The sequence below is a fragment of the Podarcis erhardii genome (assembly GCF_964252035.2).
Source record: "Podarcis erhardii genome assembly, chromosome: 15".
Classification (NCBI taxonomy): domain Eukaryota; kingdom Metazoa; phylum Chordata; class Lepidosauria; order Squamata; family Lacertidae; genus Podarcis; species Podarcis erhardii.
In genome coordinates this window covers 15,679,934-15,918,616 of record NC_138505.1, presented here as the reverse complement: position 1 = coordinate 15,918,616, position 238,683 = coordinate 15,679,934, and the positions used below count along the sequence as shown (strand labels likewise).

Below are 238,683 nucleotides of genomic sequence, written 5' to 3'. Positions count from 1 at the left end.
TTACACTTATTCAATTTAAATCCTGCCACTTGACCAAACTCTTGAATTAGTTCTAAAACTCTTTTAGTGCTAGATTCAGGCTCTTGTAATGTAAGTACTAGATCATCTGCAAATGCTCTCAATTTATATTGTTTCGCTCTGACCTGTATTCCTTTAACCAACTGGTCCTTTCTAATCATATTCAGCAAAACCTCCAGGACCGATATAAAAAGTAATGGAGAGATTGGGCATCCCTGACGTGTCCCTTTTTCTATAATAAATTCTTCTGTAACCACATTATTTACAATTAATTTTGCTTTTTGTTCAGAATATATCGCACGTATACCATTTTCAAACCCTTGGCCTACCCCCATCCCCCGAAGATTCTTCATCATAAAACTCCAAGAAATATTGTCAAAGGCTTTCTCGGCGTCCACAAATATCAGAACTGCTTTAGTGTTAATGTTCACTTCCAACTGTTCCAAAATGTCAACTAAGTTCCTTACATTGTCTGTTAAATGTCTTCTCGGGAGAAAGCCTGCTTGGTCCCTATGGATCTCCTCCATCAAAACTACTTTCAACCTTTTCGCTAAAATGTCAACAAAAATTTTGTAATCCACATTTAGTAAGGAAATAGGGTGGTAGTTTTTAAGTTGAGTCTTTTCTATCTCAGTCTTCGGTATAAGTGTGATAAAGGCCTCTTTCCACGTATCTGGTGCCCTCTTTCCCTCCAAAATTTCGTTGCAAACTTCTTTCAAAGGCTGTATCAACCACTCTTTCAAAACTTTATAGTATTTAGAAGTCAGTCCGTCCGGTCCTGGAGATTTGCCCAATGCCATATTTTGAATGGCACCTTCTATTTCTTGCTCTGTTATTTTCTGATTCAGAATTCTTTTACTTTCCTGTGAAATCTTTCTCAATCCATTTTTCTCCAAAAACTGTTCTATATCAATATCTTTCTGAGGCCCTTGTGTGTAGAGTTGTCTAAAATATCTCTGGAAGCAATCTCTAATTTCTGTTGGTTTGTAAATGTTCTTTCCATCCCCTTCTAAATTTGTAACGGTGTTCAGTTTTTGTCTCTTTTTTATTTGCCAAGCCAGCAATTTACCACTTTTATCAGCTGATTCAAAGGTCTTTTGTCTCATTTGCTTGATTTTCCATTCTATTTCTTGATTCATCAGCTCCATATATTGTGTCTGATATAATTTAATTTCTTTCAAGATGTCCTGAGATTTTGGATTTGATCTCAATTTTCTTTCCCCCTCTTTTATCTTTTCCAAAAAAATTTCTTTCTTGTTGTTCTGGCTTTTCTTTTTAATTGCATTCTGTTGTATCAAGAATCCTCTCATCACAGCTTTGCTTGCGTCCCAGATTATTCTTTTTTCTACCTTAGTCCTCATATTAATTTCAAAATAATCTTTTAGGGTTTTCTGGGCCTTTTTGCAAACTTCTTCATCTCTAAATAAGGTGTCATTCATCCTCCATCTAAAGGTACCAGTTGTTGTTAACTCCATCACCATCTTTACCGCATTGTGGTCGGAGCATGTTTTTGGGCAGATTTCAACTTTTTTTTATCCTAGGTGCCATTCCTCCAGTAATCCAAATTTGGTCAATTCTAGTCCATGTCATTTTGGCTTCAGAATAGAAGGTTCCCTCTCTTTCAAGTGGGTGTTTTATTCTCCAAATGTCAACCAAGTCCATATTGTCAGTCATTTCAAAAAAGATTTTTGGTAGTCTTCCATCTTTTGTGACTACCTGTCTTTGGGCTTTGTCCATATTAGTTGATACTACTCCATTCATATCTCCCATCAATATTAAATTTATGTCCATATAGTCCATCAATATCTCATGCAGCTTCTTAAAGAATTCAACTTTCCCCTCATTTGGTGCATAGATTCCCACAATCAAGAATTTCTCTCCTTGAACTTGAATTTCAATTGCCAAATATCTTCCTTGTTCATCTTTAAAAATTAATTTCGGTTGCAATTTTTCCTTTGCATATATCACCACTCCTCTTTTTTTTAACTTTGTCTGATGAAATAAATTCTTGTCCCAATCTTTTATTGATAAGTAATTTCCTATGTGACCTCGTCACATGAGTCTCTTGTAAACAAATCAAGTCCAATTGCTCTTTTTTTAATATATGAAAAACGCTTTTTCTCTTTTGGGGAATGTTTAGGCCGTTACAATTCCAACTTAGAAGTTGCAGAGCCATGGTCAATCTATTTGTCTTCTCCTCCTACTGCTCCGAGTAGTTCTTCTTCTTCTGTCGGTGGTTTCAATCTATGTAGTAAATTGTCTTTGTCCAAAGTTCCTCCTCCTGGATGATCTTGTCCTGATTCCGCCCCCTTGCAGAGATCCTCTTCATGTTAATGTAAGAACTTGTCTTTGTCTTCCACGGTCTTTATTTTCCTTTTCTTTCCCTTGTATTTAAAAGATAGGCCTTGAGGATATTCCCACCTGATTGGTGTGTTGTTCCTTTTCAGTAACACCACCAGATTTTTATACTGACTTCTTGCTTCCAGAATCTGTTTCGGAATATCTTAAAAAATTTCCACGAAGGAATCTTCAATTTGCAAAGTTCTTTGGTAATGCAAATCCAAAATTTTGTCTCTCTCGTCTTTTGATCTTAACGTTACCAAACAATCTATTGCCTTGTTCCTTCTTTGCCGTGTACCAAGTCTGAATGCACTCTCTATCTTGAATTCTTCCTTCTCCAAATCCTTTTGCCAAAACTCCGAAAACTTTTTTGTTAGATAATCCACCAGGTTGTCTCCTTCACTCTCGGGTATTGCCCTAATCCTTAAATTCCTCTCCTTCCTCTGCATCTCAATCATCGAGAGTGCAGGACGCCCCTATTTTAATTGGAGAAATGTTGGAGGATATGCAGCATTGTGACTAAGATCCAGGGGACTGGGTTCAAATGTCCCCTCTCTCCATGTTTTATTCCCAATACTGCAATGATAGCCTTGGCTCCTTTGGTGCAGAAGCCAATAATAAAGCTCCTTGGAGAAAATCATGGGATAGAAATGCAATAAATAAAATAAATAATAACATTTGAGTCCTCTTGGCTCCCCTTAGCTAAGCATGACTGCTCATCTTTACTCAAGTTCTGACCTCATAGCACTTTCTCATTAGCCACATGAAGTCCCACAGCACATGCATGTGCACCCCCGTACACCCATATGTTTCCATGTATACCCCCAAGTAACCCAAACAAATATGCAGGGGGAAAAGGTAAAGGACCCCTGGAAGGTTAAGGCCGAGGGAGCCAGCGTTTGTCCACAGACAGCTTTCTGGGTCATGTGGCCAGCAGGACTAAACTGCTTCTGGCACAACGGGACACCGTGTTGGAAACCAGAATACACAGAAATGCTGTTTACCTTCCTACCGCAACGGTACCTTTTTATCTACTTGCACTTTCAGACTGGTTGGCAGGAGCTGGGACAGAGCAATGGGAGCTCACTCCGTCATGGGGATTCAAACCGCCGACCCTCCGATCAGCAAGCCCAAGAGGCTCAGTGGTTTAGACCACAGCGCCACCCATGTCCCCCATACAAATATGTATACTCAAATGCACCCACGTGCACTCATGTATACCCATGTACAGTACACGCCCATGTGCAAGCCATACACTCATATGCACTCAGGTATACCAGTGTATACCCCCAGGTACTTCCACATAACCCATGTATACCAATATACACCCATGTGCACCCATTTTCCAAGCCAGGCCAACTCAGCTCTCATGTATGTCTTTTTTATATAATTAATATGAAAGTTGCATCTTCCGCCTGCGTCCTCTCTGCTGTGGCCGCCCGGCCCCCTCGGTGTCTGAGATCTCGTAGACAGTGATGCGCAGCTTGTCTTGGCCCCGCTCTGTGTTCTGGGGGCACCTCTCCTCCACCACGATGTCTCCGAGGGCGTTCCGCCGGTTCCTCACCTCGGAGAGGAAGCCTTCCAGTTCTTGCTCCATGCAGGCCAGCTGCCGGGCGTAGGCTTGCTGGGCCTGGCTGCAGACCGGCTTGCGAGACGTGCCCCTGGTCCGGGTGCAGGCCAGCTCCTGAGATGCAGCGAGGTGGTTCTCTTCTCCTTCCCCACAAGCTGCCTGGCCGCCCTGCTTGGGGAAGAGGAGAGGCAACAGACCAGTCAGAACAAACACTTGTCCCCAGGGGATTCTTTGATTGTGATTTCTGCATTGCAAGGGGGTCAGGCTGGATGACCCTTAGTGGTCCCTTCCAACTCTACAGTCCTATCATTCTGAGGATAGGATGGCCAAACACACAGGAGAAGGGTGGGCAGCCTGAAGCCAGCCATGGTGGCCAGCTGCCAACCTCAGCCCAATTCATGCAAGCCTCGTTTTGGGGAGAGGAAAAATGGGGGGAAGTGGAAGAGAAGGAAAGGACCCCACTCACTTTTGACGGGTGGCCCCACCTGCCACAAGCATGCAGGCCCTTATAGAAGGCCCCTGAGAAATGTACCATCAATGGATAAAGGCTCCAAGCCTGGCTGAGAGGCAGATCTTGCCAGCCTTCCCTAAATCTCCAGGTACGAGGGATCCAGCAAACCCTCAGACGGCTTTTGGCATAGTCTCTCCACCCCAGGCTCCTGAGTAAGCTCAGCGAGTCCTGGGATAAGAGGGCAGATCCTCTTGTTATGGCTAAGAATAACTGGTCAAAGAGCAGGAATCTTGGGAGGAACAAGAGGGCAGTTCTTGCAAAAAAAAAAGGAGGAAGTGAACAGTGGGATCCTCCTATCCCAGGGTGGAATCTGTGCTGTTTAAATCATTTATAAATGTTCCGAATTTTGGGATGTGTGTTTTATTTAGGGTGCACCTTCGCTTGTAAAAATGCCTGCTTTTGGAGAGGAAAAACAATGTGTACAAAAACCACATGCTTCTGAATGAATACAGGTGGGACAGACATGTAAGTATGATAATGGTGGTGGGGGAGATTAAATAACATTTGACACATTTAATACTCCATATACAATTTTAGAGGTCAACACTTAAAATCGGGCCCCAAAATCCAGCCACAAATGGTGCATCTGCTACAATATGAGACAGTTGCCTTTGAGCCAGCTGAAGTTTCTCAACAGTCATCCAAGGCAGCCCCATACAGAGAGCACTGCAGTAGTCTATTCTAGAGATTAAAAAAAAAAAAGCATGAGCAGCAGAGGCTAGGGCTGCCTTCTAGTCAATTCCCACTGATTCCTGCCGGTGTGGTGTCACAGTTAGAGTGTCATGCTAGAACTTGGGAGAATGGGGTTAAAATCCCCACTCAGCCATGGAGCTCACTGGGTGTGACCTCGGGGACCAGTCACTGCCTCTCAGCCTCACCTACTTCTCAGGGGTGTTGTGGGGATAAGATGGGGAGAAGGAGAAGTACGCTTGCCACCTTGAGCTCCTTGGAGGAAAGCTGGAAGATGAATGGGGCAGATGGATGGGAAGGTCGGTGTCAAGGACTGGCTAGATGAGGAGTGATGGAAGCCAGCCAGAGCCGTCTTTCCCATAGGGCTTAGTGGTGCGTCGCGCCAGGGCGCCAGCCTCTCAGGGGCACCCCAGCAAGTGGGGGAGCTGCACGGCTTTGCCTGCCAGCGGCGCCCCGCCAACCATAAGGCTGGAAGGCATGCAGTTTCCCTCCCAAGCCTCCTCGGGAGTAGAGCGATCCTCGCAGAGGCTTAGGATGGAAGCTGCGCCCCTCCAACCATATGGCTGGCGGGCACACAGCTTCCCTCCCAAGCCTCTGCAGGGACTGCTTTCCTCTTGAGGAGGCTTGGGAGGGGTGCAACTTCACTCCCAAGCCTCTGCAGGGATGGCTCTCCCGCAGCGGCATGGGGAAGAGTTGCTCCCCACTTAGATGGCTGGCAGTGCACAGCTACGGCCACCCCAACACTATCCATGGCAACTTGGGGGCGCTGGGCAGATATTTGAACCCAGGCCCCGCATCTGCTAAAGACGGCCCTCCTGAGCCACCTTTCCCCCAGGGAGAGAATGTGGATCCAGGCTCCTGGTGGTGGGGAACCAGCCACACCTCAAAGGAGGGGAAAAGCTGGGATGTGCTAGATGCTGGGAGCTTGGAAGGGTGGGGTAAACAGGCAGGTGCCCCAGCCGAACATGAATCAGTTTGAATCTCCAATCAGTTTGGCATCTCCACCGCAGAAACACCCTGACAGCTTTTGTGCTGGCAGCCTGCAAGCCCCACAAACTCGCAGATCAAGGCGTCTACTGCATGTCACCGAGCAGAAACAGAGAGGATCCTTTGAGTCTCACTGTAGACAGAGGAAGAGGCCTGACACAGAAGGTTAGAGAGTGAAGCAGGGAGTTACAAGCCAGTCTGGACAACTGCTAAGACAGGAGAAACCCATAGAAGTCTCTGCATGTTCCCTGTTCCGCTTCCTTAATAAAGAAAGTTAACTGGTGTTTCCCAGTCTTTCTCTGTTCTGCAAACAACCTGTTCTCCCTGCTGGCTCCCTCCGACAGTAGGTACACAGGAAGACAGGTAGATGTTCCCTCACCTTCCAACGCAGGTCGCAGTCCCCCTCTAGCCCCTGGCTGCACCGGTCCTTGCTGGCACATAGGCAATGGATTGCGTAAAAAACAAAAAGCCATGTGGCACAAACACTGCTGAGCAGAGCAATTGTGCCAAGCCAGCTGCCGCCAGTCTCCGAGCTGCTCTCTCGATATCGTACTTGTGCTTCGCAGGGACCCTCGGGACCAGCCCCCTTTGTCCCTCCCAGCAGCACCAGCACCCAGACCAGGGGCAGCAGAAGCTCCCTTGGGGAAGCCATGGCGCTGGTCAGGTGGCTTGTGACTCTGAGGCCAAGTGGAGGCGTTCTGGAATTTCCTTGCCCGCCACACAGCCCCCCATTGTGAGTTCACTAGTCCAGGGTTCTCCTGAACTCCCACTGTCTCCTAGGGTAGCCCGTCCACCCATGCAGAGCCACTGGAGGGCTCAGGCTGGCCGCTGGAGCAGAATCCGAGACCCCTAAGGCCAGAGTTGCATGAGCTGGGAGCAGCTCCCCAGTGCAGAGGAGGAGAAGGCGTTCGGCGCATGTTCAGAAGCACCGTTTCTTAATAGAGGCATGTCACGGACTCGTTGGATGCAGAGGAATGGTGGGAGCAACCAGCTTGGGGAACCACCAAGGGAAGGAAACCCTAAGCCTGGGGAGTGGTGGTGGGACTGTTAGTTCTGTTCCACCTTAAAAGGAACAGGCATGACTGTTGTGTGTCAGATGCCTGTTTACTTCCAGCACAGGGTTGCTGGGAACTTCTGTTTGTATATTGCTTTTGCTATACTGTTGTATGCTTGGACACGAAGGGAAGCAGACATGTTTTTTCCTTTGTTCCTGAACTATGCTGAATAAATGCCTGTAAATAATGCTTACAGATGTCTCTGTACGCCACTTCCGTTGTGAGAAGTTATTCACTCTGCTGATAAGAGCATGCTGAGTCTCTAAACGTATCTGAGGCTCGTGTCGCTGATTGATGCTGTACCGGAGATTGCCTGGCTGCCAGCCGGTGGCTGGAGCCAGCTGGGGGCCTGCCAAATGCCCCCGTCTCCCTGGCAGTATCCCAACGATGAGTGGGAAGAGGCAACAGGGCTTAGTGAGCTGGGAGAGTCGGTGGCAGAGAGAAGTCCAGAATCAGAGGCAGAAGCTGAAGCAGGAGAGGGGGAGGGGGAGGCCGAGAGGCAGGTTAGGCTGGTGAAGAGTCCCGGGTGTCCCCCTCCTGCTGCGATAGAATCAGAAGAGGGCTGAAATGGGCAGAGCAGCGACAGGCTACAAGCAGGCACAGCCTCCAATTGCCTGGAAGAAAGCCCTGCAGACAAGAGGACCTTCAGTCTTCCCCAGGCATAGGCAAATTCGGCCCTCCACATGTTTTGGGACTACAATTCCCAACATCCTTGATCACTGGTCCTGCTAGCTAGGGATCATGGGTGTTGTGGGCCATGCCTGGTCTACTTGCCTATGCCTGGTCTTGGTAACTGATTAATGGGGCCAGACCTACTTGCTGTGCTCATTAGGCCTGACACTCAGCCAAGTCTGTGAAAATCGTGTTTTTGCTAATAAAGAGTTAACTCCAACATTGAACAGTGTGATTTACTGCCGGCTCGCTCTTTGGCAGGGCACAAGGTGTCTTGATTAAAAAAAAAAAAATGCTTTGTGTCTCTTGCCCCTTTATTTATTGGTGTGTGTTTTTCTTTTTGTAAATCTCCCGAAGAAAAAAATAAAATCGGGATTAAGGGGTTTTCGCAGGGCGTGTGTGCTGTGTCCCATTGGTGTAATGGTGGTGGCACCTGCCTCTCTTCTGATAGGAAATGCTTTGCAGGTGGGGGACAAAAATGGAGTGGGGGAGTTTGACAAGGGTCAGTTGGGGGAGAGTGAGAAATGTCCCTATTTTCATTCAAGAAACGTTAGAGAGCATGGAACTCCCGGACTTTTAGTGGCTGCAGGATAGGCAAACATCCAACAGGTGTAGCTCGGCATGCCATTTCCCATCCATGTCAGGAAAATAAAAAGAGAGAGAATGCTATAGCTCCTGAAATTCTGCCTGCTAGGAGCTAAGGGACCCAGGCTGCCGAGCCCTGCCAGGAAAAAACAGAGCAGAACTCGAAAATGCAGCCTTTGGCTGGGCTCAGGTCGCACCCAACTGCTTGCAGGAGATAAGAGAGGAAAGGAGCCTCCCTTTCCAGCAGCCAGCAAGGCAGGCACCCAACTGGGCCACCCAGAGCACCCAAGGGCCTGCCGGCAGGAGGATGAGATCAGAAGCCCATTCAAGGGCAATGTCTGTGCCTGCAGGGGTTGGCTCTAAAAACGGAAGGAGGGGGGCTGAGGATGGTCCCTCTGCCCCAGATGCTGAGCGAGGCCTGGCTGGGGCTGCCCTCTGCCCAGAGGCCCCCTGCACCCGGAAAAGACCTCTGCAGCTCAGCTCATCTGCAAGGGACGTCCCGTTGGCACCCTAAGGTAGGTTGTGCTCCTTGGAGAAGGCTGGGAATGGGGTGCAAGAGGCTCAGGGGAGCTTGAAGGCCCCCTGTTCCCACCTGAGATTAGACAGCAGGGCCCCCAGACCCACTGGGGGGGGGGGAGGAATGGGAGCCCCACAACTGACCTTCATGCCTGAGAGAGAAATGGGACTTTCAGTCCTGGGTGACAGTAGCCGATCATTGTGTGTGCATGCATGAGTTTGCATAGCCCCAAACAGAGGAGGAGGAATGTGGAAGTTCAGGAGCGTCTTGGACTGGGGGGGGGGCGTTGCATTTGTGTTCTGAGTTAGCAAGTTATCTACCAGCCCCTGGGAAGAAGGATGGGAGGAGATATTGGATCCAGTTCAAGTTCAAAGGTGAACTTGCCAGATTTGAACATTCCAGAATGGTCTTTTTTATTTTTATTTTTTTTATTGAAGTAAATAAAACAAATCAATACAATAAAAACAAACAAACAAACAAACAAACAAACAAATAAATAGGAGAAGCACAAGAAAGCAGCATAGAACATCTGGGAGAGACTGGATATTAGCTTGGCAAAGTATTTAGGACCAGTTTTCACGTTGCCCCAAGGAGAGGTTGTTTGTTACGTATGAGATAAAATCTCAGGGTCCTCCAGGCCTTAGGCCACAAGTACGGTAATTTATGAGATATTTTTTCCAGCTAATGCTAAACTCCACATATTTTCATAACCAGAGCAAAAGTCGCGAGTCCTGCAAGGTTCTGCATTTGGGGGCAACTGAAGTTTTGGCAGCTGCCAAAAGGGCCCTCAAACTGAAATGCAGCCTCCCTTTGAATTTTGCACCTCTCTGAATTTTGCAATGCACTTCTCCAGCCACATAATGTATAGCAAGATGCATTTACTGGGATAAAGTGTGAACATAAATGCCTGTATTAGTGAAAAGAGCAGACACCACTGCATTATATTAGGGGAAACAGCTTACAAAATGGGTTTATCAGGATAAAATTGCACTAAAATACAGTACTTGCAAATTTTAATTGTGTGTGTGTTTTTAATGCAAATTGCTGCAGAAATGTGGAGAAATAAATTTAAGACTGGGGAAATGAACCAATATTGAGAGATGCATCCATCCCACTATAGCTGACCCTTTTTTTGTAGTTATGGAGATTTCGCTTGCTCTCTCATCCCCCCACTTTGTAGCTTATTAGAAGTCAGGATGCCACATTGCTCTCTATGATGATGCTGACGATGGCACGGATCCTGTCAGCAGCAGGCTGGGCTGTGCCAGCCAACAGGGGCCAGCCTGATTCCCTTTTCCCACACCCCAACAGGGCTGGACGTGAGCAAGGGACAGACAGCTCTGCGGAAACCGCCAGCGGGTGTTCCTCTGAGCATGTGCAGAGTGCACCCCCTCTTGTCCCACTGCGTACGCCTGGTTCATCCAGGGGAACTGGAGCGTTCTAGGGGAAAGGGTTTTTCCAGGTGGAGCGTGAGAGCTGCAGTCTTTAAGCCTGACACTTCCTCTTAAAAAAACGAACCAGGAATTAACCCCTACCAGCTTCTCAGTTCTACGGATGCAGGGGAGAGGGGCATTGACGGGAAGGGGGGAGGGAGCTCCTCCCCGCCTGCTTGGTTCTTGGGGTGGGGCTGGGGAGTGTCCTCTCCAGTGGGTCAGGGTGGAGGAGGCCAGCCCTGAGCTTTGCCAAGGCCCCTCGCAAGTCTTCCTGTGCCCTGTACTTTGCATCCCCGCAGCAATCCTCAAATATTTGCAGCCGCGGTAATCATTAACCTGCCTGGGCATTATGAGCGCCCTGGGAGAGGGGTGGCTGAGCAGTTCTCACCCTGAGCATCCTCGGGGACAGACCTGGGGGCGCACGGTGGGGCTTGAGGACCGCTGAACACAACACAGGCCTGCCAGGTAAGGCCAATGGCCCACCTAGCACATCCCCCTTGTTCTCGCAGTGGCCAGCCAGGTGCTTATTTTGGGGAAACCTGCAAGCAGGACTAGAACTCAAGAGCCGTCTCTCCTCCCAAAGTTTCCAGCGACTGGGATTCAGAACCATTGCTGCCTCCCACCGTAAAGACAAAGAATAGCTGGTAGCTATGAATAGCCATCTTCATTACTGGCAAAAGTGAGCATTTTTTTTTAGGCTGGGGGGTCACCTTTCCTGCTCCATCCACCTGTGTCTCTCCCCCCCACTCAGGTTATATTCCCACCCTGTGCCCGATGCTCTCCAAGGAGGGAGGGAGCTCTGCTTATTTTGAGGGTTCTCCCTTCCTGACCCCCCTTTAAGCAGTGGTGCAATTAGGTCATTTTCAACGGCAGACTTGCTGGTCTACAGATGTCTAGGGATCTTTAGGGCCTATTTAAATGTGTCTATTCCTTCACCTGCAGTCCTGTGGCTGCTGGGGGGGGGGGAGCGTCTGATAACACCCCCTCAGGTCAGGTTGAAACCACTGCTGCCAGTCGGGGTAGACAATATTGAACTAACTAGACCCAAGGCTCTGGCTCTCAGAATAAGGCAGCTTCCTGTGTCCCTTTTGGGGTGTGGGTGTGGGTGTGGGTGTGGCTTCTGCCCCAAAGTCTTGCCCTGAGGGCACCCACTGTCCCCAGGTGCCCTCTTGATTTGCAGGGTGCAGCTGGCATGTTTGGCCTGGACTCTGGGAGCAAGCGGGCATTGCCTGCTTTCAAAGCTATCATTGGGTGGGGGGCGATGGAGGGGGTGGGGCATTCTCAATTTGCCAAAGGAGAGGCGTTCAGGGCTGGCCCTATCATTGGGCAGGAGGAGAAGAGGAAAAGGCAGCTGCTTCAAGGGGCAGGTGCAACAGGGCAGGTGGTAGGCTCAGTGGGGTGTGCTGTGCAGCCGCCTCTGAGACCCCTAAGCAAGCCTGCTGACCCCAGGGGGAGAGGAGGACCCTCTCCTTTCCATTCAGCTTCCAGCCTGGTCAGATTCTGCACACTGAGAAGGGAGAGGCACCATTTTGTCCTGATGCTCGGGCAGCAAAAAGTCCTGCGCAGGCCTTAGGCCTCCTCCCGGCAGACTCTGCCCTCTTCACTCTGCATGCCTGGTGGCTGGCTCAGTGGTTTTGAGTTATTTTTTATGCCACCTTCTGCCCTCTATGGCTTACAAGGTATTTCGCTTCACCAACCCCATGTGAGGTAGGCTAGCCTGAAAGAGAGGGTCCCTGACCTGAGGTCACCTTCGTGGCTGAGCCAAGGGGGCTTTGAACCTGGATGTCCCTCGACTTATTCACTAGACCACACTGGCTGGTGAGAGAGAGAGGGAGAGAGTTGTAGTGGTTAAGAAAAAAAGGTGGGGTAGAAATGCAACCAATCCATTAATTAAAACTCTGCACATGGTCAGAAGCACTGTCTTCTTGTAGCCAGGCTTTGGTGCAGGAGGAAGATGACCCAGATGCAGCCAAGGGACCATGAAGATGACCTCTGGTTTGGGAAATGAGCCCCATGGAGCTGTAGGCCCCAGCTGGGAGGACCTTGTGTGTCAACTGGGGAAGAGCTTCCGCTTGGTATTGGTCTGGGAATTGTCAGCATGGCGTGATTTTGAGGGTTTTGATTTTTCCCCCAATGTTCCTCTAGAGCAGTGGTTTCTAAACTTTTATGGGCCCTCACCCCCTCAGTCCCATAAACTCATCCCCAGTGCCATGATAAAATTCAAAACAGTAACAATTGATTGTGCATTTATTCAAAATATGGTTTTGGTCTATTGTTATTTTAACTCCTCAGATGTCTTGCTCTCAGATTTTTTTTAGTGATCATTTTATTGTTTCATCTTTGAGGTGTTTCTCTCTTTACAATCAGGCGGTATATAAATCTTATGAACTAACTAAATGACTAAATAAAATCCAATTAAAGCTATGTAGTTTAATTAATTCAACATAATTGATGGACTTGATCTGGTGATACCAGCTTTTCATAGTCTGAGAATCATTTACACCTCCAGCTCCCCCCTGCTGCCCCCTTGCCTCTTAGCATCCCCCTAGGTAATCTCTCCAGCATATGACACTGCTCAGCCCCTGGCCTAGATCCTGCCCTGCCCTGCCCACTATCCTCAGACTCTCAAAGAGCAGGAGACATGGGGGGAAAGGAAGGTCTTCTTCCTGGGATTCTTTGTGCTAAATGCCTTCACAAGTCTGAAGGACTTGTAAGGTCCCAGGGCACATGGCCAAAATACAGCTCCTTCACAGCCAGGGAAAGATGGAGGGGGGGCTGCATCCTTGCCAGCATCCACACACCTCTCCCCCCCCCCCAAAGTTGGCAGCATGTGAAAAATGTGGGGTAAGCTGCGGCAATGCCTTTAGAAGCCCCACCTCACATTCATCGTCACAGCAGAGGTCTCCCCCCCCTGCACTGCTGCCATCCATCCCACTTAGGGCTCTTGCTGCCAAGATAACCAGGTCTTGACTCACAGAATTGTAGAGTTGGACCACAAGGGTCATCTAAGTCCAACCCTCTTCAAATGCAGGAGTCTTTCACCCAATGTGGGGCTCGAACCCACAAGCTGGAGATTAAGAGTCTGATGGGTCCCTTTCTGCAGCAGAGCTCCGATTGCCACCCAGTCTAAAGGACACCTCTGACTGGTCCACCGGTCACATCAGTGGTTCCCAAATCGGGCCGTAACACCCCCTGGGAGGGGGGCAAATTAATAATAATAATAATAATAATAATAATAATAATAATAATAATAATAATACCCAGCCCATCTGGCTGGGTTTCCCCAGCCACTCTGGCGGGCTCCCAACAGAATATTAGGAACACAATTACTGGGGAGGGGGGGGGGACTGTAAATGACTTTCAGACTTTGAAAAGCTGGCGTCACTGGATCAAGTTGATCAGTTGGGTCAAATTAATTCAACTATAGAGCGTCAACTGGGTTTTTTTAATTAATTGTGCAATTAATTGTTTTGAATGCAATGGTGTTATTATCTTCCTTAGCGGGTTATGCAAACCGCTGTTCTGAATGATGCTTTTTAAAGGGTAGTGCAGGTGGCACTGGGAGTAAGTTCATGGGGCCAAGACAGCCTGAAAAGGTTTGGGGACCACTGAGTTAGAGGAAGCTGATGGTTAGGTGGTCTTCATCTTCTTTGGCAAATAGTCGTAGCTGAGTACGATTTTCTTCCATGAACACAGTGATTCTTAACAGTGAGTCCATAAGTGACTGTGGAGGCCAAGGTGAGGTGGTAACCGCAGCTGGCCCAATGCCCCACCAACAAGAAAATGAAAGCAATGCCCCCACTTTGGCACTTGTGGGTTGGTAGGAAAGTTGCCTTGCTAGGGCAAGGCATGGCAACTTTATTTCTTTATTCATTTGCCTTAAAGCCTTCCCACCCTGAATGATCATCAGCCCTAGCAGTTGGGCAAAGTTCCACAAAGCCCAGCAGATGAAGGCAGAGGCCTGGGCTGGAGCTCCTTGGCCACCTGCTCCTGGCGGGTCCAGAGTCCCTTCGCTCCAGCTCTTTATGGCACGGCTATTAGCATTGCTTCCTGTGGGTGCCAAGTGAGCAGGGCAAAGTTCTCTTGGGTGCCAGGGAGCTGCCAAGAAAATGTGCCTGCCTCCCTGGGTTATGTGCCCGGTTTGCTCCTTGCCTCCTGAGATGGAGAAGCTGTGAATTTGGGGGCTGGCTTAGGGCAGGGATGCCTAATATCTGATAGTCCCTCAAAGGCAGCATTTTCCAATACTGGAGTGAAGGGAGAGAGATCCTGTAATTTACTTTTAAAGAGAAGGCAGGTGATTTATCATAAGAACATAAGAGGCTGCAGCTGAGTCAGGCCAATGGCCCATCTGTATACCGGAAGGAGTGTCTCACCCCCATCGGTCAGGCTGGACACTGAGGTCCAGTTGCGAGGCAGTTCCCTCACTGCAAGAAGTGAAGTTACAGGGAACCAGGCAGAGGGCCTTCTTGGTGGTGGTGCCCTCCCTGTGGAACGCCCTTCCATCAGATGTCAAGGAAATAAACAACTATCTGACTTTTAGAAGGCATCTGAAGTCAACCCTGTATTGGGAGGTTTGATATTGTGATTGATATTTAGTTGTGTTTTTATATTATGTCAAAAGCTGCTACTAATACTAGTAATACTGCTAATACTAATACGTACTAATATTTCCAGTGTCCTCTTCTCACAGTGGCCTGTGGGAAAAGCCCAGAAGCAGGACCTGAGCACAATAGCCCCTCTCTCCACGCTCTGTAGTTTCCAGAAACTGGTTTTCAGAAGCATTGCTGCCTCCAATTGTGGAGGCAGAGCTGAGCCACCCTTATTCATTTATTTTTATTAAAGATTTTACTGTTTACAAAAGTACATGCCTTGTCTCTTTTTCCAGGGTGTATAGTCTTTCTTACAAATCAGTTGCATGTGTTGTGAGACATTAGTGTTGAGTACAGTATAAGGTTGAGGAGAGGTGGGGAGGCTTATATCCTTTTGTATAGTGCAGGGGTCAGCAAACTTATTCAGCAGGCTGGTTCACTGTCCATCAGACCTTGTGGGGGGCTGGACTATACTGTATTTGGAAGAAAAGAAAAAAAGAACGAATTCCTATAACCCAGAGATGCATTTTAAATACAGTGGAACCTCAAGTTGCGAACGTGATCCGTGCAGGAGGCACGTTCGCAACCCACACCATTCGCAACCCACAGCGCCGCGTCTGCACACGATTTAGCGCTTCTGCGCATGCGCAAGCATCAAAACCCAGAAGTAACCCATTCTGGTGCTTCCGGGTTTGGCATGGTGTGCAACCCGAAATCGCATAATCTGAAGCGTCTGGAACACGAGGTACCACTGTAAAAAGACACATTCTACTCATGTAAAAACACACTGATTCCCAGACTGTCTGCGGGCCAGATTTAGAAGGCGATTGGGCCGGGCCTTAGTTTGCCTACCCATGGTATAGTGTACATGTGGGGGTTTGTGTCAGGGTCAACTGAGTAGGTTATTACATTTCCTTGGTAGTGAGATGTATTAGAGGGCAGGGTGTGGTTGGTTGTCTGTGGTTGTCTGCAGTGAGGTTTGTTTGCATTTGTGGGGGGGGGGGGGAAGGATTGTTGGGTCATGTAAGCCAGATTGATTCGTACGCTGTCTGTGCATTCTTGTCATTGTCTTGTTGGGCTGTGTATGTGATAAAGGGGAGCCATACTGGAGTGAAGGTGTCCTCTTCTATTTCTCCCCATGTCAGTTTCAGTTTATTGGTTAGCTTTTGCAGCCAGGCCGTTTCCCATACAATTTGATACCACTGGTCCATGTTTACTCCTGGCAGTGTCTACCTATGAGGCTTCTGGCTGCTGAGAGTAGGTGGGTTATAAGCTCTCTGTAATGTTACTATGATCTTGGAAGATGTTCAGTAGGGCCAATTCTGGGGTGAGTTCTAATACCTGTTTGCACATCTCTTGTAGGACTGCTGTCCAGAAGGGTTGGATTTTAGGGCATTGCCATCACATGTGGAGGTATGTGCCTGCGGAGGTGCAGCCTCTCCAACATCTTGGTGAGGTTCCTGGGCGTATCAGCGCCAGTTTCCATGGTGTTAAGTTCCACCTGTAGGTGAGTTTCAAAGTGAGTTCCCTTCTTTTGGCTGATATGGACTCAAAAGGAGGTTTAGACCACATTCTAGTCCATTGGGCGGGGTTAATTTTATAGCCTAGGTCATGCTCCCATTGTTCTTTGATTCTGAGCCACCCTTAATAGCTTTATTGTTCTCCACAAATTTGTCCACTTCTTTTTTAAAAAGTAATCCAATCTGGTGGCTACTGCCGCCTCCTGCAGAAGGGAGTTCCATGGTTTAACTATGTACCGCGTGAATAACTTTTTTTATCTGTCCTCTATGTAAAAGATCTTCCTGTCTGCTCTTTAGACACAATCTCTAAAGATCAGACAGAGTGCTTTAACTCTGTGGGGACAAAGCTGTGAGGGGTGCGGGGGCACTAATAATAATAATAATAATAATAATAATAATAATAATAATTGTTTATTTATACCCTGCCCTTCCCAGTTCAAAAACCGGGCTCAGGGCAGCTAACAACAAATTTAAAACACTTTAAAACAATTATAAAAGCAGCATAAAATACAGTATAAAAGCATGAATAACAATAAAATTCAAAAATCAAAAATCAATTAGATAATCCCCAGGGCTAGCTGGCTGAATTGGTCCTACTTGGGCCAACGAGGAGTCCAGGGGAGAATTAGCTGTGGGGTCTCAGAGCGGGTGATCTTCATAAAAGGAGAGGGAGAGGGAAGAGAAGGGAAGGAAAATAAAAGATCAGGCTGAATTCCGTTTAAAGGCCAGGCGGAATAGCTCCGTTTTACAGGCCCGACAGAAGGAGGTTAAATCCTGAAGGGCCCTAGTCTCATGGGACAGAGCACTCCACCAGGTCGGAGCCATCACTGAAAAGGCCCTGGCTCTGGTGGAGGATAGTCTGACTTCCTTAGGGCCCGGGACCTCTAAACTATGGTTATTCATGGACCTTAAGGTCCTCTGCGGGGCATACCAGGAGAGGCGGTCCCATAGATATGAGGGTCCTAAGCCACAAAGGGCTTAATCCATTGGTTGTGCTTAGCTGCTGCTGAGATGGAAAGAAGATAAAGTCCTTACCACAGAAGAATGGCGGATCAAGTTGATGGATTATGCCAAAATGGCTAAAATGACCAGAAGAATCAGAGATCAGGAAGACCAAAATTTTAATAAGGAATGGGGAAAATTTATAATTTATCTTAAAAACCATTGTAAACAGTTAAAATTTTGAGTAGGATTAGAATATCACTTGTAGTTTAATGGTGAATTTTCGACACAATGGAGAGGTATAATATTTTGGATTATCCTAAAAGATGCAGGAGGAAATGATTAACAATAGGACCCACAAAAGGGGAGGAGGGAAGTCCAGGAGTTTCCTTGGAATCTGATTTTTATGTTGTATGTTGGATATGTGAGTGTAAAATTTTAATCCAAAGAAGACGATGAAGGCGATGTGTTGAATGGATTAATGGACTAATCCTGGTTCCTCCTTTCCTCCGACAGCTTGTCTGCTGCAGGACCACCCTGTGGTCACTCCTGGGCAAAGGCCAAAGACTTCCCCTCCAGCATGGAAAAGGCAGCCAGTGGAAGCAGCCTTCAGCGCCCCTCACTAGCTGAAAGGAGGTGTGGGGCTCCTGCCCAGACAAGGGAGGGGGTGCCTATCGGCTGTAACAGCAACTCCACGTGGAAGCCTCAAACCATTCCAGTGGGGGGGCTGTTATTTTGGATGGGCACCCAAAAAAGCATCTGGATGCCACCGAGAGACCAGGAGGACAAAGATCTTTTGACCCAGGCGCTTTGAGGATCATGTGCTCAGGGATGGACAGAGTGAGTAACGGGACGTTTCGTGGAATTGTATGGCTGGAAAGGACTCTAGTGGTCATCTAGTCATAAGAAGGAGATTCCAGCTGAACGTTAGGAAGAACTTCCTGACGGGAAAGTCTGTTGGGCAGTGACGTGAACTCCCTCCGAAGGTGGTGGAATCTCCTTAAATGGAGGATTTTAGACAGAGATTGGATAGCCCCAATCTGTCAGCGATTCCTTATCTGGGATTCCTGCATTGCAGGGAGTTGGACTAGATGAACCTTAGGGTTCCCTTCCAACCGCAGCATTCTATGATTTTATAATTCTGTTCAGAACAACAAGCCTTTGATATAGCTTTATTTTCTACCTTGTGGGTCAGGGCAGAATCCTAACCCCCCCCCCCAATGCAGCAGCCCAAGGGCCATTTTGATAGGCAGTGCTTTTTAAATTTGACCACTTTAGAAATCCCATTTTCATACAGGAGGGGGGTGGATGCATTTATTTCCCTGGCCCCTCTGTTAAAACTTCCTTGCTGTCTGTCCTTTGTGTGGCACATGCGTCATGGGACAGCCGCCCTGCAAGCCTAGAGCACCGTTTGTTGGAGGAGATAAAGGGGTATTTTTGAGGGCTTGATAAGAAACCGCAAAGCCACGTGGGAGGGTGTTTCACTGAAGAGGTGGGTTACAGACGCTTCAGGTTACAGACGCTTCAGGTTAAAGACTCTGCTAACCCAGATATAGGACCGCGGGTTAAGAACTTTGCTTCAGGATGAGAACAGAAATCGTGCGGTGACAGCAGGAGGCCCCATTAGCTAAAGTGGTACCTCAGGTTAAGAACAGTTTCAGGTTAAGAACGGACCTCCAGAACAAATTAAGTTCTTAACCCGAGGTACCACTGTACCGTATTATCACACACTCCCCCCCATGCTGTTTCCCATCACAACCACTAGATGGCAATGCCGTATAACAGCCATGTACAATTTTGGGGCAAAACAAATCTGGATCAATGCTCAATAACAGCTCGTCTGGAGGTACCCTCAGAAAGGCAGGATGCTGTCAGTCCTGGCCAGGCTGTTGGTCCACCTGGCCTAGTATTGCCTACTCTGCAGGCAGCAGTTCTCCAGTGCCTCAGGCCCCTGCTTCACCTGCTACCTCCAGCTGGGCTCCTCCATCACCTGTTCCCTCCATCACGGGAGCAGCTGGTCATTGAACCTGGGACCTTCTGCATGCCACGCAGCTGCTCTGCCCACTGAGCTGTGGGTGCTGCCAGAGAACACTGGAAGCTGCCATTCACAGAATTGTGGAGCTGGGAGGGACCCCAGGGAACCCCCTGCAATGATCCATTGATCTCGGCCTTGTCTAAAATGGCAGGAGCCAGGTCTCCAGGATTTCATGGCCCATCTGCCCATGAAAAGAGCATGGATAGGAAGTGGTTCTGGCCTTTGCAGGTGCATCCAAGGTGGGATTTGTGCCCCATTTCCCATGATGGGTCAACCAGGAAGAAGTGGTGCTCGGACGATGCATCCTGCTCCGAGGCAGAACCAAACCGAGGGCACACTACTATGACCTATGAATTGACAGCCAGTCCCCCTCCTGTCTCCTGGCTGTCAGTTTTGTAGGGCACAAGTATGTCCCTCTCCACGCCCTCCCTGCCAAGCGGCCCTTGGCCTGAGAAGGAAGGAAGGAAGGAAGGAAGGAAGGAAGGAAGGAAGGAAGAGGAGAAGAAGAAGCAGCAATTGTCAACAAAGGTGGAAGGGGGTAACTAGGAAAGCAGAGTTACTGTGGCATGGTGGCTAGAGCACAAAGGTCAGGCAAGTGCAATGGGATGGCGAGTTCAAATCCCCACTCAAACCAGGAAGTTCACCTCTCTCTCAGCTGAACCTACCTCACAGGTTTAGCTACAGGTAGGTAGCCATGTTGGTCTGCCATAGTCGAAACAAAATAAAAAAATTCCTTCCAGTAGCACCTTAGAGACCAACTAAGTTAGTTATTGGCATGCACACGAAAGCTCATACCAATAACTAACTTAGCTGGTCTCTAAGGTGCTCCTGGAAGGAATTTTTTTATTTTGTTTCTACCTCACAGGGTTGTTGTGAGGATAAAATCTGGGTGGGTGGGAAGAGACTCATGCTTGCTGCACTGAGCAGCGTGGAGGAAGGCACTGGCAAGATATAAATGTAGTAATTAAATAATAAATATGCAAAATTTCAACCCCCACCCCCAGGCCTGTTTTCCTAGGTGAGAGTGAACTATATATTTTACATTTTCCTCCTTTCGTTTTTGGAAATGGGTGGAGTCTCCCTTGGAAAAAGGCAAATTCTGAGGAGCAGGGAGTGACTGAGCCAGACCCCCTGGGGAGGGTGCCCCACAACTGAGGTACCAGGAATACCCCCCCTCACAAGCCCAACTGCCAAACCGCAGAGGGCAGAGGGGCAGTGACTTTGGGGTCTGGCCTTGATCAAAATATACTGGTGGAAACCTATGAGAGGAGATTTAAAAGTTTAGGACCAGTACTTGGGATGGAGCTCAGAAATGCAGCAGCAACTACAGGTAAAATTAAATACCCTGTGCTGCATTGCTGGGACTGTTGGATGTGTTTGGATCAATAGGAGGTTCTGAACAGACTTCCAGGGCAGCCCCAGGTAGAATGGATTGCAGCAGCCCATCCCGGAAGTTACCGAGGTGTGAATTTATGTGGCCGGCTCCGTACTTATTACAAAGCTGGTAAAAAGCACCCCAGGCCACCATTTCCCACCAAAGCACTGCGCCAGAGTTGCAGTCCTGATTCTGCATGGGGAGTGCAGCCCCCTCCAGAACAAGCTGAGCATTAGGGGCCCAATGGAGGGAGGTACCAGTAAGTGTGGAGTGGGGAATATGGAAGTCTAGCTGAAAACGGTGTAAACAAGTTTTGATGGATGCAATAATGGAATACTGAATGGTATTGCTTTTGTAAAGGATTTATGATTTGTAAAATGAACTGTGGAAAGAGAAGAAGGGAAGTCATTGATATATTAAGGATGTTAAATGAGTATTTTAAATTGTAAAACAGAAAATTTAATAAAATATATATAATAATGTGGAAGTTTAACAAAATTCTGATTTTTCCCATGTTGAATACTTCAATGCTTTTTTAAAAAAACCAACAACAGCCATATCATTTTTTTCTACTCTTGCTTCGCTGGTGCCCTAAGCACATACTCTGTCTGCCCATTGGGGAATCCAGTGCTGAGGCTGAGCTCCAAACCCTGAATCAGAAGATTCCTCCCCAGCAGGCAGGTCTTCTGTCTTCTCTAGATTAAGTTACAGGCATGTAATCAGCTGTACACAGTTGGGAATCTGGCTTGCACCGGAGCAACAGCTCCCTGCTGGCTGCTCTGCATCATCACCGAAGCGCCAAGAACATGCAGACAGCAGCTGGCCTGATCCTGGGTGGAGCTGGCCTCTGCGTGCCTCGCAGTTTGGCCTGGCTCCTCAAACCCCACCCAACGGCTCACACAGACCCATGTTTGTGTGCAGAGCTAGTCTTGGATGCATCACGGTGAGTTTCCAGAAGTCAGGAACAAGGGGAATAGTGGTGGGGCAAGGAGATAGTTTTGGAGCCGGGTTTAATGCACTCTCCCTCAGTCGCCCCCCAACACTTTTGATCAGGGGCTTCCAAACTGTGGTCCATGGAGTCTGGGAATTGCAGTTTTAGACAGTTGTGTGTGTGTGTTTTGCTTTCCTTCCTTCAGAATGTGCTAAGCTGGTCCAGCTGGGTTTGCCCCCCTCCTACCGCTCATTCTGCTGAGGGGCTCTCCAAACACCTGCCCCACTGTCCTGCCCCGATGGCGCAGCTGGGGAGATGGAGGCAGTCTGGGACTCTGTCTCCTTTCTCGCTTTGCAGAGAAGTGTGGGGATGAAAGCCCCCATCCCCTGTCCCCGTGCAGGGTTAAAAGCCACCCTGCCCCCATTGTTACAGCCTCATTGTGGCTGATGATTGAGCCCAAGTCAACAGGAAAAGTCCCCAGCCTCTGCTTCCTTCCCTGGCATGGAAACCGGCTTGTTTGGATGGAGGAACCATTGCTGAGAGAGACACGGGGTGTGCCTGCCTCCTCCTTGGCAAGTGGCCCTCTCTGGCTCTGGAGCAGCTCTCTGGGGCAGGGTGGGGTCCGGGGCCTTCCCAAAGCAGTGGTGGGAATCACAATGGCAGGCTTCCCATAATGGCCATGTGGTTGGCTGGTGGGGTTGCAAGTTCAAGAGCATCCCAGACCTTGAGATTTCAGGACTCAAACCTGAGATCCTGGGGTGGCCCCTGGTGATGTCACAGAGGGAGGCCTGCAGTGATGTCATGGGGCACGCCCTGGAGATGGAGGTTAATTGGGAGAGAAGGGCAGGTTCCCCAGTGTGTTTGTGCTGCAATTTACAGCCAGCTCCTTGTTGGGCTGAAGAATGCACAGCTTCTTAATAATGTTTGTTGTTGTTGTTACTATTACTATTAAAGGCACCTGGAGATCCACAAAACAAATTAAATACCCTGAAGATCCCTGAAACGAGAAGTAATCAACTAGAAATGTTTTTTTTCCCTTAAACTTTTTGATTTTTATTATTTAGTTTATTGCTATACGATAATATTTCTAGTCAATTACTTCTCGTTTCAGGGATATTCACGGTATTTCATTTGTTTTGTGTAATTTCTCGGTTCTGTGACTGTCTTTTTTCACCTGGAGATTCAAGCCCCCCCCCCCCCGTGCCACCAGGAAGGGGCCAGGCAAACAGAGAGACTTCAGGTCAGACCTGGGGGCCTTTCAACCCTGTTGTCCACTGTGATCTATGTATTGCAGAGGTGGACTAGATGAGCCTTGGGGTTCCCAACTCTACCATTCAAGGAGAGCGGGGTGCAGAACCTTCGGCCTGATCCCACTGGGAGGGCACTTCTGATCATGGTGCCCCCACCCCAGGGATTCCCAGGTGGGTGCATCTCTGGGTGTCTCGGCTACAGCTGAGCCGCAGGCTGTTCTAGAGGCTCATCCCAAGAGAGATGGCATCAGGCGGCCAAGGAGATGACAAGGCCTGTGGCCTAACTCAGCAGCACATGTAGGCCAGAGTGACACATTCTTTCCTCGCCTTTGCTCTGTTGGTGGCTGTGCAATGGACATAAGAGTGTCGTGATGTCAGGCCAGGCGCCTGGAGTTTCCACAGCCCAAGTGTGGGCCCCTGCTGAGAGAGCGATGGCTTCCTTTTCCTGATCGGAGGCCCTGTTTACTACAGCTTCCTAGCAGGATCAGGCCAGAGCTTCCCTTGCCCTGCCCTAAATCCTCACAGCCAGGCGTTCCTTGCGGACTGTTCCATGAGGAAAAGCACCCACTCCATGCTGTGGGCAGGCTAATCTCCTGAAGCAGAGCGAAATACAGAATGCGAGGAAATCAGATCCTGTCGTGTGTTGCGCATGACATGCACATGCCTCCATTTCGACGTGTTTTGCGTCATTCCAAAAAATAAATAAATACAAATATTTTACTGTTTGGTATTGTTTTCATTTTGAATTTACACAGGGGATAAAGGCACTGCAATCTTTTTAGCGCCTGGGGCCTATGAAAGGCTGTGTCCTTTTTATGAGGAGAGTGATGGGACATACTCTCTGAGGAGCCTCACCCCACCCCAAAGTGGTCAATGCTCCTCTGTGTCTCCCATCACCTGACCTTGGGCCGGAAAGAATCCCAGCCACCCTCTGCTTCCAGAAAGGAGGCTTTGGATGCCGGCCCATCCGTTTCGGAGGCTCACATGACTGCAGCCTCTGGGGCTGGGGAGGAAAACAGCCTCACAGGGGGGCCATTGTGCCCAGCTGATTGAGAAAGGCTCCTCTCTAAGGATTCTGGGGCAGGCGGAAAGAGAACTGCAGGCTTGCGCCAGGTCTCTCTCTCTCCCTCCTCTGCTCCCACACCTGCCTTGGTTTGACTCTGCCAGGCACCAGGCGCACCCTTGGGGTGTGGCAAGCCAGCCTCCCCTGGAGATGCGGCTCAGCACATCACTGTGCAATAAAGCACTGCAGGGTGGGCAGTGGGATGGAACCCCTCCTGAGCAACAGAAGAGGCCTTTCTGTCCCCCAGGAAATGTGGGAAGCAGGGGAAGATGCACACACACACTCCGGCCAGGCCCTTACCTGACTGTTTTGGCTGCCAAGGTCCTCCTTTACGGAGGAGGCCTCATGCCTCACTAGGTCATGCAGTGGCGGTGATGCAATAAAGGTAAAAGGTAAAGGGACCCCTGACCATTAGGTCCAGTCGTGACCACCTCTGGGGTTGTGACGCTCATCTCGCTCTATAGGCAGAGGGAGCCGGCGTACAGCTTCCGGGTCATGTGGCCAGCATGACTAAGAGCAGCGCACGGAAACGGCGTTTACCTTCCCGCCGGAGTGGTACCTATTTATCTACTTGCACTTTTGATGTGCTTTCGAACTGCTAGGTTGGCAGGAGCAGGGATGGAGCAACGGGAGCTCACCCTGTCGCGGGGATTCGAACCGCCGACATTCTGATCAGTAAGTCCTAGGCTCTGTGGTTTAACCCACAGCGCCACCCGTGTCCCGCTACCTTCAAATATCTGGGCTGCCACATGGAAGATGGAGCAAGCTTGTTTTCTGCTTCTCCCGAGGGAAGGACCCAAACCAACAGACTGAATTACAAGATGAGAGATTCCAACTAAACATTAGGAAGAACTTTGTGGCGGTAGAATGGATACCCTCAGAAGGTGAGGGACTCTCCTTCATTGGAGGTTTAAGTAGAAGTTTGGATGGCCGCCTGCCAGGGATTTTTTAGCTGTGCTTCCTGCAATGCAGGGGGTTGGACTAGATGACCGTTGGGGTGCCAACTTTTCAATTCCATGGAGGGATAATAGCCCTTCTCCTCTCCACGCCTTCTGGCTCACTTTATTCCCTTCCCCCTCAAAACGTAGCTCTAGAGTTCTGGTGTGCTCTCTACAACCTTCCCTCCCTCCGAACGGAGGACTTTTTCAGTGGAAAATATGAGGCCCACATTGCCTGTCGGGGAAGGATGCCTCGCTCCCTTATTTGGGAGGAAAAATCTTGTCCTTTCATTTTGAGGCTTTTTCTCCCTTGGCTCAGATTTTGGGAGATTTTTTTAATTTTTTAAAAGAACTGCCTTTAAACCTGACGCAGCAGATTGGAATGATCGTATTCCATTTCGTGGCTGATGGAATGAGGGGGAATGAAAGGGAGCAGGGGCAGCTTAGCAAATGTTGGGTGGGGTGGGGCGAAAGGAAAACCAATCAAAATCCTGGATGGGGAACGGAGAAGAGGAGATACTCCCACCCCACCCCCCAGGTGCCACAGAAGTTTTGCGACCCCCAAACTGGGTGGGGTGGGATTTGCATTTTTTCCAAGAGCTTGCAGATTATTCCCAAATTGAAGTTCAGGAAATAGCAGAAAATCTCTTAACATTCTTTACTCACATATTTATATATTCCACAAACAGGCTCGTTGAAGACGCTGAGGTTTTGTATTGTCATGCCACTACAGAAGACCCTTTTGGGCTGAAACACCCCCCATTTTTACCCAATTTCCCATGAATTCATTATCCTTAGATTATCACAGTTGGTTGGCTTGTGACTGACATTTAATATCTATGTACTCCTCACCGCTAGGCACATTCTGTTTTGTTTGCTGTTACTTTTTGTTGACCCAGATCATGTGGCTTTGCAACTTTTGACTTTAAAAACGGCTCCTTTTGCTTCTAAACTTTCCTTGGTCAAAATCACGCTGAGCACCATTTGTCAGGATAGTGGAACACGAAGGAGGAGGGGATCTTCAGAAATCCTCGTTTCAACTATCACATTGCAATGCATTTAGCCTCTTTATACACTAACTTCTGGAAAAAGGTTGTGAGGACTGTGCTGGTGTTCAAACTTCAAATGGAGAACTATAAAAGCAAACAGAAACTCCCACCTTGGATCTTTAACTCGGCTGATATATCTCGACAGGTTCACATCTATTCAGCTGGAGTTTTGGACTCCCATGTGAGGCCCTGTCCCAAATGTTTCTTTTTTTTTTTTTTAAAAATATTTATTAAGGTTTTTTTTAAAATATAAATGCACACATCAAACAATCTTACTTTTATAACAACAAATTCTTCACTTCTTTGGACTCCCTCACGTCCCCCTCTCCCATTTACATCATTAAAAAAAGAATTTTTCCAAACAAATTATCAACTTGTTTACAATCTCATGTCCACACATTCCAATATAATTTAACACTTTTTCCAATAAAGTTTTTATATTTTCTTTAGTCTCACTTATCATCAAATTTAAGTCTAGTTTAGTGGTTGTCAATTTTTTATAATCTAGCATCCTTCTTAACATTCAAACAAATTACAATGTTTTTGTAGATACATCTTGAATTTCTCCCAGTCTTCCTCCATCTTTTCTTCTCCCAGGTCTCGGATTCTGCCAGTCATCTCGGCCAGTTGCATATAGTCCATCAGCTGCATCTGCCACTCTTCCAGTGTGGGTAAATCTTGAGTTTTCCAATTTTTTGCGATGAGAATCCTTGCTGCCGTTGTTGCATACATGAAAAATGTTCGATCCTTCTTTAACACCTTCTGGCCGACAATACCCAGAAGGAAGGCCTCTGGTTTCTTAGTGAAGGTATACTTAAATACCTTTTTCAGCTCATTATATATCATTTCCCAGAAGGCCTTCACCTTAGGGCATGTCCACCAGAGGTGAAAGAATGTTCCTTCATTTTCTTTACATTTCCAACATTTATTGTCAGACGAATGGTATATTTTGGCAAGTTTAACTGGGGTCATGTACCATCTGTATATCATTTTCATAACATTTTCCTTCAGAGCATTACATGCAGTGAAGTTCAACCCAGTGGTCCACAACCTTTCCCAGTCCTCGAACATAATGTTATGCCCAATATCCTGTGCCCATTTTATCATAGCCGATTTAACCATTTCGTCTTGTGTGTTCCATTTTAGCAGCAAGTTATACATTCTAGATAGTACCTTGGTTTTGGGTTCTAACAATTCTGTTTCTAACTTCGATTTCTCCACCTGGAACCCTAACTTTTTATCATTTTTAAAAACTTCTTTAATCTGAGCATAATGTAACCAGTCTCGCACCTTATCCTTCATTTTCTCCAAACTCTGCAACCTGTCCCAAATGTTTCTGCCAATTTTCATTAGGCGGTTCTATTTGCAACTCAGCTATTGCATGACAGTGTGCTTTATATCTCACCACCTGAAAGGGGAGGGGGGGATCAGGGCCAGCCCAGGACTCCTCGCTGCTAGAGGCAAAACAGGAAATGTGAAACACAAGAGTTGTGATCTCCGCATGCACACCCAAAAACCATTCCACTCTCTCACCCAACAGACAGATTGTGTTTCAGCGAAAGAGAAAGTTGAGTGAATAAGCAGAGCCAAAGGTCTCCCTTCACTTGGCTAACTAATATTGAGCGGGGTGGGGTGGGGGAATCACATAGTACTGTGATATGTCATGTTTGGAACATGCCAAGAGCCTTGAGCCAGAACGTGGGTGAACCCAATAAAGGCACGTCCAAGGTTGGCCTCTCTCTGGGTCAGGGCTCTTAACAAACAATTTCCAGTGCTGGGACATAGAAAGGCGCATGAATCATAGAATCACAAAAATGCAGAGCTTGGAAGGGGCCCAACCCCCTGCAATGCAGGAACTGCAGCTGAATGAGTGCATGCAGAGCTTCTTCCTTTTCATAAATGGCCACGACCTAGGGCTCACCCATGCTTACCTTTGCTTCACACTTTCTAGGTATAGGTCTGGGCATTCCAGGTCTGTGCCTGAGCGCTTTTTGTTCGTTTCAATGAGAAAACCCACATTTGCCGCTGAATCAGAGCAGATGGGCTTTATATACGGATAGTAACCCCGTGAAATTGGCCTGGGGTCTTCCCCAGGAGAGGCAAGAGTCTAATTCTTAGGAATGAGAGGTTCCTCCCCAGCTGCGGACCATTCATTCCAGAACCTGCTGACATCACGGGCGATGCATGAGGCCAGTTCACAAAGAGGGATTCCGGCCAGCCAGAGCCACCGGGCTGTTAAACTGCCGAGGCGGGTTTGCCATGCAGAGGGAATGGAGCGGAGGCAAAAGGACGCTGACATGGACGAAGGGAGCTCAGGTGAGGCTATCACTCGCAACCCAAAGATGCCGCACATCATCATCAAGGCATCTTGCCCTTTATTATTTCTTTACACATTCCAGACATGCAGCTTGAGGCTTATATCTTATTCTCCTTGCTCAATGGGCATGCGCGGCTTGGTACTACTGAGTCCCAGAACCTCAATTCTGATCAGGCACCCAGATAGCCCAGGGCCTATCCTTCCCAGGGCACCCCAAAGTCCTGATTTAAGTCAGTGATTTATTTTTATTTATTTTGTGCCTGCTCAATGGTTTTAGCTGCCTCTGCTTATCAGCTGCTGCATTTGACTGTTTTATAGCTGCTTATAGTGCAATTTGTTTACTTTATGCTTTGTTATCTGCCCTGGCACCTGTATAGATCAGGCATAGGCAACCTTGGCCCTCCAGATGTTTTGGGACTACAACTCCCATCATCCCTAGCTAGCAGGACCAGCGACCAGGGATGATGGGAGTTGTAGTCTCAAAACATCTGGAGGGCCGAGGTTGCCTAGATGGAGGACAGACTATAAATATCCCTAACAAATGAAGAAATGAATGCTCTCCATCTGTTCTAAGTGGGCCTTCCCCAACCTGGTGCCCTCCAGGAGTTTTGCTGAACTACAACTCCCCAGCCAACCTCACCCTGACCCACCCATCGCATGCAATTTTCTCCAAGGTCAAGGAGACGTACATGATTCTCCCCCTCACAACAATCCTGCCAGGTAGGTCAGGCTGAGAGGCAGTTACTAGTCCCCAAGATCATCCAGTGAGCTCCATGGCCAAGGGAATTCGAACCCTGGTCTCTCCCAGATCCTAGGCCATATTGAATTCCCACAACAACCCTGTGAGGTGGGTTAGGGTTGAGAGGCAGTGACTGTTCCAAAGTCACCCAGTGACCTTGGTCTCCCAGGTCCTAACCTGAGACTCTAACCACTACACCACACTGGAGACAACCATATATAAATATTATTTGTACAGTATATCCAACCTTTCCCAGGAGCTCAAAGTGGCAGACATGATTCTCCTGCTCTTCATTTAACCCTCACAACAACCCTGCGAGGTAGGTCAGGCTGAGAGGCAGTGACTGGCCCAAGGCCACTTAGTGAGTTTTGTGGCCAAGTGGGGTGCTGGGTCACAGTCTGACACTCTAACCACTACAGCACACTGTCTCCCCGTGACTCTCAAGGGTCTCGAGCACAGGCATGCATTGCCAGCACTAGCTACGTGAGCCTTTTGTTATCTGGAGACACCCACAGGGTTTGAACCCAGGACCTTTTGCATGCAAAGCAGATGCTACAGTGGTCCTTCCCTGCATGTTAAAACTTGTTACAGCAAAGCAATGCTTTGGTCCTATGAGAACAACTGGGAGGGACAATTTCTTGCTCAGGGAAGCATATGATACAGGAAAGCAGAAAAGGAGCTGGAGTTTATCAGATCTGTAGGCTGGGGCATGTAAGTTTCAGTTTGCTATTATTTACGGCAGGTAAACCACGCACTGACACCCACTCCCCCGTTTCATACAGACCCAAAATATAATACTATTCACCCGATGGCAAAACACAGAAAGAAAGCAATATTAAAATAGTAAGAATACATTCCTTATTCAGGCTGCCAGTGATGCTCTAAGAACTGGAAAGTAGGATTTAATTAGGCAATCTAATCTGGGTTTGGGTTTGCACTTTAGCTCACGAAGCAGAGGAACCAATGATAAAAGCCATGGCTTTATGACCGACTGGAACAAGCCATTTGGTTTATTGATACACAGTGCTTGGTTCAGAAAACAACACTGGCCACTTGTTATGAAAATAAGATTACTAATTAAGCTTATCTACTGGGTGGCTAAAGTGCAGTTTCAAATCCGGGTTTAGATAACCAAGGTAAGAGTTGAAACAAGAGCTGGAAACTAGGAATCAACTTTGGCCTTCTGCTTTGGCAGATAGGGGACCTCGTTTCCCATGTCCCCACATAATATAGGTAAAAGGCCTTTTCAGTGTTGGCTCCCTCTGAGGAATACTCCCTCCAGTGAGATTTACTGACATCTTTTCAGAGGCTGGTAAAGACTTGCCTTCCCCCCTGGGCCTTTGATGGACTGAGATGATTCTGTTTGATTTATCCTATGGATGTTATAAGGGGTATTGTATGAAAAAGCGTTACTCTTTTATATGATATTTTCTTCTCCCCCCTCCCCATGGTACAGTATAATATATTAATGTGTATGCTTTTTTTAAAAATGCAAGTCGCTGTTAGAAAACAGCTGGCTTAATAAGTTTACTTAATTAATATGTGTGTAAAAGGAGGTGGAAACAATGGAGCTATTGAGTAGCCTGCAAAAAGGAAGTACGCTCTGCACATGCTCATGAGCACTCGTTTTATTTTTGAGGAGGCCCCCGCCTCAATTATTAATTGCTAAGGCTGAATTCAGAGGCGCTTGGGTGCTTCTGGGCATGTGCAGAGTTCCTCCCTCCACCCGCGTTACCTTGCTTTGGTGGTGGCAAGGGTCTTACAATGGCGGAGCAAAAATCACTGTTTCCGTTGTGTTAATTTGCGACCCCTGGACGAAGGTCCCAAGGTGGGCGGTGTCGGTTCCGGCTGAGATGGGCCCATCTTTCCCTTTCGTACCTCTACGCTCAAAAGTTAAAGAGGCGCGCCGCAACTTTTGCCTTCTGCGGCTCTCAGGGCTGCCGGGAAAGGAAAGAGGGCGGGACAAGCACGTCGGCGAGCGGCCAATCAGGGGTGAGGAGGGGCGTGGCGCCGCTGCCGCGGCTTGATAAGGAGAGCCGCCGAGCGGCGCGTGGCGTCTGCGGTGCGTTGCGCTGCCGTCGGCAACTTTGCCTGCCGCATAAGGCGCTCTTGAACCCGAAGCCGGGCCCGCATATAACGCTCCCTCTTCATTTTAATTTTTTTTAATCTTATTTTTCTCTTCCTTTCCCCCACCCTTCGCTCGCAGTAGGGTTGGGCTCAGCCATGTTCAGCTGGGTAAGCCGCGATGCGCGGCGGCGCAAGGAACCCGAGCTGTTCCGCACCGTCTCGGAGGGTCTGAAGCAACTGTACGCCGGCAAGCTGCTGCCGCTGGAGGAGCACTACCGCTTCCACGACTTCCACTCGCCGGCGCTGGAGCCCGCCGACTGGGAGAGCAAGCCCATGGTGCTGCTGGTGGGCCAGTACAGCACGGGCAAGACCACCTTCATCCGCCACCTGCTGGAGCAGGACTTCCCCGGCATGCGCATCGGGCCCGAGCCCACCACGGACTCCTTCATCGCCGTCATGGGCGGCGAGAGCGAGGGCGTCATCCCGGGCAACGCGCTGGTCGTCGACCCCCGGCGCCCCTTCCGCAAGCTCAACGCCTTCGGCAACGCCTTTCTCAACAGGTACGGGGATGCAGCAGGGGGGCGGGTCCTGGGCTCCCTCCAAGGGGCTTGAATCCCAGTAGCATCTCCAGGTGTGGCTGAAGAAAGACCCGTTACCTTGCAGAGCCGCCACGACGCTGATGCAAACGAGACAATAAGGCAGCTTCCTTTGTTTTAAACCGGCTCTTTATTCCGACCCATGAGGACTAGAATCTTTGTTTTTAGGAGCTCAGTAGTAGAATGCACCCTTTGAAGGTAGAAGGTCTACTGTCTAATCCTTGGCATCTCTAGGGTCAGCCTTTCAGAGGCGGGAGAGCCACCGCCTGTCAGTGTAGTCAGGGGTGGCCTAGGTGGCAGCTGCTCCCGCTTTCTAGGAAACTCAAGGTGGACTCACTTGGTGTTTTTGCTAGGCTCAAAGAGAGTGACTTCCCCTCTTGAGGTTTCCCTGTAGCTGAGCTGACATATGAACCTGAGCCAGTCATATGAATGCTGCTGATTATGGAGGGACCTGCTATCTTGCACACCCCCCTGCCAAAAAACGTGGACCACCTAGATGAGAGCAAGATCCACGAAGCAAGTTCAAATCCCCACTCAGACATGATATAACACTCACTAGGGGCAGGGCCAGGGACGCGGGTGGCGCTGTGGGTTAAGCCACAGAGCCTAGGACTTGCCGATCAGAAGGTCAGTGGTTCGAATCCCCGCAAGAGGGTGAGCTCCCGTTGCTCAGTCCCAGCTCCTGCCAACCTAGCAGTTCGAAAGCACGTCAAAGTGCAAGTAGATAAATAGGTACCGCTCTGGCGGGAAGGTAAACGGCGTTTCCGTGCGCTGCTCTGGTTTGCCAGAAGCGGCTTAGTCATGCTGGCCACATGACCCGGCAGCTGTACACCGGCTCCCTCAGCCAATAAAGCGAGATGAGCACCGCAACCCCAGAGTTGGCCAAGACTGGACCTAATGGTCAGGGGTCCCTTTACCTTTACCTAGGGGCAGGGCCGGCCCTGAGGTTGGGCAGAGTGGTGTGACCGCCTCAGGCGGCTGATATACTGGGGTGGCCCTCATCCCTCCCCTTTTGGAGGACAGAGCTCTCTGGGTGCGTCTCATTAATCTTCTGCCGCCTGGTGACATGGGGGTGGCATTACCCCACTGCCGGCACTGGAGTCCAGTTGATCCCTGGAGACTGGGCTGGGAAACCTTGGGCAAGTCATCTATTTTTCATCCTAATCAGCCCTGCAGGGTGGTGGTTAATTCAAGGTAATGTTTTACCTTGAACAACTTTGGGAAGTAGTGGGGTGCTGTACCATATCAAATGCAAGCGGGAAATTAAAATTTCCCTAAAGGAAGATGAGCAAGGAAACTTTTTTTGTGGTGGGGGGAGTGTTGCAGTGCAGCCTCCTCTGAATAGGTCCACACCATACAGTTAGAGCACACCAGGGAATCTTGGGAACTGTAGTTTTCTCCTCACAGAGATAAAGTTCACAAACACACTTATAACAAACTACAGTTCCCAGGATTCTTTGGGGGAGAGTCACTTGTGTTAAGTATGTCCTCTGGCTGTGCTTTCAATCCATTGGGTGGATCTACTGTGAATAATCTCGCTCTGCCTTCTTTTCTCTCCCTGGCTTATGCCCAGGTAGTGGATGTGGATCCTGCTGCTCACTTTTTGGAGCTCTGCATCCTGCAGCTGGTAGATCCAAAAGTGCAATCCGCCCAATTCCACTTTCTTTTCCAGCCTGACTTGGTGCCCTGGCTGCTGCCAGCCTGGGCTTTTAGGGCGCTGTCCCTTCCTTCTGCTCTCTCCCATCTGTTTTTGGCAGGCAGATTTGAAGAGCAGCAGAAATCCCCTCTCACGCGCCCAGCCAGTTCCCAGACTGGAGGGGGAAGAGTTATTGAGGCCTGGCAGTGTAGCTCAGGCCCCACCCCCCTCCCAGAGCAGAGGGGGTTTTCAAGCCTTTTCCAAAGGAACAAAACTACAAAAATGGCCAAGTAAAAACCTTTCATTTGATAGTTGTGTGTGCATTCAGTCAGTGGCAAAATGCAGGCACCCCAGGATCTGTTTTGTCAGGTGGGGGTTTAGGCCAGTACTTTTCCTCTCCCCTCCCACCCCGCCCCTAAGCTCCTGTCCTGCTGAGGCATCACAGAGCTCTTAGAAGTGGGGCTGGCAAAGTTAAAGTTGTGGGCTGGCATTCTGGAGCATCTTTTATTTATAGCATCTGTTGTTCTTGCTCTTAAGTGATGTTCAGAAGTGAGGGCTGGTCCTTTGCCATGGAATCCTGATTTGGGGGAGAAAACACGGGAGGAAGGGGTGGAGCATGTGGCTGGCTGCAGCCCTGAAGGAGAGGACCCCCTGTCCACGCTGCAAAACTTTGTTGCAGATCCCACGAGTTTGGTTTTTATTTTTATTAATTTATCTGGATTTGTATACTGCTTAATCATCAAAACCTCCAATCAATTTACATAAAGTCTAAAAGCTGTTAACAAATACCGGTGAAGCCAGAAGTTAAAAACAAGCTGACCTAAACGTTTTCAAAATATTCATATACATAATTGGATGTAGTTACATACAGTGGACCCTTGAGTTATGTACCGTTCTGGATACATAACTTTCAGGTTGTGAATGTGGCAAACCCGGAAGTGTATACTGCCGGGTTTTACTACGCGCACATGCGCAGAAGTGCTCTGTACACTGTGCACAGAAGCAGCACCTCCAGTTATGGACTTTTCAGGTTAAGTGCAGACCCCTGGAACGAATTTAATTCGTATCCGGAGGGTCTACTGTATTAAAATGTGTGTCAAATGTACATGTCTGGATAGGTCTGCCTAAGCCAGGTTCTTAAAGGTAAAAGTAAAGGGACCCCTGACTCTGGGGTTGCGGCACTCATCTCTCTTTATTGGCCAAGGGAGCCGGGGTACAGCTTCCGGGTCATGTGTCCAGCATTACTAAGCCGCTTCTGGCGAACCAGAGCAGCGCACGGAAATGCCGTTTACCTTCCCACCGGAGCGATACCTATTTATCTACTTGCCAGGTTCTTAGCAGGCACCAAAAATAAAGCAAAGATGCCTGTCTAATGTCAATGGATGGGGAGTGCTGTCACCCTGAAGGATCAAATTCCTTGCATCCATGGAACAAACGTGCATTTGTAAAAGTCCTAGTTCCGCAGTCGAGGGGGTGCATGTGTGGGGCAAGGTGATCTTTTAAGTAAGCTGTTCCCACGCTGTTGAGAGAGCCTTGTATACAAAGAATAAGCCTTTGAGTTTAGCCCACTAACAAACCAGCAGCCAGCGCACATTTCTGAGCATGTATGCCGACAGGGTCTGCTCCACTCATCAACCACGCTGCAGCATTCTGCACTAACCATATTTTCTGGGTCAAGTGCAAAGGAGGCCCCACATGAAGTGTATTGCAGCAGTCCAGTCCTAAAGTCACAGCTACTGTGGTCAAGCTTACCTGATCCAGGAATTACCTCCTGTGTTGCTGATAAATTTGTTTCGTTCTAAATTCTTTCCGCCATACAGCAGGGGTGGTGTTAACTTCCGGGTTTTTTTTGCCTCTGATACAACGTTCTTGCGTTGATGGACTTTTCATTCCCTGGATCTTGGCGTCAGTCAGGAATTGCCCTGATTTCCAAGGGGAGTGGTCCTCACGCAGCCCCGATCCCTCTAGTGTGCCCTGGAATTTTGCTCAGGAAGGGTGGGCTGGGAAGATCTAAGCGAGTGTTTGCAAAGTCTGACACTGCCCGTAACAAGAGTTTTTGCCAAGTGGTCTCTTTAAGGGCCCTTTTGAGCCCCACCAGTCACGAGTTAATGCTGCCGAAAGTCTGTTTCAGGAGAGCAGGGTCAACACAAAGAGGGATTGTTAGTTCCTCCTGGGTCTCCCTGCGACCTCCGGCAGACTTAGGGTCGACTTGCAACTCTGGCAGATTCCCTTGCTAGCAAAACAGTCTGGGAGTTCAGAGGAGGAATTTGGGCCTCCTAGTTAATTTTACACCCTGACAGTGTTTACACTTTTGTTCCACTCCCGCCTGACCTCTGTAGTGTTTAGATTGGTAAGCCAGAAATCTCCCTGTGCAAAGTTGGTGCGCTTTGCAGACCCGCATGTGGCTTTCAACTAGCTCTGAGCATAGGATGCTTTCTTGCCACAAGCTAAGATACCTGGTCCATCTGTCTTGCTAGTGGCTGTGCTGTCTGGCGGTGGTGGGTTTGCCGAACAGGTGTCTCAACCAGCACCGTCCAGAAATATGGGGATTGAACCTTGGACCTGAGCAAAGCTTGTGCTCTTCTGCTGGGGGCATGGCCCTTCCGAAACCGTTTGTTTTGGAAAGCTACATCCCTAATCTTCGTGTGGGGCCAGCTCAGCATTTTGTATCCAGTCCTCCTTGCACCCTGAGAAGTTTGGTCATGCTGTTGGGGTGGCTGGCTGCCAACTGGATGCTTTTGGGGAATTTTATCTACAGACGGCTTTGCCTGGCTTGCCCTACACAGAATTGTGTGGTGGGGAGGGCTGTTAAAGCCACATTCACCCCATACATTTAAAGCAGGGTTTCGCCGACTTGGCTCTCCATCTGTTTTTGGACTACAGTTCCCACCATCCCTGGCCACTGGTCCTGCTAGCTAGGGCTGATGGGAGTTGTAGTCCCACAACAGCTGGAGAGGCCCAAGTTTGGGAGACTCTGATTTAAAGCGCTAGGGTGCCGCTTTAAAAAGTCATGGGTTCCTCCCCAAAGAATTATGGGAGCTGCTGTTTCTTAAGGGTGTGGAGACTTTGAAGGACACCGCCAATTCCCCTTGCAGAGTTACAGACCCCTGGGAAGATGGATTGGCTGTTAAGCCACTCAAGGAGGGGTCTTCTCGCAACTCTCAGCATCCCGAACAAACAGCTCCCATGTTGCTTTGGAGGAAGAAGCCATGGTTACTTAAAGTGGTATCGTGTTGCTTTAAATGTATGGTAAAGGTAAAGGGATCCCTGACCATTAGGTCCAGTCGTGACTGACTCTTGGGTTACGGCGCTCATCTCGCTTTATTGGCCAAGGGAGCCGGCGTACAGCTTCCGGGTCATGTGGCCAGCATGACTAAGCCGCTTCTGGCAAACCAGAGCAGCGCACGGAAACGCGGTTTAGTTCCCCCCCCCCCCGGAGCGGTACCTATTTATCTACTTGCACTTTGACGTGCTTTCGAACTGCTAGGTTGGCAGGAGCTGGGACTGAACAACAGGAGCTCACCCCGTCGCGGGGATTCGAACCGCCAACCTTCTGATCGGCAAGTCCTAGGCTCTGTGGTTTAACCCACAGCGCCACCCGCGTCACAGGTCTGACCTAACTCCTTTCTCCTGCTTTCACCCTCTGCTGCGCCCAGTAATCTGAGAAGGCTTCCCAGTCAAATGCTGTAGGTGTAGGTGGAATCCACAGTCCTTCTGGCCAAGCAGAGGGGGGCCCAGGACGGGAGGTGCCTTATCTCCAGAGGATCCTTACAAGATTATCCGAGGCAGCTTGCCAGTGTCCTTGACGACGGCTGACCTCCCTGTACCCTTGGCTTAGGACCTCTGTACAGGTGGACCGCAGGCCGCGCGTTCAGGAGTTGGATTTGTGCACAGCCTTTTGTGGGTTAAGCAGGGGCTGCGCAAGGATGAATTGGTGCAGGGAGGAAGAGGTGGCCTTTGGTCTTTGTTGCCTTCCCTGCTGCTTGCGGGGAGAAGGCGGGAGCAAATTCCAAAGCAGCAGGAGCAGCAGCAGCCCTGCAAATCTGTCTGCAATATTCCAAAGCTCATCTTTTCTAGTTGCAGTGCTGAGCACCAAGGAGGCAGACGGTGCCTCTTGCTCCCATGCTGGGCTGTGCAGGAAAGCATTCCGTGTGGGACTTGACATCTTTCTGCAGGGCCCGCAAGACAGAGCTGTTCCACCTGGCCTTTGGTTTGGACTCAGTCTGACCCTTATGTTTCCCTCCCCTTATGGTTTTGATCTACGGGCTATTATTAAAACGAGGCTGCATTTTAAATTGTGTCCCCCCGCCCTATTATGTTTTTGTTGTAATTTTACTGGTGTTAGCCGCCCTGAGCCTGGCTCTGACCGGGGAGGGAGGGGTTTAAATAAAAATTTATTATTATTATTATTATTATTCCCGCAAGGGCGAAATATGGATCAGGCAAGGTCATGGGAGGATGTCTTGAGCATTTCGGGAGAGGGGAAGTGGCCCCATCTCTCTTGGCGAAGGACATGGGAAGCTGCTTCTTCCATCTATTTCAGTGCTGCCCACACTGACTGGCAGCAATGCCAGGATTTCAGGCAGGGAGCCTCTCCCAGCCCTCCCTGCAGATGCCTTTGGGAGGACTGAACCCGGGGCCTTCTGCATGCATGAGCTATGGCCCCTGAGAGGTGCTTTGAGACAGAGAGGGCAGAGAATGCTCTGGTGGCAAAGTCAGCAGCGACTGAAAGTTCGGGATAAGTACTGGGGTGTTCACCCTCTTCCTTCCTATAGAATTGTAGAGCTGGAAGAGGCCGTGTGAGTCATCTAGCCCAACGCTCTGCAGTGCAGGGATTTTTCGCCCAACATGGGTCTCAAACCCATGAGCCTAATTTTTGACCTTCCTCTTCTGAGAACAGCACAGGCCTCGGTGCTTTGATGCGTTGCTCACTTAGTCTCTGTCCATGTCAAAGATGGCCTTGATGGGAGGAGAACTGTTGTGTATCAGGAGCTGTTATAGCCGGCTGAGACGCTGGCCTAATCCACACTGTACTTTTAAAGCAGTATCATGTCACTTTAAACAGAAACAGCTTCCCTCAAAGTATCCTGAGAGCTGCAGTTTGTTCAGGGTCCCAAGAATTGGGAGCTGCAATTGCTAGAGTGGTTTCCCTCTTTCTATGAAACTCTGGGAATTATAGCTCTTTGGGGGGAACCCTTCACACCCGTAACAAACGACAGCTCCCAGAATTCTTTGGGGGAAGAAGCCATGGTTGTTTAAGGTGGTCTGATACCACTTTAAATGTGGAGTGCAGATGGGACATTCTTTCCAGGTCTAAAGGTGCTGCGTTGGGTTGGGTCTCCAGGCGAAATAAATACCCTTCAGTCAGCTGCTGGAACAAGATACCCTGGAGACCAAATTGGGGGGTGGCGGGGGCGGCGGTGTTCTGGACTTTATAACCAGCCCACAGGCCTGGTCTCTAGCTCAAGGGGAGGGGGGGGAACCTGACCGCCTTCCCCTGATGTTGTTAGATTTCCTAGCACCCATCAGCCACAGCAGCCATCATGAACAACATGTCTAGGAAGATGGTTTGCAGTTGCACAATATCTTTTAGGTCATCTTCGAGTTCCCCATCACTGGGCAAAAGGTACTTGTCCACCTGAGCCCCGTCGATTGCCGCAACTCCTACCTTGCCCAAATCTTCCTGTTGTGTCCTGTGGTCATGGTTTCCTCCTTGTGAAATTGAGAGGAAGCATTTTTGAAAAGCAGAACGTCTAGCTCTTGACAACCTCAACACAATTCTGGGGTGCAAAACCCGTGTCTCACACAGGGTCCGGGAAGCTTGGGGAAGGGCCTTTGCAGCTTGCTGGGAGGGTACCCGCTCTGCATGCAGGAAGGTCCCAGCTTCAAACCCCACAAGCATCTCTCTAGTGATTGGTAAGAAGAGTGGAGAAGACTCTCTCCCTGAGAGCTGCTGTCGATGGTCGTTGACACCCCAACATCCCCGCTGAAAGTTTAGGGTCCAAGTGAATCCACTCTCGGTGGAACAGTAGCATCCTCTCCTATGTATTTTTTAAAATATACAATGCTGTCAGTATTTGCAAGTGTCTGGCTCATTTAAGATTACATAGAACCTTTATCCTCATTAATGAATGAAACTCATGGGGGAAACACTTTTATTTTTAATGAATCTTTATTATGTGTAAAGGGAATATTCGTATGAGTTAATACTTTATTATCACCTAGGAGCTGTTTTGTATCTTTGGGCTTTTGTCCTTCCAGGCTTTGACACTTTAAGATTATAATCTCTTGATTCTTTGTTATGTTTGCAACAAATCAATGAAATAAAATGAAAAGTTGTCTCAGTTGCCAGTAAGGAAATACACAAGTTGCAGCCACACAATTTATTGAATCAGAAATAAGACCTAACCAGAGGGGAAAGGTGTGTGGTTCGTGATTTCAAAGCGTTTGATGGTCTAAATCAAAACAGTGGCAAGTTCATACTTAAAAGAAGATTAAAACGTAACCTTGGGCTGTATTAAATCCAGACACCCAGACCTGTGGGACCTGACTTTCCTGAGCCACTGTGTTTGTGGATGAAACAAATGAGAAAAAATGGCTAAGAAGGAATCTCAAGCACTTTGGCCCCAGGACAATTTTAGCTCATTTGAGTCCCCCCACCCCAAGAAGGGCGATTTGCCAAGTCTTGAAATACCAATAATTGTCTAGATTATTGAGGTTAAAGGGCTTCCAAAACTTGGTGATTATGCCCTGGGCCACTGTCAAAAGGTTCAAGATCAGTTTCCTGTTGTTGTGGTCTTGATCCGAACCTGCAAACAAGTTCAAGGGAGCCCAGCAAGTGGAGGGGGTGAATTGTTTCCCGAGTTATCTTCCACTCATTCTCGTGGCACCCTTCCCTTCTCTTTGTGGGTGGTGCCACACGAAGGTGGGTGCTGGAGGGTGGGAGGCCCCACTTTGAAACGTGGCTCAACTCTATGAAGCAGTTAGCTCTGTTGCCCAAAAAGTGTGGCCACGTCTGCCTCCCTATGCTTGCTTTTTCGGCTGAGACAAATGGCTTAACAGTCCTCTCCTCCCTCCTTGTAGGTTCATGTGTGCCCAGCTGCCCAACCCAGTCCTGGACAGCATCAGCATAATTGACACCCCTGGAATCCTGTCAGGAGAGAAGCAGCGGATAAGCAGAGGTAACACTTGGGCTGAATCTAGACATATATTTAAAAAAAAACATGCACTGTGAAAATGCTTTTTTAAAAAAAGTTTTAAAATATACACTGAATTTCCCACTAGCTCACCATCGCCACCTAAGGTCACATTTGGTAATGCACTTAAAACACACATCGAACATTATATTTCCAGCTGTATAGCCGAGTCCTTGGGGGCTGTGTGTGCAAGAACTTGATGTTTCTTTGCTGGGGCTTTTGCAGGGCTCTTACGTTTCTATGAGTGTGGTCCCATCTTCTTGGTCAGACACACCTCATAACAACAGCCCCACCATCTTACCTGAGTGAGTTTCAGAATATTAGCACCCATCCAACCTGCTACAGGTGCTTGTTCAGCAAGTCTCAAGACCTGGATGGAAGAGAGCTGAGCATTGTTGGTATACCGAGGGCACTTTACTCCAGATCCTTGGGCGGACTCACTCAGCGGCTTCATGTAGGTCTTCCTGAGAGGCTGCTGTGGAATACCATGGTGCTAATGCTAGAACCAATTTACTGAATAGGAGGAGCATGACCTACAGGGGCACAGTTTCCCAATTCCCAGCCCTGTCCATAAGGACGTCCCCCTCAAAAGTATTGAAAGCAGCTACGCTCCCAGTGAAGCTCCTCCATCAGTGTAAGGGAGGTCTGTGTATGGGAGGTCTGGAGGGTATCAACATGAGAACAGGGCCTTTCCAGTGATGGCTCCCTGCTTGTAGAATGCTCTCCTGGGGGAAGCTCGCCTGACTCCAACCTTGCATAGCTTCAGGCAAAAACGTTTCTTTCTGCCTGTCCAAACATTCAGGAAAAGAGGAGGGTTTTTTTAAAAAAAGAGGGGCTGTCTGACTACCTCCCCAGTTGGGGGAGATGGGGTTTCTAACCCTTGGTTGGGGGCGGTGGATTTAAAATTAGGAGGGTTGCTTTAATGGGGTACATAATCTGGGAGGTTGAATGTACGCCCAGTGTGTTGTGGCTTCTTAAGTGAAATGTTCCGTCCTTGGGAGGGGCAGAGAAGAGCCTCTCTCTTCCTCCACCCCCCCTGCCTTTGGCCTATATCCTGTGTCTCCTGGCCAAGTCCAGGCCTCCTTGGAGGAAACTCTCCTCCCCCCCCCCCATTCCCCTCGCTGAAGTTTCCAGGCGTAGCTTGAAAATATGTGGCTGGCACAAGAAGGGTGTTCTAGGTCGTGTACATAACTCGCCAGGAAGGAGCAACATTCCTGATGCCTGGGGAGTGTCGCTGCCCCCCTCTCCTTGGGCCCAGGGCAAGCAGAGACTGCGTCTCGTGCTGTGCCGATAGCGAAACTCTGCTCCTGCCAAGCAGATGGACGGCGGCTAAAAATAGCTGCCTTCTTCCCAGGCTCCTGTCTCAGGGGCCATCTTCTCTCTGCCTGTCCTACTACGTCTTGAGACACCCCCAGTTCGGCTTCCATCATCTCCTGGCTGTGCTACGGTCTCCTTTCCAGGTGGGGGGGGGCCTAGCACCTCTGCTGCCTTTAGGGTTGGGGAAAGAGAAGGGAACCAGGCCTTGCCCCAGAGGAGAGGTTATAGGGAGATGGAGGTGCCCTTTGCTGTCCTGGTGCTCGAGTGGGACAGAAGTGAAGCATATGTCTTATTGCAGGCCTGGAAATTTGACTTTTCTCCTTGCCCTGCTATCAGGAAGTGCTGCAGATGAGCGATAAGGCTCCACTTGACCCCAGCAAGCAAGAAACCAGGATGTGGTGGTCAGTGAGCTTTGGTTTAGTAAATGAACGCTCATACACATTCTTATTTTTTTTAACTATCCTTTAATATATGGAATCTTGCAGTCACCGAGAAACTAGCTTGCAAACTTCATGTGCTCAAAGAACCTATAAAACGCTTTTGTAAAGTTTGGTGGACCTTTGTGTCTTACGCATCAACTAGCAACTTACATGACCTGCACGTAGAAAAGAAATAATGGACTCCCTGATTTAATATCTATTTAAATTGGTTGTATTAACTGTACTGACCTCTACTGTATGAATATCTCTTCAGTGGCTTCCCAGCTTTTTTGGGGTGTGTGGGTGTGTTTTCTTCACTTCTTGTTGTTGCCTGCGAAAAGAAAAATTGTATAATGGTCTAACTCTTGGGAGGCTTAGTTTGCTCAGAATCAAGCAGTCTCAGCCAACTCCTGCCCTTGCGGAGGCAGACCTCTGTGCATGCCTTCTGTGCCCTTTGCCCTCTCTCACAGAGATATGTGGCCAAGCCAGTCTGAGCTCTGCTGGGAGCTGGATTCCCTTCTGGTGCTGGTCTGGCAGGGGCCTCCCAGAAGGTGCTCAGGAGCCGTTCTGCTGAGCGCTGGAGGGCAAAACAAGTGTGTGGTGATCCCCTCCGTCACGTTCCACAGGCATAGGGAGACAAGGATATGGCAGCGGATGGGCTGTTGTGCTTCAGGGTATCTTGCGTCCTGATCTCTGCCACCGGCAAGGTGACCAAGTCCCCTATGGGAAGCCTTGCAGAAAGAACGCTGCGGCACGAGGAAGACCAATGTGGCTCTAGGCGTTGGCCAATGAGCTTAGAGATGCTTCAGTGTTCGCTCTCCTCTCCTCTGCCCTCCTCAATCGTTTTTCCTTTTATAGCTTGTCTAATAGATGGAGAGCCGCCGGCAGGAAGAGGAACTGTTGTATGTTTTGCTGAACGTAAGCTTTTGTGCTTAGCAGCAGCCTTAAGATTAAGTATCTTACAGCCCTTCAGGTATGCAGGCAGAAAGCTGCAGAAAAAGCAGGCTGGCAAGCTCAGCTGGATAGAAGTGTTCAGGAAATGCTAGTGGCATTTCAGAAGCCAGGGAGACAGGATTGATTTTGTCAACCTCTGTCACTATTATACCTGCTGGAGCAAAAGACACCCCCCCCCAATTTATTGCACCTTGTTCCCCTCCCAGTGTCGGGGTGGGGTGGGGATCCAGTTCTCTTTCCAGCACTGGATTTCCAAGACAGGATCATCTGTGAAGCTGACCAGCCTTTGTTGATGCTTTGGGAGTAAATGTGAACGAGTGTATAGGATTAGTTCAACTTAGAGCCTTGGTGCTCTGGTTTGTTTTGTATTCTGTTTCAAGGTTCTGCCTGCTTTCCCGCTACCTTGGTTTCCTATTTAAGTTTCTTAATTTGACCGCTGAACTGTGTGTGGTTGCCAGCCTCCAGGTTTCTGAATCCCCATGTGCCCAGACACCTGGCCTTCAAGCTACTGGGAGTTTGGGATTGGCATTGTAAGCAGACCAGCGCACTCTTCTGTGGGTCTGGGAGAGAGTGTGGACTTCCACTACACTCTGAGCAAACCAGAAAGGTGCAGTTTGGACTCAGGAGTGAAAGGGTGGATGGCATCGATGCCAGGCTGCTGTGTCACAGTTGGGCATCCGAGAGGCTGGGAGAGGCTCTCTGGAGCACCTCTGCTTCATCAGACCTTCCAACTCTACAATTCCACTATTAATCTTATTTATTTTCATATATGCCCCTGTGTTCACTGCCAAGGTAATTTTTATATGCAGTGCTTTGCAGATTCTTAAAATAAGATACCAGTAAACTCGGAAAGCCCCGCATTCCTGGCTGTTTGCTTTGCAAAGTGTCTCTGGGCGTGTGGGGCAGTGGTGGAACTTCTCTTCCGCCCCCTGCCCCAATCACTCGCCCTCCTTCCACCTTCCTGCCTGGAACACGGGAAGGAATGGGGAACAGGGTGTCTGGCTATTGCCTCCCAGGCCACTGCCCCCCCCCCACCATTGCTTTTCCTCATTGCTGCATCTCTGGTCTCCTCTGTTGGCAGGGAGCCTTTTGCAAAACGGTGGGTGTGGCTGTCCGGTGATGTCAACACTTTTTGCAGTGACTCACAGGAAGTTGGAATTCTTACTCCTATTGTTTTTCAGGAGGGCTAGGAGGGCCTCACTTTTTCCACACCTCGTCCAGGCCAGGAAGTTTTAGCCTGCGAGAGGTTTACCTGGAAATGTTTCAGGGAATCCGAAAGGTGGAAAAGCTTTTCTGGGATGGTGATTCAGAGTGTGTGTGTGTATTTAGAGAGGAAAAACCATTTGAGGTATCCCCTTACAAAACCAACCTTCCTTCCTTCCTCCTCCTCCTCAAACATTCCAAAGGGAGATCTGGAAAAGGGAAGCTCTCTTGCCCTGAGTCAGGGCATTGACTCACCTGACCCAGTGCTATCGGCAGAGACTGGCTGTTCTGGTTCTCTGGGGTTTCAGCGCCAGGCCTTCCCCCACGTGAGTTCAACTGGGGAGCCTTTGTGCGCAAAGCAAGGTGCTGTTCCCGTCGGCGCCGTTTCCCTCCCTCCCTGGCGCTGGTGCTTTCTCTCAGCCTGGAATAGCTTAACTTCCCCAAATGACACTTCCATTCTAGGAAGCAAGATGTGCACATCAGCATGGGGAAAGTTCCCCCTTTGGAAATCACAGGGGTTTCTTTTTTCTTCTTTTTTTTGCAAACAAAGACGATTCTGCTGTGAGGGAGATTTGGCACATTCTGGCCTCCCTCTTCCCCTTGCAGCATCTGAGAGCGATAAACCTGTGGTGTCTGCTTCCCATCTCTCGCCAGCCTCCTTTGGCCGCCCTGAATTCGGCTCCTGGGCTGAGGCTGGCATGACCAACCACTTCTCTCTTGCAGCTGAGCTTTCAAATGCCAATACAGTGGTACCTCGAGTTACAAACGCCTCAGGTTACAAACGCTTCAGGTTACAAACTCTGCTAACCTGGAAGAGTTACCTCAAGTTGAGAACTTTGCCCCAGGATGAGAACGGAAATTGTGTGCCGGCGGTGCAGTGGCAGCAAGAGGCCCCATTAGTGAAAGCATGCCTCTAGATAAGAGTTTCAGGTTAAGAACGGACCTACAGAACGAAATAAGTTTGTAACTAGAGGTACCACTGTACAAGGAACATCTGCTGGGTCGGGCCAATGGCTCACCTGGTCCAGCATCCCATTCACACAGTTGCCAGCCAGATGCCTCTTTTGGGAAACTGGCGAGCAGGATCCGAGTGCGAGTTCAGCTCTCCCCTCCTGCGAAATTCAGAAGCAGTGCTGTCTTGGTGTGGGGTTGGGGGGAGAGGGGCAGACCACAGCCGTAATGACTAGTAGCCGAAGGTAGTCCTCTCCTCCATGAACTTGTCCAGTCCTCTTCTGCAACTATCCAAGCTGGTGCCCGTCAGGGTCTCCTGTGGGAGTGAGTTCCATAGGTTAAATCTGCACTGCATGGAGAAGGACTTTCCTTTTATCCTTCCTAAACCTTGCGATGGCTCCAATTGCAGTTGCCTTTCTTCGTAAATCTCCGGTGGTGGCTGATGCAAGTTCATAGCCTGGCTTTTGGAGCGTGAGGAGAGTGCCTCTGAGCATGCGTGAAGTGCACACCGCCTCATTGCCTGCAGTGTACAAGCCAGGGAACCTGAGCTGCAGGGTGGCTTGTTGTGGTAGGAATGTGAGCAGAAGGGTTTGTGAAAGCCTAGTTTGGTATGATATGTGCCCCTCTGGGGCAGGGATAGTGGTGGGCATGGGGAGGGGGAGGGAGAGGCGACATCCCTCTCTGCACTGAGGGCACCCAGCCCTGGTCTGTGGGAAAGCCTTGGCCCTTGGTGACCTCCTGCCTGGCAGCCGAGTAACCTCGCCTGGAAGCTGCCCTTGGGAAAGTTCCTCTGCAGCTGGTGAGCCACAACTTCCCTCCTCAGTTACAATGAGTGTGTTCCTTCCACCGAATAGCTGATGTAATAAACAAAAATCTGCCCTTATTCCCTTATGGGGGACACAAGAGCCCTTATAGAGTCCTTTGTAGGTTCTCCATCGGTTGGAGAAAAGAACAGAGGCCAACCAGAGAATACTGAGAAGCAAAGCAGCTTGTAAGCCTGATCTGTATTGAACTGTTGCAACAGGGTGCTCCCCTCTCACGCAGGAAAGGAGGAGGACCCAGAACCCAGGTGTGCCCGCCCTTATATAGACACTTTAAATTCCCTGCCCTGGAGCTCAAGACCACCCCTCCATACATCACAGAAAGGGTATAACCCAAGACCCACCCCCCACAAACATCATACCTACATCACAGAAAAAGTGGTCTACAACATAAATTTGAATGTTGTTGTTTTTCCTGTCTGCCAGGTTATCTGATAATGCCTTATCTGATTGACTTTCCTGGTAGTCTGGCCATTCCTTTGAGATGGTGATTTATTCCTGAGACAATGGGAAGGTTCTCTCACCCCCTCCCTCCTTGCAGAGAAAACATTTGGTCAGTTTGGGAGTCAAAATGGTTTCAGGGCGGTCTTCCTGTGCTGCTCCAGACATGTGGTCCCCATATCTATGTACGTGCTAGATTGGTACATTTATGAACATTTATTATATAAAAGTCCTTAAATTTTTTATTTCACTAAAAGAAGAAATTTCCCAGTCTCACTTCATGCAGAAATCACCCAGCTGGTGCTTGATGTCTAATTCTCACTGCTGCCGCTCGAAGTTAGCCCTTTGAAGAGTGGACAGAGAAAAGTTTTTTTTCCTTCCTCTCTCGTAACATGAGAAGTTGTGGGCACCCAGTGCTGGAAGATTCAGGAAAGCTGATAGCACTTCTTTGCATAGTGCAGAGTTAACCTGTGGAACTCCCTCCCACAGTGATGGCCGCCAACCTAGATGGCTTTAAAAAGGGGACTGGACAAATTCATGGGTCAGAGGGCCCTCTGTGGCTACTAGCCACAACGGCTCTGCTCTGCTTTCACAATTGGAGGCAGCAATGCTGGGCTTAGATGGGCCATCAGCCTGAAATCCACCAGCCTGGCATTCTTGCGAGTTTCAGCCCCCCACTTCCAAGTGGTGGTTGGATTTCTCCCTTTTCACTACCCTGATTATCATGAGTTAAAAGCCTCTGCTGGCAGCTATGGGACTCTGATCCGGAGCAGCTGAACTGGAAAGGAATGCAGATGCCTTTCTCTGTGAATTGTCGTCTCTGCTGCACCAGGACCTCCATTATTCTGAGTTCTGGATGTGTATGGAGGCGGTGGCTGTCGTCATCCCGTCTGCCCTGAGTTGGGGCCTCAAGCAAGACCCATAGCTGAGTGGCAGGGCACCTGTTCTGCTTGCAGAAGGCTGGGAACCCTACCCGTCCCTGGAACAGTGGGAGAGCTGCCAGCAGTGACCCCAGAATCTTAGGTACAATTGGAGCAGCAATGATTCTGAATTCCAGTTTCTGGAAGTCACAAGAGGGGAGAGGGCCTTGTGCAGGAGCTTGCAGATTTCCCACAAGCTGGCCACCACGAGGACAGAATGATAGACTAGATGGGCCACCAGCCTGATCCAGCAGTATCGCCTTATGTTCTTACACTTTCCTTTAAGTGCCGTATTTTCTGCTCCATTAGACGCACCAGACCACAAGACGCACCTAGTTTTTGGAGGAGGAAAACAAGAAAAAAAATATTCCGAATCTCAGAAGCCAGAACAGCAAGAGGGATCGCTGTGCAGTGAAAGCAGCAATCCCTCTTGCTGTTCTGGCTTCTGGGATAGCTGCACAGCCTGCATTCGCTCCATAAGACGCACACACATTTCTCCTTACTTTTTAGGAGGGAAAGAATATGGTATGTCTTAGGGTTAGGAAGTAAAATGTGCAAGTACCCTTCTAGGTGACTTCTGTGAGATGAGGCAGCCTTGCTGCTCCGACCTTTCAGGATTTTTTAGCCAGTGAGCGACATTGGGGTTGTGACTGACAAGTGAGTTGTTTGGACACCAGGCTATAGAATCTCTAGGGTCCCAAAGAACTGCTGTCTGTCCCCCCGACCCCATCAGTCGCTGTACTCTTTCTGTTTGTCTTGTTCTCCAGTCCTTGGAAAAGGCAAACTATGTAAATTCCAACCAACCAGCATGCCTCTTTCCTGTGGTGAGTTTGTTTGAGATGAGGTACTTCCTCTACTCCAAAATAATTTTGAGTGGACGTTAAAAAATTCCACCCCCCTTCCGGTCACTAATGCATAGCTGTCAACGTTCTCCTTTTTTTAAGGGTAATTCCCTTATTCTGAATAGGATTCCTTGCAAGAAAAGGGAAAAGTTGACAGCTGTGCACTAATGTAAAATTTGAAAACTTCACAAAGAGGCTTAGCCATGTCTGCTATGTATGAGCGGAAGAGCAGGCACTCATTAAGAATTCACATCACTATTATTAACTTTATTACACCCCAGGCCCCAGGATGGGTTACAACAAATTAAAATTCAGAATTATAAACCATTGAAGCAAATCCCACACAGGAATATGGTTAACTTACAGTGCAATTATGTACATATCCACTCGGATATAACTTTCTTTAACTAAAAACAATAGTTAAGACATCATAACACAGTTAGAACCAGTGATTAAAGTACAGAATGCCCAGCGTCTTGCCTCATCTGCACCTTAGTTCTACAAGGCCCCTCTGAACAGGAAACTCTTAGCCAGTCCAACCTCCCTTGGGGGGGGGGGGGAATCCCTCAATCTGGGAGCAGCTACAGAAAAGGCTCCACCAAATACCACCACCAGGCCTACTTCTTGTGTTGATGGGACCGAGAAGGGGTTCACCCAAGGATCTTGGCACCCAGGCAGGTTCATCCAGAACCGTCTGGGTGAAATTGGACTACAGCTCCCATCATCCCTGGCCATGTTGGCTGGGGCAACAGTATAGTGGTGCCTCGCAAGACAAAATTAATCTGTTCCGTGAGGCTCTTCGTATAGCGGTTTTTTCGTCTTGCGAAGCAAGCCCATTGACAGCTTAGCGGATTAGCGCTATTAGCAGTTTAGCGGCTTTTAGTGGATCAGCTGATAAGCGGCTTAGCGGCTTAGGAAAAGGGGGAAAAAGGGGGGGAAACCCGCAGGAACTCGCAAGACATTTCGTCTTGCGAAGCAAGCCCATAGGGAAATTCGTTTTGCGAAGCGCCTCCAAAACGGAAAACCCTTTCGTCTAGCGGGTTTTCCGTCTTGCAAGGCGTTCGTCTTGCGGGGCACCACCTATATGGAGGACCACAGATCTTCTCCACCCTATTCTGGGGCTCTCACTACACCATCTAGGAGAGCTTCCTGTCTGATTTATGAGCTTTGGCTGATTCTCCAGCTACGACCGTTCCTGACCCACTGTAATCCACGCACTGGTAACCTCAAGGCCAGACTACTGCAACACGCTCTGTGGGGCTGCCCTTGGAAGCTCCAGACAGTGCGGAATGTGGTGGGCAGACTGCTGATGGGGGCATCTTTCTGACAACATGCAAAGCCCTTTTTAAAACATCTGCACTGGCTACCCATCTGCTGCTGAGCCAGGTTCAAGGTCCTTGTATTAATTTACAAAGCCTTGAGCAATTTAGGTCCAGAGTACCTAAGAGGTCACTGAGATCATCCACAGAAGCGTTGGTGGCTGGTTCCAGAGTTGGTGAGGCACATTTGACAACAAGAACAACAAGTAAACAAGCCTTTACTGTCATTGGCTCCAGTGTCGTTCCTCTTCATTCCACCTCCATGTGGAATGTCTGTGGAATGTGGAGTTGTGGAATGCTCTGCCACTAGAGATTCTGCAAGATGCCTTCAGTTTCCTGTATTAAACACCTGCTGGAAACTTTTCTGTTCTGTCAGGCTCATGCAGGCAATTAAGAATGAATGCATCTTTCCATAATCATTAGCTGATTTCTGATTTTAACTTTGTTAGGTTTATCGTTTGGCCTTTATATAGATGCAGTAATTGTTGTAAACCACTCTGGTACTTTTTTAAATGAGTATCGGTGTATAGATAAATTAAATAAATGTCTGGCAGCTTTGCGCGGTCAGGGAGAGAGATTCAGCTTCTCTTGTTCAGCCTTCTTCCTTGTGTGAAGCTCTGTTAGCAAGAGTGAACAGGCTCTGCAAATGCAGCTGCTCATCTCTCCCTCCCAAAGTCTCCCCCCCCCCACTTCCTGTTTTCAACCCATTGTCTGTAAATTGGCTGACTTTGGCATGAGATGAGCCGATAAAAGATTGTCAGGGCAGGAGATCAAGCTGAGCACAGCAGGGCCACAAGCATCTAGCCAGTCCAGAGCAAGGGGACAATTCTGGGCTTTGGGTTAAAACCCAGAGGCAGGTTCAGGCAAGCCAACAAGGGGAGGGGGGAATTCTTTAGATGTGCTCAGACTTGCAAGGGTCGACCTGAAGCAGGTCTTAGTCTCTTTTCTTTTTTCAGTAGGTTGAAAATGGCTTCCAACCCATTTAACAGCAAAAAAAGGCCTCTTGATCAACCCCAAACAGCTGAGCCAGGTTATCAAGGCATACCCTCCAACATTTCTCTGATGAAAATTTGTTGTTGTTGTTGTTGTTGTTGTTGTTTAGTCGTGTCCGACTCTTTGTGACCCCCTGGACCAGAGCACGCCAGGCACTCCTGTCTTCCACTGCCTCCCGCAGTTTGGTCAAATTCATGCTAGTAGCTTCGAGAACACTGTCCAACCATCTTGTCCTCTGTCGTCCCCTTCTCCTTGTGCCCTCCATCTTTCCCAACATCAGGGTCTTTTCCAGGGAGGCTTCTCTTCTCATGAGGTGGCCAAAGTATTGGAGCCTCAGCTTCAGGATCTTCCAGTGGGACAGCCTAGTCAATTATTATTATTATTATTATTATTATTATTATTATTATTATTATTTATTAATGTTGCTGTTTATACCTCACCCATCTGACTGGGTTTGCCGCAGCCACTCTGGGTTGCTTCCAACATGAATAAAAACATAATAAAACATTTAAAAAGCTTCCCTATACAGGGCTGCCTTCAGGTGGCTCAGGGGTCAGATAACTCCCTAACCTCCAGCATGTCTCAGATGGGAATAGAGACATCCTAAGGAAAAGCGGGACATTCCTGGATCAAATCAGAAACTGCAATGGCTTCTGTAAATCTGGGACTGTCCCTGGAAAATAGGAACACTAGGAAGGTCTGTCAAGGCTATCTGTGGCTCCTAACTACCATGCTCTGTCTCTCTCGTCAGAGGCAGTAAATGCTTCTGAATACTAGTTGCTGGAAAGCACAGGAGGGGAGAGGAATCTTGTGCTCTTGAGTTCTGTTTGTCAGTTTCCCACGGGGGCATCTGGTTGGCTGCTGTTAGAACAGGATTCTGGGCTTGATGGGCCACCATTGGCCTGATCCAGCAGGGCTCATCTGATGAATATTTGGGGGAACCTCTGACCAGTGTCCTGGGTTGGGCGAGTTTGTATTTCTTGCAGTGTCTCAAACTTTGGGTCCCCAGCTGTTGTTGGACTACAGCTCCCATCATCCCTGACCACTGGTCCTACCTAGCTAAGGATGATGGGAGTTGTAGTCCAGCCATAGCTGGGGACCCAGGTTTGAGAAACACTGCAATGGTGTGGATTGGCTGGTGACTGTCGAATCCTTTGAGGCGGGGAGCCCAACATCACCAGCCCATCTGTGAAGTTAGAGAAATGCAAATTCAGCCAGCCCACAATAGCCAGATTGTGCCTTTCTGAGCTTTGCTGTTCTTCAGCTGTAGGACGGGACTGCATGCTTCAGTGCTGACAAAACATTTCTCTTCCCTTTTTTTAAAAAAAGTTACTCTTGTGATTAGCCTTGCAGAAGCCACTTCTTTCAACTGCTCCTTCTCTCAGCCTCAGACTTCCTCGCGTGTAAAGCAGGAGTGTTGACAGGTGGTTGTTTTTTTGGTGTTCCTTCAGCTCCACTGGCCAGATGAGATTTCTGTCTTGGAATGTAGTACGATCACATCTTATGCTGAGGTTCTGTTCCAGTGAAGGTTCCATGTGCACATGAACATTGTGTGTACATTGTGAATCCCCCATGCTCTATGAGAGCCAGCATGCTGAGCAGGCCTTGCCCCTCCAAGCAAGGCAGAGAGCTAAAAGTTGTTCCCCTAGCTCTTCTCCAAAATCTTTCTCCTATTTTAGTCTTAATGAGATAAGGGGAGGGGTGGCCATTGTTGTGAAGGTTTTAGAAAACAATTCCCTTTAGGATAATACTGGTTTAAATGATTAGTTGGTGAGGTTGTCATAGGACCGTAGAGATGGAAGTGTTAGAAAATCGGGTATATAAGCTAGGCGCCAAATGGCTCCTTAAACCAGGGTTATGGTTGCCAAAGTGGAACGCCTAGCTGCCATTTAGGGCGCAGATGGCTCAAAAGTTGTATCCTGGCACCTGGGCATCTTCACTTGGTCACAAGTGGCTGATTATTGTTGTTGTTTAGTCGTTTAGTCGGGTCCGACTCTTCGTGACCCCCTGGACCAGAGCACGCCAGGCACTCCTGTCTTCTACTGCCTCCCGCAGTTTGGTCAAATTCGTGCTGGTAGCTTCGAGAACACTGTCCAATCATCTATTGTCCCCTTCTCCTTGAGCCCTCAATCTTTCCCAACATCAGGGTCTTTTCCGAGGAGTCTTCTCTTCTCATGAGGTGGCCAAAGTATTGGAGCCTCAGCTTCAGGATCTGTCCTTCCAGTGAGCACTCAGGGCTGATTTCCTTCAGAATGGAGAGGTTTGATCTTCTTGCAGTCCATGGGACTCTCAAGAGTCTCCTCCAGCACCATAATTCAAAAGCATCAATTCTTCGGCGATCAGCCTTCTTTATGGTCCAGCTCTCACTTCCATTCATCACTACTGGGAAAACCATTGCTTTAACTATATGAACCTTTGCTGGCAAGGTGATGTCTCTGCTTTTTAAGATGCTGTCTAGGTTGGTCATTGCTTTTCTCCCAAGAATTTTTTCTTTTTTCTCTTTTTTCTTATTGTAACTTTCAAAATTTTGAAAAAATATTATTTTATTTTATTTTATAAAAAGTGGCCTATAGCCAGGTACAAAATGCGCCTGGCAAATTTCAAACGCTGCCTGCAATGCCATGCATTGCCACGTTTTTCCTGCAGAAAACCTAATCACAGCTGCCGCTCTGGAAACGGTCTATGCTTGCTATCTCTTGTGTAGTTTCAGGGATGCAGCAGAGACTGGGCTCCATCTTGTTTCCAGCTCTATACACAGTTTGTGTCTTTTGAGTCCAGGTGCAGGGAAGTTGGGGGGCCCTGCTTGGAAATGTAAACAGGGGAAACCCCATTGAGCAGAAGTGCCTGTAAGCAGCATTGTGCTTCCTGTAACCCCTCTATGCTGGGAAACTGAACTGGCTATTCCAGTGCACAGGCGGGGGTGTTGTGGTGGCTCTGGGGAGTCCTCCAAAATGGTAAGAATAGGCCTGGGGGCACAGGCGAAGAAGAGATGTCTTCACTCCTTTATTTTTTATTTTTTTCAAAGCACCATTTAGAAGCAACAATCAATATTCAACAATCTCTTTCACACACACACACACACACAGAGAGAGAGAGAGAGAGAGAGAGAGAGAGAGAGAGAGAGAGAAAAGAACCAGATGTCTAACTACATTTAACTTTTAACCTTAAGTTTTTCAGCAAAAGTATCATCCCACAAACCTCCATGTGTCCTCAGAGCTCATAAGCCACGTTCCATCAATGTTACATAATGTAATAAAACCAAGCCAGGCTGATTGAAAAGTGGTGATGGTTTTTGTCTGCATGACAGTCTTGGATGTGGGTTGTCTGTTGGTCCATTGGTCTTAAGTCCCAGCGTTGTGAGGTCCAGATCTCAAAACAGAACTGCATTTAGTGTCTTCCAATACCTTTCAATAGATAGCAAGCCATGCTGCTGCCTTTATATCTCCAGCCAGGAATTTATATGGTAGCTTGTAGCATGGGAGGTTAAAGATGGGCCTGCCTTGCCTCTGCTGCCTTGTCTCCACTTGGATCAGCTCCCTGAATTGTACACTGCTGCAGATCTCCCTTGGGATCCACCCAGGATGGCAACCCACCTTGCTTTTCAGCTGGCCCTTTTAAAATTAACAGGCTGCTTTTTGAGGGGGGGGGGGGTTAGTCTGTCCAAGAAAGCATACAGCTCACAAAAACTGTTTATAAAATCCAATAGTACAAGCACCATGTACATGTTTAAAAAACTGAGGCCAATTAAAATAAATAAAAAGGCTGTCTGTGCAAGACCAAGTCTCTGAAATGCAGCCTAGATTAAGGAAAAGGCAGCACAAAATAAATGAGGCTTTTGGAAACACAGCTTAAAATAAATTTGGACACCTAGGAGGGAAGGAGAGGCTGGTCTACACTGACTGACAGCTGCGGCTCTCCAGGGGGTCAGGCTGGGGGTGTTCGTACCTGGCGATTGAACTGGAGGCCTTCTGCATGCAGGACAGGTGTCCTCTGCCCATGAGCTCCAGACCCTCCCCTTTCATGCTATAGATCAGTGCTTCCCAACTGGTGCTCTCTGGACCACAGGGGGTCTGCGTAACCCACCCACGGCACCACTGACATAACAAAAACTGCCATATAGATATCGAAAGGTTCGGAAGCAGAAGGTCCATAGCTTGGCTTCTGAAAAACAGGGGTCCGCAGTACTTAGCTAACTGGGAACCACTAGATTGATGTGAGCTTTAATCTGCAATCTAAAATATTTTCCAAGCCCGTTTTGCTTCCCTGCTGATGACTGCATGCAAGACTCGAAACACCCGGACATGTATTAGTCCTGGAAGACAACACTTTATGCTTGGTAGTTGTTTCAATAAAGTTTGCGTCACCAGTTAGCTCAGCTGGTGTTGATAATGCCAGGGTTGCAGTTTCAATCCCTATATGGGTGGCCTGCGTATTCCTGCATTGCAGGGGGTTGGGGGCCCTTCCGACTCTCTGATTCTATGCCGCCTTCCTCTCCCCACACAGGCTACGACTTTGCGGCGGTCCTGGAGTGGTTTGCGGAGCGGGTGGACCGCATCATCCTCCTCTTTGACGCCCACAAGCTGGACATCTCGGACGAGTTCTCCGAGGTGATCAAGGCCCTGAAGAACCACGAGGACAAGATCCGGGTGGTGCTGAACAAGGCGGATCAGATCGAGACGCAGCAGCTGATGAGGGTCTACGGTGCCCTCATGTGGTCGCTGGGCAAGATCATCAACACGCCCGAGGTGGTGCGTGTCTACATTGGCTCCTTCTGGTCCCACCCACTCCTCATCCCGGACAACCGGAAGCTCTTCGAGGCGGAGGAGCAAGACCTCTTCAAGGACATCCAGTCCCTCCCGCGAAACGCCGCCTTAAGAAAGCTCAACGACCTCATCAAGCGGGCCAGGCTGGCCAAGGTGGGTGACCATCCCCGGGGGGCGGGGCGGGTTTTTTCTTGTCCTTCAAGGCCAGGCAGGTGTGCTCTGGCTGCCCAGTGATGGAGGAAGGGTGCCCATCCCAAGTGGCTCCCTGGATTGCAGGGGGGGGGGAGCTTTCGGTATGTTTCTTAGCACAATTCAAAGTGTCGGTGCTGACCTTTAATGCCCTAAACGGCCTCGGCCCTGTATACCTGAAGGAGTGGCACCACCTCCCTTGTCCAGCCCAGACACTGAGGTCCAGATCCGAGGGCCTTCTGGCGGTTCCCTCACAGCGAGAAGTGAGGTTAAAGGGAACCAGGCAGAGGGCCTTCTCGGTAGTGGCGCCCGCCCTTTGGAACGCCCTCCTGTCAGATGTCAAGGAAATAAACAACTATCTGACTTTTAGGCAGCCCTGTATTGGGAAGTTTTTTAACATTTGATGATCTCAGGTGTTTTTATATTTTGTTAGAAGCCGCCCAGAGTGCCTGGGGCCCACCCAGTCAGATGGGCAGCATTTTATTTTAATTTATTCAAGGGCAGAGAGGGCCCATTGGTTCACCCTCATCCAATGTCTTGTTTAGGTCAGTGGTCTTCAACTTCTTGAGAGCTGGGACTCCTCTGTAGCAGGATGGGACCCATTCCCAAGGGCAAAAGGGGGGCCCTTGGTGTTGGAATGGCATGGGCAGGGCTGTCCTTCTGTTGAAGACCAGTTATCTAGCCCAGGTGTGGGGAGCCTGTCTCCCTCCAGATATTGCTGGACTCTTACTCCCATCAGCCTCAGGACACCCCACCCAAAAGCCAGGGGTGATGGGATTTGTAGTCCAGCAATATCTGGAGAGAGACAGGCTCCCCACGCAAGGTCTCGTCTCGCCCATCATTTATTTTTGCAGCCGCTTGTGTCACCTGCAGTTGCTGAGTTCTCAGTCTCTGCTCTCCACCCCCCTTGCAGGTCCATGCCTACATCATCAGCTCCTTGAAGAAGGAGATGCCCAATGTCTTCGGGAAGGAGAACAAGAAGAAGGAGCTGGTGAGCAACCTGGGGGAGATCTACCTGAAGATCGAGAGGGAGCACCAGATCTCGCCGGGAGATTTCCCCAACCTCAGGAAAATGCAGGTATGGGGAAATGTTGACCTGTGTAGTGTGTTTGGGACAGGAGCAGGCAGGGCTTGGGCTTGCCTGGAGAGCAAGGGGGTCCTGGAGTCTTGCCGCATGTTTGTGTGTGTTGCAAGAATCACAATGTAGGGGAAACCGTGAAGCCAAACGATGCTTCTCTCGATTCCTGCAGCTCCTGTTAACTCTCCCCCCCCCCTTCCCTTCCTGCGAATCCCAAGAGCAGGCCCTGGAATGAATCACGCGGGGAAAACCGTGAAGCCAGCCAATGCCTCTACATGGCTCCATCCTTGTTTCAGACATTGTGATACATCACGATGTTTAGCTGGTGATATATCACAATGCTGAAAATTGGCGGCTGGGCTCTCCTTATGATGTCAGTTGTGATTTTTGCCTGCCAGCTTAAGGACCACCGACCTCCTGCCTCTGAGCACCAGTTGCTATGGGGACTGCAAGTGGGGGGAGTGGCGCTGTTGCGCTCAGGCCCTTTGGACTGATCCTGCAGGTGGGCTCCTCTTCCCCCACAGTCAAGAGGCGGCGATGCTTCTGAAGACCAGTCGCAGGAAATCACGGGAGGGGAGAGTGCTGCTCTAGCGCAGGTTTCCCATAAAGGTCAGCCACAGTGAGACCAGGAGGCTGGACTAGGTGGGGACCCAGCAGCATCCAGGCTGCTTGGTAACATTCCCAATGGAACCTCCAGATTCAGAGGCAGTCTTTCTGAACTCCCAGGTTCTTAAGGACGTTTGGCCACTATTGAGAACAGAAGACTGGGCGAAAAACTCTGGAAAAGTGATTTGCAGTTCGCAGCATGTTATTCTTTGAAGGGGAACTACTTAAAAATGATTTACAAATGGTATTTAACTCTGAGTAGGCCTGCAAAGATGTATAAGTGCTGGAGATGCAAAGATATTGAGGGAACGTTCTTTCATATGTGTTGGATTTGTTAAAGGGTAAAAGAGTATTGGGAAATGATCCATAATGAATTTTTAAAAATGTTTAAAAAGTACTCCCCCCCCCAAAAAAAAACAGAGTCCTTTCTGTTGGGGATAATTCAGATTGAAATTCCCAGGTGTCAAACAAAGGTTATTTATGTATGCCACTACTGCGGCCTGTGTTTTGTCAGCCCCAAAATGGAAAACGAGGTCTCAACCAAAGAAGAGTGGCAGCTTAAGTTGACAGAATACACACAGCTCGCAGACTTAACATATAGAATAAGAGAACAATAAGAACATACGTTTAGAGATGACTGGAAAACGTTTATTGAATATATGGGAAATAACTGCGTACAGCTGAAAACGCTGGCAGCATTAAGATAAATTCAACAGTGTAAATAAGTTATGATGGCTGTAATAATGGAATGCTGAACGGTATAGTTTTTGTAAAATATACAGGGATTTATGATACGTAAAATGAACCATGGAAAGAGGAGAAGGGAAATCATTTATATTTTAAGGATGTAAAAAATAAGTACTTTAGATTGTAAAACAGAAAAATTAATAAAAATTATATACAAAAACAAGAACGGAATGCTGGATTTTACTCCAGGCGCTTCACATGTCCACCTTGTTGCCCCCCCCCCCCAGGAGCAGCTGCTTACGCAGGACTTCAGCAAGTTCCAGCCGCTGAAGTTGAAGCTGCTGGACGCGGTGGACGACATGCTGGCCAACGACATTGCGCGCCTGATGGTGATGGTGCGGCAGGAGGAGGCTCAGATGCCCTCGCAGGTGGTGAAGGGCGGGGCCTTCGAGGGCACTATGAACGGGCCCTTCGGCCACGGCTACGGCGAGGGGGCGGGCGAGGGCATCGACGACCTGGAGTGGGTGGTGAGCAAGGACAAGCCCACGTACGACGAGATCTTCTACACCCTCTCACCCGTCAACGGCAAAATCACAGGCGCCAGCGCCAAGAAGGAGATGGTCAAGTCCAAGCTGCCCAACACCGTCCTGGGCAAGATCTGGAAGCTGGCGGACGTGGACAAGGACGGGCTGCTGGACGACGAGGAGTTTGCCCTTGCCAACCACCTCATCAAGGTCAAGCTGGAGGGGCACGAGCTGCCCACCGAACTGCCCTCCCACCTGGTGCCGCCCTCCAAGCGCAGGCATGAATGATGCCACCTCCCTGTCGAGTGGGAGGGGCCCCCGCCTCTTGACTCTGCCCAGCCTTGGGTGGGCCGCCTGCCCTCAGGAACTCGACTTTGAACTCCCCCGCCCCACGAGAACAAAAGACGCCACCCCAAACCCACAGATGATTTCGTTTTTTAAAGAAATGTTTTAATACATCTGCTATCTTTGAGGCAGTCGTCTTGTGTGGTGCTGGGGAGGGATCTCTCTCCTGTCGGTATCCTCTTCTCTAGACGAGAGCCCTCAGCAGTGGGGATGCCCCTTTTCCCACCAGGTGTGGTGCCAGTCCCAGCACCTGTCTGACTAGGGGCTCACCTGGGCTCGTTTTCCCAGCCGACGCTCGAGAGGGTGTCCATAATTTCCTCGCATCCAGTGGTGTTCGGGTCCTGGTTCAGGGCCTCTGGATCATTGTGGGGCCAGCCCCCACTTCTTGGGTGATGCCACCCAGCCTTGGCAACCTCCTCACTGCCCCCCCACGCTATCACAGTCACTTTCTGAGCATGTGCACCACCACCTGTTTTGACACCTCAGACGGACGCATCACTTCCTGCTTTGCCTAAGAGGTGGTTGATGTTTTTTTACATCACTTCCTCCTCCACCCACCCACCCTGTGCCTTTACAAAGTGGTGCTATAATGGGATTTAATGGGACCAGCTGCTCACATCCCGGTGGCAAAGGGTTGACGCTGCACCGAATACATCTCCCCTTCCCCCCCCCCACCCCGCCATGCCATGCAGGCACTGGGCAATTGATAGGGAGGTGATGGGGGGTGGCATTGATTGGAAGGGGGGCGGGTTCTCCATATTGCACTGATTTTCTGGCAGGGGTGGGCTCCACAGTGGGCATGGAGGTCTCCAGGGATGAGCTAGACCCTGCGGTCTGTTTCGTTCAGAAAATCCAGGACTTGTGCATGGAAAAGTATTTGAAGATATTAAGGTTGTATGTTGTGTCTGAAGAGAGGGAGGCTTATGATGGTCTTTGTTACCCACCAGGCCTGCCAAGGAAGGAAGGAGATATGGTTGGGGGTTGGCATTACAGCCTCCCCCCCACCCCCAAAATGACTTCAACCTCTCTGTGTGTGTTTGGGTCGGAGGGATAAATTTTGCCCACCCTGCCCTCTGCCAGAAGGTTGAAGGAAGATGGGCCAGTATCTTAACCCTGTAGATGGAACATGATTGGCTGAGTCTGTCCAGAGCTGCTTATTGGGATTAGATCCTGCTAAGACCTCGGAGGGGGGTCAAAAGTGCAGCTCGGTGTCAGAAGCAGAGGGGGCTGTTGAATGTTCCACCTGCACCCCTTGCATTAAAGTTGATTTTTGGAGATTTGCAGCTGCCTCTTCATTCCCCCCCAAACCCCCCCCCACACTTTAGTATTTTAAAAGTTTAATAACCCTGTGCTGCTCCAGTGCCAACAAGATGGGCTGTCGTTGGCTACACAGCAAAGCCAGAAACTTCAACCTGGATGAACCTGGAAAGGTGTAGTGCTTTCAGTGGGGAAGATTACTGAACACAGAACCCACCCCTGACCATTCAGTGCAAGTCCTGCTTAGCCCAAGGCTCCACAGGACACAGCTCCCTAGAGTTGGCATCTTGTCTGTCTTGGGGGACAGTAGAGGAGTGTGCCTTTGCAGCTCCTGCCAGGGCTGTAGAGACCGATATGGGAGAGACATGTTTCATTGCAGCTGGGGCAGATGAAGGCGTCCGGTTGTGCTGCTGCAGATGCACCAGGTATTTCTTCTCTTCTGCGCTCCTCCCACCGGTCATTCCTCCTCTGGGCACTGCTGTGGATTCACGACCCGGATGTCCGTCTCCAGGCACCGCGGTCGTCTGCAAGGGATTCCCATGTGGTGGGGTTTATGTAGCCAGCTGTCCTGTCCCCCTATGCATCCATGCCAACAATTGAATTCTTGTGTGTTAGGTATCAGGGTGTTGACAGGTGCAAATTATGTTTGTGCGTATTGCAAATGCAGAAAACTCCCGGCTCCGTTTCATTGAGGATCGTATGATATAAATAACGAGTCAAAGAACGCACCTGTCTGGTTCATGGGTTTTTATCTCTGAGAAAGAGTGCTATTTCAGTTAATGTGATGGTTTCCCCTGTTGTCATGGAAATGTTGAAGATATTTGGAATCTTCACCCTGAAAGTGAAGGTGGCCAGGAGAAAGCGAATAGAGGAAAGGTTTTCCTCCCTCTCTCATAGCACTAAAACATAAGGCCCATGAAGTGAAATGTTGGAAGATTCAGGGCAGATAAAAGAAATTCCTTCTTTATGCAGCAAAGCGTTAACCTGTGGAACTCCCTCCCACGGGAGGCACGGATGGCCACCATATTGGATGGCTTTAAAAGAGGATTGGACATGTTCCTGGAAAGGAAAGGGCTATTGATGGCTACTAGCCAGGATGGCTTATGCGCTTGCCTTCATTGTCGGAGGCAGCAATGCTTTATGAATACCATTTGCTGGAAACCGCAGAAGGGCAGAGGGCTCTTGTGTTCAGGTCCTGCTTGCAGGTTTCCCATAATAGGCATCTGGTTTGCAACTGTGAGAAGAGGATTCTGGACTAGATGGTCCTGATCCTGCACAGTTCTGCTTATGTTCTTATCGCTAACTTGAGGTGGCTCAAAAAGCTCAAGGCTAGGAATAGCCATTCATAAGCAGGTATTTTCCCTTCCATCTTCAGCCAGAAGGAACAGTGGCGTAGCGTGGGGGGTGCAGGGGGGGCCGGGCGCACCGGGCGCAACATCTGGGGGTTAGGGTTAGGGGGTGCAAATCCACGGTTTAGGGGGCACAAATTACTTGCTTTGCCCCGGGTGCTGACAACCCACGCTACGCCACTGAGAAGGAAGTGATTGGAAGTATCTGTTCCCAACAAACCACCAGTTGCTGTTCTAGCAAAATCAGGACAAGCTGTAGTTAGAATCATAGATTTTTTTTGGAAGGAATCCTGAGGATCATCTTCTAGCTGCGCAACTCCCTGCAATGCAGCTGACCCGTACGGGGGTCAAATTTGCAAACTTGGCGTTATCAGCACCATGTTCTAACCAACTGAGATATCCAGCTGATTAGTTGGTTTAAAATAGGATTGGCTTTGTGCCAGCCAGAACGGGAAACTGTGGTTTGGAGGTGGGTCGTTTAGACAAGCCCTATTTTGAAATACAGTGGTACCTCGGGTTAAAACTTAATTCGTTCCAGAGGTCCGTTCTTAATCTGAAACTGTTCTTAACCTGAAGCACCACTTTAGCTAATGGGGCCTCCTGCTGCCGCTGATTTCTGTTCTTATCCTGAAACAAAGTTCTTAACCTGAAGCACTGTTTCTGGGTTAGCAGAGTCTGTAACCTGAAGCGTATGTAACCCGAGGTACCACTGTAAACTAGTTTGTCCTGGTTTGCACAAAACGATTCTCATTTGAAAACAAAAGAGGGTGCTTTTGCTCTTGCATAAGCTGGAAGATGGATTGATGTTGCACAAAAAAACCAAAACGGCTTAGGAGGAGGGTGAGCAAATTACCCCATTAACTCACTGGAGATAGTGTGCTGGGGAAAGTGATGCTGGCTGCCCAGAGAGAGAGAGGGAAGTCTCTCTTGTGCCCTTAAAGGACTTTATGATTGGAAGCTGGTCTGATTCCTGTCTGGTGCAGTCACCCCCAGGAATGCCGGTGTGCGGCTCGATGAGGCATTCCTTCCCATCCCCATTTAGAAAAGGGTTTCCTGCAGTCCAAGCATTCCAGCTTATCTTTGCCCTGGGTTCATGCCAACATTCTTGCTTATAGCTGGTCCCAGGGGCCAGGAAACAGCCCGGAGCAAGCGAGAAGGGAGTGGGTGGGTGGGTGGGTGGGTGGGTGGGTGGAGACCCACAAGGACCAGTCTCTGGGCCTGCAGAGCAGCCGGCTCATGTCTGTAATGCCACAATAGCTTTGAAGGGGCTGGCTAGGCAGGTGGGGGCCATGGCAGCTGGAAGATTCCTCCTTGTGAAGCCTTGATCTGCCCCTGCCCCGGGATAACAGCGAGGGGGCACTTTTTGGCTGGCAGTGTGTGTGTGTCTGGTGCCACCACCCAGCCCTCGCCAAAGCCAAATGCTCTGTGACAGGTGATCAGGGGGCCAGAGGGGATTCCAGTTGCAGTCAGGTGTGGGTGCAGTTTTTCAGAGCCGTAGCCACAGGGGGACTAGCCATGTTTTTTTGCCCTGGGTGAAACCTCCAGAGGGGTGCCATTGAGGCTCCCAGCCTGTGATTTTTGTGTACGCAAATGCGCATGGAGATGAGTGCCAAACTGGGTCTTTGACCCAAGTGAAAATCAGCCTCGTTTCTCCCCTGCAGTTTTTTTGGACTTGAGAGTTTCAGGCATGCAATAATCTGTTCTGGGCACCACCATCTCTCCCCCGCCCTCTTCTTCACTTTCTTCTTCGCCCAAAAGTTTGAGCCAAACCTAGATGTTCAAATTATTTCCTCGAAGGAACCAGAGTTCTCTTCCTATTTCCAGTGAGTTCCTTTTTTAGGAAATGCCAGAGCTCTCTTCCTGTTTTATCCCCCACAACTCTGCAAAGTTGGGTGGACAGCCAGTGGCAACTTATCTCTGCCATTTGATCAACCTGAATCAGTGCAGGGTGTACATGCTGGCAAGACTGAATGTATTACTTTCAGCAAGACTACAGGGGAGATTTCAGAAAATAGCATTCGTGCAGAGACTATGACTCTGGACAGAGACAAACAGAATCAGTTGCGCACAGTGCTTTTTTTTCTAAAAAAATGTTTAGGGGTACTCTCATTTTGTCTCGAGGAAATCACCATTTTATAGTTCAAATTGGGAAAAATAAATATAGTAAATGGACAAAAGTACAAAGATTCACAAAATGTTTAGGGGTATGCGTCCCCCCTGCATCCCCCCAGAAAAAAAGCACTGGTTGCATGTGTTCTTTTGCCCCTGGTATCAAACAATTAGATCTAAGTTCAATAATCGGTTGTTAGCAGGGAGTAGCATTAAGATGAATGCAAGGTAGCCTTCCTTATGTTTATTCAGGATGGGGCTAAGATGGAGATAGCAACTGGGTTTCTGCAACACAAGGTGAATATTCGTGAACATTTTTGCTGAGTGGTTTTATTGTACCGGACCTTATTGGAGCCTTGTATGTATGCCAATAAAGGTTTTGAGAATTTGAAATATGGCTGGGGTCAGATTGTGCCTGGCGCTTCTGTGTGCCAAGCATCTTCCCTGCCACTGAGCCGCAGCCTCCCCCATGAAGCCTGGGATCAGGCGAGAGGGGGCAGCAAGAATAGGGCTGGGGCTTAAGAGGAAGAAGCTAGTAGTGCTGTGGGAGGGGCTTCTTTTGGCTGCTCTCCCCTCTTAAAAGGCAAAAAGATTCCTTCCCACGTCCCAAGGATAAGTCTGTTCCCTGCAGAGAGAATAATCCTGTGGATGCTTATCTCTTTTTCTCTAAAGGGAAGAAGGTCACATCATCGCACAGGCCATCTTGAGCATCTGGCAATATTCTTGAGCCCATCATCTCCTGCCCTGTTTGGAGCAGAGTCCAAGGAAGGAAACTCACAAGAGTCCCAAGTCCTGCTTCCTAGCAGTGTGTGTGTGTGAGAGAGATAGTCTTGCTTGCTGGAGCAGAGGTGGGGCACACTTGCAATCTGGGCATGCGCACCCATTTTTGTGGGTGCCTACCAAGGGGAAGCATGAGGCTGCTGCCCTCTGCTGGCTGAAGTCGCTGTTTGCATGTCTAAACAGAGAACCATAAAACTGCAGAGTTGGAATTGTAGAGTTGGAAAGGGAACCCCAGCGGTCATCTAGTCCAACCCCCTGGAATGCAGGTATCGCAGCTCAGTGATTCCTATGTTTGTGATGCAGTTCCAGACTGGAGGGGTGTGACTTCATCCAAAGCAGGGTACTTGTGTTGAGACAAACTTACTCCGTAAAGATAGGAGTGAGGGGTGATATGATTTGAAATTTAGCCACTCCCAGTCAGTAACCCCTGCTAGGCCAGGGATGCTGTCCGCATAGCCACATTGGTATTACTTTGTACAGGTCTGGTCTCTCAACCTCAGAAAGGATGTTGCAGAGTTGGAAAATGTTCAGAAAAGGGGAACTTAAAATGATCGGGGGGTGTGTGGAGCAAATCCCCTGTGAGGGAAGCTTGCAGCATTTTGGATTTTTTAGTTCAGATTCAGGAATCAGCAAACTTTTTCAGCAGGCCCTCAGACCTTGTGGGGGGCCGGACTATATTTTGGGAAAAAATGAACGAATTCCTATGCGCCACAAACAACCCAGAGATGTGTTTTAAATAAAAGGACACATTCTACTCATGTAAAAACATGCTGATTCCCGGACCGTCCGCGGGCCGGATTTAGAAGGCGATTGGGCCAGATCCGGCCCCTGGGCCTTAGTTTGCCTACCCATGGTTTAGAGAAAATGCAAGAGGCAGCATGATAAAAGGTTATACTATCATGCATGACATAGAGAAAGTAGGCAAGGGAAAAGCTTTTTCTACCTCCCTCCTAACATGAAGCTAAATGCTGGAAGGTTTGGGGCAGATGAAAGGGAGTCCTCCTTAACGCAGCACATGGTTAAACTGGAACTCCCTGCCGCAGGAGGCGGTGATGGCCGTCTACCTCGATGGCTTGAACAGAGGATGAAAGAAATTCATGGAGGAGAGGGCTATCGATGGCTACAAGCCGCAATGGTTGTGCTGTGCCTCCCCAGTCGGAGGCAGCAATGCTTCTGAATACCACTCTCTGGAAACCATGAGAAGGGAGAGTTGCTCTTGTGCTCGGAATCTGCTTGCTTTCCCACGGTCATTTGGGTGGCCCCTGTGAGAACAGGATGCTGGACTAAGATGAGCCATTGGCCTGATCCAGCAGGCAGTCTCTTATATCTGTATGCACAGCCTCAGGCTCTAAGGCAGGAGTCAGCAAACTTTTTCAGCTGGGGGCCAGTCCACTGTCCCTCAGACCTTGTGGGGGCCAGACTGTATTTTGAAGGGGGGGGGAGAACAAATTCCTAGGCCCCACAAATAACCCAGAGATGCATTTTAAATAAAAGGATGATGATGATGATGATGATAATAATAATAATTTATTTTATTTATATTCTGCCCTCCCCAGCCGAAGCTGGGCTCAGAGCGGCTAACAACAATAAAAGTAACACAGCATTCTAAAATCATTCATTTTAAAATCAATTCAAAATCAAATTAATGGCAACCATTGGGCTAGTGTAAAAACATGCTGATTCCCAGACCGTCCGTGGGCCGGATTTAGAAGGCGATTGGGCCGGATCTGGCCTCCAGGCCTTAGTTTACCTACCCATGCTCTAAGGGCCTTTTGTGGCAAGTGGGTACAGAACCGGCTGGCGTTTGTTCTGCTCCCCAAGTGTGAGTATTAACTATTGCTGCTGTTTTTCCCAGCAGAGGGCAGTGCAGCTTCACGCAAGCTGGAAACTCCCCCCCCCCCAGGACTTTTGGATTGGGCATGTAGACAGGTGCAGGGCAAGGGGGTCGGGTTGATGATTGCGCAGCTGGAAGAGGTTGGATTAGGTGAGCCCCGTGCAGGAGGCACAGCAGCGGCAGTGGTGCTAATGGATGGAACTTGCAGTCCCCCAGTGCTTAAATGTCTTTGGAAAGGGAATTAGATGGATCTAAGTGGGACGTTGGTGGCGCTGTGGATTAAACTACATAGCCTAGGACTTGCTGATCAGAAGGTCGGTGGTTCAAATCCCCGCAACGGGGTGAGCTCCCGTTGCTCAGTCCCTGCTCCTGCCAACCTAGCAGTTCGAAAGCACGTCAAAGTGCAAGTAGATAAATAGGTACCGCTCCAGCGGGAAGGTAAACGGCGTTTCCGTGCGCTGCTCTGGTTCACCAGAAGCGGCTTAGTCATGCTGGCCACATGACCTGGAAGCTGTCTGCGGACAAACGCCGGCTCCCTCAGCCTATAGAGCGAGATGAGCGCCACAACCCCAGAGTTGGTCACGGTCTAAAGGGTCAGGGGGCCATTTACCTTTACCTTTAAGCAGGCATAAGCAGTCCATGGCTATTAGTCATGGTGGCTATATGCAACTACAAGACTTAGGGCGGCAACCCAGTGCCATCTGCTGTCAAAACTGGAGGGGGCCTCAGGTGACACCTAGATGCAATTTCTGAATGCCTAGTGCAGATGGCTGATCAGTCTCCATATGCTGCCTTATTGAGCTATGATTTGGAATGAGATAAGCAGGGCACCTGCTTTGCATGCAGGGAGGTCCCAGGTATCTCCAGGTAAAAAGATCAGGTAACTGGTGATGGGGAAACCTTTCTCCAGAGGGAGACCCTGGAGCGTTGCTGCCAGGCAGAGTGAGCAATGCTGGTCCAGATTGTATTTGCAGCCCTGTGTAACAGGTGTTCTCAGGGCTGCTCTTTGCAAGGGGAGAGTTGGTGGCCAATGGGCATCCCTCCATTGCAGGGCCGGTGCAACCATCTCTGCCTCAGGCGGCGAGATCCACAGGGACAGCAGAGCCCAATGTAGATTTTCATTCCCTCCTTGTTCCCCTTCCTCCCAGGTGGGGATGGAGGTGCCATTTTGTGCACCAAAGGGATGCGGGTGGCGCTGTGGTCTAAACCACTCTTGGGCTTGCCGATGGGAAGGTCGGCGGTTCAAATCCACATGACGGGTGAGCTCCCGTTGCTCTGTCCCAGCTTCTGCCAACCTAGCAGTTCGAAAGCTCACCAGTGCGAGTAGATAAATAGGTACCACTCCGGCAGGAAGGTAAACAGTGTTTCTGTGTGCTCTGGCTTCCATCTCAGTGTTTCTGTTGCACCAGAAGCAGTTTAGTCATGCTGGCCACATGACCCAGAAAGCTGTGGACAAACACCGACTCCCTCAGCCTGAAGTGAGAAGTGCCGCACCTCATAGTCACCATTGACTGGTCTTAATCATCCAGAGGTCCTTTACCTTTCCTCTTGTTTTGCCATTTTATGATTCCCATTAGGTGCCAAAATGACATTGGCCTGTGATGAACACCTCAGGTGATCTAATAGGAGGGCTGGACCTGACATTCTGTCCCTGCCACCATTACCCTTCCCTCTCAGTTTTAACCCTGTGGGGGGGGGGGAAAGCACAGAATCATAGGATTGTAGAGCTGGGATCCCAAGGGTCATCTAGTCCAACCCCCTGCAATGCAGGAATGTTTACTATTCAAATCCTTTGCGCCTGATTCAGTTGGAATTAGAGGAAGGGTCACATCTGGCATCCCATCTCACCAGCTATGCATGCACAGGGATGGAACTGGGAGCAGAAGGTTCCTAATTTCAGAGTCGTGGGTTCGAGCCCCACGTTGGGCAAGAGATTCCTGCGTGGCAGGAGCTAGACTAAGATGCCCCTCGTGACCCTTGCCAATTCTAGGATAGGAGCCTGGCTGCCCCGTGGCCCGGCATCCTGTCTTCACGGTGAGCCCCGCGTGGCGTCTCCGCGTTGGGCTGTGAAAGAGCCCACACCTGCAAGCCCGGCGATGCGCTGCTGCCAGCCCGTGCCGGCAACATAGAGTAACCGCAGGGGCGCGTCTGGGGCATCGGCGCCCGGGAGGAGGGTGGCGCTGGTCCCTGCGGGCGCTCCCGCTCCGGCGGCGCCCTCGCCCTCCTCCTCCTCCCGCTCCCAGCTGGGCCAGGTGTCGGGTTGCGCCCATCCCACCAGCATCGGGGCGGGGCGCTCCTCTGGCTGCTCCAGCGTCGGCGGCGGCGGCGGCGGCGGCATTGCTGGCCGGGCTCCCGCGGCGTCCTCGCCTGTCCCGCTCCAGCTCCGCGGCGGCGATCATGTGCAGCCCGGTGGAGCGGCGCCTGGCCGGGCTGCGGGAGGCGCTGCTGGGCGAAGGGGCGGCGGCCGAGCCGGGGCTGGAGGCGCTGCTAGACCTGCTGCTCTGTGTCCACCAGGAGTGCAGCGGCGCCCCCCTGCGGCGGGAAAAGAACGTGCAGCGCTTCCTGGACTGGGGTGAGTGGGCAGCGGCAGGACTCTGGGCGCGTGCAGAGCGCCTCTCCGGCGCGGCGGGGGCTTGCGGGGCCGGGGCCAGTCAGTTTCTCGGAGTTAAGACTTCTCGCAGGGGGAGAGCAAGGAGCTTGTTTAGCGTGGCGGAGAGGAAGGTCTGAGGCTGAGTTCTGAAGCATGTAAAGTAGTAACATAAAATACCCGAAGAGGTGAAGGTGGGCCTCGGTTCATGAAGGCGGTCTAGTCCAACCCGCTTTTTGGCTGGCATGTGTCCAACAGGTGCCTCTGCTTGAAGATCTCCAGCCAGGGACAGCCCCACCACCATCAACCCCCGGCAAGGCGATTGGCTCCCTTGGTGAACCCCTCTTGCTGTCAAGAAGTCTCTCCTAATGTTCAACCAAAATCTGGTGCCTTGGATCTTAAAGACTACTAGATCAAGGCTTTCTGGGACAGCAGAGATTTAATACCTAGATGCATACCTAGTATGCACATGGCTCCCCCTCTCTCAAAGGAATTCTGGGAACTGTAGTTTGCTGTGATTCCATGGCACCTGTATCTCTGTGAGGGGGGAGCCGCAGTTCCCAGGATTATTTGGGGGAAGGCATGTGTTTTAAGTGGGCCTTAAATGTATGTTGTGCATCTGCCACACTGTCCAGTGCTTATCTAACACTCATTCGAGTATCTGAATTGCAGAGGTATCACAACCTGCAAACCCGCACCAATTAAACACACCATATTTTGTTCAGCTTTACTACCTGGGGCTCATTTTCTATACCCCTGACCATCTTTGCTGCCTCCCTCTGGACCTGTTCCAATTTGTCTACATACTGCTGTAGTATGGGTACTTCTCTTTAAGCATGTGCAGAGTGCCTCCCTCCCACTGATTCAACCTGCGGGATTCGGAGAGTAAAAACACCCACAGAATTCTCTGCCACAAGGGACTGAGAGCTACTGAAGGGACCACCCAAGCCCTCTTCTTTCCCCCACTATAGACTAGGGGCCGTCAGCAGGGCTTCTCCCCAGATGTTTTGGATTTTTAACTCCCGTCCGCTCCAGAATCTAGTATGGCCAATGGTCAGGGGTGATGGGAGTTGTAGCATGCATCATTTGGAGAGGATACCCAGCCTTTGCTGTTGACCGCCATGGCTGTGGGAATAAGAAAACTGGTTGCTTGGGGTGAGTGGTGGACAAACCGGGCTGATGCTTATCGCAAGAATGGCAAAGCTTCCTTAGCTACGCAGAACTCGTCAACATGGGAAGCCAGTTTATACTGAATCAGACCATTGGCTCTAGCTAGCTCAGTGCAGTCTACACGGACTGGCAGCAGCTATCCATGACCGCTCCCAACCCTACCTGGAGATGCCAGGAATTGAATCTGGGAGATACCTTTGGGCTTGATTTTGGTGTATGTGTATCTAGAATGGAACAGGTGAAGCCTCCTTTTGGCTAGTTTCCCCGCTAGGGTTGGCCTGTCCCACCTCCACAACAACCCACAAATTACCCTCCCTGCTTGGGACCACCCACAGTCATGCCCCACGGAGGCCATAGTAGGAAATGAATGGACCGGCTGTGCCCTTGCGTCACAGAGAGCGGAACTGAGTCACGGAGCAGTGTGGCGATGTCACACGCCTCAAGTGGTGCGCTGAGAATGTAGCCAAGCCAGAAAGGGACCTTCCTATCTCTTGAGATGCCAGCCTTTGGTGGCTTCTCTATCACAGTCAGGGGCTTATTCCTGCATTTCAGAGGGTTCTGCTGGATGATCCTTCAGGTCCCTTCCAGCACCATGATTCTATGGCTTGGTAAAGGAGGGCAAAGACATGGCCGGGCAAATGCCAGCCATGCCACCTGTGGGCTTTGCATCCTGTCTCTTGCTTGTAAAAAGGACCTTGGTGACAGGTCCAGGGGTGGAAATTCAATCTCTCTGAAACAGCAGGACTCTTCTGTGGTGGGTTTAGGGACATCAGGACCCTTTCATGCCAGGTTAGAATATTTGCTGCTGTGACTGACAGCCTTTCTCTGAGGCAAGGAAGGCTCTTTCCCACCTCCAGTTTCTTTAACACATTTGCACACTCAGGATTTGCATTATTGCCCAGGTTGGGGTGTGGAACCATCAATGTAATGGGCATTCTTTGCCATGCTGATGGGGGTTGTGGTCTGAAACATCTGAGGGCACCAGGTTGGTGAAGCCTGTGTGGTTTTGCTTGATCCTGGGAGATCCTCTTCTCTTCCTCCACTCATTAACATCTGCGGTGTGTGTGTGTGTGTGTGTTATTCAGCAGTTTATTCCTAACTTCTGAGCATAAAAAGTATAAGCGTACCCGTTTTCCGCCACTACTGAGAAGGCCCTCTGTAACTTCACTCCTCGCAGTGAGGGAACTGCCAGAAGGCCCTCGGAGCCAGGCCAAGTTGCTCAGACACAACTCTGGGGGTGTTTCTCTGCTCTATGAAACAGCCCTCCTGGATACTTCTGAGGGTGCCCCACTTTCCTGCTTCAAAGCAGTCAGGGCAGCTTGGAACAATGGTGTTTGAAAACAAAAATAAAAATAAAAACCCGAAACATAGAATTTAACCTAACGGCAGCAAAGGAGGCCGATGCAACTGTCCGAGAAGCCACGAGTGTGGTGTTAAGTCGGCACCTAAAGGCAGGGCCAGCCCAAGACATTTTGCCGCCTGAGGAAAGGGCCAGATGGTGCCCCTCCTTCCAGAAGCCAACCAGAACACCATTTTGCTTCAACAGTGGTGATGGGACAACCACCTCCACAGTCCCTGAAGGCAGCAGGCTAATTGCTAGCTGGTGGGTGAGTGCCTTCCTTTGCTTTCCATCCCTTTGCTGCTGCCACCTCCCACAACCTCACTTTGCCTAATAGTAGGGCTGGAGCTGCCTAAAGGATGACAAACTTGGCAAGGGAGAGGGATTTCTGACGAGAGAGTCCCATAAACCGTGGTGCCACCAGACAGACTGCCTTGTCCCACTTGCCACCTACTGAGAGCCTCTAAAGTTGTGGCGGGGGGGATTGGGGCCGCCAATAATCTGAAGGCCCTGGGCAGGTTCATACGGGAGAAGACACCCCTTTAGGTAACTTGGTCCCTAAAGTTCTGCAGCTGAATCCACCCCTTTGAGTTGCACCCAGCAACAGCCTGGAGGCCAGCTGAGATCTCCGAATGCCAGCTGCTTCTGCTGAGACTGGCAAGCCTTGGTTAACCGCACAGCTGTCTTGTAGCACCTGTTCCTATTGAGGTAAGAGCCAGGATGCCACAAGCAGATGGGCTCCTCTTCAGAGTGGAGCATTTACCCCTCCCTCAGCATCATTTGTTAAGGACACAGAAGGCTGCCTTAGACTGAATGAGACCCAGGCCCTCACACTGGGAAGTGGAATTTCTGAGCACTATAAGCAGAGGTCAGAGAGGGCTTGCCCCACAACTGGCAATGTGAAGGCCTGGAAAAAAAGTGGTTTTTTTGGGGGGGGTGACAGCTCCTGCCCTCCCATGTTTCTTGTTCCCCCCCAAGCCTTCACATCTTTAAACCACACCACAAAATACTGCGTACACCAGTTTGTACTGTTCTGACTGGCAGCAGCTCTCTAAAGTCTCCCATAGAGAGAGGTTTTTCCTATTACAGTCATACATTGGGTTGCGAACGTGATCCGTGCAGGAGGCATGTTTGCAACCCAAAGCGCCGTGTCTGCGCATGCACGTAACGTGATTTAGTGCTTCTGCGCATGCGTGAGCGCCAAATCCTGGAAGTAACCCGTTCCGGTACTTCCGGGTTCGGTGTGGTCTGCAACCTGAAAATGCGCAACCTGCAGCGTTCGTAACCCGTGGTATGACTGTATCCATTAACACTGGGTTTTACAGTTGGAAAGAAACATACAGCATGGAGATTTAGATGGGTCCTTTATGCCTTGGACCTAGGACGTTGGATTTTGGCTCCGGAAATGTGATATTTGCAGTGGCTGTGGACCAGAAACATTTCCCAACCCTATCAGTGTGCATATGTATTCAACCCCCCCCCCCCCCAATAGCATTAGGCCCATCCCCATCCCCTTTTCCCAACACCAATGCTGGCACAAAACAATCTCCTTTTGTGACGGTTACAAAACAGCTGAATTGTATTGTATCAGGAAATACAATTCTATCACATATAAGCACTTAAGAAGAGCTTGGCGAATTCCCCCAGCGACCACCCAGATGCCCATATGGGAAACCCACAAGAAAGCTCTCAGCCTTTGATAGCCGGCTTCTCCTCCACAAATCTGTCCAATCCTCTCTTAAGGCTATCCAAACTGGTGACTGTCACTGCCTCCTGCAGAAGCGAGTACCACAGTTCTCTAACGATGCACTTTTCACGCCCGGTCTTCTAGCTGGGACCCATGCTGTCTACTAGTTCTGTGTTGCATGGGTTTTATTCACACATTTGTACACAGCCCTGGAATTTTGTGTTGAAGGAGCAGAAGACGAGAGAGAGCAGAAAGTCCCAGGTGTGACCCCTTCCCCAGGTGTGACCCCCCCCAGCAGCATCTCCAGGTAGGGCAGGGAACAACTGCCTTTCTGAAATCCTGGAGACAGAGAGAGAGCCTCTGTCAGTCTGTATAGCTGACACTGAGTTAGCTGGGCAAATAGTTTGGCTCTGCATAAGGCAGCTTCTTATAATCCCTAGATAACCTCCCCCATCCCACCCCCCGCTCCAAAATTGGTCAGTCCTGTTTTGAAGACAGTTCTTCTGTCCATGGTCACATCTGAGTCTTAGTCAGCCCCGTAGGAGTCCCTCAGAGCAAGCAAGGCTGCTTATCTGGACCTTGCAATATTCAGAAATGCAGCTTGTAAATATCTGCATGACTTTGAAGTCTTCTATGAGCTGTTCGCTGGCCCGGCCCTATCATTAGACAATGTAAGGCATGTTTCCCTGTTCCCCAGAGGCATTCCTTTCTCTGAGGACAGTGCTGGGTGGGAGTGCCCTCGTGGCCTGTCCTGGAGTGCCTAAAATTGCTGGTTGTCCTCAGGTGTGACAGAGGACACAAACCCATTGCCGGCATGGAAGTAAAGTTTGTCTCCCAGTCCCATTGCTTCGTGTGTGTGTGGATTTAGAAGAGTGGGGGCACCATCTTGCCTTCCTCCAGGCAGCAAAATCCCTCAGGACCGCTCTGGCAATTGCAAACCATAAGGAAAACTGCTGGCAGCAGAGCGGTCTGGCTTCAGGCGGCCTCAGTCCTTACACGGGCGTCTGTTCCACCTTCTTTCTCACTCTGAAAGGATGTGCGCAAAGGCTGTCCAGATTGTTACTTGCTGAACTCCGTAGAAGAAGGCAGTTCAAGACAAAGAGGCCCATTGGACTGTCTGATCAGGGCCAGCCCAAGTCCTTTTGCTGCCTGACGAATGGCATAGTCTCCTCAGTTGCACCTGGAACGGCAGGCTGTCTGAGGTGGGCTCAGGGCAGGCCATGTGGCATGTGAGCTGTATCCTGCAACACAGGGGTAATGGCCAGGGGTGGAGAGGATGCTCAGGCGGAAGGGCTGTGCGATGCTGATGCTGCCCTCTGTTGCCTCCTTCTGCCCAATGATAGCGCCGGCCCTGTATGAAGCTTCCTCCAAACAGCTTGAAGCCATTCTCCACAAATGCATATCCATACCCTCCAACATTTTCGGCACCTAAATCGGGATGCTCTATTTTTGGTTTCAAGCTCTCACGAGAGCGTGAAACTGAAGCCGCTTGGGGTTTTTTTGTCCTGCGAGACCAACAAACGACACAACCCTGCTGACTTGCACCAGAGTGAGTGTCTTTTGGTCTGGCACTTTTGGACCAACAAATGGGAAATTCTGGGGTCCAAACAGAAGCCGGGATTGGATTCTGGGATTTCCCGCTTTAAATGGGACAGTTGAGGGGTATGCATCTCACCTGAGAAAGCGTGCTTCCCTCTTCTGCCTTTTTGCAACTAGCCAGTCCCAGAGAATTGTGGGAAGGTCTGTAGCCCACAGATGACAGAGCACCTGCCAGGTGTCAGAAGGCTCCGGGTTCAATCCCTGCTTGAGGCCCAGTCAGAGCAGGCAAGGGTGGGCTAAATGGGACAGTAGTTTGGCTGGCTATGAGGCAGATTTTCTAAGCCTGCTAGTAATTATATGAGCATCAGTGTGGTGTTAGCGGTGAGAGTGTTAGACTAGGAACTGGGTCCAGGAACACTGAGCAGTTTACAGCTCTTTAGGGTCTCTGCCGGGACCAGGCAAGACTCCTCTTTGCAGATGCCATCAGAGATTGAACCCAAGACTTTCTGCGAGCCAACAGCCACAATGACCACTTCTCTCACTCATCTTCATTTCATTTCAGTTCACTTTTAATTTGTACACCGCCTTTCTATACATGAGGCGATTGGTGCAAGGGCATAAGAAGAGAAGCTTTTTTAGGGGCTATCTTTGGCTGGGTACTCCCCCTAAAAAAAGGTCAACAAGTTCCGGCACCTCTTTTTCAAGAAAAAAAATGCCCTGCATGATAAAACCATAACTTTAAAATAAACAACTTACACTGAATAAAGCAATCTTCAATAATCCATTAGAGTATAACAGTAAACAGTAAAATTAAATATCAGAAAACAATAATTAAACAGTTTACACGTAACAAGTACAATAAAGAATGACTAAACTATAAGCAATGAAAATAACGGCAAGTCACAATGCATAAAATACCACAAAACCATGTAAATGGATCAAACTGAGAAACAAGGACACACAACTTATAAAATTATTATTTTTTAAATATCCCTAAACTCCTCCCTTCGTTGTCAAGAGAGGAAGGAACCAGCAGGTTGACGATGTAAAATCTGAAGGCTGTTTTTCCAGCTTCCCCGATTGAAGCCACTCTGTACCCCCCTTGACATTGTCACAACTCCCAACTTTGCCAATGGTCAGGGATGCTGATGGGGGTACTAGTTCGGCAGCATCGGGGGGGCACAGGTTCCCCACTCCTGTACTAATAACAACTGTTATATTGAGGCTGATTCTGCAAGCAGTGGGGATGTGTAGGTCAAGGTGGTGGTGGTGGGGACACTGCCTTTTTCTCGGCGCCTTGTTCCTGACCTCAGTATGTTTAGGGAATGGAGAGGTTGCAGCATTTGGGACTTTTCAGCTTAGGAAACAGGCAAGTAATGGGTGACATAACTGAAGTATACAGAACTGTGTGTGGCATGGAGAAAACGGACAGAGAGAAGTTTTTTCTCTCCCTCTCTCAGAACACTAGAGCTAGTAGCTGAACATTGTTAGACCCAGGACAGATAAAAGATCTTTTTCAGGCCGTGCACAGTTAAACAATGGAACTCACTCCCGCAAGAAACAGTGAAGGCCTCAAACCTAGATGGTTTTAAAAGAGAATTGGACAAATTCATGGAGGAGAGAGGGCTATTGATGTCGACTGGCCATGATGGCTCTGCTCTGCCTCCACAGATGGAGGCAGCCATGCTTCTGAATACGAGTACAGTCATACCTCATGTTGCGAACGCTGCGGGATACGTCCTTTCAGGTTGCGTCCTGCGGCGACCCGGAAGTACTGGAAAGGGTTACTTCTGGGTTTCGCCGCTCACGCATGTGCAGACGCGGCAAATTGCGATCCGTGTATACGCTGCATTCCTTTCAGGTTGTGAACGGGGCTCCGGAACAGATCCCGTTCGCAACCAGAGGTACCACTGTAGCTGGAAACCACTGGAGGGGGAGGGGGGGCTCTTGTGCTGGGGTCTTGCTTGTAGGTTTCCCGGTTGGCCCCTGTGAGAACAGGACTAAGAGAGCCATTTCCCCGATCCAGCAGGGCTCTTCTGTTCTCATTCTGAGAGCTTTTGGTGCAGGGGGAGGCCGGTGACCTGAGAGCACTCCAAAACGTCTGCAACAAGCCATTGTGATCATCTTTAAAAGCCAGCTCTCCCTTGCCTTCCTGCATCTCCACTCCCCTCTGAAATGGGCTTTCGCTGCTGTCCGGTTGGTCGTGGAACTGCTCCTCAATGCTGCAGCTGTTCAGAGGGGGAACTGGCAGCCTCAGGATGTTGACAAGGAGGGGAGCTTCCTTGCAGGCAGGCAGGAAGAGAGGAAAACTTCACACTTGGGCTTTTTGGGTAGTAGGAGGGGAAATGAAATGTTCCGGTGGCAAGAAATGAAGCCTTGGGAACTGTCTCTCTCAGACAGCAGTAGAAACACATGGACCTCCAGGGAAGCTGAATGTTGGAAGATTTAGGACAGGCCCAAGAAAGTGCTTTTCCACGCAGCACGTAGTTAAAACAATGGAACTCCCTCCCACTGGAGGCAGCGATGGCCACCAAGCTAGATGGCTTTAAAAGAGAATTGGACAAATTCATGCAGGAGATTGCTATCAATGGCTGCTCCACAGCTGGAGACAGCAATGCTTTTGAAGACCATTTGCTGGAGAACCCACAGGAGGAGAGAGGGCTCTTGTGCTTGGGTCCTGCTTGTGAGTAACCCACAGGCGTCTGGTTGGCCGCTGTGAGAACAGGATGCTGGACTAGTTGGGCCATGGGCCTGATCCAGCAGGGGTCTTCTTAGGCTCTTCTGCCAAGCAGGAAGGCCAGAGAGGTGTTTCGGCACCGTGTTGAATTTGCCCCATTAGAATGAACTTAGCAGCTCTCATAGCAGAGGAGGTTCCTGTGGCTTCCTGCCCATAGCATGATTTAACTCAAAGGCAAGGAATAAACCCAACCACCAATATCGCCACCACCACCTTGGTCTTCCCCTATCTTAATAACCGGGGCCGCAGCCCCCACCCTGCACAGGGGCCTCCCTCCTCTTTGCCTGCATGGATCCATCTCCTGCCAGGATAACCACTTGAGCGTTCCTTCTGAGCAAGATGTGATGTAACTCTCGCCACCCAACCCCTTTCCCCCTGTGGCTCCTTCTTACCACGTGAATTGCACTCTGCAACCAGACAGGACCTGTTCTTCAAGTCTGGGTGCTGGGTGGGTGTGTCCTTGATCTTGCAGCATAGATATTTTTAATCTGGGACCCAAAGTGTGCTCCCTCGGTGACGGTGGTGGCTGTTTGGCAACGGATGTGCATCCATTCCTGAGGTGGATGGAAGGAGCAGAGGGGTTGCCTGAGGACTTGGTGCAGAAACCAAGGAAGGTGCCAGACCCTTGACCCTCCCATCTAGTTCAGTGTTGCCTACACTGACTGGTGGCGGCAGCAGTTCTCGGGGGGTCTTGGCCCAATCCTCCTTGGAAACGCCAAAGACTGAGCCCTGGGCCCTTTTGCTTGCAAAGCATACACTCTGCTCCTTCCCCATAAAGTTGAGCAAGCTGTTAGTCCTCATGGAGTTTGAATAAAGGGCAGATTTTAACAAAATGCAGAAAGCCACCTTCTAGCAAGTCCAAGCGCTGCTCCAGGTGCACTGGCTCTCTGGGGTTCTGCAGGGGTCTTCCCCAGCCCTTCTGCATGCAGAGCTGGTGCTCCAACTCCTTCCTGGGGTCTGCAGAGACTTCCTGAAGTGACAGCCTGCTCCCTTCCTAGCTCAGCCTCTTGGGGGGGGGGAGCTGCTTGTGCACTGCATGGCTGGAACAAGCCAGTATCTCTGCGACCTGGGCTGTCTATCCACAGAGCTGCCTGCCTGCCCCTCCCTTGGGATCTCCTTCCTGCCCCACCAATACTCCCTGAGTGGGTGTAAAAACCAGTGGCATTTCCCCTCTCCACCTGATAGGGAGCTGCTGCTGCCGCTGCCTGGACTGGCTCATGATAGAGGGTGATGCATCATCTGGGGGGGGGGGGCAGGAGGAATACCAGAACTGTTTGTTGCTCCTGTCGTCAGGGCAACCTGGCCAGGTCTGGCAACCTGGTAGGTAGGTTTTGGATTCCAACCTGTCTGTCAGTCTTCAGGAGGGCTGTTTTTCTTATTTCAGACGGGAGGCTTTTTAAGGTAGCAGCAGCAGCAGCAGCACACCTAGCCAAGGCCCCACAGAAGCCTCTCCCCCCACCCCCGCCTCCTTGTGCATGAAGGGTGCACATGCCTGAGGGTGGGTGTGCGCATGTTCACATTCTCTGCACTGAAATAATCCACATTCTGCACCGGGAAAGGGTGGTTCGCATGGCCTGGGTCAGCTGTTGGTCTCTTTGGCACAAGCTGGTCTATTTCCACTATTTGCGGGTGAGAATGAAGAGGCATCAGCCACACACACACACACGAATGCTTGCAGACATGCTCATCAACCCCTTCTGGCTCTTGAAATTCCACTAAGCACTTCCCTCCCTCCTCTGTGATAAGGCTTGAACCGCTTTTCTTTTCAGTGTTTTCTTGCACACTGGCCGGCAGCAACTCTCAGGGGTTTCAGGCGAGTTTCCTTCCCAGCCCACCTTGGAGCTGTCAGGTATTGAACCTTGTATCTGAGTTTTGCCATGAGTCCAACTAGCAAGCTGCCTTATACCAGGTCCTCAAGCTCCCCATCTTCATATCTGACTGGCTATGGCTCCCCCCCTCCTGCCCAGGGTTGTCTCAGGCAGAGAGAGGATCTTTCCCCTCACCTGCCGCTACCTGCCCCTCTTATTAAGGGAAAGAACCTGGGACCTCTCCGCATGTGAAGCAAATGTTCTGCTCTCGAGCGATAGCCCTTCATCCACTAGGCACGCTCCTCCTGACAGGGTGGGATCCTGCATTTTCTGACAAATTATCTTTTATGAAAGGGGAGCCACCTTGTGGCAAGGCTCTCCTGGGATGTCCCAGCATCTGCTGTCCCCTTTCTTGGGGGTGGTGGTGGTGGGGGGGGGGAAGCAGGCAGCTTGGCCTGGGAGCAGGCAAATGGGGCAGTGACCCATGGGAAGGGGCTGCCTCTCCTCTCCTCTCTGGCGTGTGGGGTTCAGACCTGGCTCTTGTCCCCACCCTGCTCGCCTTGCGAGGAATGCGGTCCCGCTGGTTCCTCTGGGCGTGCCTAGGCCAGCGCCTGGTTTTCCACTGAGGAACTAAGACTGGAAACTCTTTGGGAGCAGAGGAACACCAGCGGAAGAATTTGCGAAGGAGGCCCTCTCCTCTGGGCCAAAAGAGGGCAGGCAGCTGCTGCTTCTGCTGCCGTTGCCACCATCGCCACACCTCCTTGCCTTGCCAAGGCACCAGCTCTCTACACCCCCTGCTCTCTATCAGAGGCTGTGGATTCATAAGGAGAGGTCTGCAGGATCAGGCCAGTGGCCCATCTAAGCTCAGCGGCCAACCAGACGCCTGCGGGGAAGCCGGCAAGCAGGATTCAAGCACAAGAGCCCTCTTCTCCCCTCCTGATGTTCAAACATTCAGAAGCACTGCTGCCTCGACTCAGCAGAGCCATCATGGCCTTTCACCATAGCAAACCCCTCTCCTCCATGTCCAACCCTCTTTTAAAGCCCTATATCTTCCAACATTCCTCTTTGTTGGATATTCATGGGCTCTAGTCTCCTAAGAGAGGAATCAATGAGTTTCTCTATGCTTTTGAATTATGGTGCTGGAGGAGACTCTTGAGAGTCCCATGGACGGTAAGAAGATCAAACCTCTCCATTCTGAAGGAAATCAGCCCTGAGTGCTCACTGGAAGGACAGATCCTGAAGCTGAGGCTCCAATACTTTGGCCACCTCATGAGAAGAGAAGACTCCCTGGAAAAGACCCTGATGTTGGGAAAGATGGAGGGCACAAGGAGAAGGGGACGACACAGGACGAGATGGTTGGACAGTGTTCTCGAAGCTACCAGCATGAGTCTGACCAAACTGCGGGAGGCAGTGGAAGACAGAAGTGCCTGGTGTGCTCTGGTCCAGGGGGTCACGAAGAGTCGGACACGACTAAACGACTAAACAACAACATACACTTTCTCCGAGCCATGCATCCTTTTATCATCTCACCTCTGACTCACCTTTTCTCCAAACTAAAAAGTCCCAAACACTGTTTTTCATAGGGGAGTTGCTTCTCCCACTTAATCATTTTGGTTGCCCTTTCTTTAATCTTTACCCATACCACAGGATCCTTTTTGCGGCAAAGTGGCCGAAACTGTACACTGCATGCCCTTGCCCACATGATTCTCTTGAGAGGTCAGCTGACATCCACAGAGATAGAATCAAAGGCTCATCTGGACCAGGTTTTCCCCAACTTGGGTCTCCAGCTGTTTTTTGACTACAACTCCCATCATCCCCAGCTGGCAGGCCAAGTGGTCAGGAATGATGGGAATTGTAGTCCAAAAACAGCTGGAGACCCAAGCTGGGGAAACCCTGATCTAGTTCAACCTCCTGTGTTGTCATTTTCCAGTTGGCGGGTAGAATCATTTCAACCCAACATTGGTGCTGTGTTTCCTGAAACAAATGAAGTAGGAATTCCTCTCCAGCTACTTTCACAACTGCAACTCAGTTCTGCACAGCCTCATCTCTTCTGATAATAAATTTATGTTCTGGAAGAAGCCAGCTTTCCTCCACCAGATCATGTGACAGGGCTAATAAAGGCGATCAGCAGAAGGACCAGAATGACTGGATGCGCCAGGTGCCACTGGAGGCAAAATTCATTAGAGGGAAGAAGCTCGTTAGTGAAGTTGTGCCAAATTACAAACAGAGAACGAGAAGGATCTCAAGGTGTTTTAAGTACATTTACTGTGATTTATCTGCAGTCTTCTCAACGGGCCACCCTGTAACGAAATTCTCCAGGCTGCTCGCGAGAAGGGGATTTAATTAAAACAGGTTGAATTGAAACGAGGGTATGATTTTTAATGCATTTTTAACATATCGTGCCAGTTCAGGTTCACCAAGGACAGAGAACTTCAACCCCCTGAAAACGACACAAACACACAATTCCCATTCCCCAGGGAAAACGCTGACTGCCAGACCTTGTCCAAACTTACGGAATCTTAGAATTGTAGAGTTGGAAGGGCACCCAAAGGCCATCCAGTCCAGCCTTCTGCAATGCATCACAACTAAAGACTTAATAATAATAATAATAAAATAATAATAATAATAATAATAATAATAATAATAATAATAATAATTTATTTATATCCCGCCCTCCCCAGCCGAAGCCGGGCTCAGAGCGGCCAACAACAACAAAAGCAACATAATTCACATAAAAGCTTAAGAGCTTAACATCAGCCCTGCTGGATCAGACCAAAGGGCTCCCATCTAGCCTAGTATCCTGTGCACACAGAGATGGCCCCATGGGACATCCCCACTGGAGATTCCCAGCAGCTGGTAGAATTCAGATGCATCCTGAGTTAATTGGAGCTGGGCTTCCACCTTCCTCTGTGCATGCCTCTCCAAAAAGGAGAGCTAGTGGTTAGGGCTGAGGAACCAGACATCGTTATGCTACAAGCCTCATCAGCCATGCTGGCTGCTCCAACTGCAGCTGGAAAGCTACAGGCCTGGATGAGAGCCAGGACTCCTGGGTCTCTCCTCCACAGGGTGCAGCCAGGGAGCCAGGCTCAGCAAATCCAGAAATTCTGCATGCAAGCAGCATCTTTGGGTATGGTGCTTGCCCAGTGGGCATTTTCCTGTCAAGGATTGGGGAGAGCTGCCTGCCTGTGTTTGAGACGCTTGTGCTCCAAGCTTGCTGCTGCCCACCTGCCCACCTCTCTTCCCTGTCCCTACAGCATATGAGTGGGCCTTGGGAGTGCAGAGTTTCCAGTTATTGTAGAATTTGAAAAGATTCAGGAAAGGGCAACCAAAATGATAAGACACTTGGAGTGGCTCCCCTATGAGGAAAGGTTGCAGCGTTTTAGTTTAGAGAAAAGATGAGTGAGAGGCGAGATGACAGAAATTTAGAAAACGATGCATTGCGTGGAGAAAATGAACGAAGACTTTTCCTCCCTTTCTCCTAACACTAGAACTTGTGGACGTCCTGTGAAGCCAGATGTTTGAAGATTCAGGACGGGTGAATGGAAGTACTTCTTCTTGCAGTGGGGCTGCCCTTGAAGCTGACCCAGAGACTCCAGCGGGTGCAGAATGCCGCAGCAAGGCTCCTTACGGGGTCCTTGCTGCGGGATCACATTCATCCAGTGCTTTACCAACTGCACTGGCTCCCGGAGGAGTACAGGGACAGGTTTAAGGTGCTGGGTTTGACCTTTAAAGCCCTATGCAGCCTAGGACCCACATACCTACGGGACTGCCTCTCCTGGTATGCCCCACAGAGGACCTTAAGGTCCACAAATGACAACATTTTGGAGATCCCAGGTCGCAAAGTGGTTAGATTGGTCTCAACTAGGGCCAGGGCCTTTTCAGTACTGGCCCCGACTTGGTGGAATGCTCTGTCACAAGAGACTAGGGCCCTGTGGGACATGACATCTTTCCGCAGGGCCTGCAAGACAGAGCTGTTCCGCCTGGCCTTTGGTTTGGACTCAGTCTGACTCTTATGTTGCCCTCCCTTTATGGTCTTGATCTATCGGCTACTTTTAAAATGAGGCTGCATTTTAATTTGTTTTTTAACCTGTATTTTAAATTGGGGTGTCCTCCCCAATTATGTTTTTACTGTGATTTTATTGGTGTTAGCCACCCCTGGCCAGGGAGGGTGGGGTATAAATATATTATTATTATTACTATTATTATTATTATTATTATTATTATTATTATTATTATTATTAAACTACGGAACTCACTGCCACTGGAGGCAGTGCTGGCCACCAACCTGGGTGGCTTTAAAAAAGGATGAGGCAAAATCCCTGCAGGAGGAAAAGGCTATCACTGACTTCTAGCCACAATGGCTATACTCTGTCTCTTCTGAAGACCAGTTACTAAAAACTACAGGAGAGGAGAGGGCTCTTGTGCTTGAATCCTGCTTGGAAGTTTCCCACTGGGGCATCTAGTTGGCCCCTGTGAGAACAGGAGCCTGGCCTGACCCAGCAGCCTCTCCTTAGGTTTTCTTCTCACCCAACAAACCCCTGCAATTGTTGTTGCTTTTGAGAGACAGAGAGAAAGAGATCCCTTAATGAAATTGGCAGCGCCTGTCACTTTCCACCTGTTCCAAGCCTGAGGCAGATTGTACAGCTTGATTAATTTTATGTACGGGAAAAGGAGTGTGCTGGGCTTATTTTGGCCAGCAAACTTGCCTGCTTTCGGGACCGGGGTTTAGCTTCCCGCATCGCCAAATGACAGCTGAAAAACAGTGCCTCTGAGGTTGAGCAGAGTGCATTCCCGCCATTAAGATCACCCCAACTTTCCCCCATATCTCTGGAATAAGGGGCCAAAAGTCCAATGTTCACCTAGCCCGAGCACATCTCCTGTTTTCTACAAGTTAGGTGCTGGAGGGAAGGGGAGGTTTTTCTGTTAATCATGCACCTCAAGGCTTGGGCAATTCATCAGCTCTTAAGTAGTCTCCTGCTTAATGTCGTCCTGCCAAGAGACCTGGTCGCCTGGGGGACGAGGTGGGCCTGTGGCTCGCTAGATGTTGCTGGACTCCCAGTTCCCATCAGCCGCAGCCCGCCAAGGCAATTGTCAAGGGAGATGGGAGTTCAACAATATCTGGAAATTTAGAGGCTCCTCACCCCTGCTGTACATAAGAGAAGAGCCTGCTGGATCAGGCCACAGGATCAGGCCACAATCCAGTCCAGCCTCCTGTTCTTACAGCGGCCAAACATGCCCATGATGGGAAACCCACAAGCAGGATTTGTGTCCTGTAGGCGACAGAAGTTTCTATAATGCCTGCTGTGCACGTCTGACGGAAGCAGTATAATGGGGAAGGTGGTTTAGTGTGTTCCAGTGTGACTTCTCCTTCACTGAATGGTTGGGTGTGCAAATTCTGTACCAAGACCAGTTGGTTGTTGCAATGTACAGGGGTTTTAGAGCCTTCCATGAATCGGCTTGTTCTGGATAATTTGTTCTTGGGAGGGGAAAGAGAGTCTCCAAACCGAACCCCTGGACCCCCGGTTTTGCTGTCTTCGCTCTGCAGCAATACTTGTTCTGTTTAAAGGGAGAATTGCTTCCCCACCCTGTCCCAAAGCTGAGGCTCCAGATCTGGGCCTGACCCTGCATTTCATGCTTGGAGCGCAGGAGGCTGGCGGTGCTCCAGCCCTGCTCCGACGCTCCTTCTCCCAGCTAGTCGCTCTGACTCCTTCCTTCTCAGAGATGCCTCGGCGGCCCATACAGGAAGAGACAGGTGCCACTGCGTGCACAAGGCTGCCAAGGGTGGCATGATGGGGCATGCAGGCATAGGGCCCCACCCCGGGCACCGAAAGGGGCAGGTGAGCAAGTTGGATCACAGCGGCTTTTCACGCCACAGGCAGAGCTTAGCAGCCTCTCTCGGAGTGTTCCTAACAGGGAAAAAGTGTGATGAGCAGGGCTTCAGCTTTGGTAGGAGTGATACCTAGTGGTTAGAGCAGGCATGGCCAAACTTGGCCCTCCAGCTGTTTTGGGACTACAACTCCCATCATCCCTAGCTAAAAGAACCAGTGGTCAGGGATGATGGGAATTGTAGTCCCAAAACAGCTGGCGGGCCAAGTTTGGCCATGCCTGGGTTAGACAAGGAGGTGTGCGAATCAGCATGCTGGGATTGTGGCCTGCTTTAAAGGCCCTGAAGGGGGTGATGGACCCCAGCTGCCTCCTGTTCCTTGCGCAGCAAAAGACGGAAATCCAGCGTCTGGCTCATACCTTCCCACCAAGAGGGCGCTTGTGCTCAGATCTTGCTTGCAGGTTTCTCATTGGGACATCTGATTGGCCACTATGAGAACATGATCCTGGACTAGAAACCGGGATGGCTTCTGTAAATTTGGGAATGTCCCTGGAAAATAGGGACACTTGAAGGGACTGTTAATGGGATGGGATGAGAAATGTGTGCACCTTTCAGTGCTTGTTGGACTCAAGCTCCCATTATCCCTGACCATTGGCAGGGGATGATGGGAGTTGGAGGCCAATGACATCACAGGCTTCCTGCTGCTGCTGTGGGTTGGTCACACTATCCTGGCCAGCTCTGCCACGCAATCTCAGAAATGATCCATTCCATATTTTGTTGCTGTGGTTCAGGAACCCACTTGCCCCCGCCCCATACTTCAGGGATGGGTCACCTGCGTTCTCCCAGGTCTTTATGAACTCCCATCAGCCTCAGACAGCAGGGCCAGTGGTCAGGGATGATGAGATCTGTAGTCCAATAACATACCCCCCCCAAAAAAAACGCTCCACCCCTTAGTTGCGCAACTGCAAAGACTCAGGAAATTGTTCCGTTGTTGTTTTTTGTAATTGAATTACATTGTTTTGCACCAGCTTAGCTGTATTATAATCCGCTTTGTCAAGGCTGTTTGCTTTGAGAATATAACTAAATAAATAGCATCCACACACTGATCAAGACACCTGTCTCTTGTTTCTCAACTGTAAAATACACAAAATATTTTCTGCATGCTTAATTCTTTGATGGATGGTGTCATCCGAAAAGTCGCTTCAGAGTCAGTTGGCTTCCTTTGACTTGTGTTTAGAGATCTCCGGCATGGCTTCGTTGGAACTGCAGCTTGTGATCACAACAGTGGGGCTACATGCCAGGGTTGTCATGAACCTCCCCCTGCCATGCTCTTGTGCAGTTTTTGAACTGCTGGATACAAAAAATGACGTTATAGACATCACGAGGGACCCTAGTGGGAGGGCAAGGACCACCTTATTACCATTGCTACTACTCTGGGCGCTGTTTCTGGCTGAAGAGCAAGATAAATAGACAAAAATAAAAATAGAAATAAAAGCTTTTGCTGGCGTCACTTTGGGTTGCACATAAACCAGACTGGTGCCTGCAGCTTAGGATAAGCTTTGCAAGAGGATGGCTGTACGAACTGGAGGTTTAGAATTGACAACTAGAGCGAGTCATCTCCTGCTTCCTGAATCCAACAGCTTTGCTGAATTTTAGCTAAGCGTGAAAGCTCTGCAGCTTTGTAAGGGGAAATCAAAATTCCAGAATTTGCAAAGCATTTCACTTCCGAATTGCTCATATATCACTGACCTGTCCCAGCTACAGTATTGCAGTGATTGTGCGGAGGAAGAGATTTGGGTCCGAGAAACCAAGGGCAGGTGCTCAGAGGCTATAGGATGAGCAGGAAATGTGTGTGGATTTTTTTTTTTTTTTAACAATGAAAGGCTCTGTTTAGGGTCCCATAAAATGTATACACCACTTGATTATTTTTTTAAAAAATGTGGTTTACAAAAGAGAGAAAACAATGAAATTGTCAATAAGAAAAATGAACAACAAGAATATAAGACTTTCAAAAAGCTAAAATAACAATAGACTAAAACTCGAATCAGCTAAACAGCTGGGTGGGCTTCTCCAAATGAAAATGTTTTTAGAAGATGCTGAAAAGAGTACTGTACAGAGATATCAATAGGCAGGGAGTTCCAAAGTTTAGGTAAAAAGGTAAAGGGTAAAGGGACCCCTGTCGTGGCTGACTCTGGGGTTGCGGCGCTCATCTCACTTTATTGGCCGAGGGAGCCAGCGTACAGCATGACTAAGCCGCTTCTCCCCTTCTGATCGGCAAGTCCTAGGCTCTGTGGTTTAACCCACAGCGCCACCCGCGTCCCTGAAGTTTAGGTACTGCCCCACTAACGGAGTCCTTACAAATGTGAACAGGCTGGTATTATGTGGAGCAGTGCCAGTGTACATGAGGGGCAGTTTTGGAGAGAGTCTTCATGTACTCATCTTTTCCTTCTTTAATTACGGCCAATGGATAGCCCAGTAAAACCAGGGGGGGCCTTACTGTCTCTTATTCTTCTTCCAGCCTCCCCTTTCGCCACCAAGGCCAAGCAGCTGCGCTTGCGAAGGGATGACTTTGAGATCCTGAAGGTGATCGGACGAGGGGCTTTTGGCGAGGTAAGTGCCAGTGGGGGGCGCTGTCTTTGAGGGGGACATAAAAACACCTGTCTTGCGAGGATGGGCATTTGGACCAGGGCTGCCCCCACTCCCCACTACAGAATTTTGAAGGATGAGACCGCACCCTCCCCTTCCCTCTCTGAAGCTTTTGCTGGAATAAATTTGATCCAGGAGAATTCTTTTTAAGTTTACGCAGGTGTAAGTCCCATGGGCATATTCCTTATGGGCGAATACCTGGGATGGTGGCCCTTCGTTCTTTTAAGTTCAGAAAGGGCAGGTTCTGAATTGATCTGCAAAGGAAGGCATCCTTTTTCCAAAATCCCAGGCGTTATGAGACCCTCAGCCCCACCCCACAGGGTCTGGGGGAGGCAGAGGGATATTTCTGAGCCTAAGGTCCAATCTAATCTTACTGGCTATTGCCCAGTCACACTGGCAAAGATGGGCCAGAGGTTTTTGCACCAGAAAGCACGATGGTCACTTTTTAAAACAGTGTACTCAGTCATGGACAATCGGCTGTGCTGTAATGATGACCCAAAGTCTGCCACCAGAGTAGGCTGGGGAGAAAATGGGTGGTGGTCTAAGTGTCCCCCCCTCCCTCTGTACCAGGTGGCGGTTGTGAGAATGAAACAGACGGAGGAGGTTTATGCCATGAAGATTCTGCACAAATGGGAAATGCTGAAGAGAGCAGAGGTATGCGCCCCCCCCCGTCATGTGCCAGGCCCTGTTGGAGAAGCATCTTTCAAGGCTGATGAGTACAGAGCCTTGGGGGGGGGGTCGGGTCCATTTAGCACAAGGGTGGGGAGCCAGAAACGAAAAATAAAATGAGTTCCCTTTGGATCTTAGCTCCTTTCTCTCTGCCTTTTCCTCCCTGCAGACGGCTTGCTTCCGGGAGGAGAGAGATGTGCTGGTCCGCGGGGACAGGCAATGGATCACCACCTTGCACTTTGCCTTCCAGGACGATCACTACCTGGTGAGCCTCATCGCACAACACAGTGCTGGGGGCTCTGAGAGAAATGGAAAGGGGGGAGATTTTTCTATCGGAAGGCATCATCCCATCTTCCTCAACTTGGTGACCTCAAGGTGTTTTGGGCTGCAAGGGTCATTGCCCCTGATTATTGGCCCTGGCTGGCTGGGGCTTCCCAAAACATCTGGAGGGGCACCAGGTTGGCAAACACTGCTCTCAGGTCTTGGAATTATAGCAGAGGGTACCCCCAAAGGTCATCCAGCCCAGCCCCCTGCAATGCAAGAATCACAACTAAACTGAAGAGTCCCTGGCAGGTGGCCATCTAACCTTTGTTTCGGAGATTTTCCCCAGCCCTCCGCTCTGGTAAACTGGAGATGGCAGAGATTTGAACCCAGGACCTTCCTCATTTGCAGGCAGCAGAGAGTCAGTTGTTGTGTGAGCCCTGCTGAGCCCTACCCCCCAGCCCACCGTTCTTCTGTAATTCACTCCTCCTTTCCGCAGTACCTAGTGATGGATTACTACGCAGGAGGGGACCTCCTCACCCTCCTCAGCAAGTTTGAGGACCGCCTGCCTGAGGACATGGCTTGCTTCTACCTGGCTGAGATGGTCCTGGCCATCCACTCCCTCCACCAGCTCCAATATGTCCACAGGTAAGTTTGCCTGCCTGGCTCTGGAACTGGCAGGTAAACGCCCTCCTGCCTCAGTTTCCTCACTCCCAAAATGGGGAAGAGTGGCATCTGGTCTCCCTACTAACCCCAAGTGGAAGTAGAAGATATTGGAATGCAGGCAGAGTTTCCTCTTCTCTCCCATTTATCTGTGTCCGGATTCAGATCTTTAGAGGCCTTAAGCACTTAAAATATTTTGGTGGCCCCATATATATCTAATTCAAAATATATACAATCATAAGATTTTATTTTTTGAAATGAAACAAAACCTGCAGTAAGGTGGAAAATGATGTTTATTTTTGTGTACTTCCACTTTACTTATATTTGAGATTTTTTATCCTTTTTCTAATTGCAAAATCTTTGATCAGATCCTCAAACTAATCTTATGTCACACATCTTCTTGTATGCTTAGTTGAGACAAGGCCTCCAGCCTTCCTTGTTGCAGTTGTTTTGTTGGGACTTTTAATAATCTTCCAAGTGAGAAAATGAACACCTAGCTGAGCTATTTGTGACTATCAACGTTAAAATTCCTGTAATGGAAAAATTTCTTCCCTTGATGCCCTAAGCACATGCTTATTTTGCTTAATGGTTAATCCAACCATGGCTTTCATCCCAGCCTGCCAGACTCTCCTTCCTCTGGAAGACAGAAGTGGGGCTCTTGGGGTCCCTCCTGGCCCCCAGACCCTCAATGAGCCCGTTTCAGGCCCCGCCCCTTCTGGCCACTGACCCCCAGCGCTCTTGCTCACCACTGTGGCTCCCCCCTCTGCATGCAGGGACATCAAGCCGGACAACATCCTCATTGACACCAACGGGCACATTCGCCTGGCCGACTTTGGCTCCTGCCTGCGCCTGCATTCAGATGGCATGGTGAGTGTTGGGGGGGGGGGCTGAGAATCGCTAGGCCTGACTCTGACCCTGACCCTCCTGCTTGGGTGCAACATGTGGTGAATGGTCCTTGAGGTGTGGTGACCCTCAGACCCCCAATCTAGAGGAGGTTCATTTATTTATTTCCCAGCTTTTTCTCCAAGGAGCTCAAGGTGGAGCACACCATTCTCCTCATTTAATCTCCACAACAACATTCTTGTGAGGTAGGTTAGACAGAGATGCAGGGACTGAGGTCAAGGTCACTCCAGTGAGCTTCATGGCTGAGTGAGGGGATTCGAACCGTGGTCTCTCCCAGGTCCTAAGAATTGTCTGGTATAAACCAGGGGGCAGCAAACTTTTTCAGCAGGGGGCCGGTCCACTGTCCCTCAGACCTTGTGGGGGGCTGGACTATATTTTTGGGGGGGGGGGAATGAACGAATTGCTATGCCCCACAAATAACCCAGAGGTGCATTTTAAATAAAAGGACACATTCTACTCATGTAAAAACACGCTGATTCCCGGACCGTCTGCAGGCCGGATTGAGAACCCTAACCCTGGGCCTTAGTTTGCCTACCCATGTCCTAGTCCGACCTTCCAACCACTACATCGCACTGCCCATTGGGGAACGATGCAGCTGAGCTGGAGTCCAGATTTTCTCCCTTCTCTGCCCCCCAACCCCCAGGTGGAGTCTTCTGTGGCTGTGGGGACCCCCGATTACATCTCCCCAGAGATCCTGCAGGCCATGGAGGACAGGAAAGGGAAATACGGCCCCGAGTGCGACTGGTGGTCCCTTGGGGTCTGCATGTACGAGCTGCTTTTCGGGGAGACCCCGTTCTATGCCGAGTCCTTGGTCGAGACCTACGGCAAGATCATGAACCACGAGGTGAGTGGGGCAAAGCAAGGTCAGAATGGGGTTGGGGCAGGTAGCAGAGCAAATGGGAGAGTTGGTGGTGGGCCTGTTTTCCTAATGCCTTCTGTGTGTGATCTTTGGATACGGCTGGGGAGGGAGGAGGAGGGTTGATCCCTCTGTTGGGTGGGCGGGAGGGGCCGCCGAGGTGAAATGCCACTTTGGTTCAGGGGTGCCATCAGGTGGGGAGGACTATAGGGCAGAGACCTGGGGCTTTACTTAACAGCCCCAAACCACAGGTAGGTGGCTTTATGAGGTTTAGAAGGAAGTGAATTTACTTACTTACTTGCCTACCTACCTACCTACCACCTTTACCCCTCACCCACTGTGAAGCTCAAAAGCGTGGTGCATGTTGTTCTCCTCCTCCTCATTTAAACCCCCCCCCAACAACAACCCTGCGAGGTAGGTTAGACAGAGATGCAGGGACTGAGCTCAAGCGCATCCCCCAGTGAGCTTCATGGTGGCAAAAGTAGGAATTTGGGCCCTGGTGTCTCTCCCAGGTCTTAGTCTGACCCTCTAAAGCAGCCTTTCTCAACTTGTGAGTCCACAGATGTTGTTGAACTACAACTCCCCTCACCCCTAGCTAGCAAGGCCAGAGCTCAGGGGTGATGGGAGTTGTAGTCTAACAACATCTGGGGACCCACAGGTTGAGAACCACTGTGACACTCAGACACATGATCTCTCTGTTTTATTTTTACATTTCTATCCCTTATTTCCTCTGAAGAGCTCAAGGTGGTATACTTCGTTCTCCTCTGTCCCATTTAATCCCCACAACAACAACAACCTTATAAGGTAGGTTAGGGTTGAGAGGCAGTGACTGGCCCCAAGGGCACACCTAGTGAGCCTCATGGCTGAGTGGAGATTCAAACCAGGGCCTAGGCCAACATTCAAACCACGACACCACATGTTATTGCTGTCTCAAGACCAAAAGGCCAGGGATGGGAAATGACTCCCTTACCCCCTGCTGCCCTCCTCTGGCTCAATCTTTGCTTTTGCTCCTGGGGGAACACATTCTTTGGCGCCAGGTGGAAATTCTAAATAGATATTCCTACCCTTTTATTAAGTTTGTACGCTGTACTTCCTCCCAAAGGAGCGTAGGGAAGTCAACATCAAAATGTTAAAAGGATACAATTCAGAATAAAACAAAACTCAATCTCAGGGTCACAGGTTTGAGTCTCATGTTGGGCAAAAGATTCCTGCATTATAGGGGGTAGGACTAGATGACCCTCATGCCCCCTTCCAACTCTATGATTCTCTGAAAAACCTATTTCAAACATTCAAAAACACTGGATAAAGACATAAGAAGGATCAGGACAGTGGCCCACCTACTTCAGTATGCAAATTTATTTTCAGTTCCCAGCAAACACTACCTCAGGGCATTTTTATATGCCCTCCTTGCCCCCACAAGCGTGGAGGATGCCTGTTACCTGCTGCACCTCCTGATTCCCCCTTGGCATGTCTCACACTCAGGACCACCTGCAGTTTCCGACGGACATCACCGACGTCTCAGAGAGTGCCAAGGACCTCATCCGAGGGCTGTTGTGCCGGCAGGAGCTGCGCCTGGGCCAGAAGGGCATTGAGGATTTCAAGCGCCACCCCTTCTTCAAAGGCATCGACTGGGACAACATCCGCAAAAGCCCCCCACCCTACTTGCCTGAGGTGGCCAGCCCAGCCGACACATCCAACTTTGACGTCGACGACGACATGATCAAGGAGTCGGTATGGGAGGAGCTTGTCTCACTTTTAGGGCTGTTCTAATACTGTGGTACCTTGGGTTAAGAACTTAATTCATTCCGGAGGTCCGTTCTTAACCTGAAACCGTTCTTAACCTGAGTTACCACTTTAGCTAATGGGGCCTCCCGCTGCCGCCACACGATTTCTCTTCTCATCCTGAAGCATATTAACCCGAGGTACTATTTCTGGGTTAGTGGAGTCTGTAACCTGAAGTGCCTGTAACTCGAGGTACCACTGTATAGACATTATACGTGGGGCTGCCTCTGAAGGCGTCTTGGAAACTTCAGCTGGTTCAGAGTTCAACAGCCAGGTTGCTCACCCAGGGAAATACTGTCTGAGTATATAACACCAATCCTGGCCCAACTGCATTGGTCACCTGTTAGTTTCCGGGCCCAGTTCAACATTGCTGGTTTTTCCTATAAAGTCCTCTGTGGTTTAGGACCCCAATACTTCAAGGACCACCTCTCCACATAGAAACTGACCCAGACCCTGCAGTCATCATCTGAGGCCCTTCTTCATGTGCCCCCTCCACCAGAGGTCCAGAGGGTGGCAACACGAGAACAGGGTCTTTTCAGTGGTGGCTTCTTATTTGTGGAATGCTCTCCCAGGGAGGCTCATCCGACCCCATCATGGCAAATCTTTAGGTGCCAGGCGAAAACATTCCTCTTCAAGCAGGACTTTGGCTGTCAGTGGTCTATAGCCTTTTAAAGTGTGTTGGTTTTAATATTTTCCCTGCGCTTGTTGTTTTGTTTTTGTAAAAACACCTGTGGCAAGAGCAGGCATCATCATCATCATCATCATCATCATCATCATCATCATCATCATAATGTGCAAGGGTGCATGCTGATCATTTCACAGCCATAACAGTGCCACCCATGCCCAAGAGGGGAGGTGCCGCAGATTCAGGAAAATCCCAACGGTTGCAGAAGTATTGTTGTGTGTGTCCCTTGAAGTTCCTTCTAACCCTGCGATTTTATCAATTTTTCCCTTCCTTCCTAGGAGACACTTCCGCCTGTATCCCACGCTGCTTTCTCTGGCCACCACCTGCCTTTTGTGGGATTTACCTTCACTTCTGGGAGGTGTGTGGAGTCTCCATTTTATCCTCACACATTTCAGTATGTGCGGTGGGATTTGGGGCTGAGGGTGGTGGGTGGGATCTGACAGGGAAAGTGGCTTGAGGTCCCCCTTTGTAGCTGAGAGAGCATTTGAACCCTGGATTTGACCATCCCCAGCTCAGCCTTCTAACTGCTCCTCCTCAATCTCAGCTCTGGCAGACGTGAAACCTTGCCAATTTGTTTCACTCACCCTCGTTGGTTGTTTGCCCGAGGCTTGCCAAGTTCATGCAAATGTATGCAAAACAGACAAGGGCCCTGACCCTGCAACCTCCTCTCGTTGTCCCCTGCAGTCTCCTCTCTGAGAGGCACCCGGCCTCCCCCTCCAGCACTGCCCGCCTAGAGAAGAGAATCCGCCACCTGGAACGGGAGAAAATGGAGCTGGCCCGGAAACTGCAGGGTACTTATTTGCCACATGCCACATCTATCTATCTATCTATCTATCTATCTATCTATCTATCTATCTATCATCTATCTATCTATCTATCTATCTATCATCTATCAATCTGCCTGTCTGTCTGTCTGTCTGTCACATTTCTGGGAGTTGTAGTTTGGTAAGGGCGCTGCGAGTCGGTAGGAGACTGCTCATTCCCCTCCCGGAGCCACAGTTCCCAGAGGGGTTTAACACCCCAGTGAACTCTGGGAATTGTAGCTCTGTGAGGGAAATGGTGAGGTTTCCTCACAACTCCCAGCACCCTAAAAAACCGCAGCTCCTAGACTTCTTTGGGGAGGGGGGAACCATGGCTGTTTAAAGTGGTACTCATGTGCCTTAAGCATACTGTGCAGTGGGGGGGGGTGTCTAAATTTCAAGTCTAGTTTGGCCCTGAATAATGCCTTCAAAATAGCCGTCGACTGACTCAGGAAGGACCTGTCTCTCACTGACAGTGAACTACAATGGCTCTAAAAGCCAAGATGGGGATATCTGAGCTACAACTCCCATCGTGCTTGGCCATTAGCCATGCCGGCTGGGATTGTTGGGAGCTGGAGTCCTGCCACATCTGGAGGGCCAGAGGTTCCCCATTCCTGCTCTGTGGGTTTCAGAGGCTTGGGGGCAGGCAGTGGGGGAGGGATCTATCCTGTTCATGGGCTTCCCTTCGGAGCATCTGGAGGCTGGGCTAGGCAGACCGTGGAGCTCACATTGTGTTTTTCCGCCCTTATGTCACCCCTGTGCAGATTCTCTGGCAAAATCCCCCTCCAAGACTCTGGCCAAGGACTCTGAGTTCAGGAGCCTCCAGAACGAGATGGCAGCTTTGCAGAAGCAGTTGGCAGGTACCTGGGCACTGGTGGGGCTTTGGGAGAGGCAAGGCCTTCTCCTCCTATTCCTCCCTGAGCTCTTAAGGGCACAGGGGGCAGCCTGCCCTGTCTTTAGGCAGAGGGAAATGACCCTCTCAGGTGCATAATTATTATTTTTACTACTACTACTACTCCTCTTATTATTAATTGCTTAGACCCCACCCATCCAACTGGTTTGCCGCAGCTACTCTGGGCAGCTTCCAACATGATAAAAACACAGCAAAACATCAAACAATAAAAACTTCCCAAGACAGGGCTGCCTTCAGATGTCTTCGGGAAGACATTTGCCCCGTTTGGTAGGATCGCAGAATTGTAGCGTTGGATGGGAACCCGGGGGTCATCTAGTCCAACCCCCTGCAGTGCAGGAGCCACAGCTAACAGATCCCTGACGCTCTGGAGGAGATGGGCTTAGAAGGTCACTGGTGCCGGCAGCTGGAAGGGAAGGGGAGGGGATCTATAGATTGCATCTGGGGCTCATGCACCTTCCCTTCCAGAGAATCGTTTGGAGAGCGACAAGGTTCAAAGGCAGCAGCTTGACCGGGTGGAATCGAGACAGGTGAAGACCCTGGAGGAACACGTGAAGATTCTGGAGCAGGAGAAGAATGAAGCACTACAGGTACCGTATCCCACCTGGGCCCACTGCGGGGGACCTGGACCGTCCCATCATAGTGAGACGGTAGTTTCAGCCAAGGAAAAGTATTGTCTGTTCTGCCAAAGAGAGCCCAGGAGCTCCCAGCCTTCAGATTCCGCAAGCGGGGGACAGTCACTCCCTCTAATGACCGCAAGTGGGGTGTGGAGCCAAAATGGAGGACAAGGGGAAACTATCAGTATCCTCCGGGGAGCCCCAGTGTCTGTTGAGGAGAACCAAACATGTGAAAAAACACTTGGGGACACCCAGAAGAACTTAAAAAGGACTGAGCATTCTTGTTGGGATGTCAGAAGAATGGGAAATGGGGAGTGGAGAGTCAAAAGGAAGGAATGGGTGGCCGGCCTGTCGAACAGGAACCAGTCCCCTTAGTGGGCAAGGGTATTCTGCAACATTTTGTTGCAGGTTTCACTTCTTACAAAACGCCCCTCTGTCCTGAATCTTCACCTGAAGAGGTGCAGTTTACATTGTTCCCATTTCTGTAGCTGGCAAATCGAGGCTGATTTGCATGTTCACTAAAACATGGTCATTTTAATAGGATTTCATGGCAAACGCTTTAGCCATGGGAGGAGAATGAGGGGATTCCGCATCATAAGCAATAGTTTTTTGGGGGAGATCTTTAAAATGAGGACTAGAAACAGTCCCCCTTTTTTGCGTTACACGAAGCGTGTTCATTTTCGAGCTTCTGAACATTTTGAAGAAACTGGCTGATTATGTTCCAGTAAGCTAGAGACTCAGATTCAGCCCCCTTCTGAAGGGAAGGCTCTCTCTCTCGGAGGCTTGAGCATGTGGGTCCAACTTCTTCTATTTTATTTATATATTTCCTTTATATAACCCACCTTTTCTGCACGGAGCTCAGGCTGGTGCCCATGGTTCTTTCCCTCCTCATTTAATCCTCACGACACCCCTGTGAGGTAGATCAGGCTGAGAGGCAGTGACTGGCCTAGAAGGACACCCCCAGTGTGGAGATTCGAACCCTGGTCACTCCCAGGTCCTGGTCCAACACTCTAACCGCTACACCACCACTGTCTCTTTTTTGGGGTGGCAGGATCTGGCCAAGGCCCAGGAGCAGCTCCAAGCTCAGGCCTGGGAGCTGCAGGAGGAACAGCTGCAGCACAAGGACACCTCTGAGGAGCTGCAGAGTGCTGAAGCCAAGTGCGGGGAACTGCGAGCCCAGCTGCTGAGACACTCCCGGCAGCTGCGGGAGCGGCAGGAGGAGACGGAGGCAGCCTCGCGGAGGGTGGAGGGGCTGCGCAAGGAGCTGGCTCGCTCGGAGAGCGGGCGCAAAGAGGTACCCCCACATTTTATTTCGTCGTTCGTTCCCTGCATTTATATTCCTCCTTTCCTCCCCAAGGAGCACCAGGTAGCGTACACAATTCTCCCCCCCCTCAAATAATCTCCACCACAACCCTGCGAGGTAGGTTAGGCCGATGGGAGTTGTAGTCCAAAATACCTGGGAGAACACCATTTGTGATTCTTAGATCCTGCATTTATTTTTATTTTGGGGCCTGATTCAGCAGCTAGGCTCTTTTTAGGGATAGTTCAGTTGGTTAGAGCATGGTGCTTGCAACGCCAAGGTTGCAAGTTCGATCCCTATAAGGGAAAGCTGCATATTCCTGCATTGCTGGGGATTAGACTAGATAGGTCTCTCCCAACTCAATGTTATTTATTTATTCATTCATTCATTCATTCATTCCCCAGTCACTCTGGGCAGCTCCCAGCAGAATTATTATTATTATTATTATTATTAATAATAATGTGATAAAACATCAGACATTAAAAACTTCCCTGAACTGGTGCGGAGGGTTGTGGAAAAAACTTAAAAATAGGGATGCAGAGATGGGGAGGTAAGGGGAAGCCCGAGAAATAATGTTTATGAAAAAAAGGATTTGAAACTATACATGTTTATATGTTTTTGTTTGTTTATGTGTGTATGTTGCTTTGTTTGTTTTTATTTTGTATTGGAAAACTAATAAAAAATTTTATATAAAAAAATAACTTCCCTGAACAAGGCTGCCCAGATAGTTGTTTATTTCCTTGGCATCTGGTGGGAGGGCGTTCCACAGGGCGGGTGCCACTACCGAGAAGGCCCTTTGCCTGGTTCCCTGTAACCTCACTATGATTCTTTAGGGCCGTTTCCATAGATGCTAGATGTTCTTAGGACATATATCGCATGCATGCATGAAGGAAACTCTGAAGGAAGCCACTTCCTGGGCCTCTGTAGCCTCAGAAGCTGCTTGGGGATGGGGAGTAGCGCAGTAAAGACCCCAAAAATCTGGGACCCCAGACCTCCTTCCCCCACCACAGTCAGGTAGCATCTACAGTCAAGTGCTTCTTCCCCTTTGTAGCTGGAAGCTCGGATTGAGGGTCTCATGAACGAAGTCTCCAAGCAGCGGAAGGGGAGAGAGAGGGCCGAGCAGCAGCTGAGAAGGCTGAAGGAGGAGCAGGAGGAGCTGAGGGTAAATACAGCTTGACAAAGTGGGGGAAGTGGGGAGGGAGATGCCCCACTGTAAAGAGGGTCATCATGCCAGGGGGGCATGGCAAAAGGCGGAGGGATGGGTCCGTTCCTGGCTTGTGCCAGTTTTGCATGTAGGGGCAGAAGAGGCCCAGTATTGTCAACACTGACTGGCAGCAGCAGTAGCAGCAACAGCTCTGCAGGGTTTTGGGCAGAGGACATTCCCTGCCCTCTCTGCAAACGCCAGAGGTGGTTGAACTTGAGGCCTTCTGCATGCAAGGCAGATGCTTTGCCCCTGAAATCTGATGGCCCTTTCCACGTCTTTATTCCATCTCATTTTCACTCTGTCCTGTCTTGTTTCCAATGCACTGCAAAATCCCACCTACCTCCAAATCACCAAAATTCAAGCTTTGGGAATATGCATTTCAACCTAAAGGGTGCATTTTTGAACACATTCTATGCAACAACAACAAAAAGTGCATTGGCATATGCAATTTGGTACTTTTTTTGAGCCAAGAACTGTGCTGCAAAATTTGGAGAAGTGCAAAAAAACCCCAGAAGGCTACCTGCATATCTTTGCATTCCTCTGGGGAAAGAGGTCCAGGTAGGTTTGCATCTGCCCTCCTCTCCGAATGACTTTGCTGCCCCCTGCAGGTGAAACAGAACGCGTCCTTCTTCCTGGCCTCTGGCTCCAGGAGATCAGGAAGTGTTTCCTATACCACAAAGGAGGAGGTGAAAGGCCTGCGGGAGGCGCTGCAGGCCAGGGAAAGGCAGCAGGAGGCCTTCCGAGCTGAGATTGCCCAACTCCAGGAGCAGCTGGAGAAAGCCAAGGCTGAACGGTGAGGAGAGGGAGGGATCCGCTTGGAAGTGGGGTGGCAAAACGAAAATGGAGTGCAATGGGTTGGTCAGAACAAAGGAACAGGAAAACTAGGATGGCATCTATTTTGTTAGGCCACAGGCCACAGCAGAATAAAACAGCAAAGCATAACCCAATATAAACTTCCAGAAGGCTGCAGAAATCACACTTGAAAACAGAACATTCCTGCATTGCAGGGGGTTGGAGTAGATGGCCTTTGGGGGGGGACCCTTCCAACTCTGCAACTCTGTGATTCTCTGAACATAAAGATTAATAATAATAATAATAATAATAAATTTTCTATTTATACCCCGCCCTTCCCAGTTCAGAAAACCGGGCTCAGGGCGGCTAACAACAAATTTAAAACAATTGATACAACAAAAAACAGCATAAAATACAGTATAAAACGTGATGCATAAAAGATATACAACTCTATGATTCTGTGTCCCTGAAATAAACAAAGCTTTGCTTTAAAAACAAATAAACATTACTAAGCGGAAGAGAAGATAAAAATCTGACAAGTGGCAAAATCAGTAGATTTTGTCAGGATGCAGTCGTACTCTTGTGTCTTTTTACCACAATGCCATCTTCACCGGCCAAAAAAACATGATCCTGGCGTTTCCATTATCTGCAAATGGTGTATGGGGAACAGGTTATCTAGTGGTAAATGGGAACTATGGGCTGGGTCCAGGCTAAGCTCTCTTTGCATTTAGTTCCCATGGGAACAAGTGGGGCAGCTTAAGTCAGCCTTCTCAAATCTGGTGCTCTCCAGATATTTCGGACTACCACTTCCATCAACCCCATCTGAATGATGGGAGTGGTAGTCCAAAGCAGCCTTGCTGGTTGGGGTGGATGGGAGTTGTAGTCCAAACGTTCAGGGGGAGTGCTGGGCTAGGGAAATCTGGATCCAACCCAAAGAGACCACATTCTTAGGTTCGCTCCCCAGCTCTGAGTTTGGAAAAGTGACTCTCCATCTCTTGTAGTGGTTAAGAGTGGTGGACTCGTAATCTGGGGAACAGGGTTCGATTCCCCGCTCCTCCACCTGCAGCTGCTGGGTGACCTTGGGCCAGTCACACTTCTCTGAAGTCTCTCAGCCTCACTCACCTCACAGAGTGTTTGTTGTGGGGGAGGAAGGGAAAGGAGAATGTTAGCCGCTTTGAGACTCCTTTGGGTAGTAATAAAGCGGGATATCAAATCCAAACTCTTATTCTCTTCTTCTTCTTCTTCTTCTTCTTCTTCTCTCTCTCTCTCTCTCTCTCTCTCTCAATCTCTCTGATTGCCTTTCCTTCCTAGTTGGGGAAATCTGGATCCAAAGGACTGGCACAAAGAACCACACAGTTTGCTGCCCAGGGAAGGTGTCAGTGCCCTGCATTTTGGAGACCAGGTATGCATACATTTACCTGTGACTCTTGGCATTGTGCCCAGGGATGCAGCCTGTAGACTGTGGCTCCTGCAGGCTGCTTCTCCAGAGCCACACACTTCTCAGGTGCGATCCCAAAAAGTCAGGAAGTCCCCAGTCATTGCTTAAAATAACGCTGAAAGCATGAAGTCCTCCAAGTCCTTGTTTCTGTGCTTTTAAATACTTGTCACCTGGAAATGAGATCTCCCAGATACTCAAACACAATGGTCATATAAGCCTCTTTCTTTCTTACTGCAAAGTTCTCTGCAGGCTTATTCCTGCAGAAGTCATCCAGACTGGCAGAGGGAGGAGGGAAGCTTGTCTTCTTCACATCTGTCTTTGCTTTTTTCCCTTTGCTTCAACAGGTGGATTCACTCAGCGCCGACAGCCCCCAACAGGATCAAGAACAGTGCTCTTCAGAGACCCACAAGTTAGCCTTTGCCAACTGGGAGATGCAGATCACAGACATCTTGCGGTGGTGAGTTACCAGCTGTGCACCTTCTCTGTGTAAGGCCTGTCGCACGGAGCAGTGATGAAGAAGACAGGGGTGCACCTGAGCATAAGCAGAGTGGGTGTCCCCCCCCCCCAGTCTCTGGTGATTCACCACAGCCTGCTCCCAGATTCAATGGGGAAGGCATAGCTTTCAGGCTTGAGCTGCAACACCTTTGTTTGGGCAAATGTAACCACTGCTTGTCCTCCGCAGTAGAGGCAGGGCATAACCAGTAGTCCAGGCATAGGCAAACTCAGCCCTCCAGATGTTTTGGGACTACAACTCCCATCATCCCTGACCACTGGTCCTGTTAGATAGGGATGATGGGAGTTGTAGTTCCAAAACATCTGGAGGGCCGAGTTGGCCTATGCCTGCAGTAGCCACTGATAGCCATGCCCTCCATGAAGTGGTCTAACCCTCTTTTAAAGCCACCTAATTTGCTGGCTGTCACTGTGTCTTGTGGGAGGCAGTTCCATAGTTTAACTCTGTGCTGCATGAAGAAGGGCTTTTTTCAGTCTTATAAAAAAAAAAAGACTGAATGAGATAAGTGCTGGAGATGCAAAGAAGTGAAGGGAATGTTGTTTTATATCTGGTGGACCTGTAAAAGGGTAAAAGAGTATTAGGAAATGATCCATAATAAATTGGGGGGGAAATGATTTAAAGTACTTTCCCCAAAAAATCAAGAGTCCTTTCTGTTGGGGATAATTCAGACTGAAATTCCCAGGTGTCAAAAAAGGTTATTTATGTATGCTACTACTGCAGCCCGTGTTTTGTTAGCCTAAAAATGGAAAACGAGCGAGGTCCCAACCAAAGAAGAGTGGCAGCTTAAATTGACAGAATACACACAGCTTGCAGACTTAACACATAGAATAAGAGAACAATAAGAACATATGTTTAGAGAAGATTGGAAAACATTTATTTGAATATATGGGAAATAATTGGGTACAGCTGAAAACACTGGCAGCATTAAGATAAATTCAACAGTGTAAATAAGCTTTAATGGGTGCAATAATGAAATACTGAATGGTATCGTTTTTGTAAAATATGCAGGGATTTATGATATGTAAAATGAACCATGCAAAGAGAAGGGAGGTCATTTATAATAATAATAATTTATTATTTGTACCCCGCCCATCTGGCTGGATTTCCCCAGCCACTCTGGGCAGGTTCCACAAAGACCAAAAATACACTAAGATGTCACACATTAAAAACTTCCCTGAACCAGGGCTGCCTTAAGATGTCTTCTGAATATCATGTAGTTGTTTATCTCTTTGACATCTGATGGGAGAGCGTTCCACAGGGTGGGCACCACTACCGAGAAGGCCCTCTGCCTGGTTCCCTGCAGCTTTGCTTCTCGCAATGAGGGAACCACCAGAAGGCCCTTGGCACTGGATCTCAGCGTCCGGGCAGAACGATGGGGGTGGAGACGCTCCTTCAGGTATACTGGGCTGAGGCCGTTTAGGGCTTTAAAGGTCAACACCAGCACTTTGAATTGTGCTCAGAAACGTACTGGGAGCCAATGTAGGTCTTTCAAGACTGGTGTTATGTGGTCTCGGTGGCCACCCCCAGTCACCAGTCTAGCTGCCGCATTCTGGATTAGTTGTAGTTTCTGGGTCACCTTCAAAGGTAGCCCTTAAATATGTAAAAATTAGTATTTTAAATTATAAAACAGAAAATTTAATAAAAATTATATACAATAATTTTTTTTTCATCTCTCTTGAACTCTGTGTGCCTCTTTGCCCGCATCTCAGGGTGAGTGATGAGAAGGAGTCGAGGGGCTACCTCCAGGCCATGGCAACCCACATGATGGAGGAAGTGGAAGCACTGAAGCAGACGGGGGCACAGAGCCCCAAAACTCCGGTAAGAGAGCCTGTCTCAGAGCCATGGACGCCTTGAGGAAGTGGGGAGGGGGGCTCTTTCCCCCTCTGCATGTCTCCCCCTTTGCAACCCACATTCTGGTTGCCCCAGTGAGAAGAAGCGCTTGCCCCCAGAGGCTCAGGATGCCTGGTAGCGATAGGGGGCCTCTTCCCCCTTCCCCCTCTTCTCACCCCACATTCCAAGAGCTGCAACAGTCCCAGGACCTCTGCAGACATTTCCCCCTGCTGCCTCTTGCTCCAGGACACCCTCTGGAAGGCACGGCGGCTGCAGAAAGTGGAGGCGTCTGCCAAGTTGGAGCTGCAGTCGGCCCTGGAAGCCGAGATCCGGGCCAAGGGAGGCGTCCAGGAGGAGCTGGATAAGCTGAAGGTCTCGCACCTGGCGGTTGAGCGGTGAGCAGGCGGCAGTGGTGGCGGCAGCAGGTGGTGCACAGGGAAGAGTAGGGTTGCATCCTGCACCATAAGGTTTCAGGGTTCAAAGCTGTGTCAGGGACCGACAGGATGGGAGGCACCAGCTGGGGAACCCCCAAGGGAAACCCCGGAGGAGGAAAAGTCAGAGCCAGGGGATTGGTGGTGGGACACCGAGGAGAGGCCAGAGGGAGAAGATTGGGAGCAGGGGCTGGGTGCCAAAGGGGCAACAGGGTTTAGTGAGCAGGAAGAGCCAGTGACAGGGAGCATCTCAGGCTCCGAGGCTGAAGCAGAGGATGGGGGAGTCAAGAGGCTGCTCAAGAATCTGGGGTGTCTCCCTCTCCTACTGCAGCAAGCTCCCCTCCCCCTCTTCTCTGAAAACTCACAGAGCAGAACAGAGGTCAGAGGTGTGCAGACACAGTTTGAGACTGCTTGGGAAACATCTGGGAGAGGAGGAGCCTTAGGAAAGGTGGAAGGCAGGGGGGACATTTAGTCCTGGCGACTGCTTCGTAGGGAAAGACCTACCGGGAAATTTGCTGGATTGAATGTCGTTTCCTTGAATAAAGAGTTAACTTCACTGACAGCCTTGCGTCTTTCAAAATGACCCGTGTCTGACACCAGCCCTGATGACCTGAGAGCTTGGCATCTGGTGACGTCCCCAGAAAGTGTCTATGCATTAATTTGCAGAGATGGAGGTTAATTGGGAGAGGAGAAGCCGCAGTGGAAGAGGGCAGACTCCCTCCCCAAGAGTCTGTGCAATAATTTGTGGAGACGGGGGTTAATTGGGATAGGTGCCTTTGACGGGAAGGGAGAGGCCTAGGGAAGCTAGAAATTCTGCACCCCACGTTTTTACAAAGGCAAGATAGAGTTTTGGGGTGCTTTGTGATTCCTCCTCCTACCAGCTGGCAAAGAAAGAGCCCTTGATGGGGCCATGGCACAACCCCCCCTCCTCTAAATGTTATACCTGGAGTGAAGGGAAGCCCCTCTTACTGGAGGCTGAATTTCCCTATATGCCATAAAGCCATATTTATCTTTTCCTCTACCTGTGTCCCAAAGCCAGTTGCAGGAGGCAGAGAAGCAGAACCGGGCTCTGCGCCTGGAGCTGGAGAAGGCCAAGGGAGAGCTGAAAGGACGGTCCCAGGAAGGTGAGCTACAGGCTGGGTCGTGGGTGGGCGACAGCCCCACCACAGCACCCCCAATGCCATATCCCAGCAGTGGGGCAAGAGGTGGGCCTTTGCAGAATGTAGGGGGGCAGTCTCTCCATTGCTCAGGCTATAGTTGTGAGGGTGCTGGATTAAAACCTGGGAGGGATCTGGGTTCAAATCCCCTTGCTCAACCACAAATCTCGCTGGGCGAGCTCACTCACTGCCTCTTAGCGTAAGCTACCTCACAGGGTTCTTGTTTGGGGGATTAAATGAGGTCTAGGCCCCCCAAGAGCTTCTAAAGAAGGGGGAAGTTTTCAGAAGGAGGGGACAGGGCAGTGAGCACGCCATGTTTGTATTCAGTCTGTAGGGTTATGTGTCTTGTGTTGTACTGTAAAATACCCATGAACCCTGGGGGATTCTATGGGGAAGGGGTTTAACTCAGCAGCAAAGCAGCTGTTTGGCATGCAGAAGGTCCCAGGCAAGAATCCCCAACACCTCCAGGTAGATGTGGGAGATGCTGCTGCCACTTTGTGCAGACAACACTGGGCTAGATGGAGCCATGTTTCTGTTCAAATCAGGCCTTTATTCAGATCCACGAGGGCTGGGACCTTGCTTCCCTTTTAGTGGAACACCCTTGCTCAGAGGGGGGTAGAGCATCTTCCTTGCCTGCAAGAGGCCGCAGGTTCAGTCTCCACCATCTCCCTGCCGGAGACCCTGGAGAGCCGCTGCTGCCAGTCAGTGTAGACAGTATTGAGCTAGATGGACTCAGGTTCCTGTGCCGGCCAGTGACAACTGTGGTTAAGAACAGGGCCCATTCCCAGAGTGTGTCCTTTCTCTTCTCTCCTGACAGGCACCAAACACCAAGGACCTCTGATTCCGTTCCTCTCCTTCCGAAGTGCCAGCGTAAGTCTTTTTGTGAAACAAATATAGTCTTCTGTATAAAAGGCGACTCTCAGTTTATGCAGGGGATAAACGTTCTGGGGATCGCTCATAAAGCCCAAACCACATATTCTCAGTGGAAGGGTTACATTAAATAATATGTTTGAATGTTGAATGTGTACATCTAGAGACAATGGTTAAAACAAACACCATTAGATGCACTGCTGGCTAAGTGTTTAATGGTTATTGCATTTGTGCTTTTTTAAAAACCAATAAATGGCAGGTGGGATTGCCAAAGTCTTTTTTCCCCAGATACCCGCTCCCTTTCCACCCCCTTTTTTATTTTTTAAAAATGCACACAAGTTTAATACACATAAGTTGTGAGCTATAATTGTATCTGATAATTAGTTGGAGAAACCAAGAGGCAGGATCTCTGGACTCAGAAGAGAAGTAAAATTAGAATTGTACTCCTTCATAAGAAGGCAGGAAGAGCCTGCCTGCTGGATCAGTCCAAGAGGTCTGTATCCTGCAGCATCCTGTTCTCACAGTGGCCAGCCAGATATACGTAGATGCCTGTGGGAAACCCGCAAGCAGGATTCAAGCACAAAAGCATCTCTCCCCACTTGTGATTCCCAGCCATTGGCCATGCTGAAGCTTTTGCTGCCTCTGACCGTGGTGACAAAGTATAGCCGTTGTGCTTAGTAGCCATGGATGGTCTTACATTCCATAAAGAGGAGCTGGTTTTCCACTGTGAGAACAAGATGGAACGTTGGCCGGGCCCAGCAGAGCTGCTCTTATGTTCTTAGGGCTTCTGGGGAGTTTTGTGTGTTAGCAAAAATCTGAATTGTGTCCAGTTAAACGCTCTGCTACCTGTGTCACCCTCTTTGCCAGAAGGACGCTATCGTTTTTGGGGGTGCCCCAGATTCCCAGGAGGCTCGGAAGGCCGCCGAAGAGGTCCAGCTGCACCCCGAAGGGCGGAGGAGCCTGCGGTCCAGCGTGAGTAGCCATTTTGGCAATCCCAAAACAGGCCAGCTCTGGAGTGGTGAGGCTGCCATTTTCCTCTTGGGTGGCTTTAAGAAATGATTAGACAAATTCATGAAGGAGTCGGTGACCATCCCTGACTCCTGCAGGAGTAAGTTCCACAGTTTAACAATGTGCTTTGTGAAGAAGGACTGTACAGTGGTACCTTGGGTTACACACGCTTCACGTTACAGATGCTTCAGGTTACAGACTCCGCTAACCCAGAAATAGTACCTCGGGTTAAGAACTTTGCTTCAGGATGAGAACAGAAATCGTGCTCCGGCGGCACGGCAGCAGTAGGAGGCCCCATTAGCTAAAGTGGTGCTTCAGGTTAAGAACAGTTTCAGGTTAAGTATGGACCTCCGGAATGAATTAAGTACTTAACCCAAGGTACCACTGTATTTTGGCTGTCCTGAATCTTCCAGTTGGCTGTGCACAGGTTTGAGTAACAACGCATTGTGCTGACAATTGCGAGGAGATGGGTGTTGGGAGGTTTGGATGAGCCAGGAGACCTTCAAAGACAGAGGCATGATGATCTCTCCCACTGCTGTTTCCTCTTCTCCCCTCTCCCCAAAGGTGCCACATTCAATGTCTTCCACTCAATCCATTGCGGGGTCTTCAGAGAGCAGTAACAGTTCTGGATCCTTGAAGGTAGTGACAAGCTCTTGGCCTAAATATATTTCCCTCCCTTGTTTCTGGACTGAACCCTGCTTCTGAGAGGGCTGCCCTTTTTCCTCCCCAGGCCTTTCCAAACTGAGCTCTGGATGGTGTAGCAGAAGGGTGCTTAGTGGGGAGGGAAAGGCACTTTGTCTGTTAAGTTGAATAGCTTTCATACAGTGGTACCTCCGGTTGCAAACGGGATCCATTCCAGAGGTCCGGCTGCATCTTGAGGATTTCGCAACCGGAGGATCGCTTCTGCGCATGCGCATGCACGCAGCGCGTAGAGACCCGGAAAAATACTTCCGGGTTTGCCGCTTTCACAACCCGAAGTTTACGTTACCCATTAAACCGAGGGTTCACTGTAGGCTGATCTATCTTTGGGGGGAAACCCCCCAAAAGAAACCTGTTTGCTCTGGTCCCTGCACTTTTGAGGAGGGGATGTCTTAGCTTTTATGATTGTGTGTATGTGTGTCTAAAAAGACTTTAAAAAGTTGGCTGGCACTAAATAATATGTCTAATCCTTCCTGCGCCCCCTTCTCTGCTCCATTTCCCCAGCCCAAATCGCACAGTTTCAAAACCCACAGCTTCTCCACACCCACCAAGTGTATGCGTTGCACATCCCTGCTGGTGGGGCTGGTCCGGCAAGGCTTGACCTGCGAAGGTGAGTGGCATCTTGTCAGGTGGAGTGAGAAGGGGGTCCAAGTCAGGGGAGGTCCCCAGATTCGGTTTCTAAGTAGGGATGTGAAACACCCCTTCCCTGCCTGAAGCGCTGTGGGCCAACCTGTGTGCTGTAGAATAGGAGAGGGTACAAGTTTGGGGGTGGGTCTGGTGGGTCTGTTGATTCATTTTTTCTTTAATTCATAAAATTCATGCACCATTGCAGTGACTCGGGGGGGGGGGCTGTTGGCTGCCTGCTTACGCTTCCTCCTCTGTTTTCCCAGCCTGTAACTTTGTCTGCCACGTATCCTGTGCTGGAGGGGCCTCCATCTGCCCCCTACCCCCTGAACAGCTCCAGAAAACCTTGGGGGTCAACCCAACAAGTGGAACAGGGACGGCATTTGAGGGGTTCCTGTCGGTAAGAGGTTGAAGAAGAGTTTGGATTTGATATCCCGCCTTTCACTCCCTTTAAGGAGTCTCAAAGCGGCTCACATTCTCCTTCCCCTTCCTCCCCCACAACAAACACTCTGTGAGATGAGTGGGGCTGAGAGACTTCAGAGAAGTGTAACTGGCCCAAGGTCACCCAGCAGCTGCATGTGGAGGAGCAGGGAATCGAACCCGGTTCCCCAGATTACGAGACTACCGCTCTTAACCACTACACCACACTGGCTCTTCCCCGAGTCTGAGAGAGCATGGAGCAGTCCATGTGGACAGGGTGGCTGTCGCCAGTTCAGGGATCTGATTGGGCACATTCTGCCAGATAAACACCAAGAGCCCATCAACATTGACTGCAGTGTCGAAAAGGGGGAGAAAATGGAAGTGGAGACGCTGCAGGAGCCCAGCCTCCTTGAGGATGAAAATTGCTCCCCTTCTGACCATCAAATTGATCATTGGATGAGTGGGAAGGGGGAATAACCTTCCTCAACTGATTTGCTAGGAAGAGGGAGGGGCTGGGTGCCTGGGGGGTGGGTCCTGCGAGATTGTGGGGTCACTGGACCAGGCTTTTGGCCGCACATCCTTCTGGCATGCAGCCCCCAGTGATTTGGCCGATGGTGGTCAAAAATGATTTGTCACCCTTGGTATAGGCAATGCTGGAAGGGGAATGGGGTGGACTCCTTGCAGCTGAAATAATGTTCTCTGATTGTACCACCTTCGCTCCCCAAAAGGTGCCCAAGCCTTCCGGGGTAAAGAAAGGCTGGCAGAGGGCTTTTGCCATCGTCAGCGATTTCAAGATCTTCCTGTTTGATGTGCCAGAGGGGAAGGCAGCACAATGCGACGTGAGCATCATGCACGTTACAGACATGAGGTAAGCAGGTGCAACTTGCTCAGGAAGTGGTGCTGTGGGTGGCCGTGGGGTGGAGCTCTGACAGAGCCTTAGTATTATCCAGGAACCCTAAATGAAGAAGGAAACCACCCATTATCTCTAGGGGTGCCCAAGTAAAGAACAAACGGTTCCATTACCCCCTTCTGTTTCTTTTCGTTTGTTTTGATTCCACTGGTTTTCAGTGGGATACGCAGCTGGAGTTGTGCTGCTGAGAATTCCATGCTTTCCTCCCCAATGCCCTCTGCTTCGATTGGCAGAACTGCGACTGCTACAGGTGCCACATAATAATACCCCTTCCCCATTTGTAAGAACTTGATCTTTTGGTGTGGCAGCACCTGCACTTTGGAACTCCCTGCTGATTGACGTTAGGGAGGTGTCCTCGCTGTGCTTTTTTTCAGTGCCTGCTAAAAACAGTCCTGTTTAGACAATATGTTTAGAAAGCTGATGCGAGATTTAACTTTTTGAAAGTCTGAAATTATTGCTGTTAACTTTTCTTACCGAGAATATTATTGCTCTGTCTGTGTTGTAAACTGCTTTTCTTAGAAAGTGTATATACATTTAATGAAATAAAAAATAAACAAATGCAGGCATTCCTCTAACCCCCAAAGGGAATTAGACATGCCAAATGTCATAACCAAGGATGCCAGGTGATATTGGGGGTGTGGTGGGGAGACACACCTTAGCTGGTGCCAGCACACCGTGCAAATTTTAGGAGAATTCAACCCAGGAATTGCCATTTCCAGAGGCAGTCCTAGGTAGTCCTTAATTCTCCCTTGTCGCCTGGGTGAGGGAAATAGCCCAAAATGAAAGAGGGAGCAACAGGGATTCTACCTCCATCGCCAAAATTATCTCATCCACTAGGATGGGGTGGGACCAGGAGAGCCGCGGCCCTCCAGAGGTTGTTGCACTCCCATCTTACCTGACTATTGGCCATGTTGCTTGTGGCTGATGGGAATTGTAGTCCAAGAACATCTGGAGGGCCCTGGGTTCCCCATGGCTGCCCTGAGGTACAGTGGTGCCCCGCAAGACAAACGCCTCGCAAGACGGAAAACCCGCTAGACGAAAGGGTTTTCTGTTTTGGAGGCGCTTCGCAAATGAATTTCCCTATGGGCTTGCTTCACAAGACGAAATGTCTTGCGAGTTCCTGTGGGTTTTTCCCCTTTTCCCCCCTTTTCCTAAGCCGCTAAGCCGCTTATCAGCTGATCCGCTAAAAGCCGCTAAACCGCTAATAGCGCTAATCCGCTAAGCTGTCAATGGGCTTGCTTCGCAAGACGAAAAAACCGCTATACGAAGAGCCTCGCAGAACGGATTAATTTCGTCTTGCGAGGCACCACTGTAGCTTGCTGTGGTTGTGGTCCTGCAGATAACACAAGGCTCCCCTTCAGCCTCCACTCAGGGGAGAGAGGGGTGTCTCTAAGGCTCCTGTTTTTCTTTTGGCAACAGGGATGAACAGTTCTCCGTGGCTCCAGTCCTGGCAGCAGACGTCATCCATGCCAGCAGCAAAGACGTGCCCTGCATATTCCGGGTAAGGAAGGAGAGAGGACAGGAGAGAGGAGCCCCCATTTCTCAGAAGACATTTTTCAGAGAAAATTTCTGAGGTGTCTCTTTTCCTCTAGAGAAAAAAGGCCATTCTCTTCCGAATATTCTCCCCCCAAAATTTTGGCAGTTGCCATTCGTCTCTGCCAACCTCCTCACCCCAGACACCTTTTGCACAGCCTTTGCCAACCTGGCGCCCTCCAGATGTGCTGTACTACAACTCCCATCAGCCCCACACACCACAGTTGTGCTGATTAGGGATGATCAGAGTTGTAGTCCAAAATATCTGGAAGGCAGCAGGCTGGTGAGGTTCCCTTTAGAATGAGATCTGGGGCCTTGGGGAGGATACAGAATGGAGGCTGGACTGCCATACGATGGCTACTCCTGACCCTCGCAGCAGCAGCAGCAAGAAACAAACAAAATCTTAGGAAAAAGAAAGAGGTTGTGCTACAGCACACAGGGAGCCCACCCTTAAGAAAACCCAAGCGAATTTTTCTGTCCTCTGAATAAATTTGATGAAATGATCTCCCCAGTTTATCTGACCACAAAGAGGGTGGGTGATATTATGCAATCTGAGTGGTGAGAGACTTTCGCGGTTCCAGGGCTCGGTTTCCTTGGAATGAGGGTCAGCAGAGATTGTGGTGTCTTTAGGATATATGGTTTTGTTTACACATCTCTACAACTTGAGCATAGGACACAGAGGCTCACAGCATCAACACCCCAACAGATCTTGCTTCTCCTTCAGCCGCAGCTTTGGATCCAGCACAGAGCAAACAGGTCTCTGTGTCTCCAGCTTCCAGCCTGCTTTTCCAGCTCGGCTCACATTCACCGCACTGGCTGTTGCTCTCCTCCCTAGCAGCTAGATGGGTTGGGCGGGTGGAGGAGACCCAGGCACAGGCTTGGAGGGCACCATCACTTGGCTGCATCTCTTGCAACCTGCTCATTCTTATGGGATGCTGGTGAGGACACTTAAGTGGCCAGCTAAGACCACGGCACTATAAAACAGAATAAGTAAAACCTTTTTTTTAATCAAAATTTTTTATTGATTTTAACAGATATAACATATAAAACATACAAAAGAAAAGACATTACAATACTAAAATAAAAAATAAAAATAAAAACACATATTCCTTCTGAAGTTCATTTTAAATTCCATTATTAACTGACTTCCTCGAATCCCCCCTAACTGAATTTCATTGTATCACCTTGTAACAGTTCTCCAAAATCATCTTTCGACTACTATTTACTCCTTCAATTTACTATCTTCATCTCTTTTCTTATTGACTTAAATCCATACAGTGGTACCTCGGGTTACATATGCTTCAGGTTACATACGCTTCAGGTTACAGACTCCGCTAACCCAGAAATAGTACCTTGGGTTAAGAACTTTGCTTCAGGATGAGAACAGAAATCGTGCTCCGGTGGCACGGCAGCAGTAGGAGGCCCCATTAGCTAAAGTGGTGCTTCAGGTTAAGAATAGTTTCAGGTTAAGAATGGACCTCCGGAACGAATTAAGTACTTAACCCGAGGTACCACTGTACAACATTCTTATTCTAATCCTAGGCCTATCTGATACTTTCAAGTACCTTCTAATTATCTTAGGACAATATTTAGCTGGACAGAATAAGTAAAAATCTCAATGCAACTAGCAACGGTTTCCAAAAGCAATTACAGAGAACATAATATCACCAATATGATGCAGAGCAGGGGAAGAAGAGATCTGGGTCCCAGCAGGGAGCTGGGGGACCTGAAAGCCAGCTAGTCAAGGCAAGGATTCCTCCATCTGGGTGCCCCTGAGGCCAGCTCCCCTTTGCCTCTCCTCCTCCTCCTCCTCTTCCTCTTCCTCTTCCTGGCAAGCTTTGGATGACCTGGAGTTTCCTCTGGGCTCGGATTGCCTCTCAGGGACCAGAACAACTTACCTGTGCCTCCATCCTCAGGTGACAGCCTCTCAGCTGAGCTCCCCGCACACAACCAGCTCGATGCTGTTCCTGGCTGACAGCGAAGGGGAGATGAGGAAGTGGGTGGAGGTTCTGGCCGAGCTGCACCGCATTCTGCGTGAGAACCATCACCACGACCGCACCGTCTACATCCTCAAGGAGGCCTACGACAACACCCTGCCCTTCATCCCCCATGCCCTGTCGGCAGCCATCATAGGTACGCAGGGAAGAGGGCAGGCCTGCTTTCGGAGGGAGGGAGGGAGAGGGTCTGGGGGCAAAGCACCCTAAGCATCAGCCATTGGGGCTGAGCAAGGCTTGGGCAGGGCTCTCAGCTCTCCTATCGATGAGATGCCTGATCTGCCTGAGGGCAGAATTTTTGAGTCCCTAACTGAGAGAAGGAAGTGTGTTTCTAATGTCATCTGTTCCCTTTTGCAGACAGAGAGCGGATTGCTTTGGGTACAGAAGACGGCCTGTTTTTGATTCACCTCCGGACAAATGGTTTAGTATTGTTTATCTTTCGAATTACATAGTGCTGTAATATTTTGGGTCCCTGGGGACTCTAAAGCAGGCTTCCTCAACCTCGGCCCTCCAGATGTTTTTGAGACTACAATTCCCATCATCCCTGACCACTGGTCCTGCTAGCTAGGGATCATGGGACTTGTAGGCCAAAAAACATCTGGAGGGCCAAGGCTGAGAAAGCCTGCTCTAAAGGTTTTTAACTCCTCTGGAAACTGTAGCACTGTGAGGGGAATAGGGGTCTCTCAGCACTCTGAAACAAACCACAATTCCCAGGATCCTTTGGGGGGGACTGTTTAACCTATTAAGATCGATATCCCTCTTGCCTAGTCTACAACTGCACCAAACTGCTCCTTCCCTCATCCAGTTAATTTTTTGCTTGCTGATGGCTCCTGATCTGATTTCTCTCTGATACAAACCTTGTGTCATCACTCCACCTCTATACTTTACTCAGTCACAGTTTCAGTTTTCTATTCTCCTTTTACTGATCTATATATCTTATCGGCTTTCCCCACCTTAATTTTTTTTAAAAACCCAATACAGTATGGTCACGTCTTATGTGCATTTAACTTGCGCAATTTCAACCACATGCAGTCAAAGGCAGGGTGGTTGAAATCGCACGACTTAAACACAAGCAAATTTAATGGGGAGCAAGAATCTCTCCAGGTCTGGGATGCTCCCGCGGGACTGCAGGAACTTGGACAGCCCCACAAGATCTTGCAAGAGCATCCAAGGACCTCCCAAGCCAGTGCACAGAGACGGCCTTGTTTCCTAAGCAAGGCAGAGAGCTCAAAAGCTTTTTGCACTGAGGAAACCTGGCGCAAAAATAGGATTTAAGTTCTCTGCCTTGCTTAGGAAACAAGGCCCACTCTGGGAGCCATTTCTGGGAGCCCTGGGATGCTCATGTGGTGGTACTGTTCCAAAGACTTGAGTATAATAATAATAATAATAATAATAATAATAATAATAATAATAATTTATTATTTCTTCCCCAGCCATTCTGGGCGGCTTCCAACAAAACATCAAAATACTGTAATGAATCAAACATTAAAAGCTTCCCTTTTAATGTGTTTTTGCATCTGTGCAAAACCCTTGGATTCAAACCCCCATGTAAGATGTAAACATATTTAGGGGAGGAGGAATTACTGTTCACTTCTGGCCTGTGTCCACCCCCGGTCACCTGCCATTTCCTCCCCTCCCTCTGCAAATTCACAGTTCCCGTCCTTAGCTGGTAACGGAGTTGTGCCTCTTCTTTCCCTGCCCCAAATTCCCCCCCCACTCCAGATGTGCTTCAGGTTGGGGACTGCCGCCGGGTGCAGCTGCTCCTGGTCTCTCCCAAGGCCCAGCTGCTCTCCGTCCTCTGCGGCAAGAACCACAGCCTCCGCATCTTCTCCTGGGCAGAGCTGGAGACCCCGGAGGCCATGGGGACCAAAGTGGTGGAGGCCAAGGGCTGCCAGGCGGTGGCTGTGGGGCTCGTCTGCCGCGGGACCACCCCAGTCCTCTGCGTGGCCTGCAAGCGGCAGGTCCTCTGCTTCCAGCTGACGGCCACGCGGCCCCCCCACCGGCGCATCAAGGAGATCCAGGCACCCGGTTACGTTCAGTGCTTGGACATCCTGGGCGACCGGCTGTGCGTTGGATGCCCCTCCAGCTTCTCCCTCTACCCTCTGCTCAACGAGGGACCCCCCGTGAGCCTGCCCCACCCCGAGGACCGCCGGGCAGCCGCCGTGACCCACATGGAAGCGCTGAAGGCCGTGGAGGTCAGCCTGAGCGAGCTGATCCTCTGCTTCAGTGGCTTTGGCCTCTACGTGGATGGGCAGGGGCGCAGGAGCCGCCCCACGGAGCTGATGTGGCCCGCGCCTCCCCTCAATTGCTGTAAGTGCCCCTTTTGGTTGGGGTTGGGGGGTCTAGATTATTTAAATATACTCATGGTTTATACTCATGTTCCTCACTCTGCAGCCAAAAAGATAGTCCCTGCCAAGAGGCTTTTGTTCTAAAAGGACACGACACACAAGGAAAAGGGACAGGGAGGGTAGAGGAAGGGAAACCAAACCCAGGCACCAATAAAAACAGTTGTTCTTCTAATGACCAGCTGGCACAGCTCGGGTCAGAGGGGCCTGGTGGAGCTGGGCGTTTGGCAAAGCCGATGGATTGAGTCTGCTGCTTCCCCATCTTTCCCACTGAGGCAGCCTAAGGAATGGCTGCCCCCAGGTGGCAGCGGAGGGAGGAGGCCTGGTGGTTGGCAGAGAGACAGACTCTCAGGGCTTACCCACCCTTAGTTTTTTGCCCCACTCTTTCCAGGCACTGGTCTGCTCTTAAAAGCCCCATGCCTATAAACACACGAGCAGGATTTAAACTATGAACAACCAAAGGGATTGAAAATTACAATAGCTTTGTTAAGGTTTAAGAGATAGAAGACGGGGTGTAGCAGAGGGAGAGAAACAGAAACACCATGGAAAAGGGGGTGGGAAGTTGGGAGGACATAATAAAAACTTTAGGAAAAAAGCTCTGTGTCTGAGCTTTCACTGTGAAAAACTACACTTTTAGTGCTTAATCAGAGCAAATGTCAATTTGGGTTTCCTGCAGACTACAGTTTGCTCTGATTGAGCTTTAAAGAGCGGGGTTTTGCAAGAAAAGCTCTGGAGCAAAAAAGAAGGGTGCTCAGATATGGAGCTTTAAGGCGTGTGCCTGGAGAGAGCGAAGGGCAGATAAGAAAGAGCAGAGGACAGATAAGTGTGGATAAATCCTTAGTGAAGAAGCCAGGCCATTGGTCCATCTATCCCAGTGCAGTCCACTCAGACTAGCCGGCGTTTCCAATCCCCTGCCACTGACCTGATCCTTGGAAGTGGCGATGCCACTGGGGGTCTCTGGCAGGTAAAGTGGGTGCTCCATCACTCAGTCAAAGTCCCACCCACTAATAAAGAGTGTACCAGTGGTGTTGGGTTTTGGAGTTTTTTGTTTCTGTCTTATAATAGATACAAGATTATAATCTCTAGCTGTGGCGTGCAGCCTGTGTTTTCTTGGGGGGGGGGAGGAAATCAGTGCAAATGTTAATGTTTTTAAAATTAAATAAAGAGTGCATCAACCCAGGCAAGACTTGAACCCAAATCCAGAGACAGGTACTTGTATCTGCCAGGCTGAATGATGCAGCCAGAGGGTTGTGGGTCCATATGTGTCTGCCCCACCCCAAGCGCCCAGATATTTGCAGTGCTGACTGCAGCACTGGATGAATGAGGGGAGATGTGCACCCCAGCCCGACAATCTGGTCTTCATGTCCTTGTTTCCCCCTCCCAGGTTACAATGCTCCGTACCTGTCAGTATTCAGTGAGAACGCAGTTGATGTGTTTGACGTCAGGAAAGCTGAGTGGATTCAGACGGTGTCTCTGAAAAAGGTTTGTGGGGGTTTCTTCTGGGAGGTTTTTTGGTCTTAATCCCTCACCCGTAGGGTTTACCCTCCCCACTCCCCAAATCGCTTGACTTCATTTCACTGTTTATCACATCCTTACAGCCAATCTCAGGGGCTGAGATTGGTGGAGGGGGTCCTTCACCCTCAGAGGTTTGGCATCTCAGCAGCCTGGGACAGGGCCTTCTCTGTGGCAGCCCCTAAACTGGGGGACTTCCTCTGCACTCCCTCCCTCCATACCTTCATTATACAGCTTTCGGCAATGCTGAAGACGCATCTTTCCTCCCAGCTTTTGACACTTGAGATACATATTTTTAGGACTCATATCTGTGATTTTACATTGTTTTGAACTGTTTTTAATATTGGGTTTTAATTACTGTAACCTGACCTGCGTCCTTGGGGTGCAAGGCGGGTGATGATGATGACGACGATAAACTAATGTTTTGTTCGCAAGTGTTTTTAATTGATTGATGGTCTTTGGATCAATTGACCTGGCCAGTCAAACGATTTAACAGTGTGACCCAATGCATGTCTACTCCGAAGTAAGATGCACTGAGATCCATGGGCCTTACTCCCAGGGTTGCAGCTGTCCTCTTACCTATTTTGCATATGCGTGCTAAAAACAGGATTGTTTTGGTTAGGAATAACTGATGAGCTCCAGGGTCCTCTGGTGGGTGGGTGTGCTGGTATGGATCAAGGGCTTCATCTCGGTGGGGGTGGGGGGAGGCTGTCAGCATCATCCTAAACTTTGCAGAATTGCCTTCTCATGCTGCAGGGAAGGGGGTTCTGCCCCAGGTTGGCAAGTACCCCATCTGGAACAAAACCTTTTCTCTAGAAATTTCATATTTCAGAAAAGTGTCCCTTTCTCTGGTTCCCAGGTACGAGCACTGAATCCTGAGGGCTCCCTTTGCACTTTTGGCAGCGAGAAAGTCCACCTGACATACCTCAGAAACAAGGCAGCTGGTAAGTGGGGGGAGGGGAGCAAGGGGATAGGTGAGGGACACACACACACACCCCCCAAGGTGGCCCAGGGCTCATGTTGCTTCCAGGCAACTTTTCAGTCCTGATGTGTTAGCAGGGAAGTTATATGACATTGTCCGAAAGCAATTATCACCTCACACTTTCCAGGGCATCCCACTTCGTGGGGTGGGAGAACTGAAAATAATACCAATATATCTCACATCTGGCAACCAATGCGCCCCTTTGGTTGCAGATAGTACATGGGTAGACGAGTCTAAAAAGCCCGGGACACAAATTTTCACAGCCCTCTAGCAGCTATGGTGGCACATTTACCAGAAGTAATGCATTTAGCGTTAACTCTGTAAGTGTGTAATGGGACCACAGAGCCTAGGACTTGCTGATCAGAAGGTTGGCGGTTCGAATCCCCACCACGGGGTGAGCTCCCGTTGCTCGGTCCCTGCTCCTGCCAACCTAGCAGTTCGAAAGCACGTCAAAGTGCAAGTAGATAAATAGGTACCGCTCCGGCAGGAAGGTAAACGGCGTTTCCGTGCGCTGCTCTGGTTCACCAGAAGCGGCTTAGTCATGCTGGCCACATGACCCGGAAGCTGTATGCCAGCTCCCTCGGCCAATAAAGCAAGATAAGCACCGCAACCCCAGAGTCGGTCACGACCGGACCTAATGGTCAGGGGTCCCTTAACCTTTACCTTACCTGGAAGTGTGTACTCAATTCTGACCAAACTGAGCCTCATAGCATAAAATGTACATCAGTATGACACCACCACCACCACCACCTCAAGTATCATAGAGCCATAGAATTGTAGAAGGGACCCCAAGAGGCATCTAGTCCAGCCCTCTGCAATGCAGGAATCTCAACTAAAGCATCCATGACAGATGGCCATTCAGCCTCTGCTTAGAAACCTCCAAGGATGGAGAGTCCACCACCTCTCATGGGAGTCTGTTCCCCTGTTGAACAGCTCTTACTCTCAGAAAGTTCATCCTGATGTTTCGTCGGAATCTCCTTTCTTGTAACTTTGAAGCCACTGATTTCTCCTCCCTACCGCCTCCAGATCAGGATGAGTTTGAAATCCCCCAGCCGACGGACAACAGCCGGCGGCACCTCGTGAGGACCAGGCACAAGCGCCGCTTCTCCTTCCGGATCTCTGAGGAAGAGCGGCAACACCAGAGGAGGTGAGGCGCATGGTGGCCGTCTTGTCGGTGGGGTCTCTGTCACTGCTGCTATTGCGTTCGGGGCTCAGAGGACATGCAGACATTTTCAGAAGCTGGCTGCAAGGGGTTCTCTCCTCCAGGGCGGAGACGCTTGGAAGGACGCGTGTGTGTGAGGTTGGTGGGGCTGTTTCAGGGACCTTGGCGTGCGGCAAGTGGGGATGTGGGGCCTGTACATGAGAACAAAGTGGAAGACTCCCAACGAAAGATCCAACAGTCCACGCTCTTGGGCTCTTTCTCATCTGTTAAAAGGGTTTTGTTTTATGCCAGGCTTTAAAATGCTTGTCTTATTGTCTCACAAAGCTGCTTTATGCTTAATTATCACAGTGTTTTTGGCATGTGGGTTTTGGCATGTGCTTCTTTTAAAAACATTGCTGTGTTGTGGAATGAGCGTAAGAGATCAGAAGAGCCTGTCTAGTCCAGCATCCTGTTCCAACCAAGTGGGAAACCCACAAGCAGGATACGAACCCAAGAGCTGCTCTCCTTTCCTGTGTTTTCCAGCAGTTGGAATTCAGAAATATTACCGCCTCCAACTGTGGAGGCAGAGGATAGCCATGGAGGCTAGTATATTATGCACCACTTAATTGTAAAAAAACCCAACAACATCAAAGCTATTTACAAAAGAGATAAGGCAATGAATTAGCAGTAAGAAAAATGAGCAATCATAATTTAAGACATTTGAAGAGTTAAAACAACCATTTTATTTTTTTTATAGAGCCTTTATCCTCCCCCATGAATCTGGCCAATCCAAGTTGGTGGACATTGCTACCTCCTGTGGGAGTGAGTTCCATAGTTGTAACTATGCAGTGCATGAAGAAGAACTGGGTTAGGAATCCGCCTTATGCCGTGTCAGGCCATTTGTGCATCTAGCCCAGTACTGTTGACACTGACCGGCAGCAGTTTTCCAGGATTTAAGGCAGGAGTCTTTCCCAGCCCTGCCTGAAGGTGCTGCAGGAGATTGAACTGTGGCCCTTTCCCTGAGTAGAGTTGCTTCTGCCCCTAGATGGTTTGAGTTGCCCTTTTCCAGCCCTACAACCCTCCCCCTCCTGCTAGCCTTCTCATCTCTTGCAGGGAGATGATGCGCGACCCAACCCTCCGCTCCAAGCTCATCTCCGGCCCCAGCAACTTCAACCACCTGGTCCATGTCGGGCCGGGCGAGAAGCACCACCAGCTGCAGGACCTGCATGCGGTGAGTTGTGTGGCGGACTCAGAACACGCCTCCTTGCTGCAGGGGTTGTCCAAGGAGAAAAGGGCAGCCTCTGATTTTAAGGGCATAAGGAGGCCCTGCTGGATCAGGCCAATGGCGCATCTAAAAGCAGCATCCAGTTCTCATTGTGGCCAACCAGGGGAAACTCGCAAACAGGATTCAAACACAACAGCAACTTTTCCCTCCTGTGGCTTCTATTGAGAAGCATCGCTGCCTCCAACTGTGGCAGCAGAGCAGCGCCTTTGTGGCTAGTAGCTGTCAATAGCCCTCCAGGAATTTGTCCCATCCTCTTTTAAAGACATCCAAGTTGGTGGCCCTCCCTGCCTCCTACGGAAGCGAATTACAGTTTAACTCTACGCTTTCTTTTCTCTTGTCCCGATTCTTCTGACATTCAGTTTCATGAGATGCCCATGAGTTTATGCATTATGAGAGAGTGAGAAATATTTCTCCTCTATCTGCTTTCTCCATGCCAGGTGTAATTCTATGAACTTCTATCATTCTTCAGTGCTGAAATCTGGTCCTTCTCTGTTGAAAAAGACAGGTCCCAGCATCCTTGGGTCCTCCAACCTGTTTGTGCTTGTTCTCCCCCACACACCCTCCCTTCTCCCTCAAGTGTGATCCTTTCACGGCCTTTGTTTCCAGGCCCAGGAAGAGAAGAGGCGAGAGGCTCAAGTCCGGATGCGCTGCAGCAGCCTCTCCGAGACCCGGCGCCCCTCGGCTGCAGGCGGCACTGGCAGGACCCCGGGAGCTGCTGGTCCTTCCTTCTCCTCCTCCTGTAAGAGGGGCCATTGCAAAGGGGAGGCGGGGACCTCACCCAGGGCCGCAGGGGCTGGGCTCTCCTGTGGCCCAGTGGCACCCAAGCAAGTGGGTTTGGGGGGGGTGTAGGTGGCGATTCCTCAGCTGAGCTGCCCACCCTCTTGTCCCCGCAGTAAAGCACAAGTCTGGCAGCTCCATGTCTGATGACTCCTCCGCTGCTGCTCCGAGCTTTGGCATGGGCAGTGCCACGCTGGCAGAGGTAAGGCATCCCTGTGCAAAAGGGACAGGAGGAAACTGGGGCCTGGATTCCTGTTCTGCCCTTTTGCATTCCCCTCTCCCATCCCTATTCTGCACCAATCCTTGCCTCTTTTCTCCCAAGAACCATAGAGCCCTGCTCAGGGAAGTTTTTAATATTTAATGCTGTACTGTTTTGAACACTTGATTGGGAGCCACCCAGAGTGGTTGGGGAAACTCAGCCAGATGGGCGGGGTATAAATTAATAATAATAATAATAATAATAATAATAATAATAATAATAATAATAATAATAGTTGGAAGGGACATAAAGGCTCATTTAGTTCACCTCGTTGCAGTGCAGGAACTGAATATTCAGACAGCAGTGGGCGAAGGCCCTCCCTACCCACACAGGCCCTTGCTAATAGGATGCCGACCCTATAAACACAGGGCTTTCACACTCCACTGTTTCACCCACACACCCCACCCACATGCCTTCTCCTCTTCTAGCAGATCTTGGATAAAACGCAGAGCCTTCCTCCGTGCCCAGGAAGCACCAGTTCCACATGATGGGAGGCATCACTGCCCGGCTGCAGACCTGCCTTGGACGGCTCTGGCTCCCTTGACTCTGGTCACAAAAATGTGCCTCCCTGTCTGGACTCGAAGGGCAAAGCACCACCTGGCAGATGCCCAGAGGCAACGGGAGACTGCCAGCCCTTGTGAAGCGGCCTGGATCGCAGCACTTCAGCCTTCGAAGGTGGACCGGGGCTGGAATGGGGGTCAGCCAACCTCCATGAGGATGCAGCAAGAACTTCTCCCACCCCACATCTCAGGGAACGCGGCAGGCCACGCCCAGCTGCCTCAGCACCTCTGCTCCTGCCCCCAACTGCCCCACCAGCTCTCTCTTCTCCACATGCACCTGAACCCCCTCTCCCCTCACACTGCAAAAACAGCAACGGGATGAGAACCGCCTCCCTCCAGCCTTGATGGAAACATTTTTAAAAGAGTCCCTAGCGTTTACTTTTTACAAAAGCTATGCTACTTTCAGCCATATTCTAAGTAAAGCCTGAGACCATCGTGCCAGCAGCAGCGGGGTGGTGTTGGCAAGACAAACGGGTGCCCTTTGAGGGCCAACCTGCCGGATGTGCACCCTGGCAAGGAGCAGAGGGACCCTCTCAGGGAATGGCAAAATCTCAGCCAGAAAGAAAATGCATTAAAGAGTTAAAAAGACAGTGCCGCTGGCAGGTTTTCTCAGGGGTGGGGAGTCACTGGATAGAGGGGGAGAGGGGAATAAAAGGTTTGATGCCACATTGCTCCTCCATCAGTCTGGTTGGCATGAAGCGTGTATGAACAAGCACAGATTGGGGTGCACTGGAGCTGCTGTGGTGTGCTAATCAAATTAAAGCCATGGTTCGGCTTAGTACAACATGCAAACCTCAGCTGGTGGTTTGTTTCACTCCCAACCATAAGCTGGAACCAAGGTATGTTCCTTGCTTGCAGCTCGTTGGTAGCAAGGCCAGCTCTGCAGGGACTCTGAAGTCAAACCAGGGCTCTCCTCTGATTAGCAGGGAGGCAACAGCAGAAGAACATGAGGAGCAGCAAAGTGGGTGCTGTCTCTCCCCCGCTCCCCACTTGCTGATGCTTGCCAAGTTGTGGCTTGGCTTAGCCTTTTAAGAGCTTGCTGGATGAGGCCAGTAGTCCATCTGGGCCAGCATCTTGTTCTCACCGTGGCCATCCAGATGCCTGTGGGAAACAAGATTCAAACACAACAGCCTCCTCCCCTCCTGTGGTTTCCAGCAAGTATTGCTGCCTCTGACTGTGGAGGCAGGGCAGAACAGGCTAGGAGGCATCAAAAGTCCTCTCCTGTCTAATCCTCTTTTTTAAGCCATCCAAGTTTGCCATCCCTGCCTCCTGTGGAGAAGCACAGTTCCAGAGTTTAACTATGCGCTATGTGCAGGACCACTTTCTTTCGTCTGTGCTGAATCTTCCAGCTTCACTGGATGGGCACAATTTTCTAGCATTACAAGAGGGGCAGGGACATATTTATCTGTGCCATACATAATTTTATAAACTTCTATCGCAAAAGTCCCCAGTGCTGCAAACCTTTCTTCACAGGTGAGTTGCTCTGTCCCCTTGGATCATCCCCCTTATGGGTGCACAAGTGGGGTGTGTGTGTGTGTGTGTGTGTGTGTGTATCCCTTTCTATTTCTGCATTCTGGGGAGGAGAAAGGCACACTCTGCCTGTGTCCCCTCCAGCCATTGTTTGGATTCCATCTCCCATGAACCCTGATGACTGGCTGAGCTGGCTGGGGAAGAGGGGAGTTGCATGCCCCATCCCTGAAGGAGCCCAGGCACCCCACCCCTACCCGTAAGCTGCAAAGGCAGAGATGATAAGAGTCTGCTGGATCAGGCCAGAGGCCCGTCTAGTCCAGCATCCTGCTCTCAAAGGGGCCAACCAGATGCCTGTGGGAAACCCACAAGAAGGATTTAAGCAAAAGAGCCCTCCTGTTTTTCCAGCAACAGGTATTTGCAGCAACAGCAACAGAAGCAGTACTGCCACAATCAGTATAGCCATCATGGCTAATAGCAGATGCAGGCGGGCCTCTGCTGTCCCACAGGTGCAGCCTCACCCTGCCGGCACAGGTTCCAAAGCTGGCTGGCATGGAAGGCTTTTTTACATTATTGGTAAAGAGTTAATTTATTTGTCGGCTTCTGCATAAACCAATGAAACAGGCAAGAATCACATTTCACACACATACAAACATACATCCTGTGCTGGAACACCAGCCGCTGTACAGAATAGCTACTCTATGGAGACAGAGGGGGAGAGAGAGAGAGACTGTCTCCCCCCGCTGGGTAACTTCTCCCCGCCCCCAGGTGGGGGCATTTGGAATTAAAGGCGTCTCCATCACAGGAGGGGGAAGACTCAGTGAACTGGAAACGCTTCTTGGCAAGCGATGATGGAGGTAGCAAACTCCCTCCCCCCCCCAAAAAAAAAACCACCAGGCTCTGCATCTTTTCCCTCTCCCCCTGCCCCCCCAAAAAAACCAACCTAGGGGAAGGAAGAGGTTTGGAAGCATGCCAGAAACAGCCCTTCTTCTGCCCTCCCCCACCGGCAGCCTGCTACCCCCCTAATAAAAAAGTAAAAGGGACGGGGTGTGTCAGTCCAGCTTCCTGGCCCCCAGCTTCATGGGTCCCTTGGCCGCCTTCCGCTCTGCTCGCCGGGCCTCCATCTCCTGCTTCCGCTCCTCTCGCTTTTTCCGTGCTAGTTCAGCCTTGCTGGGCCCTGAAAAAGCACAAAGAGAGCCCACCCTGAGTCTGGGTCAGAGGCTGGCCTCTCCATCAGCTCCAGGGAAGCTACAAAGGAAGGGGGGCAGGAAGGGGTAACTTGCCTTGCTCTGACTCCAGCGCCTCCCAGTTGTCTTGGAGGTCCCAGTCGCCCAGCACCTCCACGTTCCTCTAGACAGAGGAGAAAAAGTCAAGGGGAATATAGAGATAAGAGACCCTGGAAGGGGCAACTCCTTCCCCAACCGTTAAGATATTTAGATAGTTACCAGCCAGACTAAGGCCCCATCTGCACAATACCTGCAGTCTCTTACCGCTCAGAATTCTAGGAGTTGCAGTTTGTTAAAGGTGATGAAGCTTGTTAAGATGGCCGCTATCCACCTCACAGAACTACAATTCCCAGAGTTCCCTGGGAAGAGGGGCTGATAACTAAACCACTCTGGGAATTGTAGCTCTTTTAAGAGGAATGGGGAGTACTGTAACAACTCAGCGTCTTTGACAATCGACAGCAGTGGCCCTCCAGGGTCTCTGGCAGGAATCTTTCCCCTAGGCCCTACCTGATGATATTGGGGACTGGGCAAGAGGTTTTTTCTGCGTGCTGCTGCATGTCCTCTAAGCCCTAAGCTCCAGCCCTTCCCCTAAAGAGAGGAAGATCATAGAACTGTAAACTGGAAGGGACCTCAAGGGGCCTCTAGCCCCACACCCTGCAATGTGGGAATTGCAGCTAAAGAATCCTTGACTGCTGGCTGCCCAACCTCTGCTTAAATGCCTCTGGTGTCCAGAGGTGCCTGCCACCTAGTCTGACCGTGCAGGATGCATGTTTTGAACTTTTCTAAATAGATTAAATGTTGCAACCCACTCCGGGACCTTGAGGTGATGGGAAGCTCTCTAGGGTTGGGGGCAACCCAATTTCCTTCTGCACACAAAGCACTATCCCCATGCCTGAGTGAAGTTCCTTCCCCAAACGTTGTGACTTGGAGCCTGGCCTAGTCAAAGCAAGCTCTTGAGACAGGAGGCTGGCCGGGTCTCCTCGCACCTGCCTGTCCGCTGCTGGCTTCTCCGCAAGAGAGGAAAACGGATCCGGCTTGTCTGCGCTGCCAAGGCTCTCCCAGTTGTAATCGCTGGCCAGTTTGGTCCCATCTGGCGGGGCTGTGGTAAACCTCTGGCCCAGGCCGGGGGCCATGTCCCCCTCACAGGCTCCGCCCCAACCCCCATCTGCAGTGGGGCGCTGTGTCTTTTTTTGGCTCCAGGAAGGCTCCAGGTCCCAGGCAGAGGCACTCCAGTCAGTCTCTGCCTTCCCGGCGGTGGGGGTGGTCTGGGAATAAGGCGACAAGGACAAACCCCTGCTGTTAAAATGGAATAGGAGTTTTCATTTAAAATGGGGAGGTTTCTAGTCCACATGACTGCTGAGACAGGAATGGTGTTTCCATGGCAAGCTTAGAAGCCAGAAAGACCCAAACCTAGAGATTTGGGAGTGGGGTATACCACACCCCAGGGTTGTCTGATTCCCACACCAAATATCTCCTCCTATGCAATGCCCCAAAGGCCATGCCTGCTGGGCTCCAGCTCCCCCCCCCACCTGTGGAAAGAAGGGGAGCCCCAGCTGGCAGAAAGGGCCCCCCTGCAGATGTACCACCCTCTCTCCAGCCTTCTTGGCTGCCCAGGTTGGTTCCCGTCATGGAATCATAGAATTGTGGAGCAGGAAGGGACCCTAAGGGCAATGCAGGAATCACAGCTGGGCTGCCATGCCTCTTTGGAGAAGAAAATAAAAGGGAGGCTCCCTCAACTGAGCCCTGGAGCCTGTGCAAGGCTGAAGAGCCCAGCAGCACTGTTGCCATGGCAAATGAGCTCTGCAGGTAGAGACAGGTAGGAATGCCCATGCCACCACCTGACAGCCCTGCACAGGGACAGGCAAGCAAGCCCATCACTCTGGTGTGTGTGCCCCCCCACCTGCCACCACTTTTCCTCCCTCTTACCTCCAGACTGCCCCAATCCTCATCATCCCATCGGTCTGCTGCACTCTCCTCCTCCTCCGTCACATCCTCCTCCAGGTCCCAATGGCTGGATGACGCAGGGGCTGCCCCTTCTGGGGCAGAGGGTTGGCCTGCTCCTTAAAAAAAGAAGTAGCCAAGCATCTGTATCTGGCTAGCGGAAGAAGGCACCGGGCTAGCAGAATTGCTGTGGCAAATACAGACCCACAGAACGGGCCTCGTTTGTTAGTTTGCATTTCTACCCCACCTTTTTCTCCAAAGGGCTCTAGGTGGCGAACAGGGTTCTCCCCTCTTCCTCATTTAATCTCCACAGCAGCTCTGTGAGGTAGGCCAACACTGACTGAGCTAAGGTCACCTAGCGAGCTTCATGATGTCTGGGTGGGGATTTGAACCCTGGTCTGTCCCAGGTCCCAGTCCTCATTTAATTCCCTCAACAACAACCCCATGAGGTAGGCTAGGCTGAGAGGCAGCGACTGGTCCGAGGCCACACCCAGTGAGTGGGGTTTTGAACTCCGGTCTCTCCCAAGTCCTAGTCCAAGACTCTAACCACTACACCCCTACAGCCTCTGCTGCCCCGAGACAAGACACTTTCTGTGCCGATACCCCCATTAACTTTCCCTGCCTCCACTGACCTGATTTGGGGGGCTCTGGTGTGCTGGCAGGGGCCCCCTCAGGCGCCTGCTCGGCCACTGGCACCCCCCCGGCGTTGGTCCGGATCAGTTTTGACGTGAGAGACGAGACCCCCGTCACGGCCCAGCCAGCCCAGCTGGCAGCTGCACTCGCCCCTGGGCCAGCCGAGGCAGCCTGGACGTCCTTCTCTGCAGGGAGGGCGCAGAATGGTCAATTCAGTGCTGTCTGCTTCGAAGTGAGGGGAGGGGCAAATGCTGCTCCTCCCCCTCCACACACACTTGTCCCCATTCCACCCACCCCGCCATCACGGAGGGCAGCTCACCAAGCTCTGAGAGCTGAGTCGGGTCTTCGGAAACGGTTTCCAGTTTGGTGATGAAGCTCCGCATCGCCTTGAAGGCCTGAGAGAGAAAGAGAACATAAGCCTGTGAACATAAGCACATTGGAGCCTGCCGGATGAGGCCAGGCTATAACATTATAAGAACGGTATTAGATAAATTGTTCTAAAACATCACAGGGCATACTGGCAAATTAAAAACATTCCTTACCTTTACAAAGCAGTTTCCCTATTGCTGGTTCCTGGTTGCTTTGCAGCGCCCTCTGGTGCCCCATTTTAATAATGTATTATTAACATTACAGTGGTACCTTGGTTCTCCAACGGCTTAGTTGATGAACAAATCGGCTCCCGAAAGCCACAAACCCAGAAGTAAGTGTTCCGGTTTGCAAACGTTTTTCAGAAGCCGAACGTCCGACGCAGCTTCCGCTTGAGTGCAGGAAGCTCCTGCAGCCAAATGGAAGCCACACCTTGGTTTTCGAACCGTTTTGGGAGTCGAACGGACTTCTGGAACGGATTAAGTTCGAGAACCAAGGTTCCACTGTACAAGAACAACAGAATGTGTCCATCACGTTACGAAAATCATTCCTTCACCCTTCCTTCACGTTACGAACCATGAGTATAGATCCGCCCCTTTTCTCACAGTGGCCAACCAGGTGCCCATGGAAAACCTGCCAAGACGACCTGAGCCCCATAAGGAAAACTTGCAGGATCAGGCCAATGGGCCACCTACTCCAAGCAGCCTGTTCTTGCAGTAGAGAAAAGCCTTCATAGCTGGTAGCTACTGGCAGACTTCTCCTCCATGAAGCCCATTCATAAATTCATAATATAAGCAACTGAGTAATTCTACTGTCAGATTAAAATAGCATTTTAACCATAATGCACAAAATATTATTATTAAGCACAATATAAAGTATATGCAAATCTGCTTCGCTATAAAATAAAACATATCCCTGAATTGTAGGCAGGAGTCTTGAACCAGGCAAGCAAAAATCATACAGAATTCCCATCTAGCCCAACTTCCTGCAATGCAAAGTCGCTGGTGGACAAATTCTGGAGGTGCTGGGAGGAGGGGGGAGAGTTGTGCATGGAAAGTCATAGTTTGGTGGCAAATTGTGGTGGTGGGCAGAGACATCTGGGAAAGCAAAATAAGTGGGGTGGTTTTTTAGGGCTACAGAAAAGACTGTGGACCTCAAAAGGGAGGCACAAGGATACCCAGTGCCTCCCCAAAAAGGGGGTTTCACTCAGCACCCCTCCTCCCTGGTCCCGCAGCTCACCTGGTCCCGGACGGTCTTCTCTGGGTCCACCGTCAGCGTACAGAGGACGGGCAAGATTTTGAAGGCACAGTCTTTCATAGAGTAGAAGTTGTGGGTGGCTGCAAACCCCAGGACCCCAGCAGCGCGAGAGGGGGCAAAGGGGTCCTTGGTGGCCCGGCTGAAGGCTGAGATCAGGACGCTCTGCCTCGTCTGCAATTAAAAGGGTCATAGAATCACAGAACTGTAGTCAGAAGGGACCACAGGGGTCATCTAGTCCAACCCTCTGCAACACAGGAATCACAACACAGCACAACCCATCCATCTTCTTCCATCTCCCCTGGAAGACACCAGGGTTCAAATCCCCACTTGGCCATGAAACTCACTGGGTGACCTTTGGGGCCAGTCCCTGCCTCCCAGCCTAACCTACCTTGCAGGGTTGTCGTTTGGGGGATTACCGTATTTTTCGCTCTATAAGACGCACCAGACCATAAGACACACCTAGTTTTTGGAGGAGGAAAACAAGAAAAAAAAATATTCTGAATCCCAGAAGCCAGAACAGCAAGAGGGATCGCTGCTTTCTCTGCACAGCGATCCCTCTTGCTGTTCTGGCTTCTAGACTAGCCGCGCAAAAGCCTCTTCAGGGCAGGAGGAACATTCCTCCCGCTGCCCTGAGGAGGTTTCGTGTGGCTATCCCAGAAGCCAGAAGAGCAAGAGGGACCACTGTGCAGCGAAAGCAGCAATCCCTCTTGGTGTTCTGGCTTCTGGGATAGCTGCGCAGCCAGCATTCGCTCCATAAGATGCACCCAGATTTCCCCTTACTTTTTAGGAGGGAAAAAAATGTGTATTATAGAGCAAAAAATACGATAAATGGTGGGGAACCAAGTGCGCCACCTTGGGAGGAAAGGTGGGCTTTAAATGCAATAAACGAATACAGTGGTACCTCAGGTTACATACGCTTCAGGTTACATACACTTCAGGTTACACACTCCGCTAACCCAGAAATAGTGCTTCAGGTTACACACTCCACTAACCCAGAAATAGTGCTTCAGGTTAAGAACTTTGCTTCAGGATAAGAACAGAAATCGGGCTCTGGCGGCGCGGCGGCGGCGGCAGGAGGCCCCATTAGCTAAAGTGGTGCTTCAGGTTAAGAACAGTTTCAGGTTAAGAACAGACCTCTAGAACAAATTAAGTACTTAACCTGAAGTATCACTGTAATGAAATAGGCATCTCTCCCCACGCCTGCTGCTCCAGAAAACCCTCCCACACCCATGAGGCATCTCCACTCACGCTTGCGCTGAGGTAGGGCCCGATCTTGCCGAGGCACACGGTGGTGTTGCAACGGATGGGGCCCTGTTCGTCCCGGGCCTGTAGGCGGGCAAAGTGCTTCATGAGCTCCACGTTGAGGTTGTTCTCGTTCAGCTTGGGAGCCAGCAGCAGCATAGACTGCCAGCGGGGAGAGAGGAAAGGGAGAGGTCAAGGGTCAGCCGTGTCCTGGCTCGTAGCCATCAATGGCCCTCTCTTCCAAGAGAGGTATGTCTGATCCTTTTTTAAAGCCCTCTAAGTCGGGGGCCATCACTGCCTCCTGCGGAAGCGGGTTAAACTAAAGTTCCTCTCACATCCTGGCTCTCAGCATCCCACAGCCCCTCACCTTCACTGTCTGCTCACGGATGGCCGGGTTGGTGTCCAGAAAGCCGTGGACCACATGGGGGAAGATCTGGGTGTTCACCGTGGGCTCGTTCAGGTACTGGATGAAGTGCTCCATCTGGCAGATTGAGGGGCACATGCAGGGGTGGGGGGGGAAGAACAGTCAGCAAAGGACTTGCTGAGTGAGAGAGGCCTGCTTCTCAGGACCCAGACCAACACCCACAACGCCCTTCCTCACATGCTTTCAAACCCAGGTCGTCCCTGCTGAAGATTCAGATCCAGGACTCGGAACTCATAAGGAAGGGGGAAAGGGATCCTAACATGGGGCATTTTGTTTTGTTTTATTTTTTATTAAAGATTTTCTTGGTTTACAAAAGCATGTGCAATGTCTCTCTCTCTTTTTATTCAAGTAACCTTTTTTACAGATCAGTTTCATTTGCTGAGACATTAGGAAGAAAAGGGGGAAAGAGGTAGAGGGGGGAAGGTGAGTGGGGGTGGGGTCAGGTTTCTATTTTACGTAATATATGTGGGGTTTTGTGTCAGTGTCGCTTAGGCAGGTTCTCTGCGATTCACTTGTGTTCCTTTGGTGGTGAGAGAGGTTGGGGTTGGCCGAGGGTGTGGTTATTCATTTGTGGTTGGCTGTAGTGATTTTCATGTGTGACTGGGGTGGGTGAGTGTTTTGGATCAGGTTAGCCATATTGATTTGTATGTTGTTGGTGGATTTTTGTCATTGTCTTGCTGGGCTGTGTATGTGATAAAGGGGAGCCATACTGGGGTGAAGGCATCTTCTTCTATTTGTCCCTGTGGCAGTTTCAGTTTATTGGTTAATTTTTCTAGTAAGGCTGTTTCGCATACTATTTGGCACCATTGGTCCATGCTTCCTCCTGACAGGTCTCTCCAGTGTTTGGTTATGATGTTTCTGGCTAACATGGGGCATTTTATCATACTGAGAGCTGGGAAGCCGAGCTCCCTCTATCTGCTCTGCTGTGACAGGCCAGCCCCATTAGGCCTCTTCTCCCCTCCCCTGTCACCGGAGGAAGCCATTCCCCCAGACAGCCTCAGTAGGAGAGATGGGAAGAAGGCTCACTTCATCCCCACCCCACCCCCACCAACATGGCAGCCTGTTGTGCACCCCCCACTCCTTGCACCTGTTGCAACAGCCGTATCCTCATTGCCCGGTCTGGAGAGGAGAACATCTTCACAATGACGGGAATGATTTTTTGCTGGTATTCCTGGGCGTTCAAGAATTTCCCCACCTGCAGTGACAAAGCAAAAAAACAAAAACCCATATCCTGTTAGGTAACATGGACACCTAAAACAAACATGTATTGTTCTGTGCCTTAGTTCTAACTGGTAGATCAGTTGGGGTTGGCCTAGATTCCCTTTGGTGGCCCCTTCCAACCCCACAATTCTAGGATTCTATGATCAGTCAGCTAAGGCTGCAATTCCATACACGTTCCGGAATAAGCCCCACCAAACTCAATGGGACTTACTTGTGGGTTTGTGTTACAGCAATTAGCACCCCCGGTGCTTAAAAGGCAGGCCTGATGTGGCTGTTAATTATGAAAATGCAATTTATAGGCCTGTTATTATTATGAGTGTTATAATTCATATTTTTTATAATTACCTGCTACAACATTAAACTGGGAGTGATGGGAGTTGTAGTCTGAAACTCAAGTGAGCAGAGGCCTAGCAGGTGCTCTGCTACTGAGCCACACTCCGTTCTCCCTTCCTTGCCTCCTCAGATGCTACAGCTATTCCCTGTTTCACTGAGGGAGTCTGTGTTAAAACAGAGCACCCTGGTGGGGCAAAGGGGACGCTTCCTCTGGGCTCACACAGAGTGCGCCTGTCCCCGGTCCAGGGGGCCGCTCACCTTGAAGAGTGGAATGAGGATGACAGCCCCAGCGCTGCCAAACTCAAACGCCGTCAGCAGTTGCGGGAGGACCTTGTGGCGGCAGAAATCCTCAGGGAAGGAGTCCAGGTTCGCGCTGAGCTCCTGGAAGAACTTCTGCCGTTCCGCGGGCTCCTTAATCTGGGGAGAGGATAAAAGAAGTCACCGGCTCACAGCCACGATCTGGCTGAGGCCTGGGTGTCCCCTGGGTGTCCCCCTTGAGACTAATGGGGCTGTTGCTCCCCCTCTGGAAACAGGAGGGCAGCTCAGCTCTTTTGTCAGCTCTGACTGGCAGCAGTTACCCAGGGTTTCGGGCAGGTAAAGGCTTTGCAAGCTGCTGTCCTCGGATTCCTGTTTTTAACTGCGCTCCACCACTGAGCTGTGGATCAAAGGACACCCGCACTTTGCCCCTGCAGGACAAAAAGCCAGGATTCGCCCTCCCACTCACCTGGATCTCCTCCAGGAAGAGGTTGGTCTCCACAAAGCTGTTGTCCATGAAGCCCCCTGGCCCCTGGCAGTTCTGCAGGAACTTGGCCGGGTTGGGCCGCAGCTTGGGGTTGGCACCCACCAGCTCACAATAATGGGGGACCAAAGACTTGGGGATCTGGAAGACAAGGGGGAGAGGCAGCAAGGGAGAAGAGTCATGATGTCCATGAAAGGCAAGAGACGCAGGAGCTGGGAGAGAGGGGGGCAATCCAGGCCTTCTGCACCCCCCTTGCAACCTTTCTACTATGGTCCTACAGCCAGTTAGGAAGCTAAAGGCCTGTCAAATGTGGTTGCTCACAGCCTTAGGAACTCCCTTGCTAGAGAAGCCAGACTGGCTCCCTAATTGTTGCCCCTCTTAGAATTCTTGTCCTAACAGGCTGGCTGATTTTAAAGGAAAGGACTGGTGTTGTGATGTTTTTATTGCAATTATCTGAGATAGATAGATAGATAGATAGATAGATAGATAGATAGATAGATAGATAGATATCTAAACGGCCTTGGTCCAATATACCTGAAGGAGCATCTCCACCCCCATCGTTCTACCCGGACACTGAGGTCCAGCACCGAGGGCCTTCTGGCGGTTCCCTCACTGCGAGAAGCCAAGTTACAGGGAACCAGGCAGAGGGCCTTCTCTGTAGTGGCGCCCTCCCTGTGGAATGCCCTCCCACCAGATGTCAAAGAGAACAGCAACTACCAGACTTTTAGAAGACATCTGAAGGCAGCCCTGTTTAGGGATGCTTTTAATGTTTGATGTATCATAGTATTTTAATATTCTTTTGGAAGCCGCCCAGAGTGGCTGGGGAGGCCCAGCCAGATGGGCGGGGTATAAATAATATATTATTATTATTATTATTATTATTATTATTATTATTATTATTATAGATAGATAGACAGACAGACAGACAGATAGATAGATAGATGATAGATAGATATGATAAACAGATGATAGATAGATAGATAGATAGAGAGAGAGAGAGAGATGATAGATGATAGATAGATAGATAGATAGATAGATAGATAGATAGATAGATAGATAGATAGATAGATAGATGATAGAGATAGATAGATGATAGATATAATGCTTAATTGTTTTTTAATGATTGGTGTGTTTTTTCTAGCAACACCGGGCGAGCCACGGGTCCCCCATTGCTCCTCTAAAGCCTAAGGTCTTCAGGAGCCTGAGATTGTTCCACCAGCTCCAGCAGCCCTCCAGTGGCACGTGCCTCCACCTGCTAACCTACAAGGCTGCTGTTTTTTCCTGGACAGAGAGGGACACACACCTTGCCAAGAGACCGGAGGGAAGATGGCCGAGGCAGGGGGCCATTGAAGACCTCCCAGATGAGGCAGCCAAGGCGCCACATGTCGGCTGACCTGTCACGACACACAAAGGGGTGGTTAAGCGTGTTTGATTAAAGCCTCCCCCCCAAAAAAAAAACTGCAGCTCTGACTGACAAATAGGTACACAAGCGCCCATGCACCTCTGCCTTATTTTGGCCACTGCTAATCCCTTTCCGAGTAGCCCACCCCACTTTGCCATCTGAAAACAGAAATTCTGTATTTTTTAAAAATCTGACTGACACCCATAACTTATTGACAGTCCAAGGAGAAACAAATATTCCTAACTTGCCCTGATTCCAGTGAGGCAGCTGCCTTGGTATGTTACGGCAAGCTCAGGAGAGTCCTGAGGCACCTGAGAGCCAGGATGGTGTAGTGGTTAGAGTATCTGGCTAGGACCTGGAAGAGACCTGGGTTCAAATCTCCCCACTTTGTCCTGAAAGCTCACTGGGTGTGACTTTGGGCCAGTCACAACCTCACAGGGTTGTTGTGGTGATTAAAGGAGGAGCAGGAGAACCACATACGCCACCCAGAGCTCCTTGGAGAAAAATTTGGAATAGAAATCCAATAAAATAATCAAAGACCAAGGGCTCCTCCAGTTGACCCCTTTATTCGGCTTCCATCTTGATTTGCTTGCTCAAAACTTGCAGGGTGTTTTGGCTCCAGGGGCTTACAGGCAGTCCATATTTTGCGGGAGGGAATTTAAGCACATACCAAAACTTTAGGTTTGCACAGCTAAGGTTTTGACTGAGCCACAACCCTGACTGAAAGCTGTCTTCTTAAGAGACAGGGATCCCTTGTTTTCATTTTTTTATTTCATTCATATCCCGCTCAAGCTTCTCGGGGTCACCCACAGGCTCAGGCATGAGGGGACTGATAAATTTAACAAGCAAATTTAACAAGGCACTTCTTTTCTTCCCTCATTTTATTCTCACAACAAGCCTGCCAGGGAGATCAGGCCAAGAGACAGCGAGTGCTACAAGGTCACCTGGCGAGATTCAGGGCTGAGCAGTGGGATCCGAACCTGGATCTCCCCAGTCCAACATTCTAACCACCACACCTTACCGGCAGAGGAGAACGGAAACCCCACTGCTTGCATTTTAGAGGCTGGACCAAACTAGAAGGGGGTTGGCTGCTTTTTAAAAGAAAGGGTGCGGAGGGAAGCCAAGCAAGCTCACCATTTTTCTCCAACGCTCTTGCTGCTGTCTGCTAACTCAGGAGGGTCATACTTCTCCAGCTCGGGGACCCCTTTCCTCGGCACGGCAGCATCCCCCTGAGCTGAGCACATGTAGTCCAAACCGCCCAGCTTCCACTCGCCAGCACGGTCCACAAAGATGGCCGCTGGGCAGACATGGTTGTGGATGAGGTGGCAGTCGTTGACCAAGAAGCTGAGGGCTTTCTAAGAAGGCCGTCGGCCCCAGGAAGGAAGCAGGTGGTTAGCAGGACAGAGCTCTCCACCCTGCTCCCCATCAACTCCCCCACAAAGCCTCGTTTGTTTTATTATACTTTTCAAAAGCATCAGCATTCACCAATCCGGTGGCCTCCATGGGAACATAAGGAGCGCCTGAGGGATCAGGCCAAGAGGCCAGCATCCTGTTCTCAGAGTGCTTGTGGAAAACGTGCAAGCAGGATTCAACCACAAGAGCGCTCTCCCCTCCTGCCATTTCCCGCAATTAGTATTTAGAAGCGTTGCTGTCTCTGATTGTGGAGGACACAGCCATCATGGCTCACAGCCATTGATATTCATCCCCTCCATGATTTTGTCCACTCTTCCTTTTCAAGCCACTCAAGCCGGTGGCCATCCCTGCCTCCTGCGGAAGTGAGTTCCATGGTGCTGTGGGAAGAAGGACTTTCTCTTATCCATCCCAAATCCTCCAACATCCAGTTTCATGGGATGCCCACATGGCCTAGAGTAGCCATCACGGCTTCTGGAGGAAGTGAATTCCAGATGTTTTGGGACTACCCCTCCCATCAACCCCAGTCTGCATGGGTGATGGTAAGGGGCATGGGAGTTGTAGTCCAGCAACATGGGAAGGGCCACAGCCCCGCCCCAAGCAGCAGGTGTTTTCCCTGTATGCAGGGTCCTGGGCCCAGGGGCAGCAAGCAGTCCTCTCCCAAGACACCCCACACATCTCACCACAATCTGATGGAGGCCCCACGAGATCTCCAGCTCGCTCAGCTCTCGCCCTTCGCCTCTGGACTCCAGGTAGGCCGGAAGCGGCATCACTGGCTCCGTCACCACGTGCAAGCATTTCTCCGTCTGCCAAAGCCAAGGACACGTCACCATGTTAGGAGTCACGTCCCCTTAAGAACCCAGGAAGCTGCCTCATTACACATCCGACTCTGGTTGCTCCAGCTCGATACAATCTACAAGCAGCAGCTTCTCAGACGGGACCACTGAGCCACAGCCCCCTCCCTTTCACGCTCCTCACTAGGACCCTCACTTTTTTTTGCCGGAACTGAGTCACAGAATCACAGCACTGTAGAGTTGGAAGGGAACCCCTAAGGTTCATCTAGTCCAACCCCCTGAAATACAGGAATCCCAGCTAAAGAATCCCAGGCAAGGTGGCCACCCAACCTCCAATGAAGGAGAGTCCGCCACCTTCTGAGGTTCCACCATCTAAGGGGGAAAGAAACCCAGTGGCTGGAGTCAATATGTGTTCACCCCCCATAGGGCATCACCTAATTGTTTCTCCAGCTTTTAAAAGAAATATACAAACAGACTGGCCTTCCTTTATTCCTGCTTTTTATACCTACAAAGGAGCCTCTGTGTGTTTTGCATAAAGATGCAGACAGATCTGTGTAAGATGAGCGGGCTATAAATAATAAAATTATTGTTGTTGCTGTTATTGTTATATTATAATTTTTATTTGTGATTTTCAGTTAAAAACATTTCAATAGTTTTACAGTCAATTTAACATTTCAAAACTTACTTACTTCTCTTTCTGTGGTTCCTTATGTTTCTATTTATCATTTTCTGCCTATTCTAAATTAACTTAACTTATTCTTTTATCCATCTATCTTATTTACTCTTAGGAAACTGCAGGCTGTTACAATAATCCTGCCAACGTCCTTATCTGTTTACAATGTATTTGTACGTATTCCATAAATTATTTCCATTCTTTTACAAATAAATAATAAGTTTGTTGTCTTGATTTCTTAATTTTTCCTGGTAAGTTTTGCCATTTCTGCATAGCCCATAAGTTTTTGTATCCAATCTTCTTTGATTCTATTCTATTCTATTCTATTCTATTCTATTCTATTCTATTCTATTCTATTCTATTCTATTGCTCGAAACCTCCACAGCACATTCCTACCTCCATGGCCACATTCCATCTTAACCAGGGCAGCTAAATGCAAACTCTGTGGCTCCAACCTCAGTTTCCCACCTCCTCCACAAACTGATGGACTACAACTCCCATCAGCCCCAGCAAGAAAGCTGGGAAGGTTTGAATTGAGGGCCCAGTGTCATCTGCAGGGCTCTCACAGGCTCCCAAACCCCGATCCAGCCCGATGAAGAGTTCTGGAGGACCTGAAACCTTGGAGGTCAGGTCTGCCGCCTCCTCAGCAGGCCTACCCCATGCCACCTTGACAACAGCCTCTTGGAGAATAGGAGGTGCTGCTGGTCTGCTCCCAGCCTTGTTCCCCAGATGTTCATTCCCCCCTTGTTCCTGATGGAGACCTTCCCTGATCAGTCACTCCTTCCCAGGCTGATGCGACGCCGTTTTGGGCCTCACCTCAGGTGCCAAAATGTCTTAGGCCTGCCTTGCACTCCACAAAAAAAAAAAACCCTTAAGCAACTCCCCTCAATATACTACCTCTAACCCATCAATGTAGGACAGGATATTGGGGTGCCGTAGGGTTTTGAGGTGTTTGAAGGCCGCCTTGGCGATCTGAGTCTGTTCTTCGTTGCCGGGTTTCACATCGTACACAAACAGAGACACTGGTTCCCCCGTGGCCTGTCGGAAAGAAAGAAAGAAAAGGACGATGAGCTCTCTTTGCAGCTGCTGAGGAGCAAGGAGACCTTTTGGGTTTTGAAGTGGAACAGGGGTTCCCACCACCTCCCAGGCTTCAAAGCCAGGGTGCAAAGTACCAAAGCTTGACCCTATGATTTTAAGCACCTGAGGAACCGAGTCCTCACAGTGGCCTCCTGAGAGCAGAACCATAGAATTTCAGAGTTGGAAGAGACCCAAACGGTCATCGGGTCCAACCCCCTGCCATAGCTAAATATAGTAAATATTGCGATACAGGAACTTGCCCCGCGTTCTTCAATAGAATAAACACAAATTAAATAGCCATTTCACAACACCCAAAGTCACTTGCCTGAGGCAGACACCTCACACTCTAGGACTGGACCTGGGGTGTCAGGAGCAGACCAGCAATGGTGACGGCAGCTCCCTCTGGGGTGGAGCAGCTCCCAAGTTGGCGGAGGAGGAGAACAATTCCCTGACTGCAGGGAGGCCGCAGACTGCCTTGGACTGGGTCAAAACATCAAGCCCAGTCTTCCCCATCAGCAGCTCCCTGACATTCCTAACTGGAGACTGAACCTATGATCCTTCTGCATGCCATAGCACCGTAAAGGTAAAGGGACCGCTAATCATTGGGTCCAGTCATGGCCGACTCTGGGGTTGTGGCACTCATCTTGCTTTACTGGCCAAGGGAGCCGGCGTACAGCTTCCAGGTCATGTGGCCAACATGACTAAGCCGCTTCTGGCAAACCAGAGCAGCGCATGGAAACGCCGTTTACCTTCCCGCCGGAGTGGTACCTATTTATCTACTTGCACTTTGACGTGCTTTCGAACTGCTAGGTGGGCAGGAGCAGGGACCGAGCAACGGGAGCTCACCCCGTCGTGGGGATTCAAACCGCTGAACTTCTGATCAGCAAGTCCTAGGCTCTGTGGTTTAACCCACAGCGCCACCCGCGTCCCTCACAGCACCTTAGGGTGCTGCTATAGCTTAGCTTGACAACAACCCTGTGAGGCAGCTTGAGCTGAGAGAAAGAGACAGAGACTGACTTGGGGTTACTCAGTGAGATTCTTGACCTCCCATACACTGTGGCCCTCCCCACAGAAGACCTCCGCCTGGGGCTGAAGAGATCACTTTTCCTGCTCACAAAAAGGGGGAGAAGGCTGCTTCTCCCAGCTCCCTCCTCTATTTCAGCAGCACAGATGCGGCCTCCCGTCTTTTTAAGGGCACCCCAACATCGCATCTCCCACCCTGCATGCACTGGAAAACTGGGGAAGACTTGCTACCCCCACTATCAACCCAGATGAGGCTCTGTCCGGGGCAATGGGTTCGGCAACTCCAAGGAAGTGGGGAGGGGAGAAAACCCTTTCCCATCTCTCTCTCTCTCTCTCCCGGTTGGACTTCAGCCTGCGCCCCCTCCTCCCCGCGCGTGCGCACAGAGAAAGGCGAGCGGACAGACCTTCCTCCTGCCGCGGTGCAGCAGCCAGGATCCCCCCGGCAAGGGCAGCGGCGGCGCCTCCGGAGGCGAGACGACCTCGAAGGGGAAGTCCCGGATCGGGTCCCGGGAGAAGAACCACATGGCGGCTCCCCGGCTGGAGGTCGGGGACGGGGACCCCGGTGGGCAGCGGCGGCGGCAGCAGCAGCGGAGGCGGCTCCGCGGACGTCACCAGCCCCGCCAGCTAGGCAGGCGCTGTTTTTCTCGGCCGGCCGGGAGGCTGGCTTAGCCCCGGATCCTCTTCGCAGCCCCGGAAGTGCTTGGAGAGAGGGCGCGCCCGAGCATGCACAGAGCGCCGGCGGCGGCGGAGAGGGGCTCCGAGACGCGAGGGCTTCTCGTGGCGCTGCACTCACACGTGCAAGGATGGGGAGAGGGAGGCGCACCCCTGGCCAAAAAGCGGCGGCCCGTACTGGAAAGGGGAACGCGCTGCATTCACACGAGACGCGCCAACACCGAGATCTTTGACGCGCTTACCCGAGGACCCTGGAAGCATAGAACTTTAGAGTCGGAAGGGACTCCCAAGAGTCATCTAGTCCACCCACTGCAACTTCCCATTGAATTCATTGGGAATTGCTACCCATATACAGTACCCAATTCATTGGGGTATATTTTTTTTTTGTGGGGGAGAGAATCCGCTCGATTGGGGAGGGGGGCATTTCCTATCAACCCCAAATCCCTGTTTCAAACACTGACTGCTGCCCGTCCACCCACTCCAACCTTGGAAGCGCGCTCCACACATGCTCAGAAGCAGCGTCACCCGGAGTGATAGCTTCATGTATTCAACACGTTGCACTTTCCATGACTCTCCGCTCAGATGTTTCCCCTGCAGGTGGAGAAAGAAAGAGAAGGGGCTCCCAGACCCCTGACATCTCCTCTCCCCACTCCTCGGATGCAGTAAGATGCCCTCCAGTTTTCCATATCCACAAAACAACTGGGTTGGTAGTTGAAACTGACTTCAATGTTGCCCAAGGGGGAGTGTCATCTCTGTACCTCGGGACCACTGGTTAGTTATGGGGGTGCAGGACAGGTCACGTGGCACCCACAACTCTGCCCTTCCAACAGCAGCAGATAGCTAAAGACGTGGAGAAGGTCAGGATAAACGGGGTGTAGGAGCTGCTGCTGCTGCTACCTGAGGCAGCCCTCTCACTTTGTCTAAGGATATGTGCAGGGTATAAATAATAAATTATTATTATTGTTATTATTATTATTAGCCAGAATATCAGCTGCTGAAGGGGGAAGAAAGCAAGAAGTTCAAGACATCCCAAGTCTCTCTCTCTCTTGCTTTGAGGAGATGTGAGCAGCCCAATGCAAAGGGTAGAACATAGAAAGAGCCCATCTAGTCCAGCGTCTGCTTCTTATTATTTCAGTTATTTTGTTATTAATGGTTTCTCTATTTTCCTTATTACAGGAATCAGACAGTGATGGGTCAAAAAAATAAAATAAAATGATAATACAAATTTATAAACAAGCCAGACCATACTTTAAGCTGAAGGCACTTCCATGGGCTTCGTTATTCTTATAAACAATAAAACCATGCCAAATACTGTAGAATGAAGCATTTCCAATAACGCAGTTTGTCACACTATATAGTACCAACAAAATGCATTATTGTGCTTGTCCTGAATCTACTGCTCATCAGTTTTATCAGGTGACCCCTGAATTTATAAGGAATTATTTATCCATGTCTCCCCCCCAATCATGTTATAAACATTACTGTTGTGTTATGTTTTAAACTGGAAAGTTATATATATTTGCATTTATTGTATTTGAATTACTATAATATTCTCAAGTGAAGCTGTGACATCATGATAGGTCAGCAGGTCAGCATACACCTGGCCGGTCTAAAATGCATTTTGTTGTTGTTTAGTCGTGTCCGACTCTTCGTGACCCCCTGGACCAGAGCACGCCAGGCACTTCTGTCTTCCACTGCCTCCCGCAATTTAGTCAAATTCATGCTGGTAGCTTCGAGAACACTGTCCAACCATCTCGTCCTCTGTCATCCCCTTCTCCTTGTGCCCTCCATCTTTCCCAACATCAGGGTCTTTTCCAGGGAGTCTTCTCTTCTCATGAGGTGGCCAAAGTATTGAAGCCTCAGCTTCAGGATCTGTCCTTCCAGTGAGCACTCAGGGCTGATTTCCTTAAGAATGGGGAGGTTTGATCTTCTTGCAGTCCATGGGACTCTCAAGAGTCTCCTCCAGCACCATAATTCAAAAGCATCAATTCTTCGGCTATCAGCCTTCTTTATGGTCCAGCTTTCGCTTCCATACATCACTACTGGGAAAACCATAGCTTTTACTATACAGACCTTTGTTGGCAAGGTGAGGTCTGTACTTTTTAACATGCTGTCTAGGTTTGTCTTAAAATGCATAGAATCGTAGAACTGCAGCAATGGAAGGACACCAAGAGTTCTCTAGCCCAACCCCCCTGCCATGCTGGACCAGCTAGGTCCTTTTTCAATTTGGATTGAATCTAGTTTGTGGGGGCAACACATCAAAATGCAATGTTTAATTTAAAACTACATGATAAATACAGGATAGATGTGGATTGTGGCTAACGTTGGGCATATACACCACTTCTCAAACTAGCAGTGGGAATTGTACTTGGTGCAGTCAGTGTAAACAGAAATGTGCTATCAGGCTTAATTCTGGAGCGGAGCCTTTTCTGCAGTTCTCTCACTGGCCACCAGGAGGCCCTAAAGACACAACAGAACTTCTGCCTCTGCCTTCCGGGATGTTTTTACCTTTCCCCAAATAGATCAATTGCAGCAAAACAGGATGTGACTGGAAGGTGTGACTTGGAAGAGGGTTGGCCTTAGGCAGGAAGAAAAGGCAATTGCCCTTACCGGAGCCTGTAAGGCTCCGGGCCACCTGCTGCCACGTCATTTCAGCCCTGGAGACCGGTGGCCAGATCCAGCGGGATCCCCCAGCTCCACATCACCACCCGACATCCTGCTGCTGCTGAACTTTAGCCGCCTCCTTTTAGGAATGCTTTGAGCTCCACCCGGCTGCCTACAAAGCGCCAGGACAAAGAAAGGCAAGTCCTTGGGCTTGCAGTGCATGATTAAGCTATGGAACTCGCTGCCACAGGAAGCAGTGATGGTCAGAAACTTGGGACAGCTTTAAAAGACTGAACAGATTAATGGAGGAGAAAGTTGTTGTTGTTCATGTAAATATATTACCTACCCTTCACATTCAACTAGGGTGGAAGGCTCACAGAATATGCAGTACTGTATAGTAACTTTTTCCACTGCGGGAGTCAGTGGAGGACAGGAGTGCCTGGCGTGCTCTGGTCCAGGGGGTCACGAAGAGTCGGACACGACTAAACGACTAAACAACAACAACAACATAGTAACTTTTTTTTAATAAATATTTATTGAAATTTTAACAAAATACAACGAAAAAAGAAAAATCAGAAAACAGAAAAATACACAAAACACAAAAAATAGATAAAAATAGAAAAAAGAAAGAAAAAATCCATTATTCTTTTTCTAACTTTGAAGCTCATATCCTTATTTTCTTGACCTCCTCACACCACCCCTTTTTGTATTCCTATTTACATAATCAAATCAGCAAATCCTTACCCTCTTTCCAATTTTCATCTTTAACTTTGTATCTTAGCATATCACAGCTCCAATATTTTCATCCATAAATTCATTTTTGCATACTCTTTCTAACTTTGTCACTATTACCACTTATTTTTAATGTATACATCATTTTAACATTCATAAATAACAACATAGTAACTTTTGAGCAAACACCCCCTAGGCTTCCCCTGTGTGTGCTTTGAGGGGGGGGGGGTTGTCACTTTAACAACATGGTAACCAAGAAGTGCCCTTGATTCTTATTCTCAGGAATTTTGGGAGAAAACGTTCATTTCCCCACCCAGACCTTGCAGAAAAGTCGCCTTGAAAACAAAACACATCCACGTTGGTTGAGGGACTATATTTTGTGCTATTGTGACCACCAGGTGGCGGAAGGAGCAGGCGCACTTGAGTGAGCGAGGCTGTCCCTGGGTATAATTACTGGCCTCCGCCCGCGTTCTAAGATAGTTGCAGGGAGCGTCACGGAGGGACGATGGGAAGAGATTAGTGGAGGTTAAGTAGTTTATAAACAGGAAAAGATAATTGGGTATTCTTAAGCAGTATCAGGAGAGGCAGTTGTTTTAAATTAAAAAGAAAGAAAGAAGCAACTGAATATTAATAAAAGAGGTAGGAACAGATAATTGTTTAAGGCTTGTGGGCTTTTCAAAGGTCTCCAAAGAAAACAGATAAACACAACTGCAAACTAAACCGCATTAGGACAGGAAATAATTTTGATTAAAAAGAAAATGGAAAGCAAACAGAAGGAACTAAACCTTTAAAAAAACAAAACACTCAGGGAAAACGGTTAACTGTTGGCAGATTATGGGCATTTAAAAGTCCCAAAAGAAAAGGCAGGTAAACAAAACTTAACTGAAAAGTAAGAAAAATATAAAGATGAAGATTTTAAAGAAAATAAAGAAAAAGAAAATATTTGAAGATAGAAATAAAAGAAGATAGAGGGGGGAGCTATATTTACATTTCAAACTAATTGAGGACTAGTTTTGAATGTAAAAGTAAATGGCTCTGAAGTCTGCTTCAAGCAGAGTGCAAAATGAAGAGAAGATGGCAGGCTTTTGTTTTAAAAGGCAACTAGAGAGGCCTTTCCATTTGAAGAAAGGGTTAGGCTTTTGTTGCTGAAGGTAGAAAAACCAAGACTGGGAAGACTTGAAGAGAGGAAGGAGCCATAGAAGATAGAAGGGTAGAAGGCAACTTAGAAGAGGATCCAGGAAGAGAGAAAAGGGAGGGAAGGAAAAGGAGCAAAATCTGTAACAACTGTGTCTGAAAAGGATAGCAAAGAGGAAGGAGGAGATGAAAAGGACAGAGATTTGTAATTGTTTGCAGCCATTTTGTGGCGGCTTCTCCTCAAGGACTTTGTGAAAGATGTTCTTTTTCAAAGGGATGCAGTGGGAAGGATTTCCTTAAAATATAAGGTGTCAAGGACTAAAATAAGCATCTGATACACCAGCCTTAAAATGGGTTGGCATCTGGCACCTAATTCTGAAGTTAGGAAGAGTCATTCCAGCAGCCAGTGCAAATTGGTGAAGCTAGAAAAGATACCGAAAAAATTGAGAAAAAAAGCAAGAAACCTCCTGAGGGAAGAGCCTTACTTAGCTTTAGATCAAGAATGAAGGAGCAAATATGCGGTCAAGACGGTGAACTTCTCGGTAGTTGGTAACCTAATGGGAAGGCTCTGTAATCTTAGTTTTCCTTGTCAAGGGCTGTTTTGTGGGGTGCGGGGAGCAGGGGTGTTGGTGTTGTAGGTTTCTCTCTTTGCAGGCATAATTGCGCCCGTTGTCTGTTGCCAAGAAGCTATTGCTGGGAAGCTAACAGGCAGTCTGAACGTGCTTCGTTTCCGTCCCACCGGTTCCTGAGGTTAGCGTTTTTTCCATCCAGCCCCGAGAATGGTTAGCTAGCATCTGCAACCCTCCCCAGAATGAGCGAGTCGAGAACCTGGTGGACAGACAGAACACTGCAGGTAGCAGCAGCAAAAGCACCCACAGAAAAAGGGGTGAGAGAAACCAGCCTGTTGGACTCCTGTTGCGGGCCTCCCGTGGAGGGAGGAGGGTAGGCACCCAAATCTTGTTTAGTTTTTGTCCCTTCAGGTGTGTTTGTGAATGTAGATCTAGAGGATTCCCAATGTTCCAGTCTTTATAATGTAACTTAAAGAAAGGAAGGAAGCCTGTTGAGAATGATTCCAGTGTGGGGAAAAACAGGAGCCTTTTTGAGGAGGAGGAACAACCTGCTGAGGTGGCCGCCTCTTGGCACCTGGGAAGGAGCAGCAGCAGCCACTGGAGAGGAGCTTTTACTTAGAGCAATGTCCAGTCGAGGATCTTGCCGGGGTCAAATTGCATGTTTTCTCTTTGGAAAGTGCTAAGTATACAACCTTCTTGACAATCATGCTAGCCTTGATGGGGGGAGTGGGGAATGCACTGGGGAGAGGGATAAACACCCGCTTCATTCTAGCCTCTTTGCAGGTACTGTAGCGTCCCCAGGTGGCTTGGTTTAGAACTGTAGTCCTGCAGTATTGTGGCAAGGTCACCACCCCAGAGGCTGGAGCTCTCTTTGCCTAGGAAGAAAGGACAGTGCTTAAAGTTGGCGTTTGTGCTGGAGCCCTGGTCGTTCAGCCACTCCTTTCGGAAGAGCTGGGAACTTGAAAGCTAAGTTTTCCTTAGGGGGCTAAAAAGCAGAGAATTCTCCAGCGTCAGTGTATCATGTGGAAGGGGCTGTCTGGTTGGACGGGAGCGGGGCGGGTTTTAGGGAGGGCATGGGGGATGATAACGTGTTCTCGGATTCTTTTCCCAGGATAATCGTAACGTTAGGCCTGGAAAAAAATATGATTATTAAGCTTCTAGACTGGCAAGTACTCCACGAAATATTCAGAAAAGACTTTCCTTCCAAGTAACGGCCAATACTCATGGAAAGGTCTCTGTGAATCCCTTGGGTCCAAAATGAACAGAGCTGCTTCTCTTGCATTCCCTCTAAAGGGCAGGAGAAGAAAACAACTTGCAGATATGGAGGGTCTTGTGGGGGAGACCTGCTTAGCTAAGAGTTGGCAGGGGTGGGGTTGAACTCTTCATGCCTTTAGTGGTTTGTGGTTTTCTTTTGGCATTTTTTGCAGGTGCTTAATATGTCTTAATGCCACTGTAGAGGCTTCAGGGAGAAAGGAGGAGCTTAATGATCCTGGTGTGGGATTCCTTCTGATGGTAGCTTGTATAATTTTTCCAAGTAAGATTCTGCTTTTGATTGCTTTGTCTTGTGTATGAGTTCCAAGTCTAGGAATTATTTGCATTGATGAACATTCTTGCGTAATGAATTCTGTAACATACTGAAAACAATTCAACGTTGTCAGGGTTTTAGGGAGAGAGGAGACAGAGAGCGAGGGCGAGGAGGAAGAGGACGACAACGAGCCGAGGTTGTCCCAAAGTCCGTCTAGCGAATCAGAGGATTCCCAGAAGGGAGCCCCCCTGGTCAGGCCAAGGGGCAATAGAGAGGGAATCAGTCAGAGAGAGGGGAACGAAGAGGGAATCCCCAGTGGGAGTGGCAAAGCGGGACCAGCTCCCCCGTCGGAACGGAGTAGAGGGGGGGGAGTTGCCAGTGTGTCAGAAAGAGCAGGACAGGAAGGAGGAAGGGGGAGGAGTTCGGAGCAAGACGTCCTGCCTGAAAGGGAGGAGTGTAGTACCGAGAGCAGCGTAACTGTAGAAAGGAAGGTCAGAGGCAACGTACGCGCGCCAAGTTCAAATATAGAGGCGCGCGGAAATGAGGAGAGCTCTGAGGAGGAGCCTGGTGCCAAAGCACGAAGGAGGGGGGAGCAGGCGGGAGAAGACTCAGCCTCTGGGGAGTCCCGGAAAGAGGGAAGACAGGGGGGCAGGAAGACCCTGCGGAAAAGGAAAGAGAGGAAAAGGTGGAGCAGTACAAGCCTCTTAAATTGGTGCAGGGGAGGGACGGACTCAGAGGGGACTTCTAACATCTAAGGGTAACAGATGCGGAGCCACGGAGTTTGGATGTAATGACGACAATGATCTCCAATAAAACCTTTTGTATATAGCTTGGACTGGACTTTGGTCTCTTGTGAGCTGGGACCCAGGGTGGCTCTGACAGAAAGTCCCCTCCAAAGAACGCAAAATTTTTTTTTTGCAAAGCTCACGAACGGTGACAGCCATGACTGCGGAGGAGCAGTTGACAGCGCTGTGAACTACAGTTTCCGAACTCACTGCTGCAGTCCTTGCGTCTCAGAAGAAGCATGACGAAATGGAGAAGCGCTGCCAGGACCTGCAAACAAGGTGGGAACGTGCAAGCAGGGAAGGGTTCCCAGGGTCCAGATCAGAGGGGATTGGACTTGGACGGAGGGGGGGCAGCCTAGTCACCCACTTCGATGGGAACCTGAAGCACTACCCCAGTTTCAGAGCAGACGTTTTGTATGCATTGTACTTGCTTCGTCATGACTTTAAAGATGAGGAGGAGAAAGTGGGGTTTATTGTTTCTCACTTGCATGGGCCGGCCAGAGACTGGTTGCGCAATTTGTGGCGTGAAGATGGCCCTGCCCGCCGCGATGCAGATGAATTCATTAAAGCGATGGATGCCTGCTTCCAGTCTACTGTAGATGTGGATCTTGCACGCAGGGAAATTTTTGGATTGCGGCAAGGCAAAGCCACTGTGCGTCAGTACCATTCTAGATTTTTTGCTTTACTGACTGCGCTAAGCTGGGAGAAGGATTGTGCACCTGTGAGGGATTTGTTCTGGGAGGGGCTCAGCGGTCCCATTAAGGATGAACTTGCCAGGGGAGACAGACCCCAGACCCTGGAGGAGCTTGTGCAGAGGGCTTTGGCGATTGGGATACGGCACGAGGGACGTCCTTGGCACACTGAGGAAGAACGTCAGGTGCGTCCACCAGCGAGGACGTCTTCTTTCATCCCCAGGGAGTTCAGTCAGTCACATCCTTCGCCACTGGGAAGGCAGGGGGAGGAGCCCATGGAACTTGGTGGTGCTAAGGCTCAAGCAACAGCCAGAGCCCCAGCTTCCGGTGCAGTGAAGGCAAAGCCTCCTAGAGGGACCAGGAAGTGTTACATTTGCGACAGTGCACAGCACATGGCGAAAGAGTGTCCCCAGAGGCTGCAGAAACACACTGCAGCTTTAGCAACTGTTGCAGCAGAAATGATGCAAGCAGAGCAACCTCAGGGAAACGACAGTGCCTGGCTGGAAGCAGAGCTGCTGGGGCTCAGCCAGGCGAATCTGTAGAGCAGTCCCCAGCGCTTTTGCAACGCACAGACCCTTTACCACCCAAGCCAGCGGTGCAGCTCACTGCAACACTTCAGTTGCCGAATGGAACCACCCTGGAAGTCCCCATCACGATTGATTCTGGGAGCAACGCAGATTTTGTGGGGACGCACTTTGTCAAGCAGCATCGCATAGCGCTTCTGCCAGCGACAACACCTCTGAACGTAGTCACGGTGGATGGCAGGAAATTGCTAGGAGGACAAGTTGTGCAACAGACGCCTCCCATGGTGATGAGGATTGGAAATCATCGAGAAGTCATCAGCTTCAATGTCACCCGCCTTTCAGACACGCCTATAGTATTAGGCATGAGTTGGCTGGAGAGACACAGTCCTGCTGTAGCGTGGTACCAACGGCAGATCACCTTTTGCTCATCGTACTGTGCTCAACATTGCATCCAGTCCAGCCAGGAGGAGGGAGCTGAGCAGCAGTTGCAACTTGGCATGGTGCAGGCAGTACCCCGCAAGTACGAGGGGTTCCTGGAGGTTTTCTGCGAGAAGGAAGCTGACCAGTTGCCGCCCCACAGGCCTTATGATTGTGCCATCGACCTGGTGCCAGGGGCGCAGTTGCCGACTGCAAAGCTGTATTCCATGTCTGAGGACGAGATGCAAGAACTCAGGGAGTTCATAGAGCACAATTTGAAGCGCGGATTCATCCGAGAATCGAAAGCGGTGGGGGGCAGTCCTGTTTTCTTTGTAAAGAAGAAAGACACGCCCCAGAAAAGACTCATTGTGGACTATCGATTCATAAACAGTAAGACCAAACCCAAGGCCTTCCCCATGCCCAAGATAGATGATCTCCTGGCAACCGTAAGGAAGGGGAAGATCTTCACCAAATTGGATCTGCGTGGAGCGTATAACCTCATACGCATCCGGGAGGGCGATGAGTGGAAGACGGCCATGTTCACGCCTCTGGGCACGTACGAATACAGAGTTATGCCATTTGGTCTCCAAAATGGATCTCACGTCTTCCAAGCATTTATGCATCACGTGCTAGCGGGACTTCTCTACAAGAAATGCGTGTGTTTCCTCGACGACATCCTGATCTTTTCGGAAACGGAGGAGGCCCATGAGAAGGACGTAAAGGAAGTCCTGCAGAGACTACGGGAGAACAAGCTCTACGCCAAGTTAGAGAAGTGCCAGTTTGATGTGACGGACGTGGATTTCCTAGGCTACAAGCTGTCCGACAAGGGGCTGGCCATGGACAGCGCCAAGGTCCGCGCGGTGTTGGACTGGAAGAGCCCTCGCAATCGGAAGGAAGTCCAAAGATTCATCGGCTTCGCCAACTTCTACCGCAAATTCATCAGAGGTTTTGCAAAGGAGACGGCAGCGATCACGGACACTCTCAGTTCCAAGAAAAAGAGGTTCGTGTGGACGGAACAGGCGGAGCGCTCTTTTCAGAAGCTTAAAAGCCTTTTCGCCTCCGAGGAGCAGCTGCTGCACGTGAATCCAGGCAAGCCCATACGACTAGAGACCGACGCGTCAGACAGAGCGGTTGGAGCCGTACTCCTGCAAGAAGATCCACATGGAAACTGGAGACCCGGTGCCTTTTACTCCAGAAAGCTCAGCAAAGTGGAGCAAAACTACACCATATGGGACAGGGAGCTGTTAGCCATTCACGCAGCTTTCAAAGCCTGGCGACACTTCCTCATAGGAGCCAAGCACACAGTACAGGTCCGCACGGATCACAAGAACCTAGAGTATTGGCGCACGGCGAAGCTCCAAAGCCAGAGGCACATGCGCTGGGCGGAATTCTTCGCGGATTTCGACTTTCGGATAGAGTACGTCCCAGGAGATTCCAACGTTATAGCCGATGCACTATCCAGGAAACCGCAATATCTCGATGAAGCGGCGCCTGTAGCAGCCAAGCACATTTTCGCACCGCAGGCGTGGTCGTGCGCTGCCGCCACAGTAGATCTGGACGCGGTGCGACGCGCGTTGCAAGTGGATCAGTTCGCACAGTCCAAGATGGAGGAATTGCGCAGAGGTGTGCAGAGTGGCGAAGAGTTCCAACTACGCGACGGGCTGCTAACTCGCAAAGGTGTCCTCTACGTGCCAAGCGACGAGCTTCGCGCAAAGGTTCTGCAGCAGTTGCACGACGCCCCCAGTGCGGGCCACTTCGGTAAGGAGAAGACAATAGAACTGGTGGCAAGAGACTTTTGGTGGCCCCGGATGCGTGGAGAGGTAGCGGATTACGTCGCCAGGTGTGACACTTGTCAGAGGTTCAAGCCAGTACACCAGAAGCCAGCGGGGCTGTTGGAACCGCTGGAAACGCCACAGCAACCGTGGGAGAGGGTAGCTCTGGACTTCGTTACTGACCTGCCCAGCTCCAGGGGGAAGACGGCGGTACTGGTGGTTGTGGACCTGTTCACCAAGATGGCGCACTTCATTCCATGCGCAAAGGTGGCGACGGCGGAACAGACTGCCAAACTCTTCATCGATCACGTGTTCAAGGTGCATGGGCTGCCGCAGTCCATCCTGTCCGACAGGGGGCGCCAGTTTGTTTCCAATTTTTGGCAGAAGCTTTTGGGTATCCTGAACGTCAAGATCAACCTCACGTCGGCGAGACACCCACAAACCAACGGCCAAGCTGAGAGGGTCAACGCGATCATGCAGCAGTACCTGAGATGTTACGCCAACCAGCGACCAGCAGTTTGGGTGGACTACCTGCCGATGGCAGAGTTTGCCTATAACAACACGAAGCACGCGTCCACGGGGGTGACGCCGTTTTTCGCGAACAATGGTCGTCACCCCAGAACCTTCCCGGGGTTCGTGGCACCGGGAGAGGGGGTGCCGCAAGGAGCCGACCAGTTTGCAGCGGAGCTGCAGGAGGTGCACGAAGAGTTGCGGAGACATTTAGAGCTGGCCAAGCAAGCATATAAGGTGCAGGCTGACAAAAACAGGAGAGAGGGAGAGGAGATCCAGGTGGGGGACTGGGTGTGGTTAGCGGCCCAAGCGATGCCAGCCAAGTCGTTGGCCAAGAAGAAGCTGGGGCACAGGCAGTTAGGGCCGTACCAGGTGGAGGCTAAAATCAACCCTGTAGCCTTTCGACTAGCCCTCCCCGAAGGTTCCAGAGTGCACCCGGTCTTTCATAGATCGGTGCTCACTCCCTACAAGGCACCGCACAGGTTTCAGGAGTCTGACACAGTCACGCAACAACACACTAAGTCACAGGAGAGGGAGAGGGCGCCTAGGGCCGAACCACTCAACGAGGTCACAGAGATCCTGGACTCGAGATGGGGGCAAGAGGGAGTAGAATATTTTCTAGTCAGAGAGGGTGCCCCAGTCAGTGCCAATGGTTGGGTGCCGGGCTACGCCTTAGACGAACCTCTTTTAAAAGACGAGTTCCATGCCCTTTTCCCTCATAGACCCATGCCAGCCGAGTACTTTGATGACTGGCTCTTTACGCCCACATGTTCAGGCAGCACTTTCCACGGCTTTTCTTCAGCTGAAGAAAGGTCGCCGGACTCCAACTCGCCCAGGGGATCGTGTTCGGGGGTGGACACAGAACCCTCTTATTGGTGGGACGAGCAACCAGAGGAGGACTGGCGCAGGAAATGGCTGACGGGACCTTGGCAGGCAGCACCGGACCAGGTACCAATGGAGGAGGGAGAAGAGAACACCTTGGGTCAAGAACCCGAATTCGAACACTCGTACAACGAACTGCAAACAGAGGAGATGGAGGTGCAGAATCTGTATCCTGCGTCCGCCTCCGAAGAGCGGCAGCTTCCACAACCTGCACCCGATGAGCGGAAGGGGGGAAGGGGGGGCTTCGAGGGGGGGATGGATGTCAGGGTTTTAGGGAGAGAGGAGACAGAGAGCGAGGGCGAGGAGGAAGAGGACGACAACGAGCCGAGGTTGTCCCAAAGTCCGTCTAGCGAATCAGAGGATTCCCAGAAGGGAGCCCCCCTGGTCAGGCCAAGGGGCAATAGAGAGGGAATCAGTCAGAGAGAGGGGAACGAAGAGGGAATCCCCAGTGGGAGTGGCAAAGCGGGACCAGCTCCCCCGTCGGAACGGAGTAGAGGGGGGGGAGTTGCCAGTGTGTCAGAAAGAGCAGGACAGGAAGGAGGAAGGGGGAGGAGTTCGGAGCAAGACGTCCTGCCTGAAAGGGAGGAGTGTAGTACCGAGAGCAGCGTAACTGTAGAAAGGAAGGTCAGAGGCAACGTACGCGCGCCAAGTTCAAATATAGAGGCGCGCGGAAATGAGGAGAGCTCTGAGGAGGAGCCTGGTGCCAAAGCACGAAGGAGGGGGGAGCAGGCGGGAGAAGACTCAGCCTCTGGGGAGTCCCGGAAAGAGGGAAGACAGGGGGGCAGGAAGACCCTGCGGAAAAGGAAAGAGAGGAAAAGGTGGAGCAGTACAAGCCTCTTAAATTGGTGCAGGGGAGGGACGGACTCAGAGGGGACTTCTAACATCTAAGGGTAACAGATGCGGAGCCACGGAGTTTGGATGTAATGACGACAATGATCTCCAATAAAACCTTTTGTATATAGCTTGGACTGGACTTTGGTCTCTTGTGAGCTGGGACCCAGGGTGGCTCTGACAGACGTTAGCAATGACAAGACTTAAACAGCTCATGTAAGCAGATTAATGATTAAGTCATACCATTAAAACGGAAAAAAAAGATTGTCTAATGCTCATAGTTTGATATGTGTCTTTGTCTTCTACGGGCAGTGGGGGGCTTGGTAGGGAAACATTTCTTGTCTAGCCCTTTTTCAGATTCGTCTTCAGAATACTAGCCTCAAGGAGCCTGAGAAATACAAGGCCTCATAAGCAGAGGGAGCAGCTTCTTGGTGGAGGATAAGTAAAGGCAAAACCATCCTATGCTATTACTCCTTTGATTGATGGAAAAAAAGTCCCAGATGTTAAACAAGTGAAAGTCCAGTGCCAACCAAGGGGGGAAAACCCACAAGGTCATAAGCAATGAAGCAGGCAGATTTGAAGTGTGTGGATTGAGTGTGAAATGCCATGATGATATTCTGTGAAATTCCCAAAATCAGTGCAATGAGGAGGAGGAGGAGTTGGCATTAAAGCAGTGAGAGAGATCCCATTTCTTCAGTGTGGGAGCAAAATTGAAAGAGAATCTTCAGGGGAGCGGCAAATAAGCTTTCTACCAAAGTGTGATGCCCATTATTTGATACGCAATATTGCTAAATCTTAATGGAATTGGAAGAGAGAACAATGCGATGTTGAAATATTCCTAAATCTAAATGGAAACGAAGAGAGAATAATGCAAAGCCACACTAGTGTTGGATCAAACGTGTGTTGGAGAGGAGAGGAGGCGCCTTGTGCTGTTGTCCTTCTTTACCTCAGACAGGTGCTCAGCACTCCTAAGGAGAGGAAATGTGCTTCGTTCCATCGGAGAGCTGTATAAGCGAGCAGGCATCTGTTACAGATAAGTTTTACCTATTCTGCCAGAATTGCATGTCAGAAAGGTGGGTGGCTTAATCTTTCCGAATTGTGGTAGGTGCCGGAGTCATTTGGATCAGCCCTACTGGCTGCTTGCTAACCACGCTTCTTGCTGGGTTGCCTATGGCCCCCAGTTGCCCTCAAAGGGGGAGCTACAGCTCTACTAATCTGATCATGCTTTCTGTTATTTCCTGGGCATCTGGGCCTCGCCTTGCCCACTTGATAGGAGTAGACCACTATAGGTGGCGCATCCCTGCCCTTTAGAGGGTGTATTCAATGCCAGTCCAATCGCAGAAGCATGCAGCAGAGAGCAAAGTAATGGTAGCATTCAAAGCACTTGTGCAAGACCTCCTAGAGGGGTGGCACATTAATACACTTGCAATAAAATGACCAAAGTCCTAGGAAGTTGTCGTCTTTGTTCTTAAATAAACCATGCTGCTGTTGATGTTGCTGTTGTTTGTGAATCGCTCTCGGGTTGTTTGGTGGGGGTAGGGGGGCATTCTTGTTGTTCTTTCAGACTCTTTCTCCGTGAACACCCCCGTCTTTATTGGACAAGCACAGAAATTGAACGGAAGACTGGTTCTCTAAATCAGGCAGGAAATCTTTGCAGCCTATTTTTCCTCCTTTCCCCATTCCACTGAGGCAGATGGTAGATCCAGGCACTTGGCATACAGAGGTCTTGTAACTAAGGAATATGATCTGACCAAGGGAGGAGTTCTAAAATGCTTAAAACTAGACCAGTGGGGGAAAACACTTAGCGGTTTGGGGTAAGTAAATGCCTAAGTTCACATCTTGCAGCTGAAGAAGCTGTGTTCTTCCCAGAACTTGAGCCTTGGCAATTTTACCAGGCAAAAATCCAGACACAGGAGGAGGACAGAATTAGTACAAGTGTGTACGTCTGTGTACTTTAAACTAAAGATTAACACTTGTTGGTCTTGCCTAGCATTGCCTATGTAGAAACTTGCATGCCCCTTTGATATGCTTGCCATCCATCTCCTGTAGTGCTAGCGCTGTCATCTCTTTCCAGTTAACAACATGCAGGGCTGGGCTGAGGGGGGTGATATGGGGGCAACTGTTTCAGTGTCTTGTTTCAGAGGCTTCATCTCATAATGCCTAGACCCTAACGCACCATTTGTGAAGCTGCTCAGGATGATGACTCTCCTGTTGCCACATTCTCTGTGCGCATGTGAAGGCCTTTGCAGTGAGTTGACTGACGCTCTTGTACACTTAACAGCTGTTCTGACTTGATCACCTTGGGGGTGGTGGGAGGGGCTCACATTGTCCCAGCTCTTCTTTTTTGCAGACTTCACAGAGAGAAGCGTGTCTGAAGCAGATCTGTTCAGTTGGCAAGTAATAAATGATGGCAGTGTGCTTGATCTGCTTGCATAGAGAATATGAATCTGCCTCCTTTCCCTTGTGTGGAGTAGTGATTGTTGAAGGAGAAATAAATCGCTGAGTGACAGCAAAATGCCTGTGGTTTGAAAGGAGCTCTTGAATCCGATGTCCAGTAAAAACCCTGCCGTGTAAACGCTCGTTGTATGACTGAGAGACACGTGCATTTTGACTGTGCTGCTTTAGGTAACCTGCTGTTTTGTTCTTCTTTGGCTGCTGGGGGAGGGGGAGAGGGTACTGAAGCCTTTAAGTCTCTTCCAGATGCATCTTCACATCTCACAGACACCAGAAATAAAACCCTTCCAACCCAACAAACCATCAAGAAGCGAACATCACATTCCACCAGTTAGTGGTCGTATTTTCCGTGCAATGCTTTTGTGTGGGGGTCTCCTTTTTCAGTTTCCTCACAGTTTTGAGCAACAGCACACAACACCCCAATAAAGCCAGCTCTCCTCGAGGAGCCACAGAAGTCATGGCAGTAAGAAACAGTGGTGGTCAAAGCACTTTTGTATGGGATGAGTGGGAGGGGGCTGGTGACAAACCAGTGTCTCTAGATTGCTTTTCACAGACCAGTAGAAGGAACTGCCAGACACAAGAATTCACACTTCAATGGACAAAAGAACAGGTGAACCACATTTTCTCTCTTTTCACAGCAGGAATCGTGAAGCTAGAATGTTAAGAGACTGGGAAGTTTTTAATGCATCTTCCCGTTCTGCCTCTGTAGGTTCAGCTTCATGCTGAAACCCCAGTCACAATGGGAGTAAATACTGTATGTAAATTCCATCCTTAACTGATACTTGAGGCAATGGTGGGTTGAGACCCGATAAGCTTTAACAGCCAAAAGGGATCCCCACTGAAAGAGGAGCTTCATGCTCCAAAGCCCCTCTCCAGACACCTTGTAATGCATAGTTGGAGTGGAGGCAGAACTAATGGCAAAGAATTGAAGAACCTCCTGAGAAGACTGGCTTGCCCAGTGTCATTGGCAGGATGGGGCCCTTTGTGATAACTCTGCAATGGGCTGGCAGAATTGCATCAGTCTTTAAGGTGTCTGTGGCCATGGTGGTGCTAACACTGAATCATGGCCATCTTTGAATTTTTTAAGTCACTGACTTGACAAGTACTTTAAGAGGTTTTGTGGGGGGTGGGATAATGCCGCAACCCGCTTTTTTGCTAAGAATCTTCCAGGAACAGCTATTGCGCACATAACTCAGCCAACACAAAGCGTTGACTCCATACTAAAGCTTGGATCCTCTCCAGTACTTCTGTTCTCAAGGTAATCCGTTAAAATACCAATTTCAAAACCAGAGCTAGCAAACGGCTTGTTTGGCCAGTAACTTCTCACTCCAAAGCTAACATCGCAGTTGAAGGAAGGAAACTACTGAAACCCTTGATGTTATCCGAGAGCAAAATACTGATATGACAGGCACAGACTCTGAACAAGTAAACATCTAAATGCTGTATGATAAAAGCAGTAACCAGCGGTTGTACGTGTTGTGTTTGTGGGACATAATGGGTGGGTACCATGTGCTTGGCTAGGCAGATTTCCAGTTGTGATCCACAGAGTGGCATTGGAGAGGGTGTTGCAACTCTTGTGCTAAGACTCTTTCAGGTCGCAATAAGGGAGTAGTCAGAAGCGGAAGCTTTATGAAGCAGATTCCTTCAAATCTCCAAATCTCTCTTAAGGTTTTTCTTTTCCTGAGAGAACAATCTTGTGTTTTCTCAGGTTTTGCTTTTCACCTTGCTGCATTACAAAAAAAAAAAAAAGCAAAAGACACTGGTGGTCGGCACTCCTGGTTTCCAGGATGGGGTTCAAGTCCCTGCGGTGTCCTTGCTTTGCTTCCAATGCAACTCCTATATGTTTCACCTCTTTCTGTCCTTTCTGTGCTTCTGTGATTTAGCAAAGATTATAGGATGTGATTTTACTGATAGATTTCCTATAAGGACATTGCATATGATTTAAACACAGTATGAATTATATTAGGCAATTGCTCCCATTCCATTAACTCACCATTTGTGTGTGTGTGGTGCTGGCAAAATTGTCATGCTCACTTCTGTAGGTTTTTGATAATAGGTAGGGATTCTTCCTCTCTCTAGATCAAGGTGTATATGTATGGTAGGAGATGCTGCCTGCTTGACTTGTGATTTTGCGGTCTGAAACATTTATGTATAGTAAACCAAGTTTTCTTTCTTAACGTGTCTCAAGAGTCTCCACCCCCATCATTCTGCCCGGATGCAGAGGTCCAGCGCCAAGAGCCTTCTGGAGGTTCCCACCCTGCGAGAAGCAAACTTACAGGGAACCAGGCAGAGGTCCTTCTTGGTAGTGGCGCCCACCCTGTGGAACACCCTCCCATCAGATGTCAAGGAAATAAACAACTATCTGACTTTTAGAACACATCTGAAGGCAGTCCTGTTTAGGGAAGCTTTTAATATTTGATGAATCACTGTATTTTACTATTTTGCTGGAAGCCGCCCAGAGTGGTGGGGTATAACTAATAAATTATTGTTGTTGTTAATTTGTTCGCCTCTAAACACTACTGGCTTGCCTGCCTGGCATTTAAAAGGTCTTTAGCATCCCCAGCCCAGAATAAAATAAAGTATCTGGTGTCAGGAGTTTTATTTAGGCAAGAATAGGGGGAAACACATCCATGAACTTACACATATTATAACCCCAGCAAAAGACCCCAAACCCTCTGTTGGTGCGTGCATATATATATGAATACACGTTGGACACGTATGTGGGTTTAGACACAAACTGTTAACAGTTCCATTTCAAGTCCAGAGAAGAGCCATCCAATGGTGTTATTTTCCTTTATTGAGCTTTTATTAATGCCCTTGAATTTTCTGATGTATGGGAAGCCAGGCTATAAAGTCTGTAAACATTAAAAATGTGGAGAAAATCAAGATGATGATGGATAGGAAAGAGAAAACAAATTCAAGTGCCAGCTTGGCCAATGGACAGAGATAATGTAAACCTAAAGAAAAATCTCAGACTTGATTGAACATGAAACATTTAATGCTTTTATACATCTCTCATAAGATTTTCCAAGAGGGTACATAAGGAATGGAACTTTTGGTGCTTGTGAAGAAAAAGACGTACTCATTCTCTCTCTAGTTGAGTTTTCCCTGTTGCATTGATAACACAAAATAAATATAGCAAGATTTTCTCTCCCTATATACCCACTAACTCACCAAAACACTTTGTTCTGTCAGAATCAAACCATGGCCATACTCATGCTTTTGGAAAGGTCCATTGATGAATGAAGTATTAAAACCTTTTGAAGAAGAATAATTAAAATCCTACAGGAGCAACATCTAATTCTGATTTCACATGGCAAGCCAAAATATATTAACTGGAAAAACTAAAGATTTTCCACTGGATAAAAATATAATAAACTAGCTAACTAGTCTATATAAAAGTGTCTTTTGAAAGCATCTACAAAAGATAAAGACTAAGTAGTAGAAATTGAGAAATCTTTAAGGCAGAAAGAGGTTTTTTTAAAAAAAAGTTATCAAAATACTCTGTGCAGTTTATAAATATGCACAATTTTGAGCATACAGTCTGGGGCAGCATTTGCGATGGAGGTAAACAAACTGCTCAGTAATGGCCCATAGCTTAAGATGCATTGTAAAAGTTAACCGATTGCAGCCTTGTACCTCTTTATGCAGCAAAAGGCACTTAGCTAGGTGATTTCTGATATTTTTCTTTGCTGTGAAATATAACCAAGAAAATAGGTTTCATTTGTCTGCTTCTTGACCCCCTAGTGTTAAGGAGGATGACTGCAAAGAGGAACTTTACAAACAGCTTCCTCTCTGAAACCCTAACCAAATCTGACCACACCTGCAACACATATGCCAGTGACTCTGGCCTTGGATTCCAAACCTATCCTAGGTGCTGTGAATGACTAACATGCCTCTTAAATAAAGTCCAAAATGTCTGTCAAACACCCATTTAGTTCAAGGTTGGGGGACATGTTGGAGAGGGGCCTCCAGTTGTTTCTGGACTGCAATTCCCATCATCCCTGACTACTGGCCATGCTGTCTGCCGGGGCTGATGGGAGTTTGGAGTCCAACAGCATCAGAATTCCCATCCCTGATTTAGTGTTTGAAATGGAAATACATTTTAATGCTTTCTGACCTTGCTCTATAAATATGCCTACTAGTTTTGGGAGCCATTTTATTAGGTGACTAAATTAAGAATTGCTCATTTCCATTATCCAAAGAGTTACCTTCACTTTTAAAACAAAATTACATTTTATATGTAGATTACAAAACCAAGGGGCGTCAACAGAGGGCCATCGAACAGATGCAACCATTTCTTTTTAACACCAGTTTTTAAGGAATGCATCGTGTTCAGAGTCCGTTTCCTCTCAAATGCTCCTGGGTGGTAAACGCTGCTTGTACATCCCTGCAATAGCTTTGGCTGTGCTGTAGATCATCTGTCGACGGGACATGCCGGTGAATGCAGAGTGCCAATCCGTTCTGTTGACGTGCAGTAATTGCTTCTCTATCACTTCTCCCACTGTCACCAACAAACCTGACCATCTTAGGTTATAATCCTGAGGAGTTAGACTTTGAGCCTGTGAAATAATTTAAATCAGGAGTGAGTACAGGAGAAAAGGAGAAGCACCCGGGCAAGTTCAACCTGCTCCGAAGCTATATCGCCATAGTTCAAAGTTCATTCAAAAGCATAAATAATACTGCTGCTGGCATTTGACTTAACAAGTGTAACAGTCAAAGTTCTACAGCAGCTATAAGGTCTATAGAAGTTCTATAGAATTTAAAGTGCTGCTAGTAAATTTGTTGTGAAACGAACCTCTGGTTTAACAGGCTAAGGGACAACAAAAACACTTAGTATTCTCCTTTTCAGGAATAAATTGGCGAAACTTTCACTCAGTGACAGCAGATTATAGGCATTTTTTCACAGCACCATCAGTGCCCATGACTAGGTTTTCTGAGTTGCATTGAAAGTACGTTTAGCATAGAGCAGAGATGGCTAGAAGGCTCTCACATTTGCTTTCTGTTGCTCCAGAGGGTGGAAGTGAAACCAATGGGCCCAAATCAGAAGGGGAATCTCACTAAACAGGAGGAGCCTGCGATAGCTCAGTTGGTAGAGAATGAGACTCTCAGAGCTGCGAGTTTGAGCCCCCCATTGGGCAAAAAGATTCCTGCATTGCAGGGGGTTGGACTAGATGGTCCTTGGGGTCCCTTCCAACTCTACAATTCTGTGATTCTGAGCCTCCTGGCAGTGCAGGATGTTCAAAGGTGCCTCAGAATGAATGAGGCTGACTCGCTGTGGTTTCTAAGCCCTCCAGCGTACAGACCATCTTAAGAAACATCCCCCAATGCTTACTGCCAGCTCACTCACAAATGTTCAATATATTAAGCGGTACAGATATCAATCAATCAAATGTAATCCACATTATTTTTTTAAAATATATGCAATGAAAGAGACACTAAAGGTGATAGAATTTAATGGCAATCATTTTTAGAAGTGTGTACAACTAGAGTGATATTCTGGGGTTCTTGGCTACCATCCCTTAGAAGAGGCTTTACCTGCTGCGTTGGAAAAGGATTCAGCCCCTTAGAGATTAAAACTTACCTGTTGGACATATTCCAAAGGCACTGGCGTTGCTTGTGTAAATGTTTCGAGGTGAATGCCATGGACGGGATCTTCGACAATTAGGCAGCCAATATCAAACCACCTGTTACAGTGGGGGGAAAAGTTTATTATCACATCATATTAAATACGAATTCCGCGTATTAACTCTCTAGAGAGCTTAGTAGTTTTGAAAGGCAGTCAGCCAAGGCACCTCCACTAACACTTTCCCTTTGGAAACAATTTTTAGTTTTCCCAGCCAAAAGCTAACAAGGAATAACTAGCTTTTGTTCCAGAATTTATAGTCACGTTCCAAACTCTAAGGAAGTTAATTACAAAATGTCAGAGGTCTGTTCTGGCAGGGTTTTGCTTGCTAAACATTGCAGGATCTGGCCACGCTTGAAAGTGAATTATTTAATTATGGGTTATGCAAACTATGCCCAGTTTTAAGCACTAGGGACAAGAGGGTGAATTATACCAAGCAACTGCAACAGGCAGACAACTCTTATTTCAGCTCCTGTTTAGAGTATCAACAAGTCCTGTGGATATGATACTAATTGACTTTTATCTTGAGTAACATGTTAAATGGCCTTACTTGTCAGGAAGCAATTCCGCAATGAAATTTTCCACAGACACGGCAGGCTGCTTCTCATGAATGACTCCTGTCCTGCGCAAGCTGTCAATCCTTTCTTGAGCTCCCTAAAGGACAAGGAAAAGAAGCAGTCAATACAGCTCTCATTCAGCACTTACTGCTTGCGATGAACCTTAGCCAAAAGGAAAATCAAGGATCTGAAGTAAACCAACTACAAATATTCAAGTTTACAGAAGGGAAATGGGACGCTCAACTGCAATCTCAGTGTGTCTTTGGTTCCTTAGTGACCAAGTCCTTATTTTGTGCTTTTATAAAAATGGATTAGGCTTTGTTTCATTTTTGTAGATTTTGTGTTAAAAAGAAAACATTGCCAAAGAGTTATTAGGTGCTACATTGTTGTGTATGAAACAAGTGAAGACACATTTTAAATTATTTTTTAAAAATATCACAAAAGTGATACAAATCTCCAGGAAACGACGGGAACTCGCCTTCAATCCAGCTGCGTAGCCAACTGGCTGTGGCGCAATGTTGGACTGCCCAGCTTCTCCTGTAACTGTGGCCATCCCAAACACTTCCTGAAAAGCTTCTCTTACAGCAGCAACCTTGACTTCTTTAGTAGAAGTGACAACAATGTCCAGTTCTCCCCCAGATTCTATAACAAAAAAACATTAAAACATAATCCTATACAGGCAGATACATTCAGACCGTGGGGTGGGGTGGGAGAGAACTTGTGCTTGCCAGTCTGGATCCCTCCCTTTTCTTGGCAAAGCAATTATCTGGAGATGGACCAGGGTGCATATTTATTGTCATCTTTCACACACATGTCTCAAGGCAATGCACTATATATATTTAAAATGGCACAGAAAACAGCAGACAGCAGCAACTAACTTAAAAAACAAACTATACAATGCAGACACTCATGGCAGACACACACACCAGTCTAGGTGTTGACAGAACAAAAATGTCTTCAATTCTTTTCTGGAAGCTGCAGATAGCAGGCACATATCAGGACACCTGCAGCCATGCTAAAAGCCCTGCATGATGCTCTGCTATGGTTTAGTGATGTGTATGAGTGGCTTCCATATGGGGTTACCCACTCCCCCACCTCCTGGATGGCCAAGAGCCTGGAAGCTTCCACAATGCTGTTTGTCAGGTCATCCAGACCAATTGTTAATCCTCATTACGGTTACCTTCAAACAAACCAACTTCAAACCATGGCTTCAGGAAGCCAACTTGTTTAAACTAACCATAGTTAAGACTGATGACTGTTCTAGGTCTGAATGACATGCCAAGCTGTAGTTAACTGAAAGTGGAAGCAAAATATCCCCCCCCCCACCGTTCTTCTCCCGACCATGTGTGAGAAAGATGGGTGAGTGGGGGAGCACATAAGGCTGGGAGGAGGCCAGCTAGACACTTTCACTTATCACAAAACCATATGCAGCCATTGGCTGCTACAACTTTTTAAAATGTCAGCCTTCAACACTTATGTACAACGTGGTCTCTCTCTACATGGCTTGCTAAGAGAAGCACACAATTACTTTAGACAAGTTTTTGGTCCTGTTTAACTAGAGGCCTTTCATGGGGGAAGAGCCCTTTCCCAAAAAGTCCCGCCACTAGATACCCAATACTATCAAATTAGCGGCCGTTGTAACTTCCTTTATGAGTTCACTCTTCAAAACACACCGGTAGCAACATCAGTGAAGCTTGTATTGCTATGAAGATGCACTTGGCAAATCTGCAAAATGCCTCCACTGGCTGTGTGGCCTGATGTTTGCAGGAGGAGCTAAGATTGTGATCCATCAATTAGAAACAGAAAGAGACAATGTCTCATCAACCAACAACCCCAAAAGAGAGGCTTTGTTGCAGCCTAGGTTTGTGAGGGCCCTGAGTAGGATGAGTTGCATGCTGCCCGCCCCCTGCGGGGCCCACAGGCTTTCTCCACTTACTGATATAGGGAGCCATGCCAGGATCCAGAGTCGTGATCATTGTCTCCATTGAGTGCTTGGTTTTATCCAGCACGGACTTCACCACAGGATTCCCTGCCACACCCTGCAGGGAAAAGGCACAACTCATTCAGCTCATTTTGCTCTCAAGGCTATGCCTGATTCAGCCATTTGCTTCTTGCAGATGTTGTATTTCAGACCCTCCAAGTGTTCCTAATTTCCTGGGACAGTCCCAGATTTACAGAAGCTATCCCAGTTTCTGATTTGATCCAGAAATGTCCTGCTTTCCCTTAGGACATCCCTACTTTCATTGGAGAAATGTTAAGAGGGGACATCCCTACTTTCATCGGAGAAATGTTGCAGGGTGCGGCATTTTTTACTCTGGGATTGCTACTGAGATGAAGAGCGGCTTGTCAATATCTTATACATGTAAATATATTACGCCAGCTCAGGGAATGCAAAACACAAACAGAGAGAGAGAGGGCACGCATGCTGGCCCCACTCTCAATATCTCTCTGTGCCCCAACACCATGTGCTCAAACTCAGAACAGTCTAAAAACTACAGTGGTACCTTGGTTTGCATACGTCTTGGTTTGCATACGTTTTGGATTACAAACACGTCAAACCCGGAAGTATGTGTCCTGGTTTGCAAGCTTTTTTTGGATTACAACCCATTTTTTTGGAATGACAATTTTTGGGGGGAAGCCCTGTTGGCGAAAGTGCGTCTTGGGTTACAACCTGTTTTGGTTTACAAACAGACCTCTGGAACGAAATATGGTTGTAAACCAAGGTACCACTCTATTCTCATGGCTACAACACCAGCCTAATTAAATATTTTTACTCCCCGCTCCCCTCCTACTCTGTGTAGCATCTTGCCTAATGCCTCACTTCTGTAATATATGCTTGGTCACAAAGAAACTATTGTCTGACTATGTGGTTTGGAGGCTTTTCTTATGGACCAGCAGCACAGCTACCTTTGCTTTTCAGCCTTACTTTGATAAAGCCCCATAGTCCTCCTCCAGCAGATGCGTCACTCTGCACAACAGCTCCCCGGGGATCTTCGTGTTCCTCTGGGAAAGTAATTGAAGAGCCTGCTCCAAAGCCAGGTGCCAGTGGGGGTGGCCCACAGGGCTGCTGTGATGCCGGGCCAGTGAAGACACCTGAAAACCAACAGCAAGGAAACGTTTTGCATAACCCACCATGGTTCACAACTGCTGTAACCTGCCTTTTCTTATTCAACAATTAAAACAATACTGCACATCTTCAATTTTCCAGAAAAAAACCTGTTTATGTCAAAAGACCTTTACCAGTTTAAAGACACCATTTGAGTTTGGAGGTAACTGTACAATGAAGAGACTGCCACATTCTGACCACGTAAAACTAGTGGCAGTTTCAACCCTCACACAGGCCTCTTTCCAACCTCCATTTTGGCAAGCAAGAGGCATTATCACAGTTCAATAATACCTTGCTTTTTATTATAATATTTATTAATTTTTTCCAATTTAATAATCCAATAAAAACCACATTAAAACATTCAAAATTACAATACAATAAAAAAGCCAAATATAAATGCCGAATTTTATATCTTTGGGTGACTTCCCATGCTGTGACTTTCACGAAGTGCTGATCATCTAATATCACATTGCTTTTCTTAATTAATCAACAAGCCATTCTGATGTTATCAATAACACCTTCCAGCCTGGCTAAAGTACCTGAGGAGAGCTGGTGTGAGAGGAGGGAAATGTGGGCTGGGGAATGTCCTAAGGGCTGTATATATCTCACAGCCTAGAAGTCAACCTCACACTTGCAATATAGTGTTTGTGGGTTTAAAAAGTGGCTGAAAACAGCTTGGGACCAGATTAGATCTGTAAGACCAGGTAAGACACTGGTCTTACAGATGGGGCCATTCTGACCATACCGTGACCCACATAGCTCCATCTGATGTGCGTGTGGAGAGAGAGTGTTCTCTGTTGTGGAGCCTGTAATGCGGAACACTCTCCCCAATGAGAACAGGTGAGCAACAACTGTTGGGTGTTTTCACAGTCAACTGAAGACACAGGCTTGCTTTGACCCTTACTGCTGGTCTCTGGTGTTTTATTGTGTTTTAAATATTCTGTTGGGAGCTGCCCAGAGTGGCTGGGGAAACCCAGCCAGATGGGAAGGGTATAAATTATTATTATTATTATTATTATTAAATATAAATCAGTGGTGATTTTACTCATGTTATTGACAATTGTTTTTCTTGGACATTATTAAGTTTTATTGCTATGTGAATCACTTTGGTTTTCCATAATTGAAAAGCAGCATAGAGAACATTTAATAAGTAGCATTTAAAAATAAAAGGGAGGAGGGAAGGCAACCCACATGAGCATGGCCTACATAGATATGCATTTCCTGGTCAAGGTCCACGCATGGTGGGGCAAGGGTGCAGGAGCCAGCCCCAAGCCATTTGGAACCAGCCAGCATTTCCTGGGAGAGAATCAGTACTGGTTTCCTTGGTAAAACAACAACCAATATAGATAAACTCTTGTTTTAAAAAGCCAAGCAAAAATACTATGGTTACCGGTGACTGAAGGTGCAGAAAACGAGGGCATCAGGGGCGTCTGTGGTGCTCGTCCCGCATGGCCTTTGGTGATGTCGTGGGTCGATGCCATAGAAAACCCTGATATGGGAGGACCAGTGGGAGGGGCAGAAAGCACAGGGCCAGGAGTTGAACTCAGGGGTGGAGGGGATGAGAACTGGGGACGGGGGCTGCTGAAAGGGGACGAAGCGACTGGCGGTGTCATCATGGGTGGCCTCGAGGTCCCAAGGGAGGCACCCGCTGAAAGGGCCATGGGAGGCACGAAAGGCAAAGGCACCGGGGATGTCGTCATGGATGGAAGAGAGGAGCCTGCAGAAGATGGCAAAGGCGAGGAAAATGGTGCTTGGGAAGGAGGAAAAGAGGAGGGAGGAGGGAGGGAAGGGGCTGAGGGCGAGAGAGGAAAAGGAGAAGGCAAGTTTTAGTAGAGGGGCTTTTTTAAACTTTTAGAATGATACAAACAAAAGATCTGCAGCAGAATAATAGAACTAAAACATCTTATATTTGTAGCAGATTAGCAAATAACTTATAGTAAGGAAATAGCCCAACAACTAAGAAGTCAATGATTAACCATGTGACACAATGCATAGCCAGCTCTTCCTGTGCAAGCAAAGGTTTATTACTGAGCTGCAAATATTAAGCATTTTCATCCAATGAAGTTATAATTTAGAGATCAAACGGCATATGTTTTAAAATGCAATTGAAGCAGGTCATTGGATTGAAATGTTAACATGAATTTAAGTGACACTTTAAGCTCAAATGAAAACCCTCCCCAATTAATTAGTGCGGCTGGCAGCAAGCAAAGGCTCCAGACCCTTGAAGTTAGAAGAGCTCCTCCTTTCCTTCTGAAATACCTTTTCTAAGCTCAATCTACTTTTTGAACTAAACTACCACTCTGACTTTGATCTGCCAAGACAATGGCATGTAAGATAACACTCAGCTGAGAGCAGCATCTCATGCCTGCACTTTCCCAAATGCAGATGTATCTTGAATTCGGCTTTCTGGCCATGGGTGGGTGTGTACCAGTGGTTCCATTCCTGTCAATGGTGTATGCTGGGTTCTTACGCACATGTGGGCATGCATGTACATTCAGACATACACCTCATAACGCAAGGTGCTTTGATGTCCCAAGATCAGCCCATAAACCGGCTATTCCCCCTGTATCCTAAAATGAATGTCTGATACCCCAGCACAATTTCATAAGGAAGAAATGTAATTCTTAGCATCTGCTCAAACTCTTTGTGTCAGCCAAGGAGCTGTTGGGAGGGGCAAATAATAAAGTATAAAGCTATCTGCCACCTACACGTGTATTTATATAGTTACAGCTTTCTTGACTTCTTGTTGTATTCCTCCCTGGGACCAGCTAATGAAAGGTGAGTTAGAAATACTAGAAATAAGCAACAAATTAAATACTTTAAAAATAGTGTGGAAAAGTTTATTGGGCTGGGTCCAGATTTCTCCTGAGCAGAGTTCCCCTCATGGGATGCTCACCTGGAAGTGGGGGGGGGGGGAGATTACTTCTGCCAATCTCTTCTTCCCTTGCAGCCCCCTAAAATGCTGCTCTGAATGTTTGGAAGACCCTCCAGAACAGACTGAAAGGTAGGACTGCAAAAGGGGCTAGCAAAAAAAACCCTCCACCCCCACGTCCAGCAGGACCCTCCACTGGATCCGAGTCCCTTCCAGAAGAGAAGGAGCCTTTCTTTCACCAAACAGAAGGAACTGCAACCTTTCCTTTTACTGACTCAGAACTACTAAATTTAAAAGGAAAAACCCCCATGTGAACAAACAAGACTAGTCACTGATGAAACACTTATACCTAATGAGACTGGGGCAGTGGTGGTGGGTGCAGGCCCCGCCCCCGCTGTGCTCAGTGGGGGGGGCGTTCCAGGTGGAGTCGTCTCTATCCCGCTCTCTTCCATCATTTTCCTTCAGCAACACAGAGCTGGAAAGAAAGAGAAAATGGATTGAAATGAAACAAACAGCTGCTGCATCGTGTACATCTAGCACTGGCTGCTTAAAACTGCCAATTTACAGGACCAGCAGTAGGCCAAACCTCTGTCAGTACTTAAAATATGTCAGTACTCAAAGTCTGACTCAGAGGTGTCTGAACTTCCACTGTGTTCAGACACACAGAAGAACAACAGCTGGTGCAATTTTTCCAACCTGGTGCCTGATAATTAGGATTTAAAGTGTGGACATGGACAACAATGAAAGTTATAATACACATAGCTTCTCAGCAAAATTCTGAAGAGGTTATTCTGAAGGTAAGTTTGTGTGACCCTCAAGCCAAGGAGATAAGTAATTATACAACCTTTAGAAGACATCTGAAGGCAGTCCCGTATAGGGACGTTGTTTAATGTTTTATTATGTTTTTATGTATGTTGGAAGCCGCCCAGAGTGACTACCCAGTCAGGGGGTAGACCATTATTATTATTATTATTATTATTATTATTATTATTATTATTATTATTTAAAGGTAAAGGTAAAGGGACCCCTGACCATTAGGTCCAATCATGACCAACTCGGGTTGCAGCACTCATCTCGCTTTACTGGCCGTGGGAGCCGGTGTACAGCTTCCAGGTCATGTGGCCAGCATGACTAAGCCACTTCTGGCGAACCAGAGCAGCACACAGAAACGCCATTTACCTTCCCGCTGGAAGGTGCTTTTGAACTGCTAGGTTGGCAGGAGCAGGGACCGAGCAATGGGAACTCACCCCATAGCAGGGATTCGAACCGCCAACCTTCTGATCGGCAAGTCCTAGGCTCTGTGGTTTAACCCACAGCGCCACCTGCGTCCCAATTATTATTATTTAGGATGTCCCTATTTTCATCAGAGAAATGTTGGAGGGTATGGTGTCTGGGGGAAGGAGAGAGGAATATTTAGTCCAGGCATCCTTCATCAGCCTAGCCTACCTCACAGAGCTGTTGTGATAACCTGGGGCAAAACTCACCTTCTCTTAGCCTAATTTACCTTACAGGGCTGTTGTGAGGATGGAATTGGGAGGATGGGGTGCCCACCCTGAGCACTCAACCACCCATTTGGGTCAGGTATTAATTCTGGGCCTTCTACTATCTAACAACCAACCACCACTGCTGGCAGGGTGGGGTGGGGAACCAGCAAGGAAGTGAGAAGCAATCTCCCCCACCCTTCCCACCTTGGCTCCCTTTGTACAAGGGCGGGGAAGTGGAGGCTCCAGGCGTTGAGACTACAACTCCCATCATCCTCATCGTCCCTGACAACTGTCCAAGCCGGAGCCGATGGGAATTGCAATTCAACAGCAGGGTCCGTCTGTCCCCCACCCCAGTCCTTTGTACACTGCTGAAGGATGCGGGGGGGGGGGTTGAAGGTCGCCTTTAAAGAACTACACTTCCCGCCATGCACCGGGGGGCCGCTTGCCTTGCGCACGCGCGCACCGGCATCTGTTCTGCCACGTCTTTGCGCCCGGCTCACTAACTGAGAAGCTCTTCTTCTTCGTTCTACGACCCTCCCTCTCCTCCCTCGTCCCGTCGCCCTTGCTCGCGTGGCCGTTACAGGCAACGGCCGCAGCAGCCGTATCATTAATAGTAGTAGTAATAAAAACAAAAACAAAACCCACCTAAGAGTAAAAGCACCTCAGTCCCTCACGCGTACGCTTCCGCCCGCCAGCCCCTTTTTTCCTCGCCTCACTGAAGCGGTGGCGGGTAGGGAGGAAAGGGGTCGCCGCCGCGGCCTCCCACAGCCCGCCCGAGAGGGAAGCTCTTCTTCGCTCTCCCGGCTCCGGGGACTCAAAATGGCGGGAGGCGGGACCGGGGAGGCGGCGGCTTCAGCGGCAGCCGCAACAGCAACTACCTCCCCTCTCCTCCTCTTCCTCCTGGGGACCTGCCACGTTCGCTGCGGCAGCGGGGAGGAGCAGCCGCGGGGCGGGAAAGGCTCGCGCCGCCTCCGCTTCTTTCCGCCGCGCCGAACCTCGCTGGAGGCTTGGTTGCCTTCATCGCACCTGCTCGTTTCACGGGGTTTTTTTAATTAGTTGGTATTATTATTAGGAGCCAATTTTCCAAATTCAGTGATCCCCTTTAATAATTCTAATATACCGAATCTAGAGGTATTTCAGGGTTAAGACAGTATCACCCAACAAAAGATTTTGTTTTATAATTTCGTTTGCCCACTTTTCTTGCCCTATTTTTGTCATTTAGTGGTTTAGGGGGAAATGTCATGAGAGAGAGACCCAAACTTTGTACCCTGCTCAGTTATAAGAAATATTAAAATCATTGCTTTTGAGTTTGCGGAAAGGGGGGGAGTAAGCCTTATGGTGAGATCGTTTTTAATTACTGGCCTAGCCAGTCTTGCTTAGGGTTGCCCTATTTCAAAAAGTAAAATGTTCCTAGTGTGCACAATTTATTATTTTTTTTAGGAAACCACCAAAATTGTTTGCGCTGTGGGTTAAACCACATAGCCTAGGACTTGCCGATCAGAAGGTCGGCGGTTCGAATCCCCACGACAGGGTGAGCTCCCGTTCCTCGGTCCCAGCTCCTGCCAACCTAGCAGTTCAAAAGCACGTCAAAGTGCAAGTAGATAAATAGGTACCGCTCTGGTGGGAAGGTAAACGGCGTTTCTGTGCGCTGCTCTGGTTTGCCAGAAGCGGCTTAGTTATGCTGGCCACATGACCCGGAAGCTGTACACCGGCCCCTTGGCCAATAAAGCGAGATGAGCGCCGCAACCCCAGAGTCGGTCACGACTGGACCCAATGGTCAGAGGTCCCTTTACCCTTAACCCAAAAATAGTGCTTTTAAGCTTTTGGAGCTGTTTCCACTGTTTTTTTCCAACGCGTTGCCATACATGTGGGTTCCCCCCTGATTTTTAAGTGATTTCCGCCCGGACACTCTTTCCAACGGCTGGTTGCCGGCTGTGTCCGAGAAATTCCAGACTTATGGCAACTCTAGACTTGACTTGCCTGCAGAATACAGAAGGGTGTTTCTGGCAGATGGCATAAATCCCTGTTTAAAAAGAACACTACACTAAAATGTGGACTAGAATAAATAGCACTGTATGCACTTAACCTGAGACTAAGGCCCATTTAACTCAGTGAACTTGTTTTTAGTTGGTATGTATAGGATGGCATCTTAAAAAGCAGAGACATCACCTTGCCAACAAAGGTCCGTATAGTTAAAGCTATGGTTTTCCCAGTAGTGATGTATGGAAGTGAGAGCTGGACCATAAAGAAGGCTGATCACCGAAGAATTGATGCTTTTGAATTATGGTGTTGGAGGAGACTCTTGAGTGGACTGCAAGAACATCAAACCTCTCAATTCTTAAGGAAATCAGCCCTGAGTGCTCACTGGAAGGACAGATCGTGAAGATAACGCTCCAATACTTTGGCCACCTCATGAGAAGATTCCCTGGAAAAGACCCTGATGTTGGGAAAGATGGAGGGCACAAGGAGAAGGGGACGACAGAGGACGAGATGGTTGGACAGTGTTCTTGAAGCTACCAGCATGAGTTTGACCAAACTGCGGGAGGCAGTCGAAGACAGGAATGCCTGGGGTGCTCTGGTCCATGGGGTCACGAAGAGTCAGACACGACTAAACGACTAAACAACAACAATAGGCCAGCAAAGAGGCTTTAGTGCTGCCTTCTAAATGGACCTTGAAGCCCCATTTGTTTTGAGTTTGTTTTACTTAACTACAGTGTAATAAAGCTTCCTCCAGCTTGGTGCCCTCCAGATCTTTTGGACTACAGCTTGCATCAACATAGCATGCTGGTTGGGGCAGGAGAAAATTGTAGTCCAAATATTTGAAGCGCACCAGGTTGGGAAAGGCTGCTATATTCATTCACAAGCGTCACCCAAAAAGTACTAGGAATTGTAGCTCTGTGAGCAGCAAATGAAAGCTCCTAGGACACTTTGAAGGAAGTTGTGTGCTTTAAATGTACAGTGTGCACACAGCCGCTGTGGTAAGTTCCACCGACTGAGTTCAGTGGGGCTTAACCCCTGGTAACTAAGTAATGGGATCACACTGTATTTTTTATTTACGATATTTAATGTACAGTATGCTGTTCAATAATGCAATTTTTGTTGCCGTTTTACAATAAGTGTTGTAAAAATAAGCATTTGCATTGTTCTGCATTATTGAGAGCATAAACATGAAATCTTAAAAAATCCAAGAATAAAATGAGCAACAGGAGATAACAGCAAGACCCATGGTAACACCAAAACAGTTTCCAGAGCTGCAAGACTCCCCCAAAATCGAAATACAGTGGTACCTTGGTTCTTGAACGTAATCTCTGTTCCGGAAGACTTCGAGTTCCGGAATGTTTGAAAACCGAGGCGCAAAAGGCTGTCAGCAAATTTAAATGAGAAAATGGAAAAACACGCAGCGGAAGCCATTCGACTTTTGAGGCGCATTCGAAAATGGAAGCATTTACTTCCAGGTTTTCAGCGTTTGGGTTCCAAAACATTAATCGACGGAGACATTCAGAAACCAAGGTACCAAGGTATTTTATGTAAATCTGGGGGAGAGGGAAGCAAAAATTCTGCAACAGAGGCACCAGCAGAGCCTTCTCTGGAGATCTGTGTTTAACTTCTTTACCTACCTCACAGGGTTGTTGGGATTACATGAGGGGGAGAGACATATGAGCCACTTAGAGCTCCATAGAGAAAGTGGGATATAAATTCAGTAAAATAATCACAGTCATAATGTTAAGATTGGAGCCCTTGAAGCTGCTCAAGTAAATAAATAAGACTGACTGACCCCTCTGGACAGCATGGGGGGGCAGGAATTGGGACATGAAGGACAGGCCAGCACGCAAGTGGGCAGACAGCATAATCTTGCTTATTCACATGTGCTATCTGGGATGCTGCTGACTTGCCTGCCCTGTCCTACTGAGTGTTGTAGCTGTGGGGACTGGCCCAAATATGGTCAGTGGGTGGGTTGGCTGGTTGCCAGCAGGACTGCCGATACTGACTCCTTACTCAGATGCTAAGCATGCATGCAGACAGCTGGTGTCTAATAACCCAAGCAGGATCCCAGAATGTTGGAAGCAATTGATGCCAGTTAATTGGTTTGGTTTTTATTACTCGCTTGTTTCATAGGGTCCGAAAGACTTATTTTTCAAAAACCAAAAAGTTAGGCAGCAAGTGAAAATGCTTCTCTTCCACCAGGCCTTGGGCTGATCAACATTCTATGGCCTTCTAAATATGGCTTTGAGAACAGGGTTATTGGTTTGTTTTGCTTTCATTTTTGTTTTAGTATGCATTTTGTGTTTTCATGTTATATTTTTATGTTGTGAACCACCCAGTGATCTTCAGATGAATGGCAGTTAACAAATTAAAGAAAAAAGAAAAAAATCAAAAGAAAAAAATTTTAGTACTATAAAAACCACACACAAAAACCCACAGAATGTGCTTGCACTGCCTGAATATTTTTCATATGCCCTAAATGTTTCCCACCTCAGAAAAAGACATTTATTGAACTGAGCCAATACACACATTTAGGACATTATAAATTCTATTTTTGTAGGTTATGACTAAAATGTTGTGATGTTCTTTGGTGGTTATACGGTTATGTTGACCTAAGCATTAATAGAAACACTTAAAATATAGAAGATTTATGGGATAGATTTAACTTGGTTTAGGACTACTCACAAGCAATAGATAGGGCATGGTTGGCAAACAGCCTATAAAAGGTGTGGGTAGGGGCCAACAGTTGCCCCACCCTCCTCACATCCGGTGGGCCTAAATCAGTGCTTCCCAATCTTTTCCCTCACAGACTGCTTGAAAATTGCTGGGGGTCTTGGCCAACCATGTAAATATTTGCTTGCCTGTTGCAGTAGTGGTGTGCCAGATCTGCATGGTTTTAAACTATTTCCATTGTCTCTTTTTATTTCTTCTAAATCTTATTTTATTGCATTACTGTTCAAATGCCATAGAAGCCAAACTCTTACTACAACAAAATGAAATAAAAGCTATTTTAAAATTAATGCATTTACTGCGATGGATGTGCTCTCCCCTCCCTCCCCCATCTTCAATCTCACAACTTCAAACATGCCACAGAGCACCTGAATGAGCTAGAGTTCAGGAACCCATGGCCTAAAAGGGTTTATGCTACTTCGCCTCCTTCCCATTTTCTGTACCTATTAAGAGTTGGTTATGGTTTGATCTCAAGACTTTTTGATCTGGCTGTTGCGGACTCTTCCCAGCAAAGGAAGGTAGGGAGGTTTGGGATGGTGATGTGGGAAGAACAATTAGCATTTTTGTTGGTAACATGTGAATACTCTATCCCACTCCAAAACATGAAATCTAAACAGTACAATTTCTAGAGGGAACCATGCTGGGCCAAGGCTCTTCTAAATCATGGGGATATGGAGCTGGAACTATTCAGAGTCCCAAACAGAACATAGGACTGAACAGAGTACATGAATCAATTAAAAGGAAAATTGGTTGTATAACACTAGGTGATGCATTTCATCACAAAAATGACAAGACAATTTTAAGTATTCCAATTTTATTTCAAAGCGGTAACACACATTATGTCACAGGCATGTACACACAAGGCACATAAGATTTCAAATGTGTGGTGAAAACTAAAGGACAGCCTGAAGCAGATATTTGGACACCAACCCCCAATTTTCATCTGGCCCACTGTAACCAAAGCAACCAAAGACACTAAATTTTCCTCCCACACCAAACAATGCAAAGACATTAACAGGTCTGCATAGCACAGTTGGTTAGAGCATAGTACTAATAATGATAAGGTTGAAAGTTTGATCCCTGTATGGGACAGCTGCATATTCCTGCATGGGGAGTGCGAGTTGGACTAGATGATCCTCAGGGTTGCTTCCAACTCTAGCATTCATTTTGTCTGCTGTAAGGCCACTCATCTTATTTGTCATTTGCAGCTGGAACACCCATGCTGGCCTGTTAGGATAAATGAGTTAGCAGTTACTCTGGAAGCCTATGTTCATGGCTATTCCTCAATAACCTTGTGCCACCTTATCCTCTCCGCAAGCTAAACATCCCCAACTCCCATAAGGTTTGGTTTCAAGATCATCTCGGTCACCCTCCTCTGCACATGTTCCAGCTTGCCAATATTGATCTTAAACTGTGGTATCCAGAACTGGACACAAGACTCCAGGTAGGGTCTGACTAAGGTAGAATAGAATCCCTTTATCTAGACACTACTTTTGTTGATGCAGTCAAGAACTGCATTAGCTTTTTTGTTGTTACTATATCACACTGTTGACTCATGTTAAGCACATGGTCTATTAAGACACAGATCCTTTTCATGTGTACTTCCTGTCAAGCCAGTTGTATCCCATACTGTATTCCAGCCTAATTATAGAACCCTAAAATTTTGTAATTACTGATATTATTTCAGTTGAAATTGTTTATGTTAAGTTTTGGTCCTGTTGCTCAATCTGTTATGAATCAGGATTCAATTTTCTCTTATCTTCTGAGATATTAGCTACCCCTACTTTGGTGTCATCTTCAAATTTGATAGGCATTCCCTATATTGCTTCATCCAAGTCATTTATAAAGATGTTGAACATCAGCCCACATAAGAACCCTGCAGCACCCTACTTGTCATTTTCTTCCAGGATAACAAGGAACCATTTGGTGAGTACACTTTGGGTATGCTCAGTCAACCCAGCTACAAAACCACCTAACAGTAACAATTTCTAGCCCACATTGCCAGTTTCTCCGCAAGAATATTGTGGGGGACTGGTAAACTATTATTCAGGCACTGTTAGAACCAGTGTTTTTTTGCGGGTACTCAAGGGTATACTGTACTGGCACCTCCTTTTACTAGAGAAGTACTTTTTAAAACTGTGGCATATAACAACTTCGGGCGAGTACCGACACTTTTTCTTAAAGAAAAGCACAGGTTAGAACTGCATACCAATCTCTGCATAAATTTCCCATTTAAGGAAACTTTGCTGTTACCTCTACAGAAAAATTGCCACTCCCCCTACCAGATGCTCCCAGTAGCATCTGGAATTCAAATAGACCAGATGCATGTGGAATCTTCTTAAACAGAATCAGTCTTCATCTTACCAGTGGATTGAAAGTTAGGTTGAGAACGGTCCACATGATACAGCCTACCAAGACATTAGGGAATTAGGGAAGCAGCTTCACAGCAAAAGCCAAGCTGCATCACTTGTTAGGTTTCAAATCCTAGTTATCACTGATCAAACCTCAGTAAAATCATACAACATTTAGACTTTAGAGGATGGAATGAAATTAAGGCAGTGAAGGAAAAGGAAGAGATGAAACATATAGGAGTTGCATTGGAAGCAAAGCAAGGACACCGCAGGGACTTGAACCCCATCCTGGAAACCAGGAGTGCCGACCACCAGTGTCTTTTGCTTTTTTTTTTTTGTAATGCAGCAAGGTGAAAAGCAAAACCTGAGAAAACACAAGATTGTTCTCTCAGGAAAAGAAAAACCTTAAGAGAGATTTGGAGATTTGAAGGAATCTGCTTCATAAAGCTTCCGCTTCTGACTACTCCCTTATTGCGACCTGAAAGAGTCTTAGCACAAGAGTTGCAACACCCTCCCCAATGCCACTCTGTGGATCACAACTGGAAATCTGCCTAGCCAAGCACATGGTACCCACCCATTATGTCCCACAAACACAACACGTACAACCGCTGGTTACTGCTTTTATCATACAGCATTTAGATGTTTACTTGTTCAGAGTCTGTGCCTGTCATATCAGTATTTTGCTCTCGGATAACATCAAGGGTTTCAGTAGTTACCTTCCTTCAACTGCGATGTTAGCTTTGGAGTGAGAAGTTACTGGCCAAACAAGCCATTTGCTAGCTCTGGTTTTGAAATTGGTATTTTAACGGATTACCTTGAGAACAGAAGTACTGGAGAGGATCCAAGCTTTAGTATGGAGTCAACGCTTTGTGTTGGCTGAGTTATGTGCGCAATAGCTGTTCCTGGAAGATTCTTAGCAAAAAAGCGGGTTGTGGCATTATCCCGCCCCCCACAAAACCTCTTAATGTTCTTGTCAAGTCAGTGATTTAAAAAACTCAAAGATGGCCATAATTCAGTGTTAGCACCACCATGGCCACAGACACCTTAAAGCCTGATGGCAATTCTGCCAGCCCATTGCAGAGTTATCACAAAGGGCCCCATCCTGCCAATGACACTGGGCAAGCCAGTCTTCTCAGGAGGTTCTTCAATTCTTTGCCATTAGTTCTGCCTCCACTCCAACTATGCATTACAAGGTGTCTGGAGAGGGGCTTTGGAGCATGAAGCTCCTCTTTCAGTGGGGATCCCTTTTGGCTGTTAAAGCTTATCGGGTCTCAACCCACCATTGCCTCAAGTATCAGTTAAGGATGGAATTTACATACAGTATTTACTCCCATTGTGACTGGGGTTTCAGCATGAAGCTGAACCTACAGAGGCAGAACGGGAAGATGCATTAAAAACTTCCCAGTCTCTTAACATTCTAGCTTCACGATTCCTGCTGTGAAAAGAGAGAAAATGTGGTTCACCTGTTCTTTTGTCCATTGAAGTGTGAATTCTTGTGTCTGGCAGTTCCTTCTACTGGTCTGTGAAAAGCAATCTAGAGACACTGGTTTGTCACCAGCCCCCTCCCACTCATCCCATACAAAAGTGCTTTGACCACCACTGTTTCTTACTGCCATGACTTCTGTGGCTCCTCGAGGAGAGCTGGCTTTATTGGGGTGTTGTGTGCTGTTGCTCAAAACTGTGAGGAAACTGAAAAAGGAGAGACCCACACAAAAGCATTGCACGGAAAATACGACCACTAACTGGTGGAATGTGATGTTCGCTTCTTGATGGTTTGTTGGGTTGGAAGGGTTTTATTTCTGGTGTCTGTGAGATGTGAAGATGCATCTGGAAGAGACTTAAAGGCTTCAGTACCCTCTCCCCCTCCCCCAGCAGCCAAAGAAGAACAAAACAGCAGGTTACCTAAAGCAGCACAGTCAAAATGCACGTGTCTCTCAGTCATACAACGAGCGTTTACACGGCAGGGTTTTTACTGGACATCGGATTCAAGAGCTCCTTTCAAACCACAGGCATTTTGCTGTCACTCAGCGATTTATTTCTCCTTCAACAATCACTACTCCACACAAGGGAAAGGAGGCAGATTCATATTCTCTATGCAAGCAGATCAAGCACACTGCCATCATTTATTACTTGCCAACTGAACAGATCTGCTTCAGACACGCTTCTCTCTGTGAAGTCTGCAAAAAAGAAGAGCTGGGACAATGTGAGCCCCTCCCACCACCCCCAAGGTGATCAAGTCAGAACAGCTGTTAAGTGTACAAGAGCGTCAGTCAACTCACTGCAAAGGCCTTCACATGCGCACAGAGAATGTGGCAACAGGAGAGAGTCATCATCCTGAGCAGCTTCACAAGGTGCGTTAGGGTCTAGGCATTATGAGATGAAGCCTCTGAAACAAGACACTGAAACAGTTGCCCCCATATCACCCCCCTCAGCCCAGCCCTGCATGTTGTTAACTGGAAAGAGATGACAGCGCTAGCACTACAGGAGATGGATGGCAAGCATATCAAAGGGGCATGCAAGTTTCTACATAGGCAATGCTAGGCAAGACCAACAAGTGTTAATCTTTAGTTTAAAGTACACAGACGTACACACTTGTACTAATTCTGTCCTCCTCCTGTGTCTGGATTTTTGCCTGGTAAAATTGCCAAGGCTCAAGTTCTGGGAAGAACACAGCTTCTTCAGCTGCAAGATGTGAACTTAGGCATTTACTTACCCCAAACCGCTAAGTGTTTTCCCCCACTGGTCTAGTTTTAAGCATTTTAGAACTCCTCCCTTGGTCAGATCATATTCCTTAGTTACAAGACCTCTGTATGCCAAGTGCCTGGATCTACCATCTGCCTCAGTGGAATGGGGAAAGGAGGAAAAATAGGCTGCAAAGATTTCCTGCCTGATTTAGAGAACCAGTCTTCCGTTCAATTTCTGTGCTTGTCCAATAAAGACGGGGGTGTTCACGGAGAAAGAGTCTGAAAGAACAACAAGAATGCCCCCCTACCCCCACCAAACAACCCGAGAGCGATTCACAAACAACAGCAACATCAACAGCAGCATGGTTTATTTAAGAACAAAGACGACAACTTCCTAGGACTTTGGTCATTTTATTGCAAGTGTATTAATGTGCCACCCCTCTAGGAGGTCTTGCACAAGTGCTTTGAATGCTACCATTACTTTGCTCTCTGCTGCATGCTTCTGCGATTGGACTGGCATTGAATACACCCTCTAAAGGGCAGGGATGCGCCACCTATAGTGGTCTACTCCTATCAAGTGGGCAAGGCGAGGCCCAGATGCCCAGGAAATAACAGAAAGCATGATCAGATTAGTAGAGCTGTAGCTCCCCCTTTGAGGGCAACTGGGGGCCATAGGCAACCCAGCAAGAAGCGTGGTTAGCAAGCAGCCAGTAGGGCTGATCCAAATGACTCCGGCACCTACCACAACTCGGAAAGATTAAGCCACCCACCTTTCTGACATGCAATTCTGGCAGAATAGGTAAAACTTATCTGTAACAGATGCCTGCTCGCTTATACAGCTCTCCGATGGAACGAAGCACATTTCCTCTCCTTAGGAGTGCTGAGCACCTGTCTGAGGTAAAGAAGGACAACAGCACAAGGCGCCTCCTCTCCTCTCCAACACACGTTTGATCCAACACTAGTGTGGTTTTGCATTATTCTCTCTTCGTTTCCATTTAGATTTAGGAATATTTCAACATCGCATTATTCTCTCTTCCAATTCCATTAAGATTTAGCAATATTGCGTATCAAATAATGGGCATCACACTTTGGTAGAAAGCTTATTTGCCGCTCCCCTGAAGATTCTCTTTCAATTTTGCTCCCACACTGAAGAAATGGGATCTCTCTCACTGCTTTAATGCCAACTCCTCCTCCTCCTCATTGCATTGATTTTGGGAATTTCACAGAATATCATCATGGCATTTCACACTCAATCCACACACTTCAAATCTGCCTGCTTCATTGCTTATGACCTTGTGGGTTTTCCCCCCTTGGTTGGCACTGGACTTTCACTTGTTTAACATCTGGGAATTTTTTTCCATCAATCAAAGGAGTAATAGCATAGGATGGTTCTGCCTTTACTTATCCTCCACCAAGAAGCTGCTCCCTCTGCTTATGAGGCCTTGTATTTCTCAGGCTCCTTGAGGCTAGTATTCTGAAGACGGATCTGAAAAAGGGCTAGACAAGAAATGTTTCCCTACCAAGCCCCCCACTGCCCGTAGAAGACAAAGACACATATCAAACTATGAGCATTAGACAATCTTTTTTTTCCGTTTTAATGGTATGACTTAATCATTAATCTGCTTACATGAGCTGTTTAAGTCTTGTCATTGCTAACGTGAATTGTTTTCAGTATGTTACAGAATTCATTACGCAAGAATGTTCATCAATGCAAATAATTCCTAGACTTGGAACTCATACACAAGACAAAGCAATCAAAAGCAGAATCTTACTTGGAAAAATTATACAAGCTACCATCAGAAGGAATCCCACACCAGGATCATTAAGCTCCTCCTTTCTCCCTGAAGCCTCTACAGTGGCATTAAGACATATTAAGCACCTGCAAAAAATGCCAAAAGAAAACCACAAACCACTAAAGGCATGAAGAGTTCAACCCCACCCCTACCAACTCTTAGCTAAGCAGGTCTCCCCCACAAGACCCTCCATATCTGCAAGTTGTTTTCTTCTCCTGCCCTTTAGAGGGAATGCAAGAGAAGCAGCTCTGTTCATTTTGGACCCAAGGGATTCACAGAGACCTTTCCATGAGTATTGGCCGTTACTTGGAAGGAAAGTCTTTTCTGAATATTTCGTGGAGTACTTGCCAGTCTAGAAGCTTAATAATCATATTTTTTTCCAGGCCTAACGTTACGATTATCCTGGGAAAAGAATCCGAGAACACGTTATCATCCCCCATGCCCTCCCTAAAACCCGCCCCGCTCCCGTCCAACCAGACAGCCCCTTCCACATGATACACTGACGCTGGAGAATTCTCTGCTTTTTAGCCCCCTAAGGAAAACTTAGCTTTCAAGTTCCCAGCTCTTCCGAAAGGAGTGGCTGAACGACCAGGGCTCCAGCACAAACGCCAACTTTAAGCACTGTCCTTTCTTCCTAGGCAAAGAGAGCTCCAGCCTCTGGGGTGGTGACCTTGCCACAATACTGCAGGACTACAGTTCTAAACCAAGCCACCTGGGGACGCTACAGTACCTGCAAAGAGGCTAGAATGAAGCGGGTGTTTATCCCTCTCCCCAGTGCATTCCCCACTCCCCCCATCAAGGCTAGCATGATTGTCAAGAAGGTTGTATACTTAGCACTTTCCAAAGAGAAAACATGCAATTTGACCCCGGCAAGATCCTCGACTGGACATTGCTCTAAGTAAAAGCTCCTCTCCAGTGGCTGCTGCTGCTCCTTCCCAGGTGCCAAGAGGCGGCCACCTCAGCAGGTTGTTCCTCCTCAAAAAGGCTCCTGTTTTTCCCCACACTGGAATCATTCTCAACAGGCTTCCTTCCTTTCTTTAAGTTACATTATAAAGACTGGAACATTGGGAATCCTCTAGATCTACATTCACAAACACACCTGAAGGGACAAAAACTAAACAAGATTTGGGTGCCTACCCTCCTCCCTCCACGGGAGGCCCGCAACAGGAGTCCAACAGGCTGGTTTCTCTCACCCCTTTTTCTGTGGGTGCTTTTGCTGCTGCTACCTGCAGTGTTCTGTCTGTCCACCAGGTTCTCGACTCGCTCATTCTGGGGAGGGTTGCAGATGCTAGCTAACCATTCTCGGGGCTGGATGGAAAAAACGCTAACCTCAGGAACCGGTGGGACGGAAACGAAGCACGTTCAGACTGCCTGTTAGCTTCTCAGCAATAGCTTCTCGGCAACAGACAACGGGCGCAATTATGCCTGCAAAGAGAGAAACCTACAACACCAACACCCCTGCTCCCCGCACCCCACAAAACAGCCCTTGACAAGGAAAACTAAGATTACAGAGCCTTCCCATTAGGTTACCAACTACCGAGAAGTTCACCGTCTTGACCGCATATTTGCTCCTTCATTCTTGATCTAAAGCTAAGTAAGGCTCTTCCCTCAGGAGGTTTCTTGCTTTTTTTCTCAATTTTTTCGGTATCTTTTCTAGCTTCACCAATTTGCACTGGCTGCTGGAATGACTCTTCCTAACTTCAGAATTAGGTGCCAGATGCCAACCCATTTTAAGGCTGGTGTATCAGATGCTTATTTTAGTCCTTGACACCTTATATTTTAAGGAAATCCTTCCCACTGCATCCCTTTGAAAAAGAACATCTTTCACAAAGTCCTTGAGGAGAAGCCGCCACAAAATGGCCACAAACAATTACAAATCTCTGTCCTTTTCATCTCCTCCTTCCTCTTTGCTATCCTTTTCAGACACAGTTGTTACAGATTTTGCTCCTTTTCCTTCCCTCCCTTTTCTCTCTTCCTGGATCCTCTTCTAAGTTGCCTTCTACCCTTCTATCTTCTATGGCTCCTTCCTCTCTTCAAGTCTTCCCAGTCTTGGTTTTTCTACCTTCAGCAACAAAAGCCTAACCCTTTCTTCAGATGGGAAAGGCCTCTCTAGTTGCCTTTTAAAACAAAAGCCTGCCATCTTCTCTTCATTTTGCACTCTGCTTGAAGCAGACTTCAGAGCCATTTACTTTTACATTCAAAACTAGTCCTCAATTAGTTTGAAATGTAAATATAGCTCCCCCCTCTATCTTCTTTTATTTCTATCTTCAAATATTTTCTTTTTCTTTATTTTCTTTAAAATCTTCATCTTTATATTTTTCTTAGTTTTCAGTTAAGTTTTGTTTACCTGCCTTTTCCTTTGGGACTTTTAAAAGCCCATAATCTGCCAACAATTAACTGTTTCCCCTATTTTTTAAAGGTTTAGTTCTTCTTCAGTCTTCTGTTTGCTTTCCATTCTCTTTTTAATTAAATTATTGCCTGTCCTAATGATTTTTAGGATCAGATGCCTTATTAACTTATTATCTTTTTAATAAAAAATATAAACTATAGTTAATATTTTAGTAGCATAAAATTCTCATTTTACTATGAAAAATATTAGTTATAGTTTAAAAAGCAACTCGTCTATGTTATTATTTTCCTTTTTAAACCCATTATCTCTTCTCCTCCCAATCACCAGAATAAGTCCTATCTGCCTGGCGCTCCCTACACCTCTGACAAGAGAGGGGCGGAGACCTCTATTTATAGCCAGGGACAGTCTCACTCACTTCTGTTGGCTGCTCCTTCCGCTGGCCAACAGTCATAATAAGCACAAAACATAGTTCCTGGCACCATTAAACAGAATGGATATAATGTGCTCATTTTAAATGTGTGTTCTCTGCAAAGCTGTGGTGTTAAATTAGCATTTCCTTGCAAAATTAATACTTTCCAGAAATAATTAATTGCACTTCTTACTGCTCCTTTCTTCATCCTTTGTTAAGGTGGCCTTCCTGTCAGTGCCAGCTCAACCCAGGTGATTCTGTAAATTAAGAAATTAGGGTTGCCCAAGTTGGTCTGTTCCCATGTACGTACAGTAATTGTATACTGGAGTGAGAAGCAGCCCCATTGCCTTTCTGCATTCATCCCTAACCTAGCTACAAAATGCCAAACTGACTTTTTCTCTGCAACAAGTTTGCAAGACTATATTAACCTTTTTGAATTAGTTTTCACAACCTAGCTTTGCTGGGTTTTGTCTATCTAGCCTTTGTTTCAAGAGCACAAGCCAGGCTGCATGGCCACATCCATGTTTCGAGTCCCAAAACAACCCTGTGGAGCTGGGTTTTGTGGAGGCAATATCGGTTTTGTGGAGTGGTGATTTGAACCCAGGTCTTCCTGAGTCTTAGACTGCTGCTCACAACCACGGCATCACTAAAGTGCCTAACACAAAGATGTAATGAGATTTTATAAATATATATACTAAATGAGTATTAAGATACATGAAAGGCAGGATGCCCACATATATAGGCCTCCACCATCAGGGAATTTCCCATTGTATGCACAACATATGGAGGGCAGACTTTAAAAGTCTCCTCCTCCTATTGGCATTTGACGCCTCATGAATCCTAAGTGTGTTTACTTGGCTGTAGGTACAGCTGCCTTCTATGGGTCAGAGGCCCATGGCAAATAAGGACAACAGAAGAGACTGTTGGATTGGGCTAAGGGCCGATCTGAGCATAAATGTACATAAAATGGAGAGGCTTTGTTGTGCAGTGGTTAGAGTGTCAGGGAGACCTGGTTCAAATCTGCATTTGGCCATGAGGAAGTCCATAATGTCAAGTTTTAATCTACCTCACAGGGTTGCTGTGAGGAAAATGGAGAGGGGGAGAAGCATTTTTTCTCTTTTTAATGTAAATTTAAAAGTCAGTGTGGTGTGGTGTGGTTAAAGTGTGTCATCGGCTAAGTCTTGGGAGACCAGAGTTCATATACAGCTTTGGCCATGAAGCTGTGTGTGTGATCCTTGGCGCCAGTCACTCTCAGCCTCACCTACCTCACAGGGTTGTTGTGAGGATAAAAAAGGCTTGGAGGCGAGATTATAAAAGTCAAAACAAAGACATAAAAAGGGAAGAACCGCATACACCTTGCTTTGCTCCTAATAAACGTGCTTAATGGGTGTTGGCCACACCAACAGGCTTTATCTCTCAGCTGCTGTTACAAATTTATAGAATGATTTAAAACCTCAGTTCACTAAGAGGAGGATGAAAAAGGTGGGCTGAGGGCATCAAACCAGGGAAGAGCACATGGTTGTTTGGGCTCCATATTGCTGTAATGAGGATTCAGTATCAGTGTCGACGAGGAGCAAGAAAACAAACGAAAAATAACGACGAGCAACGTTATCACGCCCTCAAAATGGCCTCCGTGTTGACATTCAGCTTCGCTGAGGCGAATTCAGAGGAGTGGGGGCGGGGCCGCGACACACGCAGCGCGGAGGGATACCAAACGTGAGGCAACGAGGCGGTGGAAAAACACCGTCCGGCTGTGTCGCAGCAACCTCCGCTCTTACTGTCGATGGGAGGGGGAGTTTCGCAGGCCGGCTCCATCTGGTTCAAACCGGTTTCAGGCGGTCTACGTGACGTCTGCTGTGTGCCGCAGTGACTCACTGCGCGTGTGCGAAGCTGAGGCGCCCTTCTCCCCCTCCCCCTCCCGTCTTTTTCCTTTTTTTGGTTTTCCAAACTTGCAGAAGTGACACTGAGATTGGGGGATTTGTTTGTTAAAGAGATTATCATTCAGTCAGGAACACTACTTAGTGGGGTGCATTTCTTATTCGTTTATATCCCACTTCCTCAGCTTTATCCTTTCTCTGCCTAAACTACCTCAGGGTCGTTTTGAATCGGATTTCTCCCTCTGGTCCTACAAAATCCCACATCAACGGGAAAATATTCCAGCACTCATCCTGCGCAATATACACATTGACTACCTCAAAGAGAAGAAGAGAGGCAATGTGAAATAGTGGTTAGAGCGTTGGGCTAGGGCTGGGTTCAAAATCTGCACTCGGCTATGAAACTCTGTAGGTGACCAGTCACCTTTCGGTCTACAACAACCCTGAGAGGTAGTTTTAAGTAAAAAGCCGATGATGGGGATACTGCACCTGCCTGGCATATTGAACTCCTCAGACAAAAGGTAGTAACCACATTAATATCCAGGTACATGCAATATGCAGTCACCAAAACAAGTTTTACAATCAACACCCAAACACATAGGAAGAGGGCCGAACTAGCAATATAAGGCGCTGTTGTTGATTCAAAGGGAACCTAGACACACCCACACCCACCCCAACTGCCTTGGAAAGTAGCATTGGAAGGCTGAGGTGAATTTTGCTGTGGTGTTTCATAAAACTGAGTGGAGATTTGAATCTGGGCCTCTCCTGTTTCAACACACTAACCATTGCCCCATACTGCCTCTCGAGTAAGAAGGATCAAATAAAACATATGAGAGCTGCCTTCCACCAGGTCAAGGTATAGCCCATCTAGCTCAGTGCTCCTCTTGACTGGTATCAGTTCTCCAGGGTTTTAGGCAGAGCTGATCCTTTTAACCGGAAAGGGCCAGAAATTGAGCCTGGAGCCCTCTGCCTGCAAAGTGGGCTCTGAGGCCTAACTCTGAGGCTTTTTGTATAAAATACTCAATATTTTTTTACTTGCCTTCATGGAAAGGTTTTCCGTTTTTACTGTAGGCTTGTTGGATCATTTTCACTGCATTGCAGCAGCAAATGAAACAAAAGGGCTGTGTCATCTGCCACCTAGTAGTTTTTTTTAACCTTTAGGCTGGAAGTTCTCTGCTAGGTTTAAAAACCAAAACCAAAACAACTAATATGTTGTGTTCCAGGTTGTTTTTTTTAACAACTTCTATTATTTTATAAGGAAGGAAACTACAGTTATGCCTTCTGATACCAAACGCATGATTCAGTGCCTGACAGTTTGGAAACAAAAGAGGCCAACACAAAAATGGGCAATGGTTTCTGCGTACTCAGCGGAGTTCCTTAATAATTCAGGAGAGTAGTGGTTTGTAATTTTGAATACAAATAAAATGAGTGTATGTGAGGGGGTACTCTCAACATGACCCAAAGACTCGTGAACTTGGGCCCAGCCTTTGCTTCTGGTAAGGACAGAAAAGATTGAAACACTTGGGTGTGCATCAACTTGTCTTCACGAAGGGACCCTCTCCAGCCCCCTGGCCCACTGTTGTCCTTCCTGATTCAAGTTGTGCCTTATGCCAGTTTCATACCCCAATTGAGCTATAACAATAACACATCTTAAAAGTAACATGTGGGATCTTTAGCTTGAGTCTTTTGAATACAGAGCTGGAGGGACCTGGATTTCACGTTGCAACTCTTCCTAAGACCCAGGATTTCTAACCTAGCAACAATTGCCCCTTGCTATGGATACTTCTGTAACTGAGTAAACTTTACACAGTTACCTATGGTATCAGTTGGAGCAAGTACTGTATATAAAAAAGGAACAATTATACTGTATTAAAAAGGAACAATATTTTCCTGAATCAAATGTTTGGAAATGATACTAATAAAATAACATAAAAATATGTTAATAAACCTAACCTTAGTTAAGTAACCCTTTATTGATTTATTTCATGGATTTATGAAATTCCTGCCTGAAACCTGGAGAGCCTTTGCCAGTCAGGGTAGACAGTACTGATTTAGATGGACCAATGGTCTGACTCAGGACAAGGCAACTTTATTTGTTTCTATGTTTCCAAAATGGTGGCAACTGCAAATGTCTGTAGCGACATTTTTTGTGGAGGGCGGGGAGCATTGTTTCAGGCTGCTCTAACTGAAAACCAAAACCTGACAAGAGTGGTGTTGTTGTTTCTGTTCTCTGAGCCAGAATGGGGGTGTTGGTTTTACAAGGCCCAAGCTGAATGGCTGCCTGCCTTCAACAGAGCAGTTGCATCAAGTTATGCACCCTTATTTGGAGCTTCTCTTGGCCCCATCCTGCTTCTTCCTTATTGCAGTCAGCACAAAGCTCCCTTTGGAAGGGCAGGGAGAATGACACCACCTCCCCCCTCCACCACTTTCTTCCTCCAGAGCTCAGTGGAATTTTCCCAGAGCAGAGCTGGGAGGGGGGCGGATGCCATTCTTTTGTTCTCTTTTCGTGTGTTTTTTCCTGACTCACTCCTCTTTGGATTGGATCAGACCCTGTGCATGTTGCCATGCCAACCAGCTGCTGCCAGGATTGGCCAGCACTATTGCAAGGCCAATAAATGTACTTTCCTCCCCTCATTTTATTCTTGGCGATGGTGTGTCATGGTGCTGGCTGCCAGGGGGATCTGCGCATAGCAGGAAGTTATGCAACTTCTTGCCTTTTTTCACTTCTAGAAAGGCCTCTTCATGCAGAGTTTCCAGGTGGGGAGCCGAGCTCGTCTCTTTCACCAAAGGAGCTTTGTGACGCCTTTATGATGGCACATGGGTAGTCTGCGAAAGCTGATCCCGCAAGCAGTTTGCTCGTCCTGAATATGCCACATGCTGGCTTTTATAAACATACATGGGTATTGCCTCAATCCAGGGATACCACATGTTTGCAAATGGGAGGGGAAATGTTGTGGGCACACATACCACAAACACACACATGCTTGCAGCACAGCCACACAAACATGCACTCATTGTCCTGTCCTCTGACCAACAATAAGACTTGAAAAAAAGATTTTCTCTTATCACAGCTTTGACATGGCTGCAAATTGCCCTTTCATTGCAATCATATTGCAGCACTGGAACTCCACCCCACCTCCACAAAAATTGCCACTTGCACTGCAAGTAAGTCTGGCCATCTTTCAAGGCTAATTTCATCAAGGCTCCAGGACCCTTTGAGTATCAGATAAGAGTTTTGTAATCCCATGTGCATCCATGAGCTGCAGAAATAGTTCTCTCCCTCTGACAAAGGGACTGGAGGCATGTTCAAAATTCTTTGTGGCATGGCATCCTGGTTGGGGGCAATGACAGCCTTGGAAAAGAGAGAAAAACAGCAGCAAGAACCCACTCTTTAGCCCCTCAACTTAATCTCCTGCTAACAAATGCAAAAAAAAAAATTTTTTTTAAATAGAAGAGATTGATAGCAAACGGGCCAAAGAGAAATAACCAAGGACAATATAAAGGAAGAAAAATAAAATAAAACCCTTTTCTACCACGCAGACTATGGAGGCAGGGCTCAAAATGCAGGCATACTTTTCAGTAATGCTGCCTGCACAGGCTGTTTGCAAAGGGACTAAGGAGGGTGCCATCTAGTGGTTGGATTGCATTGCTGTTTCAAGAAGGCAGCAGCCCAAGGCTGAGGGATTGTGGTTGTCAACAGGCGTGACAAAGAGGTCAATGCAAGAGGAGGAGGAACAGGACATTTCTCAATCTCATGCCAAAGGAGGAAGAGGAAGGCACTTCCAGCAGCGAAGTGCTTGAAAGATGAGTCACTGTGCCTAAAATGGTTCCTCCTCTTCCTCAGGTGGTAAACTTGCTCTTGCGGCAGTGAGTCAGATGCCTGCCCAGGGACAGGAAGAGAGCCTGTTTTGTTAGATGACACAGGCAATCCAAGTTTACCAACATATCTTTACTTTGAGGAGGAAGAATTCATATTTTCAATCTTGCAGATAGCCATGTTTAAGGCAGTGGTGGCCAGCCTTTTGGGGATTCAAGGCCACACTCCCTTTGGAGAAAGAGGCAGAGGGTGCTGATGGGTGGGGGGCAAAGCAAAAAGTGTATGAGACTCCCCTTTTCTCTGTCTCCTGCCCCTTCATTCATCACCCCTTCATCCAGACCCTTTCATATTATCTCTCTCATGCAGACATGCCCATTCACAGAAACACCTATCCTCTCTCCCCTTCAGCTACTATTGATTTATTTCCTCTTTCCCTCTCTGGGCCAAATGAAAGAAAGCAGCTGGTCACATGGGGTGCTCCAGACTGCAGGTTGCCCGTCTGTGGTAGAAGGGGTATTTTTGTTCAGTTCATTACATTTATAATCCCACCTTCCCTCCATAAAGCTGAAGATGGCATACATAGCGCTCTCCCCTCACAAAAACCTTGTGAGGTAGGTTAGACTCAGAGACTGTGCCTGAGACAAGGTCACCCAGGGAACTTCATGGCTTAGGAGGGATTTGAACCCTAGTCGCATGGGTCCTAGTCCAGCACTCTTAGCCACTACACCACACTGACCGCCTCCAGAGTAGCTGTGAGCCTTGTAATCTCAGCAGCAATATGTGCAACAATTATTATCACTATTAATTCCACCTTAATCCCGATCTTGCTCCCAGGGAGTTCAAGGCAGTGTACATGGTTCTATGAGCAGAGCTACAATTCCCAGAGTTCCCTGGGAAGGAGGATTGAATGTTAAAACACTCTGGGAATTGCAGTTCTGTGAGCGAATTAGGGGCCTCCTAACAACTCTCAGCACCCTGAACAAACCGCACTACCCAGGATTATTTGGGAGGGGGGAAGCATGCTTTTTAAAAAGTGGTATGACACTGCTTTAAACATATAGTGTGGACTAGCTTGGCCCACCAAGCCCTACCCTGTTGGCACACCCCATAGTGGGGATATTTTTATCCCAATTTCTGGATTACAAATTGGATTTGTATATATGCTTCTAGAATAGTGGCTTTTACTGTTAAGTTTTATGGAAAATGATTCAGACAAGAAATTAAGAGAAGAGAAAAAGCTCAGAGTAAGTATTGGGAGCAAGAGCCACTGCTGAGTTTTTCTTTCATTAAAATAGAACTAAATGGCTATAAAACTAAATGTGTCTACCTTCATATAAATTAGCCAATGCTTATTTGAGCCATGGGCCTGTGCTTGCAGGAAATGCCTCCTGGGGCAGGTATGGTGGAGAGGAACAGCTTGGGATCTGACATCTGCTTCCTCTCCCCATAAGCCAGGAGGACACATGTGGAGAGGTGAGGCTGTGGGCCATCATTAGCAGAGAGGCAGAGTGTCCAAATGAGGCACTTCCCACTGAGACATCCTTGTGAGAGTGTCGTGAGGGAGGTAATGGAGGGCCGTCCGCTCTTGTCATCCTGATGATTCAGCACAGCAGTGTCTGCAGGAAGACAGAAGCAGAGCATCATCCTTCCCCACGCAAAGACTATTTGCTGCAGCCAAGTGAGCTAATAGCAGCCAACGACACCAACCTCAGAAGGCAAGCAGGAAGAAAACCAAGTTGTGAGGAGATGCAAAGATTACAAAATAAAACACAATGCAACTTGCGATTTGGCTCTTTCCTCTTGTGTGCTTGTTTTAGTTAGCTAGCTAGACAGGAATATAACCAAAACAAAACATGTATGTATGTAACAGATGAACATCAGTGTATTTAACAGACAAAAGCAGGTGTTTGCATTTTGCCAATTAATGTCTCTTCAAGCATTTCAGTGAGATGTAGAGTTGGAGGGTATCTTTAGGCAAGCAAATCTCTTTATAAGTTCCAATGCGTTTGGGTGGCTTTCTCATCCAGTCTTCACGGCACATAAAGGAAATGAATAGATGCCAAAAACATATAAAAAGATGGTGGATTATTGTTTCTGGCCACTTTTACTTGGCAGGTTAGTTTTTCAGCTAAGCCACTGACCGCACTTCAACATACCAGGAGTTGATTGACAATATTGTGGCTGTTCACCAGTGCCTGGAATTTTCCATTTGTGTTGCCACTAACAATAACAAAACCAATTACCGGTATTTATGACATATCTGGCTATTCACTCCTCAATAATGCTAATGAAAGGGATTACTCAATTGTTATATTACATATTTTTCCTATTTCCTTGAAAGGTGTTCTTGTTTCTTAAAGGTATGAAAGCATTGGCTTATGGGGGAAGAAAAGGGGCAGGCAGTTTTCCAACCAAAGGGGCTTAACTCTTTGCACCACCAACTCCTCCATGCAAACTGGCAACCTCCTCTTACAAACTTGAGCAGAGGAGACCAGTGCCAGGAGCATCCACAGTGTACCTGCCTCACCAGTGAAGAACCTCTGTATTTGATAAGGTGCTATTTAATAAGGTGTTCTTTGGCCAGTGAAACATGTTTGTGAGTGTGGGCAGCTGCCGACTGAGTCCCTAATTCCTAGAATGGCAGGAATCAAAACCAAGAGGGATGTTCCTACATTATTCTCTTTCACCCACTTTCTCTTCCCCCTGAAGGCTCCTGTGCTTTTAACAGGAGGAAGTTGCACGGGTGCAGCCTTCAACATTCCTTAATCCCCATGCTAGGAAAAGCTTCACCTGCTGACTTTATGGCTGTCACACAGCTGTCAAGAGCAATAATAGATGATGACGTGGTAAATGATAGTTTCTGCAATGCTAAGAGCTCCCATTGCAGATCAACAGTGGCTGAAACTCAAGTCTGACAGTAATTTGTAGAAGGGCCCAGTAAGATGTGGAAGAGAATATTTCAGTATTTTTTCCACACAAACGGTGTATATTGCACACCCTGAACCTTCATAAGGGCAGAGCTATTACACAATTGGCACAATTCCTCCCATGGCATTTGGGTGAAGTCAGACATAGCATGAAACAATTTGCTATTTTAATAGCGTACTAGTAGCTCCTGGACCAGTCATTTTATTATTATCAGAAGCAGAGTTATTGCAAGACCTTTGAAGGTTGACCTTTCAGACACAAATAGTACTTTTGCCAAGGGGAAAGGCTGTGGCTCAGTGGGAGAGCATTGGCTTTGCATGCAGAAGGCCTCAAGTTCAAACCCTGGCATCTGCAGGTAGGACTGGAAGAGAACCCTGTCTGAAATCCTGGAGAGCTGCTGCCAGTCAGTGTAGGTAATACTTAGCTAGATGAACCAATGGTCTGACTAACTTCCTGTGTTCGTATTGGTGAAAACCACAGCACTGCCCACTCACTCCCAATCCATGGCTTATGCGAAATGATTCTGCCAACTCTTCTTTTCTCACCCGCCCCCTGGGCCATTTCCTTCTCTATAGCTCAATGAATCTCAGACACCCAAATAGAACAAGAAGATTCTGAGACATACAGGGATGTCACAAGTGCATTTATGATTCATGAAGCAGGCCATGGGCTAAATATACCCCACACAGTTTATTTATGTCTTGAAAGCATTTATTAGCCAGCTGTCAGCAAAAGATTTCAAGGTGGTGTACAAAGGTGTTAACAAAATAACTTGCAGCATAAAAATAGAATGTGAAAACCAACAAGCAAGAATATGGTGAATTAAAGAGTCAGGCTAAAAACATAACCCTAAAATGTCTGGGCAGATAGGAAGGTGCTTCTTTGGGGTGGGGCAAAGCTGGGGTGCCATCCCAGGAAATGCCTATTCATTAAGCATACTTCTGCTAAAGAGGGTATTTGGAGAAGGGACTCTACAGAACATCTAAAAAGACACAGGCAAGCTGATATTGGGAATAGGGCCCCCCTCAGGTATTTGGATCCCAAGCCTTTCAAAGTAAGCACCAGCATTTTAAGTTGTTTTTGGAAAGCTATCCAAGCCTACTGGAGTTGTTAAATATAACAGCAACACATTTGAGACCAGAGCTCTGTTTTTTCTATTGGGAGATTCTCACTTGCTACTGCAGCAACTGCCCTCGATTTACTGACAGTGTTCTATGGGGTTACATCTTAGCAGTCTGAAAAATATATTTTATGTTTGATGACACAGTGCTATATGCAATCCCTACACTGCTTTAAGAAGTAGCTCCCATAACCATCCGGATTATAACCAACATTCAAATATACCTTGAGCATCACTCTGTTTGATTCACTTTAAAAAGTCCCCTAAAATCAGGAATGAAAAAAACTTATTCAGTCAATGTTCCACTTTTAATTTTAATTATCGTAGAAATAAATAAAGATTGAGAAAAATGTTATTTTTAAAAAGAAGACAGAATATTTATATATAGTATAAATAACAAGATAACAAATAGATTTTTGCTGTGGAAAAGATTTTCGCTTAGAATGGTTAATGCCATAAAATATACTCTATGGTGCAGGTGCCACCATTTATTGACTGATCAGGGCAGTGTACTAGGCTCCTCCCTTTCGTCCTCACAACAATCCTGTGAGGTAGGTTGGGGGGGCAGAGAGAGAGAGAGAGAGACTGGTCCAGCATCACCGAAAGAGCTGCAATTGTTGGGGTGTGGGTTTGAGCTCATAGCAACTCTGTGAGGTAGGCAAGGCTGAGAGTGTTTGGGCCAAAGTTCTCATAAGAATGTAAGCACATGAGAAAAGCCTGCTGGACCAGACCAATGGCCCACCTAGTCCAACATCCTCTTTTCACAGTGGCCAACCAGATGCCTCTTCTGGGAAACCCGCAAGCAGAATTCCAGCGCAAGATCCCTCCCTGCTCCTGCAGTTTCCAGCAACTGGTATTTCAGAAGCATCACTGCCACCAACCGTGGAGGCAGAGCTCCAGGGCTGAGTGGAGATTTGAGCCTGTTTCTCCCTCTAAAATCGCTGCATCGCTCATTTCTCCAGAATGTGTCGTGTGCACACTGCAGCCTTTACAAGAATTCTTGCCAAACATAATGCAGTTGTCATTTGTCCGTCAGATCTCTCCTGCTAACCAACACACACACAGACACACCCCTGCCTCTGTGCAAGGTCAGCATCTGAGCTCTGCATTGCAAACACAGCGGGGTGTGGCGGGGCTGAGCAAAGGCCAGCCGGAGATTTTCCACCGCCTCTTCCCAAGCAGCGGACCAGCAGGGCAAAGAACACCCAAAGCCAGTAATGAACTCCTGCGCTGATTAGGAATTATTTCAAAGGTGCCAAAGTGTATCTAATAATAACAAAAACTGATTTCTTAGACGGGGTGAACTAACCAGAGCTCCCCCCCCCTAATTTTATACTCCCCCATCATTTTATACCTAGAATCATAGAGTTGAGACTCCAGGGGTCATATAATCCAACTCCCTGAAATGCAGGAATCTCAACTAACACATCCATGACAGGTGGCTATCCAACCTTTTTGCAATCAGTTGTATTTGGAAAAACCAATAAAATATGTTTAACGTACAGTGGTACCTCAGGTTAAGTACTTAATTCATTCCGGAGGTCCGTTCTTAACCTGAAACTGTTCTTAACCTGAAGCACCACTTTAGCTAATGGGGCCTCTCGCTGCCACTGTGCCGCCGGAGCACGATCTCTGTTCTCATCCTGAAGCAAAGTTCTTAACCAGAGGTACTATTTCTGGGTTAGTGGAGTCTGTAACCTGAAGCATATGTAACCTGAGGTACCACTGTAATAATAATTGTAGTTAATAATAATAATAATGCTGTTGCTGAGGATATTAGTGGTTAGGATGCCAGACTAGGAGCTGGGAGAGACTAAGGTTCAAATCCTTACTCAGCTATGAAGCTCACTTGGGCCAGTCTAACCTACATCGCAGGGTTACGGTTGCGGGAATTAAATGAGGAGGGAGAACAATGTGTGCCACCTTGAGTTCCTTGGAAGACAACTGTAAGCATAAGAAACTGGTGGAGCAGAAGAGGGAAAAGTCTTCGTTCAAATCTCTTCACCCTCATCAGGGATGCCTGTGCTCAAATGCACACACACAAGACAGAGACTTGCGCCTCACCCCCTGTTCAGTTGCCCCCCACTTCCTCTGGCCTCAGCATTAGGAAAATGGTTACGAAAATGAAATACAAGGAGCTGCCTATGTTTAAAGTAGGCCTGGCACTAAATGCTTAAATATAAACCTTTGCTCAAATGCCAGGCAGACGACGTGAGCCCCATGTAGGGTAAGAGAGGAGAAGGCAAGAAAAATGTGGGGACCCTGAGAATAGCATGGGCTGGAGAGTTATTTTAGAGGGCGTATAACTTCTAGGAAGAACATGGAGGATAGGAATGTGCAGCTGTTGGGAATGCGGAGCAGTGGCGGCCCCTGGCGGGGTTGGAACATGAGCAGTAAATTATACAAATGGCATTCCTGGCCAAGTGTTTGGGAGCATGCTGAGCACGCCCAGTAGGAGCAACTGAAGCCTCGCTTCTGCCCTCTCTTGGAGTAGTTTTCCTCCCCTCCCCACCCCACCATGTGGACAAGGGAGAAGCAGATTACCGTATTTAGCGGACGAGAGGCTTGCAGAATCATGCAAAGTTTGTTGTCACATGTGGATGCTTGAAACGCATAGAGAGAAAAAGGCCAGAGCATCTTTTACTGTGATATGCTTGATGCAAGCACTGCAACACTGCAGTTTTAGCAGGAACAGAGCATGCTCAGCCTATCCCCTGATACTTTGGACATGCTCAGAATAATAAAAAAGTGATGTTTTAAAACAATGCAGCGCATACTCAGATCCACCATCTTTATTGCAACAAACAAATGATCCTTTATACAAAGTTAGCGAGTTAACACACACTGAAAATAAAGATTAGTGTAAAACACGTTGTATAGTATTTCTTTGGAAGTTAAAAAAAGGCACTTTCCCCAAACTTTGTTTGCAAGATGAGGTTTCTCCTACCGTGCTTTCTGTGGCTAGGTCAATGCCCAGGTCCCTACGAGCAAGTTACAAAGAGCAGCGGTGGCCTTAGAGGCACAGCATGGAGAGAGATGCTGGCAGAGGGGGGAGCAATCACAGGAAAGGACAGGACACAGCTGCAAAGACATCCCTCATGGATGCTCTGCAGGCTTAGGGAGAAGGAAAATGGTGAGGAGATCTGTGCAACACCAGCTCCCATCAGTACTGACCACTGGCTCAACATCTGCAGGGCCACAAGTTTCCCAGTCCCTGAACTGGCAAAGCTAGGGCTTTTCTAGATGTGATGACATCCACCCTCTGCCCACCACAAAAACGTTATTTGGGTTCAAAGTTGCTTGAAACAGTTCAACATAGTTTTTTTCTCCCAAGTGCAGAAGTGAATGTACAACCTCAAACGGGGTACGTATGTTTAAAGTTAATAGATGCACTAAACACCACTCATTTCTTGCCCAATTCTGGGAGGCTTCCAGAAGTATCGATGGGGTATGTGTACACACATCATGATCCAGCTGTGCCCTATCTGCAAACGCAACTGTGCCTTTCCAAACACCCAAATATAAAATGGAAAGATGGCACATTTCTCCCCTAGAGTTCACATCTCTCAGAGCACACCTTTGTTTTGAATATTCCCAGCCTGCTAAGGTAAAATGCTTAATAACATTCCCTGTTACAATTCTGGAGTGAAATTAAATTTTCTGCAAAAGGCAAAAAGAAATAAAATGTGTGGAGCCCTTCTGTTGCATAAATCCTTCCTTGCTGCAGTACCAACATGTGGCTATGTTCAGGCTACTTCAAGGGAATTGGAACCTAATTTTTTTTTGGGGGGGGGGCGGAGGGCATTTACGATGAATGCAGAAGTTGTTCAGAATGCCCTTCAGCTGTAGCTGGGTGCGGGGAGGTGCAGCTAGGACAGAGCTCACCCACCAGAGCTGCATCTCAGGCAGACAAACTCTTCTGCAAATAAACATGCTCTGACTTGCATCTGAAACAGTGTCTCCCAGCTCTGCTTCCTTCAAATGTTTTCCCCCTATAGCTCCCCAGTCGCCAGGCTCTCTGTAAGGAACAGGAGAAATTAAGTGGGGCTTGAAGTAAATGAATGAAGCAAGTATCTGGTCTGCAAAAAGAGAGTTTCTGAAGATGCAACTGCTGGAATAAGAGGCAAATCAAGGCAAGCAAACATCTAATGCAAGATTAGAGCTCAGCTTTCCCTCTGACCATGGTCCCCAATGTTCTTCCCCCTGCCTTGCCCTGAACCTCATATGCTCAGCAGAACCAGATTTGGAGAGAAAGCAGAGCAGGAGGAAGGACTCAGCTATCAAAGGACAAACAACTGCTGGATCCCCTGCTGCACACTGAGAACAAACTCAGAAATGGGGAGAAAGGTTACTTGAGATGTATTGGTGTGTGGGGGGGATTTTGGAGGGGGGAGGGTTTGGCTCCAATCCCAGAAGGTGGTTAGAATGCTGGCAGCTCAGCTGCCCCCCAAGTCAATTGGTCCCAATAATGCCACCCGCTGAAGGCAGTCAGCCCTGCTCCAGGTTCTCTGCCCCCCGGACAGCCGAGTAGGAGGTGGGGGCGTTGGACAACTGGCGGCCAAAGAATGAGGTAGTCCGGCGGGGTTTCACCCTCTTGATTTCTTTCCCTGGGGAGAGAAGCAGAAACTGTTCAACAACAGCAAGGCAGTGCAGGCCAGGTCCAGCAGTGCAGAGATACCCCTGTCCCTTTAGTCTAGCATCACATTTTCCTCAAGCAGAGCAGTGAGGTGACAACCCTCTTCAGTGTTCCTTATTCCAAGGACTCAGCAATCCGAGGTAGACTGTCCCTATGCTTGGAGGCTCCGTTTCTCTGGTACAGCCAACCGTCATCAAATCAGGGGTTTACTTTGACAATTGAATAGATCAGGGGTGGGGAACTGGTACACCTAGCCCAGCACCCTGACCCTGGAAAGCCCAAGAAGCAGGACATGAGTCCAACAGCCCCCCCCGCTCTTTGCAATTCCAAGCCACTGGCACCTAGAGGCGGGGGGGGGGGGGGCTTCTGGTCCTGGAGGCTGTCTACAGCTCCATAAATTTGCCTCATCCCCGTTTAAAGCCATCCAAGTTGGTGGGCTGTCGCTACTTCTTGTGGGAGTGAGTTCCATAGTTTAACAATGCACTTTGGTTTTTATTTTATTTATTTCCATGCCATATTGCGTTACAAACTATGAACTTTGTGTAGAAGTGCTGGGTCCCTGGGTAGAGGCAAAGTCTCCTACCCCTCCCTTACTTTTCACAGCACTCTAATAGAATGAGAAAGAAGAAGAAAAACCCTCTCTAGTCACCTCTTCCATATCATGCATGGTTTTAAACACCTCTTATCATGTTCCCACCTGACTTTTTTTCAAAGCTAAAGAGCCCCAAGCGCTGTCCACCTGAGCCCCTGTGGTGTAGTGTCTAGTCTGTCAGACTAGGACCTGGGATTCCAGAGCTCAAATCTCCACTTGGCCATACAGCTTACAGGGTGTCCCTGCCTCTCTCAGTTTAGCCTACTTTACTGGGTTGTGGTGGGGATTAGAGGAGAAGGGGAGAACCCTCTGTGCCACCTTGAGCTTCTTGCAGACTAAGGTGGGATATAAATGCAACAAAAGAAAATTGCAACGGCAGCTGCTCCAGCTGTTCAATCAATTTTGTTGCCCCTTTCCCCCTCAGTTCTTTGTGACAAGGCAACCAGAACTCCACACAGAGCTCCAAAAGGGTGACAACAGAGGCTTGTGTGTAAGCATTGTCATATTTGCCAGTTTCGTTTTTCCGATCCTTTTCATAACGCTGTTGTCGGTTTCCAACTCCCAGCACCCCCAGTCAGTGGGGCAATCGGTGAGGGATGCTGGAAGCTGTGGTTCTGCAACATCTGCCCCCTGAGATATATTTGTCAGACGCCTGGGTAGGGGGCTTTTTGGGGGCGTCAAAAGACGGCATCAAAATAACGTAGTACAGTTGTACCTTGGAAGTCGAATGGAATCCATTTCAGAAGTCTATTCGACTTCCAAAACCAAACTATGGCTTCTGATTGGCTGCAGGAAGCTCCTGCAGCCATTCAGAAGTCGCGGAAGCCCCGTCGGACATTCAGGTTCCAAAAGAACGTTCGCAAACAGGAACAATCACTTCCAGGTTTGTGGCGTTCGAGAGCCAAATTGTCTGAGTTCCAGGGTGTTCGACAACCAAGGTATGTCTGTACCTGGAAGGCCACAGGTGTTCTCTGCAGCTGTTTCCCACAGTGGTCAACTGCAATCTACCTCTGGGAAGCCAAAAGACCTCACAAAAAATAACTTAACTTCCCCCCCACCCCTAGCATAGGCTGCATTGCCTCCCACCCTATCAACCACACAAACTTCTGCAACTGGCACCCACCCCAGCTCCCCGCTTTTGCCAACTTACCATCCTCAACATAGTCTATGGTCGAAAGATGCTGGATGCGGCTGCAGAGGACGCTGTTCTGCCGCTGGAGCTTGGGGTGGCGCCTGTCAGTCGGGGGGCTCTGGGACGCAGAGGAGGAGGATGCGGCGCTGGGGTCCAGAGTTCCCCCCTCGGCAGCCGTGTTCAGCTCAATGCAATACTCTATCAGGCCGCTCATAAGTTCAGCCTGGAGGGAAGGAAGGAGCATCTAACTGCAGCGGTTAAGAGTGCTGGGCTAGGGCCTGGGAGACCCGAGTTCAAATTCCCACTTGGTCATTATTGTTAGCATTGAATTATATAGTGCCATCAACGTGCATGGCTCTGTGCACAATTAAAACAAGAAGTCCTACCCGCAAAGCTCACATGAAGCTCACTGGATGACTTTGGGCCAGTCACTATTTGAAGTTCGTAATATTGCATACCGTATTTTTCGCTCTATAACACACACCCGACCATAACACGCACATAGTTTTAGAAGAGGAAAATCCGTAGGCATGCCACCCATAGGCATTCCCTCCATAACACGCACAGACATTTCCCCTTACTTTCTAGGAGGAAAAAAGTGAGTGTTATGGTGCAAAAAATACGGTAATTATTTCTATTTCCTCTTGGCTTGATCTTCCTCACAGGGTTGCTGTGAGGAGGACAAGCTGGGAGCTATGCCACCTTGAACTCCTTGGAGGAAAGGCAGAATAAAAAGTAAAAAAGGTAAAGGTAAAGGGACCCCTGACCATTAGGTCCAGTCGTGACCGATTCTGGGGTTGCAGCGCTCATCTCGCCTTAATTGGCTGAGGGAGCTGGCGTACAGCTTCCAGGTCATGTGGTCAGCATGACTAAGCCGCATCTGGCGAACCAGAGCAGCGCACGGAAACGCCGGTTACCTTCCCGCTGGAGTGGTACCTATTTATCTACTTGCACTTTGACGTGCTTTCGAACTGCTAGGTTGGCAGAAGCAAGGACTGAACAACGGGAGCTCACGGGGATTCGAACCGCCAACCTTCTGATTGGCAAGTCCTAGGCTCTGTGGTTTAACCCACAGCACCACCCAATACATTTAAAAACACAGCTGCTTTTCTTATGACAGTCTTGGGGCACCTTATATTCTTACAAGCTGGGCCTCAAGACGAGGCATCTCTTAGCCCGGAAGAGATGGGCTGAGTTCTCCATGCAAAGTGAGAATTGTTTCTGGGTCCAGACATTTTGTGGAAGACATTGCCGAACAGCCAGCATGTCTAAGAAGATTAAAAAAAGTGCTGCTCTTCCAAATAAGGGTTTGGTGCTTGCCAGTTATTTATGCATGCATGAGCACAGCAATGCTTCTGAATACCAGCTGCTGGGAAGCACAGGAGGGGAGAGGGCTCTTGTGTTCGAATCACGCTTGCAGGTTTCCCAGGAGAGGCATCTGATTGGCCACTGTGAGAAGAGGATGTGAGCCACTGGCCTGGACCTGCAGGCCCTTCTTAGGTTCTTACCTGCTTGGAGTAGACCTTCAGGAGTTTGTTGACGGGCGTGCCCTCGTTCTCCCCATCAAACTCCAGCCAAAGGATGTGCTCTTCCTCGTTGGGGAAAGTGTGGTCCCAGGACAGCTCCTGGAAGGCCAGGCCAAGCAAGATGTGCTGCCGGGAAACGGGGGGTGGGTGTACAGAAAAGACGGTTAGAATCATAGAGTTGGAAGAGACCTCAAGGGCCATCGAGTCCAACCCCCTGCCAAGCAGGAAACACCATCAGAGCACTCCTGACATATGGTTGTCAAGCCTCTGCTTAAAGACCTCCAAAGAAGGAGACTCCACCACACTCCTTGGCAGCAAATTCCACTGTCGAACAGCTCTTACTGTCAGGAAGTTCTTCCTAATGTTTAGGTGGAATCTTCTTTCTTGTAGTTTGGATCCATTGCTCCATGTCCGCTTCTCTGGAGCAGCAGAAAACAACCTTTCTCCCTCCTCTATGTGACATCCTTTTATATATTTGAACATGGCTATCATATCACCCCTTAACCTCCTCTTCTCCAGGCTAAACATGCCCAGCTCCCTTAGCCGTTCCTCATAAGGCATCGTTTCCAGGCCTTTGACCATTTTGGTTGCCCTCCTCTGGACACGTTCCAGTTTGTCAGTGTCCTTCTTGAACTGTGGTGCCCAGAACTGGACACAGTACTCCAGGTGAGGTCTGACCAGAGCAGAATACAGTGGCACTATTACTTCCCTTGATCTAGATGCTATACTCCTATTGATGCAGCCCAGAATTGCATTGGCATTTTTAGCTGCCGCGTCACACTGTTGGCTCATGTCAAGTTTGTGGTCAACCAAGACTCCTAGATCCTTTTCACATGTACTGCTCTCAAGCTAGGTGTCCCCCATCTTGTATTTGTGCCTCTCATTTTTTTGCCCTTTTGTTAGTGAGCAAGGGGTGCAAGAATGTGTGTGTGTGTGTCTCCCTGTGGAATACCCTCCCTTCAGATGTCAAGTAGATAAAGAATTACACAACTTTTAGAAGACATCTGAAGGCAGCCCTGTATTGGGAGGTTTTTTAATGCTTGATGTTTTCATTATCTTTTTAGACATGCTATAAGGCACCCAGAGTGCTTGGGGAAACCCAGCCAGATAGGTGGGGTATAAATAATAAAAATAGTATTAATTAGTATTATTATTGGCTCATAAGCACATGCTGCCCCAAGACTGGGCACCTGGACTCTTTCAGAACTGGAAAAAGACCCCCCAACATACCGCTTATTGAAAAGGTATTTCTTTAAACTGAAAGTATCTAAAGTATTTTATTTTCTTATACAAATATTGAGGCACCTCACATCTGCTCAGTGATACCAGCACATGCAAACTTCTGGCTCCTTTAAGATTTTGCAGAATCTTTTATTTCAATGGCAATGGAATTCAGAGGATGGAGAATACTTAAAAAACCCCAAAACAACCCCAAGACTTCTGTTTTTTTGTAAACAAACTTTTGTATGAGTTAATACTATATGATTCTTTTGGGAAGAAGTGCTGGACCTTTGTGCTTTTGACCTGCCAGGCTGTGATGCTTCATGGTTTAGATCTCCAAATTTTTGCTTTATTTCTTTTCATTTGCCCTCCCCCCTTTTTTGGTTAATAAATAAATAAGAAAAGAAAGGGAAGGGAAGGGAAGGGCCCCAAGACACCACTTCTTCCTCTGCCGACAAGTCCCTCACCCCTTCTCCATATTGCAAATTCTGCAAAACAGCCCAGGCCACGAGGCAGGAAGGGACTCTGGGGCCTGGAGAGCTGCAGAGGGCTTAGCGCACAAAGTCAGCCCAGGTCCTGAGAGAAAGAGCGCAGGCCCAGTGAGAGGAGGGCTGGCTCACCCCTAGAATCACAGAATTGTAAAGTTCACAGAATCATAGAGCTGGAAGAGACCCCCCTCAAGGGTTATCTAGCCTAACCTCTTGCAGTGCAGGAATCTTTTGAGTTTACCTTCTCCTTGCTGTCGATGATGGATACACCTTCCAGGCTGATGGCAACCACCACGGACTTGCGCCCTCCCCGATGTAGCAGGCCCTGGGCGGGCTTGTCAATTTCCCCATAGAAAAAGGCACACCTGGAAGGGAGGGGAAGAAACACAAGGAGAGAATTGCAAGTGGGGAATCTCAAGCGCAGACAGGAGGGCGTATGTGATAAGGTCCTGCTTGCTCAAGAACTTCCCACTGAGACATCTGGGTTACCCACTATGGGAACGGGATGCTAGACTAGACGGGCCTCCCTTGACCTGATCCAGCAGCCAGGCTCTTCTTACACCCTCGTGGAACCTCCAGGTCCAAAGGCAGTCTATCTGGATTCACTGGTTCTTAGGGGTACAGCGATACCTCGGGATAAGAACTTAATTCGTTCTGGAGGTCCGTTCTTAACCTGAGGTACCACCTGGGGCCTCCCGCTGCCACCGCGCCGCGGCTACGTGATTCCTGTTCTCAACCTGAAGCAAAGTTCTTAACCCGAGGTACTATTTCTGGGTTAGCGGAGTCTGTAACCTGAAGCGTCTGTAACCCGAGGTACCACTGTATTTGGATGCTGTTCAGCAAGCAGAGAGCGCGCAGACAGCCCATGAACATGGCAGCCAGCAAGGCCAGGGCACCCTGACAGAAACCAACCCCGTGGTTTGCCATGCTGGCATCCAGGTTGCCCATTCTGCATCCCCACTCCCGTTCCCACAACCACCAAGCCACCAGACTCACCCGTAATGAGGCAGTTCGTGGCACTTCTGCAGGTAGGAGTGGTAAAGCTTGCGCAGGGCAACCCGGTCCTCGCAGGCCTCCTCCTCTTCAGGCAACTCCCGGAAAGCTCGCAGCAGGCCCTGTTCGTCCGCAGGCGAGTGGGCACTGCCTCGCTTCCACAGGGCTGAGAGGAGTCTGTGGCCTCTTCGGCAAAGGTGGGAAGGCAGGAAAGAGTCCAGCCTCTCTCTGAGGGGGGGGGGGAGGAAAAAGCTCATTCAGCACAGGGTAAGGTACAGCTCCCTCTGCCCCCCACAGCTCTGTGGGGTGCAGGTTACAGCCCTACAGGGTTTTCCTCATGAGGGGCCACTCTAAACCAGTGGTTCTATAAACTCATTCCCAGTGGCCCCCACCCCATATAATTAATTAATTAATTAATTCTGACTGGCTCGCCCAAGCCACTCTAGGCTGATTCCAACACATATAAAAACATAACAAAACACCAAGCATTAAAAACCCGTGTTTTATACAGGGCTGCCTATAAAAGCGTTGTTCACAATAGCAGTTTGCATGACCCACTAAGGAAGTTGTAGTCCACGGGGAATGGAGGGCACTTCACCAGCTAACCCTGTTCTAGGCTGCCAGGTCAACAAGAATGGTCCACATAGCTTTGCTATGAAATTACGAGCGAGCAGCTACTTCAAAGGGTGCTGGAGAAAGTCGCATTTTCTTCAGACACACATGCTAAGATTTTTGGTCATGTTAGGCGACAGACAAAAATAGGTTCCTGCCTCCCAAAGGATTTGTGTTTGAATCAGCCAACAGGGGACACAATTCATTAGGCAATGAAAATGTCCCTTAAATGATGGGCCGGAGGCAAAAATTCTTGAGACACGTTTCTTTTGAATTAACAGCCTGTTCTGATCAAGAAATCACCGGCTTCTTAATTAGACTTTTACCCTTTTGGGACCTACAGAACAGAGTGAAAAAAACTGGAAAGGATCAGAGCAAGTCAGCAGGGGGGACTTCTAAGCAGACAACAGATCTTTTTAGACAAGTATAATTAGGGATTTTAATTAAAAATGGATTAAATTTTTAATTATGATTATTTTGTTCTCAATTGCACCTTGCGTAATGAAGATTATATAGTGGAATAGTTTCACCTGGAAGTTGTCAAGGCCACTAGGGCTAGCTCACTAAAGTTGACGACCGACCTCTTATTCTCAGAAAAGTGTGACTGCATACACAACATACATTTAAGCCACATGACTCCCCCCAAAGAATCCTGGGAATTGTAGTTTGTCAAGCATGCTGAGAACTGAAGCTCTGAGGGGGGCAAACTAGAGTTCCCACTCTTCTCCTCTTTTGGGGGGGAGGGGGGAATGTGCATAAATGTGCTTTCACCATATGGTGTGCATGCAGTCTTTTGCGTGCTATTGCATCCTTAACTGGCCCCCTTTCACCTACTCCCAGCCCCCCAGCTTGATCTCCCTCCACTTGGGGACAGGGCGTGAGCTGTCTTCCTTCAACTTGCATTTGGTTCCATCTAACTCTAGGATTCCATTGCTGTGGTTGGAAAGTCTCCCCACACCTTTCCTCTTACCTCCACACCAGCTCACTGGTGATTGCCACCTTCTCCTGAAGGAATGGGTTTCCCAAACCCAAAACTGACTGTGAAGGCAGTTTGAAACTGCACCAAAATCCCTATTTTTCCTTAGCTAAAATCCATTAACTTGAGCTCTGAGTCAATGTATAAACAGAAACCCGGCCGTGCTCAGAGCCCTCTCCTTTATCAGCTGGTGATGGCAGGGATGACCCTGACTGCACCAGTAGAACAGAAAAGACACATTTGTACCTTATCTTATGTGCTGACCACAAAAGACGCACAGACCCAAGTCCGGAACAAGGCCAAAGCGTGTTCTCGGAGATGACAACCTGTTCCTCCCCGATAAGAGTAGGAAGAGGAAGATCCTTTTATGGTCAGAAGTACAGGAAGGAATTCCCTTTTATGCTTAAGAATACCAGAGCAAGAACATATGTGATGTCAACCTGCGTACATAGGCTGACGTGGTTGGATTTATATGGGAAGGAGGGAGAGGGGGCCTGGAGGAAATATATACTGAATGAAACTTGTCATTTCTTTGGACTTGTTGTGGACTTGATCACACAAGTGCCTTCTGCTATCTGGAGAGCAGAATGAACTCTTTCTTTGAATCCACCTCGGTGTCATTTGACTTCCTTCCTCCTCTCCAGGAGCAACGCAGACCCAATCAGTGAACTCCAATAAGGCTACACTCCCTTTTCTCACCAAACCATTTTTTTTTGATTCTCCAAATTCTACCAGATCAGCCACAAATTAAGACAAATTTAATACTTTCCCCCCAAAATTGTTTTCCAATTCTTGATGTGCCCCAAGTTTCCTCTAGTTGCTGCTATGTTTTTTCTAGTTGTTCACATTCCATTCCTTACAAGTAACCTTCTATTACAATAGTTTTTTGTTTTAAAACTTATTATCCTTAACCATCAGCTATCCACTTGCCAATTCATGCACATACAACATTTTAGCATTTGCAAATATTACCACCTCCTTTTATATCTGGGCCATTTTTGATGCCTCAAGAGCTTTCAGAGCCCCTCTTATTTGCCTTCCCCAGCCCCACCTTGCACAGGCACCCCACAGATCTCAGCCCCACAGCTGTGTCCACTTACTTCAAGAAACTGGCTGTGTGCTGCTCCGGATCGTAGCGCCCCAAGTTCACCCGGCAAACCAAGGCTCCCAGCACCTCGCAGTCCGCCAGGTCACAAGGGTAGCGCCCCTCCAGGATGTTGTACTTGGCTTCTTCGTACAAGAGCCGCAGGACATCTTCATCCTGGATCTTGGGACGAGGAGATGAGAAATGAGGATGGGCACACAGACAGCAAGCAGATTCAAAAAGCCAAACAGGGGAAGGGGCAGAGAATGTAAGAAGAGGCTGCTGGATCAGGCCCATCTGGTCCAACATCCTGTTCTCACAGTGGCCAAGCCTCAAAGGGGAAATCCTCAAGGAGGACTCGAGAACACTGAGCAACACTCTCCCCTCCTGGGGTTTCTAGCAACTGGTATTCAGTGTTGAGGATTCCATGCCACCTTTTTGCTGCAGACATGGGATTGTTGCGTGTCGCGTGTCTGTTTACATTCCAGCACAGACTGCTGACGTAAGCGGAACTTCCGCTCTGTGTAGCTGCTGTTTGTTCTCTCTCTCCGAGAAGACGGCAAGGAAAGACAACATGTTTCTTTGTCCTGATTTATGTTTAATAAATGCATAGCTTAGTATGTATCTACAGCCTCAAGCCTATTCTGTTGCGCGGTATACACTGCTGAGCAAAGTGTGCTCAAGTCTGCAAGCTGATGTATGTCGGAGCAGAGGTCGATGAATCTTTGCAGTGGCAAGGCTGAGAGGGAGACGTTCCAGCTGGGGCCGAGCCAGCTGGCCTTTCAACTCCTAGATGCTAACATTCAGAAGCATTGCTGCTTCCAATTGTAGAGGCCATAACAGAGTCAACAGACCTCTCCTTCGTGAATCTGTTGTACTGTGCAATGACACTACCTAGAGAGTAAAGAAAACTATGCAATTAGAGGATACCATTGGGAGAACTCACCTGGGCCTCCTTCCTCTTTGGGAAAAAGATGTTCCTTCGGAATTGCAGTGATGGCTCATCTGATGAGGAGAAAGAGAACCTAAGAACTGTCCTGCTGGATGAGGCCAGTGGCAACAGCAGCAACTCTCCCCCTCCCATGGTTTCTAGCAACCTGGGATTCAAAAGCACTGCTGCCTCCAGCCGTAGAAGGCAGAGCATACTCCTGCCCTCCACAAATTTGTCTAATAAAAAGAAGCAGGGGACCAGTTGCAGCTCAAGAACTTGGCTATATGGGGCATGTCAAAAGCAAAACAGCCTCTCCTGCAGGCACCGATGCACAACCAGCAGCCCCAGAAAGCTGTGAGTCGCGAGAACCCTGCAGGCAGCCTCAGAAGGGACCCCATCCCACATCCCCAACAGCTTCATAACTACTGTGCAGATTGGTGCCGGCTTGCGCACTAGGCATCCCTCCCCCTCTAGAAAGGGAGGCTGCAACCAGCAGGCCCCCCAACTCTCTGCCCGGTTGCAGCAGAAGGGTAAGAGGAGGCCAGTAGCTTGGGGGGCCGGAGGAGGGAACTTTGCTCACATCCACACCTTCGAAGATCTCATCCTTGGAGCAGCTGGTGAAGCGGAAGAGGAGGTCCTGCCACTGGCGGCAGACCTTGTAGGGCTGGTGTTTGGGCTTCAGCTGCAGTTCTGCCAAGATGAGAGAGAGAGAGAGAGAGAGAGAAAGAAAGAAAGAAAGAAAGAAAGATGGCAGAGAGTGAGGGTTCTCAGCAGGCTCCTGACTTCTCCAGCCAAATGGAAGGCTAAAGAATTAATTTCCAAAGCCCTGAACAAGTTCGGTTCAGGGTGCCTCAGCGACTGCTTGGAGCCATCAATCTCAGCTCACTGAGATCATTTGCAAGCACAGCACTGGATCGCTCCCAGAGCTGGCAAAGCTCACTCGATAACAAGAGGAAACACAGTGTCATCAGCCCATTCCACATTCCATTACTCACATTTGGATAAAGTGTTTCATGCGCTTCCTATTTTGTCTCAGTGTGTTGGGCCTAATTCTAAGGAACTCCCTGCCACTAGAAATCAACCAGGCACCATCCCTGCTAAGTTTAAGACGCCTGGCTAAGAACATTGCAGCAAGCCTTTTGCACCGTATATGCTGCTCAGTTGTTTTCATCTCTTAATTTGAGTTCTAAATTTTGTATATTATGTGTTTTTATTTTGTAAACTATTTTGAGGCACCAATGCAGTTAGCTGTGACTCCTACACTGCAGGGAACTGCAGAAACTCAGCTATATAATCTAATCACCAAATGGTTACACCAATGGAATGTTTAGACACCATTTCCCCCTTCGTGGAGCTTATGATGGTGATGGATGATTTTCTTTTTATTTCTATACCGCTTTATATTTTAAACAATGAATCTCAAAGCAGTTGCAACACATTAAAACATCAAATAAAACAATCCAAAATAAAACAAATGCAAGCTCCAAGGAAAATATTTTAGATCCTTCTCTAAGTGACATTTGCTTTCCCAGTTGCCAGCCTGGCATCTACAGAGATCCATTTGCTCGCAATTGGACCCGCACCTGTTGCAAGAATGCGCCTGGTGCCTGGCTAATTTCTAACAGTGGGGGTTGGACTGGATGACCCTTTGGGGTCCCTTCCAACTCTGCAATTCTATGATTCTAGGAACAGGAGGGCTATTTTTTTTTGAAAAAATAATCAAACATGAGAAGAGCTCTTCTGCAGCTAGATCAGGCTGAAGGGGGCCCATCTAGTCCAGCATCCTGTTATCACAGTGGACAACCAGATGCCCCAATAGGGGGCCCCAAAGCAGGACCTGGAATTTGATTTGTATGGTGCTCATTACGCTAGCAACACATTTTACACAGCAATGCATCTGAAACAAGGGAAAGGGTGTGTGGGTTTTTGGAGGGAAGTTCCAAAGAAAAATATGCATCAATGGTTGCCACATCGCTGAAGTTAGGTCAGCAACTTCATCACTTAAGTCCAGATGTGGGCTTAGGCGGAGAGAATGGTAGATTGCTCAAAGCAACCTCGGGGGCTCCTACCGCAAGCAACTTTCAAACCTGGGACTTGCTTGACTCACACCTTAGTCATCCACTCAGGTTGCTGCATGAGCTCTCAAAAGCAGATTTGCAGCTTACATCCCACAATCAGTTTATGAAGTGCCAGAAATCAGCAGATCACCCATGGGAAAGGCACTCTGCACATGCTCAGGTGCACCTTCTTCTGAGGTTAAGGAACATGAGAAGGTGGGTGCGAGAGGAAGGCACTTTGCACATGCTCAGGCACCCCTCACCGCTAGCTGGCATAACAACAGATTCTCCAGGGGTGCTAGGAGCAGCGACAGAGTTAAGGGCTCATTTAGAAAGGAGCCTCAGAGCCTTACCAAGAAACGGGGAGACCAGCCACAGAGAAAATAGCTCCAGGGCCCCCTCAGGCAACCTCAGGCTTTCCAAGACAATCCGATGGAGCTCGTGGGCCGTGATTGATGGTAGGTTGTCCACTGTTAGCCGGACCACCGTGTCATCGATCAGGTACACCAGGACGTCCAGGTCTGGGACAAGAGAAGGAGGAGGATTGGGACACCAGCACATTTCTTGCAACTGAGCAGAGGCCACAGGAGATCCAGATTCCAGCTAAACTCCCCCGTTTTACGTGCAAATGACGCAGGGGCCCCCAAAACCAACAATCTCCTTCACTTTTTAGATGAAGGAACCAGACACAGTCAGGTCTCAAAGCATTCTGTGCTGGCATCTAAACCAGACTGCTTTACCACACTTGGCCGCTTTGATTTGTCACATAATACCTGCTCTGTATTTGTTAACAGATATTTTAGTGTGGCAGCACCTGAACTTTGGAACTCCCTGCCGAATGACATCATTGTATTCTTTTCAGCACCTGCTGAGAACATTTTAAGTAAATGAGGAGAGCCTGCTGGATCAGGCCAAAGGGGGCCCATCTAGTACAGCATCTGCTTCTTACAGTGGCGAACCAGGTGCCCCAATGGGAAACCGGCAAGCAGGACTTGAGTGCAAGAGCCCCCCTGCCCAGCAACTGCTTTTCAGAAGCATTACTGTCTCCATTTTAATTTTTTTTAGGCAAACCTACGCAGGTATGTAGTAGCTTGACATGTAATGTTTTTAGCTTATTGCCAATTTTAATTATTATTTGAGTGTTTCAAATAGCTGTCTTTTAAAATGTCAGGTAATGCTAAATAATAATAAAAAAACAATATTGGCAAGTACTTGCCAATCATTTTTAATGATTTCCGTGCAATTTACACACATTTTAACTACCAAGCAAAACTAAATTATATTACTTTAACCAAAATATCTTTTGAATTCCCAAGTCAAAGTGTTGGTGCTGACCTTTAAAGCCCTAAACAGCTTCGGTCCAGTATACCTGAAGGAGCGTCTCCACCCCCATCATTCTGCCCAGACACTGAGGTCCAGTGCTGTGGGCCTTCTGGTGGTTCCCTCGCTGCAAGAAGCCAAGTTACAGGGAACCATGCTGAGGGCCTTCTTGGTAGTGGCACCTGCCCTGTGGAATGCCCTCCCACCAGATGTCAAAGAGAGAAACAACTACCAGACTTTTAGAAAACATCTGAAGGCAGCCCTGTTTAGGGAAGCTTTTAATGTTTAATAGGTTATTGTATTTTAATCTGTTGGAAGCCGCCCAGAGTGGCTGGGGAGACCCAGCCAGATGGGCGGGGTATAAATAATAAATTATTATTATTATAAGTCATGTTACAACTTTTTAGGTCCCCTCATTTTTGGAATTTGAAAGCTGAAGAATTCGACATGCCCTACTCCCTACCACCCACGGAATGTGGCCTGTCAAGCAAAAGGCAGGACCTTGAAGATCTTGAGGGCACCACAAACCCCAACCCTGCTCAGGAATGTTCCCTTCCAGCATCTGGTGTATGAAGGTCAAGAACCCCCCTGAGGTGCCCACCCCCCCTTTCCAGGCCCTTTCTTCTGCCTCTCCCCCTTCTCACTCACTTCGGGGTCCTACAGAAGAGATGCTGCTCCTCTGGGAGTGGTCCTCCGTGCTTTGGGGTATGCCGAGCCGGTCCCCCTCCATCTGCAGAGACAAAGCAGGCGCACATCTGAAATGTGAGGAATTGGGTGTGGGTTCAAATCCCAGCTGCAGGATATACTTGAGGAGAGGAAGTTGATTTGTAGTGGGGTGAAGGTGCCATACACCATGTCTGGTAAACCAAGCAGCAAGTTTGCAGTTGCTATGCTTCACTGACTGGCTTCCAGGGTTTCAGGCTGGGGACATTTCCAGCTCCACCTCCTCACCTGTGCCATCTAGTCCATCTAGCTCAAAGCACTGGTCCATCTAGCTCAAAGCTGTTTGCACTGACAGGCAGTAGCGGCTCTCCAGCGTTTTTCAGGCTGGAATTGGCGCAGTTAAAAAGACACCCCCATCCCCGACTGTGGATGCAGCGCAGGTTTTGATGTCCTGCGGCCCTGCTACCTGTGTAAGGGGGAGGTCAAAAGGCTGCACGTCTCCCCCGCCCCCCGTTTTTCTTGTGCTACTGCTAAACACTTTCCCTCCTCCCCGTCCCCAGCCGCAATCGGAAGGAAAGGCTTTGAGCCCTTTCCCTTTGTTTCCCCACCCCACCCCATCCCGACCAACTTTCTCCCGCCTCCAGCAAGTGAGATTGCACTCCTCTCGGGGCAGGGTCCTAGGAAATTCCCCGCCCTGCTCCGCTGGACCCAGAGGGCGGAGGGGCGTGGCTAGGCGCTGCGCTACCCAGGTGAGCCGGGGAGGGGGTGCTGGAGCCTTGCCCAGGTGGGTGGGGGCCAAGTGAGATGGGGAGGGGGCGCACTCAGAGCAGAGGGGGGAGAGAAAGTCCCTAGGGGACGGCAGCCGGGGCGGGGGAAGCGCGCTGCCTACCTGGTCGCCAGTCTCACCTGTGTCCTCCTTTTCCTTCCTGCTTTCGTTGCAAGGAGGAAAGTTCTGCAGTTCTAACAGGGGACCCACCCCCGTTGCGTCTGGCGTCACTCCTTCCGAGCTTGCCTATTGGCTGCTCCTGCCAGCCCAGGAATTTCACCGGGCGGGGAGGAGGAGAGGGAAACTGCGCACGCGCAGGAGCGCGCGGCGGGGTTTCCCCACCCCCAATTGTGGGGACGTCACGGCGGGAGGCTGGCTCGGGTGATTTGTGACGCGCTTGTAATCGGGGGGTTACGGTAGGTAACTGGGGAACGGGCAGCCGCTTGAGCGCCGCGTGGAGAGAAGAGCTTTCCAAGACGGGGCTCCAGCTGCAGCAGCATTTGCCCTCTCTTTAAGAGTCTCTGCCCATCGAGCTCCACGGATTTTTTTCGTTCCTTGGCTTCCACACACCCCGCCCGTTTATTATTGAACGTGTGAAGCGAGGAACACTTCCGATTTTGCGCGTGTGTGTATCTCCTGCTTTAGATATTCCATAAGGCTCTTCCCTAGAATGGAGCACGTGGGCAAGCAGGATTCGAACACAATCCCCTCCTGTGATTTCCAGCAGAGCATAGCCACTCCATGAATTTGACCAGTCCTCTTTTAAAGCCATCTAAGTTGGTGGCCATCACTGTCTCATGCGGGAGCGAGTTCCACACTTTAACTATGTGCTACATAAATAAGTCATTTCTTTTATCTATCCTGATCCTTCCAACATTCAGCTGCGTTGGATTCCCATGAATTCGTGTTATGAGAGAGGCGGCAAAACTTCTCTGTACAGTACAGTATCCACTTTCCGCAGCCCATTCATGATATAAACTTCTATCTCTACTCGCCTTGTCTCTGAACTAAAAATGCCCAAACGCTGCATCCTTTCCTCATGGGGGTTATTCCATCCCCTTGATCACTTTGGTTTCCCTTTCCTGGACCTTTTCCAACTCAACAATATCCTTTTTGAGGTGAGGTGACCAGGACTGGACACAGGATTCAAAATTTGGGTCACACCAGAGATTTGTATAATCACATCTTTATGTCTGCAGTTTTATTTTCCGTTCCTATCCTCATGATTGGATTGAACTGACCTTCAAAACACACTGCACAATTAATTTTTATTTTTCCTTTTAAAAAAAGAAGTATTTCAATTCAACTTCTCTTGGCTACCGGCAAAACTTTCAGACGTTTTTACTGCCTGTAAAATTAACACAGCGTAGCCTTTTCTCAAAAGCTCAATTTACTGAATGTAAGTCAAGCGCGCTAGATCAGATCTTTCGTCGATCTCGGGGCAAAGGTGTGTTCCTCGTTATGATAGTGCTTGGAAGATTGGAAGCATCCAGCGAAAAGAGTGGCAAACTTAGCGAGTCAGATCCGATCCTGGTCTAAAGGTTAACAGCAGTGAATATTTAATCCTGGGAAGGAAGAGACGCCACAAGGAGACAAGGGATTCTTTCTTTGCTGGGGTGGGGGGTGGGTTTTCAGCCTCCGCAAGGGGGATCCGGCCTTTGGAGCTGAAAGCAGCAACTGCTGGGGCGGGGCGGGGCGGGGACAGGATCCCAGCGCCCAGGTGAGTCAAAGGACAGAAGGTGGAGACGGAAAAGAATAACGATTCCTGGAGAATGCAGGGGGGGGCTCTTGTACTCAGGTCCTGCTTGCAGGTTTTCCCACAGGCATTTATTTGGCCACTGTGAGAACAGGATTGCTGGGTCATTGGCCCTGATCCAGCAGGCTCTTCTTGTGTCCTCGAGCTAATGAGAAACCTACTGAGTAACATGCAAGAGTTAATAAGGCAACTGGTTTATTTATCAGGATTCTTACTCTTCAGTTTTTATCCTATCCTTCCTCCATAGAGATTCCCCTCCCCAAAAATGATTTTAAAAATAACAATGCAACAACCCTGTAAGGTAGTTAGGCTGCAAGACAGCAGTTTCCAGCAACTGGTCTTTGGAAGTATAGTGGTACTTCGGGTTAAGTACTTAATTTGTTCCGGAGGTCCGTTCTTAACCTGAAACAGTTTTTAACCTGAAGCACCACTTTAGCTAATGGGGCCTCCTGCTGCCGCCGCACCACTGAAGCACAATTTCTGTTCTCACCCTGAAGCAAAGTTCTTAACCTGAGGTACTATTTATGGGTTAGCGGAGTCTGTAACCTGAAGCGTATGTAACCCGAGGTACCACTGTATTTCTGCCTTCAACTGCAGAGGCAGAGCATAGCCATGGTGGCTAGGAGCCCTCTCCTCCTCCATGAATTTGTCCCATCTTTGAAGTGGCCATCTTGTGGGAGTGAGTTCCACAGATTAACTACGCTCTGTGTGAAGGAAGGCTCTATTTTATCTGTCCCCGAACCTCCCAACATTCATTGGATGCCCACAAGTTCCAGTGTTATGAGAAAGGGAGAAAACCTTTTCTCTGTCCCCTTTTCTACATGCTGTGAATCATTTTACAAACGATCATATCCTTCTTGGGGTGGGGTGACCGAAAGAGTGTGAAGAGGTTGTCCTCCCCACTTCTGTTGCTGCTGTGGGGCTGTTGCAGGAGCCATGCCTCTGGGTCCCAGCACAGCACCCTGGCCAGTTCAGCCCAGATTGCATGGTTAATGGTCCATCTCAAGTGGGTGGGAGAACGTGTGTCCCTGTGGTGTGCATTTGGTTAAAGATTAAGGCAAGTCAACCAGTGCATTCCCTTTGACCAGATTTTGGCCCCCACCCCATCCCTCTGCGATGCACCCAGACTTCCAGAAGCTTTTCCAATGTCCGGTGCAGAATTTGCTGCAGGATGGATTTCTGGTAAGATCTGAACTCCTTCTTCCCTTTACACACACACACACACACACACACAGGTGGGGGGCTTTGTTGTAGGGACACATCCCTATTCCAGCATGGAAGACCCTATGATCCAGCAGGGCAGGGTGTGTGTGTGTAGAAGAATAGAATCATAGAGTTAATAGGGTTGGAAGGGGTCCTATGGGTCATCTAGTCTAACCAGCTGCAATGCCAGAATATGTGGGTAGCCCATATGGGGATCGAACCCGTGACCTTGGCGTTATCAGCGCCACGCTTTAACCGACGGAGCTGTTGCAGAAGTGGCTCGAATATCAGACGAAGGACCCAGGAGAGGCAGCATCGATCCAACCCCACAACGCTCCCCGTCTGGCCTTGATCCAGTCGCCCTCTCAGCCTGAGCCGCCTCACAGGGTTGCTAGGAGGATAAAAAGGAGGGGAACCCCGCCCCTCATATACACATGTTGCCCTAAACTCACTTAGAAAAAGAGTGGGGTAAAAATGCAATGACTTAAGTGAAAGAAATCCTGCCAACCTAGCAGTTCGAAAGCACGTAAAAGTGCAAGTAGATAAATAGGTACCGCTCCGGCAGGAAGGTAAACGGTGTTTCCGTGCGCTGCTCTGGTTCGCCAGAAGTGGCTTAGTCATGCTGGCCACATGACCCGGAAGCTGTACGACGGCTCCCTCGGCCAATAAAGTGAGATGAGCGCCACAACCCCAGAGTCGGCCACGACTGGACCTAATGGTCAGGGGTCCCTTTACCTTTAAGTGAAAGAAAATAGGATCGGGTTGGGGGAGGACAAGAGAAGTTGTCTTTTGCTGCTCCCAGCTTCTCACAACTCAGCCCTTGTTTCCTCACAACAAGCCTTTGGAGCAGGCCGTTTTTCATTTCTGGTTTGCAGACAAGGGAAATGAAACCGAGAGTGACTTAGCTTTCCGTGGCTGCTCAGAGACGCTTTTTTTTTTCAGAAGCAACACATCAACCCTGCCCCTCTCTCTACCCAAGCCAGCCTAGTGCCTCTTCACCCTAACAGAGACCCCACTAACTCCCCCTTTTTAATTTTTATTTTGCTACAGGGGCAGCAGGGCTGGTTCTGGGGCACCCAATCGATACGGTGAAGGTGATTTCTTCGGGTGGGGGGGGGAGGGGGCTGGAAATGCTTAAGGCAGGGGTGGGGTGGGAGGACTTTCAGCCCTGGGGGAGGCCTGAAGGAGATGGGTCTCAGATTGGGGGGGGGGGAGAGATGGTAGCCAGAAGTGTTGAGGAGGTGCATGCCCAAAGAGGTCAGCTGCTTTTGAGGCTCTGTGCTAGCTGCAACTGTTGCATAGCATGCAATGGGCACTGAATCTACACGGGGCTCTGGACAGAGCAGCATGCTGGGTTGCGGCAGCGAACCTCATCCCCAACAAAGTTCTTTTCTCCCCAGTGGGATAGGTGGCATTTTAACTTGTATTTTAAATTGGTCCCCCCCCCCATTATTTTTTTACTGTAATTTACTGATGTTAGCCGCCCTGAGCCCAGCTCTGGCTGGGGAGGGCGAGGTATAAATTATTATTATTATTATTATTATTATTATTATTAATATTAATATTAATATTAATATTAATATTAATATTAATATTAATATTAATATTATTACCTGCGCTGACTGACAGCAGTGGGTGCCCAGGGTTTCAGGTAGTGGACATTCCCAGAGACTCTGGGGTTGCTAATTTGGCCCTGAGTTGGGGGCTTTTCTTCTGTTCCAGGTGCGGTTGCAGACACAGGCCAGATACCAGAACGTTTTGGACTGTGTGCTCAGGACGTACCGTGAGGAAACGGTGAGCCTCTTTCTGTTGTGTGTGCAGTGCAGACTTCACCTCTGAGCTTTCACCTCCTTTTAAAACCCAGCCTAATCTTAAACGTTAGATTTAGACCAAGGTCTTTTGTAACAGCATAATTTTAGAATGCAATTTTAACCCCCCAAAATCACTTATTCCGAAGAAGGAAATATGATCTGCCCAGTTCTGTGGAACTCTCTGCCACTAGAGATTTAGCAGGCGCCTTCCCTGCCAACTTTTAAATGTGTGCTGAAAACATTTCTATTCCTCCAGGCCTATCCAGGCAATTAAGACAACATTCTTTTACAGTAGTTATTTGATGTCTCTTTTTAACTTTTTAATGCTTTTTTCTTGTATGCTTTTATGTTTGTATTGCTGCAAACTGCTTTGATATATTTTTATGACACAGAGGCATATGACTATTTTTATAGACAAATACATATAAATATTTTGCTTTTTAATATTAATATTCAATATTTCCCCCAAATGCCCAATGTGGGAACAATCTCCACCCCCCACCCCCGCCCCAGAAATATTCCTAAGCTGGTCTGTTTCTTTGCAGTTCTAGTGCTGCCTCTAGACTCTACAGCCCCATTCCTGATCCTTGCGTATCTAATTTCTTGGGAGAGTTGACATCATCACAGGGGTCTGCCCCACAGATCGCTTGGGAGGGGTGACTTTGCCAGAAGAGAGGGTGGGAGGCAAGGCACCACCGGAAGAGAAAGACAAGAGAGGACACAGGCTTTTACAAAATTTGCAGCTGCTAATTGATATGTATAGATGCAGATTGAGAAATAATTGCTATAATTTTGAATACAAGTGCAGCATATCTCACCATAATGGAGGGGAATCTGCTGCCACCAGGAGACCTCTGTGCCTGGAAACTTTGCCCTTGAAACTGATTTGGACTGGACGACCTTTGCATTAGAAGGAAAGGAAAGTAGGGCATATGTGATTGTACTCAGCTGAATTCCAATACTAGCAGACCCATGGAAATCACTGCACCTGTGTTAGTGATGCCCATTCATTTAAGTAGGTCTAGTCTTGTGTGCGACTAACATTAGGTGCAACCTCTAGGAACCCGAAACATTGCTACTCCCCATGAGTTGCAGGCAAGGGTGGAGGAAGGGGTGTGTGGTGGGTTTGGGCTGCCCCAGGTGTCACCACTGAGGGGGGTGACAAAATGCTGGGCAGCACTCACCACGGAGCCTGCAGCGCCCCCGAGCCACACATCTCTCCCAGGAGACACGCAGTGACTTGGGCGCGTGCAGGCTCCGCATTGCCCAAACGGTCTGCCTGCTGCTTCACTCCCAGCTGTAGGGCGGCTGAGTGGGAGGAGGAAGGCAGACTCCAAAGGCCCTGTGGGTTCGTCCCGCTCCTGGGTGTGCCACCCCAGGTGCCTGAGCGGCTTCCTCCGCTGCTGGTTGCAGGCTTCCTTTAGGGTGTTCATACCCTACAAAATGTCCCTGATGAAAATGGGGATGTTCTACCATACCCTCCAATGCTTCTCCTATGAAAAATGAGACGTCCGACTCCTAAGGAGAAGTGGGACATTCTGGTATGAGATCAGAAGCCAGGAGGGCTTCTGTAAATCCGGGGCTGTCACTGGAAAATAGGGACACCTGGTGGGTCTGGGTGTTGGAGAATTGGAGGAGAACCTGACAGTGTATCCTGACTCACTTTGACCAAAGGCTCAAGGTGGGACTGACTGCTGACCCCCTCCTCTTCCTCCCCCCCCTCCTCCTCCTCCTCCAGTGAGCGCCCCTCCAACCAGGGCTAGTTGGATCCCAGTTGCCATAAGCTACTCAGCCCTTGCTGATAAATTCACCCAAAAGGGGAGAGGTTTGATTGGGGAGTGGGGAGTCAGAAGGAACCACGGTGCAGGGCTTTTTACCCTCTGCTTTCTGGCTCTCTGGGGACGCAGGTGGCGCTGTGGGTTAAACCACAGAGCCTAGGACTTGCCGATCAGAAGGTCGGCAGTTCGAATCCCCGCGACTGGGTGAGCTCCCGTTGCTCGGTCCCAGCTCCTGCCAACCTAGCAGTTCGAAAGCATGTCAAAGTGCAAGTAGATAAATAGGTACTGCTCCGGCGGGAAGGTAAACGGTAGATAAATAAGTACCGCTCCAGCAGGAAGGTAAACAGCATTTCCGTGCGCTGCTCTGGTTCGCCAGAAGCGGCTTAGTCATGCTGACCACATGACCCAGAAGCTGTACACCAGCTCCCTCAGCCAATAAAGTGAGATGAGCGCCGCAACCCCAGAGTCGGCCACGACTGGACCTAATGGTCAGGGGTCCCTTTACCTTTTTTTACTCTGGCTAAATCACTAGTTTATTTATCTGTAGCCCACCTTTTTCTCTCCATGGTGGCATACATGGTCCCCCCCCCCTGCAGGTAGCCTTCAGGGCCACCCCCAGCTCATAGAAGCGTAGGGCTGTGAGGTTGGAAGGGACCCTAAGTGGCATCTAGACCAACCCCCCTTGCAGGGCTCACCTGCCTGCTTCTCCCTTGCAGATCCTTGGCTTCTTCAAAGGCATGAGCTTCCCGCTGCTCAGCGTGGCCATGGTGAACTCTGTTGCGTTTGGGGCCTACAGCAACTTCCTGCTCTACCTGTGCGGCACCCACCACCGCGATCGCAGCGCCAACCCCCCCAGCTACACCCATGTCTACGCAGCTGGATGCTTCTCAGGACTGGTGCAGGTAAGGAGCAGGTAGCCCCATCTGACTTGAGCATATGAGCGTGTCTGTGACTCTGCTCAGTTTGCATGGTTTCGGCATCTGCATGCCTAAGTCCCAATCAAGGGAAGTCATAGCACTGCTCGGTTCTGCCTCGGTCAGAGCCCACCTGGAGTCCTGTGTCCAGTGCTGGGCACCGCAATTTTAAGAAGGATATTGGCAAGCTGGAAGGTGTGCAGCAAAAATGACCCAGGGTCTGCAAACCAAGCCTTATGAGGAATGGTGGAAGGAGTTGAAGATCTTTAGCCGGGAGAAGAGGAGATTGAGAGGAGATATTATTTCCATCTAGAAATATCACGCAGAAGGTGGGTTGAAATTGCAAGAAAGGAGAACCTGATGAAACATCGGGGAGAACTTTCAGAGAGCGAGAGCCGTTCGAGAGTGGAACGGACTCCATCGGAAGGTGGTATAGATGCAAATTGAGAAATAATTGCTATAATTTTGAATATAAGTGCAACATACCTCACCATAATGGAAGGAAATTTGCTGCCACCAGGAGGCCCTCGTGCCTGGAAACTTTGCCCTTGAAACTGATTTGGACTGGACAACCTTTGCATTAGAAGGAAAGGAAAGTAGGAAATATCAGCTAAATTCTACTACTAGTAGACCCATGGAAATCACTGGACCTGTGTTAGTGATGCCCATTCATTTAAGTGTGTCTACTCTTGAGTGTGACTAATATTAGGACTCTCCTTTATTGGAGGCTTTTAAACAGAGGTTGGGTGGCCTTCTGTTAGCTATTCTTTAGCTGGCATTCCTGCACTGCAGGGGGCTGGACTAAATGCCCCCTTAGGGTTCCAGCTCTACAGGCCTATGATTCTAAAACATCCTCCTTCCATGCTTTTCCCTGTTCAGCTCTTGAAACAGCCGCACAATTTCCCCATTATGATGCTGTTCAGTTGGTTATGAGCTGTATCAATTGCTCAAGCCATTTCCTTCTCTAGAGGTTGCCCCCTCCTCTCTAGGAATTAATCTTTTTTTCTTTATTTCATTCTAATTTTACACATTTTATTTGATGCATGTATCAAGCCATATGAAAGCTGAAGCATATGGTCCACATAAAAGCCACCTTTCTGTAAGATAAAATACGTCATGCGATAGGCAGAATATTAACCTCCTTGTGGGAATTTACTCTTCAAATTGGTCATAACCCAAGACAAAGAGTTCTTTCTCAAAACGACTACTGGGCTCCATGTCTAACTGACATGCTCAGGTGCATTTAAAGTTTTAGAGAAGGCCATAAATATAAGAGATAAAATAGCACCCCATAATTTCCCCAGACATTTTTGTTCACTGAGGTATCTGCTTACAGGTCCAGTGACAAGCATAAACTGGCAATCTGGGGCTACAAAACCATATTGGAGACTAAATCTGGAACAGAATTAAAAAGACAAGGGTTCTTGGGGTTTGGAGAACCGTTTCCCAAAATGCTTGAGCTCTGTATCACATCTGCTACCAACCCTCTTCCATTTTTGGCACAGGATCAGCAGTTACTATTTCTGACTTCATAGATCTTATCTAATTTCAGAGGTGTTAAAGAGGCCACTGCAATGCTGTTTTTATACAATTCTCTTTAAGCACTTCCAAATCCAAAAGAAAAAGGACAAACTTCTGGAGAAACTTGTCTTTGTAGATCCTCGATAATATTTTGCACCTTGCGGTGTCACACAACTATGTGTATTAAAATTATTATTTTTTACACACCCACATACCATTTTTGTCAGTTGGTTAATTTTGCTTCCTTTTCTCATTATACATATTTAATTTTAATAGGAATAAAAGAATTTTAACAACACATTCATATAACAATAGGATCTTAGAATGGTAGAGTTGGAAGGGACTCCAAGGGCCATCTAGTCCAACCCCCTGCAATGCAGGAATCTCAACATGTTGTCTCCCACCCAGTTTGAAGCCATATTGGACCCTGTTTAGCTTTGCAAACATGCTAGCAGTTTTCTTGCTGCACCATGATAATGAGCCTTTCATAGTTTCCCATGGGCTGTATGGCTGGGGGTGGAAGTGTGTGCCTTGGACAAGCCTTGGACTAAATTTTGTGGAAAGTGGTTCCTGTTCCACTGCAGCCCATTTCCTTTCTCGCCCCTGTTCATTCATTCATAATTTTATTTGTATGCCACCTTTCCGTAGCTCAAGCCATGCCCAGATGTAAAAAATACAAATAATTGCAAACATAACAAAAGTAGTGATAGTCAGTAAATAAACTGTTCTCTCCCCCTCCATTCCCTGTGTTGACGCAGGCTGTGGTCCTGGCCCCCGTGGATCTCGTCAAAGTCCGGCTGCAGAACCAGACCCACCCGTATGGACGCAGAGACCGGCCAGGGCCCACCCAGCCACAGTACAGGGGTCCAGTGCACTGCACTGCCAGCTTACTGCGGGAGGAAGGCCCCCGTGGCCTGTTCCGTGGGGTTACGGCGCTGGTGCTTCGCGACACCCCCACCATGGGCATGTACTTCCTGATTTACGCAGTGTTCTGCAGGGCGTTGACTGCAGAAGCACAGGAGCCAGGTGAGATACAAAGAGCCCTGGGGGGAACCTGGTGGGTGGGCCACCTCTGCACATCCCCTGAGGCTCTCAGGGAACCTGTTCCTCTGGAATATCGGAGAAAGTTGGAGCCGGGGGGGGGGTACGAGGAGGGTTTGTGAGTGTGTTTTAGTTTGGAGAAAAGGCAAGTAAAAGGCGCCCTGACTGTTGGGATGTGTCCAAGGGAATGGGGGTAATTCGTAGGCCCCCAGCTGGCTCCAGCCCACCGGCCAGCAGCCGGGCAAACTCCGGTCCTTTGGAACAGCATCAAACAGTGACTCACAGCTTCAGAAGCCTTCAGAAACTTGAGCATGCCTTAACCAGCAGAGTGAATAACATGCAACAAAAGTGGCGGACAGAGGCATATGTAAAGCACATTTACAAGCAGTTTATTCAGCATAGTTCAGGACAAAGAAAACATGTCTGCTCTCTTTCATGTCCAAGAGCAGGAAGCTTAAGGCAAAAGCTATACACAAACGGAAGTTCCCAGCAAACTGTGCTGGAACGTAAACAGACATGTGACATACAACAATCATGTCTGTTCCTTTTAAGGTGGAATGGAACATCAATATCCTAACAATGATAGAAAATTATAAAATTATGTATGGCATGGAGAAAGCTGGGAGAGAAAACTTTTCCTCCCTCTCTCAGAACAACCAGGAACATCCAGCAGAGCTGAATGTTGGACAGTTCAGGACGGGATGAAAGGGACAACGTCTTCACGCAGCGCATAGTTGAACTACGGAACTCCCTGCCACAGGAGGCAGTGATGGCTACCAACTTGGGTGGCTTCATAGGAGGATTAGAAAGAAATCGTGGAGGAAGGGGAGGCTATTGATGGCTACTAGCCAGGATGGCTCTGCTCTGCCGCCACAGTCGGAGGCAGAAATGCTTCTGCATACCTGTTGCTGGAAGCCTCAGGGAGGGAGGGAGAAGGCTCTTGTGCCCAGGTCCTGCTTGGGGCATTCCCTTTGGGGCATCTGGCTGGACGCTTTGAGAACAGGACACTGGACTAGATGGACCCAACATCCAGGCTTTTCTTATGTTCTTATGGAACCTCCAGGTCCAGAGGCAGTCTATCTCTATCTAGATTCCTAGATTCTCAGGGGTATTTGGCCCACTGTGGACTAGAGGGGCTAGCAGGTTTGTCTTATGTGTGTGAGGACTGTGAGCTCAGTTCAGCTCCAGGGCTCCCACAAACTGCTGGGCTCTCCAAATCCCTTAATTGCAAGTCCGCATCTTGACTGGCTGGCTACATGCAGTGGATCTCGGGATTTTCATACAAAACAAAATAGTTCCTTCCAGCCTGACATCTGCTGCCCTCCCTGTTTTAGGGGGCATTATCCATCCCTCCTTCTTGCTCCTCCACAAGAGAGGCCCCCCAACCCATGCTGTGCTCTTTGCCTGCCTTCCTGCCTCCCCCCACCCCACCCCTTGCAGGCTCTGCCACGGTTCTGCTTGCCGGTGGCTGCGCCGGGACGGTTTCCTGGGCTTTGGCGACCCCGATGGATGTGGTGAAGGCCCGTTTGCAAATGGATGGGGTGAAGCGAGTGGCGTATCGGGGCGTCCTGGACTGCATCCTCACAAGTGCCCGGCAGGAGGGCCCGCGGGTGTTCCTAAAAGGGCTGGCCCTGAACAGCCTCCGCGCTTTCCCAGTCAACGCCATCACCTTCCTGAGCTACGAGACTCTCCTGAAGGTTCTCTGCTGAACCTCAGTTCCATCCTCAGGAGGGGCTGGCATTGCCGCCCTTCCTCATCTTATTCAGGGCTTTCGCACCAGCATCTTGCAGCCCAGAGACTCAGGGCAGAGGTGGCGCCTAGCAGGCTGGGTGGGTCCTGATCCCAAAGAAAGCTCAAAGACACTGACCACCTCTGGGCAAACCATGTAGCAGTGTGGGCACATCTGGCACATTTTATCAAGTGCTGTGGGCACCGCTCCATCTGTTCACTGCTATTCCTCCTCCTCTGGAAAAACAGAAAGAGAGGGAGTGGGTGCACTCGGAGTCATAGAATGTAGAGTTGGAAGGGACCCCCGAGGGGCATCTAGTCAACCCCCCCGCAATGCACGAATCGCAGCTAAAGAACGCCATCCAACCTCTGTTTAAAAAACCTCCAGGGAAGGAGAGTCCACCACCTTCTGAGGGAGTCTTTCCCGTTTTCGGGCGGCTCTTCCAGTCAGAAAGTTCTTCCCAATGTTTAGATGGAATCTCCCTTCTTGTTGTTTTGAATCCATTGGTTTGGACCTTACCCTCTGGAGCGGCATAAAACAGTCTTGCTCCATCTTCCATGGGACAGCCCTTTAGATAGTCGAGATGGTTCTCATACCATCTCTCAGTCTCCTCCTGGCTTAGCATCCTCAACTCCCTCAATGTAGGATCCTGTAGCACCACTCTTGAACCTTGAAAAGCACATAGAGCTGAAAGGGGAAGTGGGAAGGAGAGCCACTCTTCCCCACTTCCTCCTTCAACTCTATGTACATTTCAGGTGGGGAAACACACGAGGGTGGGGGCTTAGTCTCAACCTGGGCAACCCACTGCCCCCTCAAATCTGTAGCTCTAGGTTATTAATGGGCGGTCTACCTACCTGGATTTTTTTTTTAAAGATCACAGCAATCATGTAGCCAGCAGCCTTATTCAGTACAGTGGTACCTTGGAAGACAAATGCCTCGAAAGACGAAAAAATCACAAAACGAAAGAGTTTTTCGTTTTTTGAGTTGCTTCGCAAGACGGATTTCCCTATGGTCTTGCTTCGCAGGATGGAAATGTCTTGCAAGTTTGTTTCCTTTGTCTTGCAAGTTTGTTTCCTTTTTCTTAAAACCGTGCATTCACTTCGAGGAGCAACTCATAGCACGTGGTGTGGTAGCCTTTTTTGAGGTTTTTGAAAACTTTGGTGATTTTTGAAGCTTTTCCAAAGTCCGTGCTTCGCAAGACGAAAAAATCGCAAGACGAAAAAACTTGTGGAACAAATTAATTTCGTCTTGCGAGGCACCACTGTATGGTGTAGAGGTTCAGACTAGGACTTGGGAGACGAGGGTTCAAATCCCCACTTGGACACTAAGCTCACTGGGTGTGTGACCTTGGGCCAGTCACTGCCTCTTGGCCTAACCTACCTCACAGGGTGGTTGTTGTTGAGGAGGAGGAGGAGAACCATGTATGCCACCTTGAGCTCCTTGGAGAAACTGGCAGGATATAAATGCAATGAAATAAACAAATAAAATATCCCAGAGTGGCCCGTTCTGCCTTGCTAAAACACAGGAATTCCTTCATCACCGGAAAAGAGGACACAGCTTTGCCATAACATTTGGATGTGAATGAATGAATGAATGAATGAATAAATAACCACTCTAAATTAAGATGGAAAGACAACCCATCTCACCAGTAGTGGGCAACAAGACTTGGCCAGGTAGCCTGGGGTTGCCTCTGTTTGGTCTGTTGTGCCACATGCAATTTACTTGTTTATATTGACGGGCAGTGGCTCTGTAGGATGAGTAAGGGTTTGGGCTGACACCACGCCTGCCCCACTTCCCAAACCTGGATGTGGAGTGGGAAGGAGGGTGTGGATGCAGCTAGTGATTATCTGCCTCCTACAGCTTCCTACTGAAACCAGGAGGAAGCTCAGTGGGAGTGGAAGGGCAATGAGGGCTACTGGACTGAGGGCAAAGGTCCGATGTCATAAATTCTAACACAATGCACCTCCTCAAATTGTTCTTAAATCCCACCAGGCACCTTGTTGCTGCATCACCAGAGGTATTTGAAAGCTTAGGAAATGCTAAAAGAGCAAAAAGCCTGTGCAAAAGAAGCCAATTTTCTTTACAGGAAAAAAAAAGTTTTTTAGGATACATTCAGATGGGCAGCTACAGCTACAAATCATTTCTCTTCTGCTGTCAGCCACAAGTTGAATTGCAATTGATTTCCCACACTATTGGTGTCTACTCTGTACTTTTTCCTGGGGTACATCCTTGCCATGTTTCTTCCATCCTTACCGGTGGACATGATAAGGAAGCGTGTTGGCTCAGAGGTAGTGGTTAAGAGCGGTAGACTCATAATCTTGTGAACTGGGTTTGATTCCCTGCTCCTCCACATGCAGCTGCTGGATGACCTTGGGCTAGTCACACTTCTCTGAAGTCTCTCAGCCCCTCTCACCTCACAGAGTGTTTGTTGTGGGGGAGGAAGGGAAAGGAGAATGTTAGACGCTTTGAGACTCCTTCGGGTAGTGATAAAGCAGGATATCAAATCCAAACTCTTCTTCTTCTTTGCATGCAGAAGGCCCCGGGTTCAAACCCTACTGGCATCTTCAGATAGGGCTGAGAGAGACCCTGTCTGAAATCCCAGAAAGCAGCTGCAAGTCAGTGCAGACAGTACTGAGCTAGATGGACCAAGGGCCTGACTCTGGCTCAGGCAGCTTAGCAGCTGTGGGCTAGGAAGGAGACAATCCAGTTTACCTGAGCAGCAGCCTTTAAAAACAAAAAACCTTTTTAGAAAATTCAATTATTTAATTAGCAGTAATGCACTTGTTTTAAGTTTGATTGCCCAATTACCACTCCTGAAATGATGTGGGGAGAGGGGGAAAGTGTGAACATTTGCTTTTGTACTGAAAGTGTAGATCAGAAGCATTTAATGAGGCAGTGAAAATCCACAGTGTTAAAATGGCGGTGACTGGAATGGCAGCAGGGCTGTGTTTTTGCAAAATAACTTTTAAGTAGTGTTACAGTGCTATAACACTCATTTAGGAATTAGTTTGCTACTTGAAAACAACAACACATCTCCGAAAATTGTTTCTTTGTACAAATTAAAAGATTGCGGTTTTTTTATGGGCATGATAAAATTGGCCCCCACCAACAAGGTGTGCTGACCCGCCCACCCCATCCCCCAGAAACAGTATTTTTGTCTTGTTGAGATTCAACCTTGAACTGTTAGCCAGCCATCCTCCAACCACCTCCAGAAATTCACACAGACATTCACTGCCTTCACTGGTTCCGATTTAAATGAGAGGTAGAGCTGGGTATCATCTGCAAACTGGTGAGCACCTGTGTTAACAGGTGTATCCAGAAGTCTCTTTGCTAACCTTGTAGGATCAGCTGCCATCTCCACAACACTGATCAATGAGTTTGAAAGACTCTGGTTCTCAGAAATGACATGCTTAGCAACTGCTTTCTGCTCTCCTTTGGTCAAATTTTCAGGTGTGTGGTTTCTAAAACATGCTTAGGTCAGTTATACTTTTAGCTATGTATTGGATACAACTTTTTGGATATAGCTTGCATGGTGAAATGCTGTAGCAGGAGGCTTGCTGACAGCAAACTTGGTTTTTAAGGGTAATTAAAGGTTTTCGTAACATAGATGGACATATGACAAGCTGCTTTTAATGTTCAGAATGTTATTAAAATGTGACACCAGAGGGCTCTGCAAAGCAGCCAGCAACCAGCAGTAGGGAGACAGCCGTTTTGACAGAAAAAAACAGGGGTAAGAAGTGCTTTTTTAAAAAAATACAAGTACTGTATGTCCTGTGATGTTTTAGAACGATATATCTAATATTGTTCTAATACAGGGGTCAGCAAACTTACCACGCCTCGGGCTGGTGTCTCCAGCACCGATTGTGCAGCGGGCGGAGGAGTGCATGCCCATATGCCTGCGCATACGCTATTTCCGGCGCACTTCTGGGTCGGAGGAGCACTGGAAATAGCTTGTGCGCATGTACATAGGCCTCCTCCGACCCGGATGTGCACTGGAAATAACGCACATGCGTAAATAACACTTGCGCATGCGCACAAGCTATTTCTGGTGCTCCTCCGACCCAGAAGTGGGCAGCCGCGCAGTGCCGGTAAGAGCGGGTGGCAGCAGCGGGCGGTGGGGGTTGCCATGGGTCGGATAAACGAGTCCCTCGGGCCTTATCCGGCCCGCGGTCCTTAGTTTGGGGATCCCTGTTCTAATAGCATTAAAGTGTAGATCCAGCCATGGAGTGTCTTGCTAAAGGTAACAATGGGTCGCTTTCTTCGACTGCCCGGTGAAAGTTAGGGGATGCTGGGTGGAAGTCTACCACAAATGGAACATGCCTGTCCTTTGTTTATCGATGCCTTGATGACGGAGGTTTTATCTAGGTAGGGTGGAAGCCCAGTGGATGTTGCAATCGATGCGATGCGCTGGATGTCCTCTGTGAGGTGTTCTTTAAGTGCAGAGATTTTTCTTTGGCATTTTTCTTTGTTGTTCCAAGTATGATTGATTCTGAGAGCCAAGCTGTAGGATGCTCGTATTTAAGGTCCCAATTACAGTCTCTGAGGTAATCCCCTGCACAGGCTGAGATCTTGAGAGATGGTCTGGTCAGAAATCCCAGGGTGCCTTCAGTGTGCGGCAATCAGTGAAAGCAGACAAGACTCACATCAATTCAGCTGCTGGAAGCAAAACACCCCAGTTGCGCTCAGGTGAGGAGTGCATGGAAACAGGGGTGCAATTATAGGGGACACCTGCTGGAACAGGTGCGCACTTGACAAACTGCCCCCCACTCCAAATGTGCTTCCACGTCAAGGGGGACTGTTAATGGATACAGCGGGTTATTTTTACTTCATGGTCTTCCTGTAGTCAGAGGAAATGCAGACTAAATGTAAACCAAGTACATATGGGTCGCCTCACCGTGAATGTTGTAGGCTTGGAAAAGGTTCAGAAAAAGGGCACCCAAAATGATCAAGGGAGATGGAGCAATTCTCTTACATGGTTGCAGCGTTTGGAACTTCATCATGTAGAGAAAAGGCAAGTAAACGATGAGTTAAAAGAAGTTTTATAACATTATGCATGTCAGGGAAAGGTTTTTCTTGTAATGCTAGAACTCATGAGCATTCAATGAAGCTGAATGCTGGAAGATTCAGGACAGGTATGTGCTTCTTCACACAGCGCATAGTTAGCCTCTGGAACTCACCCCCACAGGAAGCGGCAATGGCCACCAACTCAGATTGCTTCAAAAGAGGATTGGACAAATTCATGGCTACTACTAGGCATGGTGGCTCTGTTCTGCCTCTACAGTGGGAGGCAGCAATGCTTCTGAACAACCAGTTTCTGGAACCCGCAGAATGGGAGAGGGATCTTGGGCTTGAATCCTGCTATCCAGCCTATGCCAAAGTTTTGTACTATTTCGCGCCACAGGTGTCTCTTGCATTAGTTCTGGTGTTTGAGCAATAGAATAATAGAATCATAGAATCATAGAGTTGGAAGAGACCTCAAGGGCCACCGAGTCCAACCCCCTGCCAAGCAGGAAACACCATCAGAGCACTCCTGACATATGGTTGTCAAGTCTCTGCTTAAAGACCTCCAAAGAAGGAGACTCCACCACACTCCTTGGCAGCAAATTCCACTGTCGAACAGCTCTTACTGTCAGGAAGTTCTTCCTAATGTTTAGGTGGAATCTTTTTTCTTGTAGTTTGGAACCATTGCTCCGTGTCCGCTTCTCTGGAGCAGCAGAAAACAACCTTTCTCCCTCCTCTATGTGACATCCTTTTATATATTTGAACATGGCTATCATATCACCCCTTAACCTCCTCTTCTCCAGGCTAAACATGCCCAGCTCCCTTAGCCGTTCCTCATAAGGCATCGTTTCCAGGCCTTTGACCATTTTGGTTGCCCTCCTCTGGACACGTTCCAGTTTGTCAGTGTCCTTCTTGAACTGTGGTGCCCAGAACTGGACACAGTACTCCAGGTGAGGTCTGACCAGAGCAGAATACAGTGGCACTATTACTTCCCTTGATCTAGATGCTATACTCCTATTGATGCAGCCCAGAATTGCATTGGCTTTTTTAGCTGCCGCGTCACACTGTTGGCTCATGTCAAGTTTGTGGTCAACCAAGACTCCTAGATCCTTTTCACATGTACTGCTCTCAAGCCAGGTGTCCCCCATCTTGTATTTGTGCCTCTCATTTTTTTTGCCCAAGTGCAATACTTTACATTTCTCCCTGTTAAAATTCATCTTGTTTGTTTTGGCCCAGTTCTCTAATCTGTCAAGGTCGTTTTGAAGTGTGATCCTGTCCTCTGGGGTGTTAGCCACCCCTCCCAGTTTGGTGTCATCTGCAATAGTTTGCTCAGTTATGATTTTAATCTCCTGGGTCAGGTTTTTTTTTTTTAACTTTTGAAAGTTGGGAACCCTGTGACATCATTCAGTTTGGCCTTATGGCATCGCTGTGCCGCACGTCTTGGGTCTTAGGCACAAGAATGCAGGGGCACAGATGCCTTCACACTGTGGGCATGAAGACTCAAAAAAGGGTTCTGCTTTCATTTCCACTGCTGAAGGGTTGCTGCTGATTCCCTCAGGCACTGTTTAGTACTGAAGGAAAGCTTCCCTGCAAGAGAGCAAGGAGTGTGTGTGTGTGTGTGTGTGTGTGTGTGTGTGTTTGGGGTGCCTTTCATTTCCTTGGCTGTTACACACAGGCATTTGCCAATCTCTCCAGATTTCTGCGAGGAGGGTGTCTGGGTGAGAAATTAGTTTTTCTGTTTACACAGGCCCTTGGCGGTGCCCTGGAAAGCACAACGGACAGACGTTCAAAATGAAATGAGAAAGCATCTCTGTGCTAAACACGTTTTTGTTTTTTAAAATGTCCTTAAACCAGATTAACCTTTACTCCTATTGATGCGGTTCCAAGGCCAGACTTTGAAAAGAAGGAAATAATTTCACCCTCGCCTCTCTGCCTATGCCTACCTGCTTACAACAGAGAAGGATTACCAGAGACCAGGAGATCCAATTTTGAACACCACCTCCCCACTACACAAACCTCCCAACAAATTTCTTCTTTGCTAGGAGGCACCAATCATTTGGAGGACAAAAGAAAAACACCCAGAAACCCCCCAAAACACCCCCTGGTGTGCAATTTGCCTTTAGTCTGCCCCTCACCTAGTTTCTCAGGCTGGGAGCAAACTTACACTGCAATTCTCTACTCAGCAGTAAACTCACTGGTACGTAGGAGGTGGACCAGTTAACGCTCTAGGTTCTTTCCTACTCTACAATCCTATGATTTTAAATGTGCATAAGATTGCAGCCTTAGAACAGTTTTTTTTTTAAAAAAAGGCTGCAGGTGGTTTGAGGTGTTTGTGTAGCTGCTCTTGTGAAGTGTACCATATTGGCCTGAATATAAGCCTCACTTTCCCCCCCAAATTCCCACGATGAAAAAAAGTGCAGCTTATATTCGTGACCTTAAACCGTGCAGTCAGGAGCGTTGGGCAACCAGCACCAGGAGCACGGCAGAGTGGCACTTGTGGCTCCCCCTCACCCAGTATGCAGCCAGGTGCAGTGAGGAATGGAGTGGCTTATATTCTGGTATTTTTTCTCTTTTTTCTCTCTCTCTCCCCCCCCATTTTAAAAGGTGCGGCTTATATTCAGGCCAATATGGTATTACCCCAGCACTGTGCAGAGTACTGCCCAGCATTAATTTCACAAAAAGTATATACTGTAGACAGAACCTCAGGGTAGTTCACAAAAAATAAAACAGATATAAAAATTGTCAATAAAAGCCAGATTTTAAAAGATGTGGGCAACAAACCCAATAATTAAAATGTACAATAAAGTAAAACTACATGTTGACTCCTAGATGTTGTGTTTTAAGCAGATATCAAAATGAGTACAGTGAAGACACCTGTCTGATGTCCGTAGTCAGGGAGTTCCAAAGTGTAGGCGCTGCCACACTAAAATATTGTTTTCTTGAAGGTGTTGAATGAATGTTAGGTGGTCAAGTGGGCACATACAGAGTAAGGTCATCCCACAAGTAAACTGATCCCAAGCTGATCGGGGCTTTGTATACTAATAGTAGCATTTTGAACTTTGTCCAGTAACAGATCAGCAACCGGGGCAGCCGTGCTGACACTAAAGATCACCTAGTTCAAGCCCCCAACAATGTGGGAAAATCACCTCTGTCAGCCCAACCTTGGCTTATAAATCTCTCATGGAGGAGGGCCCAGTCATTCCATGGTTCAAACTGCTCAGACCACCAGGAAGCACTTACTATATGTTTCTCCCTAATCCCTTTTTTCATAATTTGGACCCCTTGGTAGCATCTGGAGCAGCAGGAAACAAATTTGCTCCATGATCTCTCTCTAACGGCTGTGCAAATCTTTTTCGGATCAGAACATTTTGGAGAGAATCCCACAGTTTAGCTGTATGCTGTGTGAACAAAGACTTGTTTTGTTTCAAATCTTCCAAGATTCAATCAGTGTCTCTTTGACTGAGGGAGAAAACACCCCCTTTTCCACTTTCTCCGTACCAGGCAGAACCACCTTTCGCCTTTACTCTAAACTATGAAGCAAAGAAGTGAGAGCTGGACTATAAAGAAGGCTGATCGCCGAAGAATTGATGCTTTTGAGCTGTGGTGCTGGAGGAGACTCTTGGGAGTCCCATGGACTGCAAGAAGATCAAACCTATCCATTCTTAAGGAAATCAGCCCTGAGTGCTCACTGGAACAACAGATCCTGAAGCTGAGGCTCCAATACTTTGGCCACCTCATGAGAAGAGAAGACTCCATGGAAAAGAACCTGATGCTGGGAAAGATGGAGGGCACAAGGAGAAGGGGAAGACAGAGGACGAGATGGTTGGACAGTGTTCTCGAAGCTACAAGCATGAGTTTGACCAAACTGCGGGAGGCAGTGGAAGACAGAAGTGCCTGGCGTGCTCTGGTCCATGGGGTCACAAAGAGTCGGACACGACTAAACGACTAAACAACAACAACATGAAGCAAAGAACTGAAGAAGAGCCCTGCTGGATCCGTCCAAGTCCTGCCTCCTGTTTTTGCAGTGGCCAGCCAGAAGCTGATGAGAAGTCCACAAGCAGAACCTGAGAGTGCTCTCTCCCCAATTAAAAATCCCAGCAAAAGGCATTCAAAAACATCCTTTCTCCAACACTGCAGACAGAACACAAGCCACCCTGACCAGCAGCCAGTGATAGCTTTCTCCTCCACGAATTTGTCTAAACCAGGGGTCAGCAACCTTTTTCAGCCATGAGCCAGTCCACCGTCCCTCAGACCATATGGGGGGGCCGGACTATATTTTGGAGGGGGGGGGAAATGAACGAATTCCTATGCCCCAGAAATAACCCAGAGATGCATTTTAAATAAAAGGACACATTCCACTCATGTAAAAACATGCTGATTCCTGGACTGTCCAGGGCGGTAGCTCAGTGGCAGAGTGTCTGCTTTTGCGTGCAGAAGGTCCCAGGTTCAATGGCATCTCCAGGTAGGTCTGGGGATCTCCTGAAGAGCTGCTGCCAGCCCATAATACAATAGTGAGCCGGTGGACTCTTGGTATAAGGCAGCTTCCTGCATCAACACTCAGCTTTACTGGGCAGCTTGTCCGAATGTGCTTCTTGCAGCTCTGACGACGCCGTGGACCCCAAACTCCTTGCTGGACATGTCTTGCTTTGGATGGAAGAGGCAAAACGCTTTGGGATTTAGTGGCTTTAATGAAGCATACTGTGGGGTGTTGTGCCTGCACCGCCAGAAGGGCTTCTTTCCCATCAGATGGCGCTAGAGGACTGCTGCTGGAACTGTTTATGGGCTAAACCCCAGCCTTGCAGGGGCTGCTGGGAGTTGTAGTCCAACAACCTCTGAGGGGAACCAGGCTGGCAAAGCCTGCTCTAGGGTCTCTGCCTTTCCGCACATCTGCCACCAGGAGGTGCTTTCAGGTGCATAGCAGGTGCTCTGCTGCTGAGCACTGGCCCCTCCTCCCCAGTGGTGTTAGAATCTGCCTTAGTTCAGGCCAGTCTCATTGTTTTCCCTAAGTCTAGTACTGTCTACTCTGACTGGCAGCAGCACCTCTCCAGGGTCTCAGGTTGACTCCTTATCCATCACCTGCTCCCTGTTCTAGAGATTTTGCCTGGGAGTGAATTGTGGCAGGTTGAATTTTTCAACTTTCAAATTCCAAAAAGGAGGGCTGCTAAAAAGCTGTAACATGACTTGGGAATTCAAAATATATTTTGATTAAATTGATGTACAGTGGTACCTCTAGTTACAAACTTAATTCGTTCTGGAGGTCCGTTCTGTAATTCAGTTTTGCTTGGTAGGTAAGATGTTTGTAAAAACTGCATGGAAATAATTAAATATGATTGCCAAGTACTTGCAGTTATGTTATAGATTATATATTATTTTTCATTTTTATTATTTAGCATTGACCAACATTGTCAGAAGTTAAAACTAAAATTATTTGGTTTTCCGAAAGCAGTTTTATGTGCTTATTCATCAAACGTAGACTTACCAAGCTAAACATTGTTCAGTCACAATAAATAATGGCAGGTTTGAATTCCTCACATCCAAAAGCATATTTTTAAGACTCCTCACTGAAGAAATTTTCAAAAATTAAGTTTCACCCCCTAAACTGACATGCAAAGAGAGTGCTTGACCCCTCAGCCACCACAAACCTGTGTCCTCATTCCCACATTATTCCCAATTCTGGCAAATGCAGAAGACCCACCTCTTTATCCTGGGTGCTGACACCTGAGGTGTATGTATATTTTAGGACTCACCTTATTTTTGTAAGTTGCTTGAAACTGTTTTTTATATTGTGTTTTAATATTGATGTTGTGCTTTAACTATAAGGACCATGGGCTGAAGGGTGGATAATAAATTGTAATCATCATCATCTTGGGAGGGACTTCTGAGCCAGCCCCCCACCCCCTAAGGCTCCAAGGCTTCCACATGAGGAGGGAAGCAATTCTACGCTTTTTCAAAGAGACAAGACCTGCCTGCGAAATATTATTTCATTTCTATTTTGAAAGGCTTCAGGCAGTGGTGCGGTGAGGGAATCAAAGTTACAGAGTTGGAAGGGGTCCGAAGGTAATCTGGTCCAACCCCCTGAAGTTCTGGCTCTAGACTTAATGGTCTTACTCTCTGGGTGCAGGGTGGGTGGAGCTCTTTAGAGAGTGACCTGTGTATTGCTCCAGTGACCTTAAAACGTGGTGAACCCAGCCCTGTGCTGCCCTTGCTGCGTTTGGGGAGGCCTCCTGCTCATTCTTCTGATCCCCAACCTTTGCCTGAAAGTCCTGCCTTGATGGTACCTCTGGCTTCAGAGGATCCCCTCTTCCGAGTCCTGAATTTGCTGGTAAAAATTGGCAGGTAAGGCAATAATCTTATACTTTTTGTCCACTTCAAGGCATCTCCCCACAGCTGCTTCTGACGTGCCCTTCAACATTTCTCTGATGAAAATAGGGACATCCTATTCAACAACAACAACAACAACATCTTTACTATTTATACCCCACCAATCTGACTGGGGTCCCCCAGCCAGTCTGGGCAGCTTCCAACGTATATAAAAACATAATAAAACATATACAAGGCTGCCTTCAGATGGCTCAGTGGTCGGATAACTCCACACCCTCTAGCATTTGTCTGATAAAAATAGGGGCATCCTATTTTTCTGGGATCAAATGAGAAACCAGGACGGCTTCTGTAAATCCAGGACTGTCCGTGGAAAATAGGGGCGCTTGGAGGATCTGTTCTGAGAGGCTAAGCCGCTGCCTGACAGTCCTTCAACCCACAAGGCAAGATTATGCAGCTGGATCAGAGTGCCCTTTATGGAGAGCCCAGGAAGTTCTTCTGAGCTGAAATCTCCCCTATTCAAGGAGAGAGGGGGGCTGGGGGGCTTTGCAAGACGAGGGCCGTCTCGGGAGACCAGGAGAGAAAGATGCAGTCATAGCCTCAGTGGCTCCAGGATCCAAGTCAGGGCCTCAACTACTTCCACTTCCGTTCTGACTGAAGGTAAAAATGCACCCAAGTCCGTCAAGAGAGAAAGTGGGTCAAATGTTGGAGTGCTGCAGTGAGAGAGAAGCCGTTCAGTTCAGTTGAATTCCCCACAACTCTCTCTTGGCTGCGCAAGAAGGAAAACCCGAGAGGCAGCCCCCTCCCCTCACTAACACCCTTCCGATGGAACCATGGGAGTTGCAAGGGACCCCGATATATGTTCTGACGCTGCTTTAATTCCATCGCTTTTCAACTATAACATTTTAATGTGTTTTTTAGCTGTTTTATCTTCTATTGTATTTTTATTTTTCTGAGACACCTTGAGCCCCGGTTCTGCAGGTGGGAATAAATAAACAATACATAAATAAAAATGCCTCGCCTGGCTGCAGTCGGGCTCTCCTGGTGGGCTTCTTGTCTAGTCCGGCCCAAGGCATTTTGCCGCCTGAGGTGGAACAGCAAATGTCCCCAGTCTAGAAGGTCCCAGGCTCAATCTCCAACAGCATCTCCAGGTAGGCCTGGGAAAGGCCCCTGAGCCTGAAATCCCAGAGAGCTGCTGCCAGTCAGTGTAGACAATACTGAGCTAGAAGGAGCAATGGCTTGACTCGGTATAAGGCAGCCCCATGTGTCCTTAAGCGAGAGAGAGAGAGAGAGAGCGCCCAGGTCAGGTCCAGTTGTTTAGCACCTGCGGCAGAAAATCCCTCAGCTTGCCCTCACTAACAACCTGTCGTCTGTTAAAGATGTGCAGAACCAGCTGCCTAAGGCGGTTTCCCCACTCGGTCCAATGGTAGGGCTGGCTCTGATCGATTGGCAGTGCCTCTGCAGCGGAGAGAAGGGTCATTTCCCGTTGCCTGCAATTATCCAACCTTTTAAAGTGGTGATGCCCTCTAGGATGGCGCTTGAGGCCTTCTGCACTCGAAGCAGGTGTCCTGCCTCAGAGCTGGTCCCCCTCCCTTTGAGACACAGGTTGTTTGGCAGTGAACCAACGCAGAGCTTTCACAAACTGTTGCTACACTGAAAAATCAGCCACTGCTGCAGCTGCTCGTCTGAATAGATCTTGAAGTAGCGAAGCAAGTGTATGGTTTTTGCCCAACTGCCACGACAGGCACAGGCTGGCAGCTCCAGAGAAAGGCCTTGGATGGGCATGGCTGTGGCATCTCCATGGCGGTGAATTACGAACAGCCCCTCTGCCATGCCTGCCTTCCTCCCCCCCGCCCCCCGCCCCAACTTCATGACGGAGGCTGCCGAGTGCCTGTCAGCCATTTAATTATAAACCTCCCCTCGGATCTGTTGCATGAGGGTGTTGTTTAAACACTGTTGACAGCTTGGCAGATCTTTTACTTCTGAAGCTCAAGAGGGGGAAGGGAGGGAGTGGGGAAGCAGGCATCAAAGGGGAATCTCGAAAATGCCTTGAGACACATTATTGCTCCCCCAGCCAAGAGGATCCCTCTGCAATGGAAACAGAAGAAGATCAAATGGTTCCCTTCCTTCAGATTCAAGCCCCATTCCTGCTGAAGGGGAAACTGAGGCACAAGGAAGAAGAAGATGGCGTTTGAGGTTGGGGGGGGGCACATCCGACACAGCATGTCACCAGTTAATTTGCTACCAGGTCTCTGAACTCTCCTTTGCAAACAAGCCCCCCAACTCCCACAGATGCCTCTCTCCCCCCCCCCCCCTTGAAGAATCACATTCAATCACTACACGGCAAGAGAAGCAAACAGACATCGCTGCCTGGAGAATTGTTATTTGCAAAGGGGTGGGGTGGGGTGCACTCAAACGCTCTGACAGCTCACGAAAGCTGAGCCTCCAGAAGACACGGCCTACTTGAAAAGCTTCCTGCTCAGTCCTGAGGTCTAGAAACTTACTTGGCTTGGTTCTCAGTGAAAGCTGAGGGCCTTTGGAGTCTGCAAAAGGAGAGGGTAAAAAATAGTCCAAAACATCTGGAGAGCACTGGGTTGGGGGGAGAGTGGGGACCATGGGGTTGGACTAGATGACACTCAGGGTCCCTTCCAACTCTACAGTTCTATGATTCCAGACCCTCCAAGGTCCCTATTTTCCAGGGACATCCCTGATTTAGAGAAGCTGTCCCGATTTCTGATTTGATCCTGAAATGTCCCACTTTTCCTTAGGCATGGAGTTATCTAACCCTCAAGCTGTCTGAAGGTGGCTCATAGGGAAGTTTAAACAAAAAAGTTTAATGGTTTATTACGTTTTTTATATATGTTGGAAGCTGCCTAGAGTGAATGGGGCAACCCAGTAAGATGTGTGGGGTATAAATAAATAAAATAATCATTATAGAACGGGATGTCCCTATTTTCATCAGAGAAATGTTGGAGGGTATGTGATTCTATGATTCTGTCCTGGGACAGATGGGCTTTTGGTCTGACTCACCCAGGGGCTCCCCTCTGTAGCACAAAAATGTCATTTCCCTCAGTCCAGAATTATTCCTGCTCTTCCTCAACAGGCCCCTTTCCATCTGGATTGATTACAGATCCTGCCACCCACAAGGGTGATCTCATGTGATTTCATGCCAAGATCTTGCCCTGAAAAATCTGCTTCTCCCCTTGAAAAAAGAGCTTTTTTGGGGACACCATCTTGCTTGGTGCCCCAAAACACACATCTTCGGGCGCTGTGCGAACACAGCCCTGAAAAAGTGCATTTTTGGGGTCCCATGATCTTGTGCAGGTTATGTGACTTGCATAGGAGCACAGTGGGAAGTTGCTTATCCCAGTTTGGCGACACAAGATGTTGGAGGGCATGAGATGGGCCACTGGCTTGTTCTTAGTTCAATCCAGCTCTCCAACCATGATGCCACATTGGCACTCTGCTGGGCATTGAGTCTTTCTGTGGGCACCCATTCTTGCAAGCTGCGTGCTAACTGGTCCTACCTTCCTTTGTCTCTCGCCACCACGCCTCAGATCCCGCTCAGCATTGATCCTCAGCCAGGCGCCTCACGAGTCCTGGCGCCCGGCCTTGGCCCCTGCTGCTCAATTGCAGAATGGCACCTCCTCGCGCTCCAAGCGCCTTCATCCCAGAGCCGTCCCCTCTGCCAAGGAGCAGCCGCCAAGACCAGGGAGCTGCATTTCACACTCTTTATTAGGCCAAGTGCTCGTTCATCCGTATCATTCCACAGGCCTGGCGCAGACGAAGGCACGGACGCCATTTGCCACTCATCCCAGTGCACCAGGGGCCTTGCAGAGCCTTGGCCGTGGGGCTGAGCACCGTCCTTTGCCAAGCTCAGGGTCATGTCAGCCGGTGGGAGAGTAAGCGGGGGTCTTGGGGCTCAAGCCCAAGGGTTCATGTGTTGGGCTATGACCTTGGAGAGCAGGATTTGAATCGCCACTCAGCCATGAGGCTGGGCCAGTCACTGCCTCTCAGCCTAGCCTACCTAGCAGGGTTCTTGTTGTGGCAATTAAATGAGGAGGGGGAGAACCATGTATGCCACCTGGAGGGTCCTTGGAGAAAAAGGTGGGCTTAAAATGTAAGGAGCTGTGGGTTAAACCACAGAGCCTAGGATTTGCCGATCAGAAGGTCAGCTGTTCGAATCCCTGCTATGGGGTGAGCTCCCATTGC

General features: G+C 48.7%; 7 protein-coding genes and 2 long non-coding RNA genes across 20 annotated transcripts; 3 read left to right on the top strand and 6 right to left on the bottom strand.

The window, feature by feature from the left end:
• Positions 1-3,725: 3,725 nt before the first annotated feature.
• LOC309330588 (uncharacterized protein) lies at positions 3,726-6,815 on the bottom strand. 2 transcript variants are annotated; one of them, XM_081842312.1, is made up of 2 exons: positions 6,496-6,815; positions 3,726-4,099 (listed from the first exon to the last, which is right to left on the bottom strand). In XM_081842312.1, exons 1-2 carry the CDS (start codon positions 6,766-6,768, stop codon positions 3,749-3,751), a joined length of 624 nt encoding a protein of 207 aa, XP_081698438.1. In that variant the 5' UTR covers positions 6,769-6,815; the 3' UTR covers positions 3,726-3,748. The 2 variants fall into 2 exon arrangements, with proteins under 2 accessions (XP_081698438.1, XP_081698439.1); XM_081842313.1 differs by having other exon boundaries at positions 3,726-4,096; positions 6,496-6,814.
• Positions 6,816-25,833: 19,018 nt separating this feature from the next.
• On the bottom strand, positions 25,834-28,141 carry LOC309330718. 2 transcript variants are annotated; one of them, XR_014151539.1, is made up of 3 exons: positions 28,002-28,141; positions 27,392-27,521; positions 25,834-26,259 (listed from the first exon to the last, which is right to left on the bottom strand). It is a non-coding gene; the product is annotated as an uncharacterized lncRNA (long non-coding RNA). The 2 variants fall into 2 exon arrangements; XR_014151540.1 differs by having other exon boundaries at positions 27,392-27,478.
• Positions 28,142-28,245: 104 nt separating this feature from the next.
• Positions 28,246-59,120, top strand: EHD1 (EH domain containing 1). 2 transcript variants are annotated; one of them, XM_081842458.1, is made up of 6 exons: positions 28,246-28,386; positions 31,336-31,753; positions 40,509-40,606; positions 55,305-55,717; positions 56,667-56,831; positions 58,412-59,120. In XM_081842458.1, the coding sequence occupies exons 1-6, from the start codon at positions 28,251-28,253 to the stop codon at positions 58,934-58,936; spliced, it is 1,755 nt and encodes a 584-aa protein (XP_081698584.1). In that variant the 5' UTR covers positions 28,246-28,250; the 3' UTR covers positions 58,937-59,120. The 2 variants fall into 2 exon arrangements, with proteins under 2 accessions (XP_081698584.1, XP_081698583.1); XM_081842457.1 differs by having other exon boundaries at positions 28,259-28,386; positions 31,333-31,753.
• A 9,584-nt stretch (positions 59,121-68,704) lies between these two features.
• On the top strand, positions 68,705-121,977 carry CDC42BPG (CDC42 binding protein kinase gamma). 3 transcript variants are annotated; one of them, XM_081842411.1, is made up of 37 exons: positions 68,705-68,894; positions 87,532-87,623; positions 88,230-88,313; positions 88,498-88,593; positions 89,089-89,237; positions 90,026-90,119; positions 90,799-90,999; positions 92,494-92,742; positions 93,757-93,836; positions 94,163-94,269; positions 95,043-95,138; positions 95,657-95,778; positions 96,857-97,099; positions 98,157-98,267; positions 98,918-99,102; positions 100,413-100,503; positions 100,884-100,996; positions 102,760-102,868; positions 103,127-103,275; positions 104,347-104,435; positions 105,286-105,338; positions 106,209-106,310; positions 106,911-106,985; positions 107,550-107,655; positions 107,936-108,069; positions 108,818-108,957; positions 110,419-110,500; positions 112,449-112,665; positions 112,884-112,946; positions 114,249-114,836; positions 116,256-116,353; positions 117,243-117,327; positions 118,392-118,512; positions 119,620-119,737; positions 120,398-120,530; positions 120,685-120,770; positions 121,256-121,977. In XM_081842411.1, the coding sequence occupies exons 1-37, from the start codon at positions 68,720-68,722 to the stop codon at positions 121,313-121,315; spliced, it is 4,896 nt and encodes a 1,631-aa protein (XP_081698537.1). In that variant the 5' UTR covers positions 68,705-68,719; the 3' UTR covers positions 121,316-121,977. The 3 variants fall into 3 exon arrangements, with proteins under 3 accessions (XP_081698537.1, XP_081698536.1, XP_081698535.1); XM_081842410.1 differs by having other exon boundaries at positions 106,206-106,310; positions 121,259-121,977; XM_081842409.1 differs by having other exon boundaries at positions 106,206-106,310.
• A 1,438-nt stretch (positions 121,978-123,415) lies between these two features.
• SCYL1 (SCY1 like pseudokinase 1) lies at positions 123,416-139,900 on the bottom strand. Its single transcript, XM_081842712.1, has 17 exons — positions 139,020-139,900; positions 137,413-137,553; positions 135,732-135,854; positions 134,773-134,993; positions 133,540-133,630; positions 132,222-132,377; positions 131,756-131,914; positions 131,031-131,138; positions 129,887-130,000; positions 129,526-129,681; positions 128,260-128,448; positions 126,974-127,049; positions 126,654-126,839; positions 126,007-126,140; positions 125,067-125,345; positions 124,138-124,204; positions 123,416-124,031 (listed from the first exon to the last, which is right to left on the bottom strand). The coding sequence occupies exons 1-17, from the start codon at positions 139,137-139,139 to the stop codon at positions 123,907-123,909; spliced, it is 2,445 nt and encodes an 814-aa protein (XP_081698838.1). The 5' UTR covers positions 139,140-139,900; the 3' UTR covers positions 123,416-123,906.
• Positions 139,901-157,698: 17,798 nt separating this feature from the next.
• PRRC1 (proline rich coiled-coil 1) lies at positions 157,699-169,281 on the bottom strand. 3 transcript variants are annotated; one of them, XM_081842468.1, is made up of 9 exons: positions 169,009-169,281; positions 167,223-167,354; positions 165,398-165,799; positions 163,828-163,994; positions 162,838-162,940; positions 161,376-161,543; positions 160,895-160,994; positions 160,303-160,405; positions 157,699-159,280 (listed from the first exon to the last, which is right to left on the bottom strand). In XM_081842468.1, the coding sequence occupies exons 2-9, from the start codon at positions 167,332-167,334 to the stop codon at positions 159,071-159,073; spliced, it is 1,365 nt and encodes a 454-aa protein (XP_081698594.1). In that variant the 5' UTR covers positions 167,335-167,354; positions 169,009-169,281; the 3' UTR covers positions 157,699-159,070. The 3 variants fall into 3 exon arrangements, with proteins under 3 accessions (XP_081698594.1, XP_081698595.1, XP_081698596.1); XM_081842469.1 differs by lacking the exon at positions 169,009-169,281 and adding an exon at positions 168,568-168,710; XM_081842470.1 differs by lacking the exon at positions 169,009-169,281 and adding an exon at positions 168,364-168,465.
• A 4,599-nt stretch (positions 169,282-173,880) lies between these two features.
• On the bottom strand, positions 173,881-186,527 carry LOC309330596. The gene is made up of 2 exons (XR_014151501.1): positions 184,117-186,527; positions 173,881-182,920 (listed from the first exon to the last, which is right to left on the bottom strand). It is a non-coding gene; the product is annotated as an uncharacterized lncRNA (long non-coding RNA).
• An 8,652-nt stretch (positions 186,528-195,179) lies between these two features.
• Positions 195,180-211,698, bottom strand: FRMD8 (FERM domain containing 8). Of its 2 annotated transcripts, none has more exons than XM_081842467.1 (11): positions 211,523-211,698; positions 210,619-210,700; positions 209,004-209,171; positions 207,182-207,283; positions 206,609-206,667; positions 205,679-205,845; positions 202,994-203,218; positions 202,239-202,362; positions 200,271-200,414; positions 198,781-198,985; positions 195,180-197,009 (listed from the first exon to the last, which is right to left on the bottom strand). In XM_081842467.1, the coding sequence occupies exons 2-11, from the start codon at positions 210,698-210,700 to the stop codon at positions 196,891-196,893; spliced, it is 1,395 nt and encodes a 464-aa protein (XP_081698593.1). In that variant the 5' UTR covers positions 211,523-211,698; the 3' UTR covers positions 195,180-196,890. The 2 variants fall into 2 exon arrangements, with proteins under 2 accessions (XP_081698593.1, XP_081698592.1); XM_081842466.1 differs by having other exon boundaries at positions 211,540-211,678.
• Positions 211,699-211,748: 50 nt separating this feature from the next.
• On the top strand, positions 211,749-224,061 carry SLC25A45 (solute carrier family 25 member 45). 4 transcript variants are annotated; one of them, XM_081842533.1, is made up of 7 exons: positions 211,749-211,815; positions 214,244-214,337; positions 215,409-215,452; positions 216,081-216,152; positions 218,664-218,849; positions 221,141-221,408; positions 222,864-224,061. In XM_081842533.1, exons 2-7 carry the CDS (start codon positions 214,301-214,303, stop codon positions 223,130-223,132), a joined length of 876 nt encoding a protein of 291 aa, XP_081698659.1. In that variant the 5' UTR covers positions 211,749-211,815; positions 214,244-214,300; the 3' UTR covers positions 223,133-224,061. The 4 variants fall into 4 exon arrangements, with proteins under 4 accessions (XP_081698659.1, XP_081698661.1, XP_081698662.1 ...); XM_081842534.1 differs by lacking the exon at positions 211,749-211,815 and adding an exon at positions 212,408-213,119; XM_081842535.1 differs by lacking the exon at positions 215,409-215,452 and having other exon boundaries at positions 211,755-211,815.
• Positions 224,062-238,683: the final 14,622 nt, after the last annotated feature.

What these genes read in the sequence shown, in the direction of transcription:
- SLC25A45 (XM_081842533.1), top strand. Translation starts at nt 214,301, where the DNA reads ATGTCCGGTGCAGAATTTGCTGCAGGATGGATTTCTG. An exon ending in ACCCAATCGATACGGTGAAG is followed by an intron (nt 215,453 to 216,080) that starts GTGATTTCTTCG and finishes CTTCTGTTCCAG; the next exon opens with GTGCGGTTGCAGACACAGGC. An exon ending in GCTTCTCAGGACTGGTGCAG is followed by an intron (nt 218,850 to 221,140) that starts GTAAGGAGCAGG and finishes GTGTTGACGCAG; the next exon opens with GCTGTGGTCCTGGCCCCCGT.
- CDC42BPG (XM_081842409.1), top strand. Translation starts at nt 68,720, where the DNA reads ATGTGCAGCCCGGTGGAGCGGCGCCTGGCCGGGCTGCGGGAGGCGCTG. An exon ending in TCCAGGACGATCACTACCTG is followed by an intron (nt 88,594 to 89,088) that starts GTGAGCCTCATC and finishes TCCTTTCCGCAG; the next exon opens with TACCTAGTGATGGATTACTA. An exon ending in GAAAGGACGGTCCCAGGAAG is followed by an intron (nt 104,436 to 105,285) that starts GTGAGCTACAGG and finishes CTCTCCTGACAG; the next exon opens with GCACCAAACACCAAGGACCT.
- PRRC1 (XM_081842468.1), bottom strand. Translation starts at nt 167,334, where the DNA reads ATGATGGAAGAGAGCGGGATAGAGACGACTCCACCTGGAACGCCCCCC. An exon ending in TTCTGCACCTTCAGTCACCG is followed by an intron (nt 163,995 to 165,397) that starts GTAACCATAGTA and finishes GTTGGTTTTCAG; the next exon opens with GTGTCTTCACTGGCCCGGCA. An exon ending in TGGCATGGCTCCCTATATCA is followed by an intron (nt 161,544 to 162,837) that starts GTAAGTGGAGAA and finishes TTTTTGTTATAG; the next exon opens with AATCTGGGGGAGAACTGGAC.
- FRMD8 (XM_081842467.1), bottom strand. Translation starts at nt 210,700, where the DNA reads ATGGAGGGGGACCGGCTCGGCATACCCCAAAGCACGGAGGACCACTCC. An exon ending in CAAGGATGAGATCTTCGAAG is followed by an intron (nt 206,668 to 207,181) that starts GTGTGGATGTGA and finishes TCTCCTCATCAG; the next exon opens with ATGAGCCATCACTGCAATTC. An exon ending in CAAAGAGGAAGGAGGCCCAG is followed by an intron (nt 205,846 to 206,608) that starts GTGAGTTCTCCC and finishes CCTCGTCCCAAG; the next exon opens with ATCCAGGATGAAGATGTCCT.
- LOC309330588 (XM_081842312.1), bottom strand. Translation starts at nt 6,768, where the DNA reads ATGGCTTCCCCAAGGGAGCTTCTGCTGCCCCTGGTCTGGGTGCTGGTG. An exon ending in ACTGCGACCTGCGTTGGAAG is followed by an intron (nt 4,100 to 6,495) that starts GTGAGGGAACAT and finishes CTCTTCCCCAAG; the next exon opens with CAGGGCGGCCAGGCAGCTTG.
- EHD1 (XM_081842458.1), top strand. Translation starts at nt 28,251, where the DNA reads ATGCATGAGGCCAGTTCACAAAGAGGGATTCCGGCCAGCCAGAGCCAC. An exon ending in GGCAACGCCTTTCTCAACAG is followed by an intron (nt 31,754 to 40,508) that starts GTACGGGGATGC and finishes CCCTCCTTGTAG; the next exon opens with GTTCATGTGTGCCCAGCTGC. An exon ending in GAAGCAGCGGATAAGCAGAG is followed by an intron (nt 40,607 to 55,304) that starts GTAACACTTGGG and finishes CTCCCCACACAG; the next exon opens with GCTACGACTTTGCGGCGGTC.
- SCYL1 (XM_081842712.1), bottom strand. Translation starts at nt 139,139, where the DNA reads ATGTGGTTCTTCTCCCGGGACCCGATCCGGGACTTCCCCTTCGAGGTC. An exon ending in CCCTCCGGTCTCTTGGCAAG is followed by an intron (nt 132,378 to 133,539) that starts GTGTGTGTCCCT and finishes CTTGTCTTCCAG; the next exon opens with ATCCCCAAGTCTTTGGTCCC. An exon ending in GGATACGGCTGTTGCAACAG is followed by an intron (nt 130,001 to 131,030) that starts GTGCAAGGAGTG and finishes TCAATCTGCCAG; the next exon opens with ATGGAGCACTTCATCCAGTA.